The sequence below is a fragment of the Geotrypetes seraphini genome, chromosome 4, assembly GCF_902459505.1.
Source record: "Geotrypetes seraphini chromosome 4, aGeoSer1.1, whole genome shotgun sequence".
Lineage (NCBI taxonomy): Eukaryota > Metazoa > Chordata > Amphibia > Gymnophiona > Dermophiidae > Geotrypetes > Geotrypetes seraphini.
Window position 1 is genome coordinate 19,569,062 of NC_047087.1, and position 288,358 is coordinate 19,857,419.

Here is a 288,358-nt window from a genome sequence, read left to right on the forward strand (position 1 = left end):
AACATGGTAATAAAACAGCTCATAAACATGTGGAATAACACGCCATGAAAAGAAATGCAACTGGATTAAAACAGTCTCATCTATTAGAATGTGTCACGTTTAAGTCAGTGTCTTACTGACCTTTAGATACCAAGAGAAGCTGCGATAGTTGTGCCTGTATTTTATTTGATTTGTTTTTGTAATTTGTCAAGTTGACCTATCTTGTTTCCCTTTAGTACATAGCGTCCTGTTCTGTTTTGGCGTCTTGCAGATAGACGGGTGAGTGGATCGATTGATGGATTTTTTTTTTCTAACTAAACCCTTGAAAGTCCCCCCAGTTTTGATTTTACATATGAGTGGCTGCAGGTCATGACTAGAGAGTCTTTAATGGCAGCTAGAGTAAAACCGAAGAAGCACGTCGGAGAAAGGTCAGATGAAGGTCTCTTGTAATTTTCATGCTATTGACTTATTTCTGTATTTGACCATAACTCTGTGCGATGGTAACATCCTATGAAACACCAAGGAACTATCCATTATTTCCTGTACTTCAGATCTCTGAAGATTTAATTCATGTTTTAGCAGATTACTAAACCAGCCCAACATCAAAAGGAAGACTTGCTTTTAAAAAAATTTCCAACTGTTTATTGCAAGTAAAGTGATCAGATCTACTGAGAAAAGTCAAAACCGAAAGTCATATTATGGGATTGTTCCCGCTAAGCTGCGCTGGGGTGCGCTGGCGCACAAAATATTACCTCGCAGCGCATAAGTTTCTCGTCACAGCGCACACAGTGTAGAGCACAGTTCTTCAACCGCCGGTCCGCAAACAAAATCTTGCCGGTCCGCGAAGGATTCGGTCCCCGCCGCAACGAAAGGCCGGCGTCAGCTGACTTGCAACTTCCTGTTGTAGTCGCTGTGCCGGGACTCCTGCCTTCGCCGGGACTCCTGCCTTCCACCGCGTTTGCCTCCTGCCTTGTCTCCGCACCTCCAGACCAGCAGCGGCAGCTGTGTATGCTTTTAACTTCGGCACAGAGCTGCCCCTAATCAATAGTTTAGCGCGGTTTCATAAGGCAGCCTCGGGGCCTTTGCTAGGCCGGCCCACATCGCATCATCGAAGCGGGCCGGCTATCAAAGGCCCCGAGGCTGCCTCATGAAACCGCGCTAAACTATTGATTAGGGGCAGCTCTGTGCCGAAGTTAAAAGCATACAGAGCTGCCGCTGCTGGTCTGAATTCTTGGGCCGCTGAAGGAGGGCAAAAAGCAGCTGTCCTGGAGGTTTCCCTTCCTCTCGCCTTTACAGGTTCCTTTTTTCCACCTTTTTTTTTTTTCCTTCAAACGGCAACGGGCCCCAGCATCGACATCAATCAAGTAAGTTCCACTGTCAATCAAGCGGTTCTGCTCGGCCAAAGCTTCCCCTGTGACATGAGCCACCCTCAGGGGAAAGAAAGTGACCCACAAAGGTGAGGGGAAGGGGGGCAGATGATGGAAGTTGGGGGGGGGAGAGAGAGAGAGAGAGAGAAGGGGCAGATGATGGAATGGAGGAGATGAGAGAGAGAGAGAAGGGGACAGATGATGGAAGTGAGAAGAAGGGAGAGAGAGCAGAAGGCAGATGGATGTCAGTTGAGAAGGGAGAGCAGATGCTGAATGGAAGTGGGGAAAGAACACATACTGGATGGAAGGAGGAGATAAATAAAGGGGGAAGAAAATAGTAAGATAATGGAGGGGTGAGGGAAAGGGGTGACAAGCTGTGTGTAGACACAGTGAAAAGAGGGAAACGGGACTAAATAGTAAGAAAGAATTTAATTTAGATGGAGGCAGAAAATAGAGAAGGAAGACCAGAGAAGAAAAGGGAAGAGAGAGCAGAGAATGATCAGATCTGAGTGGAGGAAATGAGAAGAGAGATATGCTAAAAACCACAGGGGGGAGGGAAGGATAGAGATGCAGTTATTTTGAAGCTACACTGTTAAGTTAATATGCTGTTGGTAGAGTTGCAGTGGCATCCTAAACATATTTCTGGCAAGCCAACTGTATATGGTGACATTATTAGAAGATGACTGTGTGAAACTTTAGGGAACTTGGATGCCAATCAGTTTTTGGAAGCCAAAGGAAAACATACATTTTTTGTATGCTATACTGTATGTTTGGCTCGTTTCTACTTCAGTTTTGTTCTTGCCTTTTCGTTTTGTCTTCCTTCCACCATCTCTTATCTGCCTTCCTTATCATCCTTTTCAATGTGATTTGGCAGCTCCTGTCAATCATAGGCTGGCTGTGCAAGATTGCTAATTCTAGATGCCTGGGTGACCTAATGCCTGTGCATGTGATTTTCTGTTTTTGTGTTTAAAACATTTTGCTGAAAGCACAACAGTGCAAAAGAGTAAAACAGATTTTATGCTGTTTATTCTAGGAATAAGCAGTGGGCTTTCCTAAGTCCATCTTAATAATGTCATGCAGATTTTTTAAGGAAATTATCCAAATCTTTTTTTAATTACATGTTGAATGAAAAATATTTTCCCAGGTTTGTTTTAAATCTACTACTTAAAAGCTTTATTGCATGCCCCTTTACTCCTAGTATATATTTATTTTTATTTTTTATTTTTTAGTATATATATATTTATCTTTTGGCATGGCCCATCAGTTATAGCATTTGCTACATGATGGGCCATGCCAAAAGATAAATGTAGCATTTGCTACATGAATTGATTTTTTGTCACGTATGGTTAAGGGGCTGGAGGAGTTGCCGTACAGCGAAAGATTAGAGAAACTGGGCCTCTTCTCCCTTGAGCAGAGGAGATTGAGAGGGGACATGATAGAAACATTCAAGGTACTGAAGGGAATAGACTTAGTAGCTAAGGCAGGGAGAACGAGAGGGCACTCTCTAAAGTTGAAAGGGGATAGATTCCATACAAACGTAAGGAAGTTCTGTGGTAGAAAGCAACATATTTATTTGGCTCATAACTTGCTGGCGCCCGATATTTTTAGCTCACAGTGAAAAAAGTTTGCTCACAACACCCGCCCGCTTAGAGGGAACACTGATTAGAACTGAACATAAACAAAATGAAGATCATGAACCTGGAAAATGATGAAGATTTCGAGCTTGAAGGGAATGGATTAGAAGTTGTAAAGGATTTCAGACTCCTGGGCTCTTTTGTAAATAAAGAAGCCACTAGCCGGGAGCAAATACTCCGCACAATAGCACTTGGTCGCTCTCCATTGAAGGCTCTCAACAAAGTAACACTAAACCAAGATCAGACTTGACCACAGAATCATTTTCTCAGTAGTCAGTTACGGATGTGAAAGCTGGACACTACGGAAACATGACAGAGAGAAGATTTGACTCATTTGAGCTTTGGTGCTGGAGATGGATTTTAGGCATGCTGTAGACTGCCAGAAGAACTAACAAATCGATTCTGGAAGAGATCAAACCGACTATGTCACTCGAAGCCCAAATGATGAAGTTACAACTGTCTTATTTTGCTCACACTGTCAGAAGAGAGAGATCACTGGAGAAGGACATCATGTTTGGGAAGATCGAAAGACCTGCAATCAGATGGCTGGACATGTTAAAAAACATAAGAATTGCCGCTGCTGGGTCAGACCAGTGGTCCATCATGTCCAGCAGTCTGCTCACACAGCGACCCTCTGGTCAAAGACCAGCGCTCTAACTGAGACTAGCCCAACCAGTGTATGTCCTTGTTCAGCAGGAAGTTGTCTAACTTTGTCTTGAGTCCCTGGAGGGTGTTTTCTCCTATAACAGCCTCCGGAAGTGCGTTCCAGTTCTCCACCACCCTCTGGGTGAAGAAGAACGTCCTTACGTTTGTACGAAATCTATCCCCTTTCAACTTTAGAGAGTGCTCTCTCGTTCTCCCCTACCATGGGGATGATGCTGGAGGATCTTCCTGGACTAGCATAAAACCGATTTCTTTTTAGATCCGCAATTCAAGTCACTAGGATTCGAGCACAAGTCGATGGCACCTAACAATAACAATACTGGACAAGTTTTTTCTTTCTTTGTTTTTTGGTTATTGCATTATAAATCAGTGGCTCTGAAGGGGAATATTTGCCAGTGCTCTTGAAACAACTCTGTGTGAAACAGGGCCGCTGTCAAGTCTGGCTGATGGAATTTTGCTGGTGGACAAATAGCTGCCCTCCTGTTATTTGAACCAGCTTTAGCTATTTTGGATTAATTTAGTCCTGGTGTACTCCTGTGTTTAAGAAGATTTTACTGCATGTGTGGATGGAAATTATTATGAGCATTTGTATTTTGTGGAGTTTTTTGAGAGACCAATAACTGTGATAGCTCCATTTTGCACAACTTTGTGTGCTGAATTATATGGGCGAATTTATTCCAAGGTCTCATTTTCATCACTTTTTTTGTGTTGCAGTTGCCTTATCATAGGGGTCCATACCATTTAAGTGCTTTTGTTGATTTTTCTTATTTAGAAAATTACCACCATGAAGTGCAGTTCCATAAAGGAGTGCCTACAACAGATCTAATTATAGTCTATTTCAGTGGTTCCCAACCCTGTCCTGGAGGACCACCAGGCCAATCGGGTTTTCAGGCTAGCCCTAATGAATATGCATGAGAGAGATTTGCATATAATGGAAGTGACAGGCATGCAAATCTGCTCCATGCATATTCATTAGGGCTATCCTGAAAACCCGATTGGCCTGGTGGTCCTCCAGGACAGGGTTGGGAACCACTGAAATTCTATTCCATAAAGAAAAAATATGTGTATACTTTTCTTTACTGAATACAGATACAAGATCCTTTATCCGAAATTCGAAACCCAAAATTTGATGCATGCTGGAAGGGGTTAATTGCCACGACGTGACACACACTGAAAGCAATGCAGGTGCATGCGTTTCTCCTAATATCTGCACAATTCATAGAAACATAGAAACATAGAAAGATGACGGCAGAAAAGGGCTATAGCCCATCAAGTCTGCCCACTCTACTGACCCACCCCAATAAGTCTAGATCAGGGGTGTCGAATGTCGGTCCTCGAGGGCCGCAATCCAGTCGGGTTTTCAGGATTTCCCCAATGAATATGCATGAGATCTATTAGCATACAATGAAAGCAGTGCATGTAAATAGACCTCATGTATATTCATTGGGGAAATCCTGAAAATCCGACTGGACTGCGGCCCTCGAGGACCGACATTGGACACCCCTGGTCTAGATGCTAGTGACTCGTCCTACGTAGGGATCCCACGTAAATGTCCCATTTACTCTTAAAGTCAAGCACGCTGGTGGCCTCGACCACCTGCACCAGAAGCTTATTCCAGTGATCTACCACCCTTTCCGTGAAAAAATACTTCCTGGTGTTACTACTAAATTTCCCCCCTCTGAGTTTAAGAAGATGCCCTCTTGTGGTCGAGGGTCCTTTGGGGAAGAGGATGTCATCTTCCACCTCGACACGTCCTGTGATGTATTTAAATGTCGGAGGGCTGGAAAGTGGAGAGCTGCAGATTCCAGGGTGGCCGTGAGAAGCAGAAAAGGCCGGAGGGCTGGAAAATGCAGAGTCCACTCCGAGCAGTATTTCTTTTTTTCTTTTCTTTTTTTCCTGACTTAACATTATCATTCTGAAAACCGAAAAATTCCAAAACCCAAAATATGCCTGGTCCTAAGGATTTCAGATAAAGGATCTTGTACCTGTACCAGCACAACATGCCGTACGCCTGCCTCGAATTAAGGCAGGATCACTTTCACCAGTCACGGAGCTGGTGAAATGCTAGCTCCTAAATTGCAAGAAGCCACGGCTACGCCCAGACTGTGCCCATGTGATCACCCACCTGCAAACTATGGGGTCCTTTTACTAAGGCGTGCTAGGATAGAATGGACGCGTTAGCTTTTAGCCTGCGTTAAAATGGCTAGTGCACATTAGTAAAAGGACCCCTATGTTCTATCACATGTTATATGCTAGCATGTACTCCGACTATTGGCATGTACATGCCTATGTGCATGTACAGTACTCCCCTGATATTCGCAGGGGTTCCGTTCCAGGAACCCCCGCCAATGTTGAAAAAATGCAAATACGGTTTTTAGCGGGGGAGACGGGAAAGGGAAGCCGGAGAGGCAGGAGAGGGCAGCCGGAGTGCTGGCGAATGAAGGAAATCACTCACGTTATGCTCCGACCTCCTCTTCCTGCACTAAAGTCGGGCCTCACCAATCAGGAGCTGTGTGTCAAAGCAGCTCCTGATTGGCGAGGCCCGACTTTAGTGCAGGAAGAGGCGGTCGGAGCATAACGTGAGTGATTTCCTTCACTCGCTGGTGCTCTGACTGCCCTCTCCTGCCTCTCCTGCTGCCCTCTCCTGCCCGGTCATTCGCAGTCGGAAAATACCGCGAATGACTGGGGCCGCAAATAACCGGGGCAGCACTGTACTTGTATTCTAGAATTTACGCATATTCTTAGTGCCTAAATATTACAATTAAAATTTAATCTTATACCCCTTGTATGCCCCAATAGAGTTCAATGTGGTTTACAAAAAGATAGATTGGGCATTCCCAGCAATTACAAATGAAACATGAGTACCACTTAATTTTTCACTAATATATGTTGAGAATAAACAAAGCTTTAAGGAGTTTATGAAATGTGCCATAATTATTGGACTGCTATTTTTGCTTTTGTGGAGCGCATTTGGAAGATTACCATTCTTTGCTCCCCTTTGCTCTTATTTGGAGTTGTTCCCCACTATTTTCCTTGTACAAGGGGGGCTGCTTCTTTCCTTAAGTGGACTGTCCTTGTTGCCTTGAAATGTATTTTGTTGAAATGGCTTGAGGATGATGCTCCAGACTACTCCCTTTGGCGCTGTCGGATGATTACTCTCTTGATGTGGGAAAGGAGGGATGTGACGGACCTTTCCTCTCTCTCAGGCTGCATCTTTCAACACACTTGGGAACCATTTTGGACTACCATGACTCCTCTGGCTTTCAGCCGTTTGCTTAACTGTTGAATCTTTGTTTTCTGTCCCATTATGTTGAACTTGGTATGCCTGTTTCCTTTTGTATCTTTTCACTGCTAATGTTATACTTGGAAGGAGGACCTGGGGGGGGGGGGTGTTTTGGGAGGGTTTGTTTGGTGACGGGGCGGGCTTGTTTGGGGGGCAGAGATCTGTGGGGATAGGGTTCTGTAATCTAAAAAGTTGAGCTTGTCTGTATTCCGTTTTGTTACCCTGTTTGGTGTTTTTGTTGAGCTCAATAAAATATATTTGAACATAAGACTTCCTAATGCTTTTTGGATCTTGATTCTATCATTTAAGTTACTTGTAGAAAAATAGCTGAAAACATGGATCTATAAACAACATCTTTGGGACTAGGGTATGACAGTTCTAAAAAAGCGTCTTGATGTACTCAGCCTATTGCAATCCGATAATAGAATCATATTCTGTATATAGGCTGGTATTTTCCCATATAAAATAAGAAAAAATAAATACACGTGGCGGGGCATTTTCAAAACATACATCTAAGCCCGGTTTGTGCTGGCAACCCAAACATGGCGACAGCAGTGGGGCACCTTAGAGAACACTGCTGTAAACTTCACATAAAGGGTGCCAGATAAACATCTTGCCAGAACTCCCTTATAGGTTATGGTGAGCCCCCAAAACACCCCCAAAACCCACTATACCAGGGGTCTCAAAGTCCCACCTTGAGGGCCGCAATCCAATCGGGTTTTCAGGATTTCTCCAATGAATATGCATGAGATCTATGTATATGCACTGCTTTCAATGCATATTCATTGGGGAAATCCTGAAAACCCGACTGGATTGTGGCCCTCAAGGAGGGACTTTGAGATCCCTGCACTATACCCACCTGTCTACAACTCCAATAGCCCTTATGGCTGCAGGTGGCACCTATATGGCAGCTCCCTTATAGGTTATGGTGAGTCCCCAAAACCCACTAAACTCACCTGTCTACAACTCCAGTAGCCCTTATGGCTGCAGGTGGCATCTATATGGCAGCTCTCTTATAGGTTATGGTGAGCCCCCAAAACCCACTATACCCACCTGTCTACAACTCCAATAGCCCTTATGGCTGCAGGTGGCACCTATATGGCAGTACAGTAGGATTTTGGTGGGCTTATATTTCCCACCATAAATGTAGTGGTTAGAGTGGCTTATGAGACTTGCTACTCCTTTCTATGGTTCACTAGCCCACCCCCAGGCTATTTATTCTCTACTAGGCTATTTAAGCTCTACTAGGCTTTCCTATACCAGGTGCTGATGTTCTGGAGATAGGTATGTACATTTGTATTCTGATCTTTGTGGGTGTGAGGGGGTCAGTGAGCACTGGAGGAGTGCGGGGGTGTCTTACCTTGATGCATGCAGTGGTCTTATCCCAGGACAAGCAGGCAACATATTTTCACACATGGGCGACGTCATCCACGAAGCCCGGATGCAGACAGCTTCGCAAGCAGAGTTGCTTGTAGAACTTTAGAAAGTTCACGACTGCCGCACTACGCATGTACGAGTGCCTTCCCGCCCAGTGCAAGGCATGCCTCTCCTCAGTCCTCAGTTTTCCGTGGAGCCGAGAAATCCTATATCGACGCTCTGCGCTAGACTCAGTTCTACTTCGTGCCTTCTCTCACCACGACTCATGTTTATTTCTTTTCAGGGTTGCTGTGTATTTCTTGCGCGTTTTATAAAAAAAAAAAAGACTTACTTCATTTTTCTTTCAGTCCCAGCAGGCCTGCTTCGCGGCCTCAGCCGGCGGGCTTCGATCCGCCTTCTGCCTCAACCTTGGCTTCAACTTTAATCAAGACATCCTTATTTGTTGGGTCCTCGTCCTCGAGTAAATCTGCTCCTGCCTTGACTCTGCTTTCTACAGTCCAGCCTAAGCACTTAGCAGTATAACAAGGAGTTGAGTTCTTGGCTGTGCCTCGAGCTGATCCGCCTCACTCTATACAAGGAGTCTAGTCCTTGGGAGTGCCTCGAGAGAACTTTACACACTCTATGCAAGGAGTCGAGTCTTTGTGAGTGTCTTGTTTGGAGTATAAGCACGTTACTCAAGAAGTCGAGTCCTTGTCAGTGCCTCGAGATACCTTGACACCAGGCGTTCAATCCCTTTTGGTGTCTCGATCTCGATCTCCAGCCTCCAGCCCTCCCTCCTCGAATAAGGCATCACCCTTCCAGAGGCATATGGCAAAAACTCCTTGACATTCTTCTCAGCAAGACCTGCCTGATTCGAGGTACAGTTATCCACATCAGTAGAGGCATTCATCGAGGCATAGATCCTCTTCTCGAGACAAGACTCGTCTCTCCAGGCCTCGAGACTATTCGAGGCCTCTAACTCTGAAGTCGAGGACACCACCTCCAGATACCGCTGCTTCTTCTCTTGCGAGGGATTCTATCCATTCTCTCAGTGAGTCGTCTATACCTACATATTCAGGCCTCAGGTATCAGTACTCCAGAGAAGCTTCACCTTCGTTCTCTGCCTTGCGAGGCACCTCGAGGTCACCTTCCTTGGAGCAGATATCTTTTTCTTCTTTCCTACGTCAAATGAGTAAGGAACTCAATATTACTTTGGACTCTGATTCCAAATACTCTCAGGAGTATTTAGAATAAATGGGTATGTCTCATCCTCCTGCGGAGTCTCTCAAATTACCCATTAATAGACTTCTTTCTCAAACCTTCAGGAGAAATCTTGAGACACCTTATTCCATTCCTGCTGTCCCAGGAAAACTGGAGTCTCGTTACAGGATGGTCCACTGCAAGGGCTTCGAGAAAGCTCAGTTATCCCATCAGTCCCTTCTTGTGGAGTCTTCTCTGAAAAAGACCAATCCTGCCAAAGTTTATGCCACTGTCCCTCCTGGAAGAGAGGGCAGGACCATGGACAAATTTGGTCGCCATTTGTATCAAAATTCTCTCATGGCAACTAGAGTTTTGAATTACAATTTTGTTTTCATTTCTTATTTCAAGCATTTGGTTGACACACTGCCTGAATATTTCAAATATATTCCTCAACATCGTCTTCCAGGGTTTCAGCAGATGATCACCACTCTGACTCAACTCCGTATGTATCTCCTTCAATCTTCCTAAGATGCATTGGAGCTTTCCTCGAGGGTCGCTGCCTTTTCAGTAGCGATGCGCAGGCTTGCCTGTCTCTGCACTATAGACATGGACCCTAATCTTCAAAATTGTCTGGCCAACATTCCTTGTCAAGGCAATTAATTGTTTGATGACTCCATTGAGGCAACTACTAAACGATTGTCTGAGAATGAAAAATCGTTTTCTTCCATCACTCGTCCTAAGCCTAAGCCTTCTACTTCTAAAGGCTTCAGACCTCTTCCATCTTACCGGAGGCGTTTTCCACAGAGAGCAGCTCCTTATACAAGAGTGCCTCCTAAGAAACAATCACAACAGCAGCAGAAACCTCAGACTCCTATTGCGCCTAAGGCCTCAGCCTTTTTGACCATCTAATACAGAGCATAACCTCCATCGTTCTGCCTCTGTCCTCTCCCCTTCCCATTGGAGGTAATCTCCATCATTTTTACCAACGCTGGGAGATCATTACATCAGATCTCTGGGTGTTATCCATCATCAGGGAAGGATAATCTTCATTTCATCCAGGTTTCTCCAGATCTGCCTCCAAATGAATATCCTTCCAATCCATCCCAGACCGCCCTTCTTCTTCAGGAAGCTCAAGCTCTGCTTTGTCTTCGTGCCATCAAGGAGGTTCCTCTGGAACAGCAGAGCAGAGGGTTTTACTCCCATTACTTCCTAGTTCTGAAGAAGACGGGCGATCTGCGATCTATTTTGGACCTCAGAGCCCTCAACAAATTTCTTGTCTGAGAGAAATTTCAGATGCTGTCTCTGGCATCTTTATTGGTTATGTTCTCTAGATCTCAAAGAGGCTTACACTCACATTCCCATTCATTCAGCCTCGACAATTCCTCAGATTTCGGGTGGGGAATCTGCATTTTCAGTACAGAGTGCTACCTTTTGGCCTGGCTTTATCTCCAAAAATGTTCACCAAGTGCCTAGTTGTAGTAGCAGCAGCTCTGCGGAACCATGGCCTCCAGGTGTTCCCGTATCTGGATGACTGGCTCATCAAGGATTCAACGTCTCAAAGGGTTATTGTAATGACCCAATGGACTACGTGGTTCCTACAAAGCTTGGGATTCAAAATCAACTTTCCCAAATCCCAGCTACAGCCCTCTCAAACTTTGCAGTTCATTGGAGCTGTTCTAGACACTGTCCGATTCAGAGCATTCCTTCCTCAACAAGGTCAGGATGCTCTCATTCATCTCTCCCACAAAATGTCTTCCTTGACTACAATTTCAGCAAGACACATGATGGTTTTCCTAGCTCACATGGCTTCTACAGTTCATGTGACTCCTTTTAACAGACTTCACCTCAGAATTCCTCAGTGAACCCTGGCATATCTGTGGGCGCAGGCTTGCAACCCATTCTCTCAACACATCAGAGTGACTCCTTCATTGAGACAGTCTCTCTACTGGTGGATGCTCTCTTCCAATCTCTCCAGAGGTTTACGGTTTCAAACACTTCCTTATCAGAAGATCCTCATGACAGATTCTTTGACCTATGCTTGTGGGGCTCATCTCGATGGTCTCCGTACTCAAAGCCATTGGTCCAGCACGGATCGTCAGTGTCACATCAATCTGTTGGAACTCAGAGCAATCTTCAATGCTGTCCTTTTCAGCATCTTCTTCACGACCAGGTAGTCCTCATTCGGACAGACAACCAAGAAGCCATGTATTATGTCAACAAGCAGGGAAGAACAGGATCTCTCTTTGCCAGGAAGCTCAAAAGGTATGGGATTGGGCAATCCTTCACAACACCTTCCTCAAAGCTGTCTACATTCAAGGAGAGAAAAACTGCCTGGCGGACAAATTGAGTCATCTTCTCCAACCTCACGAATGGACATTCAATTCCTTGCCTTTTCATCACATTTTTTCTTCAGTGGGGGACTCCTCAAATAGCTCTCTTCGCATCTCCCCACAACAAGCTGTCTCAGTTCTGCTCCAGGATATACTCTCCTCACTGACAGGAGGCAGATGCTTTTCTACTGGAATGGATGAATTAGTTTCTCTATGCATTCCCTCTCATTCTCAAGACACTTGTCAAACTCAAACAGGAACATTCCACCATGATTCTGATAGATCCTCGGTGGCCCAAGCAACCTTGGTACTCCCTTCTACTTCAACTCAGCAGCAGGGAGCCACTGCTTCTATCTGCTTTTCCCTCTCTGCTTACACAGAGTCAGGAGTCTCTACACCTGACAGCTTGGTACCTCTCAATTTAACTGCCACTCTACAGTTTTCTCAATCTGTACAGGATGTTTTAGATGCTTCTAGGAAGCCTACCACTAGACAATGCTACAATCAGAAATGGACTAGATTTTCTGCTTGGTGCAACATTCATCACAAGGAGCCTCAATCTACCTCCTTGTCTTCAGTATTGGATTACCTGTTCCATTTGTCTTAATCAGGCCTCAAATCCACATCCATTGGAGTCCATCTCAGTGCAATTGCTGCTTTCAATCAGCCTATCGAAGGGGAACCCCTTTCTGCTCAACTTGTGGTTTTCAGATTTATGAAAGGTCTTTTCAATGTCAAACTACCTCTCAAACCGCCTCCAGTGGTTTGGGATCTCAATGTTGGGAGCTCCAAGTTTTAGTTGCAGACCCACCTTTCACAGTATTCCATCATGACAAGGTGGTCCTCCGTACTCATCCTAAATTCTTGCCTAGAGTGGTTTCAGAATTTCATCTCAATCAAAGCCTCATTCTCGCCCTGGAGAATCTGCTCTTCAAACTCTGGACTGTAAGCATGCTTTAGCTTTCTACTTGCAACGTACTCAACCACATAGATCTGCACCTCAACTTTTTGTCTCCTTCGATCCAAATAAGTTGGGACATCCGATTTCCAAGCGCACCATCTCCAACTGGTTAGCTGCTTGCATCTCTTTCTGCTATGCTCAGGCTGGATGGCATCTACAGAGTCGAATCACAGCCCACAAAGTCAGAGCCATGGCAGCGTCAGTGGCTTTCCTCATATCTATTCCTGTTGAGGAAATCTGCAAAGCTGCCACTTGGTCCTCGGTTCATACATTCACTTCTCATTATTGTCTGGATACTTTTTCCAGATGGGATGGCCATTTCGGCCAGGCAGTTTTACAAAATTTATTCTCCTACACTGCCAACACTCCCACCATCCCATTTTGGTTAGCTTGGAGGTCACCCACATGTGAGAATATGCTGCCTGTTTGTCCTGGGATAAAGCACAGTTACTTACCATAACAGATGTTATCCAGGGATAGCAGGCAGATATTCTCACAACCCACCCACCTCCCCTGGTTGGCTTCTCTGCTAGCTATCTGAACTGAGGAGAGGTGTGCCCTGCACTGGGTGGGAAGGCACTCGTGAACTTTCTAAAGTTCTACAAGCAAGTCTACTTGAGAAGCTGTCCACATCCGGGCTCCGTGGATGACATCGCCCACATGTGAGAATATCTGCATTCTGTCCCTGAATAACACCTGTTACGGTAAGTAACTGTGCTATCTGATTGGTTTGGATACCTTTGTGACACTTAGACCCTTCTAAAATAGGTCTAGTTCCAAACGAATAAGTTCCGTCCAGGATGTCTTGCAAAATGTTTGATTATCGCTGCAAGACGTCCATGTCTAACCCACCCTTGACACTGCCCAAAGTAGGCCCATAACACGCCTCCATAATGCCCATCTTGTGCTCTGAACTTATAGAATACTGGAATACCTTGCTAGACATACAAAAAATGATTTTGATTATCGGCACTTGGATGTCCTGGCAATTAGGATGTCCTGGCCATTAGGACGTCCAAGTGCTGATTTAGGATGCTTTTTGGATGTTTATGGGTTTTGATTATGGGCAAGAAACACAGTGGAATTATCCTAATCAGAATGATGTGCACAAATAACATGTCCTTCAACTCATCTGATAATCCAAATGTCTTTATTCATCCAGTAACTCAACCATTCATCCAATGACTTAATGACTTGACATGTACATGTTTCGGCCAACCAGGCCTGCCTCAGGAGTCTTGAAAGTCTTCAACAATATCTCGAATAACATTAAGTGTGAATAAACAGTCACTCACATAGTTGCTACCGAATTAGAACGTGTGGAACAGCGCGTGGAGCCCAGAACCGTACCAGGCTTAAAAATTGACCTTGCTTTCACTAGAAGCCAATGTAACTTAATAAACAAAGGTGTCACTCTGTTGGCGCTCCCAGAGAAATCCCCTTAGGAGGCAGTTCTGTATCTTGGGACTATAAGGGGGATACCAAGGCCCAATTCTAAAATGGCATCTATATATACAGGTTGCGTTATACTGTACAACACTGGTTTTATCCAAAAGTTGTGTGCAGAATACAGTATTTGATGTGCTAGCTTACACCAAGTCAGTGGCAGGCGTGACTAAGTTTGCCTAAATGCTACAATTCATGAGCTTCAAGGGCTGACACTGGATTTCAGTTCACACACAATTTTCAAAATGGCGTCACCCCCTGATGCAGTGTTCACGCAAAACAGGGGGAACCCCTGTTAAGAATATTGGGACAAGATATCTATCTCTCCCATGAACAATGATAAGTGTGTGCTGACTTGATATATATGAGGGTCATTTCATAAATAATGCACCCTATTTTTTTAATTTACATGTTTTATTTATTTATTTTTTTCAAGTATTTCTTTACAATCCTTCAATATAAACTCCCTGCTTTGCAATGACCGAGTCCCAACATCTGGGAAGCTTCATTATTCTATCCAAGACACCATTTTTGTTCAGTTGCCGAATGGCTCGGGTACCAGCGGAAAAAAGCTCTTTCAGAGATGCAAAATGATGTCCACACATAGGTTGTTTCAACTTTGGAAAAATGTCAAAGTCTGGTGGACTCTTCTCTGGACTGTAGGGAGCAGGAGGTAACACCTCCCAGCCGTATTTGCATAGTTTTTCAATGACGAGTGGAGAGCTCCATCTTCCCCACGACTAAAAAAATTTCGATGAGGTCAATCAAAAGTCAAACAAATGGTGATTTTTGCTTATGATCATGAAGGCATCATCATCACAGACAAAGTTCCATGTGGAAGAAGTGTCACAGCAGTGTATTATTGTGATTTTTTTGCAGAAAAATGCACAAAATCCAACCTCAGTTGCTCTTGGCTGGGCCACTCATTCTTCACGACAACGCTCTCCACATATAGGGAATGTCATTGAAAACTAAACGAATATGGCTGGGAGGTGTTACCTCATGCTCCCTACAATCCAGACATGAGACCACCAGACTTTGACCTTTACCCAAAGTTGAAACCACCTATGCGTGGACATCATTTTGCATCTCTGGAAGAGCTTTCTTCCGCCGATACCCGAGCCATTCGGCAACTGAACTAAAATGGTGTCTTGGATGGAATATGAAGCTTCCTAGATGTTGGGACTCAGTCACTGCAAAGCAGGGAGACTATATTGAAGGATTGTAAATAAATAATTGAAAATAAAAATAAAACGTAAATTAAAAAAATAAATAGTGTGCATTATTTATGAAATGACCCTCGTATATTGATTATTACTACTACTATTTATCATTTCTTTAGCACTACCAGATGCACGCAGCTCTGTACACTAAACATGTAAGAGACAGTCCCTGCTCGACAGAGCTTACAATCTAATCACCAGATCACCTGACTGCGTCAGGAGAAATCCTTACAAGGATCCTTGTCGGGATTATGAATTCTTCTGCTGGAGCAGTGAAACGTCTGGGACTGCTGGAGCATTTGAAAATTTAAAGAGTTTTAGATTTTGTGATCAATTGGGGATTATGAACTGAGTGTCTGATTCTCCAGCTAAATAAGTGTTTTTCTAACTTTCCTGTGCACAGACAGTGGTTTGGACATTTTTGAGATAAGGAGCTATTATTGTGCTGGTGATGAGACTGAAGGCAGCTTGAAGTTTCTGTCTTTATGCTGCTATTTAAGTTTGAGGCTTTTTTCTCCACATGTTTGTGACTGCTAGATACACTTCTCCCTCCGTTTTCGCGGGGGTTAGGGGCAGAGCCGGCCCGTGAATATTAAATTACCACGAATAATATTCAGGCCAGTTCTGATCCACCCCCCGCTTCCCTCAACATCTCTTAAGCCTTACCTGGTGGTCTAGCGGGTTTCCGGGGCAGGAGTGATCTTCCTACGCTCCAGCCCCGTGCAGATCGTTCATAGGAAATGGCTGCCTTGAGCTCCTGTAGTCTCTCGACACTACGACGGGAGCTCAAGGCAGCCATTTCCTATGAGCAATCTGCACGGGGCAGGAGCGTAGGAAGATCGCTCCTGCCCCGAAAACCAGCTAGACCACCAGGTAAGGCTTAAGTGGGGCTTAGAGGGCTTAAAAATAGCCCAAAAAATTAAACTCGGCCAACAAAAAAAAAAACGTGAATGACCGAATCTGCGGATGCTGAAACCGCGGATCTGGAGGGGGAAGTGTACTCTGTAGGTTCCTTCCACTGTCTGGCTTGGTAACAATTGAAATATAGCTGGGATATTCCTTACCATACCATACAGTTTTTTATACCACACAGATTTTCAGCTAGGATTCATCGCAGTTTACAACTAAAAAGATGAGCGGTTCATGGGTTACAATAGGGATTTATAGGCAAGAACGGATATGCAACATGTGAGTCACATAGAGAAGAAATGGGTATTTAGCATTCTTCTGCAGTTGTAGTAATCAGCAATTTGACGTAGTGATAAGGGTAGGTTATTCCGCACTTTGGGGCCTTGAAATTTGAAATTGGATGCAAATATCTTTTTCCTTTGAACATGTAGGGGTGATGGGAAGTTCAGTTTGTAGCGCTGTATTTCTCTCAAGTTGAGGAAGGCATGCATAATGGTGATAGCCGGTACCAGTCCAGTTGAGTTTTCAATGTAAATTGCCATATGGACCAAGCACTGCATGCCCTGTATCGATAGCATGGAATATTGCTACACCTTGGGTTTTGGACAGGTACTGGTGACCTGGATTGGCCACCGTAGGAATGAGCTACTGGGCTTGATGGACCATTGGTCTGATCCAGTGAGGCTATTCTTATGTTCTTAAAAATTATCCTCTTTTTCATAGGCAGCCACTGCAATATAACATAATTTCAGGTGCTGCTCTATAGGAGAACATTATTCTTTAATTTTTAAAAGCTCATTTATTTGCACAAAATTAAATAATAATAATCATAATAAAACTTTATTTTTGTATACAGCAATACCTTATAGTTCAGAGCAGTCCACAACAAGAGAAGCTGTGAAAACACAGCAAAATTAAAGTGGAGGATGGTCCTACATGAATACTTTAGGCACTTAATTAAAGACTCAGGCAAAGCATACAGGTATGCAGCTGTAATATAGCTCTGTATAATTTAGAAACAGGAAAACATGATAGTACATAAAAGCCAAATGGCTCATCCAGTCTGCCCATCTGCAGCATCCATTATCTCCTCGTCTCCCCATTGGCTAAGGCTCTTAACATTTGCATCTCCTCTTCCTATAGGCTAAGGCTCTTTACACCTGCATTGTGAGATCATAGAACATTATGGTTATAGAAACACTGTAACATGATGGCAGATAAAGGCCAACTGGTTCATCTAGTTTGTCTCTTCCTCTCTCTAAGAGATCCCACGTGCCTATCCCAGGCTTTCTTGAATTCAGACACAGTCTCCGTCTTCACCACCTCTTTCAGGAGACTGTTCCACGCATCTACCATCCTTTCTGGAAAACTGAATTTCCTTAGATCACTCCTGAGCCTATCACCTCTTAACTTCATCCTATGCCCTCTCTTTCCTGAGTTTTCCTTCATTAAAAAAAAAAAAGATTCATCTCTTGTACATTAGCATTAAATTCCCAGCTAGTATAACTTTCTCTTTATTGTGGAGAACAATTTAGTGATAATGATCTTCATGCTACAGGCAGAGGGGGCGGTAATGTCATAGAATAAGAAAGACTTAAAGGCTGACTGTGGGCAAGGGGTGACAAACATGGATAAAAAAAGAGACAAGATAATGCCCTGTCTATTTACAAGAGTACTTTCCAGAGCATTGCATTTTTATATAGAAGATACAGTATGCCTGAAATAATAACATGATTTTGGTACAATGAATGGCTTATTTTAGATACTGTAGGTTGTAGAGACTGGAACTAAGATGTCCAGGCCAGGATGTACTTATTTCCTCTGTATTTTACAAAAGGCGACACCAAACACAGAACATGCCACTGTCCTGTTTACATAAAGCCCTAAGTGAAAAGCACTGGTGTTAATCGTGTACTTTTGCATAATTGAACCAGAAAAGACTTGTGTATTTTCTGGTGCCTACTTACAATAAGTACGTATTTTGCAAACGGTTCTGCGTTTGGTGGAGCCTTTTGTAAAATACAGGGGAAATAAGTACATCCTGGCCTGGACATCTTAGTTCCAGTCTCTACAATCAATTATTTTAAAAATTTATATACCGCCTATACCATTTCCATATAAACATACATAAAAAAAAGAATATGCATAGACTTGCTGATGCCTTCATGTGTAAGTGACTGATTTTAGAAAACTGTATGTGCAAGCAAAGCCACATAAGGTGAGGATCAAAATAAAGCATCCTGCAAAGTGTTTTGAGGTGTTAGTACCGTATTTTCACGCAGATAACGCGCACCCGTGTAAAACGCGCACATGGGTATAGCGCGCAGAAACCACGATTTTATGTACAAAAACTTTTGTATACCGCGCTCACGGGTATACCGCGCATGCAGCCCGACTGTCCTTTCGCCCGCCCCGACTCTCCTCTGGCCACCCCGACTCTCCTTTCGCCCTCCCCGACTCTCCGTGCGCTGTCCCGACTCTCCGTTCACCCTCCCTGACTTTCCGTGCACTGCCCCGCCTCTCAGTGCGCTGTCCCGACTCTCCTTTCGCCCGCCCTGCCCTGCTCCCAGCTCTGTAAGCATGCGCAATGGTCTGAGCATGCTTGCCGCTTAGTTTTCACCAAGGCTGTTTTTCTAAGGTGCGTGGGCCAATCAGAATAGGCCCTGGAGCCTTAGGTCCCACCTGGGGGCGCGGCCTGAGGCACATGGTCGGGTTGGGCCCATGTGCCTCAGGCCACGCCCCCAGGTGGGACCTAAGGCTCCAGGGCCTATTCTGATTGGCCCACGCGCCTTAGGCCCCACCAGTAGGTGGAGCTTTGGGACGGATGGGCCAATCCAGCCTCATTCTGTCGTTGGCTGCCTGCCGGACAGGCGGGTTTGGCTCCCGTCTGTCCGTCCAACTACCAAAGGTACGGGGAAGGGGGTGGGGGTGTCGTGGGGGTCGGCCAGGGGGGGCGCGGGTCGGCTGGGGGGGCGGTCGGAGGTTCTTGGGGGGGTGGTCGTTGGAGGGAGGGGGGTTTGCATCGAGGGCAGGAGGGCCTGGGATCCCTCCTGCCCGTAATGTAGTGCGGGGTGGGGGTAGGGGGTCGCCGTGGCCAGGAGGGTTTGGGCTCCCTCCTGGCCCGATATTGTCGGGGAGTTGGGGAGTCGGCCGGGCAAGAGGGCTTGGGCTCCCTCTTCCTCCGATCGTGGATGCGGGTGCGGGTGGGAGCGCGTGCGAGCGGTCGTTCGGGGTGGGGGTGCGAGCGGTCCTGCTGGGGGGGGTGAATCGGGCATCGGACGGGGTGGGAACTATGTAAAAAAATTTTTGTATACCGCGCTCACGCGTATAACGCGCGAGGGGTATGCGCGGTAGGTAAAAACACGTATAACGCGCGCGTTATATGCGTGAAAATACGGTAGATACCACAGAGGTTTGAAACTTGCCCTCTCGGTCAGTAGTGGAGACCTGAGGTCCAAGTGAGCAGGTTGCTGACACTTTCACATGCCTTTGAGCTGGTGCAAATGTGATATGTTTTAAAAGGTATGCATTGTCACCACTAGGTGTCACTCTAGCACATGTGTCCTGGTCTTGCTATTTGTTCAGGTGGTGCTAATGACTGCTGGTATGGACTGGAGTCACTCTCTGCTATGTTGAAGCTGCCCTGGCATTTACTTTAGCTTCCCAGGGATCAGCCTACTGTCTCAGCCATCAGAGACCAGTTCAAATAGCAGAAAGCTAATGGAATTCTAACAATTTGTTATCAATCTTGTAGAAAGCACATTATATAGCATGAACTTTTCTATTTAAATTATCATTGTTCATTATTCCTATTATCAGACTTACTGTTTATAAGCACACTGGGCCCCCAAAATCTAGGGTTACCATATGGCTCCAGAAAAAGGAGACACTGGAGAGAATAGCCCGAATAGGCCTCGACGATGAAAATAACAGTTCAAATGTAGGAGTCGTGTGGAAAAAGAAGTCGATCACTCAGCAGTGGATTATCCAAAAGATGCGTTATTGATAAACAGCACAAGGTCGACTCAACACCGACAGTGTTTCGGCGATTCTCCCTTTGTCAAGAGTCTAATATATCATAAATATAAAACCAATGTAAATATACATGAATAAACACAAAATCACTTTAAAACCAATGGTCCATTTGGTTTTAGTTTGAATCATTTGATTTAGGTTTTAAATTGTGATCCTATTCTTTAACATCTGTGTCTCAATTCTGGGAACACCCTGAATCCACCCAGGCCCCACCCATGGCCACGCCTCCTCTTGAGTTGCACGCTATAAAATTTAGACGCGCATTTTAAGAACAAGATGCTGGGCAGGTCTGTGCATAAACCCAAATGAGTCAATTAACGCTAATTATTGATGCTAACGGCGCTTTAACAAATTAGTTTGTATATGAATCTGGGATCTGTGCCTAATTTCGGGTGCCCTATATGGAATCCGGGACTAAAATGTATAAGATTTGACTTATCATTCATTTGTATTTTAATGTATGTATAAATTTGGATTTTAATGTAATTCGCTTAGTATTTCACGTATAAGCGATTCATCAAATTGCTAATAAACTCGAAACTTGAAACTTGATGTTAGGTGCTATAGACTCATGTTCGTATCCTAGCAACTTGATGATCATCATCAAGTTTTCGTGGCAGAACACAGAAGTAGATTGCTTGACCTTTCTTCAGTGCAGTATAAATTCGCTGTTGTCGCATCAAACGCGATCCTCCGCTTCCAACGCTGCCCAGATGGGTGGTACATCGCTCGTCTGACCTCTCCGCTGAAACTTTCTCCACTTCGGGAAGCCCAGCTGGTGGCGAAACAACCAACGGCATAGCTTTCAGCTTCTCAGATGCACGCAAGCCCCAGTGGCACAACAAGCCCACGCACCAGGGCTGGAGAAGATTTGACTGCCTCAGTGAAAAATATGAATAAAGTGCAGGGACTGAACTGGCTCTGGGGACTGGTGTCTTATCTTCCTGTCTAGCTAGCTCCGGTGTAAGATTAATCACTCCTACCTAGCAAAGGCACATCCTGGGCATTCATTTATTTTAGTAAGGCACTAACAGACAGCTGATTGTGTTTTCCTGATGGTCCATATCATTGCAGGGCTGCCAGAATTCGTAACAGGATTGGAAACCGCTTGCCTTCATTCAATGTGCCACTAACATTCTGTTGATACTTTGCTCTTCAAGGTACAACAGACTCATTACATTTAATTCATAGCTTTCAGTAGTTCAAGGCAATTTACATTCAGGTGTTCATGAAGAACTCGCCGGCTAAGTTTGTACTTGAGGCAATGTTGAACTGGGCTCCCCTGGTTAGGGCTACTAGACGCCCGGATTTACCCGGACATGACCTCTTTTTAGAGGACTGTCCAAGCAGTGTCGTAGCAAGGGTGAGAGGCACCGGGGCCAGTGGTGCTCCTTCCACGCCTTCTTCTCCACCCCCCACATCCACAAGCTCCTACCCCATCCCCTCCTGCCACCCGCATGCCGCTTCCCTTCCCCCGTACCTCTATAAAGTTCCTGGCGCAAGCAGCAACCCCCAAGCTGCTGTCCCGCCAGGTTTGGCAATTCCTCTGATGTCACTTCCCAGACGCGGGTCCAGGAAGTGACATCAGAGGAAGAGCCGACATGTCGCGACAGCAGTTTGGGGGTTGCTGCTTGCGCCAAGAACGTTACAGAGGTACGGGAAAGGGAAGCGTCATGTACGAGCGCCGGTGGAAGGCGGGGAAGGAGCAGCGGGGGCAGAGAGGAGGATAGGTGCCTGCACCCTCACCAAGACGGCATCCGGATGGGCACTTTGTCTGGGTTTTGAAAACCATTGAGCTCGAGGCTGCATCTGGAGGGCATCTACGGATGCACGTGACATCATTGTGACAAGATCTTGGGAACGACCTCAATTAAGATCTTGGGAGTTACTCTAGACTGTCATTTAACTTTGGCTGAGTAAGAAAATGTTTTTATGCTTTGTGGAAACTGAAATGTTAAAAAATATTTTGATTTTGCATCATTCAGACTACTGGTAGAGTCGATGATTCTATCCATACTGGATTATTGTAATTTAATCTACTTGGGTACTTTAAAAAAAAAAAAAAAACTTAAAAAGATTGAGCCAAATCCAAAATTCAGCCGTTAGGTTAATATTTGGTTTGAAAAAGCATGACCAAGTTAGCCTGTATTATCAACAACTACATTGGTTGCCTTTTGAAGCAAGGGTTCTATTTCAATTTGCATGTATATGCTTCAAATTGATGTTTGGATTTTCTCCGATTTACCTTTCCACTCATTTTAACTTATACAGACCCATGAGGGATACTCGAAACTTTAATTTTTTTACCTATCCCAAGATAAAATCATGCCGTTACAAGACATTACAGAAGTGGCTGGGTGAATGTTTTCATCAAGCCTCATCTTATTCTTATTGCTCCTTTTGGAAACTATTGAAGACCAATCTTTTTAATAAATTTATTACTTAAATAAGAAGGTCTGATTACGAATTTTACTAGACAACTGTATAGTTAGAAATAGTGTATTTTTTTTAAAAGATTCATTATGTACAATAGGAGGTTTTGGAAACCGCGTAATATCATTCAATAGAGTATTTAATGATCTTTTTAGTCATTTTATTGTAAAACCTTTTTAGAATGAAATGATGTATTTCAACGTTATATGATTGTATTTCACGGAATGTCTAGTACTCTTTATGTAAACTGCCTAGAAGTGTTGGTGATGGCGGTATAGAAAAATAAAGTTATTATTATCATCATGTTGCAACCATGCTTGTGCAGATGCCCTCCAGACATAGTCCCAAAGAGACGGGGATTGTGTGGGGCCGGGGTTGAGGGCTGTGGATGGAACAGGGCGGGGCTGGGGGAAGAATGGGGAGGAGCCATGCATCCTCGTTTTTGGGAGGACAAAATCTGGTAACCCTAGCCCTGATTCTTAGTCTATTGTTCTAACCATTAGACTATGCCTCCGTTCTGTGCATGGAAACGGAGTGATCCCAGGGAAGAATGAGAGTTTCCATTCCATCATACTATTGCTTCTTGCCATAGAAGCTCATTGGTTTAAGTGTGTTGTGAACCTGGGAAGTTAGGGGTTCAAATCCTGCTTCTTCCGCTGACACTCTTTCTGACCTTGGACAAGTCACATCACCATCTGTGTCCTCAGGTATAATTTACATTGTTAGCCCACTTGGACAGAGAAAAAAAAACCTTGTGTACCAGAATATATAACTCCGATTTGGAAACAGGCAAGTCACTTAACTCTAAATCTAAATTTGGTGAAAGTGGGCAATAAATAATATTCAATGTAGATACTCCACTTTTTAAATTAGAGAGCCTCTCTCAACGGAAGAAAAAGCCTCAGGTTCTCTTTAGGTAGGGCATAAATGCTCAAACCTCCTCCACCAACATCATCATCGGCAAAATACTTCCGGAGAGAAAGTGCAAACTACCACATTCAACCCTTAGTGCAGGACTGAAACAGCTATCGCTCTTAATTGTGAGGGAACAAGTGATATTTAAATCTTAGCCAACGTTTCATGCAGTATTTATTTATTTCCACAGAAATGCGTCGGAGGAGAGTGAAAGTTAATAAGCCCTGAAGAAACGGTTTTTGACTGTGAAACGTTGGCTAAGATTTAAATATCACTTGTTCCCTCACAATTAAAAGCGATAGCTGTTTCAGTCAAGTTTATTAGGATTTTATATACCGCCTATCAAGGCTATCTAAGCGGTTTTTACAATCAGGTACTCAAGCATTTTTCCCTCTCTGTCCCGGTGGGCTCACAATCTATCTAACGTACCTGGGGCTATGGAGGATTAAGTGACTTGCCCAAGGTCACAAGGAGCAGTGCGGGGTTTGAACCCACAACCCCAGGGTGCTGAGGCCGTAGATCCAACCACTGCACCACACAGTCCTGCAATAAGAGCTAAATGTGGTAGTTTGCACATTCTCTCCGGAAGTTTTTTGCCGATGATGTTGGTGGAGGAGGTTTGAGCATTTATGCCCTACCTAAAGAGAACCTGAGGCTTTTTCTTCCATTGAGAGTGGCTCTCTAATTTAAAAAGTGGAGTATCTACATTGAATATAAGTCACTTAACTGTCCATTGCTCCAGGTACATTAGTCAGGTTGTGAGCCCACCAGGACAGATAGGGAGAAATACTTGAGTATCTGAATCCACAACACGTTTGATTTTAAAATATGAAAATGATGTGTCCCTTTAGGGAATAGGGTTATATTTTTACAAATACTTCTGTAGTTTTGTTTTCCTCGTTGCTTTGCAGATACTCTCCCTCTTCTGGTAAGCCATTCTGAATACGACGGCTGATTGAAAAATAATAAGACCGCCTCTAGTTTTCTTTTCTCAAAGCAGTTGTGGCAACGCTGTGCTGGTCCTTGTGAAGTTCATACATCGTTTCTGAGCCTGCGGTTAGTCTTACTTGTTGGGTCACAGCGAGAGGAAGAACTTTGTACGTTTCGTCATGGCAGATAAGGAAGCTACGTCTGTAAGGGTGCGCCAGAGGCTGTGTGATTGAATTTTGTGTTAAACTCAGAAAGAGCGGCACTTAGGCTATAAGTGGTCTATAAATACCATAAATATATAATCACAGTTTCATAGGTTCACAATACAGTGGAATCTTTGTGTGATACCAGTGAACACAAATGTGTTAATAAAGCTTACTTGGCTGGATGTCTTTTGGTGTAAGATTTCAAGTTTTGAAAAGTCAAAATTAATAAACACACTCGTGTGTGTCTCCTTGGAATTAGAGTGACGTGGTAACCACCGCGGCGGTAATTCCCACGGTAAAGGGAAAGTGTTGCCGATTTTGCTCGGTACTACCACGGTAGCGGTTACCTGTTCTATGGTAGTGCCATGGGAATGGGAACCACTGCCAGGGTAGTACTGCAACAATGAGAGCCCAGGGCATCCTTCCCAAGGCTACTTTTTAACGTCCCTAGTGGTCTAGTGGCTTCTTTGGGGGGCAGGAAAGAGCCCAATTCTTTCCTGCCCCTGCTGCTGCTAAAGCCGCAGTAGGTTCGAAGATTTTCAAAATCGCTTCTGAGACTTCATGGGACAGCCTCACGAGGCTCTAGCTCCAAGAATTTAGAACATAAGAATTGCTGCTGCTGGGTCAGACCAGTGGTCCATCGTGCCCAGCAGTCTGCTCCCAGGGCGGCCCTTAGGTCAAAGACCAGTGCCCTAACTGATTCTAGCCTCACCTGCGTATGTTCTGGTTCAGCAGGAACTTATCTAACCCTTTCTTGAATCCCTGGAGGGTGCTTTCCCCTATAACAGCTTCAGGAAGAATGTTCCAGATTTCTACCACTCTCTGGGTAAAGAAGAACTTCCTTACGTTTGTATGGAATCTATCCCCTTTTAACTTTAGACTACAGCTTTCCACTCTCTTTACAACCTTTGAATTAGCCAGTTGTGTGTAGTACTTAAAACTTCCGGTTTACAGGCGGATGCCCAAGCACAGAGAAGGGGAGGGTGTGTCGTGTTGGATCTAAGGTGATGGGAGTTGATGACATGGTTGTGTTCCAAGACACATTTGATACGACCTGCTGGTTTTTAGGTGAGGGTGTGAAAGTTTTCTTCATTTGGCCGTAGGCCTAGTAACCAGGTAACATATTAGGCAAGGTAGTCCATTTGTGCTGGTCGATCAAGATATATTGACAAAAACAAATACTGCAATCAGAGAATGATGAGTGATAACAAATGGCTCTGGTTTTTTGGGGTTTTTTTTTTTTTAGCTATTTATCACTGCAAGGTTTGTATATATGAACAACCATATGTGTTTTTTCTGGTCGAGCTCATTTGGCTTCTAGGATCCAGCAGCCACAAACTGAAATGTTTAGGTTAATATCAGTTTTGTAAGGACATAATTTGAGGTTGAGGGGTGGTAGACTCAAGAACAATGTAAGGAAATTCTACTTTATGTTCAAATCTATTTTATTAAGCAAGTACAACAGCAATAAAAAAACAGTGTATACGATTTCACCCAAGAACCGCAGAGGACTGGACTCTGATGTCCTCCACGAGCAAAGCAACACCCCCCTCACAGAAAGAAACCCCCCCCCCTCCCCACCCACCCAGAGGAACATACAACTCACAAGCAGGGAACAACCATGATAAATAGATGCACTGAATCAAAGGCGGAGTCTGTTCAGGATTCGGCTATGACTCTCAGGGGACAAAATGTTCAAATATGGAGTCCAAGTATTAACAAAGTCTCTGCTCCGGCGACGAGAAGAACAGGCCAAACGGGCCTCCCAGCCCATAAGTTCGTGAAGTCGATTCCTCCAATGCCAAAAGGAAGGGGGTTCCGGAGAAATCCAGCAACATAAAATACATTTCTTCCCTAAAATAAAACATTTACTAAGAAATAATTTTTCAGAAGAAGTGTACATGGACAAGAAAGAAAACTGGGCAAACAACATAGAAAGCACTGAGACCTGTACAGGTGTCCGCACCAGGCCCTGTAAAAAGGAGGCCAGCGCCTTCCAAAAGGCCTGAATCCCCTCACAACTCCAGATACCATGAAAATAAGAATTAACCTCTGCTGAACAGCGAACGCATAACTGAGTGCCAATACAACCCATATAATAAGCCTGACTTTGGGAAGCATAGGCCCGCAGGACAGTGCGATAGTGACATTCACGTAATTCAGCACTATATACCAGGCCCGCAGTACGTTTCAGGATCTTCAACAAAAAATGTTCCCCCAAGTCCCGGCCCAAGTCACGCTGCCAAGCCTCCAAAATCCCAGGAAAAACCCTAGGGGGTTTAAGAAATAAGAAATGGAGACCCGAGCTTCTGGATCTGCTGTCAAAAAAGTACAAAGCCTGGTCCCAAAATCCCCCCTCAAGGAACTCCCCGGGAGGGAAGCCACATAATGTCTGAGTTGACAATAGGCAAAAAGAAGGCCAAGCTCAGGAACACCCCTCCCCTCCAAATCGGCACAAGAAAGGAGAGACCCATCATCCTGCAGAACATGCCTTAACTGCTCCACCCCCCGAGCCTTCCAGCGGCCAAAAACGGAGGGTCCAACCCCCGGAGGGAAAGCTAAGTTCCCCACCAATGGCAAAAGGGCACTAGTGTGGGAGTCCTGATTCCACAACCGAAGAGTCTGGTGCCATGCTGTCCACAAGGACCGAAACAAAAGGCTACGCTTACAGGATCTCGGCAATTTAGATAGAGGGGCATGAAGGAGATACAAAAGATGAAGAGGATAGAAATGATCCCGCTCCATAGAAAGATCAGTGTAGAAAGAGGTGCCCAACACCCAATCAGGAAATTCTACTTTACGGAGAGGGTAATAGATGCCTGGAATGAGCTCCTGAGAGAGGTGGTGGAGAGGAAAATGGTGACTGAGTTCAAAAAAGCGTGGGATGAACACAGAGGATCTAGAATCAGAAAATAATAGTAAATATTGAACTAAGGCCAGTACTGGGCAGACTGGCACAGTCTAACAGGCCTACTCGTGGAATTAACATGTTCATATCCTACAATAAAGGTCTGTCGATATAAAAGATTCTTAGATATAACTCTTGCTTTCCAGGCGGGTAAATTGAATGAATGGTTGGGTAATATCATTACGCATTCCTCATCCTACTTCAGTTTTAGAAAATTAGTAAAAACAAAATTATTTAATTGATTTGTAAGTTAAGGTTTTACTGTTTTTTTCACTTTCACGTTGTATGTACTTACTGATGATTTTATATTGTGTTTTATTCCAGCACTTCTTGTTGTAAACCGCCTCAAACTATTATGGCTTTGGAGGTATATAAGAATAAAATTATTATTATTATTATTATATGGCCGTTTGGTGGAGGATGGGCTGTGGAGGGCTTCAATGGCTGGGAGGGTGTATGGACTCGAGTGAGCTTTGACGGAGACTTCAGAATTGGAACCTACAGAACAGTACCGGGCAGAGCTTTGGATTCTTGCCCAGAAATAGATAAGAAGAAGAAGAAAAAAAAACAACAACAAATTTTTACATTGAATCAGGTTGGGCAGACTAGATTGGCTATTCGGGTCTTTATCTGCCGTCATCTACTATGTTACTATGAAAGCAAGGATTGTGCTGCTATTTTTTCCTCTAGCAAGTTGTCTACCTGACGTATCTGGGAACTCTGAGTTGGCAAGGAAATTTCTGTGTTCCAAATCTATTCACTGTAAGCTCCCAGGGAAGGAGCAAAGTTAGGAACCAAGGAGTGGCTTAGTGGTTAGAGCAGCTGCTTCAACACCCTGAGGTTGTGAGTTCAGTTCCTACTGTAGCGCCTTAGCTTTGACTGTATAAACCACAGAGGAAAAAAAGGTATTGTACAGAAATGCTTCTCTCTCTCTCTTTTACTGCAGGAGAAAAGGGGAGGGTGTGGTATAGAATAAGGTGGATCTACTCTATCTGAATTTCATCTCTTCCCCTTCTGTTCTTGCATGATTCATGAGAGCAGAGGAGATATTTTCTGCTGAGGGATAGGTCGATGTTCAAAACTTGGGTGTTAAAGCATACAGCACAAAAACAAAGCTCTCTAATGCTTAGAGCTAATGGCATTGCACATTGTTCTACGTTAATACCCTTCAAGTATTTGAGCGTCTGAATCATATCTCCCCTGTCTCTCCTTTCCTCTAGGGTATACATATTCAGGGCTTCCAGTCTCTCCTCGTACGTCTTCTGGCGCAAGCCTCATTTTCGTCGGCGGTCCAGAGGAGGACATTTTCGTCGGCGGTCATTTTCGTCGGCGGTCCAGAGGAGGACATAATTTGAGGTTGAGGGGTGGTAGATTCAGTGGCAATGTTAGGAAATTCTACTTTACGGAGAGGGTGGTGGATGCCTGGAATGCGCTCCCGAGAGAGGTGGTGGAGAGGAAAACGGTGACGGAGTTCAAAGAAGCGTGGGATGAACACAGAAGATTTAGAATCAGAAAATAATATTAAATACTAGCTGATGCCCCGGCGTTGCACGGGTATTTAATTATAGCAATAACACTGTAAATGGATTCAAATAAAGATACTTTATAGTGGTGAATGAATGCAAGTCTCACTGGAATTAGCAATCTCTTAAACTGAAAAGGAAGATCTGTTGGAATAAGTGGCATCCAAAAGTTTAAGTATTGATTTAAACAACTCAATATGTGGAAACTCAGGTTGAAAAGAAACTCCATGCAGTTTTTTCCCGGTTCAGAATGGAACCTGTGTGCCTAGTTCAGTATATGTGAGTACTCATGTAATGTAATAACATTATGAACTGGGGTGCATGAAGGAAACAGTTACAAACACAGTTAAAACATACAAACTCTATATGTATGGTGTCTGTGGTAGAATAGAAAAGATGTCCCTAGTGGTTATAGTGTCATAGAAAGTGTTTTATAGTTGGAATTACGGTGAGAATGGCAGCTTTTTACATCCTTTCCATTGACATGAATGGGTGAAATAAGATTTTCTGTTTGTAGCTCCGCCCACGTGTGCAGGTGGGCCGCGAGACCCCCAGAACTTATCACCCCAGGTAGTGAGGGATCTGCATACCAAGTTTCATTCAAATCGGTCAAGCCGTTTTTGAATTACTGTGAGAATGGCAGCTTTTTACATTTTTTCCATTGACATGAATGGGTGAAATCTGATTTTCTGTTTGTAGGTCCGCCCATGTGTGCAGGTGGGCCGCGAGACCCCCAGAACTTATCACCCCAGGTAGTGAGGGATCTGCATACCAAGTTTCATTCAAATCGGTCAAGCCGTTTTTGCGTGATCGCGGCACATACACACATACACACACACATACACACATACATACCTCCGATTTTATATATATAGACTAGCTGATGCCCTGGCGTTGCACGGGTATTTAATTATAGCAATAACACTGTAAATGGATTCAAATAAAGATACTTTATAGTGGTGAATGAAATTATTTTTTTACAGCTTAATAAAAAGTACAATATTCAAATTATAATGTGAAATATTTGACAAAATGAATACAATACAACTAACGCAAAACGTGATTATAAACAACAATTTTAGTTTCACCTCCTGGAGCAAGAACATATAAATTATTGGGTGAACCCACCCTTGAGCAAGCAACATAGAGTTGTGGGCCGCGAGACCCCCAGAACATATCACCCCAGGTAGTGAGGGATCTGCATACCAAGTTTCGTTCAAATCGGTCAAGCCGTTTTTGAATTACTGTGAGAATGGCAGCTTTTAACATTTTTTCCATTGACATGAATGGGTGAAATCTGATTTTCTGTTTGTAGCTCCGCCCACGTGTGCAGGTGGGCCGCGAGACCCCCAGAACATATCACCCCAGGTAGTGAGGGAGCTGTATACCAAGTTTCGTTCAAATCGGTCAAGCCGTTTTTGAATTACTGTGAGAATGGCAGCTTTTTACATTTTTTCCATTGACATGAATGGGTGAAATCTGATTTTATGTTTGTAGCTCCGCCCACGTGTGCAGGTGGGCCGCGAAACCCCCAGAACATATCATCCCAGGTAGTGAGGGATCTGCATACCAAGTTTCGTTCAAATCGGTCAAGCCGTTTTTGCGTGATCGCGGCACATACACACACACATACACACATACATACCTCCGATTTTATATATATAGATTGAACTAGGCCAGTTACTGGGCAGACTTGCACGGTCTGTGTCTGTGTATGGCTGTTTGGTGGAGGATGGGCAGGGGAGGGCTTCATTGGCTGGGAGGGTGTAGATGGGCTGGAGTAAGTCTTAACAGAGATTTTGGCAGTTGGAACCCAAACACAGTACCGGGTAAAGCTTTGGATTCTTGCTCAGAAATAGCTAAGAAGAAAAATTAAAAAAAAAAAAAAAAAATTTAAATTGAATCAGGTTGGGCAGACTGGATGGACCATTCGGGTCTTTATCTGCCGTCATCTACTATGTTACTATGTTACATGCCCTCAGAACGTTCCCTCTACCTTAAGAACGTCTGGAAAAGATCTGGCACTATCTACCCACATAAGATCATTAGAAGCAATGGCATAGCGAGAGTGAGAGGTGCCCTCGTCTCCGCCCTGCTCCTTTCCCGATCCCCCCTTCCCTTCCCTCATACGTCTAGTTGTTCACAAGAACTTCAACGTGCTCCTCATCGGTAGTTTTGGGATCAGCACACGCATTGCACGTGCTAAAAATGAGAATTTATTTTTTAGTACTGGGGGTGGCTCTGGGCTGAAGAGTAAACATTGAAACATAGAGTATGACGGCAGAAAAGGGCTGGTGGCCCATCAAGTCTGTCCACTCAAGAACCCTCCCTCAGCAAATTTGCTCATTCTAGAATCCCCTCTCCCATAAGAATCCATCTTTTAAGCATAACTCTGTAGTAACCCCACTTGTTTGTCCCAACGTCTCTTGAAGTCGAGAACGTTACTGGCCTCGACTACTTGGCGTGGAAGACCATTCCATCGATCAATCACCCTTTCGGTGAAGAAGTATTTTCTGGTGTCACCGTGAAATCTTCCCCCTTTAAGTTTTAGCAGATGCCCTCTTGTCGCCGTGGGACCTTTTGAGAAAAAAGATTTCTTCCTCCACTTCGATGCAGCCCGTGATGTATTTGAATGTTTCTATCATGTCCCCCCTTTCTCTGCGCTCTTCGAGAGAATACAAGTGCAGTTTGGTCAGACGTTCCTCATAAGTGAGATCCCTGAGTCCCAAGACCATCCTAGTAGCCATTCTCTGGATCGACTCCAGGCGTATACTGTGCTACATCACCGTGATCTAACCAATTAGCACCTGGTTAGTGCGTAAGCTCTTACTGCCTAGAAAATAGGTGTTGATAAGTACTTGAATGCTAATGGCCAAGGGCTAATGGGGAAATTATCGTGTGGTGTGGCCATTATTAGAAATAATGAACAATGGAGCCATTTTGCCGCCACACTAAAAGTAGCTTCAGTGCATGGAAAAGATCTGTGCTGGGGATAGCGTAGGCCATCTTTTAATGTTGCTTAGTAAAAGGGCCCCTCAGCTTCCTAGAGCTGTCTGAATGTTCTGGACTCCGTGAGTAAGGATGTGAACCTGAAATTTCCTGCTCAGGTATCAACCAGTCCCTTAGAGATTGCAGATAGAGGTCTAGGGATACAAGAAAATAATAGAGCAAGTTCCAGACCATTGACTGGAAGACCTTTTGACGCCTAAAGACTTGAACAAGTTCATAGTATCACATAGAGGGGCATAATCAAAAGAAATGTCTAAGTCCGATTCGGACGTATGGCGCTAGATGCCCAAAGTCGGCAATGGTAAAATGTCCATTCTCGAAAAATATGTCTAGAATATTATGTTTTCTGAAAATCATCTATCTGGACGTTCAGGCCATTGATCATCTAGCCCGCCAGTACGTCTATCTTTATACCACATTTTCGACCAAAAATTTGTCTAAATCAGACCATTGGTCCATCGTGCCCAACAGCCCGCTCCCGCCGCGGCCCCTAGGTCAGAGACCAGTACCCTAACTTTGACCAGTTTTGGTCTGAGGAGCCAGCATTATGATGGACTGACCACATAGACATGGCAACAGAGCAGTGGGGCATCTTACCGGGCACTGCTGTGAACTTCACAAAAATGGTGCCAGATAAACATCTCACCAGAACTCTCTTATAGGATATGGTGAGCCCCCACAAAACATCCCCAAAACCCACTATACCCACCTGTCTATAACCCCAATAGCTCTTATGGCAGCAGGTGGCAGTACAGTAGGGTTTTGGGGGTTTTTTGGTGGGCTCTACTAGGCCTTCCTATACCAGGTGCTGGTATTCTGGAGACAGGTATATACTTTTTTATTCTTATATTTGTGGCAGTGTGAGGGGGTTAACGATCACTGGGGGAGTGTGTGTGGGTCTTTACGTTGTCTCTGCTGTGACTATCTAGTCACTTTGGATACCTTTTTGGCACTTATACCTGTTTTTACATCGTCTAACTCAGAACGTATAAGTTTCATCCAGGAGGTCTCGTGAAACCTTCAATTATCCCCGCAGGACGACTAAGTCTAGGTCAGTCCAAATTCCACCATAATCACTCAACCAGATACGCCTTTTAGCTCTGGGCACACAGCAGCATTCAGAGGCCTAAAAAGTCTCTGGATGCGACCAGAAAGTTGGTTTGATTATCGGCACTTGGACGACATGCTGACTTGGGCGGGTTTTTAGATGTGTTTAAGTTTCGATTATGAGCCCTATATTGTCTGACAAACTAACTAATAAGTACTGTTTTTGTCTCTTGAACATTTTAGGTTACAGGTCCAGGCACTGATGGGAGAGGACCTATGGCTGGCATAGCAGAGTTAACAGGAAAACAGGAAGAAGCTGGCACACTGGAGCGGGAGACCGGACAAGTAAGCATGGAAAGAGGGTAGCAGCAAGGGGGAGGGGGGGTGCAGTTGTTTGCCCCAGGCTCGGCTTTGTCTCTCAGTGGCCCTGCAAAGGATATCCAGTTGAAGAGGATGTTTCAATTACAACTCTTGTATCAAGTGGCCCTGTGCTGGAATAATTTTCCTATTAAAACTTGGAGAGAATATGCTTACATACAATTTAGAAAGAAGTTAAAAATGCTTTATTTCAAAAATTTTGTACTTAAATCTACTTTAATTGTTTTTTCTTCTTATGTTTAACATTATTAGGCAAGTCCCGGGAATGCCCAATTTCTTACACGTGATCCACGCTGTTTTGAAGGACAGTTGCGGAATTCAAATGTCGTATCGCAGAGGTTCTTAACCCTGTCCTGGGGGATCCCCAGCCAGTTGGGTTTTCAGGATATCCCTAATGAATATACATGAGAGAGATTTTCATATAATGGAGGAGACAGGCATGCAAATATGTATCATGCATATTCTTTAAACAGCAAATATAAAGAAGCTATTTCTATATATCCAAATTAATTTTTCTTAACTTCTTTTTATGATTCATCATTTAACAGTATAAAAATACAACTATTCCATTTCACAATTCTAAAAAGATTTTTCTGTAATAGAAAGCAAGAACCCTATCACCCAAATGCTCGTAACTACGTGGTAATAACGTAATACTTAAAGTCAGTTCATGCTGTATTCAATATTGATCCCTCGCAAGACTGTCCAAATGTTCAACACTCCTCCAGCTCCGTTCTTATTTCACTGTAATTCATAGCAAAGTCGCATAGTCCAGCCCGACACAGAACCGTGTTTCTCTCTTCCAGCGTCGTCATGAGCTGTGACTATATAGGGGTCCTCAGTCAGCGCAAAATATATACAATATAATATCATTTTACACATCTCATTCTTAAATATACTGTATCAATAAGATTCAAACAATTCTTATTACCTGGTACTTATCATAAATCAACATTTCTCGTGTTATCATCCACTCACTTTCCCGGTTCGAAAGAGGAATACATCTACTAACCCTGTTCTTCCATTTATCCGTTTGGATATATAGAAATAGCTTCTTTATGGGGATCTTTTACTCACGCTAAATATTTGCATGCGCTAAATGCTAACGCGCCCATTATATTCTATGGACGCATTAGCATTTAGCAAGTCTTTGAAAAAGGACCCCTATATTTGCTGTTTATACAATTTCTTTGGAGCTACAGTCAAACCTCGGTCTGAGAGGGTTTTGCAAGACGAACAAAACATTCTCGCAAATCTTGTCTCGCAAACCGAGTGTTGACTCGATTTGCGAGCACCCCTCCCCCCCGAGAACCGGCATCGCTCCCCCCACCCATGAACCGGCACCCCCCACCCTCTCCCGCCCGAACAACTTCAATCTTACCCCCAATCTGGCACTGGCACGCAGCCCGAGATTCTCGGAGAGAGGGAGAACTAGAAGGCCTTGAGCATGCGCAGATGCTCAAGGCCCAGCAAGAGGCAGGAATTTCTTTCAGCGGCACCAGCACGTCCTGTGGGCTGCGTGCCGGTTCCAGATGGGGGGGTAAGATTGACGTTCGGGCAGGGGGTGCCGGTTCGTGTGGGGGGGGGGCCTTTGTGAGTGGGGGGGAGCGATGCCGGTTCTGGTGAGGGGTGGAGTGACGCCGCTGGCCTGTGTGGATAGGTGGGAACGTATCAAGCGAGTTTCCCTTAGTTCCAATGGGGAAACTCGCTTTGATATACGAGTACTTTGGTTTACGAGCATGCTTCTGGAACGAATTATGCTTGTAAACCAAGGTTCCACTGTATTACAATTAAATAGATTTACCTGATATAGGATTAAATGCATATTCTTTAGGGATATCCTGAAAATCCAACTGGCTGGGGGGTCCCCCAGGACAGAGTTGAGAATCACTGTTGTACTATATTGTATTGCATTGTATTAGGCCACACTTGTGGTCAACAAGCAAAGAAACCTGAAAATCACTTAAAACAGAGTTGCTGAAAAATAGATGGGGAGAAGGTTTACTCTGAAGGTCAGAATTGCCTTTCTCATGTTCATTGACTTTGCAGGATTGCTTTTTGTACTCTTACAAACAAAGGAAAAAAAAAAATTACAATCTTAATATTTCTTCCATGCGAGCTCAGACCCCCTTGGGTTAATACATTTTGCAGTCTTCTTGTTTACTTCTCATTAAGCTAAATGTTTTATGCAAATCAGCTGACATAAAGCCAGACGACCAATCTAGAAAGGCTGTAATTCTATCTGATGAGTTCATTCAACTGAAATCTGTACTTAATTTCCATAATTATACTACCCTATTCTCATAATGTGAACTGATTACCGAGAAAACGGAAAGGATCCACAACACGTTTGATTTTAAAATATGAAAATGATATGTCCCTTTAGGGAATAGGGTTATATTTTTACAAATACTTCTGTAGTTTTGTTTTCCTCGTTGCTTTGCAGATACTCTCCCTCTTCTGGTAAGTCATTCTGAATCCGACGGCTGATTGAAAAATAATAAGACCGTCTCTAGTTTTCTTTTCTCAAAGCAGTTGTGGCAACGCTGTGCCGGTCCTTGTGAAGTTCATACATCGTTTCTGAGCCTGCGGTTAGTCTTACTTGTTGGGTCACAGCGAGAGGAAGAACTTTGTACGTTTCGTCATGGCAGATGAGGAAGCTACGTCTGTAAGGGTGCGCCAGAGGCGTGTGATTGAATTTTGTGTTAAACTCAGAAAGAGTGGCAATGAAACCCTTGAAACAACGAAACCCTGGAAAAAAAGCTGCGCAGAAAGTTCTCTTCAGATGATGAAGTGAAAAACACCGCAGCCGCAGTGCTAAAAAGTGATGTCATGAAACAGTCTTTGGCGCGTCTTTGAATCATTTTTGAAACCCTGCAGAAAAATGTATTGAATGTGAAGAATGCTACTTTGAAAAAGAAAAATGTTCAGATCCTGTGGAGTCATATAATTCTGAATTTAAAAAAAAGTCTTGTAACTTTTTGATCAGTCCTCGTATAAAGAGGGCTTAATTCACTAAACTCACCAATTGTGTCCCGACCCGTGTCCCAACCAGTTTACGATCATTTCCTGACCTCGACTCGATTCACTAACTTTCTGCACGATCAACCTCACACCCGATATGATCCGCCCATGCAAATGAAGGGAAATGACATGCATAAGTAGGAACCAACAAACGACAGTGGAGGAAGCCATCGATTCACTAGGCAGAAGCAGAAACACCGATTGGGTTTGCCGATCCGAAATAAAGCAGCTTCTGAGGACCAGTCGCTTACTGTCCTTGCCGACTTTGCTGCTCTCTGCTGCCCTGAAATCACAGTATCGAGGTTACAAAACAACCATCAAAATAAAATACAAAAAATAAAACTATACATATGCATACGAGCTCCCTCTTTATTCTGCAAAAAATGCAGTGCAAGCCCATGGTTTTAACCCGTGGGTTTAAAGCGTGTTCTGTTCCATAATCAAAGCGTGTTCATGTTCCATGATCTGGCTGTACAAAGCATGTTCTGTTACATAAACTAGCTGCACAAATTGAAATGATTCCCTTTTAAAATGCTCGCCTGTGCAAAGAGCGAGCGCAAGCGCAAATGGCATCTACAGCCAACAAGGATAATCTGCGCATGTTTCTCGATCGCTCTACCGCGATCCGTGGGATCGCTTGTGGGCGTGCGTCCGATCAGATCATTTGCATGCTGAATCTGTAGTGAATCGGACGCTCGGCAGAACTCGGCCACGAATCACCCAACAACGATCCAGATCGGTGAGTTTATTGAATCTTGGTCAAAGACCATCAAAATAACAGTTTCTGATTTAAGAACATAAGAACATAAGCAATGCCTCTGCTGGGTCAGACCTGAGGTCCATCATGCCCAGCAGTCCGCTCACGCGGCGGCCCAACAGGTCCAGGACCTGTGCAGTAATCCTCTATTTATACCCCTCTATCCCCTTTTCCAGCAGGAAATTGTCCAATCCTTTCTTAAACCCCTGTACTGTACTCTGCCCTATTACTCCCTCTGGAAGCGCATTCCAGGTGTCCACCACTCGTTGGGTAAAGAAGAACTTCCTAGCATTCGTTTTAAATCTGTCCCCTTTCAACTTTTCCAAGTGTCCTCTTGTTCTTTTATTTTTCGAAAGTTTGAAGAATCTGTCCTTCTCTACTCTCTCTATGCCCTTCATGATCTTATAAGTCTCTATCATATCCCCTCTAAGTCTCCTCTTCTCCAGGGAAAAGAGACCCAGTTTCTCCAATCTCTCAGCGTATGAGAGGTTTTCCATCCCTTTTATCAAGCGTGTCGCTCTCCTCTGAACCCTCTCGAGTAACGCCATATCCTTCCTAAGGTACGGAGACCAATATTGGACGCAGTATTCCAGATGCGGGCGCACCATCGCCCGATACAATGGCAGGATAACTTCTTTTGTCCTTGTTGTAATACCCTTCTTGATTATGCCTAGCATTCTATTTGCTTTCTTAGCGGCTGTTGCGCACTGTGCCGTCGGCTTCATTGTCATGTCCACCATTACCCCCAAGTCCCTTTCTTGGTTGCTCTCATTCAATAATATCCCTCCCATCGTATAGTTGTACCTCGGGTTTCTGTTTCCAACATGCAATACTTTACATTTCTCAACGTTGAACTTCATCTGCCATCTCGCCGCCCATTCCCCCAATTTGTTCAAGTCCCTTTGCAATTCTTCGCATTCCTCTTTAGTCCCAGCTCCACTAAATAGTTTTGTATCGTCCGCAAATTTTATTATCTCACACTTCGTGCCTGTTTCTAGATCATTTATGAATATATTAAATAGCAGCGGCCCGAGCACTGAGCCCTGCGGAACACCACTCGTGACCCCCATCCAGTCCGAGTAGTGGCCCTTCACCCCTACCCTCTGTTTCCTACCCGCCAACCAGTTTCTGATCCATCTATGTACGTCTCCGTCCACTCCATGGTTCTTCAGTTTCCGGAGTAGACGTTCGTGAGGCACCTTGTCAAAGGCTTTTTGGAAATCAAGGTATATGATGTCTATGGGGTCTCCTCTGTCCATCCGTTTGTTAATTCCTTCGAAGAAGTGCAATAAGTTCGTTAGGCACGATCTCCCCCTGCAGAAACCATGTTGGGTTGTTTTCAAAAGTTCGTTTCTTTCCAGATGTTCATCGATGTGTTCTTTAATCAGTGCTTCCGTCAGTTTCCCCGGAACCGAAGTCAAACTCACTGGTCTGTAGTTTCCCGGGTCACCTCTTGATCCCTTTTTAAAGATGGGCGTGACATTGGCTATCTTCCAATCCTCCGGGATCATGCCTGTTTTCAAGGATAGGTTGCAAATTTGCTGCAGTAGTTCCGCTATCTCCTCCTTTAATTCCTTCAGAACCCTGGGATGGATTCCGTCCGGACCCGGGGATTTGTCAGTTTTAAGTTTTTCTATCTGCCTGTGTACATCATCAAGGCTCACTTCCATGGATGTTAATTTTTCTGCTTGATTTCCATTGAATATTTGTTCAGGTTCCGGTATGTTGGTTGTGTCTTCGTTTGTAAATACAGACGAGAAGAACATGTTGAGTCTTTCTGCGACTTCTTTCTCCTCCTTCACCGCTCCCTTCCTGTCTCCTTCGTCCAGCGGTCCTACCTCCTCCCTAGCTGGCTGTTTCCCTTTAACATATCTGAAGAACGGTTTGAAATTTCGTGCCTCCCTGGCTAGCCTCTCTTCATACTCTCTTTTGGCTTTTCGAACCACACGGTGACATTCTTTTTGATACTTCCTGTGCTCCTTCTGGTTCCCTTCAGTTTTGTCCTTTTTCCATTCCCTGAATGAATTTTTCTTATTGCCTATCGCTTCCTTCACTATTTTAGTCATCCATACTGGGTCTTTTGTTCGACGCTTTTTGCACCCCTTTCTGAATCTGGGGATGTGCAGATTTTGTGCCTCGCTCACTGTGTCTTTGAAAAAAGACCAGGCATGTTCTACTGTTTGCCATTTTTTGGAAGTGTTCCTAAGTTTCTTCCTTACCATTTCCCTCATTGCTTCATAGTTTCCTTTCCTGAAGTTGAAAGATGTCGCTATGGTTCTCTTTCCGTTCGGTATGCCTACTTCAACCTTGAACTTGATCATATTATGATCACTGTTTCCCAACGGTCCCACTACTTCCACTTCCTTTGCAGGTCCCCTTAGTCCATTTAGGATTAAATCCAGAGTGGCATTTCCTCTCGTCGGTTCTCTAACAAGCTGCTCCATGAAGCAATCTTGTATAGCATCTTGATTTAAAAAGAAAGGAATATGAAATATTACACCAGCCCCATTTGCAAATGTGTTATATGCTCTTTTGAAATAACTTTACAGTTATGTTGTTTAAACTTTGAACAAACTTTTGCTGTTTGCAAATCTGCCTTTTCTTAATTAGAGAATCAACCAAATGGAACCAACAACTGTGCCGCAAAGGAAGGAGGATTTATTTGGGCTTTTGCAGGCCTCTTGCAGGCTTACAGCTAACTCTGTTTCCTTAGAGTGCGTTGATCCTTTCCAGAAAGCTTTCCTCATCTCCTTCAGTTTGGTAAAGGACACAGTCAGTATTCAGCTACAACTTTTTACGGTTCTACAGGCTATGTGCGGTGTATTCTTGTAAACAATGATAATGAAATTGCTAGATGGACGGCCTTGGGGGGCCCTCATGCTCTGAAAAACAAGCAGTAGAAACAATTCTTCTCAGCAGGAGATCTGACATTTTCAGGGACATTTATACAAGGGAATTCAGGGACAGACCTTAAATCGCCAATTAAAATGCACTTTTGTTTTGGGAGGAAGAGGGGGGGTAGCAACTGCTTTCTGGGTAACTTCTTCCTCTAGGAACTTTTCTTTAAAGACTTATAAGGTGATACTGTAATTGTGTTGGGGTTACCAGATTTTAGTTAAATAAAACCTGGACCCATAGCCCCGCCCACAGGCCCACCCAGTTCTGCCCCATCATGCCCCCAGTCCCGCCCCTCAACTTGTTCTCATCAGTCAGGAGGGCATCCAAGCATTCGCGGATGCAACTCGATGACATCATGTGTGCATGACATCACCGTATTGCATCCGCCCTTCCGTCGCGGTCCCAAAGAAGAAGCTTTTCAAAACCCAAAGTGCCGGGTTTTGAAAAGCCAAAAGCACCCACTGCTTACCGTAGGCCGCATTTCCAGCTTCGCCCATCTCTTCCATGTCACTAAGTTCTCTTTGACGTAAAGTTGATCTAGTGGGCTGGAACTTCCTCCATAGAAATCGAATTTTCCATCAGAAGGCTTTTTTTCAAAAAAGAAAAAACTGTCCTCATGGTTCTATGACAGTTTAAAAACAAAAAACAAAAACAAAACAGGAGACAGTTAAATGACCAAATCCATATTAAAAAGATAATTCAAAAACATTAAACTTTGAAATTGATCTTCCAGCTCTCCAATATCCAGGGAAATCAATATATAAAGACTCAATTACATGTTAGTTCATCGGTGTTTCTTGTTGGGATGAAAACTCCTTCAGCTTTTCAGGGTTTTCAAACTCTTTATAAGTAACCCTCATTAGAGCAAGATAGTAAAGCCCATATGTTGCCCCAATCTCTCAAAAGAGGACATGTCGGGTAAATCCAGACAGCTGGTAACCCTAAATTGTGTACCTGCAGTTACGTATATCTTCCAGGCTATATTCTATATATGTTGCCTAAAAAAAATCGGTACCGACTGGAAGGGTGCTTAGTGCAATTTTACAAGGTGTGTGTACCGTTTATAGAATCGCGCTTTGCACCTGGGTGCGACACATAACTTGGCACGGGCATTTAGGCCAGCTAAAACCAGGCCTAAACGTCTGCACCTAAGTTGTGCGCAAATTGGGCGTATTCTATAACAATGCGCGTGACTTTTAGGAACACTCCCGATCCACCCTGGCCATGCCCCCTGTTCGAATTCACGCAGTGCAACTGGTGTGCGCTTTTGATAGAATTGCGCACTCTGAGTTGTGTGCGTAACTTTGTAGTGTCAGTTACAAGGCGATACTTGGCAATTATTGCTGCCCATTAGGCCTATTAATCAATTAAATTGTACACTTACACCGATGTATGTGCACATTAGGCACCATTCACAGGATTTAGCGGTCCATATGTAAATAACAGCAAAAAGTGCTACTTAGATGCGCAAGAACCGCAAGTGTATTCTATAAGGATTGCATGTAAGAGGCATAGTGCGCAATTACATAGGGACTTACATGTGGGTGTAGCAGGGGAATGACACGGGCAATCCATCAATTACGCTCACAACTCATAGAACATTGTACGCTGGTTTGCCGCTCATAGGTGCGCTCATTTACATCTTGTCATAGGCAGTTGCATAGTAAGGGGCTAGGAGGGCAGACTGCCCCTTGGCAGGGGCATTAGCATCTCTTCTCTTTGCCCACCCCCTCTTGAAATCTTCACCGCTAGTAGTGAGAAACTTCTCCAATCTGCTGCTCGTGCCGGCTCAGCTCTCCCTCTGATGTCACTTCCTGGCCGCCAGGAAGTGATGTGAGAGGGAGAGCCAAGGCTGGTGCAAGTAGCAGGTTGGAGATGTTGCTTTTTCCTGCCAGCGAACATTTCAAGAGGTACGAGGGCTGCGTGCAGCAGGGAAGGAGCTGGGGAGCAAGTGTGGCAAGGAAGAGTGCAGGGGGCACACGACTCGGCTATGCCAGGTGCCTCTGTCCCTCGCTGCACCGCTAGTCATAGGTTTTGGTAGTATGCGCAGAAAGGAAGGGGCAAATTTTGGTGATGTTCTAAAGAGAAACAACAGGTTTTTGCCACTTAACACAAGTTGCAAAATTGACACCGCTGTGTACCCCTCACATCCCACGCAAAGCCACACACACATTGGGGAAAATTCTACAAATAGCACTCAAAAATGGGCACCCCCAAAAAAGATCAGAGCTAAGCGCTATTATATAAAGGGAACATGTAGCACTGATTTCTTACAGGTGCTGAAACCTGCTGTGAATTCTGATTAGACTATAAGATGCATTTAGTTTTACCAATCCTATCCCTGGTGCAATGCTAAGGACCCAAACTGATTGTAAGCTCTGTCAGTCCTATCAAAGGAATGACATGATCCGCAAGCCTGATGCAGCCACGCAATGAGGGATAGAAAGGCTGGATGGGTTATTCTATTGTGGTCCATGCGACTCTGGTAGTTCTACATGCACTGGTAACTTGTGTGGTATTGAGCTACTAGTAATTTGTTTTTGTAGCTAATTACTGTCTCGCAGTAATCAATTACTTAGTCATTATCCCAGTAACTGTAATTACTTTTGAAGAGTAACTAGCACAGCATGACATGACAGAGGAAGTGGTCGGCATGAGTTGGTCAAATTTTCTTGAAATAAGCATCAAGAGATAGCATGGGAAGCTGCTACTCTTTGGGTTTGTACCAGGTACGTGTTGCTTGGATTGGCTTCCATGAAGACGGGATACTGGGCTAGATGGACCATTGGTCTGACTCAGTAAGGCTATTATTATGTTCTTATGTAAGTCAAATATAGGACAATCAAGCCGTTGTGACATCACTGATGAGTTTGGCTCTTAGGCATTGGTGGAATGAGGTATTATGATGTCACAATCTCAGCTCTGGAATGTTGCTACTATTTGGGTTTTTGCCAGGTACTTGTGACTTGGATTGGCATCCGTGAAGACATGATATTGGGCTAGATGGACCATTGGTCTTACTCAGTAGGCTATTATTATGTTCTTATGTAAGTCAAATATAGGACAATCAAGCCGTTGTGACATCACTGATGAGTTTGGCTCTTAGGCATTGGTGGAATGAGGTATTATGACGTCACAATCTCAGCTCTGGAATGTTGCTACTATTTGGGTTTTTGCCAGGTACTTGTGACTTGGATTGGCATCCGTGAAGACATGATATTGGGCTAGATGGACCATTGGTCTTACTCAGTAGGCTATTATTATGTTCTTATGTAAGTCAAATATAGGACAATCAAGCCATTGTGACATCACTGATGAGTTTGGCTCTTAGGCATTGGTGGAATGAGGTATTATGACGTCACAATCTCAGCTCTGGAATGTTGCTACTATTTGGGTTTTTGCCAGGTACTTGTGACTTGGATTGGCCTCCGTGAAGACATGATATTGGGCTAGATGGACCATTGGTCTTACTCAGTAGGCTATTATTATGTTCTTATGTAAATCAAATATAGGACAATCAAGCCATTGTGACATCACTGATGAGTTTGGCTCTTAGGCATTGGTGGAATGAGGTATTATGACGTCACAATCTCAGCTCTGGAATGTTGCTACTATTTGGGTTTTTGCCAGGTACTTGTGACTTGGATTGGCCTCCGTGAAGACGTGATATTGGGCTAGATGGACCATTAGTCTGACTCAGTATGTTCTTATAATATTCACATTGGGGTTGTATATAAAATTAATATTCATGTATCTTAAGGATTTTACCATCTGAATTCTTGGATATGGCAAGTAACTATAACAAGTAAATGAGTAATGCAATTACTATACCTAATTACTTTAAGTTGAGAAGTAACTAGTAACTATAATAAATTACTTTTAAAGAGTAACTAGCACAAGAGTGAGTAATTGATAGGGTAGGAATGGATAGATAGTGGATTCTCGTGGTAATGATGGTGTCGAGTGACAACTCAGTAAACAACGTAAATAGCTGCTGCATTGTGGAAAGAAATAGCCTGATGGAGGGAAAGTAATTACGACGAAATGAATGGAAAGAGTGAAACAAAAAGGCCAAGTTTTAATCAGCAGAACTTATCTTTTAATTACTTTTAGGTTGCTACTTATCTGAACTGAGCCGAAAGACCTTCTGTGCTTGTTCTCCGTTGTGTATGATTACTAGATCTGACGTGTGTTCCTGCTAAAAATCTTTTTTGAGGTTCACCTTTATTCATACTATTCAATAACCATCTTTTCATGTAGATTAAATATGATATAATAAATCTGGCACTATATCCATAAAAAAGAGGCCAAAGTCACTGCTAAAAGTCAAATAAAGCAGCCGTGCCGAAAAGCAGGATACAGTCAAACATAAAGTTTATGAAAAGCGCAAAAATATAAGGAGGAAATACTCTGAAATTCTATGAAGTTCAGTATGGAATGTTGCTGCTCTTTGGGTTTTGGCCAGGTACTAGTGACCTGGATTGGCCACCATGAGAACAGGCTACTGGGCTTGATGGACCTTTGGTCTGACCCAGTATGGCTGTTCTTATGCTCTAATGTGAGCCAAGTATAGGACAATCGAGCCATTGCAACATCATTGATGAGGGGTTCGGGGGGGGCCCTTGCGTCAAGGGCAGGAGGGCTTGGGCTCCCTCCTGCCCTGATTGTTGTCAGGGGAGGGGGAAGGGTGGATCGCGGTAGGGGAGATGAGCCATCTCTCCTGCCGCGATCATCGCTGTAGGGGGTAGGCAGGTTGCTGAGGCCGCTGAGCTGATCGCAGCAGCCACGATCAGCTCAGCGGCCTCTTTTCGGCACTTATACCTTTTTTGACTTGGTCTAAGTCAAAACGTATAAGTGCCGACTAGGCAACCTGCCTAAGGTTTTGGTTATACCTGCTGCACGCCTAGGTCTAGGTCGGCCCACCTCCCGCCCACCGCCCGCCCTTTCCCCTCCTCTAAAAACGCCTCTTTTCTCTCTGTGCGTTTAGAGGCGGGGGAAAGGCCTAAGCTGGTTTTAGATACGTCTAAAACCAGCTTTGATTATGGGTAATTGGACGATCAGGCTTTTTGATCGTCCAAGTACCCATTTAGGCCACTTTGTAGACGTTTGTTTTGTTTTTTTAAAATTATGAGCCCCATAGTAAATACATACAAATAAATAACTGGTACAGAAGGTGAGGGAGATGAACTACAATCTTTAAAGAAAGTGAAGAAACATTTTGGGAAAAACATCTGGTGGGTAACAAGAAAAGATAAAAGAGCAAAGATAAGCATAGAAAAGAAGGAAGAGAAGTTTGCGACCTATGCCTAGGACTACCTGGATTTCCCATACCATGTGCTGCTGTTATAGAGACAGGTATGCACTGTTACATTCAGGTCTTTGTGGAGTGGGAGGGGGAATCACTGACCACTGGGGGAGTGTGTGGGGGCCATATTTTCATCCGTCCAGTGGCCATATGGTCAGTTTGGCTACCTTTTTGGTTATTATTGGTTTTATAAACAGGTCTTGTCCAAAATATTCCAATTGTGCCCTGAACGTTTTGTAAAATGCAAAACGTCCAAGCGCTAATCCCACCCAAAACACATCTCTAACATGCCCCTAAGATTTTCATGCACTGGAGAAACGGCAACCAGAAATACATCTAAAAAGTCAGTTTGGAAAATGCCCACTCAGATGTTTTGACTACAAGACTTCCAAGTGTTGCTTTATGCCATCTTTTGGAAGTGTATGTTTTTTAGAAAACGAGTCCCATAGCTTATCATCAAGCCACAGGCAGCAAAGGCTGAAAATATGTATTATCTGAGGCCCAGATTCTGTATTGTGTGACCCAAGTTGCCAATTTGGCACTCAATTTTGGGCAGAATGATTTATGCCTCAGAAACCTGGTATAAATCCTGGTGGACAAAGAATAGTAATATAGTAGATGACGGCAGATAAAGACCCGAATGGTCCATCTAGTCTGCCCAACCCGATTCAATCTAAAAATTTGTTGGGGTTTTTTTTCCCTTCTTAGCTATTTCTGGGCAACAATCCAAAGCTCTGCCCGGTCCTGTTATTAGGTTCCACCTACTGAAGTCTTCGTCAAAGCTCACTCCAGTCCATCTACACCAGGGGTCTCAAAGTCCCTCCGTGAGGGCCGCAATCCAGTCGGGTTTTCAGGATTTCCCCAATGAATATGCATGAGATCTATATGCATGCACTGCTTTCAATGGGGAAATCCTGAAAACCCGACTGGATTGCGGCCCTCAAGGAGAGACTTTGAGATCCCTGATCTACACCCTCCCAGCCATTGAAGCCCTCCCCAGCCCATCCTCCCCCAAACGGCCATTTACAAACACAGAACGTGCAAGTCTGCCCAGTACTGGCCTTAGTTCTTCACTATTTACTATTCTTTTCTGATTCTCTGTGTCCATCCAACGCTTTTTTTGAACTCCGTCTCCGTTTTCCTCTCCACCACCTCTCTCGGGAGCGCATTCCAGGCATCCACCACCCTCTCCATCTTGTCTGAATGGTCCTGACCTGCCTGTGCCCCCCCCCCCATGGCCACACCCCCTTTTCAGTTGCATGTGATCCAATTGAGGAACCTGTTACAGAAGAGCATGAAGCCAGATTGGCATTCAGATCATAATTAGTGCCAATTAAGTGCTTGCTAGCCCCAGTAACTAAATCATTGGAGGGCATTAATTATTTTGGGCACCAATCTAGGATCTGTGCCTAATTTGGGGCGATCTTTATAGAATCACGGTATTAGCACCTTAAGCAGAAATTGGTTACGTTGTGGGCATTCTTGGGGTGGAGTCAACACCGATTAACGGGCTATGATAACAGCACAAATAGGAGCACATAAAATACAGTCCTAGATATGGTTCTCTATATGGACTGATTTTTATAAGGCAGCATGCATCTGGATATTCAGTGTTGGCACCCAAATATGGCCTGGCATTGAAAATCCAGGAATAATCTGGCAGAGTATTGGGCCCAAAGATACCAGAGATGCTGCAGTCATTGCTCCAAAGTTACCATGTAGAAATCCCTAAACAAATTACTACTGCAACTCCTTATCATTTCTATAGCACTACTAGGCATACACAGCACCAAGGGTAGGTCCTGCCAATCCAATCTCATCAGCTTCTTTGACTGGGTAACAAGAAAGTTGGACTTGGGAGAGTCTTTGGACGTCATGTACCTGGACTTCAGGAAAGCTTTTGACAGTGTCCCACACCGCAGGCTGCTAAGCAAGATGGAATCGATGGGGTTAGGAGAGACACTAACTGCATGGGTCAATGATTGGCTGAGTGGCAGACTTCAGAGGGTGGTGGTTAATGGTACCCTCTCTAAAACATCGGAGGTGACCAGTGGAGTGCCGCAGGGCTCGGTCCTGGGTCCACTCCTTTTCAACATATTCATAGGGGATCTGACTCTAGGGCTTCAAGGTAAAATAACACTATTCGCCGATGACGCCAAACTATGTAATATAGTAAGTGAATGCAGTTTACAGAATTATATGGCGCAGGACCTGCTTACATTGGAAAGTTGGTCCTCAACCTGGCAGCTAGGCTTCAATGCTAAGAAATGTAAGGTCATGCACCTCGGAAGCGGAAATCCATGCAGGACGTAATTCTTGAACGGAGAAACTTTAACTAGGACTTCAGCAGAACGAGATTTAGGAGTAATCATCAGTGCAGACATGAAAACTGCCAATCAAGTGGAGAAGGCTTCATCTAAGGCAAGGCAGATATTGGGTTGTATCAATAGAAGTTCAGTCAGCCGAAAGCCTGAAGTCATAATGCCGTTGTACAGGGCCATGGTGAGACCTCATCTGGAGTACTGTGTGCAATTCTGGAGGCCACATTACAGTAAAGATGTGCGCAGAATTGAATCGGTTCAACGGACGGCCATCAGGATGATCTCGGGGCTCAAGGGTCTCTCGTACGAAGAGAGACTGAACAAATTGCAGCTCTACACTCTTGAGGAACGTAGGGAGAGGGGAGACATGATCGAAACATTTAAGTACCTCACGGGACGTGTCGAAGTGGAAGTTGATATTTTCTTTCTCAAGGGACCCTCGGCCACAAGATGGCACCCGCTCAAACTCAGGGGCGGAAAATTTCACAGAGAGAGTGGTTGATCATTGGAACAAGCTTCCAGTGCAGGTGATCGAGGCAGACAGCGTGCCAGACTTTAAGAATAAATGGGATACCCATGTGGGATCCCTACGAGGGTCAAGCTAAGGAAATTGGGTCATTAGGGCATAGACAGGGGGTGGGTAAGCAGAGTGGGCAGACTTGATGGGCTGTAGCCCTTTTCTGCCGTCATCTTCTATGTTTCTGTACATTAGAACATTCAAGACACGGACCCTGCTCATAAGAGCTTACAATCTACTCAACATACAAACATGCCAAGTAAGGGGTTGGGGAGCTCATTGCCTGAATTTTACCACTCTTGCAGTCTGGCTAGCTCTGAAGCCTGTGGTTCCCATATTTCATTGGAGCTGGGCCATTATGGGCTGGCTACAACATACAAGTCCTCATTGTGGGCAGGGGCAGATCTGTAATGCTCTCCCATGGGCCTACAGAGATTGGCTGAAGACACCTACGGGTGCACGCAGTGGCATAGCAAGGGTAAGTGGTAGCGTCCCTTCCCCACCCTCTTTTCTACCCCCCCCTCCGCCATGCTCTCACCCCCCCTTCCCTTCCACCCGCACCTTTTCAATTTTGCAGGCAAGAGCAACAGCACAAACTTGTTGCTCGTGTCATGTCAGCTATCCCTCTGATGTCACTTTCAAGGCGCGGGGTCCAGAAGTGCCTGCGCCCTTTACAAAGGCCACACCCGAGGCGGACCGCACCCCCCCATTACTATGCCAGTGAGTGCATACCCTAGATGTGTGTTCAGAGTATGTAAGGCCTATGTGCTTTCATTAATACTTGAGGACTGTGGGCAAAGGTTTTTGCTAACATGGTGATGGTCTTGCACTGCCAAGGACCCCAGGAAAATATTCCTAAGTAGAAAAGTGTCATGGCTTATCATACTACATAGACACTCAGCCTCTGATTATATTCGGTCTTGTGCGTAGGCAGGGTCTCCTGGTACTCTTGCCCTGGTATGCGATACATGAGGGAGGCTATTGATGTTATGTTGCAGCATCAGTACAAGGCTAAAATATAAAAATAATGCATTAAAACTGAATAAAAATGATTTTATATATTGACATGTACAATTTTAATGCAAAGCACTGTGTTTGTAGGGAGGGCGTCTGGGGCAGCAGCAGGGAGCAAGAGGATAAACAAAGAATCACTACAAAAATGAGATATTCAGGCAATAGTGTGAATAATTCATATTTCTGAGTATGAAAATGCAGTGGTTAAAAATGATCTTAAAAATGTATTAGGTCAAATATTTTATGCTCTTAACCAAGCTTTCCAAGGCTTTCTGTGCAATGAAGCTATGCTAGTTCTTACGCCATGAGGTGGAGTCTGGCCCGTTTTCCCATTTCAGAAACCAGGAACAGTGGACCAAGGGGACGATCTCTGCGTAGCCACTCTGAGTGCCATCCCCAGGCAGTAAAGGGGACGCAGGGGGGGCACGGATTGCCCCGGGCACGGAGTCAGTGGCGGCGCTGGCTCCTCTTTGACGTGCCCCGCCGCACTCGTGCCATCCCTCTCCTACCCCGTGCCTCTGTATTATCTTCGCTAGTGCGAGCAACTTCTGCCTGTTGCTTGCGCCAGTCTGGTTCCCCTCTGAATCACTTCTGAATCACAGTCAGGAAGTGACATCAGAGGGAAATCCAACGCTGGCGCGAGGAGCTTGCTGCCGAAGCCACTCGGGCTGGTGAAGATTTAGAGGTACGTGGGGCTGGGGAGGGAGAGCACAAGTGTGGAATGGGGGGGGTGGGAAGGAGTAGGGGGGCGCAGAGGGAGTGGGGACATGGGGGGTGCCACCGCCTTGGGCATCTCCTACCCTACTACACCAGTGTCCCCAGAACAGAACCACTAACAACTGCTACTACTACTATTTATCATTTCTATAGCGCTGAAAGGTATACGCAGTGCTGTCCATTTAACATTCAATAGACGGTTCCTGCTCAGAAGAGCTTACATTCTAATTTGGACAGACTGCTCAAAATATAAATCTTGGAGGTTAGTGACTTCTTACTTATTTGATAGTATTGTTTGCCACACCTTAAAGTTGCCTCCATCAAAAAATTACAAAGACTAGGGGACACTCAATGAAGTTACAGGGAAATACTTTTAAAACCAATAGGAGGAAAAAAATTTTCACTCAGACTAGTTAAGCTCTGGATGTGGTAAGAGCACATAATATAGCTGGTTTTAGAAGGTTTGGACAATTTCCTGGAGGAAAAGTCCATAGTTTGTTACTAAGACATGGGGGAAGCCACTGCTTGTCCTGGATCGGTAGCATGGAATGTTGCTACTCTTTGGGTTTTGGCCAGGTACTAGTGACCTGGATTAGCCACTGTGAGAATGGGCTACTGGGCTTGATGAACCATTGGTCTGACCCAGTATGGCTGTTCTTATGCTCTTACGTGTGCCAAGTATAGGACAATCAAGCCATTGTAACATCACTGATGAGGTTGGCTCTGAGGCATTATGACATCACAATCTCAGTTCTGGAATGTTGCTCTCATTGGGGTTCCGGAATCTGGCTATTCTTTGAGATGCTGGAATGTTGCTACTCTTTGGGTTTTGGCCAGGTACTAGGGACCTGGATTGGCCACCGTGAGAACGGGCTACTGGGCTTGATGGACCACTGGTCTGACCCAGTAAGGCTATTCTTATGTAAATTCTGGGTTACCGCTGATACCTGGATATTCAATGCCAGGAGCCATGCATGCCCCAACATTGAATATACAGGTTCAGTCCAACCCGTGGCTGGAAGCAGCTCTGACACCGCCTACCACCACATGCTAAATATTGGGTCTTGTATTTTTAATTATTTATCCACTTTAGTCCTTTTTCACTATTTTTGTTCTGTTTGCATTTTATATTAAAGTTGTAATCAAAGCAATCTGATAATCAATTCATGTGTTCTCTGAATATGTTTGAGTTTTTTGCCAGGTAGTTGTGACCTGGATTGGCCATCGTGAAGACAAGATACTTGACTAGATGGACCACTGGTCTGACCCAGTAAGGTCATTTTTATGTCCTTATCCCTGATGCAGAGTTGTCTTGAAATGCGTAAAGGTTGCCTTTTCTTGGGGCAGTCCATCTGATGGCTGTCATCCCCAGGGCCCAAAGAACATTGAGGGTTGAGTTCAGTAAATTCAGTTTGGTGCTGACAGGTTATTTTCACCAGCACTAACCTGTTAAGTACTGATAAAAATTAGCAGTTAGCCCCAAACAGCTAATTTAAGTGGCTACTGGCTGATTTCTGGCTGATTAAATCACTTGATGACAAGTCCTTATTTCAGTCAATAAACGTTGAAATGTGGTCCACCTGTGTGATGAAGGAAGAGGACTGGACCTGACACGGTTCATGTTTCGATCAACACATCGTCCTCAGGGGTCCGATGAGATCCCAACAGGCCACCACAACGTACAAATAAACGAGAACTCGCAGTGAAGCGTGAGTGTACATTGTTGTGGCCTGTTAGGGACTCATCGGACCCCTGAGGAAGACATGTTGATCGAAGCACGGACCGTGTCGGGTCCCTGTTCCTTCATCACACAGGTGGACCACGTTTATTGACTGAAATAAGGACTTGCCATCAAGTGCATCGTTTCTGCAGTATTTTTCTTTGGTTTCCTGTTATTCGACCTTTACTACCGTCCTGTTGGATTTCCTTTTCGTGCTGATTAAATCACTTTTTCCATATGGACCCCTACAGTTTAGAGAAATTCCTCCAACCCCAAAAGAAAAACAAGAGTAGGTGATTTAAGAGTTTCAGGTTCTATAACATTAATGGATAGCGCCTTTGGAGGGGGCTAATGGAACCAATTTATGAACAATGTGATTTGCTCTGTAAAGAGAAGGGTCATTGTCGATTCCTTCATTTGTTGCAAAGAATGACCTACCAGCAGCTACAAAAGAGATTGACATTAACATTCTGGAATGAGCCATTCTTATTTGCATATGCTGAATGAGTCTGCCTTCTTTTATGGGCCTTATTTGCATGAAGAAATTTCAGCTGAGGTTGGGCTCTTGTCTGTTTCACCAGGTCCACGTGAAAAGGTAATAGCACAGTGTGTAATTACCTAGCAAAAAAGCATAAGACTACAACTGAGTCTCTATAATTCTCTTGAATCTACCTGAATTGATGCTGTCAGGAAAATTTATTGGCTTGGGTTCACTGAGCATAGATTTTGAATGTAATTTTTTTTTCCCCTGCAAGACATAGCAGAACCGTTGTTACATTTGGTTTTTTTATCCCGTTGCAGCTGAAATACGATGCAATTGATTTATTATCAAAGTATTACAAAGAATTATGAATCATATTCCTATGAAGTATTTCTAGTTGCAGGAGACCGTATTTAATTTTTTTATTGGTAATTGTTTGAATAGCATGCCCAAAGGCATTGGGAGCCCGATTCACTAAACTTGCCGACTAGATCGTTCATGGGCGATTCTTGGCCGAGTTTTGCCAAGCGACCGATTCACAACCATTTTTACATGCAAATAATTTGATCGACACGCATGCTTATTGTTGTTTATTGATGCAATTTACGCATGTGCTAGCTCGTCGCCCTTTATTACGTAATTAGTGGGTGGGGTTTATTCTCACACGTCATTGGTGGGTGTCGAATGCGCCGCCCGCAAAGCATTGTTGTAAAAAAAATGCAATATAAACAACACTAGATAAAAGAGAGATATCTCTTCTCTTCGGAGGTTTTGGTGCAAGCTGTTGAAACTGTGGCCGGAGCTGGTGGAGGAGTTCTTCGAGGGTTTGGAAGCTGGGATCACGTGCGGTCATATATACAGCATAGGAATCCCATGCGGCTGTGCAGCTTCTTGGGCCGTAAAGTACGAAGCAATCAATTTCGACCCCGTGATGTCATTTACACGCGACAAGCGAGCTGTAAAAAAAGGGGGAGGGGTGGCTGCAGTTTATTTTGCTGGCCCTACTAGTTGGACATTTTTTAAAAGGAATGATATGTGACCGATGCAGTGAATTATTTTTTTGTGTAGCCAGACTATGGACATTTATCGAACAGAACACACTTTAAACCTGCAGGTAAAAACCACGGGCTTGCAATGCGCATTTTACAGAATATAAAACAGGAATGAATTCTTATGGGTATGTAAAGTTATTTTACAGTTTTATTTTTAATGGTTGTTTTATATGGGGTTGTAATCTTGATACTGATATTTCTGGGCATGAGAGTTGGCAAGAATAGTAAGCGACTGGTCCTCCGCAGTCACTTCTTTTCAGATCGGAAAACCCAATTGGTGTTTCTTCTTCTGATTAGTGAATCGATCGCTTCCTACTTTTGCATGCCATGTCACCTCATTTGCACGAGTGGATCGGATTGGGTGGGAGATTCATCGGACAGCAGAATAGTGAATCGGGTCAGGGAACGTAAACGATTGCAAAACCAGTTAAACCAGTTTTGTGACCATCGCCACAAGATCGGTAAGTTTGTTTACTGTAGTAGAACTTTTGAAATTGCATCTTGACATTTCTCCATGACACTTATAGAATCCATGTTCTTGGAGCTGATTTCTTCTCATTGGGTTTGCAGGAGCCACTGATGTTGGGAAAGTTGTTGTTATAATTATTCCAGTAACCCTCAGGGAGTAGTAATGCCAATGTGGTCTAAAGAGCTGGCGTAAAGTTATTAGGGATTCAAGCCTTCATAAAACACAGGGTGAAACATGTTGGCGAACATATCCCTACTTTAGAGACTACAAAGCTAAATAGTGTTTTAAAGCACATAAATTAACATTTATAAGAATATAAACCTGTCTAAATTGCTGATTCTACATTTCAGCTAATGCTAGGAAGTTCAGAAGGTTGATTTGGTTGATTTTGTGACTCTTAAGAGACATAGATTTATGCACCATTGTTCACATACATCTTTGGGATAAGGTCTCAGAAGAACAGGAAATTTGGGTGTTTTACAGAGAATCTGTTTCTTATAGATTAGAAAATACAATACTACTTTGAGGAAGTAGGGCTTTGTAACTTACATGATTGATACTTGGAAAGGTCAAAGATCAAAACTGATTTAGGAAGAAAAGGGAAACACTGCCACCTGCTGGGTTTAAAAACTTAACAGAATGGACTTTTAATGTTAACACTGATGTAAGGCATTTTTGGAAAGGAAGTCATGTGATTAACTGTGCCATTGTATTCTAAAGCATGATAATTATTACAAATGATGTCACATAGGGTATAAATCTGTTTGCCTTGTTTTCTCTTTTTGAAGAGCACTGAAATTTTGAGGGCTTGCTCTTCCCAGACTGTGGAAGCTCTGTCAATAAACCATTTGTTTTTACATGGCTTTTCCTCGTCTGTTATTTGAATTCACAGAACGGAGTCTCTAGCCCAATCATGTGGGAAAGAGAATCCATTCTGGCAATTCTTTTGGCACGATATTCAAGTCTCCAGCCACTTGAATATCACTCTTGGCTTTCTTCACTCTTTCACTGCTGTCCTGTAGCTCCTAGCCATCTCCTATTTTGTCTTCATGACCTACTCCCCCCACCCAAAGGAAGGGGGGGAGTGTTCAGAAACAGAAGGAAAAGAAGAAATCTCTGGTTGAAGTGATTTTGGAAGGCAGACATTCTCTCAGACAGCAGGTGTCTGGAACAGTAACATTTTCATACATTCAGTGAAAAGAACAGCACAGTGGGTTGGATATGTAAATTGCTGACTGTAAGAAATAGCAGATTAATGATCAACATTTATACACTCTAGTTGGTGAATAAAGTTGGGGGTTCATAAATCACACACACTAAATAAAGATAACTGAAACTGGTTAGGGGGTCAGGGAAACTTCCTCACTGGAATCTAATTGGAGCAATAACCTCCCTGGATTTCAGACCTCTTGATCTTTTGATTAATGTGGAGTGCTTCCCTCTATTGGGGAAACAGTGGAACAGCAGGCCACATGCTCTAAAGGGCTGGAATCAGAGAGAGCTAGACCAGTGTTTCTCAACTTCTTCAAGCCAAGAATCCCCTAAGCCTAACAAATACCAACCTAGTACCCTTGCCCACGCTCCGCCCCAGACTCCCCCCCAGACCCCTCCAAGCTCCGCCCCTTACTCCACCCCCATAATAATAGTACTAATTGTAACACAATTTCTTCCATCCATTTTTCATATGCACACAATATAATCATATTGATACATAATGGTAACTACAAAATTAAAAAAAAAACACAAAGCACACTATGCGCACAGAAAATGTTAATTATCATTTATATTCGGGGGGGTGTTTCAAAGTGATCAAGGCAGATGACTAAAATATGCAATCAGTAACAACTATAGAAAAATAGGCAAATATAGAGCAAAATAGAGACAGCAGATATAAATTCACAAAACTGACATATTTTGATCACTAAATTGAAAATAAAATTATTTTTCCTACCTTTGTTGTCTGGTGATTTCATGAGTCTCTGGTTGCATTTCCAATATTTCTTTCTTTCTGCCTCCTGCACGCTTCCTCTCTTCTGGACCCCATTCCCTTCCCCAATCAACATCTCTCTCTCTCTCTCTCTCTCTGTCCCTCCATGAGTCCAACTTTTCTTCCTGTCTCCTCCACCCCTATTGGCAATATGTCTCCCTCTCTCACTGCCCATCTGTCTTGAGAGATCCAGGCATCTCTCTCACGCTCTCTACTGCCACATCCAACATTTCTCCCTCTCTCATTCCCCGGATCATGTGCAGCATTTTTTAACACTGCCCACCAGCCCCATGCCCAACATTTTTCCTTCTATCATGCCTCTACAGCACCATACCACATCTCTCCCTCCATCACTATATCCAACATTCCTCCCCCTTGCATCCCTTTCAATCTGTCCCTATGTTCCCTCTCCACCACCATATTCAACATTTCTCCCTCTCATCCTTCTATTCCCCATACATCTTTACCTCATTTCTCTCTCTATGCCCAATTTTCCTTTCTTCCTTTCCCCATGTACACCATCTCTCACTCACACACTCATATGCCCATCAATTCGCCCTTTCTATTCCCTCCCTCCTGTGTCCCAAGCTAGTGCCCCCATGTGTTGAGTTTGTGCCCCTCCTCCCCCAAAGTCGACTAAAGAAGCCTATCTGGTGAAATCTAGAACTGTTAAAACAGCAGTTAGGGATGCCAAACTCCGGATGGAAGAAAACATAGCTAGGCATATTAAAAAAAGGGATAAATCATTTTTCAGGTATGTGAGCGACAGAAAAAAGAACACAGATGGGATTGTACGCCTCAGGAAACCTGACGGTAATTATGTAGACTCAGACTCAGATAAAGCTGAACTACTTAATGGCTACTTCTGCTCAGTCTTTACTTGTGAGGCACTGGGATGCAGACAAGGGAGTGCTCGGAGGACACGTTCCGGGACTTTAAATTTACCGCGAGCAGTGTCTACCATGAGCTATCAAGGCTGAAAGTGAACAAAGCCATGGGGCCGGATAATCTACACCCCAGGGTACTTTGGGAATTGAGAGTTGTCCTGGCAGAGCCATTAGCTGCGCTATTCAATCTTTCCCTAAACAAGGGAAAAGTTCCCTTGGACTGGAAAATTGCTAACGTCATTCCGCTCCACAAAAAGGGATGTAGGTCAGAGGCTGAAAATTACAGACGTGTGATTCTCACATCAATAATGTGTAAACTTATGGAGACGTTGATTAAAAACAGATTGGATATGATTCTGGATGACAAGAGGCTGAGGGATCCCCACCAGCATGGATTTGCGAAGGGAAGGTCTGGTCAATCCCATCTAATAAGCTTCTTTGACTGGGTAACGAAACAACTAGATAGGGGAGAGTCCCTGGATATGTAGGAAGATTTATGGTCCACTAATCAGTTACATAAACAAATACGTGCCTGTTAGTTTCTAGGGAAGACCTTAATATCTCATCCTTGTTCAGCTTTCTTTGCCTACTTACACGACACAAGACCCAGGCTAATGAGAAATACTTTTATTATGAAAATAGAAAAATATAATTCAAAAGTCAGTAACAATATCTAATTATTGTTCACAAAATATCCGATTACATATATGAAACTCAGTACATAATTATCACAACACACTTGTTAGATAAATAAGTAACTAATTCTTACACTCTATAATTCCTTATAATAATAATTTCTGATTAGCAGCAACTAAATATATCGCTTATCACCAAGAGTAGCTTTACTTCTCCTTATCCCGAACCACAATAGGATTCACTTATCTAACCCCATCTGATATGATAATAGAATTCTGTATTCTCCCCATTCAATTAGGCCTTGGCACAAAATCAGGTGAAAGGAAGTTGTCCTCTACTCAGCACTGAAGATAAGAATTCTTTTGGTACCAGAACAAGAGTTCGTCAGCCACTGGAATAGCTGTAACTTAAGTTGGCAGCAAAGGTTTCCTTGATGTGATGGAATCCAGATCTGTTTAAAATCCGATTCACTCTCTCAGACGGGGACACATGAGGTAACTTTTCAGGTCTTAATTATTATAGAGAATGCAGAGTAACCTATGATAAGATGTGAGTTCCCTCACATCCTGGCACAGACTAAATAATAATTAGCATCTTTTCACTTGGATCTCGTCAGATGACCTCTTCGGACCAATCCAGAAACAGAACTTAGATGAATAGCCTTTCTGTATAGAGTCTCGTACAGGCTGTAGAACAGAGGCACCTTCGATAGATAAGCACAGCATAGGAGTATGCCTCCCCCAAGATTCACATGGGAAGATCATGTAGGCATAGCTGGATGTCCTTAACTAGAATACAATTCTGGTACATACCCAGAATGCATCAGGCAGAAACAGCAAAGATGTGTTCTTCTTTCTCTTCTTGCTAGGTTCAGGCTGGAATGATTTCTTGCAAATAATGGTTCAGGCTTGATGTCAGAGAGGCCTAACCTTCAGGTGCAAATAAGGAAACACCCCTACAGATACAGTATATTTAGACTTCAGTAAAGCCTTTGATAGTGTTCCACACTATAGGCTATTGAACAAAATGAATACAATGGGACTAGGAGAAACATTGACTGCATGAGTTAAAGACTGGCTCAGTGATAGACTTCAGAGGGTGGTGGTAAATGGTACTCCCTCAGAAACGTCGGAAGTAACCAGTGGAGTGCTGCAGGGCTCAGTCTTGGGTCCGATACTATTTAATATCTTTGTACGAGACCTGCCCTAAGGACTCAGAGGTAAAATTACATTATTTGCCGATGATGCTAAGCTATGCAACGTAGTGGACAGCACAACCGTGCCCGACACTATGAGGCAGGACCTACTTTTACTGGAAAAATGGTCAAATACTTGGCAACTGAGTTTTAACGCCAAAAAGTGTAAGGTTATGCACCTTGGTAGCGGGAACCCCTGCAAAACATATACCCTGAATGGTGAAACCTTAACAAGAACTGTCACAGAACGGGACCTGGATGTAATCATTAGTGAAGATATGAAGACTACCAATCAAGCGGAGAAAGCTTCAACCAAGGCTAGACAAATGCTGGGTTGCATCCGAAGTTTTGTCAGCCGAAAGCCTGAAGTTATAATGCCATTGTACAGGTCCATGGTGAGACCTCATCTGGAGTACTGTGTTCAGTATTGGAGGCCCCATTATCAAAAGGATGTGAAGAGAATGGAATCGGTTCAGCGAATGGCCACTAATATGGCCTCAGGACTCAAGGATCTCCCATATGAAGAATATATAAACAGGCTGCAGTTATATTCTCTCGAGGAACGCAGAGAGAGGGGAGACATGATAGAGACGTTCAAATATCTTACAGGCTAAGCTGATGTGGAGGAAGATAACTTTTTCCTTACAGGTACCACGGCAACAAGAGGGCATCTGTTCAAACTCAAGGATGGGAGACTTCATGGCAACATCAGGAAGTACTTCTTCACCGAAAGGGTGGTTGATCGTTGGAATGGTCTTCCACGCCAGATAGTCGAAGCCAGCAACATGCTCGACTTCAAGAGACTTCAAGAGATGATGGGATAAACATGTGGGTTCGCTCCGAGGGTTTTTTGAGTGGGAAGACTTGTTGGGCCGTCGGCCCTTTTCTGCCGTCATACTCTATGTAATCTATGTCCACAGAAGCCGCAGGCTCCACCAGGGATCCCTGCATGCCCTCTGCTGAAGCTGAAGCCGGCGCCAGGGATGCCTCCCTGTCTGCCTGCCTGCTGCACCACCTTCCACCCCTGAAGCCGAAGCCGGAGCCAACATGTTCCATCCCCCCAAGCAGCAACTCCGTGCAAGGATGGGCCACGACGGCACATGCAGCGACTTATATGCTGCATGCAGCTGGCTCACAAACCTTCCTCCCGACTTCAATTTTGATGTCAGAGAGAAGGTTCCGGGCCAGCCAGGCATCGGCGTGTTCAGTGTGTGTGTGTGTGTGTGTGTGGAGGGGGGGCAGGCATGGATCCCTGGCAGGAGGCAGGGAGGGATCCCTGGCAGCGGCCAGGCCGCATACCCCCATAGAGTATGATGGCAGAAAAGGGCTGTCGGCCCAACAAGTCTGCCCACTCGAATAACCCACCCCCCTAAGCACTTCCTCGAAGTGAACCCACATGTTTATCTCATTTATTCTTAAAATCGAGTACGTTGTTGGCCTCTACTACCTGAAGTGCAAGATCATTCCAACGACCAACTACCCATTCAGTGAAGAAATACTTCCTAATGTCACCATGAAATCTCCCACCCCTGATTTTTAGTGGATGTCCTCTTGTCGCCGTAGGTCCTGTAAGGAAAAAGATGTCTTCTTCCACCTCCATACGGCCAGTAACATATTTGAATGTCTCTATCATGTCTCCCTTCTCTCTGCGTTCCTCGAGAAAGTATAGCTGCAACTTACCTAGACATTCTTCATATGGGAGATCCTTGAGTCCTGAGACCATCCTAGTGGCCAGTCTCTGAACCGATTGTATTCTCAGCACATCCTTTTGATAATGTGACCTCCAAAATTGAACACAATATTCCAGATGTGGTCTCACCATGGACCTGTAAAGCGGCATTACCACTTCGGGCTTTCGACTGACAAAACTTCTCCAGATGCAACCCAGCATTTGTCTAGCTTTGGATGAAGCTTTCTCCACTTGATTGGCAGCCTTCATATCTTCACTAATGATTGCTCCCAGGTCCTGTTCTGTAACAGTTCTAGTTAAGGTCTCACCGTTCAGAGTGTAGGTTCTGCAAGGGTTTCCGCTACCAAGGTGCATAACTTTACACTTCTTGGCATTAAAACTCAGTTGCCAAATAGTAGACCATTCCACCAGTAAAAGTAGGTCCTGTGTCATAGTGTCGGGTACGGTACCTCCGCCCACTATATTGCATAATTTAGCATCATCGGCAAATAATGCAATTTTACCCCGAAGTCCCTGAGGCAGATCCCATACGAAGATATTAAATAGGATTGGACCCAGGACCGAGCCCTGCGGTACTCCACTGAACACCTCCGACGTTTCGGAGGGAGTACCGTTTACTACCACCCTTTGAAGTCTGCCACTGAGCCAGTCTTTAACCCATGCAGTTAATGTTTATCCTAGTCCCAGCAAGCTCATCTTGTTCAATAACACTGCACAACAAAGTTTTTGCTTCCTGAACACTGCTGGGTGTTTCTTATAGAATTTTGGGTGCTGATCATGAATATTACATCAAAAATTACCCATCACGTACCATTTCAGAGAAATCTTCAATTTTGTCGTGATTTTTTCTTATATTTGGATGCAAACAATTTTTTCTCCCATAAGTGTCTTATCAACAACGGTTTGTGCCGCCTGGGTATGTCCATGCATAAAATCTAGCCAGGTTGGAAGCTGTTTTATGGAAGATGACATCCTGGGCATGTCTGGGCAGGTCTGAACGAGCTTGCGCTGTCTCACCATGCTATAATGGTGGCTTCCATACACCGATCCTGCTCATTTGGTTAATATAGATAGTCCGTGTGTGTATATAGTATCAGTATAGTAAAGTATAGTAGTATAGTAGCTGTAGCAATATAACAGTAAGTAAGCTTGATGCTATAGACGTTTTGGTGTCGGGCAATATGTCTCGTCGGTGTCGTAACAGCCGCGACACATTCTGCTATATCTGTGGGGAATATACACTTACGCCTCAGAGACGTTCGATGACTGCCCTTGTAAAGAAAGCCTATCATCTGTATTTTGGCTGCAAAATAGGTGATCAAGACAAGCAATGGGCGCCTCACATTTGCTGTGCGACATGTGCTGTTAGTCTGAGAGCCTGGCTCAGAGGTACTCGAAAGACGATGCCATTTGCTGTTCCGATGATATGGCGAGAACAGAAAGACCATGTGACGGACTGTTATTTCTGTTTGACTAATGTGTCTGGTTTCTCTGCCAAAAACAAGAAGTCAATTGAATATCCTAATCTGCCTTCAGCAATGAGACCCATGCCACATGATGACAGTCTTCCAGTTCCCAAACCACCAGAGGATTGGACCTTAGACGAACCAGATGAAGAAACTGCAGTGCAGGGTTCTAACAGTGACATTGACCCGGATTTTGAACCATCCTCATCAGGCGATCCACATCTGATAACACAGTCCGAATTGAACGATTTGGTCAGAGATTTGGGTCTGTCAAAAGCAAAAGCTGAGCTGCTAGGTTCGAGACTGCAGGAATGGTGTTTGCTATCACCAGGTACGAAAATTTCTGTGTTTCGAGACCGGCATCATGATATAACCAAATTTTTTGCACAAGTCGACAGTCTCTGTTTCTGTTGTGACATTGAAGGATTGTTCTCGGTCTTTGGTTGTGATCACAACCCGGAAGAGTGGCGTCTTTTCATTGATTCGTCAATGTTAAGCCTGAAAGCTGTTCTGTTGCACAATGGCAACGTTTATCCTTCAGTACCTGTTGGCTATGCAGCACATATGAAAGAAACATATGAGAATATGGAAATGTTACTAAAGTATGTCAAGTATACCAGGTATAACTGGAATATCTGTGGAGACCTCAAAGTCGTTGCTCTGTTACTAGGACTGCAGCTTGGCTATACAAAGTACTGCTGTTTCATCTGCGAATGGGACAGCCGAGACAGAGAGTCGCACTATTCTAGAAAGAACTGGCCACTCCGTAAAAAGTTAGTTCCAGGACAGAAAAATGTAGCACATGAATCGCTTGTTGACCCGACAAAGATATTTTTGCCTCCTCTTCACATTAAACTGGGACTCATGAAGAATTTTGTGAAAGCAATGAACAAGGAAGGGGAAGGTTTTCGTTATTTAAGACAGATGTTCCCAAGAATAACTGATGCCAAGATCAAAGAGGGTATTTTTGTTGGCCCCCAGATCAGACATGTTATGAGTGACAAGCGATTTGAAGATCTGTTAGTTGGGCCGGAAAAAATTGGCTGGAAAGCCTTGAAAGACGTTGTTGACAATTTTATGGGCAATTACAGAGCCCCAAACTACATTCAGCTGGTAGACAAACTTCTCAAAGCATACAAGAGAATGAAGTGCAATATGTCACTCAAGATTCATTTCCTCCATTCACACTTGGACTTCTTCCCCGCAAATCTCGGTGCTGTGAGTGACGAGCACGGTGAAAGGTTTCATCAAGACATAGCTACGATGGAGAAACGATACCAGGGCAATTGGAATCCGTCAATGCTTGCCGACTATTGTTGGATGCTACAACGTGATGCACCAGACACTGAATACACTGCACAACAAAGTTTTTGCTTCCTGAACACTGCTGGGTGTTTCTTATAGAATTTTGGGTGCTGATCATGAATATTACATCAAAAATTACCCATCACGTACCATTTCAGAGAAATCTTCAATTTTGTCGTGATTTTTTCTTATATTTGGATGCAAACAATTTTTTCTCCCATAAGTGTCTTATCAACAACGGTTTGTGCCGCCTGGGTATGTCCATGCATAAAATCTAGCCAGGTTGGAAGCTGTTTTATGGAAGATGACATCCTGGGCATGTCTGGGCAGGTCTGAACGAGCTTGCGCTGTCTCACCATGCTATAATGGTGGCTTCCATACACCGATCCTGCTCATTTGGTTAATATAGATAGTCCGTGTGTGTATATAGTATCAGTATAGTAAAGTATAGTAGTATAGTAGCTGTAGCAATATAACAGTAAGTAAGCTTGATGCTATAGACGTTTTGGTGTCGGGCAATATGTCTCGTCGGTGTCGTAACAGCCGCGACACATTCTGCTATATCTGTGGGGAATATACACTTACGCCTCAGAGACGTTCGATGACTGCCCTTGTAAAGAAAGCCTATCATCTGTATTTTGGCTGCAAAATAGGTGATCAAGACAAGCAATGGGCGCCTCACATTTGCTGTGCGACATGTGCTGTTAGTCTGAGAGCCTGGCTCAGAGGTACTCGAAAGACGATGCCATTTGCTGTTCCGATGATATGGCGAGAACAGAAAGACCATGTGACGGACTGTTATTTCTGTTTGACTAATGTGTCTGGTTTCTCTGCCAAAAACAAGAAGTCAATTGAATATCCTAATCTGCCTTCAGCAATGAGACCCATGCCACATGATGACAGTCTTCCAGTTCCGAAACCACCAGAGGATTGGACCTTAGACGAACCAGATGAAGAAACTGCAGTGCAGGGTTCTAACAGTGACATTGACCCGGATTTTGAACCATCCTCATCAGGCGATCCACATCTGATAACACAGTCCGAATTGAACGATTTGGTCAGAGATTTGGGTCTGTCAAAAGCAAAAGCTGAGCTGCTAGGTTCGAGACTGCAGGAATGGTGTTTGCTATCACCAGGTACGAAAATTTCTGTGTTTCGAGACCGGCATCATGATATAACCAAATTTTTTGCACAAGTCGACAGTCTCTGTTTCTGTTGTGACATTGAAGGATTGTTCTCGGTCTTTGGTTGTGATCACAACCCGGAAGAGTGGCGTCTTTTCATTGATTCGTCAATGTTAAGCCTGAAAGCTGTTCTGTTGCACAATGGCAACGTTTATCCTTCAGTACCTGTTGGCTATGCAGCACATATGAAAGAAACATATGAGAATATGGAAATGTTACTAAAGTATGTCCAGTATACCAGGTATAACTGGAATATCTGTGGAGACCTCAAAGTGGTTGCTCTGTTACTAGGACTGCAGCTTGGCTATACAAAGTACTGCTGTTTCATCTGCGAATGGGACAGCCGAGACAGAGAGTCGCACTATTCTAGAAAGAACTGGCCACTCCGTAAAAAGTTAGTTCCAGGACAGAAAAATGTAGCACATGAATCGCTTGTTGACCCGACAAAGATATTTTTGCCTCCTCTTCACATTAAACTGGGACTCATGAAGAATTTTGTGAAAGCAATGAACAAGGAAGGGGAAGGTTTTCGTTATTTAAGACAGATGTTCCCAAGAATAACTGATGCCAAGATCAAAGAGGGTATTTTTGTTGGCCCCCAGATCAGACATGTTATGAGTGACAAGCGATTTGAAGATCTGTTAGTTGGGCCGGAAAAAATTGGCTGGAAAGCCTTGAAAGACGTTGTTGACAATTTTCTGGGCAATTACAGAGCCCCAAACTACATTCAGCTGGTAGACAAACTTCTCAAAGCATACAAGAGAATGAAGTGCAATATGTCACTCAAGATTCATTTCCTCCATTCACACTTGGACTTCTTCCCCGCAAATCTCGGTGCTGTGAGTGACGAGCACGGTGAAAGGTTTCATCAAGACATAGCTACGATGGAGAAACGATACCAGGGCAATTGGAATCCGTCAATGCTTGCCGACTATTGTTGGATGCTACAACGTGATGCACCAGACACTGAATATAAAAGAAACTCGGGAGCAAAACACTTTTAATTCTGTTTCATTTAGTCGCTTGTGCGAAACGTAAACTTGACTATATATTTTATTGTCAGTAAACATAAAAATGTCTATTTCTCATAGTTCTTACGTGATGCAGTAAAACCAAAACCATATTTGAGCATACCAAGTTGGTACCTGTCATAATCACCAAAAACTTTTCAGGAATCAAGACTTAACCAAAAAATTGTTGTGCAGTGATATAAAAGAAACTCGGGAGCAAAACACTTTTAATTCTGTTTCATTTAGTCGCTTGTGCGAAACGTAAACTTGACTATATATTTTATTGTCAGTAAACATAAAAATGTCTATTTCTCATAGTTCTTACGTGATGCAGTAAAACCAAAACCATATTTGAGCATACCAAGTTGGTACCTGTCATAATCACCAAAAACTTTTCAGGAATCAAGACTTAACCAAAAAATTGTTGTGCAGTGTAATCTACGGTGTGGGTCACTATCAAAAGCCTTACTGAAGTCCAGATACACTACATCCAGGGACTGTATTTGGCATGCCCCATCAGTGTCATTCTTTAGTGTCTGTCTCAACCTCAGTCCTTCTACACCAGCATTCTTCAGTGCAAAGCTTGAGGGTCAGTGGCTGTTCCCATTCATACTCTGATTCTCATGTGAGCCAAGTATAGGACAATGAACCCACTGTGACATCTCTGATGAGGTTGGCTCTTAGGCATTGGTGGAATGAGGCATTATGACATCACAATATCTGCTCTGGATACCAGAAACTGTCATTCTTTAGTGTCTATCTCAACCTCAATCCTACACCAGCATTCTTCAATGTAAGGCTTGAGGGTCAGTGGCTGGGCCCATTCATACTCTGATTCTTCCCTCTCTCCTTAAAGAATGACATGGAAATGGTTTCCCAAGGTTATCCATGGGAACAGGTCATTCTCAACTCCTTTCCCCATCTTTGCATGTGGGCACCCAAAATTTATCAGTCCCTATATAGAAATCAGAATATACCAAGCCATACAAATGCTTATCACAGGTATGATCCTTTTTCTTAAGAAGCTCAGTTAGCCTGCAGCATGAGGGCTGCTGCTTAGTCGTTGCTTCTGTGTCAAAGAGAAAGCTGTAATGAACTTTTTAATAATTGCAGCAACCCAAATTTTCCTCGTGGAACAAACATAAACCATGATTTGAGCACAGCAGCTTACTTGTTTCTATGGTCAAGGCAAATCTCTATATCTTCACTGTTAGAAGAAATGTAAAATATGAACACACTGGCCCAGAACTGCGGTGGTGCTAAGTTTGCTACAGCAAGTTTGCAAATAAGCTTCCAGTAGGCTTTTATCTGACAAAAAAATGAATCGATACACAAATTACTTCTCTCGGTTGGCCATTCATTTGCTAGGAAGGCCCAAGGTGTTAGGAAGAATTACCTAGTTCCATAAACAAGTTTCTAATGCTGATATCTTAATATGAAACGAATATGTCAGCAAATTACTTGAAGAAGAAAAAAAATGCATGTAAAAAAGAAATTATTTTTCTCTGAAGTGTATCTCAGCATGAAAACAATCTCTCAGTGGGGGCTATTGTGACAGAAAGAACACTTTGTACGTCAACTCATCCTGTACTCTGATTACCCAACATATAGTTATTAGAGACGAAGCGTTCAAGTTATTACAGAATTTAAGCACCGGTCTTATAAAACTATAGGGAAGCAATATCCAGTGCTCCAAATAACAAGACTCTTTGCTCTGAACTGCCTTGTAATATCCATCGTTTTATTTTGGAGTTCCAAGTTTCTATGCCACTCATTATGGTCAGAAACCTTCTCGGCGGCTTGCAATTCTAAATTAAAATGTACTTCTTCCCACCAGGATGTAATATCGTCTCTGAGCTTGTCTTTCGTGTCAGGCTCAGAATGGTAAATGTTAGCCCGGCGTAGAGCTATCCTATCAATCTTACTGTCATTTAATGTTATGAAGGCAAGTAATATACTTGGGGGGTAAAAGAGAGATTAGGCAAGTGCATGAAAGATAGATCAATTGTGGCCTAGCGAGGGTGAGAGGTGCCTGGGCCAAAACCCCTCCTGCTCTCTGCCGCGCATGTGCCCCTTCCCCCCATACCTTCTTGACATCAGCTCGTGCAGCCACCAAGTTAATGACTGCGCAGTTTTGGCGCTTTCTCTGATGTCACTTCTGGGACCCGAGCCGAGAGCGCCGAAGCCGACGTGGGCAGTAAATTGGTGGCTGCTCACGCTGAAGTTAAAAAGGTACGGGGAAAGGGCACGTGCGTGTGGCAGGGGGTGTGGGGAAGAGGGCGGAGGGGGCCACCGCCCCGGGTGCCTCACTCTCACTACTCCGCTGCCTGGGGTGGTGGCGCCTCTCCCTCTTCTCCACCCTCCCACCTCCAGACGCTCCTTGCCCACCCCCTCTTGCCGCGTGTGTGCCATTTCCTTTCCCCCGTACCTCTGTAACGTTCCTGGTGCGAGCAGCAACCCCCCAGCTGCTGTGGCGCCAGTGTCGGCTCTTCTTCTGACATCACTTCCTAGGCATGGGTTCAGGAAGTGACGTCAGAGGAAAAGCCAACACTGGTGCAACAGCAGCTGGGGGGTTGCTGCTCGCGCCAGAAACATTACAGAGGTACGCGGGAAGGGAAGCAATGCGCACGTATGGCAGTGGGGGGAGGGCAGAGAGAAGGACGGGTGCCTACGCCCTCACCATGAGGACGTGTGGGACAGGCCGTCCCCTGTCCTCTTACTACACTACTGACAGTACATATGACAAAGCTCAATGTACTCCTAAACCGCAAGAGTTACTGGAAGGTTCTGAAGACAAAGGAGGAACACTAGACTAGTCCAGTGATTCTGAACTCAGTCCTGGAATACCCCCTTTGCCAGTCAGGTTTTCAGGATATCCACCATGAATATATGCACACTTGATTTGCATACACTGCCTCCATTATATGCAAATTTCTTTCATGCATATTCATGGTGAATATCCTGAAAACCTGACTGGCAAGGGGGCTACTCCAGGACTGAGTTGAGAAACACTGGACTAGACCAAGGGCTCTCAAACCAGTCCTTGGAACACACACCTAGACAATTTAGTTTTCAGGATATCCCCCATGAATATGCATGAGCTAGATTTGCATCCACTATCTTCATTATATTCAGATTTATCTCCTACATATTGGGGATAGTCTGAATATTCAAACACATACAAAAATGCTTCAGTATCAAAATCTATAAAAAATTATATGCAAAGTGCTCAGTCATAAGATTACCACCATCCCAACAGCCTCCCTGCCTCACCACTTTAGCAATGAAATATGTAATCAAAGTTTTTCTACTTATCTTAAGTTGATTCGCTGTTCCTCAAATGCAAATTGCTGTGTAGTCCAAGCAGGTAGCGACCATTGCCAGATTTTTCTGTTTCTCAAGATGAGTCAGCAACTCGAGTGGAAGGACCTGTGTTTTCTCCTATCTGGAGTGATTTCTTCCTCCTGAAGAAGTAGGATGTGAAACAAGAAATTGTGTAGAGCAATGGTTCCCAACCCTGTCCTGGAGGACCACCAGTCAGTCGGGTTTTCAGGATAGCCCTAATGAATATGCAAGAGGCAGATTTGCATGCTTGTTACCCCCATTATATGCAATTCTTTCTCATGCATACTCAGTAGGGCTATCCCCAAAACCCAACTGGCTGGTGGTCCTCCAGGGCAGGGTTAGGAACCGCTGGTGTGGAGGAAGTAACACAGAGTGAAAATTCGTTGCACTTGGACTATTGGATTATTTGAGAAATGCGTTTGGAGTTTTTTGGTGTTTCTGATTTATTTTTATTTTTTTGTGTGTTTTCACATGGGACATTTTGTGGGGACATCTTGAGAAACAGAAAAATCTAGCAATGGGTGCTACCTGCTTGGACTACACAACTATTTGCATTTATATAAGAATTACCACTGCTGGGTCAGACCAGTGGTCCATTGTGCCCAGCAGTCCGCTCATGTGGCAGCCCTTAGGTCAAAGACTGGTGCCCTAACTGAGACTAGCCCTACCTGCGTACGTTCTGGTTCAGCAGGAACTTGTCTAACTTTGTCTTGAATCCAGCTTTCTACCACTCTCTGGTTGAAGAAGAACTTCCTTACGTTTGTACGGAATCTATCCCCTTTCAACTTTAGAGAGTGCCCTCTCATTCTCCCTACCTTGGAGAGGGTGAACAACCTGTCCTTATCTACTAAGTCTCTCCCCTTCAGTACCTTGAATGTTTCGATCATGTCCCCTCTCAATCTCCTCTGTTCGAGGGAGAAGAGGCCCAGTTTCTCTAATCTTTCGCTGTACAACAGCTCCTCCAACCTCTTAACCATCTTAGTCGCTCTTCTTTGGACCCTTTCGAGTAGTACCGTGTCCTTCTTCATGTACGGCGACCAGTGCTGGATGCAGTACTCCAGGTGAGGATGCACCATGGCCCGGTACAGTGGCATGATAACCTTCTCTGATCTGTTCGTGATCCCCCTTCTTTATCATTCCTAGCATTCTGTTTGCTCTTTTTGCTGCCGCTGCACATGCATAGACGGCTTCATCAACTTGTCAATCAGAACTCCCAAGTCTCGTTCCTGGAAGGTCTCTCCAAGTACCGCCCCGGACATCCTGTATTCGTGCATGAGATTTTTGTTACCGACATGCATCACTTTATACTTATTCACGTTGAACCTCATCTGCCATGTCGATGCCCATTCCTCAAGCCTGATTATGTCACGTTGCAGATCTTCGCAATCCCCTTGCGCCTTCACTACTCTGAATAACTTTGTATTGTCCGCAAATTTGAGCAACAACAAGTCAACTTAAGATAAGTAGAAAAAATTTCATTACATGTTTCATTGGCAGACAGGTGGTGCTGTGATGCAATGATTATACCATCGCCTGTTGGGATGGTGGTAATTTTATGACTGAGCACTTTGTATATAATTTTTATAGATTTTTAAATGTGTTTGAATGTTTTGAATTTGAAAAATCTACAGTGGTTGAAAAGTTTTATTCTCCTGCTAGATTTGTGGGGTAACTTGATAGTCTGAATAGTCCAGTGTCCTGTTTTCCCAGTGGCCAATCCAGGTCAGAAGTACCTGGCAAAACCCCAAATAGTAGCAACATTCCATGCTACTAATCCCAAGGGCAAGCATTGGCTTCCCCCTTATCTGTCTCAATAGCAGACTGGACTTTTCCTCCTGGAATTTGTCCAAAGCTTTGTTAAACCCATCTATGTTACCTGCTGTCACTACATCCTCTGGCAACGAGTTCCAGAGCTTAACTATTCCATGAGTGAAAAAAAGATTGGTTTTAAAAGTACAACCTTGATTGGCTAGGTGTGGCCCGAGGACTGGATTGAGAACTCCTATACTATACCTATGCCTAATTGGACAGAGGTAGGGTTACCATATGGCTCCAGAAAAAGGAGAACGGATTGAGACATCCAGGTTTTACTTCTACTGAAAGCAATGGAAGTAAGAAGGACAGATAGAGACATCTGGGCCTTACTTCTATCGAAAGCAATGGAAGTAAAACCCGGATGTCTCAATCTGTCCTTCTTCTACTGGACAGATTCGTTACTAGGAATCATTGAAGCAGTAGCTCATGTTTAAATAATAATCCCCTGATGCAGCCGTAGGGCGAAACAGGGCCTGTTGGGATATTTACCAGTTGGGATATTTACCAATTTTGATACTGATTGTAAGCGGTGTATGTAAATACCGCTAAAATTGCAGCTGCGGTGATTTTGAGCCATCAGAAGAAAATAAGATAAGTGCTCACTTTTCTATAAAATTTTGAAAACTATATTATTAAAAATTTGGAAATAAGAAGGAACGGTAAATGACTAGACCAAGGATGTATTTTCTATGTTAGTATTTCTACTGACATAGGTTGTTTTACAAGATTTATCTTGGGAAACACTGAGGTCTATACCGTTTTCATTCCGTTTTCATTACTGAAATAAGTTGAGCACTATATTTCTGATAGCACGATTATGTGAATATCATCTTGTGTGGTTATAAACTTCTTCTACTGGAGCCATATGGTAACCCTAACAGAGGGTGCTACACTAGACTCAGTGATTCCCAACCCTGTCCTGGAGGAACACCAGGCCAATCGGGTTTTCAGGCTAGCCCTAATGAATATGCATGAGAGAGATTTGCATATGATGGAAGTGATAGGCATGCAAATTTGCTTCATGCATATTCATTAGGGCTAGCCTGAAAACCCGATTGGCCTGGTGTTCCTCCAGGACAGGGTTGGGAACCACTGCACTAGACAGACCATCTGACCCAGTTTGCCAAGTCATATGTTTAGAATTCTGATCAACTGACAGCCGAAATATGGACAGTTATGATGTCACAATTGAGTATTTGTTGAACAAACCTAGAGCTAATCTAATCTAATCCTTAGGTTTGTGTACCGCATCATCTCCATGTTCGTAGAGCTCGACACGGTTTACAGAGCTCTTTTGAAAATCCATAGTAGTGATTCCCGCATGGTATATATAATACAGCTCATTCAATTTCTGTGGGCTTCATTGCATTTGCCGCAATGGGACTTGCTAGTGTGGCTTTGTAAAAAGGGCCCTTAAAGCCCCTCTCTTTGCTTGGGGATTTGAATTTAGCACACACCTTTTTCAGTAGCTGAAGTTATATGTAGAGGAGCGTGTGGCGTAGTGGTTACAGCCGAAGCACCCTGAGGTTGTGGGTTCAAACCCTCTTTGTGACCCTGGGCAAGTCACTTAGGCCCCCTTTTATTTCAAGCTGCATAAGGGGTTTTTAATCACAGACCGCTGCGGTAAAAGCGTCAGCACTCTTAGGAATTCTATGAGCTTTGGAGCTTTTATCGCAGCTGGCTGCGAAAAAAAACAAAACCCTTATGCATTTTAATAAAAGGGGGTCTTAATCCTCCACTGCCCCATGTACATTAGATAGATTGTGAGCCCACTGGGACAGGTAGGGAAAATGCATGAAGTACCTGTATGTAAACATTACATTACATTAGTGATTTCTATTCCGCCTGTGCCTTGCGGTTCTAAGCGGATTACAAAATTAGAAGAAATCTGGACATTTCCAGGAAGTTTACATATCAAGTAAGAATAACAACACTTTGAATGTGATTGTATAACTACAGAAAGGCAGTATACAAGTCCCAGTCCCTATCCCTGATGTCTTAATGCCTGGCAGAAACCCAAATAGTAGCCACATTACAGAGCTCATATTGTGATGTCATAAATGCCTCATTCCACCAATGCGTAACCTCATCAGTGATGTCACAATGGCTTCATTGTTCTACACTTTGCTCACTTCTGATATTATATTGGAGGAGAGCGTGGCGTAGTGGTTAGAGCTACAGCCTCAACACCCTGAGGTTGTGGGTTCAAACCCTGTGCTGCTCCCTGTGTCCCTGGGCAAGTCACTTAATCCTCCACCGCCCCAGGTACATTAGATAGATTGTGAGCCCACCGGGACAGATAGGGAAAATGCTTGAAGTACTTGTATGTAAATCGCTTTGAGTGTGGTGGTGTACAAGTCCCAGACTCTTTCCCTGATGTCATAATGCCTCATTCCACCAATAAAAGCCAACCTCATCAGTGATGTCACAATGGCTTCATTGTTCTACACTTTGCTCACTTCTGCTATTATATTGGAGGAGAGCGTGGCGTAGTGGTTAGAGCTACAGCCTCAACACCCTGAGGTTGTGGGTTCAAACCCTGTGCTGCTCCCTGTGTCCCTGGGCAAGTCACTTAATCCTCCACCGCCCCAGGTACATTAGATAGATTGTTAGCCCACCAGGACAGGTAGGGAAAATGCTTGAAGTATGTATGTATGTAAACCGCTTTGAGTGAGGTTGTATGCAAAAAGGCAGTATACGAGTCCCAATCCCTTATGCACCTGAGGTAATAGAGGGATGAATGACTTGTTCACTTTCATAAGGAGCCACAGCGGGATTTGAACTGGACTTCCCTGGCTCTTATCCTGCTGCTTGATAGGCTAGTCTTTCATTAAAATGGAATACAGCACTGGGGAAATATTTGCTTGGCAGGTGCATGGCAAACATTTCAGTATCCGAATAACGAAAAAAAACCCAAAAACAACAACAACCCCTGAAAGAAATCACCAAATCCCTTTAAAGTGCAATGACCATTAATTTCTCTTAATCTTACATTTGGAACAACATAGGGTCGCAGTTTATCCAGCTGCATTTGGGGATTGTATTTTTCAGAGCTAGCGGCACAGTCTGCGAGTGGTCTCGAGATATATTTTCCTCCACACGTCTCTTCCTTTCAGAGTAATGAGTTCTAAGTGAGAGGAACAGCCCAAAACATACAGGGGAGCATGATTACTCACAGGGTCGTGGAAAATGAATGACTATTATTTCAGTTCATGCATCAACTGAGGGAAAAACCATTATCCAGACAGTTTGTTTGCAGATTTACTGACAGCTTGTAACACTTCCCATCAGTAAACATATGGATAAAAAAACCAACATACTGTAGCACAAAAGATCCTAGATGAGAAGGAAAATGAAATTGTTTTGTTGAAATCCTTATCTTTATTGATGTTTCAGAAAGCTTAGGGCATTAACCCTATCCTATGTCGGAGGTAAGCAGTGAGCTACATTGAGCTATGGACTTAATGTATTCGATTTTAATATTAACTGCAATATACCTTTATCAAATGGATAGGCAAATTCAAGTCATTCAAATGAGCAAAATGCGGTTATCTCTCCAGGGATAACGAATTAAGGGCTTCTTTTACAAAGCCGAATTAGGCATTTTATATTGCCGGCCAGGGCGGTATTTAGTTCTGACTCTCATAGAATTCCTATGAGCGTCAGAGCTAATACCGCCGGCAGCTGGTGATAATTTATTTTAAAATTTATATACTGTATATTACCTATATGGTTTCCATAGTAACAAGCATAACATGTTAAACAAGAGCGACCAAGATGGCAAAGGGGATGGAACTCCTCTCGTTTGAGGAAAAACTAAAACGGTTAGGGCTCTTCAGCTTGGAAAAGAGACGGCTGAGGGGAGATAGGATGGAAGTCTACAAAATCCTGAGTGGAGTAGAACGGGTACAAGTGGATCGATTTTTCACTCCGTCAGAAATTACAAAGACTAGGGAACACTCGATGAAGTTACAGGGAAATACTTTTAAGGAGGAAAAGTTTTTTCACTCAGAGAATAGTTAAGCTCTGGAACATGTTGCCAGAGGATGTGGTACGAGCGGATAGCGTAGCTGGTTTTAAGAAAGGTTTGGACAAGTTCCTGGAGGAAAAGTCCATAGTCTGTTATTGAGAAAGGCATGGGGGAAGCCACTGCTTGCCCTGGATCGGTAGCATGGAATATTGCTCCTCATTGGGTTTTGACCAGGTACTAGTGACCTGGATTGGCCACCTTTAGAACGGGCTACTGAGCTTGATGGACCATTGGTCTGACCCAGTAAGGCTATTCTTATGTTCTTATAAAATTTAAAAAGTCCTTAAAAGCCTGACAGGGCCATGTCTCACCCTTTACATGGCTACGTCCGGGGACTAAGTACAAAACTGTAATTGATAGGATTAAGCCTGAGTTGCACACTGTGCGGTGAGTCAGTATTACAATATATTAATTTTCTTTGTTTACAGATGAATCCCCTTTAAATGGTCAATCTGCTGCAGAATATATATTTTATTTACTAAACTTTCTTCACCTGTGAGCTGAAACTGGTCATGCCAGGTTTTTATTGTTCTGCTATACTGTAGATACTTTTTTTTCCTCCAATAAAATGTATTTAAATATTGTATTCTAGAGAATGACATTGAAAATATACAAGTGCAAAATACATCTTCATTTAGTATAATACCACACAGGAAAGCTAGGGACCTCCCTCCACTTCAAAATCGCTGAGCTCTGGAACAACCTTACCTCCCCTCTTCGGAACTTGAGCTCTCTCCAAGTTTTCCGCAAACATCTGAAAACCTGGCTTTTCTCAAAAAATGTAAGTCTCCCTCCAACTTAGGAATCAAGGAAACTCTTATATCTTGGCATCCCAAGTCCTCTAAATTTTCTTCACACTTCTACCTCTAACCCTCTGTTGTAGTTCTTTCCTATTTCTCCTACTCTAAACCACGAACTCTACGAACGTGGAGATGATGCGGTATACAAACCTAAGGATTAGATTAGATTAGATACCAACTTTTAACTGATTGGCAAGGAAAATCCATTTGGTGCCAGACATTCCCTTTTTACCCTTTCAGAGCATGAATAGATTTATAATCCTGATATTCTTTGGACAATTTCCTGGAAGAAAAGTCCATAGTCTGTTATTGAGAAAGACACGGGGGAGGCCACTGCTTGCCCTGGATCAGTAGCATGGAATATTGGGATTCTAGAATCTTGTTACTCTCTGGGATTCCAGAATCTTGCTATTTGAGATTCTGTATGGAATGTTGCTACTCTTTGGGTTTTGGCCAGGTACTAGTGACCTGGATTTGCCACCGTGAAGATGGACTGTTGGTCTGACCCAGTAAGGCTATTCTTATGTTCTTATGTTTCATGCAAGTTAAATTGAAATATTTCTGTTATTTAAAAAAAAAAAAAAAATGAGTATGGGTTTAAAACACAGCGATTCACTGCTGTTGGTTCCTTTCTCTACACAATTGATATAGAGGGGTATTTTTGATATAAGATCTAAATTCCAGTTTAGATGTTGTGCGGAACATGCCCAAAAATCGAGTACTAAACATGCCCATTTTCAAAACTGCACGACTATCTTGTTTTCTGTCGAAAATGAGCATTTTTCTGACGCTCTTCTATCTTTTTGAACAGTTTACAAAAAAAAGCATGCTCAGACCAAACCACTGGGATATAGGAGGGGCCAGCATTCCTAGTAGACTGGCCACACAGACATCGCAGCAGAGCAGTAGAGAACCCTAGGAGGCACTGCTGTGAACATCCCACTATAGCCCCCTTCTTATATTGTACAGCGAACCCTCCAAAATCCACCCCAATTGTACACCACCCTTAAGAATACTGGTGATACCTATATGTGGGCACAGTGGGATTAGGATGGGGTTTGGAAGGCTCACACGTTCCATTACAAGCTGTGCGTAGTAAGGGTGAGTGGTGCCCCTCCCCCCGTGCCCGTACCCTTTTTAACTTCTCTGGTGTGAGCAGCATGCCCATGTTGGTGCCAGGTTACCCTTTGATCTCACTTCCTAGGCATGGGTCTCGATGCTAACTGGATATGAGCCTTTGAATATCAGCTGGTATACAGTATACAGCAGATAATAATTCTTTTAAACCGCCATAACCAAAAGTTCTAGGCAGTTTACACTAAAAAGATGGGCTAGTACACTGCTTTTTCTATGTGTGGTTATAATCAAAACGGTTTACTTATTTTAGACAGGCACTTATTTTGTACCTGGGACAATGAAGTGCTAAGTGACTTGCCCAGAGTCACAAGGAGCTGTGGTGGGAATCAAACTCTCAACCACAGGGCCACTCCTTCAGTCCCAGTGATCTATGTCACTGACTTCCCCCCTTAGAGTTAGAGTGAAGAGTTTAAGTCTCTGTTAACCAGTGCTGGGATTGTGATGTCATAATGCCTCATTCCACCAATAAGAGTCAACCTCATCAATGATGTCACAATAGCTTGATTGTAAAGGACCTTGATATAGTGCTTTTTCTGTGTTACAATCAAAGCAGTATTTTAGACAGGTACTTATTTTGAACCTGGGACAATAAAGTGTTAAGTGATTTGCCCAGAGTCACAAGGAGCTGTGGTGGGAATCAAACTCTCAACCTCAGGGTGCTGAGGTACCTGCTCTAATGACTAGGGCCATTCTTTGATTTTTCATTATGCATTCGGCTATTTTAAAGATTAAGCATTTGGACTATTGAACAGATGGGAAAAGTAATCAGTACATGGCCGTGCGGTTTTTCAGAATGACAATAAAATCTTTTCACAGTAGCAGGAGTTTCTTTGGATAAAGAACAAACAACTGTTTTGTGAGAGTATGGGTTTCATTTCTTGAGACATATGTTTACCCCAAATGAAATGTGCCAGACAGGAAACTGACTTCAGGACCATGGAAGGAGCTCTTCATACCAGGTTTTAAAAACATGCCATGAAAGTAGTTTCCTCTTGTAGAACTGAACAAAGAGTAAATGCACACCAGCACATACAAATAAGGCTAAGGATTACCACCTTCATCCTTGTCTGAAGAGCGAGATAAAAAGAAATCGCTATTCAAAAAGGAAGTAGGAAGAATGATAGCATGGAAGGAGAAAGCGACGCTTGGACAAAGCGAAACAGAGATCAATTTCTGAGCACCGAGCACTTTTCTGTCTCTTTTCATTAGACTGTAATTTTCTCTCGAGAGCAATTCCTCAGCTTTCCCCTCTCCCTTCTCTGAGGACTCCAAAGATTAAAAAAAGTGCTGTAGTCTACGTGTTTGCTTGGACACAGGAGCAGCAGAAAAATCCAAAACAGCGTCTATTGTAATGTAGTACAATTTTATTTAATTAAAAGTTTGGCCTTTAATAGTAAATGATGGTGAATAAAGTCTGTGTTCTACGTTTCAAATGGAACGTTCGATGGCCATACAACAGACACGGTACAAGAATTGTATGGATGTTTGGGAACCATTGGTTAAGTATTGTAAGGAGTGATAATTTATTTTATTTTGATGACCTTTTAGCATACACATCCAGGGTGGGTGGGAGGGGGAGGGATTTGCATTTGAATTTAATTCAGGGAACATATGCATAGTTTCTTGTAGGTATCTTCTTTAATCTTTCTGATTATTTGGTGGGGGGTGGGGGAAAATATTTGTTTATTAATGTCTATAAGTTTAATGTGCTTTTCTTGTATTATTATGTATTTGAAATTGTTTGCACATTGGAAGTTTGGAAAATCAATAAAGATTAAAAAAAAAAAAAAAGACTCGGCCTATCCAGTCTGCCCAGTGATATCTCTCTCCAGTTTTGAGATAGAGGAAAATATAAATTTCCATAGTTAACCCAATGACACCACCTCTCTCTCCCCCCCCCCCCCCTCCCTGTTGTCTGATTTGATTTATTGGCTTTATACTGTATACTATTTAGTACAAAGTTTAAAAGTGGTTTACACTATAAGAAACACATATAATCAAATACAGTCCTCATTATGCAATATATCTAGAACTCAATATAATATAAAACACAATAAAAATTTCTTAAAATAGTTAAAAATCAGCAGAATAATCAGGAATGAAAAGAAAAAAAACCAAAGCTGCGGTCGCAGTTCCTACTGCAAATGCTCCAACGCTCATAAAATTCCTATGAGGGTTGGAGCATTTACCTCATCGGCCTGTGGTAGAAACCTTGACTGCGGCTTTGTAAAAGGAGCCCTACGTCTTTAAGACTTTCGGAAAAAACCCCAGAAAATTCTCTTTGATTTGACCTCTCAACCTGTTCCTGCAACTACCCTCTGTATCTGTCCCGAGCATGCTCATTGACATTAGGGTTACAGTTGTCCCATGCAGGTCTCTCTAGTTGTCCTATTCAGGTCCCTTGTACTACTAATATTAGATTAGGGATGGGTATACCATCTAGCATGCAGTTAACTGCACATAATTGCTGAAAAATATGAATAATTGGATTTAGCAAGCACTAATTAATGCTATTTTTGACCCCTAACAGACTTATTTATTTAATTAATTTTCTATACTGTTCTCCCAGGAGAGCTCAGAATGGTTTACATCAGCGGTCTCAAACTCATGGCCCTCCAGGTACTATTCTGAGGCCCGCGGTCTGGCCAGCTCCCTTGCTGAAGTTATTCTTCAGTTCAAAGCCGCAGGCGGTGGTGACAACTCCTCGTGCATCCGGGCCTGTGTCGGAAGCCTCGCTGAAGGCTGGCTCCCTTGCCGAAGTTATTTTTCAATTCAAAGCCGCCACCGTGGCTCCTTTCACGAGCCGCACCTGTGTTGGAAGTCTCTCTGACGTCAGAGAGGCTTCCGACGCAGATGCGGATTGTGCGAGGAGCTGCTGCTGCCAACCGTGGCTTTGAACTGAAAGATGACTTCGGCAAGGAAACTGGCCAGAAATGAGGAAGAGAAATGCTGCTACCCTGCTGCACAGGGAAGGGGGAGGAAATGCTGCTGCTGCACAGGGAAGGATGGGAGGGAAATGCTGCTGCTGCTGTACAGGGAAGTGGAGGGGGAGGGAAATGCTGCTGCTGCACAGGGAAGGGGAGGTAAGGGGGAAGAGAAATGCTGCTGCACAAGGAAGTGGGAGGGGGAGGGAAATGCTGCTGTTGCACAGGGAAGGGGGGAGGGAAGGGAAGGGAGAAGAGAAATGCTGCTGCTGCTGCACCTAATTGGGGAGAGAGAGGGAAGAAGGGAGAAGGAAGACAAGGGAAAGGAGAGGAACGAGAGATGCCAAGTCCATGGGAGGACATACCAGACCATGGAGGGGGAGGGAGAAATGCCAGGGCATGGGGTGAGGGAAGGAGACAGATACCAGACTAGGGGAAAGGAAGAAAGGTAGGGAGAGAAAGGAAGGAGAGAGATGTCAGACCATGGAAATAGAGAAGGAAGGAGAGAGAGATTGGAAGGGAAGACATGGAAAAGTAGATTTTGAGAAGAAAGCAGAATGGAAAAATTGAATGTTAATGCCAAAGATGGATGCAAGGCAGAAAGTGAAGACGGAGAGAAAAACAGTCAATGGACAAGAAGGCCCTGGAAACATAGTTAAAAGCACAGAAAAATAAAGTCACCAGACAACAAAGGTAGGGAAAATGATTTTATTTATAATATAGTGATTGAAATGTGTTAGTTTTGAGAAAGGAAAGATGCTAAACTTTAACTGTGAGGGCCGCAGAAAAAATAATTGATGTCATTAAAAAATGACTATTTTGCATGAGGTAAAACTTTTTATAGTTTTCAGTGATCAGGCAGAGTACGGTACAGGGATTCAAACAGGGATTGGACGGATTCCTGAGGGATAAAGGGATCGTGGGATACTGAGGGAGGAGCTGGGATGTAACACAAGTATAGAAAGCTAACCAGGTAATAAGTATAGAAACCCAACCAGGTCGTGCATGTGCAAGACCGGAGGGTTAGGACTACGATGGGAAGATAGGACTTCAATGAGAAACCAAGGTTGCAAGGGAGCCCCTTCTGGTGATTCAGACAGGTCGTGACCTGTTTGGGCCGCCGCGGGAGCGGACTGCCGGGCAGGATGGACCTATGGTCTGACCCGGCGGAGGCACTGCTTATGTTCTAAATCTTTCATTTAACAGTTAAAAGGAAGATTTATAAACTATAAAGAGTTTTACCTCATGCAAAATAGTCATTTTTTAATAAAACATTAACTATTTTTTATGTGGCCCTCCAAGTACCTACAAATCCAAAATGTGGCCCTGCAAAGGGTTTGATTTGGAGACCACTGGTTTACATGAAATTATTCAGGTACTCAAGCATTTTTTCCCTGTCTGTCTTGGTGGGCTCACAATCTATCTAATGTACCTGGGGCAATGGGGGGATTAAGTAACATGCCCAAGGTCACAAGGAGCAGTGTGGGTTTGAACCCACAACCCCAGGGTGCTGAAGCTGTAGCTTGAACCACTATGCCACACACCCATATTCTATAAACAGTGCACCTGACTTCTCACACACAAATGCAAATGGAATGTTAACGTAGGAGGTGCATAGGTGTGTCACAGGCTTTCTATCTGTTCAGACATTCAGTGCTTATTCCTAGGATAAGAACATAAGAATAGCCTTACTGGGTCAGCCCAATGGTTCATCAAGCCCAATAGTCCATTCCTCTGGTGATCAATCCAGGTCACTAGTACCTGGCCAAAACCCAAGGAGTAGCAATATTCCATGCTACCGATCCATGGCAAGCAGTGGCTTCCCCCGTGTCTACCTCAATAACAGACTATGGACTTTTCCTCCAGTAACTTGTCCAAACCCTTCTTAAAACCAGCTACACTATCTGCTCTTACCACATCCTCTGTCAACGCTTTCCAGAGCTTAACTATTCTCTGAGTGAAAAAAAATTTCCTCCTATTGGTTTTAAAAGTATTTCCCTGTAACTTCATCGAGTGTCCCCCTAGTCTTTGCAATTTTTGACGGAGTGAAAAATCGATCCACTTGTACTCGTTCTACTCCACTCAGGATTTTGTAGACGTCAATCATATCTCCCTTATCCGTCTCTTTTCCAAGCTGAAGAGCCTAACTGTTTTAGTCTTTCCTCATACGAGAGGAGTTCCATCCCCTTTACCATCTTGGTCGCTCTTCTTTTAACCTTTTCTAGCGCCACTATATCTTTCTTGAGATAAGGAGACCAAAATTGTATGCAATACTCCAAATGAGGTTAAACCATGGAGTGATATAGGAGCATTATAACATTCTTAGTCTTGTTAACCATACCTAGCATCTTCTTTGCTTCTTTGGCCGCCACAGCACATTGGGCAGAAGGTTTCATCGTGTTGTCTACAATGACACCCAGATCCTTTTCTTGGGCGCTAACCCCCAAGGTGGACCCTAGCATCCGGTAATTGTGATTCAGGTTATTCTTCCCCATGTGCATCACTTTACATTTGTCCACATTAAATTTCATCTACCCCTTGGATGCCCAGGCTTCCAATTTCCTAAGGTCTGGTTGCAAATTTTCACAATCTGCATGCGTTTTAACAACTTTGAACAGTTTAGTGTCATCTGCAAATTTTATCACTTCCTTGTCATTCCAATTTCCAGATCATTTATAAATAAGTTAAATAGCTCTGGTCCCAGTAACATAATATAACATCATAAGAACATAAGCAGTGCCTCTGCTGGGTCAGACCAGAGGTCCATCATGCTCAGCAGTCCGCTCACGCGGCGGCCTATCAGGTCCAGGACCTGTGTAGTAGTCCTCTATCTGTACCCCTCTATCCCCTTTTCCTTTAAAAAATTGTCCAATCCCTTCTTGAACCCTAATACCGTACTCTGTCCTATCACACCCTCTGGAAGCGCATTCCAGGTGTCCACCACCCTTTGGGTGAAGAAGAACTTCCTAGCATTGGTTCTAAATCTGTCCCCTCTTCATTTTTCTGAATGCCCTCTCGTTCTTGTAGTTTTTGAAAGTTCGAAGAATCTGTCCCTCTCCACTTTCTCTATGCCCTTCATGATCTTGTAAGTCTCTATCATGTCCCCTCTAAGTCTCTGCTTCTCCAGGGAAAAGAGCCCCAGTTTCTCTAATCTTTCAGCATATGAAAGGTTTCCCATACCTTTTATCAATCGTGTCGCTCTTTTCTGAACCTTCTCGAGTATCGCCATATCCTTCTTAAGGTACGGCGACCAATATTGGACGCAGTACTCTAGATGCGGGCGCACCATCACCCAATACAACTGCAGAATAACTTCTTTCGTTCTGGTTGTAATACCTTTCTTGATAATACCTAGCATTCTATTCGCCTTCTTAGAGGCCGCTGCGCACTGTGCCGATGGCTTCATTGTCTTGTCCACTATTACCCCCAAGTCCTTTTCTGGGGTACTTTCACTCATTACCAGCCCTCCCATCATATAGCTGTACCTCGTGTTTCTGTTTCCTACATGCAAGACTTTACATTTCTCTACATTAAACTTCATCTGCCATCTCGTCACCCACTCTCCTAGTTTGTTCAGGTCCCTTTGTAAATCTTCACAGTCCTCTTTAGTCCTAACTCCTCTAAATAGTTTGGTGTTGTCTGCGAATTTTATTATTTCGCACTTTGTCCCTGTTTCTAGATCATTTATAAATACATTGAACAGCAGCGGTCTGAGTACTGACCCCTGCGGAACACCACTTGTGACCCTCCTCCAGTCCGAGTAATGGCCCTTCACTCCTACCCTTTGCTTTCTACCCGCCAACCAATTTTTGATCCATCTATGTACGTCTCCTTCTACCCTATGGTTCTTCAGTTTCTGTAGTAGGCGTTCATGGGGTACCTTGTCAAAGGCTTTTTGGAAATCTAAGTATACAATGTCTATGGGGTCCCCTTTGTCCATCCGTTTGATTATTCCTTCAAAGAAGTGCAATAAGTTCGTTAGGCACGATCTTCCCTTGCAGAAGCCATGTTGGCTTGGTTTCATCAGTTTATTCCTTTCTAGATGCTCATCGATGCTGTCTTTTATCAGCGCTTCCGCCATCTTTCCCGGAACCGAAGTCAAACTCACCGGTCTGTAGTTCCCCGGGTCACTTCTCGACCCTTTTATAAAGATGGGCGTAACATTAACTATCTTCCAATCCTCCGGGATTATGCCTGTTTTCAGGGATATATTACAAATCAGCTGTAGTAGTTCCGCTATTTCCTCCTTTAGTTCTTTCAGTACCCTAGGGTGGATTCTGTCCGGGTCCGGAGATTTGTCAGTTTTTAATCTATCTATCTGCTTGTGTACGTCCTCAAGGCTAACCTCAATGGATGTTAGTTTTTCTGTTTGATCTATGAAGATTTTTTCAGGTTCCGGCACGTTGGATGTGTCCTCTTTTGTGAATACTGCCGAAAAGAACATGTTTACTCTATCCGCCACTTCTTTTTCCTCCTTCACCACTCCTTTCATACTTATAAACCGCGTAACCATAAGTTCAACGCGGTTAACAAAAGATTAATAATAACAATAACATAAGGAACACATAAAACTATTTGACCAGGTACTTTGAGAAAAGGTACGTTTTCAACTGGGTTCTAAAATGTTTGTAAGAGCAACAACGGTTGAAATTCTTTATCGTAGAAAGCAGTCTGCAATGTTAATGTATGATGCAAAGATTTCTTACTTTTACAACCCTGAGCACGCCACTGTTTACTATCCTCCACTGAGAAAAATGACCATTCAACCCTATCCTCTCTTTTCTTTTTCTTTTTTTTTTAAGTTCCAGTAATTTTTATTGGTTTTATAAACAATAGAGTTACAGAAAAGTAAGATAAGCTTCCAAAAACTATGGAAGAAATTGAAAGAGAAGGACACCAGCAAGAAAAGCACATAATCTGTTTTGCTCTTTGGGATCTGGCCAGGTACTTGTGAACTGGGTTGGCCACTATTGGAAACAGAATACTGAGTTTGATGGACCTTCTGTCTGTCCCAGTATGGCAATTCTTATGTTCTTGAGTATAGGATAATGAAGTCATTGTGACATCACTGATGAGGTTGGCTCTGAGGCATTATGACATCACAATCTCAGCTCTGGAATGTTGCTCTCATTTGGGTTCCGGAATCTTGCTATTCTTTGAGATGCTGGAATGTTGCTACTCTTTGGGTTTCTGTCAGGTACTTGGGACCTCCCCAACCCTGTAATGTCCTGTCTGAATTAGAATGAAAGCTCTTCTGAGCAGGGACTGTCTAGTGTATGTTGTAGCCTATCATTGCTTATTAACACAAATCATCTGTTCATTATTCAATTAAGTTACACATGCAACTGCCGTTATTATATAACCTGTGTACACATATTTTTTTGCCCACTAGTCCGAAATCTAGATGCACATCTTTCTCGAATTCAGGGATTAATGTTAAAATTTGCATCCCTGCATTTCTGAAACTCAACTATACTTGCCGAGTTCTCAAAAATGCTCCTAAAATGCCCCCCTGGAATGTCTTTTAGTACATCCAAAAGGATTGTGTATATTTATATATATATATATATACAAGGCACTTTCAGGTAGCTGAAAATCCATTTTAAGCAGATTCAGCCCATGTAACTCATATGACATGCATGGGAAGCCTTCAAAATTTACCACTTTAATATAGACTTTGCAGCTGCTTCTCTTCTTAATGTGTTCCATTTCATGTGGCTGAACATGGCAGAATGCCAGCTTTTGACTAGCAGCCTCTCATACAACAAAAGAACTTGAACATAGAAACATGACGGCAGATAAAGACCAAATGGCCCATCCAGAGCATCCACTATCTCCTCCTCTCCCTATTGGCTAAGGCTAATGTTACATCTGCATAGAACATTATGGTTATAGAAACATGATGGCAGATAAAGGCCAAATTGCCCATCCAGTCTGCCCATCCGCAACATCCACTATCTCCTCTTCCTATAGGCTAAGGCTCTATACACCTGCATTGTGAGGTCATAGAGCTTTACGATTATAGAAACATAGAAACATGATGGCAGATAAAAGCCATATGACCCAACCAGAGCATCCACTATCTCCTCCTCTCCCTATTGGCTAAGGCTCATAACATTTGCATCTCCTCTTCCTATAGGCTAAGGCTCTTTACACCTGCATTGTGAGGTCATAGAGCTTTACGATTATAGAAACATAGAAACATGATGGCAGATAAAAGCCATATGACCCAACCAGAGCATCCACTATCTCCTCCTCTCCCTATTGGCTAAGGCTCTTAACGTTTGCATCTCCTCTTCCTATAGGCTAAGGCTCTTTACACCTGCATTGTAAGGTCATAGAGCTTTATGATTATAGAAACATAGAAACATGACGGCAGATAAAGACCAAATGGCCCATCCAGAACATCCACTATCTCCTCCTCTCCCTATTGGCTAAGGCTAATGTTACATCTGCATAGAACATTATGGTTATAGAAACATGATGGCAGATAAAGGCCAAATTGCCCATCCAGTCTGCCCATCCGCAACATCCACTATCTCCTCTCCCTATTGGCTAAGGCTCTTAACATTTGCATCTCCTCTTCCTATAGGCTAAGGCTCTATACACCTGCATTGTGAGGTCATAGAGCTTTATGATTATAGAAACATAGAAACATGATGGCAGATAAAGGCCAAATGGCCCATCCAGTCTGCCCATCAGCAGCATCCACTATCTCCTCCTCTGCCTAAGAGATCCCACATGCCTGCCCTGGATCAGTGGCATGGAATGCTATTATTTGGGTTTTTGCCAGGTACTTGTGACTTGGATTGGCCTCCGCGAAGACAGGATACTGGGCTAGATGGACCACTGGTCTGATCCAGTACGGCTATTCTTATGGTCTTATCAACACTCAACCAGATTATAAGGCACTCAGAACGGTAAACAGCTGAATTTAGTCACTCTGAGCTTTATACCTGCTTAATTATTGCTTTCCCATACAAAATTTCTTTGCCCTTTTATAATCTGGTGGGTGGCTAAGCTTAGAGCAGACCTTTTACTCCTTACTTTTTTTAATGGTACACTGACATTTCATAATTTCTGGCATTATGTTTCGTAAATTATCCATCATTTCCAACCCCCGTGTTTATCTTTTTCTCTCCTCAGCTGAAACGCATTTTTCTTTGAATGGTCGGCAATGACCGCTTCCTCTCTACTTAATGGAGCAAATTGAAGCAGCTGATAGCAGGTTACAGCGGAATAACTCCTGAATTATCTAAAACTACAAAGATCAATAACTGTAGCATTTGCTGCTCTGTACTCCCTGAAGACATATTTTTTTTATTTTTATTTATTCAATTTTCTGTACCGTTCTACGGTTTACATGAGTTTATTCAGGTACTCAAGCATTTCTCCCTGTCTGTCCCAGTGGGCTCACAATCTATCTAATGTACATACATCCATGTTGGGGGGGGGTATATCTTCCCTTTTGAGAACCTTTTATTTTGTTGGGGTGGGGGTGGGGAATAGAATGATGTCATGCATGCTATTGTATCTCAAACTGAAAAAACAGATGTGACGTGTAACATAAAATCTAATCAAAAACACAAGCCTTCACAAAAGAACAGACCAAGAAAAGATTGTATCACTTTTTTTAATCAAAATTTTTAATAGTTACAATATAAGTAACATGAAAGAAATAGGCAAACACCAAAAGGAAAAATAAATAACAATTTCCCACAAGCCCACATCATGGGGAGTAAGGGAAGAAATACAAGACAATCAATTCTAAAATAGAAACATATATGATATACGTTGCAGCAAAGAAAATGCTGTATATATTACCCTAATAAACCTGTAAAAAAAAAAAAAAAAAGATTCCACATTAATCTCACTCATTTGTGCAAGAAAAGTTTCTAAGTGAATCAGATCCAAAAAACACATGAGCCAGTTCTCCATGTAACCAGACATTTACAAGGGAATTTTAAGAAAAAAAGTACCTCCCCCTGCCAAAATCAAGGGCTTAAGCAAGACTTCAGAAGGGGTTCCCTGATTGGCGAAATCTAAAAAATCTGTATAGCTTGCCGGTCCTATGGTTCCAGACGGATTTCCTAGGACATCAGGCCGCCCAGTGGTATAAATTAATATCTGGTTATATGAATAAGAAACCAAAAACTAGTCTTAGAGACATTTGGGGCATTGAGATAAAACAGCAGATTTCTGCGTCTCAATGGTCACAAATTTGGACTTGGAGGATGAGACGTACAGCGTCAGCATCTATGAGACAAACTTGATTTTTTTTTTTTTTTTGTTATATAGAAGTTTTTAAACTCCTGATAGTTCTAGGTCAGCAGTCTCAAACTTGCGGCCAGAGGGCCACATGCAGCCCGCCAGGTACTATTTTGAGGCCTTCGGTATGTTTATCATAATCACAAAAGTAAAATAAAACAGTTTCTTGATCATATGTCTCTTTAGCTATAAATAATAATATTAGTATTTAAATTTAGCCAAAAGGAAAGATTTATAAACTATAAAGTGTTTTACCTCACGTAAAATTGTCATTTCTTTAATAAGACATTAACTATTTTTTCTGAGGCCCTCCAAGTACCTACAAATCCAAAATGTGGCCCTGCAAAGGGTTTGAGTTGAAGACCACTGGTCTAGGTCAAATAGATGCTGGCACTGCCATCTCGATACAGGGACACTGGATCATCAGCTCTTCTATTGTCCCTTGATACTTAAATTTTGGCGATCCATTTGGAGTCAAATCAATAGAATACTGGAAGCTCCCGTGGGATTGACATGTGATACAGTGCTATTTGGCACCTTAATGAGGGCTAAAAGCCCAATAACTTCCCATAACAACAAACTTCTCTTTATCATGACAGGAGTTGCCATACAACTTATTTTGAAGAACTGGAAAAACTGGGACCGATTAAATTATAATTTCTGGTGGGAATCTTTATGCCACACTTTTAAACTGGCAAACCTCCGTTCAAACTTATATGAAAAGGCTGATTGCTTCCTTAGAAATCTGGTCAATAAAGTTAGAATTGTTTCTAAGGTATTTGGCTGTTTGTCTTTCAAATCCAACATCTAGTTTAACTGAGTGTTCATAATGTTTGGAAAGCACTTCTTTTTTGTTTTTTTCATAAGACCTCAGAACCACCACCTCCTCCGTCCCACCAAAGTGTCTATACGGGGAGTTACAAATGGTGAAATCCTCACCGGTCTCTTCAAAGTTTTAAATAACATGCATTTCTTAGTGTATTATTACTAAACTTAGTAATGGTGAAATCTTGTTTTTCATGCGGACTGAACGGTAAGACCCGACATGTTTCACTGAAGTTTCGTCAGGGGTCTACCCACTACCGTAGCCGTGCACTTCAGTGAAACATGTCGCGTTCAGTCCGCATGAAAAACAAGATTTCACCATTACTAAGTTTAGTAATAATACACTAAGAAATGCATGTTATTTAAAACTTTGAAGAGACCGGTGAGGATTTCACCATTTGTAACTCCCCGTATAGACACTTTGGTGGGACGGAGGAGGTGGTGGTTCTGAGGTCTTATGAAAAAAAACAAAAAAGAAGTGCTTTCCAAACATTATGAACACTCAGTTAAACTAGATGTTGGATTTGAAAGACAAACAGCCAAATACCTTAGAAACAATTCTAACTTTATTGACACTTTTAAACTGGAACATACTGTAGGGTCAAAATGTAGGGTCATGAAATAGTTAACTGTTGTCTAAAATATTGCTCTGGCCTACATAGCTAAAAACAGTGTATAATCTATTGACTGCATCTGCCTGAAATGTATGTCCTTGCCCTACCACATTGTAAGCTGAATAGATAAGAGTTTGAGCCATGATGTGCCCTGCCCTTCTGTACATGTAGCATTTAGACCTGTAAGATTTAGATAAGCAGAGAAATGAGCTAGTTTCCTATAGGACTATAAGTTGTATCCCTGAGCCTATCATAAGTGCTGGCTTAGGACCAATAATAATTGTAGAAAGTTATAGAAGTAACAAATGAAAATTGTAGTTTTTGCATATATTAGTTTGCGAAAAGGGCATAAAAGTCCGTGTATTTCCTGTTTCTGACACTCTAGTAGGCAGGCTATTAACTGCACTAGAGTCCCGGCATGCTGTGAATAAAAAACTCTTGTATTTTCTTCACGCCTCTGACTTTGTGTGTCCAAGTGACCTTTCATACAACTGGGACATTATAGAAAATTTAAGGATGTTTGGGAACCATTGACAAAATTCTGTAAGGAGTGATTATTGATTTAGCCCTTTGATTATACACATCCAGGGTGGAGAAATACCTTTAATTTAATTTATTATTGATTGTAATTTTTGTGTGTATAAGAAGGGGGGGGAAAGATATGTATTTGTTATGAAATATAATTTGATTGAATTTAAGTGCTGTTTAAAGTGTAAATTGTTTGTATAATATGTTGCACTTATTGTTAGCTTTAAAACGAATAAAGATTTTTTAAAAAGGGCTTAAGCAAGAGGAAGGCCTTCCGACGAACTGGAGTTTATCTGGATACATCTGGGAACATCGGAATTGTTCACCCATAGAAAGGAACACTCTTCTTCTGAAAACAAGACTTCATAATTGTCATTATTTTCTCCACTGAAGACAGAGATCAATAACGTTGATCTTTTAATGACAGAATCCTGAGACGTTTCTAAACATTTAGTAAGATCGAGCCTATCTGGAGAATTTATATTATCTGTCTCTTCTTCCTGAACCTATCTAGTTCCACGTGGTACATAATAAGCATCAACAAAATCTTTAACATCTAGAACCAGCTGCAACTCTTCCTTTACATATATTTAAAAAAAATTTCCTAGGGGAGAGAAAATGAGTCGGAGGAAAATGTAGCAGTCTCAAATTGACTGCCCTAGAAGCATTCTCAAGTGCCTCCATTTGCATATGAATCATCAAGTTATCTTTCATAGAAGGCACTTGTGTAGATTGACACGTTTTGAAATTCAACTCTCCCAAGGTTCTGCTCTACATTAGTTATCCCTGTATCTTGTTCAGTGAATTTAATTGACGCTTCCTCAGTAAATTTACTATAACATGACAAGTTTTCTTGTAATTCTATGAGTGTCCGGAGTATTGAGTGCTCTGGGCCTTGGTAGAAACCTCAACTGTGGCTTAGTAAAAAGGAGGGAGGGAGGGGTGTACTTATAGCCAATAATATGTCCTTTAAAGAAATATCTTGCACAACTGAGGGAGATTTATTTAAGGAATTACAGTCAAGCCTCGGTTTACAAGTACCGCGGATTGCGAGTGTTTTGCAATACGAGCAAAACACTCCCAAAACTCTTACCTCGCAAACCGAGTGAATTAAGCCATCCGCTGTCCCGATAACAGAAGCAATCTCCCTCTACTCCTGATGCTCCAGCACGCTTTCTTTGGCAATTGGCAGGTGCTCTTCTCGCGTGCGTGCGCCTATGTTCCGAACAAGCAAACTTTTTTTTCTCAAGTCCCTCCCCTTCCGCCGCCACTCGCACCCCCAGCCACGTGCGCTCACTTGTAACCAATGAGCGCAGGCCGGTGAGCTGCGGCTGTAGCTGTATAGGAGCATGCCCAAAAAATCAACAGAGAGGGAAGGTGTCTGTTCCTCTCTGCCCAGGACTGTTCTAAGTGTTGCCTGGCTGTGATAAAGGGCTGAGGAGGAGCGGATGGATGCACCATGTCCGCCACCCAGGGCTGTCTTTTCTTGCAACCCTCGCTGCTGGTGTCGGTGGTGGCAGCAGTAGAAGAGAGAGTTTGGGGCTTTGCTGACTGTGCTGCTGAGAGGGGAGGGGAGATGAGACACGCCAGTGAGGAACCGGTATAAGCTGGTGGAGGACGGAGGAGATGCATCATCCTGAAGCAGGGGGCCGCTGTACGGGGACCCCGACGGAAGGAAGTGACCCTGCTGAAGGGGCTGCAGCACCCGGACCTCATTCAGGCAGGTACCCACCCCTGGACCACCATAGAAAACCATGGTTGTGGAACAAATCATTTGAGTTTACATTGTGGCCTATGGGGAACTTTGCTTTGATATACGAGTGCTTTGGATTACAAGCATGCTTCTGGAATGAATTATGCTCATAAACCAAGGTTCCACTGTATATGTAAAATATTCTGGTGCCGTCACCTTAACTGTCCCTATTACTGAAGTTTCCAACTGCTGAGAAGAGCCAGAAGAATCTTGACCCTTTAGTTGTTCCCGTGAGTGTATCACGTTCTCGACTTTCACAGGACAAAAGTCTTCTTCCTCGTATACAGGTTGCGGGGGTGGGGTAGGGCCCCCTGATAGGGAGGTTTCAGGGGAGGAGATGGCACAACTGCTGATGCTGAAGTGGTAGCCAAATGCTTATCCATAGGACACTTAATCACAATCGGGACAGACGTTCCCTTCGATCCTCTCTTTCTCTTCCACATCTAAATGAAACGGAGCAGAGTCTCATGCTCCATGCTCCAAAATGGTTCCAAGGGGGTCTCCTAAGGGGCGCGCCCCTTTAGTCATGCCCCTTCGGGCCCACATCCACGCCAAGCACCCATAGCTGCATCCCGCAGAGCGAACGCTCAGATGAACCAGTCTCCACATGGGAAAGAGGTCACTGAAAGCTTGAAAACTTCAGTTTGAAAAACTTTTCGGTACCACCTCGGCATTGGCATCGACCATGGCAGGGGATTCAGAACACGACACCCAGCCTCCTATGACTCAGGCATTGACATAGATAATTACCGTACTACTCTTGACTACCAGAATTGGGAATATCACCGAGACTCCACTTTGTGTTTCTGGCTTTGTGTTTCTAGCCTGTACAGTATGCCATGGACGTGAATCTTATTAAAGGTAATGGGATTTATTCACAGAAAACTGGAAAGTTTGTTCAATTTCACCAAGAGACTAAGGACCTGTTTTACAAAGCCGCATGGTAACGGCCCCCGAAGCCCATAGAGATTTAAAGGGCTTCGGGGCTGTTGCCGCACGGCTTTGTAAAACAGGCCCTAAATCTTAGGCTGATGAACTTTCTTAGTTATTCTGAAGGAGTCTGGGACTGGTTTTCCTAAGTGTTGAACTAAGTTTTCTCTTTAATAAAATGCTGAATTATGTTTAGCTGCAGACCTAACTTATCTCATGTTCTAGCCTGCCTGCCTTGGGTGTTAGCTGGGGCATTCTAACTTCTTATGGCTATCTCAGCATAAACGACATGTAACAGAAAGACTGCAGGGCTTAGATAAGTGACCTGCTAGTGTGAGCTTAGGACCAATGATTGTTAAGAAAAGTAACACGTGAACAGTTTTTTCTAGAATTCAGTTGTATAGCCAGAAGAATGTATAAAGATCTCTGTACAGGTCATTGGTGTACAGGTCATTGGTGTACAGGTCATTGGACCTGTACAGGTCATTGGTGAGGCCCCACTTGGAGTATTGTGTTCAGTTTTGGAGACCGTATCTGGCGAAAGACATAAGAAGACTTGAGGCGGTCCAGAGGAGGGCGACGAAAATGATAGGAGGCTTGCGCCAGAAGACGTATGAGGAGAGACTGGAAGACCTGAATATGTATACCCTAGAGGAAAGGAGAGACAGGGGAGATATGATTCAGACGTTCAAATACTTAAAGGGTATTAACGTAGAACAAAATCTTTTCCAGAGAAAGGAAAATGGTAAAACCAGAGGACATAATTTGAGGTTGAGGGGTGGTAGATTCAGGGGCAATGTTAGGAAATTCTACTTTACGGAGAGGGTGGTGGATGCCTGGAATGCGCTCCCGAGAGAGGTGGTGGAGAGTAAAACTGTGACTGAGTTCAAAGAAGCGTGGGATGAACACAGAAGATTTAGAATCAGAAAATAATATTAAATATTGAACTAGGCCAGTTACTGGGCAGACTTGCACGGTCTGTGTCTGTATATGGCCGTTTGGTGGAGGATGGGCTGGGGAGGGCTTCAATGGCTGGGAGGGTGTAGATGGGCTGGAGTAAGTCTTAACAGAGATTTTGGCAGTTGGAACTCAAGCACAGTACCAGGTAAAGCTTTGGATTCTCGCCCAGAAATAGCTAAGAAGAAAAAAAAAAAAAAAAAAAAAAAAAAATTTAAATTGAATCAGGTTGGGCAGACTGGATGGACCATTCGGGTCTTTATCTGCCGTCATCTACTATGTTACTATGTTACTATGTTACTATGTAACGTCCTGTTTTCGGGACTTCTGAAGCCAGCTTGGAGCTCAGGAGTCGCATACATATGCTAATAAACCTGTTGCTTTCTTCAAGTCTCTACGTTTTGTGGCTTCCTAAAGTGACCTTTCAATTCTGCAGTGTTACCAGTGGAGTTGCTTAAAAGATTTTATGGGCAAGTTCTGAAGGTATCAGCTAATTCAATGCCACCAATTACTAGGGTTTTTTTTTTGTTTTTTTTTAATAGTCTGACAAGACCTTCAGAGATACTTCAAGGGGGCTGTGGTGGAAGAGAAGTTGGTTGTGGAAAAGTCTTGTGCTTTGCTGGATGTATGAGGGTTAAATGAAAATAATGCCTCCACCTCTATAACTTTTATTAAATAAAAATATTTTCATGAATTAAAAAAAAAAAAATACTTGAAACTTGATCTTCCGTTACATATAGGGTTGTACTGAATATTTATATTTGATTTGGGCCCGAATACTTGTATTTAGCCAAATAGTGATTCAGAAACTCCCTAAGTCCCTACCTGTCCTGTTGCCTGTTAATTTAGATTGTAAGCTCTACTGAGCAGGGACCATCTCTTAAATGTGTTGATGTACAGCATTGCACTACAGAAATGATAAATAGTAGTAGTTATGGAATAAAGTAGTGGCATGACTTCTTTTAACCCTGATAACTTAAGGTATCTTAAAAATGAAACTGTTGGTTTCGCTCTTGAGCCAGATAAGAACTAGACTCTGAAACTTTATTTTAAATATAGAACTACTACTTTGCTTAGCTGGAACTTTTGCCTCAGTTAGGGCCTAGATTATTTCTAGCTAAAAGGCAGGAAGTGGTTGCCTTGGGTGACATTTTCCACCTTTGATTTCCTTTCTTACATAAAAGTATTTCAGCGTAATTCGTGTATTTTCTATGATCTGGCTCAACTTCAAAATTTTTCTTGAGAATAGAGCTACTTCTAGTGTGGTGGTTCCCACAGGATGGAGCTAACATTAAAAAAAGGGTCTGTTATTGTGTTTAAATGCTTCTGGCTGCCTTTTCCTGTTTTAATTCTCTCAGTTTAATGCACTATTGCCAGCTGCTTCTGTTTTGATGGCATCCTCCCTCCTTGCTTGAGGACTTCTGCAATTACAATGCAATAGAGAATTAAATTTTTTTTTGTCTTATTTTATAAATTTTAATTTTGCTATGCAGTTGTAAAATTGCAGCTGCCATACGAAGAACGGCTTGACAAATTACAGCTATACTCGCTCGAGGAGCGCAGAGAGAGGGGAGACATGATCGAGACATTCAAGTATCTTACGGGCCGCATCGAGGCGGAGGAAGATATCTTCTTTTTCAAGGGTCCCACGACAACAAGAGGGCATCCGTGGAAAATCAGGGGCGGGAAACTACGAGGTGACACCAGGAAATTATTTTTCACTGAAAGAGTGGTTGATCGCTGGAATAGTCTTCCACTACAGGTGATTGAGGCCAGCAGCGTGCCTGATTTTAAGGCCAAATGGGATCGGCACATGGGATCTATTCACAGGGCAAAGGTAGGGGAGGGACATTAGGGTGGGCAGACTAGATGGGCCGTGGCCCTTATCTGCCATCTATTTCTATGTTTCTATGTTTTGGTTTTATTTAAAAAGTTTCTGTACTGCCCTCACAAATATTCATTTGTTTAGTGCAGTTTATATATCACATATATAAAACCTTGTTTCCCTCCGATTATCACATATAACATAGACATGTCAAGACAACATCGTTAATCGTCCCTGTTATAAACAGGGATAGAGCACAAATTCAATCAATTCGGAAATACAAGTAAGCTTTATAAGAACATAAGAAGTGCCATCTCCGGATCAGACTTTCGGTCCATCAAGTCCGGCGATCCGCACACGCGGAGGCCCAGCCAGGTGTACACCTGGCGTAATTTTAATCACCCATATCCCTCAATGCCTCTCGTAAGAAGATGTGCGTCTAGTTTGCTTTTAAATCCTAGAACGGTGGATTCTGCAATAACCTCCTCTGGGAGAGCATTCCAGGTGTCCACCACTCGTTGCGTGAAGCAGAACTTCCTGATATTTGTCCTGGACTTGTCCCCCCTTAGTTTTAGTCCACGTCCTCTTGTCCGTGTCATAATCTCAGCTCTGGAATGTTGCTACTCTTTGGGGTTCTAGAATCTTTTGTTACTCTTTGGGGTTTTGGAATGTTGCTACTCCATTGTAACATCACTGATGAGGTTGGCTCTGAGGCACTGTGGAATGAGGCATTATAAGAACATAAGAAGCGCCATCTACGGATCAGACCTTCGGCCCATCAAGTCCGGAGATCCGCACACGCGGAGGCCCAGCCAGGTGTACACCTGGCGTAATTTTAGTCACCCATATCCCTCTATGCCTCTCGTAAGGAGATGTGCGTCTAGTTTGCTTTTAAATCCTAGAACAGTGGATTCCGCAATAACCTCCTCCGACATACATTGATGTCAGAAAAATTCTAAAAGGTGATTATCAACTGAAATACATCATAGCATAAGAAGGCATTGGCAAATAATTGAGTTTTCTTAAAATTCATCCTCCCCACACAAAACCGCAGGATACCGGGCAAGGCCTTCCATAGTTCTACGCCAGCCACAGATATCATTGATGCTCTGATCCTAGCGTGCGTAGTTGACATTCTACCCTCCAAACTTAATTTCATCCCATTTACCATCTCTAAGCTCTCTTCTCGGTTTATAGATCTGGAAGAATTCTTGTGAGATCTTTGTCTGACGTTATTTTGCCACTGTAGCTAAAAAGAGCATTATTTCAGTTTATTTTGGGGTCCTTATATTGAGGCGTGCTAACCGACGTAGCGTGCGCTAAATGCTAAGACGCCCATTATATTCTATGAGCGCTTTAGCACTTAGTGCATGCTAATCTTTAGCACGCGCTAACTTGGTTAGCGCACCTTAATCAAAGGACGCCTTTGTTAGAGTCCGCAAATTGGCATTTTGCAAAACTAAGGGGTCCTTGTATCAAGCCGCGCTAGCGGGGTTAGCGCGTCGGACATTTCATCACGCGCTAACCCCCGCGGCCGGCTAAAAAACGAACGCAAGCTCAATGCAGGCGTTGGCGGCTAGCGCGGCAGGAGGTTTAACGCGCGGTATTACACGCGTTAAACCCCCCCTACCACAGCTTGATAAAAGGACCTCTAAAATAACGCTCAATTCAGCCACACTTACAAAAAAAACCCCATCAGATTTCAGAAGTTGCCCGCGGGCATTCAAATCGCAAGAGTGGGACTTATGACCTTGAGGACAAAGAGCTGGTAACCATCAGATATTTCTGCCTCCAAGTTAAATTTCACACAAGGACGAAGCTTGAAATAACTTTAAAAGATACGTGACAAACTCTGCCTCAAATGGTAACGTGCATCTAGATCCTTTCCAGCATTTTATAATTTATTTATTCAATATTCACATGATTTTTTTTTTTTTTAATTTCGAAGAGGAAAGCAGCATGGCCGTCAGAGAGCGATAAGACTCTTTGGGCTCCTTTTCCTAAGGTGCGCTAGCGTTTTTAGCGCACACAGGAAATTACCACACGCTACACCGCGCGCTAGGCTTCTAGAACTGGCGCTTAAGTCTAGCATGCGGGGCAATGTAGCGTGGGCTATTCCGCGCGTTAAATCCCTAACGCCTCTTAGTATAAGGAGCCCTTTGTGTGTATCAGCTGAAAAGAAAAAAGAGCCAATAATCCTATTAGATACTGCAGGTAAAACTCCAGAATTCATTTCCAGATCTTAGGTTGGCCTGCTGTGAAGGTATTCTAGTAGCGATAAGCACAAGGAATTTTGTTTCATTTTTAGATTTTTCTCTGAATTTTTCATCATTGGTTGTTTTGTAAGTTCTTTTCATACAAAATGTTTAAATAGGCACCAGCAAAAAACAAAAGGAATTGACCCCAAAATGTCCACAAAGAAGAAAATCCAGAGAAACCCAAAAAAACTCTGTGGAGTGACGATGTTCCAAAATGGACTGTATTTGAAAGTGTCAAAGTTCCAAAGGTCCACTGAAATCACCCACATAAAATAATTCCATCCACATAAAAGTAAATCATCCACATAAGAGCCTTAAAGGACCTAGTCCGCTAGGGATACAGGACCCAACACGGTCCGCGTTTCGACAAAAAGTCTTCTTCAGGGGGTCCCTGGAGATCCTATAAAGGTGAGTACGTGGGAAACAATTGTGTGGATGATTTATTTTTATTTGGATGGAATTATTTTATGTGGATGATTTCAGTGTACCTTTGGAACTTTGACACTTTCAAATAAAGTTCATTTAGGAACATCGATACTCCACAGAGTTTTTTTGGTTTTCTTTAAATAGGCACCAGAGCAGAACCAGAGGAAATAAACAACGCAATGTTGAAGAAACAACAACAAAAAAGTGGTTGGCCTGGTGGTGAGCAGGAAGCGACTTTATTGAAAACCCAGGATGGACTGTGTTTTGTTAACTTGCCTGTGTCGGGAGTCATTTTCAAACACAATTAGTAGCAGATCACTTCTATCCTGACTATCCCCCCCCCTTTTTACAAAACCACAACAGTAGTTTTGAGCACAGGCCGGCGTGCTGAATGCTCTGCGCTGCTCCCGACGCTCATAGGAACTCTATGCGTGTCGGGAGCAGCACATTCAAGTTCACTGGCCTGAGCTAAAAACTGCTATCGCGGTTTTGTAGAAGGGGGTGGGGTATGTTAATAAATGTATATTTTTATTAGGAAAGTAAAAGTTTAATTATGCTTTTTTTGTATTGTTTAATTATTGTGTATGTTTTATGTAACTCGCCTAGAACTTTGGATGGAGCAGGGCTCAGTCTTGGGCCTGCTCCTTTTCAACATATTCATAGGGGACCTAACTCAGGGACTTCAAGGTAAGATAATGTTATTCGCTGACGACGCCAAACTATGCAATATAGTGAGAGACGGCAATTCACCCGATAGTATGACACAGGACCTACATTTGTTGGAGCTTTGGTCCTCGACCTGGCAGCTGGGCTTCAACGCTAAGAAATGCAAGATCATGCACCTCGGCAGCAGAAATCCGTGCAGAACTTCCACCTTGAATGGTGAGACCTTAGCTAGAACTTCAACAGAACGAGACTTGGGAGTGATCATCAGCGCAGACATGAAAACTGCTGATCATGTGGAGAAGGCTTCATCTAAGGCAAGACAGTTGTTAGGTTGCATCCGCAGGAGTTTCGTCAGCCGGAAGCCTGAAGTCATAATGCCATTATACGGAACCATGGTGAGACCTCATTTGGAATATTGTGTGCAATTCTGGAGGCCACATTACCGAAAAGATGTGCTGAGAGTAGAGTCGGTGCAACGGATGGCCACCAGGATGGTCTCGGGGCTCAAGGATCTATCGTACGAGGAAAGGCTGAAAAATTTGCGGCTGTACTCACTCGAGGAACTTAGGGAGAGAGGAGACATGATCGAGACGTTTAAGTATATTACCGGCCGTATCGAGATGGAAGAAGAGATTCTCTTTCTCAAAGGACCCTCAGCCACAAGAGGGCATCCGCTCAAACTCAGGGGCGGGAAATTTCATGGCGACACCAGGAAATAGTTCTTCACCTGCAACGAGCTCCCGGTGCAGGTGATCGAGGCAAACAGCGTGCAAGAATTTAAGAGCAAATGGGATGCCCATGTGGGATCCCTTAGAGCAGGGGTGTCCAATGTCGGTCCTCGAGGGCCGCAGTCCAGTCGGGTTTTCAGGATTTCCCCAATGAATATGCATGAGGTCTATTTGCATGCACTGCTTTCATTGTATGCTAATAGATCTCATGCATATTCATTGGGGAAATCCTGAAAACTCGACTGGATTGCGGCCCTCGAGGACCGACATTGGACACCCCTGCCTTAGAGGGTTAAGCCAAGGGAACCTGTCACCAGGAGTGGGATCCCTAGGATAGTAGACTTGGGGGTGGGTCAGTAGAGCGGGCAGACCTGATGGGGGCTATGGCCCATATCTGCCGTCATCTTCTATGTTTCTATGATATAAATTTGATAAATAAATGAATAGCAATATATTCCTGTTTGGGATTGACTGAAAGAGATTCATACTGTATAAGATAGGAGGCATTTTGCTACTAATTGTATATTCTCACAAGCCCAGCATTGCAGGTAGCCTTGTTCCAGGTAAAAAGCCTTGAAACATAGCCCTGAAGCTGAAAAGAGCTGATCAGTGCAGCAGCTCTCCAACTAGCAGGGATCAGGACTCAGATTCCGGAGAGGTTTCCCAAGAGCAGGAGCCCTGGGAGGATTTGGGACACTATGGGGGTAGAAATTCCTTTAAGCCTAAGCCAGCCACTGTTACTACACAACCTAAGAAACAAGCACTGGCTCCTTTAGATTAATCGCTGAGCAAGAGAAAGCCCAGGGAAAGCTGAAACCAACCCATCCCCCACATAGGCTTGGGCTATCTCTGAGAAAGGCAGGTGGAGCAGTACAAGCCAGGGAGAGACAGGGCTGAGAAAGCTGAGGAAACGGATCTATGGCTAGGTGCTCCAGAGGTTAGGCAATATTATGAGGTTGAAATGCAGGATTGGGAAGAATCTTTGCCTGTAAATCAGCCAGACTGCTTGAGACCAGAGGAAGCTATGGACATTGTGCTGCAACCAGTTTGTGACCGGATGGATGTGAGTTAAGTTTTTCCTTTTGGCTGGAGAAGCTATCAACTGCATTGTGTTTTTGGGGAAAAGAACTGTGTGTTTGCTAGATGCTTTTGGAACCAAGCAGCCAAATGCTATTTTTTGGAAATTGAAAAGACAATTGAAGGGAAAAACTGCCCTGCCTAGAAAGGACTAATTTTTCTGTGTTTTGTTTGTAAGAAAATACAAAGACTGCTACAATTGCTACACTGGAGCACTTGTCCGTGCTGTTTGTGGAACTTTATGTTTTGCGTTTTTGTTTGGGTTTTTTTTTTGGGGGGGGGGGAGGGTTCCCTAGTTTGGCTGTCACAAGCCACTCATTACTATGGTGGAGATTGTTGGGGGGTGGGGGGGGGCAGAATCCACAATAGATTCTAAGGGTTGGGATTACGGGGCCTATAAAGTTATTACTTCAGTGGATTTGGCAATTCTCCCCCTTGCCCCAATTCACCTGAGTTGGTGGTGAGCCTGACTGTATTCAGACAGGCACAGTGAGGTTTATAGCAGAATATTTTGGGACTATATGAACTGTTATGAGCATACATGATTCATGTTTTGAATTTTTGTATAAGAAAAACCCAGAAGCTTAATTCATGGACTTGCCCTGAAGAAAGGGTGTAGCAAGCCATATGCTGACCCAACAGCCTAAGGAGCTGCATTGTAACATCAGGAACAGGTGAACTGGTTTTGTCTTGTTGATTTTTGCCTTTTTGGATAAGCTTGATATCCCCTGTGAAGGGGGACTGTTGTAACCTGGCTTCCAGGAAGTTTTGGGAAGCTTGTCAACTGAAATGGCATAATCTTTTTGTTAGTTTAATGGTTTGCAAGTTACTGAGTACTAAATAAAGGACCACATTATGTTACCAGTGGCTGAACTGCGGCCTTATTGCTGTTTTGAACTTTGCTAGTATAAAGACTGTCACCTAAGCAGGGCTCTCACCTTTTGAGGGCATGCCAAGACTATAAATTGCACTCAGCGAGGGTACCCACCTCAGAGCCCGGCACTGGCTGCCTGACAATATCCAGGTATGACTTCTGACCCGGAAGTTACCTGGGCCATGGAAAAAAGTCAGAACAGTGCCCAGTTAACATACTGCACAAAATTAGGACAACTGTTTTAACATAGAAAAATGAGGGCATCGCAAGAACTGACGGCAGCCAATCATGGAGTGGCATGGGACCAGACAGGAAGCATAAAGGTCGTGCTCCTGCCTTATGCGCCACTCTGCAGTGAGAAAGGCTGCCATCCAGCAGGAGACCGTGCTAGACCACCGCCTGTTAAAAAAGGTACTGGGGGGCTGTAGGCTTCGGGCTTCAGGCTATGGGCTGCGGGCTTCCCAGCACCAGATGCACCTACGTGTAGAGGAGGAAAAAACAAGAAAAAAAAAGTTCTAAACCAAATTTTTTTCTTGGTTTTTCCTCCTCTACATGTAGGTGCGTCTTATGGTCAGGTGCATCTTATAGACTGAAAAATACAGTATTTCCTTAGATTACTCTGGAGCCTATCATCTCTTAACTTCATTCTATGCCCTCTCATTGCAGAGTTTCCTTTCAAATGAAAGAGATTCGACTCATGCGCATTTACGCCACATAGGTATTTAAATGTCTCTATCATATCTCCCCTCTCCTGCCTTTCCTCCAAAGTATACAGATTCAGATCTTTGTCTGTCCCCATATACCTTATCAAGAAGACCACACTCCATTTTAGACCGACTCCATCCTTTTTATATCTTTTTGAAGGTGCAGCCTCCAGAATTGTGCACAATTCTCAAAGTGAGGTCTCACCAGAGTCTTATACCGGGGCATCACTACCTACTTTTTCCTACTGGCCTTACCTCTCCCTTTGCACCCTAGCATCCTTCTAGCTTTTGCTGTCACCTTTTCAACCTATTTGGCCACCTTAAGATCATCACATACAATCTTCCCAAGTCCCGCGCTTCTGTCATGCACATAAGCGCTTCACCCCCTAAACTATACCGTTCCCTCAGGTTTTTGCAGCCCAAATGCATGATCTTGCATTTCTTAGCATTAAATTTTAGCTGCCAAATTTCAGACCATTCTTCAAGCTCTCCCCCCCCCCCCCTTTTTACATAACCGCATAAGCGGTTTTTAGTGTAAGTCGGCACGCTGAATGCTCTGCGCTGCTCCCGATGCTCATACCAACTCTATGCGTGTCGGGAGCAGCCCATTTAAGTGCGCTGGCCTGCGCTAAAAACCGCTCTTGCGGTTTTCTAAAAGAGGGGGTTATATGGTTACTTAGCTGATTAATGGACTGAAAACAACTGCTAACCAGCTAAGTTTCTACTCTTCTGTAACAATGCTCCTGGACTACCCACAAACTAGCTGATTTTGGCATAGGTGATTTAAATGGCTCTTTTCCTCCCTTCCACCCCACTCTCCCTTCCATGTAGCCTGATATTTGTGTGTTTCTTCCTTCCCTGCCCAACATCTTTCTTCCTCCCCTCTACCTTCGGGTCCATCATTTCTCTCTTTCTTCTCTCCTTCCACTCTCTTCCTCTCCTTCTCGTCTTGGGTTCATCCCTTCTCCCCCATCTCTTGTCCATGGTTTTTCTCTCTTTCTTCTCTAACTTCCCAATACTCCCCATGTCCAGTATTTTGTCTTTCTTCCCTTCCCTTCCCATAGGTCCAGCGTTTTTCTTTTTCTTCCCTCCTCTCCTCATGGGTCCAACATTTTTTTCTTTCTTCTTATCCCTCCACTCCCAGGTGCAGTCTCTTTCCCTTTCTTTCCAACCTCCCTAACATAAGCTGCACCTTCAAGGAGGTTCCCCGGTAGTGAAAGTAATTCACAGCTGCTGTTTGCAGCCTGCACACCAGTTGAAAAATGCTAGTTTAGTGAGTCAAAAAACCCAACCAAAACATATTGTCCTTTAGACTGAGCAGAAGCATTTGCTTAGGCTGAGTCCTTTCTCTTCCAGAACAAAGTATGTTGATCTTTCTAAGGTCGTTTTGTGGTAATAATAGCTTTCTTGGTATTGATCTAAAGACGTACATCTAGCAGAAGTGTTTGATGTAGAGAGCAGAACTGCAAAGAAATGGTGAGGAGTAAAACAATACCATTTATTTCTATTTCTCTAGTCCTGTGTACAGGCAGTCCCCGGTTTAAGAATGAGTTACGGGTTTTAAAGCTGTTCTTAAGCTGGATTTGTATGTAACTCAGAATTTGTACATTTTAAGATTATTGCTGACAAAAGGGCCAACATGCACAACCACACACTAGTCTTAATGTTGCCATGCATCATTCCTGAATCTGCTGCAGGAGAAATGTAGAAATCTATGCCACTGGAAATACTGCTCAGTGAAATCAAATGAAGCCGCGCCCACACTAGTATGAGTCGTACTTAAGTCGGGCGTCTGTAACTCGGGGACTGTCTGTACTTGACTCACATAAGAACATAAGAGTTGCCATACTTGGGGAAAAGGAGAAACAAGATGGCGGACGGACGCTGACGCTGTTCTGACTGCTCCACGATTTTTCCTAAGTTTCTTCTAGTGTCTATCAGTTTTTTTCACCTCGTGGGATGCCACATTCTAAGAGGAAGGGAGTGGTGAGGGTCGTGATGTGGCCGGCACTCTCATCCACTCCAATTCAACTTACTTTGCCGCAATTTCTGGAGCGGCAGACTGACGTCAGACCTTGGCCTGTTGATCGGAGGGCAGGATCCGCGGTGGAGTTGAGCGTGGGAGCACTTGACTCTCAGGATCAGATGTCACTCTCCCCCCCCCCCCCCACGATGCTGGCCACGCCTCCTTGCCCTTGTGGAATCTAGCCCCAGTTGTGAGGAGGAGAAGACCCCAGAGCTGGATGTGGCCGAAGGCTCACCCAAAGGAGAAATACTGGAGGGGAAGATCATTGATCATGCTGGGAAGCCTGATTCAAAGCTAGCAATTACACTGGAGCTGCTTTTTGAGGCCATTAGGGGCCTAGATGCTAAGGTTGGGAAGACTTCACAAGATATGGAGGTACTTGTATCAAAAGTTGACGCTTTTTCTTTGAACATAGAACAAGCTAAGCAAGAATGTATGCAAAAGATAAAAACAGAGACAGGAGAATTGAAAAAAAAATCCATATCAGTGATTGGCAAAGATCAGATATTTCTTCAAAGAAAGATTGAGCAGATGGAAAACTTTAACGAGAAGTTTAAATTTGAGGATTTTGAACTGTCCTAAGATCCCTGCTTTGTCTTCAGTTGAGATTTTTAAGAAGTTTCTTATTGAAAATCTAAATTTTCTGATAAGAGTTTATTCCATCTATTAATAAGGCTTATTTCCTCCTAACCTAGTCTAAGGGGAAAAAAAGTTCCCCTGAAAATGTTCTAACAATTCAAGGAAATGAAGATCTGTTACAGGACTTGACAGGAATTTTGGAAGACTCCTTATCTGAAGTAAAAGATCGAGGTACCCTATTTGTGAATTTTGTATTTAAACAAGACCTTGCATCTGTGATGAGAATTTTCTTCAGGAAGGGAGTAATCCCTTTTTGCGGTCAAAGAATATGGATATATCCAGATGTAAAGAAGTCTACGCAAGATAGACGGAGATAATTCTTAGTAATGTGAGATGCAACAAGAGGATCGGGTGCTATCTTCTTGTTTGCTTACCCCTGTAAATGTGTCGTAAAATACCTGAGTGTAAGATATGTGTTTTTTCTCCTGGAACATTTAAGATCTTTTGTGGACCTTAAGAAGCTGACCAGTGGCTACGGATGAGTAATGAGGTGTTAACCGTTTAAGCTATTTCTTGAAATTTATATTGTGAAAATTTTCTCCCAAGTTAATGGTTTCTCTCTCCTATACGAACTGTGGTCTGAGGAGGAAATTTATTCCAAGAATTTCATTTATTAGTTTAATAATTTTCTTTTTCTTTTTGCTGTATTGGAATTTACTCTGTTTTACTAGAATGAGTGTTGTAACTTGTAATGACTGAATAAACTATGTAAAACAAAAAAAGAGTTGCCATACTGGGACAGTATCCTGTATCCAACAGTGGCCAACCCAGGTCACAAGGGCCTGGCAAGATCCCAAGGAGTAGCAACATTCCAGAGCTGATTCTGTGATGTCATAATGCCTCATTCCACCAATGCCTAAGAGCCAACTTCATCAGTGATGTCACAATGGTTTGATTATTCCTATTCAGGTAGTACCCGGGTTAATAAAAAGTTACATGTTTAAAGCTGTTCTTAAGTTGGATTTGTATGTATGTAACTCAGAACTTGTAGATTTTAAGGTTCCTGTTACTTACCTCTGCTCCCAGCTGACAAAAGGGCCAACTGTTCCTACCAGTGTTCCTTCTAAGGTACACAATACCATATACAGTCCAGTCGCACAGAAGAACGTTTGAAGTGCCAATGGGATATCAGATTACCCTCCGAGCAGCATAGCTCTAAGGAGTTAATTCCTCATATTTCCCCGGAGGCACATTTCTCACTATTTTTATTATGTTTCCTTTCTTCACTTTTTATTTTTTGTCTTTAGTCTTACTTTTTATCTTTAATCTTTCTTCATTCTTATATATAAATAATTTCATAAATATTTTCTTTCAATAAATAATTTCTTTCAATAATTAAATATTTGGCTTAGCTTAGCTTTTCAGTCATTACTGTGAGTCCCCTCAGCGTATAAATTGAAAATGATCACTCCCAGGGAAGCTGATTTTTTAAATCCAAAATTCCATGTTACACCAATAATATATTTTCTTCCGAAAATACATAAAGACCCCCCCAGGTCGTCCAATTATATCTATGCGGAATTCCCCTTTAGAACTTTGTCGAAGTTTCTTGACATCTTTTTACAACAAAAAGTCCCCAAAGTGCAATCTTTCATCAAAGATACCACTCATATGTTGAGAATGGTAGCTGAAATTACAAAGGCAGAATCTCATTGGATACTAGTCACATTGGATGTCACTGCCCTGTACACTATGATCCCTGTGAATCGAGCTCTGGAGCTTCTACAACAAATATTTAGCGAACAGACTATACGACCTCAACTCTCAGTTGGGATACTAATGGAAATGGCAACTATGGTGCTAACCAAGAGTTATTTTTGGTTCCATAATGATTTTTATTTCCAAACTGACTTCTTGAGGTTTCCTGTTCAGGTTTATTTTGCATTCATAACGCTATTACTGCTGTGTTTCTGTTATGTAGTTTGTGAAATGGTCATAGAACATGCATAGATGTGGTAGCTTTCTCTTTTGTGTTGGCAATCCTAGTGTAAAAAGGCAGGGTTAGAGAGTGGTTCAACAGTAGGTGTGGCAAAGGCCTTGGGGTGAAGCATGGGAGGGGGTACGGATGGGACAAAGGAGGGGCATGGCGTGGGCAGGTGCTGGATTTACTTCTGTCAAAAAGTTGGCAACCGTAGGCCTGCTAGATCCTTCTCTTCTCATCTCTGCTCCTTTCTCAGTGGTGTAGCAAGGTTGAGAGGCGCTTGAGGTGATGGTGCCCCTCCCCCATCTCCCATCTCCACCCCCCCACGCCTTTCCTCATCCCGCTTGCCGCACGTGCCCCCTTTCCTTCCCCCATATCTCTAGTTGAAGTTGTTGCTCGCGACAGTCAACAACATGCTCCTTGCGACCCCCTTTGGATCTCTCTCTGATGTCACATCCTATGTGCGGCACCTGGAAGTGACATCAGCAGGAGAGCCAATGGGATCGCAAGGAGCATGTTGTTGACCGCCGCAAATAACTTCAACTAGAGGTATGAGGGAAAGGGGGCGTGTGCGTGGTGGGGAGGGGGGCAGAGAGGAGCAGGGGTGCCAGTACCCCCACCCACATGACGGCCAGGGCGGACCGCCCCCCCCCCCCCACTCACTATGCCAATGTCCTTTCTGTTCATTTTCTATGGAGGAGAGTGTGGCATAGCGGTTAGCACTACAGTTCAAGTTCAAGTTTCAACTTTATAAAAAATTTGATATCCCGCTTTATCGATATCAAAGCGGCTTACATAAAAAAGTATAAAATCCAAGATTAATAGGGGAAATCACTGGCTGATTGACTGACAAGAAGGAACAAGTTTAAACATGAGGTATCTGGGGGGAGAAATACAATTTTTGATAGGAAAGATGAACAATGAGGGGAAAGTACAATAGGGATCGGGAGTAATCTCCTTTCTTTTCGGACGGAGAGGAAAGAGTTTATAAATTGAAGACATCCCTCAATAGAAAACTTTTCAGGCTGGATTTAAATTTATCTAAAGATGACTCCTCACGGAGAGGGGCTGGAAATGAGTTCCAGAAGGTAGGCGCTGTAACCATAAAGATTGTTTTACGTGCCCCTTACTCCCATTTTTATAATTCTCCCCCACACTCTCCAAGTCTTCCTTTAAGGATTGTCCCTAACTTTCACCTTAGTGCAAGGGGACACTCAGGCCCTGATTCTCCAAAAGTGCGTCCCGATTTTAGGCAGCTGTAGACGTCATACAGCTGTATAATCAGCCAATCGGGATGCACGTTTTTTTAAAAAAAATGCTCCCCAGGCAGGCCTGAAGGCGCCTCCGGGAGCCTAGGGAGACCCGCAAGATGCCTAAGCTCGCCTACAGGCCTTAGGCGAACTTAGGCGGCCCTACGCGTCTCCCTAGTAGAGGAAGAGACGCTTAAAATGTAGGCCAGCAAAATGCTGGTCTACATTGTAAGTAGACGCGGCCGCTATACTGATCGTGGCAAGGGATCTCCCTGCTGCAATAAAGTATAGCAGCAGCGGCAGCCTGTCCCATCACCGACAGGAGGATGCCTAACTCCTCCTGTCGGAACCCCGAACCCTGGAACCCCCTCCCCCCCCAAACTCGTAATCGCCGACAGGAGGATGCCCAACTCCTCCTGTCGGAACCCCGGAACCCCCTCCCCCCCAAACTCGTAATCGCCGACAGGAGGATGCCCAACTCCTCCTGTCGGAACCCCGGAACCCCCTCCCCCCCCCAAACTCGTAATCGCCGACAGGAGGATGCCCAACTCCTCCTGTCGGAACCCCGGAACCCCCTCCCCCCCAAACTCGTAATCGCCGACAAGAGGATGCCCAACTCCTCCTGCCGGAAAGCCCAACGACTCCCCGCCCCAACTAATCTCCCTCCCCCAACTAACCTTTCAATGTTGGTCAGCTGGACGGGTCTTGCTGCCGTCCAGCCGACGGGTCTGCCTCGTGGAAATGAGACAGCACGCCCCTTCCCGGCCCATCCCCGCTAAATCTAAGGCTAAATCTAAGGGACCACTGCGGGATTCCTGCAATCCCCGTTCCCGTGCAGACCTCTACTTGAGACCCGCTGTTAGAATTTAAGCGGCCAGTCTTGGCTGGAAAATAAGCAGACACAAAAAGCAGGCCTATCTTTTCCCACTAGGCCATGGCCGGAGAAGTCTGAATATTGCCTTAATCGACCGTGTGCTAGCTGGCATTGAAAACTTCAAATATTAAGTGCCGGTCACTGGAAATGGCCCAGCATTGAATATCTGAGTTTAAAGCCTGCGGCAGGCAGTCAAAGTTGGTTGCATATCTGCCAACTGAATATCAGGTGGAGAGAATTCAGAAAGTGAAATATGAAGGAAAAAGAAAGATAAAATAGGTCTTAAATCCCGTCTAGTGAAATAAGTAACATTACAACTCACTTTCAAATATTCTAATTCAGCAATTAGGTCTTATCTCTTGAATATTTCCTGTAGAGAGAGATTAGGAAAATTAATAACCCTTACATTTGAATTTCTTGTAACATTTTTCAATGCTTTGACTAACCTCGTCAAATTAGAGACATCCTTAAGCTGTCCCATGTTCAGCTTCGCAAAAGACTGAACTTTCTACCTTAAGATCCATTGTTATTTAATTATTAGCTTTTGCCTCTTTCGTAAGCTTTTCTTCAAACTCATTCTTGGCCTGCCTTCTTAATGCTTCACATCTAATTCACTAGGGCATATGCTCTTTCTTATTCTCCTCGTTTAGATAGGGTTCTGTTTTATAAAGAATACCTTTTTGGCTTTAATAGCTTCATTCACAGCACCATTTTGGAAAGCTGGAAGACATTTGATCTTCTTTTGATGTTTTTTTTAAACTTACGAAATATGTTTCATCCAGTGACGTATGAATGTGGTCAGGAGGAAGCCATAAATCCCAGATGCCAGCCTAGGATGGGCACTGGAGGAGGAGCTAGAAGATCAAAACACAGAAGTATATGGTCTTGTGATGAGGTGGGGGGAGGCACAAATGTATACACTGGCCCCTTAGTACAGCACTGATTTTATCTGGGCTTCCAAGATGGCATGTTCATAAAATCAAATCAAAGACAAACCTAAGGGCACCCTTCTACCTAAATATGTAAAATCAAAAACCAAGACTAAGAAGTGAGAAGAAAGCATGGAATAATGCTATATTCTTAAAATTAACAATCCCCCCCTTAACAAAACCATGATAGCAGTTTTTAGCGCAGGCCAGTGTGCTGAATGCTCTGTGCTGCTCCTGATGCTCATAGGAACTGTATGAGTGTCGGGGTCAGCACAAAGTATTCAGCGCGCTGTCCTGCACTAAAAACTGCTATTGCAGTTTTGCAAAAGGGGGGAATATTAGGTGTCGTAGATATTTTGAAAAGCATCAGTAGTTGAAACCTAAGGACTGTACTGGGCAGACTTCTACAGTCTATGCTCACAAATATAAGACAATTTTAATCATGAATTTATAACGTGTAACTATTGGGCAGACTAGATGGACCGTTCAGGTCTTTATCTGCCGTCATCTACTATGTGGCTAGAGAGGCAAGAGAAGATAGAGAGGAGAGCAATCATCTTGGGGGACTCCATCATCAGACAAGTCAACAGCCACATAGCGGGAAGAAGACAGGATCGGCTGGTGACCTGCCTACCGGGAGCCAAGGTAGAAGATATAGTGAGCTGCATCGATAGGATCATTGACAGCATGGAAGAGGAAGATATGGTGGTGGTGATCCACATGGGGACAAACAATGGGAACAACAGGAACTACGGCAGGGAAGAACTGAAGGACCAGTTCCGGATGCTTGGAGGGAAGCTGAAGACCAGAACACCGAGAGTAGCGTTCTCGGAAATCCTGTCGGTACCCAGGGCTGACGAGAAGAGGCAGACAGAGCTGGAAGCAGTCAATGCGTGGATGAGGTGCTGGTGTGAGGAAAAAGGATTCCACTTTGTGCGCAACTGGATGACATTCCGGGGGAAGATCAAGCTATTCAGGATGGACTCCACCTCAGCGGTGACGGAACGAGGCTGCTTTCTCAAGAGAGAAATTGAGAAGTTTTTAAACTAGGAAGAAGGAGAAACCAACAGTTGACCAAGAGTCGATGGTTCGGGAACCGGTATATCCAGAGGATACCATGCAGGAACATAGCAGGGAAGACTCACCGGATCATAGGCAAGACAGAAGTCCTGACAGATCGAAAGGGACACAAGAGGGAAGGAAATGCAAGAAAGTAACAGGCTGCAAACTCATGTGTATGTACATGAACGCAAGGAGCCTAAGAAGTAAGATGGGGGAAATGGAAGCTATGGCACAAAAAGATAACCTCGACATCGTCGGCATCACGGAAACATGGTGTAATGAGGAAAACGTCTGGGATACTGTGCTACCGGGATACAAGCTATACTGCAGAGACAGAGTGGGTCAAAAAGGTGGGGGTATTGCCCTATATGTCAAAGAGGGAATTGAGTCTACCGGAGAGAACACGCCGGAAATGAAAAATAAGGTAGAGTCTCTATGGGTCAAAATTTCGGGAACAAATGGAACAGAAACGAAGATCGGCATCTACTACCGACCCCCAGGGTAATCCGAAGAAATTAATGGAGAATGACATTCGATATTAAATGCAACTGCAAGGGAGGCAAAGCAGTTATCATGGGTGACTTCAATTATCCGGGGATAGACTGGAAACTAGGCACCTCCGGCTGCGGTAGGGAGACCAAGTTCCTGGATGCTGTAGGCGATTGCTTCCTGGAACAACTTATCAAGGAAAATACGAGAGGAAATACAATTCTGGACTTAATTCTAAATGGACTACAAGGACCGACGCAAGGTGTAGAAGTAGAAGGGACGCTGGGAAGCAGTGATCAAAATATGATCTGCTTCAACCTGAACACAAGGGCAAAACATCGATCCAGAACGACGGCCAAGGCACTGAACATCTGAAAAGGGAATTACGAAGGGATGAGACTCATGGTGGGGAAGAAGATTAAGAAGCCGATAAGCACTGTAAAAACACTAGAGCAAGCATGGTCCCTTTTTAAGGACACAGTCACCGAGGCACAAAATCTATATGTACCGCATATCAACAAGGGATCCAAGAGGAAAAAGAACAAGGAACCGGCATGGCTCACTGTAGCGATGAAAGAAGCGATCAGAGACAAGAAGACTTCGTTTAAGGAATTGAATAGGTCAAAAATGGACAAAAATTGGAATAAGCACAAACAACATCAAAACAGGTGCCATAAGGTGGTAAGAGGGCCCATAAGAGAGTACGAGGAAAAAATAGCCAAGGAGGCAAAAAACTTCAAGCCGTTCTTTCGATATATTAAGGGGAAATGACCCGCAAAGGAAGCAGTGGGGCCATTGGATGACCATGGAATAAAGGGAGTCCTAAAGGAGGACAAAGCCATTGCTGACAAACTGAACACATTTTTTGCGTCTGTATTTACCAAAGAGGACATACACAACATACAGGAAGCTGACAGGCTATATGCAGGAAACGAAGACAGGAAACTGACAGGGTTGACAGTCAGTCTAGAAGAGGTATGCAGGCAGATTGTTAGGCTTAAAAATGATAAATCCACGGGACTGGATGGCATCCATCCGAGGGTAATCAAGGAACTGAAAGGAGCTATAGTTGAACTGCTTTAACTAACAGCCAATCTGTCGATCAAATCAGGAAGGATTCCGGAAGACTGGAAAGTGGCACTGATAAAGGACCGCATCATTGATCACCTTGACGGACACCATCTGATGAGGACCAGCCAGCACAGCTTCAGCAAAGGAAGATCGTGCTTGACGAACTTGCTACACTTCTTCGAGGGAGTAAACAGGCAGATAGACAAGGATGACCTGGTCAACATTGTATATCTGGATTTTTAGAAGGCGTTCAAGGTTCCGCATGAACGACTACTTTGAAAAATTGCGAGCCATGGAATTGATGGTGAAATACTTATGTGGATTAAAAACTGGTTGGTGGATAGGAAACAGAAAGTGGGGGGTAAATAGACAATACTCAGACTGAAAAAGCGTCACAAGTGGAGTGCCGCAGGGTTTGGTGCTTGGACCCGTGCTCTTCATCATATTTATAAATGACCTGGAAATTGGTACGATGAGTGAGGTGATTAAATTTGCAGACGGTACGAAGTTATTCAGAGTAGTGAAGACGTAGGAGGATTGTGAAGACCTGCAACGTGACACAAACAATTTTGCAATAATTGAAAAGTTAGTGTATTATCAATGTTCTGCCCCTATTTTATGCGGGCATTTACTCAGTTTCTTGTATAAGAACTAGCAAATAGCAAATGAGGTTTAACGTGGATAAGTGTAAGGTGATGCATGTCGGTAACAAAAATCTTATACATGAATACAGGATGTCCGGTGCAGTACTTAGAAAATCCCCAGGAAAGAGACTTGGGAGTACTGGTCGACAAGTCAATGAAGCTGTCTGCGCAATTCACAGCAACGGTGAAAAGGGCGAACAGAATGCTGGGAATGATTAAGAAGTGGATCACGAATAGATCGGAGAAGGTTATCATGCCACTGTACTGGGCCATGGTACGCTCTCACCTGGAATACTGCGTCCAGCACTGGTCGCTGTACATAAAGAAGGACACATTACTACTCAAAAGGGTCCAGAGAAGAGCGACTAAAATGGTTAAGGGGCTGGAGGAGTTGCCGTACAGTGAGAGATTAGAGAAATTGGGCCTCTTCTCCCTTGAAAAGAGGAGATTGAGAGGGGACATGATCGAAACATTCAAGATAATGAAGGGAATAGACTTAGTAGATAAAGACAGGTTGTTCACCCTCTCCAAGGTAGAGAGAACGAGAGGGCACTCTCTAAAGTTAAAAGGGGATAGATTCCGTACAAACGTAAGGAAGTTCTTCTTCACCCAGAGAGTGGTGGAAAACTGGAACGCTCTTCGGGAGGATGTTGTAGGGGAAAACACCCTTCAGGGACTCAAGACAAAGTTAGACAAGTTCCTTCTGAACCAGAACGTATGCAGGTAGGGCTAGTCTCAGGGCGCTGGTCTTTGACCTAAGGGCCGCCGTGTGAGCGGACTGCTGGGCATGATGGACCACTGGTCTGACCCAACAGCAGGAAATTCTTATGTTCTTATCAGTGTTATATGAATTATTGAGAAAAGGTATTGGTACGATGCATCCACTGCTATATTTTTCTTCAAGAATGGAATTCCATAGTGCAGTATGTTTCCTGCAGAGCTTTCTTCATACTTGATTCTATGTCACTGTTAACAGAAGTGGTCACCAAGCTACCAATTTATTTTACTCAAGTCATTTCCACATACCCTGACAACAGAACATCCCATTGATTATTCTTTGTCCTCCAGACCTCTGAAATGCTCTCATTTGGGGGGGACACAGCTGAGCTTCAGTCACACACAGAAATACACAAGCTGCTGAAAGATATGCAACTGCCTTGAATGCTTCATTTTAATACCATTAACGATTTTATTAGTCTTGATCAGAGAGCTCATGTTGTCTGTTTTGCTCATATGCATGTTTTGAGATTACAGTACTTCAAGGAAACGATGACTAATAAGATGTGACCAGCAGAATGAATCAGCGAGACTCCCTATTAAATATTGTAGGTCCCTAGAATGCACTAAGCTCAAATTATGATTTTATTACAGAGCCATCATGCTAAGGTCTGCAGTCTCTTGACTAATGCCCCCCCATCAAACTACGCAAGCAGATACGAAATATCAGCGTTTGCAAGGGAGAAAAATGACAAGGCTGGTAAAACAGGAAACAAAACCACCAAAGACGCCGTGGAAATCTGCCCACAGCATCAAAAATGAAACACTTATTTGACATGGTGTCAGACTTATCATCCATTGTTTCTTCTCCTCCCAATAACATCTTAGCATCTAACTTTCTTTCTTTTTTGCTTCTACAATTGTATCCCTTCAGACTGCCATGTTTTATTCTGCTTTATCAACCTTGTCCTCCCTCTTCCCTGCCATCCCGTCTGTCTCCTTCCCCCCTCCCTCCCCCCCCACTCCCTTTCCAATGTCTGTTGGTTTTTCTCCTCCCTTCACCAGTGTGCTTTCCACGATTCATTCTCTTGGTCTCTTCCTTCTCTGACCAAGTTATCTGATATTTTTACTTCAATGCGTAAAACCACTTTGTCCTCTTGATCTGATGACTCCCCCCCCCCCTGGTTACCATTTCCAAAACATGTTCTTCTTTCTTTTGCTCTTGTTTGGAAGACTGCTATTATTAAACCTTTACTTAAAAGCCATCACTAGACTCGCCCCCTGGTTACCATTTCCAAAACATGTTCTTCTTTCTTTTGCTCTTGTTTGGAAGACTGCTATTATTAAACCTTTACTTAAAAGCCATCACTAGACTCGCCCCCTGGTTACCATTTCCAAAACATGTTCTTCTTTCTTTTGCTCTTGTTTGGAAGACTGCTATTATTAAACCTTTACTTAAAAGCCATCACTAGACTCGAACCACCTAATATTCAACGCTATTTAACCAGCCATGAATGGCTCGTGGCTGGTTAAGTGGCAATTAGCTAGACATTAGCACTTAGCAGCTAGCCCAGTCACCGGCTATGTCATGTGACGTAGCCGATTAGCGACAATATTCATTGGCTTTCCAGCTAAGTTTAGCGGACACACAGAACCACATAAATAGGTCTATCTTTGGCTGCTATAGCAGGTCTATCTTTGGCTGCTATAACTTAGCCCGCCAGTCAACAAATATTGGCTTAATCGACTATGTTTCTGTGGCCAACCCCCCCCCCCCCCCCCCCCCCGCCCCGTGAAATTCAATGCTGGTCTTTAAAAAAAAAATAAAAAAATTTTCAATTTATATTGGGGAAATCCTGAAATCCCGACTGGATTGGGCCCTCATTGCCAACCCCTGTTCTCCCCTGTAGGCTATTGGTCTAGTGCTGGGGTAGGTAATTCCAGTCCTCCAGAGCCGGAGCCAGGTTTTTAGGATATCCACAATAAATATGCATGAGATAGAGTTGCCTACCCCTGGTCTAGTGGCCTGCTGGCTGATGGTATGACACTCTCTTTTTCTTGTTCTTCTTGCTTTTTGCTATCTTTTACTATTTTGCATTTCTTTTCTGATTTGCTTTGTTTTAATATTGTATGCCGCTTTGATTTTCATTTAGAAAGGCGGTATATGAAGTCATTTTTAAAAACTAATATTAAAATTAAATATTACTAGCCACCTTTGAACAAATTGATGACTCCATTCTACAGCAGCAATTATCTAATTTTAATATCTCTGAAATCTCTTTAACTTGGTATCTCTTCTGCCTCGCTAATCGTTCCTTTGTGGCTCATTACTGGTTCTACTTTTATAGCCCGTCCACTTCTCACAGGTGTTCTCTTGTGACCTTTCTTAGCTCCATTGACACTGCTACTTGTCCCTGGGTTTTATTTATTTTATTTTCACAAACGACATTCAACATCTCTATCTGCTCGAAGCTACTACACATATTATCTATGCCTTTCTCTCAGAAATATTGAACCGGATAACGGATAATTCCAATTGATTGCTAGCATATCAAACATTGACAAATCTGAAGTTTTGATCTTTACCTCAGACTCTTCACATGTCTTAATACCCACATTTTCTGTTCAAGGAGTCCCTTTACCTTACTAAAATCTTTAGAATCATTTTTGATTGTGTTGACTAAATCTCAGCCTTTACAATGGATCTTCTCAAGTTTTATACTGAAAACAAGGACTCCTCTGAGTTATATTGGCAATTGTAAGAGCTCCTATTTAGTTAACCCTTACTTCTGTAATCGTAGTGTTATCAGCCAGACTCTGTAGTTCTTGAGCAACTTTCTTTAATAACATGAAATAAAAAATAAACCCTCACAATTGATGACTTCAAGGCAGTTCAACTCTATCACAGAATCTTCTCACTCTACCAGCTTTCCTTGCCAAAAAGGGGGCTGGGAGTGTGTCCACACCTTGTGGAAACAGCACTATTCTCCAGACCTAGATATATAACTAAGCTGTGTTAGATTGTTAGAAATAAAAGATGAAAACCTGGTGGGAGAACCATACTAGACTCAGGTTCTCATATGGTCTTACAAATATGGCAACAGTTCTCTCTTAGACTGAACAAGAAGGGGGTGGGCTTAAGTTCTGTGGTTGCAGCCTAGCTCTCTGGGAGAAGCAAAGCCATCTGGGGATTTAAATCCATAGAGCACACTTTACTCAACCATCTTAGCATAAACACTTATACTAGTTCTTATACAAGAAACCGAGTAAATGCCCACATAAAATGGGGGCAGAATATTAATAATACACTAACTTTTCAATTATTGCAAAGTTGTTTCCTCATGTTTCTTTACACTTAAGAAAAATACATTTGATTTGGTCTCTATTATAAACTTTTTTGAAGTCTCATACGTGCTTTGGTGATTGCAAAATCGTATTACTGTAACTCCCTGCTCATGGGACTCCCAAATATGCAGATTACAAATAATATTGCTTCATTTATGGAAGAAATATAACCATGTAACCCCTCTTTTCTTATCTGAACATTGGTTTCCTGTGGCCTGCTGGATCTCCTATAAATTCCTACTCTTCTCTCACTACATCCAACCTACTGGCCTCTCTTCGTATTTATCAAACCTTATTCACCTCATAGATCCCTTTGCTCTTACACACAATGTCTTTTTATTTATTTTAAATTTATATCCCGTCCTCCCAGGAAGGTCAGGACAGGTTACAAGTTTATTAAAATTTTGATATACCGCCTTATTGCAATTCAAAGCGGTTTAGAATTTAAAATTATAAAATACAGGACAATGGCCATTAGATGAGGACAAATGAATAGACTTGACTTACTAGAACAAGAGGAGAAGGGGAGGAACTACAATATTTGGATAGTAAAGAACAGATAACAGGAGAGACGAAAGGAGGGGAAAACAAATAGAAAGGCCTAGATGGCTAAACTAGCATAAGCTAAAAGTACCCTTAAAAGGACGATCAAACTTCAAACGCATCTTTAAAAATAAATGTTTTAAAACTGGATTTAAATTTATCTTAAGTAGCTAGGAGCAGGGCAGGATTGACCAATAGGCCAAGTAGGCACGTGCCTAGGGCCCGAAATGGTCAGGGGGGCCCGATGAAAGAGAGCATCAACATTGTTTTTTCCAAACAGCGATGGGCCCCTCCAGCATCGATCGGCAACGTGGGCCCCCCCCCCTGATCGGCAACACAGGCCCCCCGATCAGCAACACGGCCCCGCCCATTGACGGAAAGTAAGACAATCAAGTAATGCAGGTAAGAAAGGCAAGGGGAACTGTAATTTTGCAAGCGGTGCTGCTTGCCCAAAGCTTCCCTCTGATGTAGCCTGGGCGCATGGTGGGGCGGGGTGGGGCAGGTGGCCCAGTGTACTTGTGTGCCTAGGGGCCCTCAACGAATTAATCCTGCCCTGGCTAGGAGCCCAATTCCAAAGCGAGGGGGCCGTAACAGAGAAGATATTAGTTCTCATGGTATTGATATGCCTTAGCGAGGGATTCGACAGCAGGTTTTGGTTAGAGGATCGGAGGGAGCATACACTGTTTATTGAAACTATCACAACACATAGGAGCAGAGCGATATAGGCATCACATTCCGGCAGCATACAATGAATGATCACGGGGATACATGCATAATAAATCGGTTCACATATAGATCTTTAGTCCATGTATAGAGTACCAGATCTGCGGTTGGGTCACTGGAAGAGGAAGGTTTCTACTACTTTTCTGAAGTCCATTAGGCTATCCAGAGACCTGATCTGTGTGGGCTGCAGGTTCCATAGTTTGGAAACCATTAGAACCTCCTGCTTTAGAGTGGTGGCTCCAGACCTCTGGAATAATCTTCCTCTCTCTTTCAGACTTCAACACTCCAAAAACAAATTCAAAGCTCTTCTAAAGTCATTTTTTATTTTTCTATTGCTTTTTAGACCTTGATCAATGGATAGTTCTGGATGGGTGCCCAATTAAACTGGTTGTCACACAGCAGTGATGAGAACTGACTAACCTCCCCCTTGTTCACTCGTACGAGTATCCTGTTTTCTTCATATATAATGATTTTATTATCACATGGGTTTGTACTATGTTGTTTTGTGCTCATTTCTGCTCCCTCTCCCTTATATTATCACATGGGTTTATACTATGTTGTTTTGTGTTCATTTCTGCTCCCTCTCTCTTTTATTATCACATGGGTTTGTACTATGTAGTTTTGTACTCATTTCTGTTCCCTCTCTCTTTTATTATCACATGGGTTTGTACTATGTTGTTTTGTGCTCATTTCTGTTCCCTCTCTCTTTTATTATCACATGGGTTTGTACTATGTTGTTTTGTGCTCATTTCTTCTCCCCCTCCCTTTTATTATCACATGGATTTGTACTATGTTGTTTTGTGCTCATTTGTGCTCCCTCTCTCTTTTATTATCACATGGGTTTGTACTATGTTGTTTTGTGCTCATTTCTGCTCCCTCTCCCTTATATTATCACATGGGTTTGTACTATGTTGTTTTTGTGCTCATTTCTACTCCCTCTCCCTTTTATTATCACATGGGTTTGTACTATGTTGTTTTTGTGCTCATTTCTACTCCCTCTTTCTTTTATTATCACATGGGTTTGTACTATGTTGTTTTGTACTCATCATCCCTCCTTCCCCTTTATTCAATTATTGTAAACTGTTTAGGTTGCTTACCATATATAGGCAGTATATCAAATAAAGCTGAAACTTGAGGAGGGTATGGGGCAGGGAAGGAGCGGTGAATGAGCCGATCTGTATTGTAATGTTATGTTTGTAATTTGTACCTTTTTCTTGTCAGGCATTATCGTGCATTCAGTACAATATTAAGACAATACACTTTAGTATTTATAAAATATGCATAAAAGATAATGACATAATTACATCAATGACTATGATTTGCATTAGAATTACGATTTTAGACCTAGAAAAATTCTCACTGACACTGTGCACATTCGAAGTAAGGAGAAAGATAAAGATACGAGTTGGGCCTGATAGCACGAATCCCATTCCTGGCATTTGGACAGCAAACCACTAATATTCAATGGAAGACAGATGGCTATTTCTGCTAAACATTTGTGGCTTAAACTTAGCCAGCTATAATGTGATAGCTACCAATTTTAAGACACTGACCAACAAGTTTACTAGCCAAATCAGGCCACGCAAAAGCAGGTCTATCCAATGGCATAGTAAGGGGGTGTGGGGGTGGCCCACCCCGAGCACCTCTTTGCCCCCCCTACTACCGCCCGCGCATGCTCCTTCCCTTCCCCTATACCTCTTTAACGGTCCCGGTGTGGGCTGCAACCCTGACTTCCTCCCCTTTCCTGCGTCGGCTCTTCCTCTGATGTCACTTCCTGGACCCACGCCTAGGAAGTGATGTCAGAGGAAGATCCGACGCTGGCATGAGCAGCAGGTTGTGATTGCTGCTCATGCCGGGAATGTTAAAGATGTAAAGGGGAAGGGGAACATGTGGCAGGAGGGGGCGGGGAAGAAGCAGATGGAGGTGGGGGCAGAGAAGGGGGCGGGGATGGGGTGCCACCGCCCCCAGGTGCCTCTCACTCTCGCTTCGCCACAATTAAATAATCTCGTTTAAGCTCTGAAATGGAGCTCATTGTTACATAACTTTATACCCGTAAGCTGGGCTGTGACTCAATTGCCTGGGGACTTGCAGAACACTCTCCAAACATTTCTCGTCTTCATCGTGTTTTGCTGAGAAATACATTTTCCTAAGGCACAGTAGCATCTAGTCCAGTGGTCTCAAACTCGTGGCCCGCCAGGTACTATTTTGAGGCCCTCAGTATGTTTATCATAACCACAAAAGTAAAATAAAAGCATTTCTTGATCATATGTCTCTTTAGCTCTAAATGACAATATTATTATTAAGACTTAGCCAAAAGGAAAGATTTATAAACTATAAAGGGTTTTTCCTCATTTCTTTAATAAGACAACTATTTTCTCTGAGGCTGTTCAAGTACCTACAAATCCAAAATGTGGCCCTGCAAAGGGTTTGAGTTGGAGACCACTGGCTAAATTGTAACCATGACATCCTATTTGTCTTTGGGAAACAGAGCTGAGATTGTGATGTCATAATGCCTCATTCCACCAATAAGAGCCAGCTTCATCAGTGATGTCACAATGGCTGATTGTCCTGTTCTCCCCTCTGCTCTCCAACCCAGCCAGCAGATTAACTGTTCCCCTTAACTCTGTGGTCTCAAACTCGTGGCCCGCCAGGTACTACTTTGAGGCCCTGGGTATGTTTATCATAATCACAAAAGTAAAATAAAACAGTTTCTTGATCATATGTCTCTTTGTCTATAAATTACAATTTTATTATTAAGATTTAGCCAAAAGGAAAGATTTATAAACTATAAAGAGTTTGACCTCCTGCAAAATTGTCATTTCTTTAATAATACATTAACTATTTTTTTCTTAGGCCTCCAAGTACCTCCAAATCCAAAATGTGGCCCTGCAAAGGGTTTGAGTTGGAGACCACTGGTCTAGAAACAGTTCTATTCAGTGCAAGTGAGATTCAGTTACTTCACATATCAGACACATTCTGCAACTGAATTGCAACACGTTTGCTCCAGCAAAGCAGTTCTGGCGGCTTTCTATTCTTTTTTTTTTTTTTTCACACTTCGATGTACAAATCCAAGTTTCTAATTAGCATAGGCTCGGGAGGGATAAGATACAACGCTGATGTCCCATGATCCCAAGTAAGAAGTGACGCGTCAGAAAGTAACCATTCGTTATGCATCACATTGTCATCGTATCTGAATTCTGAAGCGTAGACTATGCACATAAATCATCCTATCAAGCTAGATCCTTTGATTTTTTTAAAAAAATCTATTTTTAAAAGTTTTATTGGTGTGTTGTGAGCTGCTGCTTGATCTTCCCGAGGGACAGTCAAAGAGCAACACGTACATTTCTGGCTCACTAATTGGCGGTTGAGAAGAAGTGACTCGGAGAGCAACAGCAGTACGACCTACCTGTTATTAAGGCAAATTTTAAAGATGTTACTTCTCTCTTGATACCTGCCAGTGTTTTGCACAAACATGAGCAACATTTAAAACAAAGAGAAAATGTTTCAGGGAAACACAAATGTCCTCCTGTGTTTGCCGAGCAGGCTGCTACCTTACACTGCCACAGCTGGGATGCGCATTTCAGAAGTTTAGACCTTAAGTATCTCAAAATTTTAAACAGAATAAAGAGCTAATATAATTCTATCTAATTGAACATAAGAATAGCCATACTGGGACAGACCAATGGTCCATGAAGCCCAGTAGCCCGTTCTCACGGTGGCCAATCTAGGTCACTTGTACCTGGCCAAAACCCAAAGAGTAGCAACATTCCAACATCACAAAGAATAGCAAGATTCCGGAACCCCAATGAGAGGAACATTCCAGAGCTGAGATTGTGATGTCATAATGCCTCAGAGCCAACCTCAGCAGTGATGTTACAATGGCTTGATTGTCCTATACTTGGCACACGTAAGAGCATAAGAACAGCCATACTGGGACAGACCGAAGGTCCATCAAGCCCAGTACCCTGTTTCCAACAGTGTCCAACCCAGGTCCCAAGGACCTGGCAAGATCCCGAGTAGTAAAACAGATTTTATGCTGCTTATCCTAGAAATAAGCAGTGGATTTCCCCAAGCCATCTCAATAATGGCCTATGGGCTTCTCTTTTAGGAAAGTAGCCAAACCTTTTTTAAACCCCGCTAAGCAAACAAATTCCAGAGTTTAATTATATGCAGTGTGAAAAAATATTTTCTCCAGTTTGTTTAAAATCTACTACTTAGTAGCTCCATTGTTTGCCCCCTAGTCCTAATAGCAGATTTTACAATTCTATGTGCAAACTAAGTACCGTGGTACCTTGGTTTACGAGCATAATCCGTTTCAGGATCATGCTCGTAATCCAAAATGCTGGTTTATCAAAGCAAAGTTCCCCATAGGCCTTAATGCAAACTCAGAAGATCCGTTCCACAACCAAAGTTTGCAATGGTGGCCCCAGGGGTGAGTACCTGCCTGCGGGTGCTGCAGCGATTCCAAAGTGGTGCCTTCCTTCCCTCGGGGTCCCCGTGCGGCTGCCCTCCTGCTTCGGCCGATGCCTCTGCCGTCAGTCAGCGCCTCCCGGCTCCCATCTAAGCCTGCCGCCATCCTTTACTTAGAAGTGTTGCTGCTGCCATTGGGTGGGGTGGGGGAACCCCCCCACTTACAGAGGAAACTGTAATTTTTCACTAAAACACTGGGAAAAATTACAGTTTCCTCTGTAAGAGTGTGTGTGTGTATGGGGGGAGGGGTTTCGCCCCCCACACCCCCAAATGGCAGCGGCAACACTTCTAAGTAAAGTGGGGGTTCCCCCCCATGCCCCCTCGGAGTGCTTTAAAGTTACCTGCGTCCTGCACGCATTTGTCTTAGCGTTTTTGTCCTCGCGCTTTCGTTAATGAGCCGTGAACCTATAAACTCTTTACTTCTGTGGTGCCACTTGGCAAAATGTGTCCTTAATAGTAACCAACCCACTGAAAGGTTGCTGACACACAGAATCTTTTAGGCCTGTTCTGACACCTAGTGAAATTTGCATAAGTAGCATCCAACACCAAGAACATGCCTTGTCCCAGTAGACAAAAAGATCACATTCAAAAGTGGAAGAGGTCAAACACCTGCCTAACAGTACTAAAACCTACCCCTCGTACCCTCAGCCCACCCTTTGAAACCCACTCTGGTGAACCCCGGAGCACCCTGCATGTCATCTGCGACAGTGGCATAGCGAGAAGTGCCTGGGGGCGGTGGTGCCCCTTCCCTGCCCTCGTCCCCGCCCCACCTTCCTTCCCCGATCCCCCCTGCCACACGTGCGCACCCCCCTTCTCTGCCCCTGTGCCTCTAGGGGCCGACCGAGCAACATGATGGTAGAGTCCAATGCTGATATCAGGAAGCATAAACTATAATCATTGTGGTTGAGCAAGATGAGACTGTGGTAACAATTTGCAATACAGCAAGAGAACGTGGGATAAATTTATAATCGGGCCAATGAGGTTTTGAAAGGAACTGAAACAGAAAAGGCTTTGTTCCAGTCCAGGTTTTCTGGCCCATTGAGGCATTGCCATTGAGCCATTTTATAAAGAAAAAAGTTTTGGAGTGTGATTTGTTTAGACCAGTGTTCTTCAACCTTTTGATACCTATGGACGGGCGGAAAAAAAAATAATTATTTTGTGGACCGGCACTGGTCTGCGGACCGGCAGTTGAAGAACACTGAGCTAAGCTGTGCCCATCTCCGCCCCAGACCCCGCCCCCATAATAGTACTAATTGTAACACCATTTTTTCCATTCATTTTTCATATATACACACAATATAATCGTATTAACAACACATAATGGTTAACCACAAAAGTAAAATACACAAAGCACACTGCATGCTTTTCAACATTCATTCCTACCAGAAAACAGATAACCCCATGCAAATGCAGGTCCAAAAACTAAAAGTACTAATATATACTAACAAACCCTAAGTTGCAAGACTCTGCAAGCAGTACAACCCCAGAGGAAAATAAACAAATGCATTTTTTCCTGAACAGGCAGATGTAAATCAATCACTAAATAAAAAAATAAAAGCATTCCACCTACTGTTGTTGTCTCTCTCCCTCCATGCTGTGCCTTGACTTCTGGCCTGCCCCCAGCGTTATCTTCAGGCTGGTCCATGGTGCGATCAACGCGGCGTCTTCGGGCCAGCTCCCTGAGTGCTGCAGTGCACAAAGCTGTGGGTAATGGTTCCTCGCACGCGTCCCGTGCCTCATCTAGAAGCCTTCCCTCTGACATTGCACTGCAGCACTCAGGGAGCCGGCCGCGTTGATTGCACCGTGGACCGGTGGCTGAAGAACACTGTCTTGGGCCTGATGGAGGTGCCGACCCTGTGGACCGGCAGAAAATTTCTGCGGACTGGCACCGGTCCACGGACCGGCGGTTGAAGAACACTGGTTTAGAGTGTGTGGTTTGTTAACATATTATTTAAATCAGTGTGATATAAATATATTTATTATGTGGTAATAAAGAATAAAAAATGATAAGTGCAATAGAAGGCTTCTTATAGTTAGTAGGTATAAACAATAAATATTCATGAGATAGATTTGCATCTCAAGGAGGCCGTGCATGCAAATCCATCTCATACATATTGAAAACCAAACCTGCCTGTGGCTCTCGAGGACCGGAATTGCCTACCCCTGATCTACTAAATGAGCAGAAGTATAGAGAAACCAAGCCATTGTGACATCACTGATGAGGTTGGCTCATAGGCATTGGTGGAATGAGGCATTATGACATCACAATACAAGGGGCCAATGAAAAGTTACTAGAGCCAAAACGAAGATGAAAAAGTGAGACACTTTGGAAACTTCCACAATAGATAACAACCTCACTATAAGGAATTGATTGTAGAAAGGCTCAAAAGATCTTCCATATGATGATAGCAGATATGCTTAATCCATCAATTAGTATGCTTGCTGTTATATGAAATCATTGTTTAGTGAAAAAATAACCATAAAAGCAGCTTCTTTCTATCATTTACTTATCCTTTAATGCAGTGTCTCTAGCATGCCCCGACGGGACTCGTTTCGCCCACTCGGGCTTTTTCAAGGGTTCAAAAAGGAGCTCTTGTTTCAGCGTCCTCTCGGCTTGGGGGCTAGAACTGCCGAGAGGACGCTGAAATATCATCATATGGAAGGCCTGAATGACCATTTACATTACAGTGATACAGGTCTTTTGAGCCTTTCTACAATCAATTTCTTATAGTGAGGTTGTTATCTACTACCAGTGAGGCAAGTGCATCTAGCAAATGGGCACAAGTATAGGGAAACCAAGCCATTGTGACATCACCAATGTTGGCTCTTAGGCCCTGGTGGAATGAGGCATTATGACATCACAATATGAGGAAGTGCTATAAAGTTCTGAGCCCAACCAAGAAGAGAATGATGTGGAACTATGAAACTTACAAGTTATTCCACACTTTTTGTTTGATTTCATATCATTGAAACAAAAAGTGTCAATAAAAGAGTGGAATAACTTGAAAGTTTCATGGCTCTATAACTACATCATTCCCTTCTTGATTGGGTTGAGAACTTTTCAGCGGCTGCTTATATTTGCTGCAGGGGAATCACTGCCACAGCTTTATAAAAGGACAGACTTTCATGATGTCCCATTTATGTACTAAACCTGGCTACTTAAGGGCTACAAATCTCTCTCATGAATATTCATTGTGGATATCCTGAAAACCTGACTGGCTGGGGTGCATCCAGGACCAGGTTTGAGAACCACTGGATTAGAACATAAAACAGGCTCCATATCTCTATGATAAGTATTACAGTTCAAGAAAAAAAACAAACACATTTCTAAAATAATGAGATCCAGAGTATGCTTAGACTTATGTGAAGGTTCATCTATTAGTCGAGGAAGTCTAACTGAAGACAAAATAGGCAAAAATATTATCACACACTGAAGATGTATGTGCTTCATCAACATGCAAATTAAAAATCTAATAAAAAAAAGTATACATTGCCATTCTGATGTAATAAAAAAGCCTCAATCAAAGGAGAAAAATCAGCATACAATAAGCCGGGGGGGGCAATAAAGCAGCGTACATAATTGAATAGTTCAAAGATGTTAACATCAGCATCTCATAAGGCACATCATCTTCTGATCCAATATCAACTGGGGTAAGGGTGAATGAATCACAAGAAGCCTCCCCCTTGCTTCTTAAGCCTTTAATTGGCAGCTGGTAAAACGATTGCTTTATGTCGCTTGATGTTGAACGAGAGCAACCGTGCCGAGAAACAGCCATTTGCAGATCTCCCAGAAGAGCCATCGAAGACACATGTTGCTTCTGAGCAACAACGCCAAATAAAGGGTTAAGATGGGACTCGACTAGGGCTGTGTATATCGGAGGCCAAATCGGATTGATTACCACGTTATCTGTATCTTTCAGCCGTGATTCTGTAATACATAAAAACATCAGACTTTCTCGAAGGTATCGAATCAAACAGTATCAAGTCCTTACTTCTCACAGACCTTGCATGAATCAAACACACTGCAATGTCTCAGAACCAAATCACTGCTCATAAGAATTAAGGAGCCCTTATAAGAAGCCACAGCAAAAAAGTGTCCTTAGTACCCCTGCGTGGGTTTTTTTGCCGTGGCTGTAAAATGGCCGATTTTCCAGGTCGATTTTCCTGCATGGCATTCTTCCCCTTTTAATTCCTCTATCTTGGAATGCTGCGAGACCTGACATCACCAGACCTATCCAACAGCTCTAACTATCTTTCCCCTCACTAAAAGGCGTTACCTACATTGGAAAACTAGGGAAATCTCTTCACTTCAAAACTACAGAGCTTTGGAATAATTTTTCTGCCTAGTTGCGCAATCTGGGCTCTTTCCAATTATTCCGAAGGGGATGAAATCAGTAAAAGAAACACCAACAAAAATTTATAAAATAAGAGTGAATTCAATAGTAACTTATGATTGGTAGAAATATATATCAAATTAATTTCAAGGTTTTTTTGATCTATGAATTAAACCCTTATCCTGAATAGCTAGGGAGAAGGAGGGGTACAAGAGAAGGTATGCTGCATGGCAGGGAGAGGGGGGGAATGATAGAAGTGCTCCCACAGGCACATGTGTCGTGACCCCAAATTGTAACCTCTTAACTGTATATTATGTATGTTAGCCTGTAACCCGTTCTGAGCTCTTTGGGAGGATGGGATAGAAAATGAAATAAATAAATACATAAAATTACAAAATGATGACAATTATCAGAAGTGGTACCTCGGAATACAAACTTAATTCGATCCAGAATCCCGTTCGAGTTCCAAGACAATTTTTCCCATTGAAACTAATAGAAACTGGATTAATCCGTTTCTTGGTCCCACAAACTCAGCAAGATCGGGCCCCCCCTGGCAGAGACAGCAAGATCGGGCCCCCTCTGGCATACACAAGATTGGCCCCCACCGGCGGAGCCAGCAAAAGCAGGCCTCCACCGGCATAGACAGCAAGATCGGGCCCCCACTGGCATAGGCAGTAAGATCGGCAACAGCAACGGCAACTGCAAGCGGTGCTCAGTCCAAAGCTTCCCTCCCAGGCAAAAACAGGAAGCTGCATCAGAGGGGAAGGTTTGGGCTGAGCAATGCTTGCAGTTCCCTTATGTTTGGATTCCAAAGCAGCGTTCGGATTCCGGGGCAAAATTTAATTTAAAAAATAGTTCGGATTCCAAGTTGTTCGAGTTTTGGGGCATTCGGATTCCGAGGTACCACTGTATACTTTTTTTTTTTTTTTCTCGAAACTGTTTATTAGAAAAAGGAAAGATACAAACAAACCAGCAGACACAGCATTTCTCAATTACAGCAAACAAAGAACAGCTAACAAACGGAACAGGATAAGGCAATCAGAGTCCAGGCTTGGGTTCTTATAACCCGGACTCTGCCAATCCCCACCCTACTGAAACTCCCCCCCTCCCAACCCAACCTCAACCCACTGGCAGTAATGGTACCACTGGCTTCGTAATCTATTAACAGCTTGACTTTTGATCAGAGGGAGCAAAGTATCTAAATGAGATGCCCAAACGGACAGGAAAATCTTACTCTGATGTCGAGAAAACTGAGCTGACACGATTCCCATACCATTAAAAGATGGAATTTATTGCGCCAATACCAAATGGTGGGTGGGGAGTCCTGAAGCCAATGATTCATAAGGCGCTTCTTCACCACAATACTCGTATATCCCTTGCGGATAAGCAAACTATTGCCCGCAGAAAGCCCTCCCGGATGGCCCTTATCCAGAAAGAGAATCCCTTCAACCTGTGAAGGGAGGGTATAGCCCACCAGGGTCTGCAAATAGCAACGGATCTCCAGCCAAAAGGCTGCAACAAGACCAGAGACCATGCGCTAAGGTATTATCATTATCCTATATAATTTTTTAAAAAGCCAAGTTTTCAGCTATTTATAGAAGTTCCTCTCCAGCCTTATGTAATGAGGTAAAGCATTCATAAGAACATAAGAATTGCTGCTGCTGGGTCAGACCAGTGGTCCATCGTGCCCAGCAGTCCGCTCACGTGGTGGCCTTCTGGTCAAAGACCAGTGCCCTAACTGAGACTAGCCCTACCAGCGCACGTTCTTGTTCAGCAGGAACTTTGTCTAACTTTGTCTTGAATCCCTGGAGGGTGTTTTCCCCTATGACAGACTCCGGAAGAGCGTTCCAGTTTTCTTCTACTCTCTGGGTGAAGAAGAACTTCCTTACGTTTGTACGGAATCTATCCCCTTTTAGCTTTAGAGAGTGCCCTCTCGTTCTTCCTACCTTGGAGAGGGTGTCCTTATCTACTAAGTCAATCCCCTTCAGTACCTTGAATGTTTCGATCATGTCTCCTCTCAGTCTCCTCTTTTCAAGGGAGAAGAGGCCCAGTTTCCCTAATCTTTCACTGTACGGCAATTCCTCCAACCCCTTAATCATCTTAGTTGCTCTTCTCTGGACCCTTTCGAGTATTACCGTGTCCTTCTTCAAGTACGGCGACCAGTGCTAGACGCAGTACTCCAGGTGAGAGCGCAACATGGCACAGTACAGCGGCATGATAATCTTCTCCGATCTGTTCATGATCCCCTTCTTCATCATTCCTAGCATTCTGTTCACCCTTTTCCAGAAACTCTTCATACTTGTACTAAATAGTTTTTCTTTTAATGAGTTGATGGCCAACTTTGTCATATTAGCTGGAGGCAACTCAAGTAATTGACCAGAATGAATTGAATGAGATTTTGAGGACAGCTGAAGCACAGAGGACAGAAAAGATAGACCCGATTCGTAGAAGATTTTAAAAGTAAGTCCTTCTGCTTTTCCCAGCAACCAGTGTAAGAATGAAGTAGAGGAGAGACTCTATCAAACTTATGATTTTTAAATCATTAACCTGCCTGCAGTGTTCTGCATGAACCGTAAATGAAATGGACTAACACCCCCAAATATAAAATAATTTAACCCGGAAAGAATAATAGCACGACCCGTCTGTTTCAAGTATTCTTCTGCAAAGTATGAGTGAATCTTATGGAGAAATCAACATGAAGCAATTGGGGTTTTAACCTCTACTGGCCTCTCTTACAAAGCCGCGCTAGTGGCCCCAAAGCCCATAGAGATTTAAAGGGCTTTGGGGCTATTGCCGTGCGGCAGTCGCTAGCGTGGCTCTGTAAAAGAGGACGTAAGTCTTTTATCAATTCGTATCCCTAAACTATGAATAGAAAGTTGCAGATGAATAATTTGTCCATTTAATTCTGAACCCCCTGAAGGTACACGTATCTTTACAAGCAATCCATAATATAGTCTTATCAGCATTTAATGCAAGAGAAAGCTTAAACATTTAATTAGATAAGCTTCTTAAAACAGTTACTTCATAAAGTAAAAGAAATACAGTAGAACCTTGGTTTACGAGCATAATTCGTTCCAGAAGCATGCTCGTAAACCAAATTACTTGTATATCAAAGCGAGTTTCCCCATAGGAAGTAAGGGAAACTCGCTTGATTGGTTCCACCTCACCCCACCACATCCCCAAAAGGCCCTCCCACCCACTGGTGCACTTCCACATCCCCCCCTGCGAATCGGCATCGCCCCCCTACCCGCAAACGCCAATCCCTCACGCGAACTGGCATCCCCCGCCCAAACTGAAGGCTTACCCCCCATCTGGCACTGGCACGCAGCACCAACCCAAAGGAGGTGCCAGTGCCGGTTCCCGAAGATCCTGCCTCTTGCCGGACTGGGCCTTGAGCATCTGCGCATGCTCAAGGCCTTCTGGCTCTCGTTCTCTCCGAACGTAATTGAGTCTACAACAGGAAAATCGTCTGTATATAATCAACACAAATTACATTACATTAGTGCAGGGGTGTCCAATGTCGGTCCTCGAGGGCCGCAGTCCAGTCGGATTTGCAGGATTTCCCCAATGAATATACATGAGGTCTATTTGCATGCACTGCTTTCATTGAATGCTAATAGATCTCATGTATATTCATGGGGGAAATCCTGAAAACCTGACTGGATTGCGGCCCTCGAGGACCGACATTGGACACCCCTGCATTAGTGATTTCTATTCTGCCATTACTTTGCGATTCAAGGCGGATTACATAAGGAGTTATTTGGACCTTTAGGAATACATAAGGAGTTATCTGGACATTTCCCGTGGTATTATGGAGTGGAGCGGGTTGCTATTAGGGATTGAGATGATTCTTGCTGTGTTAGTTTGCCTTTAAGGATTTCTTGAATAGCAGGGTTTTTATTTCTTTTCTGAAGGTTTTGTAGTCTGGGGTTGCGATCAGTAAATTGGAGAATTGTTAGTCTAGTTTTGCTGCTTGAGTGGCCAGGAGGCCATCGTACATTTTTTTTCATTTGACGTTTCTGATTGGAGGGTACGTGAATGGAGTGTGGGTTCTCCTATGTCTGGTCGTGGTTGTTTGGATTAGTCAATTGTTCAAGTAGGCTGGGCAGTCTCCGTTTATGGTCTTAAGTAGAATTTGAATAGTATTCTTGCTTGTATTGGGAGCCAGCGTGAATCGAGGTAAGCCGCTGTGACGTGGTTGTGTTTCCTCAGTGAGTAGATCAGTCTCAGAGCTGTGTTTTGTACTGTTTGTAGCTGTTTTATCATGGTTGCGGAGCAGGGGAGATAGAGGATGTTGCAGTAGTCTAGAACAGTGGTTCCCAACCCTGTCCTGGAGGAACACCAGGCCAATCGGGTTTTCAGGCTAGCCCTAATGAATATGCATGAAGCAAATTTGCATGCCTATCACTTCCATCATATGCAAATCTCTCTCATGCATATTCATTAGGGCTAGCCTGAAAACCCGATTGGCCTGGTGTTCCTCCAGGACAGGGTTGGGAATCACTGGTCTAGAAGACCCAGGACTGGTCCACGAGCTGGAATAGTTTTCTGTTGAAGAATTTTCAAACTTGCCTTAGGTTTATCATGACTGCGAATGATTTCTGTATTGTTTTGTTGATTTGTGGCTGCATGGTACAGCCTCTGTCTATCAGCATTCCCAGAAGTTTTAGAGTGGGTTGAATGTGGAATGAAAACCCCAAAGAACTGAAGATATTATAGCGTTTTGGAGGCAGTGATAATCCTTGAGGGACCCCTCAACCTGCAAATCAGGATGGTGATACTTCACTATTAGGACTAATTCTGTATTAGATTTTTATTTTTTTTTTTTAATTAATGAGAACCACAACTGGACTGTTACAGATATTGCAGTGTTGTCAAATGATGATGACAACATCAGATGCTGAGAACGAGTCCAGCTGCATCAGAAACCATCACAAAAATACAGCAAATGCAAAACACATGGCTATAAAAATACAGCAGAATTAACACCTAGCAGTGTAAAAAGAATCTATTCAAAACCTTCACAAAAGAGCACCCTAAGACGCTCCTTAGTATAGAATGACATGGAGACAAATTTTTCCACATCCATCCAGGAACTCAATTTCCCTGTCCCATCCCCGTGAGTTTTGTCACAGCGACAAAACTCACGGGGATAGGACGGGGAAATTGAGTTCCTGGATGGATGGGGAAAAATTTGTCCCTGTCCCTGCCCTATTCCTGTAAGCTCTGCCTTAACCACACAAGCCTCGGACACTTATGATTTTCAAGTGTTTGAAGCTTGTGCATATGAGGACGGAGCTTAGGCATTGGTGGAATGAGGCATTATGACATCACAATCTGAGCTCTAGAATGTTGCTACTTATGATTTTAAAGGGTTTGAGGCTTATGCAGATGAGGAGGGAGCTTAGGCATTGGTGGAATGAGGCATTATGACATCACAATCTGAGCTCTAGAATGTGGCTACTTATGATTTTAAAGTGTTTGAGGCTTGTGCAGATGAGGACGGAGCTTAGGCATTGGTGGAATGAAGCATTATGACATCACAATCTGAGCTCTAGAATGTTGCTACTTATGATTTTAAAGTGTTTGAGGCTTGTGCAGATGAGGGCGGAGCTTAGGCGTTTGTGGAATGAGTCATGACATCACAATCTGAGCTCTAGAATGTTGCTACTTATGATTTTTAAGCGTATGAGGCTTGTGCAGATGAGGACAGAACTTGCAGGAATGGGGCAGGGACAGGAAAAGAACTTGTGGGGACGGGAAAATGAGTTCCCGCAGGGACGGGGGAAAAATTTGTCCCCGTGTCATTCTGTACTCCTTAGTCATGCTCCTTTGTCAATGCAATGCTATCGATGCGCTCTACCTCCAGCATATGCTTCTTCACTGTGCACCTAAGGTGAGGCAAGCACTGTTGCAGCCGGCTGGCGCATGCGGTCATGCAGCTGTTCCCAAAGGAGGTCTGGAGAAACAACACCACCACAACAGATGGATGCTGACCACTGGCTCCCTCTTCCCCTGCAGAGGCTGTAGCCATGGTTTCCCAGTGCTCAAGTTGTGTGAAGAATGGAAAATAGATTTATGAATTAAATCTGTCCCCTCGGTTCAGCAGCTTGTGTCACTGCCATTGAATTATCATGCAGGACCCAGCACGCTACAATCCATCTTACTTTCTTTACATGCTTTTAGATGATTGACATCTGGAAGGGTTTGCCAATGATGCCCACCATTTTGCACTTATTATTATTTTCTACTGACTGTGAGACAGATTCTGGGTTCCGTGTAACAGTTTTATAAGGGCCACTGGCAAGAAATTTAATTAAAACAATGTCTGAATGGTTTGTTTTAGCTGAGCTCCCAGGGCAGGATGGATATTTATTTCACTGCAGCAACCAACTCCTGCTTCTCCAGAAATGACAAATGTTAAAAATAGTCATTTGTGGCTATTATTCTGCAGCAACGGAGCATTAGGGCTGTGTAAATATCTCGTGCAGTCTCAAAGGTGCTTATTTATCCTGTGTTCTTACTGAGACTCTGATCTTCAATTTTCTATGGTGGATGCTAGAAAAATTCTGTAAAAACAGAATTAAAGCCGTCGTTCTTTTTTTTCCCCATAAAAGATAAAAGAAAGGGGTTTTCAAATTATACCTGCAAGAAGCATTTGCCTCTAGGAGTTTCTATTCTTGCAGCTTGGTTGTTTGCAATACTTCCTGTTCACTTTGGGGTGGATTCAGTTAATAGCACCCAAAAATAGGCGCTGAAACGATCTGCACTAAACGAGTTTTCTACAAAGGGTGCTCACCCTAAACAAAATACCAGCTTAGCGCACATCTTGCAACTAATGTTCCTAAAACTAAGATCATCATTACCTACTTTGATCAATCCCCTGGAGCTCTTTCCCATCCTCCCTGACATCGACATAGCTAAACCAGACCAAGGGTCTAGATACGACTTAAACTGGAACCAATTTACCACAATCGACTAGAAAACCTTCAACAAATACTATAACAAATACACCAACTCCTTCTGCAAACTAGATACCTGCCCCCCAAATGTTATGAAAACTGCTCCGATCCACTTCAAAGCCAACATGCTATCATGGATCAACTCCCTACTATCCGCAGGAAACTTCCCTCCAGAGCAAGGCCATATCTTAATAACTCCAATCATAAAAAGCATAAAGGAACCCTCCAACGCCCCTTCCAATTACAGACCAATTGCTAGCATACCGCTATTCACCAAAATTGCGGAAGGGGCAGTAAAAGCAGAACTCACCGCATACCTGGAAAAATTCAACATCCTAAGCGACAATCAATCGGGCTTCCGCGTGGACCACAGCACAGAGACCATTATAGCCTCCTTACTTGACCACTTGCACACACTCTTCAGTCAGGGCTCCAGCGCCCTGATCTTGCAATTTGACCTGAGCAGTGCGTTTGACTTAGTCAACCGCACTATTCTCCTGGAATGCCTGGCCCACATTGGCATCTCCGACCAGGTCCTCAGCTGGTTCCAAGGGTTTCTATGAAACAGATCCTACAGAGTACGCAAAAATGACAATTTCTCTTACAGCTGGGATAGCTCCCCCCTGTCCCCCACCCTGTTTAATATCTACCTCGCCTCCCTCAGTAACCTCCTACACAAACTCAAGCTCAAATTCTTCATCTATGCAGATGACATCACAATAGTCATCCCTCTAACCAGTCTATCCCAGGAACTTCTTACCTACATCACTAGCATACTCAGTCAGATAGAACTCTGGATGCTCTCCTTCAGACTAAAACTAAACCCGGACAAAACAAAATTCTTCCTGGCCACCCCCAAAGACAAAATCAAAGACACCACAATCCAAGTGAAAGGATTGGTTTTCCCACTCAAACAAACATTAAAAATACTGGGAGTCACGCTGGACAAACATTTATCCCTAGAAAATCACACCGACCTCACTGTTAAGAAAGGTCTTTCGGTGCTCTGGAAACTTCGCACAATAAAGAAATACTTTGATGACACCGCAATCCGCCTACTAGTACAATCCTCTATTCTCAGCATACTGGATTACTGTAATATCATTTACCTGAGCTCCACAAAGAAAATCACCAGAAGACTAAAACTGATTCAAAACACAGCCATCCGCCTCATTTTCGGCCTGAACAAATGGGAACACATCACTCCCTTCTACCACCAACTGCATTGGCTACCTTTCGAATCCCGAGTCCTTTTCAAGTTCGCCTGCATTTGCTACAAAACAGTATTTGGTCTACCACCAAAATACCTCTCCCCCCACTTCACTATGTATTGCTCCAATAAGAAATCCCGCAGAATTCAGCTGTTTGCCTTCCCCTCCATAAAATTATGCCAGCTCAAAAGATTCCTCGACAAAACCTTCGCCTTCCAGGCGGCTAAGCTGAACCCGTGGCTAGCCCAAATGATGCTCGAGGCCCCGACCTACCTCGACTTCAGAAAACTTCTCAAAACATACCTTTTCCACGAACAGGACCCTTAACCCTTATTCCCCTGCAACAAACCAACTCCCCCCCCCCCCCTCCTTTCTCTCCCCCTCCCCTCCCTTGGTTCCCTTCTCCCTCCCTCGTCTCTTCCAATCCAACTATGATAAACTTCAGCTAAAACCCCAATTCTTCCTTCCTCGTTGCTTGTAATTCCGACAAAATGTTGTAAATCCGTGTTCAGACCGTATCCTAATTTAATTGATGTGAACTGCCTAGAACTCTTTGGGTATGGCGGTATATAAGAACTTAATAATAATAATAATAATAATGTTGGGTGCTGGATTAATTAAAGCCTTCTGAAACCTGATGTAATACCAGCGCCCAACTTAGGCAGATACAACATTATTCTATGACGTCACGCTTAACTTCTGGGAACACCCAAGATCTGACCATGCTCCTCCCTTAGCCACGCCTCTTTTGAGTAGTGCTGTACGAAATTTAGGTGGGGATGTGATAGAACAGAGACTAGGGCAGATGTGTGTGAAAATCCAGATTGTTGGCAATTAACTCCAATTATGGATTGCTGATGTCTTGTTAACTAATTACTTTCTGTGCACATCTGCCATGGGCGCCCCAATTTGGGTGACCTATAGAATGTGCAGCCAAAGATATCACAACGGCATCAATACAATACAATACAATTTTTATTTTTATACTGCCATTACCTCTTTGAAGTTCACAGCAGTTCACAAACAATGCAATATCTAATATTAAAAACAAAGAAACATGACGGCAGATAAAGGCCAAATGGCCCATCTAATCTGCCCATCTGCAGTAACCATTATCTCCCTCATAGAAACATAGAAACATAGAGTATGTCGTCATAAAAGGGCCGACGGCCCAAGTCTGCCCACTCAAGAACCCTCCCTCCCAACTGGCTAAGGCTCCCTCCTCTCCCTATTGGCTAAGGCTCTTAACATTTGCATTTCCTCTTCCTATAGGCTAAGGCTTTGTGCACCTGTATTGTGAGGTCATAGAGCTGCCCATCCGCAGTAACTATTATCTCTTTCTCTCTCCGAGAGATCCCATGCGCCTATCCCAGGCTCTTTTCAATTCAGACACACTCTGTCTCCACCACCTCTTCTGTAAAAAAGCATTTCCTTAGATTACTCCAGAGCCTATCACCTCTTAACTTCATCCTGTGCTCTCTCATTCCAGAGCTTCCTTTCAAATGAAAGAGACTCGACTCATGTGCATTTACATTACGTAGGTATTTAAACGTCTCTATCATATCTTCCCTCTCCCGCCTTTCCTCCAAAGTATACAGATTGAGATCTGTAAGGGCTCCTTTTACGAAGGTGCGCTAACGGTTTTATCGAACGCACGAAAATCTACTGCCTGCTCAAAAGGAGGCGGTAGCAGCTAGCGCACGGGGCAATTTAGCGCGCGCTATTCCACGCATTAAGGCCCTAGCACACCTTCGTAAAAGGAGCCCTAAGTCTGTCCCCATACGCCTTATGATGAAAACCAGATACCATTTTAGTAGCCTTCCGATGGACCGATTCCATCTTTTTTATATCAAATTTCTTTAAGAATCTTTTATATTGCACTTAGATAATATTTAAACAATATAGAAAGCATGCTACATGCATTAAGGAAAAAACAGCTTAGCAGAGTAAGAACTGCAATGCATTTCAACTTATACTTTTGAGCTGGCCCTTGTGCCTTCAATTAAAACGAGATGTGACCTTCCTTTTCATAAGCGCTTGGTAAAGCCCATGTCGTCTTTCTAAGCATATAAATTGGTGTATACTGCGGATGCCCTTGGCATCATCAGAATTTCACATTACATGGAAATATTTAAAGTGATAATGGAAATGAATGTACGTGATAAATTAAACAGAGATCAAGAGGGAACATGCTGCTTCAGATTCTAGAAGTGGAGCCTTCATGGTCCTTGACTGAGAGAAAGACTCTCTTTTCCCAGAATGCAGTTTTCTCTTTTTTCAACTTCTGAAATGATAGGCTAGGGTTACCAGATGTCTGGATTTATCTGGACATGCCCTCTTTTTAGAGGGCATGTCCGGACACTTTGTCCGGGGTTTGAAAAGCAAATCGTGTTGAGAGGGGCATCTATGCATGCGTGGATGCCCTACCGACCAAGATGAGCAGGCTGGGGGGGGGGGGGGCTAGGGGCAAGGGTGGGGTGTGGGCATAATGGGGGCAGGGATGGGTGGAACTGGGTGGGCCTAGGGGGGGGGGTCCAAATCTGTTAACCCTATGATAGGCCAAGAAAGATAGCTATAGTTTGCCCTTGAATATAAACAGGAAGAGCTGTGGTTGCTCTCTGTGGTAACGTCTCACTCATGCACCTACTGCAGCAGATATACAGCCAGTGGTGCCAAGGTTTTTTTTAGCTGCCACCAAAATTACTTCTGGATATTCAATGCTGGGCTATTTCTGGCACTGGCATTGAATTGGACTTATGTGTGGTTACAAATCAAAGCAGGATCCCTGAGGAAGGCGGATTTTATCCGAAACATGGCCCATGTCGGGTCCTCTTATGATTAATGTGGACAGAGTTTTCATTGTTTTTTTTTTAATTGTTTTTGTCAAGAATACTTTGAATAAATTACAACCAAAGGTCCGAGAACATTGAGTTTCCAGTCTCGTTTGTTTGGATCTCCTTTTCTGGCATTGGCATTGAATTGGACTTATGTGTGGTTAGAATCAAAGCAGTTTACATATTTTAGACAGGTACTTATTTTGTACCTGGGGCCAGTGGCTTCGTGAGGGTGGGAGGTGCCCGAGGCAGTAGCACCCCCCTGCCCTACCCGCCTCCCATATGTACCACTTCCCTTCCATGTACCTCTATAACTTCGCTGACGCAGTGGGATCACCAACCTGCTGCCCATGCCAGCCTCGGCTCTCCTTCTGATGTCACTTCCTGGTCCCGCAACCAGGAAGCGATTTCGGATGGAGAGCCGAGGCCGTCACAAGCAGGAAGTTGGAGATGCTGCTTGCACTGGTGAGGAGTTACAGATATGGGGGGAAGGAAGGTCCATGCAGTGGCAGCAGGGGAGGGGGTGGAGAGAAGGAGAAGTGCTGATGCCACTTCCGCGATAGTGCAGGGTGCTGAGGCAGATGGTTTAACCACTAGGCCACACCTCAACTCAATAAAGTGCTGACTCCACACTGCCCCACCCCCAAAATAACCAGCTTCCTCTTTAGTGGTCTGTGGTGATATTCAGCAATACTGAGGCCCATATTCTACAAATGGTGCCTTAACTTAAGTGCAAAATACCATTTTAAAGTGGTCTTAAAACACAATTCAAGGTGCCTACAGGTGCCTAAAAAACATGGCGTTGAAATCGCAACTATGGAGACACTTTATGACACCTAACGCCACTGTAGGTGGGGCTTACACCGGAAATGGCGTCAGGCGTCATAAAGCGTCTCCGCAGGTGTGATTCATATAGAAGGTAGGTGCCAGAAATGTAGGCCTTGAAAATTCTGGCCTACATTTCCGGTGCCTACCTTTTCCGAAGCCATGATTCTATAAATATATGCCTCTCACCTGGACTCTATAAAGTTAGCATCTTTAGTGCCGCTCATAAGGAAGCCTCAGCCCCACCACTCTGCCGCAAAATCACTTTTCAAATTGCGAGAAGCTTTACGTGGTGCCTCATCATTGGCTGTCCTCTTCTTTAGAGTGAAATATTCCTTATTGCAAATTTTTTAATGTATTGCACAGTTATAAAGTTTATATTGTGCTAATCACATATCCATCAATCCAATAAATAAATATAAATATAAAGTGCTTGTGCGATGGTTTTATACAGGGCTGTGGAGTCAGAGTCGGAGTCGGAGTCGAGGAGTCGGAGTCGGAGGAAATTTCGGGTACCTGGAGTCGGAACATTTATCTACCGACTCCATTTTTGAACTTGGCATACCAATCACGAGCGATTCTTTCAGCTATAGCACCCACTATATACACAGCACAAATGTTGCGAGCAGCTTCTGCGGCCTTAGAACCTTGATTAAAAGCAAAAAGAAGGTGGTGTCGAAAATGCTCATTTCTCTCAACTTGACATTCCATTTTAACCATCTGAAAATTAACCAGTGCTTCGGAGTCGGAGTCGGAGGAAATTTTGGGTACCTGGAGTCGGAGCCGGAGTCTGAAGTACAAAAAACTGAGGAATCGGAGTCGGAACATTTATCTACCGACTCCACAGCCCTAGTTTTATACTTAGCTTAGGTCACAGCCAACCTCAGCAGTGATGTCACAATGGCTTGATTAGATAGCAACTTCAGCATTTGAACCTAAGACAATACCAGGTGGACTTTACACTCTAAGACCCAGAAATATCAAAGAAGAGGCAAGTTAATTTAATCATGTATTTTTAATGGGTATAACTAATGGGCAGACTGGATGGACCGTTCAGGTCTTTATCTGCCATCATTTACTATGTTACTATGTTACCTGGCAAAAATCCAAAGAGTAGCAACATTCCAGAGCTGAGATTGTGATGTCATAATGCCTCATTCCACCAATGCCTAAGAGCCAGCCTCAGCAGTGATGTCACAAAGGCTTGATTAGATGGCAACTTCAGCAGTTGGAACCTAGGACAATACCAGGTGGACTTTACAGTCTACGACCCAGAAATACCAAAGAAGAGCCAAGTTAATTTAATCATGCATTTTTAATGGGTATAACTAATGGGCAGACTGGATGGACTGTTCATTTACTATGTTATAGAATCCAGGTCTAACTGGTTAAGTGCCATGGAATAGCAGCGGATAATCCCTGCAAAAGCGATTTAACTGATCCAGAGCCATTTCTGGCCAGTTAAATCGCTTTTGCCATAGCAGTAATGAACCTCACTCCTAAGCCAGGAGAATGCGGAGTATGGTCTCAGTCTCTTAGATTTAATGTTAATACTTGCTGTAAGACAGTTTCCTTCTGTAGGGTTACCAGACGTTCGGATTTACCCGGGCATGTCCTCTTTTAAGAGGACATGTCCGGGCATCCAAACGGCTTTTCAAAATCCGACATTTTGTCCGGGTTTTGAAAAGCTTCCTCGTCAGATTGCATCGGGAGGGGACATCACGCCGCATCCGCGCATGTGCGGATGACCTCCCTCCCGACGAGAACAGGCTGAAGGGGGGTGAGGCTGTGGCATGGGTGTAATGGGGCGTGGCTGAGTAGAACTGGGCGGGCCTGGGAGCGAGTCTATAGGCCCGGATTTTATGCAAGTAAAATCTGGTAAATCTATTCTGGAGGCACCTATCAAAGTGTTTTTAGGAGGTGTGTTTAATCAGGTCTGTGGCACCTAGAACAATGGGAAATAGTTCTGTGTCTTTCTACCAGACTTTCTTGGCTCTGACTATATTTTTTTGATGCGTGAGGATCTTCTGCCTCTTCACACATTTACATTACATTACATTACATTAGTGATTTCTATTCCGCCTGTGCCTTGCGGATCTAGGCGGATTACAAATTATAAGAGATCTGGACATTACCGAGAGAATTGCGTAACAACGATTATCTAGAGAAATTACATAACAGTGATTCATATACTTTACATGGTGTGGTAGAGGATTCAATTGTAAGAATTACATAGCAGAGAATCAAGTAATAACAGGATACAGTAGAGAATATCAGTATATACGGGTTACAGACTAGAAGTTACCTAATAATGACGTAAGAAGTTTGTTGGATAGTGAGGTAAATGCTTATATAGGAGTCAGAATATGTTTGGAAGGAAAGGTTCTAGGAGATGACTATTGTGTTATTCAATAGAGGGAGAGCTTGTGCGAAAGGGGAGGATATTAGTTGGTAAGGACGTGTTTTTTGAATAGAAATGTTTTGATTTCTCTTCGAAACACTTTGATGTCTGTTGTGTTGATCATTAGTTTGGTGATGGTGGGGTCAATTTTCGCTGCCTGTGTCGCTAGAAGGCAGTCGTATAGTTTCTTACGTCGGGTTCCATTATGAGGGGGGAAGGTGAATAGGTTTTGAGTTCTTCTTGATCTGGATGAGTGGTAGCGGTATAGGCGGTTGTTTTAGGTAACAGGGGGCAGTTCCATGGGTTACTTTAAATAGTAGACAATAGAACTTGAATTGAGTTCTTGCTTTTATCGGAAGCCAGTGAGAGTCTACATAGGCGGGAGTGATGTGGTCAAATTTGCTGAGACAGTAGATGAGTCTGATGGCTGTGTTCTGAACGGTCTGTAGTTTCACAGAATAACCACTTGGCACTATTATCGGTGCTGTTTTTGTATTTTTCTCCTTCACTATGTCTGGTTTTCTTCCATCGTGATCATATCAGTTGGAAAGGAAATGTCACAGGAGTGATCATAACTTCTTCACTTTTTATAATTCGTTTCTGATTGTGATCCCAGTGATTTTTCAGTACAGTGGTTTTATTTATTGGGCTTTATTAACTGCCTTTATGCCTCAAGGTGGTGTACAAATATAGCAAGACAGAAACTGAAGGAAGGAATGACCTAGTGCTTAGAACAGGGGTGGGCAACTCCGGTCCTTGAGGGCCGGAATGCAGTCAGGTTTTCAGGATTTCCTCAATGAATATGCCTTGAAAGCAGTGCATGCAAATAGATCTCATGCCTATTCATTGCGGAAATCCTGAAAACCCGACTGGATTCCGGCCCTCGAGGACCGGAGTTGCCCACCCCTGGTTTAGAACTACAGCCTCCGCAGTCTGAAGTTGTGGGTTCAAATCTCATGCTGCTCTTTGTGACCTGGGGCAAGTCGCTCAATTTTCCATTGCCCCAGGTGCATTTGACAGATTGTGAGCCCATCGGGACAGAGAAGGAAAATGCTTCCGTATCTGATTGTACTTTATTGAAATCACTTACTTAACCTTGATAGGCAGTAGATAAATACCTAATAAAATTAAATAAACAAAAAAAAAATTAAACTTGCCTTATATTAATGTAGCAATAGTAAAAGACCAAGGTGCTGATTTTCAAAGCACATAGACCGCTCCAAATGCCCACCAAAATATCCAAATAACAAGTCAGACACTGCAGTTCATCTAAATCAGTGGTCCCCAACCCTGTCCTGGAGGACTGCCAGGCCAGTTGGGTTTTTGGGATAGCCCTAATGAATATGCATGAGAGAGATTTGCATATAATGGAGGTGACAGGCATGCAAATCTGCCCCATGCATATTCATTAGGGCTATCCCAAAAACCTGACTGGCCTAGTGGTCCTCCAGGACAGGGTTGGGGACCACTGATCTAAATAGCAAGGGAGAAAGTCTGACAGCTTTAAGGAGAAATCGCAAGGGGTCATTACAAAAAAATTTGGGCTCCATACATTGCTTGGAAAGAGTTTTCTGATGTATAGTCGATTTAAGTGTTTATTGGGGGGGGGATTCTCTCCTTTCTTGATATATTAAATTTTCTTCTGGTTATTTATCTAATACAGTGGTTCCCAAACCCTGTCCTGGGGGACCCCCAGCCAGTCGGGTTTTCAAGATATCCCTAATGAATATGCATGAGAGAGATTTGCATACCTGTCACTTCCATTATATGCAAATCTCTCTCATGCATATTCATTAGGGATATCTTGAAAACCCGACTGGCTGGGGGTCCCCCAGGACAGGGTTTGGGAACCACTGCTCTAATATAATCCTGTACTACTTATGGTTTAGATAGGGGGGGGGTATTTTATGGGAAGTGAGATGGGGGAGGAGTGGGGGATGGAGTGGAGTGTTTTTGCCATGTACTGAAGAACCCTGGTACATCTTTTGTATTATATATGACCCTCTGGAATTTGGTGCGTGCTATTATGATCGGATGCATTTTGGAGTTTAGTTTTTTTCTGTTTTTCCAATAAAATAAAAATAAATAAATAAAGAGCAAGGGAGCATGTTAGGGGCGGGTAGGAGGCATGGTTTAGATAGGGCTAGGGGAGCCCAAAACAGGACATCCAACAGCAATAATTGAATGGGAAGAAACATCCAAATTTTAGATTTAGAACTTCCTATTTAAGTTAGACCTATTTCAATCACATCCAGGGTAAATAGGTGCTCCGAATGAGCAGCTGATTACTGTAGGGATTAAGGCACAACCCCCTTCCATATTTCCCCAGTGGGACGAGCACAGAGGATCTCTATTAGAAAATGAATGGTATAAAACATAAGAACATATGAATTGTCGCTGCTGGGTCAGACCAGTGGTTCATCGTGTCCAGCAGTGCGCTCACACGGCAGCCCTTAGGTCAAAGACTAGCCTTACCTGAATACGTTCTGGTTCAGCAGGAATTTGTCTAGCTTTGTCTTGAATTCCTGGAGGGTGTTTTCCCCTATAACAGCCTCCGGAAGAGGGTCCATAGACAGTGGAGCACAAGACGCCAGCGCGCTAACAATCCAGCGCCGACAATTCGGCGCATGACAGAAGCGCGCGGGGGAAAAAGTAATTTTTAAAGAGCTCCGACGGAGGTTTGGGGTGGCAACCCCCCCACACTTTATTGGTTAGTGTTCGCGCTGCTGTTGGAGGGGGGTTCGGGGGGTTGTAAACCTCCATTATAGAGAAAATGGAACTTTTTCTGATTTTTTTCGGGAAAAGTTCCGTTTTCTCTATAATGTGGGGAGTTTCACCCCCAAACCCCCCGCAATGGCAGCGCAAACACTAACCAATAAAGTGGTGGGGGGGGTTGCCACCCCAAACCCCCAGACAGGAGCTCTTTAAAAATTATTTTTTCCCCTGTGCGCTTCTGTCTTCCGCCGAATTGTCGGCGCTGGATTGTCAGTGCGCTGGCGTCTGGCACGCAATTATCCCGTCACCCCAGAAGAGTGTTCCAGTTCTCTACCACTCTCTGGATGAAAAATAACTTTCTTACGTTTGTACGGAATCTATCTCCTTTTAACTTTATACAGTGACCTCTCGTTCTCTCTACCTTGGAGAGGGTGAACAACCTGTCTTTATCTACTGTCTATTCCCTTCATTATCTTGAATGTTTTGATCATGTCCCCTCTCAATCTCCTCTTTTCAAGGGAGAAGAGGCCCAATTTCTCTAATCTCTCACTGTACGGCAACTCCTCCAGCCCCTTAACCATTTTAGTCGCTCTTCTCTGGACCCTTTTGAGTAGTAATGTGTCCTTCTTCATGTACGGCGATCAGTGTTGGACGCAGTATTCCAGGTGAGGGTGCACCATGGCCCAGTACAGCGGCATGATAACCTTCTCCGATCTATTCGTGATCCACTTCTTAATCATTCCCAGCATTCTGTTCGCCCTTTTCACCGTCGCTGTGAATTGCGCGGACAGCTTCATTGACTTGTCGACCAGTACTCCCAAGTCTCTTTCCTGGGGATTTTCTAAGTACTGCACCGGACATCCTGTATTCATGTATAAGATTTTTGTTACCGACATGCATCACCTTACACTTATCCACGTTAAACCTCATTTGCCATTTGCTAGTTCTTATACAAGAAACTGAGTAAATGCCCACATAAAATAGGGACAGAACATTGATAATACACTAACTTTTCAATTATTGCAAAATTGTTTGTGTCACGTTGCAGGTCTTCACAATCCTCCTACGTCTTCACTACTCTGAATAACTTCGTATCGTCTGCAAATTTAATCACCTCACTCATCATACCAGTTTCCAGGTCGTTTATAAATATGATGAAGAGCACGGGTCTAAGCACCGAACCCTGCGGCACTCCACTCGTGACGCTTTTTCAGTCCGAGTATTGTCCATTTACCTTCCACTTTCTGTTTCCTATCCGCCAACCGGTTTTTAATCCACATGAGTATTTCACCATCAGTTCCATGGCTTGCAATTTTTCGAAGTAGTCGTTCATGCGGAACCTTGTTGAACGCCTTCTAAAAATCCAGATATACAATGTTGACCAGATCACCCTTGTCTATCTGCCTCTTTACTCCCTCGAAGAAGTGTAGCAAGTTCGTCAAGCACAATCTTCCTTTGCTGAAGCCGTGCTGGCTGGTCCTCATCAGATCGTGTCCGTCAAGGTGATCAATGATGCGGTCCTTTATCAGTGCCTCTACCATCTTTCCCAGTACTGAGGTCTGTAGTTTCCTGGATCTCCCCTCAAACCTTTCTTGAAGATCGGCATAACATTTGCCACTTTCCAGTCTTCCGGAATCCTTCCTGATTTGATCGACAGATTGGCTATTAGTTGAAGCAGTTCAACTATAGCTCCTTTCAGTTCCTTGATTACCCTCGGATGGATGCCATCCAGTCCCGTGGATTTATCATTTTTAAGCCTATCAATCTGCCTGCATACCTCTTCTAGACTGACCGTCAACCCTGTCAGTTTCCTATCTTCGTTTCCTGCATATAGCCTGTCAGCTTCCGATATGTTGTGTATGTCCTCTTTGGTAAATACAGATGCAAAAAATGTGTTCAGTTTGTCAGCGATGGCTTTGTCCTCCTTTAGGACTCCCTTTATTCCATGGTCATCCAATGGCCCACTGCTTCCTTCGCGGGTCGTTTCCCCTTAATATATCGAAAGAACGGCTTGAAGTTTTTTGCCTCCTTGCTCTTTTTTCCTCGTAGTCTCTTATGGGCCCTCTTACCACCTTATGGCACCTGTTTTGATGTTGTTTGTGCTTATTCCAATTTTCGTCCATTTTTGACCTATTCAATTCCTTAAACGAAGTCTTCGTGTCTCTGATCGCTTCCTTCACTACAGTGAGCCATGCCGGTTCCTTGTTCTTTTTCCTCTTGGATCCCTTGTTGATATGCGGTATATATAGATTTTGTGCCTTACACAGACATGATGCTGACAACTGGAGAATCGCTTAAACTGAAACGGTCCTCAAAGGTCCTAGGTGTGATCCTCATTTCAGATCTCACCTACACAGACCAAATAAACACATTGGTCAGGAAATTCTTCTTCAGTCGCAGGCAATTGAGAGCGATCAGATCACTGCTGAGCCAATCCAACTTCAGAACAATTGCACAGGTGGTCCTCCTCCCATATCTGGATTACTGCAACTCCTTATACATCGGTATTGCAGAATACGATTACAAAAGATTACAGCTGCTCCAAAACATGGCAGCTAGATTGATTTTTTAAAAGGGCAAATATGAAAGCGTCTATCCACTCCTGAAGGAGTTAAGATAGCCTGCATAGTCCACCAGGCCATCCATGGAGAAAACTCCGCAAGATTTAGCACAGATATTAAAGCTAAGCACACCTTCCTCAATGCAAGGACACACCAATGGGACAAACTAGCCTTCCCCCCCCCCCCTCCATGCGTGCTTAGGAAGAAACTACATGAATCAACGTTCATGTACCAGGGACTCAAGATATGAAACAATCTCCCTCTCCACCTACGCAACCATGCCAATGATGCATCTTCAGGAAGAAACTTAAGACCCACCTTTTTTCCTTGGACCTATAACGAAATCTCAAGAGCCGACCTCCTATCCTTCATTCACTGTTCATGTCCTGTTCTTAATTGTTTTGTAAACCGCATTGAATCCTATCTGAAATTTGGGGTTATAGAAGAAAAATGTATGGCACGGTATGATATAAATCAGTCCCCACAAGTATTACCCCAATAAGAACCACTGCAAAAGCCACATTTTGGTATCTTCTCAAGAAGGAACTCCAAATCATCTCATAGCCCATAAGTTTGTTCTTCCTGTTCTATAGTACAACTATCTCATGTTTCATATTAATGAACTTGTTACAATGGACTATTTTGTACCTTTCAAAAGAAGCAAAGATATATCTGGCTGCAACAAGAAACTGAATAGCTAATTCAAGCTGCTCATTGTAGTACTAACCATACCTAGCCTCAGAATAAACTGTCTGCCTTCCCATGGCATATCCACAGCAGGGGTATCTAATTTGAGCTGTAGTCAAGACCCTGGAATAACTGCAGACAGTTCCGAAATATGGTTCCTGCTGAGTTGGCTCTTACTTATATTGGAAAATATTTACATGATGCTTCAGAGGAACAACTGAATGTGCACAGATCACAGAAAAAAAACCTATGCTGAGCTTTCAGATTCAAGGTTGCAACATGCAAAAATGTTTTGTATTTTCTTTGTATTGATTTTTCGTATAGATGAATTACAAAGACAGGGTAAAGAACCATTACATTTGTACATTCTATGGAAGGTTGCATAGTATGTGTACAACTGATATACGAAATGTGAATAAAATATGCCATTTTTACTTTCTTGTTAACTTACCCCCCCTTTACTAAGCTGCAGTAGAGGTTTCTACCGCGGTCTGGACGCTAAATGCTCCAACACCGCTCCGATGCTCATAGGAATTCTGTGAACATCGGAGCTGGGTAAAAGGTATGTATGTGGAGGGGGGAGGGGGGAATTAATCTGTGATGAAAATATCTTCCTAGGGGCCCGAACGGCTTTTCAAACCCGGCACTTTGTCCGGGTTGTAAAAAAGCTTCCGACATCGGGACGGCAAGCACGAATGCGTGGATGTAACGTGGTGATGCCATGCGCAGATCCCGTCCCGATGCAGGCGGAACTGGGCGGGCCCTGGGGGGGGGCGTGGTCATGGGTCTGGATTTTCCTTCGGGAAAATCTGGTAACCCTATAACTGGGATGTATAGATGTTAAGTAACTTGATATTAATTGTAATTAAATAAAACAGTTCCGATCGTGCTTTATGGGGTTTTGTTCTTTATTTTACTATGGGCTCCTTTTACTATAGTATAGTATAGGGCTTTAACACGTGGAATAGCGCGCGCGCTAGACCTTAACGCCAGCATTGAGCTGGCGTTAGTTCTAGAAGCGTAGCGTGCGGTAATTTCCTGCGTGCGCTAAAAACGCTAGCGCCCCTTAGTAAAAGGAGCCCTATATCTTGCGAGCAAGGGTGGAAGTCACAAGAATCGTAGGGCCTCTTTTACAAAGCCGTGGTAGTGATGCTGCCGCGGTAAATGTGCCAAAGCCCATTCAATTCCTAAGGGCTTCGGTGCATTTACTGAAGCATCGCTACCGTGGCTTTGCAAACGGGGCCCTCGTTCTGTTGATTTTAAGGATCTTTTTTTCGATGGTTTTACGTTTATTTTCTCTTTCTGATGCGTGACCTGCTATTAGTGTGAGTACAGTCAGTGGGGTTTTTTTTTCCCCTCCAATCATATTTGCTTTGTGCATTTTTAAATTTTGTCTTTTGTATTGTAGCACTGGAGTTTATATATCTTGTCAACTTCTTGTTCTTTATTTCTCTAAATAGCTAATTCTATTCCTGTTCCAATATTTGTCAGACATTTTGCCCCCATCAGTCCAGGATAGGTGCTGCTAAATTCTTTCAATATAGCTGTGATGGTCATTTTAGCCGCTAGTAAGAGAACATTTAGCAGGTCTTTCTTATCTATGGTGGGTTTTTTTAGGTGTGGCGCAGTGGTTTAAGCTACAGTCTCAGCACCCTGGGGTTGTGGGTTCAAACCCACGCTGCTCCTTGTGACCCTGGACAAGTCACTTAATCCCCCCCCCCCCCATTGCCCCAGTTACATTAGATTGTGAGCCCGCTGCGACAGACAGGGAAAAATGCTTGAGTACCTGAATAAATGAATGTAAACCGTTCTGAACTCCCTTGGGAGAACGGTATAGAAAATTGAATGAATAAATAAATAAATATTCGAGTAGGTACAAGGCTAGATTCAATATGACCCCCAAAGTTAGGTGCTGGGATGATTCTGTAAAAGGTACTCTTTGTGGAACATCATTTATGGAACACTAGCTTAGTGGGCTTTTTGGCATTGATTATTTTATATTTGCCAGTAGAAAACATCTACGTGATTTTCGGCTCTTTGATTTTCCTTCTGTGAAAGGATGTGTGTATAAACGCATCTTTAGTAAGATCTCAGCATATCAGGCAGCATTATGGGATACCCAAATTAGTGTATACTCTATCTTTCTATCTCTACTTCTTATTTGGAATTTAGACAATGTATGAAGACTGATCTATTTGGTAAATATTTTTTTTAATTCATTCATTGCGTTTATATGGTGTATATTTGTATTTAAATTTTTGTTAGCCGCACAGAACCGCGAGGTAGCTGCGGTATACAAGAAATTTTGTTATGTTAATCATGCCACCGGGAAAGATAGGCACCAGAAATATAATCCAGGGTTTTCAAGGCCTACATTTTGGGCACCTATCTGTAGGCATGTTAGGCCGCCTGATGTCACTTTCAGCATTAGCCACGCCCACAGCGGTGTTATGTGGAGGTGTGATTCTGGCGCAAATTATTTAGGCTCCGGTAGGCGCCTTAAAACTCAGTTAAAAATGTCAGCAATCGGTCAAAAATATCAGACCAACATTTGAACTTCAAGTAAAGTAGCTACAAGGGGTTTAACCACACAGGATCTTCTCCTGCCTTTTGAATATCAACCTCTTCAATTTTTTAGCACTACAGCTTTACCAGGAGTCAACCATGTATCCTCAGCTCCTTTACTAGGCTGCCTCACTGCACCACTCTCAAAGCAAGACTCCTTTCCCTGCAAGTGAACATACTCTCCCCTAAGTCATGCTCATAGGTCTATAAGGAACACCAGTTGCAGGAGTTCCTCTGTCTCCCTGGGGTATACCATGCTGCCTAGGGGATCTTCTTCTAATCGGCATTCCTTGATTTGTACTAGTGAAAGGCTCCTTGCGATTTTAATGACATGGTAGACTGGGTATTCCTTTGCATGGACAACTGCTGTTGAAAGCTTAGAGGGCCAATATCAAAATAAACATCTAAGTCCGATTTGGACGTAGGGCCCTAGTCACCCAAAGTCGGCAGCGGCAAAATGTTCATTCTCAAAAAGTATGGCTAAAATATTTTAATTCAAAAATCGTTTCTCTGTACGTCCAGTCAGCCACTACGTCTATCTTTATACCACATTCTCGACCAAAAATTTGTCTAAGACCCAAACGCCAGAACAAGACCTTTTAGACGTGGGAGGGGCCAGCATTGTAATGGACTGGCCACCAAGACATGGCAACAGAGCAGAGGTTCACCCTATAGGGCACTGCTGTGACTTTCACAAAAAGAGTGCCATATAAACATCTCACCAGAACTCCCTTATAGGTTATAGTGAGCCTCCCCCCCAACCCACTATACCTACCTGTCTACAACCCCAATAGCCCTTAGGGCTGCAGGTGACACCTATATGGCAGTATAGTAGAGTTTTGGGGGGCTCACATTTTCCACCATTAATGTAGTGGTTACAGTGGCTTATGGGCCTGGCTCCTCCACTCTATGGTTCAGTAGCCCACCCCCCAGACTACTTAAGCCACCTCCAGCTGTACTAGGCTTTCTTATAACAGGTGTTGATGTTACGGAGGCAGGTATGTATGATTTATTCTGATCTTTGTGGGGGTGCGACAGGGTCAGTGAACATGGGGGGAGTGTGTGGGGGTCTTTACTTTGTACCTGCAGTGGTTATCTGGTTACTTTGGATACCTTTTGGGCACTTATACCTGTCTTTACATCGTCTAACTCTCAATGTATAAGTTTCGTCTAGGCAGTTTCGTCAAACATTTGTTTATCGCTGCAAGATGACTAAGTCTAGGTCGGCCCACATCCCGCCCTAATCACTCCTCCAAAAATGCCCCTTTCAGCTCTGGGCGCACAGTGGGATTCAGAGGCCTAAAATGTCCCTGGATACTTCCAAAAAGCCATTTCAATTGTCAGCACTTGGACGACCTGTCTTTTAGTATGACCAAGTGCCAACTTGGGCGGGTTTTTAGATGTGTTTAAGTTTTGATTATGAGCCCCTTAAGTATTAGTTTTCTAAGAATGACAAGCAACCTCAAAAAGTTCTCTGTTCAGAATCTGATTTCCTATTTAAAGTAAGTAGTGCAGCTGTCACATTTGCCCATCAGAATGAGTGGAAATGAAGTTCTGTAGTAAGATTTATGGTTGTACTAATTAGTTACATAAACAAGTTACCTGTCTCTTAGTTTTCTAGGGAAAACCATAAACTCCATCCAGGTTCAGCAAGCTTTGCCTACTTACACGACACAGAGACCCAGGCTTTATGAAATACTTTTATTATGAAAATATAAAAATATTATTCATAAGCCAGCAGCAATAACTAATTATTATTCACAAAATATCCGAATACATATATGAAATTCAGTACATAATTATCACACTTGCTAGATAAATGAGTAAAACTAATTCTTACACTCTAAATAATTCCTTATAATAATAATTCCTGATTAGCAGCAACTAAAAATATAGCTTATCACCACAGGTACTTCACGCCCTTGTCCCAAATACAATAGAATTCTCTCTCTAATCCAGCTGAAAAGACAATAAAATTCCTTATTCTCACCACATAGATCAGGTCTCAGCAAAATCGGGGAGAAGGTATCGGTGTCTTTCCTCCGCTTAGCAGATATAGAAATTCTTTTGATTAGGAACAATCTGTCAGCCACTGGAAAAGCTTTAAATTGGGTTGGCAGCAAAGGTTTCCTTTATGTGATGGAATCCAGATGTATAAAAGTCCGGTTCTCTCTCTCAGTTACAAGAGGTAACTTTTCAGGTCTTAATTATTATAGAAGAGGTGCATAGAATCCAATGTTAAGATGCAAGCTCCCTCACACCTCAACACAGAATAGAATTAATAATAATTAGGCACCTTCTATTCGGTTCTCGTCAGATGACCTCCCCGGACTAATCCAGAAACATAACTTAGATGAATAGCCTTTCTGTATAGAGTCTCGCACAGGCTGAAACAGAGGCGCCTTCGGTAGATAAGAACAGCATAGGAGCAATGCCTCCCCCAAGATTCACACAGGCTGAGCATGTAGGCATAGCTGGATGTCCTTGACTAAAATACAGTTCTGGTACATACCCAGAATGCATCAGGCATAAACAGCAAAGATGTTTTCTTCTTTCTCTTCTTGCATGGTTCAGGCTTTATGACATCAGAGAGGCCTAACCTTCAGGTGTGAATAAGGAAACACCCCTACAGTTCAGTAATTTAAGATCAACAGATGATAGTTTTTAATGCAATAATCTAATACATTTTCCCCTGGATTCTATATACCAGGGCTGCCCAAGTCCGGTCCTCGAGATCTACTGGCAGGCCAGGTTTTCAGGATCTCCACAATGAACATGCATGAGAGAGAATTGCATACTAAGAAGGCAGTGCAAGCAAATCTCTCTCATGCATATTCATTGTGGATATCCTGAAAACCTGGCCTGCCATTAGATCTCGAGAACCAGACTTGGGCAGCCCTGCAGTGTATACGATGGTGTTCAAAACTGGAGGCTGATATTTGGGTGCTGATCCAAAGTGCTAATCGCATTAATTGGCATCAATTTGAATCTGCTTGCACATCTTTCTAGGGACTATTTTATAACAATGTGCACCCAAATCCCATGGCTTGCAGCTCAAAAGGGGGTGTGGTCATGGGTGGTACATGGTGGATCGGGGTGTTTCTAAAATTTGCATGCAGTTATAGAACACTAAGGATGTGCACCTAATTGGGTGCCAGGAATTACAACTGGTTTTGGCACCCAAGTTGGCCAACAAAATCAGCGCTGAGCACCCTTTATTAAATCTAGGATTTGAGGTACGTATTCAAAGAACACCACTGCTGTATTTTGATAAGAGGATGATTTATCTACTTCATTAGGCCCATATTCAGTAGCCCTCTCCATTTAGGTGGTTTCAAGTGTGCTTGATGTGTCGAATGGAGCTTAGATGATGGCTCTGGTTGTGAAGAACTAAGGCTGGTACAGCGCAGATTTGCAAGGTCTGTGTTCTGTATATGGCAACTCAGTTTAGGATGGTCTGGGGAGGACTTTGATGATAGGTGCCCTGTATATGATGTTTGGGGGAAACAAAGCCCCCCAACCCCATTTGCACCAGGTTAAAACTGGCTGCACACAAGCCGGTCCTCAACATTTCTCCCTCTCCCTTTCATTCCCTAGCTGCATGAGCAGGGCAGGATTAATTTTTTGAGGGCCTCTAGGCACCCAAGTACACTGAGCCCCCTGCCCCGCCCCACCCCACCATGCGCCCAGGCGGGAATAGGAAGCTGTGTCAGAGGGAAGCTTTGGGCAAGCAGCACCGCTTGCACAATTACAGTTCCCGTTGCCTTTCTTACCTGCGTTGCTTGCTTGTCTTACTTTCCGTCAATGGGCGGGGCCGCGTTGCTGATCGGGGGGCCCGTGTTGCCGATCGGGGTGGGGCCTATGTTGCCGATCGATGCTGGAGGGGCCCATCGCCATTTGGAAAAAACAATGTTGATGCCTTCCTTCATCGGGCCCCCCTGACCATTTCAGGCCCTAGGCACATGCCTACTTGGCCTTTTGGTTAATCCTGCCATGCGCATGAGGTCTTTCAACAGATCTCCATCATCACTGCCAGTAGTGATAGCACATAAATTAAAACAGGGTGCTTTGGGCCTTTCTTTGTGATCAGCCTTGCCTGCACAGAAACAGGAAGTACCAAAATATATTGTTTTTAGCGCCGGCCATTGCGGTGACAGCTTGGAAGTTCATAGGAATTCTATAAGAGCCAGAGCTATTACCACAGCGGCCAGCACTAAAAATGCTAGCGTGGCCTTGTAAAGGAGGGGTTAAGTTAGCGTAATAGAAAGGTATCACTTTATATTTTTAAATTATTGACATTTAAGCCTTGTTTTTAATTGATTTCTTAAAATAACAAATACATAAAGCCTGCTACACTCGCGATATGGGCCAATCTCCCTTCTGCCCTAAGAGACAGACAGCAACTTACAGCTGCCGAGTGAATAATTAGTTTTAATTAGCATTAGAAATTGATGCCTTTAGAGATAGTCTGCCAAGTTTTTAAGCACTTTCATACTAATGGCATTTTTTCAGAAGGAATAAATCTTTATAGAGAAAGCAAGAGCAAATTGATTTTTAAAGAGCCTGTCCAGAATGAAATTTATCTTTCAAAAACATTAAGTTTAAAAACAATTACATTTACTTTGAACAAGCTTTTTTTTTTAATGCTTTTCCAATATGATGATTTTTCACCATGATGATTATTTGCGTTAAATATTTTTTTTCTGTCATGTTCTGAGCAGTGTACTCCGAAAGAAACAAGGAAAAAAAACCCACATTAAATATATTATAGAGAGAAAGTGGGGGAGGAACTTGTGCACATCAATCTGAGATAAAGAAGAGTTTATTTAATACAAACAAATATTATAAAGCAAAACGTGCTATATTGCCATAGGACGGTATAAAAGAACCAAACTATTTTGCAAACCTGACATGAGCGAGACTTGAGAGCCTTATCCATACATAGCTTATTAGCATTATCAGACGGTTATTATCGGATCATCATCTGAACCCCTGAGGCAGGCTTTTTTTTATAGAGCCGAAACATGGACCATATCAGGTTTACAAGATAGTTTAGTTCTGCTATACCGTCCTATGACAAAATAATAATAATTTTATTTTTATCTACTGCCAAAGCCATGATAGTTCGAGGCAGTTTACAAAAAGATGTGCTGGACAATCAGCAAAGTGGTCACCATACAAAGTCATCGAATACAAGCTTACAGAATGGAAGAAGTGAAAAACTATAAAATTCTTAGGTTTATAATACAGTGGTACCTTGGATTACGAGCATAATCCGTTCCAGGAGCTTGCTCGTAATCCAAAATGCTCGTTTATCAAAACAAAGTTCCCCATAGAAAATAGTGGCAACAGCAACGATTCGTTCTAGAACCCGGGGTCTATACCCGTCGGGTGCCGGGTGCTGCAGCGCCATCTCCTCTGTCTGCCTCCTCGGTGGGTCATCTGAAGAAGAACCCCACAGTGCCGCTTCAGAGGGGGGGGGATGCCAGCCGCCGGAGAACCCCACAGTGCCGCTTCGGGGGGGGGAGATGCCAGCCGCCGGAGAACCTCGCAGTGCCTTCAGAGGGATGCCTCCTCCATCTGCCGGCCAGCCCTCCACGTCAGATGCACCTCACATGCTGGAGAGCCCCCACCCGAGCCCACGCAGCCGAGCGCCACCCCACCCGCACGCCGCGCACGACACGCACAACGCCGATGATTGACGCTGTGTGCGTCACACGCAACGCACAGGCAGGACAGCACCCGTCCGCGCAGGCCCAGACAGAGGTCCTGCAACCTGCAGAAGGCACCCGATGTAGAAGGCTGGCCGGAAGACGGAAGAGGAATCCCCTGTAAGTGCTCGTTGATCGGGGCAGTGCTCGGTTTGCGAGTCAAAAGTTTGCTGAGTGTTTTGCTCGTCTTGCAAAACACTCGCAACCCGAGGTACCACTGTATTTGTTTGTATTAAATAAACTCTTCTTTATCTCAGGTTGATGTGCACAAGTTCCTCCCCCACTTTCTCTCAATAACATTCTCAGCAGTTCCTTAGCAAATCAGCTCTTGTGGTATGATATCAAATATACGGTATTAGCAAAACGTCAAAAATGGAAGGTAACGAGGAAACATGGCAAAAGTAGCCTTACCACGCCCTTTGCATGGCGCTAAGGCCACTTCTGCTGTTGTCAGAAAATGACACATTTTCCAAATTTACAAAACCACGACAGCGTTTTTTAGCTCTGGCTGGCACGCTGAATGCTCTGCACCGCTTCCGACGTCCATAGAGTTCCTATGAGCGTCAGAAGCAGCACAGAGTATCTAGTGCGCCGGCCTGCACTAAAAATTACTTTTGCGGTTTTGTAAAAAGGTGGAGGGGGGGGGGTGGCAGTAATGGCCACATGCTATTTTTGGATATATTGTGTCCCCATTAAAAAAAGTTACCATGTAAGCCCTTATTGCCACCAATTTTGAAGGCGGTAAGGGCCCCGTGCTAATCAATTAGTGTGAGGCAATACCTCATACACTGATCACCTTTGTCACGCCCACTGTCCACTGCCTAACATGCTCACTTCGAGGAAAATAAACAATTTTTTTTTTAGCTCACGCTATGTGCACTCAAAAAGGCAAATTTACCATCGGACAGCAATGCATATCGCACGGTAAGCCTGTTTAGTGTGCAATAAGTGTAGGGTTATCATATTTAAGGACGAGAAAACCCGGACACACGGTCCCATCCCATTCTGTCCCCAGCCCCGCCATGTTCTGCTTCCAATCTGCCCTGTTTTGCCTAAATAATAATAATAATAACTTTATTCTTCTATACCGCCATAGTCGTGAGACTTCTAGGCAGTTCACACTGAAGAGAGCTGGACAGTCAGCGAGTTACAATATGTTGAAGTCTGGGATACAGTATATAGAATCTTACAAGGAGCATAAAGAGTCTTACAAAAAGGCAGAGAAAATACAGCAAACAGAGTCTTAAAGGCAGCAAAATATAATGTTAGACATTTCAGACTTAAAAGCAGGAGAGGACATATGTAGTGTTAGGTGTAGATATTTTTTTAGGTGATAATTCTGTTGAATAAGGCAGTTTTTATGGCTTTTCTAAAGGCATTATATGTCAGTCTTGCTCCATTTATGTAGCTGTCTAACTAGTGTTGCAGTTTGTTTGATTGGTAAAGTTCTATCTAGGAAGGTTTTGTATTTGCAGCCGGTAATGCTCGGGTATGCAAATAGGTTGCTGTTTCTGGTTTGTCTCGTAGGGCTGTATAGAGTGAAGTGAGGTAGCAGGTAGGTAGGAGCTAGTCCCCAAACCAGCTTGAAGCATATGCAAGAGAACTTGAATATTATTCGTGCCTCCATTGGCAGCCAGTGAAGCAGTCTGTAGTAGGGGCTAACATGGTCGCTCTTTTTTAATCCAAATATCAAGTGGACGGCTGTGTTTTGGACAAGTCTAAGTTTCCTTACAGTTTTTGGGGGCTTACCCATATTAAAAAACAAACAAACAAACTTGTAAGAAAACTTAGGATTGTCCAAAACACAGCGGTCCACTTGATATTCCGCCTCCAGCCCTGCGCCATAAAACCTTGTCTCCTTTTTGCTGACTTCAAAAGCCGCATCTAGAGGGCCTCTAGCGTGCACGGATGCATGTGACATCTTCAGCACATGCTTGTTGAAGGCCCTCCAGACGCAGCTGGAGCTCGGGGCTTTTCGAAATTCAGACAAACTGCTAGTTTTTGGACATTCTGTCCTGGACATGTCCAGGTTTTACCGGAAGTCTAGTAACCCTAAATAAGTGTGCGCTAAAACGTACTACAATCTCTTTGTTTCTCACGGTTCCTTTTTGAGTTTCGAGCTTGACTAGAACAGGGCTAAGGTGCCACAAGCCTTTACAAGGGGCCGCTGAAAAATTCTCAGCCCAACCATGAAGAGAACGATGTGGAGCCCTGAAACTTACAAGTTATTCCACACTTTTCATTTCATTTGATATCATTGGAACAAAAAAATGTCAAGAAAAGTGTGGAATAACTTGTAAGTTTCAGGGCTCCACATCGTTCTCTTCTTGGTTGGGCTCAGAACTTTTCAGCAGTCCCTCTTATTGTGATGTCATAATGCCTCAATCCACCAATGCCTAAGAGCCAACCTCATCGGTGATGTCACAATGGCTTGGTTTCCCTATACTTATGCCCATTTACTAGATGCGTTTGCCTCATTGAAATGAAAAGTGTCAAGAAAAGTGTGGAATAACTTGTAAGTTTCAGGGCTCCACATCATTCTCTTCTTGGTTGGGCTCAGAACTTTTCAGCAGTCCCTCTTATTGTGATGTCATAATGCCTCAATCCACCAATGCCTAAGAGCCAACCTCATCGGTGATGTCACAATGGCTTGGTTTCCCTATACTTATGCCCATTTAATAGATGCGTTTGCCTCATTGAAATGAAAAGTGTCAAGAAAAGTGTGGAATAACTTGTAAGTTTCATGGCTCCACATCATTCTCTTCTTGGTTGGGCTCAGAACTTTTCAGCAGTCCCTCTTATTGTGATGTCATAATGCCTCAATCCACCAATGCCTAAGAGCCAACCTCATCGGTGATGTCACAATGGCTTGGTTTCCCTATACTTATGCCCATTTAATAGATGCGTTTGCCTCATTGAAATGAAAAGTGTCAAGAAAAGTGTGGAATAACTTGTAAGTTTCATGGCTCCACATCATTCTCTTCTTGGTTGGGCTCAGAACTTTTCAGCAGTCCCTCTTATTGTGATGTCATAATGCCTCAATCCACCAATGCCTAAGAGCCAACCTCATCGGTGATGTCACAATGGCTTGGTTTCCCTATACTTATGCCCATTTAATAGATGCGTTTGCCTCATTGAAATGAAAAGTGTCAAGAAAAGTGTGGAATAACTTGTAAGTTTCATGGCTCCACATCATTCTCTTCTTGGTTGGGCTCAGAACTTTTCATCAGTCCCTCTTATTGTGATGTCATAATGCCTCAATCCACCAATGCCTAAGAGCCAACCTCATCGGTGATGTCACAATGGCTTGGTTTCCCTATACTTATGCCCATTTACTAGATGCGTTTGCCTCATTGAAATGAAAAGTGTCAAGAAAAGTGTGGAATAACTTGTAAGTTTCATGGCTCCACATCATTCTCTTCTTGGTTGGGCTCAGAACTTTTCAGCGGCTCCTCATATATGCAAGTATAGCTACTTGAGAATCCTCCCCCACCTCTCCATTCGTATTTTCTATTTCCTGCCCAAATATCTACGTGACTATCTCCAATGGGAGCTTTGCAATAGTGGACACTAAGTTACATACTCCCAAATTCTGTATAGTTTGCCCAAAGTTAGGTGCATAATTTTGGGTGCATTTTGAAGATATGCTCATAAAGTAATTGGCTAAGTTGATGACAATCAATAATTGGCCTTAACAAGCTCTAATTGGCCCTAATTACTAGTTACATATGTATCTGCTCTGTACCCCTATTCTATAACTCACATGCCTAATTCATCTCACATGCAACTCCATAGTGGACATGGCCATGGGAAGGGTATGGACGGGTCATAGGCATGGAGTCATAGAAAACTTCCATTTTCACACCTAACTGACTGTAGTCAAGCGTGAGCATTTACACCAGCCGTTGGCAGGCATAAATCCTCGCATCTAAAGTTACTTGCTCAAATGACTTAAACTGATATTCTATAAAGACAGTTCTATGTGGAACTAGGGTTATCAGAGGTCCGGATTTGCACGGACATGTCCTCCTTTTCGAGGACCTATCCGGTAGTCCGGACGGCTTTTCAAAACCCGACACTATGTCTGGATTTTGAAAAGCTTCCTCGAAAATTGCGTCGGGCAGGATGGCATCACTGGAGAAGGACATCATGTTTGGGAAGATCAAAGGAACCAAGTGAAGAGGGCGGCCCACAATCAGATGGCTGGACACTTTGAAAACAACCATGAGGATGACACTGGAGGACCTTACTGGACTAGCACAAAACCAATTTCTTTTTAGATCTGTAATTCATCAAGTTGCTAGGACTTGAGCAGAGTCGTTGGCACCTAACTAACCATAGTGTTTAGGTGACGTTTGAGGGGTGGAAAACTCAAGAGCACTGTAAGGAAATTCTTCTTTACGGAGAGGGTGGTGGATGCCTGCAATGCGCTCCCGAGAGAGGTGATGGAGAGGAAAACGGTGACGGAGTTCAAAGAAGCGTGGGATGAACACAGAGGATCTAGAATCAGAAAATAATATTAAAAATTGAACTAAGGCCAGTACAGGGCAGACTTGTACGGTCTGTGTCTGTATATGGCCGTTTGGGGGAGGATGGGCTGGAGTAGGCTTTGACGGAGATTTCGGTAGTTGGCACCCAAGTACCGGGTAGAGCTTTGGATTCTTGCCCAGAAATAGGTAAGAAGAAAAAATTTAAATTGAATCAGGTTGGGCAGACTGGATGGACCATTTGAGTCTTTATCTGCTGTCATCTACTATATGTTACTATAAGAGAGAGAAAGAAAGAAAGAGAGAAAGAAAAAGAGAGAGAAAGACAAAGAAAGACAAAGAGAGAGAAAGAAAGAAAAGAGAGAGAAAGAAAGAGAGAGAAAGAAAAAGAGAGAGAAAAAGAAAGACAAAGAGAGAGAAAGACAAAGAAAGAGAAAGAGAGAGAGAAAGACAAAGAAAAAAGAGAGAGAGAAAGACAAAGAGAGAAAAAGACAGAGAGAAAGAGAGAGAAAGATAAAGAAAGAGAGAGAGGTGGTGGAGAGGAAAACGGTGACGGAGTTCAAAGAAGCGTGGGATGAACACAGAGGATCTAGAATCAGAAAATAATAGTAAATATTGAAGAACTAAGGCCAGTACTGGGCAGACTTGCACGGTCTGTGTCTATATATGGCCGTTTGGTGGAGGATGGGCTGGGGAGGGCTTCAATGGCTGCGATGGTGAGATGGACTTGAGTGAGCTTTGACGAAAACTTCAGTAGTTGGAACCTAAGAACAAGACAGAGCTTTGGATTCTTGCCCAGAAATAGCTAAGAAGAAGGAAAAAAAAAAACCCCGAACAAATTTTTAGATTGAATCATGTTGGGCAGACTAGATGGACCATTCGGGTCTTTATCTGTCATCATCTACTATGTTACTATTTTTATAGAATCGGGGTCTTAGTGCTTATTAATACCAATTATTGGTATTTGTCACCAATTTGGGTCTAATTAGTTAATTATATTATACACATATCTGTTCCATAACTACATAACCAAATGCACTTAACTTTGGGCAGCATTTATAGAATTTGGGGATTAATAATAGTGAGGTAGAGGATTCTGAGGACTCTGCTCTTCTTTTTTGAATCGGAATTATTGGAGCTATTTAACTTCTGTTAAAGCTTGTTTTGTGTGTGAATCCTCACTTGATGGTTTTTATTTATGACAGATGGTCTATTGATTTTCTGGTAAAATTCTCTGTCATTTCCCAGATTTTTTTTTGTTTAGTTTCAATATTAGCCCATATGTTTTTATTGCAAAGCACTTTGAATGTTTACTAATAAAAGGATTGAAGCTTTTTTCATGTGTGAAAAATTAAAAATAGACTTTATACCAGCGGATCGCAAACTGTGTGCCATGGAACACTGGTGCGCTCCCCAAGATTCCAGGTGTGCTGCGAGACGCCGGGGAGGAGAGGCACCAGTGCTGGCTGATTGCCTACAAGACATGCCTCTCGTGGTGGGAGGCACGTCTTGTAGTCAGTCAGCTGGCACCGGTGCCTCTCCTCTCTGCGCGCCTTCCCTCGCAGCCCTCCCCACTCTGGATGTTGACGTGACATTGCTGCATCAACGTCTGCGCACTTCCGGATGCCAAGAGTCACGGCCACCACATTTAGTGTGCCGAGGCATGGCAAAGTTTGCGAGACATTGCTTTATACGTGTAAAAATTAGGCATCGAGAGAGACCACACTTTATGTACAAGGGTTGCCAGGGATATTGTGCTGGTGAAGCAAAAGCAGATTTGCTGGGTACACATGAATTTATATAAATTGCAGTTATACCCATAGGAGGTAAATTTATAATTATTACCATGTATATATGGGCCATAGTCATGGGTAAATGACCTTTTAAAAAATACAAATTGGCCAAAAAAGTACACGCGTTGGCATTAAGGCATGTACCTTGCAAGGTGGAGCTTGAGTTTGAGTAGAGATAGCATGTACATGCAAAGACTGTAAGCCCTTCGGGACAGGGAAATAGAAAAAAAAAATTGTGTATAGCTGCATACAGCAGTGACGTAGCCATAAGAGGGTCTCGGTGGCCTGGGCCCCCTCACACTCAGCTTGGATCCCCTCTGCTTTCATAGCCGATGGGGATGCCAAGCCAGCCAAAGTTGTCTCCTATACAAGTTCTGCCTGTGCTGAACGAGCAGCCCTTACTTCAGCAGGCGCACTTCGACCAGTCATGCCAGCGTTCCTGCACATGCTCTGTTTAGTCAGCAGTAGCAAAGGTAATATTTTATGGTGGTGATGGCAGTGACAGCAGGGGAGGGGGTTGGGGAGAGAATATCAGGCTCCCAAAATGGACTTCTGGCTACACACCTGGCATAAAGTAAATTCCTTCATTTACACCTGCTAGAAGTAATCGTGTCTTCAGGCAAGGAGGATATTATGACAGATACACTAGTATTTTGAGAGGGAGATGATTAAAGTAGACACCTACTTGTCTTCATAACACAGCGCCTACCTATGGCACCTAGCTAGAAAATTACCCAAATAATGTGGTACACCATCAAAAGTACGCAGGACATTGGCGCACTGACAATCCTACCCTTCCGCCGGTTTGAAGCCTTCCTGTTTGCATTGTGAGGAGGGTGTGGGGGATGTGGGGGTGGAAATCCCCCCCCCCCCCAGTACACTTACAACTCCTCGCGCTCCCATTGGGGGTGTGGGCTTGGGAGTGAAATCCCCCCCAGTACGCTGAAAATTCCCGTTCTCTTTCCCTTTTCTCTCTTTGGGAGTTTTCAGTGTAGTGTGGGGGGGGGGTTAACCCCATACCCCCTCCCCCTGCAGGAGCACGAGGAGTTGTAAGTGTAGTGGAGGGTTCCCCCCCCCCAAGCCCCCTCTCTCAGAGTTCAAAGGAGAAGGCCCGAAAGCAGTGGAAGCGGTGGCAGTGCATTTGTCCTGTGTGCAAATGTCGGGGCGGGATTGTCGGCGCACCAATGTCCTGCGTGCTTTTGACGGGTCACCCATAAAGGGCATCCACATTTTTATACCTTGTTCACAGGAAGCGTAAACATGTGCTTGAACATTGGCAGAATATTGTTTATGTTTAAATGAAAGCTTCCACACCGCTACTAATGACTGGAGAGTCAATTCAAAGTGGTTTACATGAGCTTCTGTAATGGTGTTACAATACATGAGCTTCTGTAAAGGTGTTACAATACAGAGTTAGCGTTTTTTGACACATTTATACCATAAATCAATCATCCTACATATATACACACATAATACTAATATCATGTACTCATGTAAATCCTACTTATTTGCACACATAATACCGGTATCGTGTTCTAAGTTGCGTTCCTAATGGGGACTATCCAGCTATCTCCTCTATGTAAGAACATAAGAATTGCCACTGCTGAGTCATACCAGTGGTCCATCATGCCCAGCAGTCCGCTCACGCGGCGGCCCTCTGGTCTAAGACCAGCACCCTAACTGAGACTAGCCCTACCAGCGCATGTTCTTGTTCAACAGAAACTTGTCTAACTTTGTCTTGAGTCCCTGAAGGGTGTTTTCCCCTATGACAGACTCCGGAAGAGCATTCCAGTTTTCCATCATTCTCTGCGTGAAGAAGAACTTCCTTACGTTTGTACAGAATCTATCCCCTTTCAACTTTAGAGAGTGCCCTCTCGTTCTCCCTACCTTGGAGAGGGTGAACAACCTGTCTTTATCTACTTTGTCTTGAATCCATGGAGGGTGTTTTCCCCTATAACATCCTCCCGAAGAGCGTTCCAGTTTTCCACCACTCTCTGGGTGAAGAAGAACTTCCTTACATTTGTACGGAATCTATCCCCTTTTAACTTTAGAGAGTTTCCTCTCGTTCTCCCTACCTTGGAGAGGGTGAACAACCTGTCCTTATCTATTAAGTCTATTCCCTTCAGTACCTTGAATGTTTCGATCATGTCCCCTCTCAATCTCCTCTGTTCGAGAGAGAAGAGGCCCAGTTTCTCTAATCTTTCACTGTATGTTGCTTTATTAGTTAAAGTAGTCTGTGAAGAGTAACATAGTAGATGACGGCAGATAAAGACCCGAATGGTCCATCCAGTCTGTCCAACCTGATTCAATCTAATTTTTTTTTTCTTAGCTATTTCTGGGCAAGCGTCCAAAGCTCTGCCCGGTACTGTGCTTAGGTTCCAACTACTGAAGTCTCTGTCAAAGCTCCCTCCAGCCCAGGGGTTTCAAAGTTCCTCCTTGAGGGCCAAAATCCAATCTGATTTTCAGGATTTCCCCAATGAATATGCATGAGATCTATGTGCATGCACTGCTTTCAGTGCATATTCATTGGGGAAATCCTGAAAACCTGACTGGATTGCGGCCCTCAAGGAGGGACTTTGAGATCCCTGCTTCAGCCCATCTACACCATTCCAGCCATGGCCCAAGAGAAAGCTTTTTAGCCCTTTCTTGGAGATGACTACATGCACTAAAGCCTTCTATTGTCTAATGATCGACGCTAAACTGATTTGAGTGGTTTAGCAACCCATCGTATTTGCTGACCCAATGCTCTAAACCAGTGGTTCCAAACCCTGTCCTGGAGGACCACCAGGCCAGTCGGGTTTTCAGGATAGCCCTAATGAATATGCATGGAGTAGATTTGCATGCCTGGCAACCTCCATTATATGAAGATCTCTCTCATGCATATTCATTAGGGCTAGCCTGAAAACCCGACTGGCCTGGTGGTCCTCCAGGAGAGGGTTGGGAACCACTGCTCTAAACAACTCACTGCACGGTTTTCTGTGCAGTTGTATATTCTCCAATTCTGGCATGCAAATGCGGTCATTAATCTTGAAACCAGGCATCCGATCGATGCCAGAATCGGGTTAGTAGGTCCAACCTGGAAAACCAGACAGGCATTCCTGTTTGTTTGTTTGTGTTTCCCTATGGGCACAGATGTTGTGTGGCCCATAAAAATAATGCCATGCCCCCCCCCCTCCTGAGGATAGCCCTCCCAGAGGACCCCCCCCACCCCCAAACCAGAATGGAGGCAGGAGGGATGCCCACTCCGTCCTGCCACCGCGAACCCCCCTGCACCAGCCAAAATTGGCAGAAGGGATGCCCACTTGCTCCTGCCGCTGTGAACCCCCCCCCCCACACTGTCCTCCCCTGCAAGAACCCCCTCCTTTCCCCTGCTCCCATTCTTACAAAAATAAATCAGCAGGAGGGATGCCTACTCCCACTCATCCGTGCATGCTCATAGGCCCTCCACACATGGCCAAAACTTTCCAAAACCCGGAGAACTGCTGGGTTTTGGAAAGCCCATCTGGGCACTCAGACAGTCCTCTAAACAGAGGACATGTCCGTATTTTCCTAGACGTCTGGTAACCCTAGGATAGACAATGTGGTCTTTTTGATTTTCTATGTTTCTGTATTCTGTTAGCCGGGCCCAGAAGGCTGATTAAAGTCAAGTCATTGATCTAGTCAAAGAGAACTTGAATAAATGGGTTTGAAAACTGTGTTCCCTGGGTATTAGCAGTAACTGATGTTAATTCAGCAACTCATGTGCTGCTGCATGTGACAGAAGTGGAACCAGAGAATTACAAACATTTACTTTCTTTTGTGCTCCTATGGCTTTGCTTGAATTCATGCAGACCTCAGAGAAATTGACTTCACTGCTTCCGATAAGGGCGAAATGGAAAGTAAGCACATCCAATATTTATAGATTAAAATGATTTCTGTCAGAGAACAGCGCAGAGTGTCAGAATATTTTGTTTGCAAAAGTAAACAAAGTTTACAAGAGTGAGTGAGAGATACAGGAAAACATTTTTCCTGCCCCATAAAAGAAAAATGAAAGAAAACAGTAGGTTTTCATGAAAATAGCAAATCAAGACCTGTTCTCTTCATGTTATTCAAGCATAACTTTTTTTAAAAAAAAATTATAGTTATTATTTACATAACATAACAGTTTATTTGTATATCGCAATACCTCTCAATTCGATGAAGTTTACAAAAGAATAAGCTGAACATATCAGTGAATTTACATCAATATCAAAAAAGCACAAACCAACACAATTGTAATTCTGCAAAAACTTAGGACACAAATAAGCTTTCAATGGCTTCCTGTAATGTCGATCAGAGTTAGGCGCTCAGGTTTGCACGCAGCTATCAGATATTCATGCAAACTTATTGGCTGAATTAGTGCTATCAATAAGTGCCGTTGACAAGCGCCAATTATAGCAGTCATTAGTAGTTACACATGTATCTGACCCACGTCCCTATTCCATAACTGGCGTGACCAGTTTATATAATGCACATCTCCAAAGAGAGCAAGGCCAAGGGCAGAGCTGATGTTAGATATGCTGGGGCCCAGGGCATAAATTAAGGAGGGGGCCCCCCATTTCCTCTCCTCCCTGCCCCTCCCCCAGTTTCACCACCCATCAAATGCCCTCCCATCTAGCATCTCTCCCTTCTTCCTTTTTCTTTTCCCCCTCCCTCCCCACCAACCCCAGGTCTACCAATGCCCTCCCATTCAGCATCCCTTCCTTCATTTTTAAAATCAGCTGTTCCAGGGGGGCCCCCCGTGGGCCAAGACGTTCTTCCTTTCTCCCTGCCCGCTTCTGAAGCCCACTTGACCTGTAAAAATGCAAGGAGGTCGCCGATGTGACTAATTCTCTAATGCTGTCTGTGACCATCTCGGCGCTGTTCCCGTGCCACAGTCTGCCCATGTGGAAACAGGAAGTTGCATCAGAGAGGGTAGACTGCGGCAGAGGAACAGCGTTGTGGAGGCCACACCAGTGATCTTGCATTTTTACAGGTGAGGGGGGCTACAGAATTGGGTGGGGAGTAGAGAAAGACATACTGGCCCCTGGGGGCCCCCTGGAGCTGTGAGGGCCCAGGGCAGCTGCCCTGTTTGTGCCCCCCTAACCAAGGGAGGGGCAAAGGCGGGGCAAGGGAGGATCAGGGTCACACCCTGCATTTAGATACAGTGTTATAGAATACAGTGATACCTTGGAATCCAAACTTAATCTATTCCAGAACTCAGTTCGATTTTCAAAGTGTTCGAGTTCCAAGACAATTTTTCCCATTGAAAATAATAGAAACTGGATTAATCCGTTCCCGGGTCCCACAAACTCAAATTTTAACAGGAAATACACTGGATTTTAAGGTAAAATATTAAGCAGCATTCAGATTCTGGGGCACAAACACACACATACAATGTGCAGGGCATTCGGATTCCAAAGCAGAGTTCTGATTCTGGGGCACAAACACACATATATAATGTGCAGGGCATTCAGATTCCAAAGTAGAGATCGGATTCCAAGACAAAATTTACTACAAAAAAAGTTCAGATTCCAAAACGTTCGAGTTCTGGGGTGTTCAGATTCCGAGTACCACTGTACTTGTATTTCCATGCCTAATTGACAGCAGTTAGGTTTGAAAATGCAACTTGAAACTAGTATTCTATAATGGCAGTTCTGCTTTCGTAGAAGTTATGGTTAGCAATGCATCATTCTAGTACCAAATTTTGGGCAACCTTTACTGAATTCCCCCCCTTAGTGCTGGAGCAGCCTAGGTTTGGAGTCTGGGTAGAGCTGGGAGTTACCCAATTAGCAAGGATTTTCAGTCCACTAACCGGGAAAGTATCTGGATGAAGATAAGGCTGCAAAAAGGCTGGAATGACGTGAATAAAACATAGACATCTTGATTCTTTTGTGATATTGTAAAAGGGGTAAAGGATATCTTGTTGCTGCATGTGCATCCTTTCTTCCTACTCCCGCTCATGACACATATTTAACCTTGAGAAAGGAAGGGTAGGTGGTCCATTCTCTCTACCATTCACTGGAATGCCAGCACTCCTGGGAGGAGCACCTGATCTCATGGAATATGTCCGGGAGCCAAGGAATCCTAGGCTTATGAAAGTGTGTTTTAGGTTGAGATATGTAATTCATGGATTCTGGAAGGGCTTAATGAGCTCAGTGCAAGTGGAAAGATTGGTAGAAGAGTAGGGCCTATGTGGGTATTGATTGGTCTAATCTGTTGGGGCAAAAAATGCTTTGAGCTGGGTTCTGCGTTGCTCAAGGCCAGAATGTTGTGCTTAGAACCCAGCATGATTTGTATAAATAGAACCAGGAAACTGGTGTATGGTCCTGCTCTTGAGGCTCCAGCTGGTCTTTGGGGGGATTCAAAAGGTACGTTGGGGGATCAGGAACGCGTTCCTAGCATTTTGGAAGGCTCAGAGGCCACGAGACAGCATGAAGTCCAGTGGAAGACTCTGAGTTCTTAAACTATTGTGTACAGATCCTGTACTGTACATGATGTGAAGTTACTGAGTTCCTCCTCCCCCTCTCCCTCTCCCTCCTCAGAACTTAAGGACTATTTAAATAAGTGTGTGAAGCTAGGAGTGGAAATGTCCTAAAAAATGGTGGACTCAATTTATTTCTAAAATGTCCTTTTATTTATCCAAAATCTCAGCGGCTCTAAAGCTCAATGGCTCAACATGTACATGTTTTGGCCAAACCAGCCTGCCTCAGGAGTCTTATGAGTTTTCAACAGAATATATCCACTAATGGGCTGGATGCCAGGTCGCTGATATACGACTGAGTGATCAAATAAAATGGCGAAAGTCATAGGAGCCGAAATAGTCCTAAGCCCACGTAATTTAAATAAGTGGCATAAAGTGGAAATACATGTCTAATGCAGCACAAATGGCCTAATTTATTTTGCACCTTTTCATGGAGACATTTACCCAAAGTGGTTTACAATACATTGAATAGTAATCAGCTATTCTTTTTTTTTTTTATAAATCTTTATTGATTTTAAAATGTTGACAGTGCAATACAATTAATTGAACATAAACACTGCATAAAACGCACTATTAAACACACAATTAATACATAAAACAAATCATTTTCTCCCCCCTCCTCCCAATTATTAATACAAGAAGACATATTATGTAATTACAATATTATAGTTAAATAATTTTAAAATTCAACTATTCAGTATTTTCTCTATCTGTCCTGGCAGGCTCACAATTTAACTGTGGTGTGTGATGCATAGGCAAATTGAGTGACTTGCCCAGAGTCAAAAGGCTGGGATTGAACTCGTAACATCAGGGCACTGAGGCAGTGCCTCAAACCACTAGGCAGCCTGTTGGTTTTGCTATCTGTGAGAATTATGCACATGGTAGGAGAAAATAGCACTCAACGCTTCCTATCAATAATAATAAAACGCTAGAGCGTGCATGCGCTCTCGAAAATTTGTGCGGTGTGGCACTGTGAGGTGTGCTTCTGTGGCAACATTCTAACCTCACGGCGCATGCGGGGGCTGAAGGCGCGCGACTGTGCTCTCTACAAACCTCCCGGCTCCAGCGGAGTAGGCAGCACCAGTGGACAGCAGCCCCGCTCCAGCCGTTCACCCTCCACAAACCTCCCGGCTCCAGCGGCGTAGGCAGCACTATAAACATGCTGCTTCACGCCCTTCTCTGCCGATTTCCTCTGCCGCGTCTCTGATGACATCATCGGAGACAGACGCGGCAGAGGAAATCGGCAGTAGAAGGCCGCGAAGCAGCGTGTTTAAAGTGCTGCCTACGCGGCTGGAACCCTGAGGTTTGTCGGCGGTGGGAGGGTCAAGAGCAGGCCAGATCGAGCAGAACAACAGCAGTACAAGAAGGGGGAGGGGCCGAACGGAGCAGGGAAGAGAAGGTAAGAGAAGGGAAAGGGGGGTGGGGGAAAATGCTGCTACTGCTTCTGCACAGGAAAGGGGGGGATAGGAGGGAAATGCTGTTGCTGCTGCATAGGGAAGTGGGATGGAAATGCTGCTGCACAGGGAAATGGGGAAAAATGACAGACAGACAGCGGAGAGAGGAAGACAGAAAGAAAGAAAGACACAGGGGCAGGGAGAGGGACAGAAAGACAGACAGAGAAAGGGGGCCAGAGAGAGAGTCAGCGGGAGAGGGAAAGGGGGCTGCTTTGGGGGGAGGGGTGTGCTTGGGGCAAACAGCTTTGCTCTGGGGGAAGACATAAAGGGCCATGGAGAGACAGGGAGAGGGAAAGGGGGCTGCTTTGGGGGGAGAGGTTTGCTGGGGGGAGACAGAAGGGGCCATGGAGAGATAGGGAAAGGGGGCTGCTGTGGGGGGAGGTGTGTTGGGGACAGACAGCTTTGCTCTGGGGGGGAAGGCAGAAGAGGGCCATGGAGAGACATTTTGGGGGGAGGTGGGTGCTGGGCGCAGACAGCTTTGCTCGGGGGGGGGGGGGAGGGGGAGACAGAAGGATACAGACAGCGGCCAAGGAGAGAGAGATAAAGAAAGACAGACAGACACATCTATTCTAGCACCCGTTAATGTAACAGGCTTAAAGACTAGTCTATTATATTATATTATATTATATTATAGATAGAAAATTATGCACATGGAGGAGAAAATAGCGCGAGAGGCCAAAAATTCTAAGCCCTTTTTTAGATACGTAAAAGGGAAAAACCCCACACGGGAGGCGGTGGGACCGCTGGACGACCTAGGAGGAAAAGGGTGCATCAAGGATGACAAACAAATTGCAGACAGACTGAATTCCTTCTTTACAAAGGAAGACACTACAACAATACCTGACACAGTGAAAGTGTTCCAGGAAGTAGAAGTGGACTTGGACCAGATTTACCACCAGATCGATAAACTTAAAAGTGATAAATCTCTTGGACCAGACGGAATTCATCTGAGAGTCCTAAAAGAACTGAAATTTGAAATCGGAGAACTATTGCAAAAACTTGCCAACCTGTCAATCTAAACAGGACAGATACTGGACAACTGGAAGATAACGAACGTCACACCGATATTTAAAAAAAGGATCGAGAGGAGTGCCGGGCAATTACAGACCTGTGAGTCTCACGTCTGTCCCTGGAAAGGTTGAGCCACTGATCAAAGATAGCATAGTCCGGCACCTAGACACACACGACCTGATGAGAGCCAGTCAACATGGGTTCAGGAAAGGGAAACCTACTTCAATTTTTTGAGACAGTGAACAGACAAATTGATAGTGGAGAACCGGTGGAAATGTGTATACTTGGACTTTCAGAAAGCATTCGACAAGGTTCCACATGTAAGACTTCTCAGGAAATTACAAGACCATGGAATAGAGGGAGATATACTAAGATGGATAGGCAAATGGCTAGAGAACAGAAAACAGAGAATGGGCATAAATGGGAAGTTCTCAGAATGGGAAAAAGTGACTAGTGGTGTATCCCAGGGCTCGGTACTTGGACCCATCTTATTTAATATTTTCATAAATGACCTGGAAGAAGGAACATCCAGTGAAATCATCAAGTTTGCAGACAACACAAAGCTATGCCGGGCAATCAGATCGCAGAAGGACAGCGAGGAACTCCAGAGCGACTTGAATCAATTGGAGAAGTGGGCAGATAAATGACAGATGAATTTTAATGTGATGCATTTAGGCAGAAAAAATAAAGATCACAAGTATAGTATGTCAGGTGTAACTCTGGGAAAGACCGAACAGGAAAAGGATCTGGGTGTACTGATAGATAGGACCCTGAAACCGTCAGCACAATGTGTGGCGACGGCGAAGAAAGCAAATAGAATGCTAGGCATGATAAAGAAGGGAATTACGAGTAGATCAGAGAAAGTTATAATACCGCTCTACAGAGCCATGGTCAGACCACACCTGGAATACTGCGTCCAGCATTGGTTTCCATACCTAAAGAAGGATATAAAACTGCTAGAGAGGGTGCAGAGATGAGCAACGAAGCTAGTGAAAGGTATGGAGAACCTGGACTACGAGAAATGACTTAAGAGACTGGGGTTGTTCTCCCTTGAGAAGAGGAGACTGCGAGGGGATCTGATCGAGACTTTCAAAATATTGAAAGGATTTGACAAAATGGAGCAGGGAAAGCAGTTATTTACAATGTCCAATGTGACACGGACAAGAGGACATAGACTGAAACTGAGGGGGGACAGGTCCAGGATGAATATCAGGAAGTTCTGTTTCACGCAGCAAGTGATGGACACCTGGAATGATCTCCCAGAGGAAGTAATTGCAGAATCCACCGTTCTAGGATTTAAGGGTAAACTAGATGCACATCTCCCTTGAGAAGCATACAGTGATATGGGGACTAAAACTATGCCAGGGTACACCTGGTGGGGCTGGCTCCGTGTGTGCGGATCACCGGACTTGATGGACCCAGGATGTGATCCGGAGATGGCAATTCTTATGTATTTATTTATTTTGTGGAGAGGAAGGACATGGACAGGGAATGAGTGAAGAGTTGACTTGAAAATGGTAACCAATTAGTGAGTGCACACAAACTCATGCTGGCAATCACATGTTTAACCTAGGAGCCCCTGTTGTGGTTAGGTGCCATCGACTTGTGTTTGAGTCCTAGCGACTTGATAAATTACAGATCTAAAAAGAAAATGGTTTTGTGCTAGTCCGGTAAGGTCCTCCAGTGTCATCCCCCATGGTTGTTTTCAACATGTCCAGCCATCTGATTGTAGGCCGCCCTTTTTGCCTGTTTCTTATGATCTTCCCAAACATGATGTCCTTCTCCAGTGATCTCTCTGCTGATGGTTTGACCAAAACAAGAGAGTTGTAACTTCATCATTTGGGCTTTGAGTGACATTGCCGTTTTGATCTCTTCCAGAATCAATTTGTTTGTTCTTCTGTTGGTCCATGGCACACAATAAACCTTCTCCAGCACCAAAGCTCAAATGAGTCATAAGAACATAAGAAATGTCTCCACTGGGTCAGACCTGGGTTGTGTCCAGCAGTCCGCTCACGCGGTGGCCCAACAGGTCCAGGACCTGTGCAGTAATTCTCTATCTATACCCTTCTATCCCCTTTTCCAGCAGGAAATTGTCCAATCCTTTCTTAAACCCCACTCTGCCCTATTACGTCCTCTGGAAGCGCATTCCAGGTGTCCACCACACGTTGGGTAAAAAAGAACTTCCTAGCATTTGTTTTGAATCTGTCTCCTTTCAACTTTTCCGAATGCCCTCTTGTTCTTTCATTTTTTGAAAGTTTGAAGAATCTGTCCCTCTCTACTCTCTCTATGCCCTTCATGATCTTGTAAGTCTCTATCATATCCCATCTAAGTCTCCTTTTCTCAATCTTCTTTCTGTCTTGTTTCCGTAATGTCCAGCTTTCGCATTCATAACTGACTACTGAGAAAACGAGTGCATGGACAAATCTGATCTTCGTTTGGAGTATTTCCTTGCCTTTGAATACTTTGTCGAGTCTTCATTGAAAAGCGTTACTCGAGAGAGTTCAGAGGAGAGCGACACGACTGATTAAGGGGATGGAAAGCCTCTCATACGCTGAGAGATTAGAGAACCTGGGTCTCTTTTCCCTGGAGAAGAGGAGACTTAGAGGGGATATGATAGAGACTTACAAGATCATGAAGGGCATAGAGAGAGTAGAGAGGGACAGATTCTTCAAACTTTCAGAAAATAATAAAACAAGAGGGCATTCGGAAAAGTTGAAAGGGGACAGATTCAGAACGAATGCTAGGAAGTTCTTCTTTACCCAACGTGTGGTGGACACCTGGAATGCGCTTCCAGAGGACGTTATAGGGCAGAGTACAGTTTTGGGGTTTAAGAAAGGATTGGACAATTTTCTGCTGGAAAAGGGGATAGAAGGGTATAGATAGAGGTTTACTACACAGGTCCTGGACCTGTTGGGCCGCCGCGTGAGCGGACTGCTGGGCGCGATGGACCTCAGGTTTGACCCAGCAGAGGCATTGCTTATGTTCTTATGTAACCCAGTGCTATTCTACAGAGTATTTATTCTCTGCTAGTTGCTTCTTTGTTTACGAAAGTGTCCAGGAAATTGAAATTCTTTACAACTTTGATTCTATCACCTTCAAGCTCCTCCCCTTATCAATCTACCTGCTTTAAATATCAGCAGCAGTAGAAAAACAACTGCTTTTACATACAAGCAGCAGCGAGACCTACCGCAACCACCAAGAGCCCACAGACCCGATCCTGCCAGGATTGTGAACTCCTCCCCCTGCAGTCCATTGGAGAGATCAATCTGCCTGCTTTTAAATATCAGCAGCAGTGGAGATCAACTGCTTTTACACCTAAGCAGCAACGAGACCAGCCACAACCACCGAGAGAACACAGACCCGATCCTACCAAGAGTGTGATCTCTTCCCCCCCTGCAAGCCGCTATGAAGATCGACTGTCGGCTCCGGGTGGCTTTCCCGCAGAGGAGAGAATCCTGCATTCATCGTGGGCCTCATCTGGGGCAGCCTCCTTGGAGCGGCTGGGGCACGGGCAGTGTGTCTGAGAGGGAATGCATGGATGGGAGAACATCGCAGGGGAGGAGATATAGACATCCTGGGACTGTCGGCCAAGTCTCTTCCCTGAAGAAGCCCTTTTTCTGGAAACTAAAATCTTGTTAAAATGTTTATTTTATTTTTATTTTTCCTCTAACTCTACTTTTCACTTCTCTATTACCCTCCAGGTACTTTAGTTAGATTGTGAGCCTTCGGGACAGTAAGGGAATTTTTCAAGTACCTTTCCTATTTCTAATCTTAATGTATATTTTCTGTAAACCGCTTAGAACCTAACGGATGTAGCGGTATATAAGAAATAAATTACATTACATTACATTACATTGTTTATGTTCATTTCTAATCCCATGTTATGACTTTCGGCTTTCACTTTTCTCTATACATATAGTATGTCTTCTTTGCTACTGGTGATGAGCGTTGTATCATCTACATAGCATAGATGTTTATATTTCGGCCACCAACTCTGAAACTAATGCTCTCTTCTTCCAAATTTGCTTTTCTGAAGATAGCTTCGCCATAAATGTTGAACAGGTAAGGTGACAAATGCATCCTTGCCCGACACCACGTTTTATTGTAAACAAATCAGTGTTGCCATATTCTACTCTCTATGCAGCTTCTTGATTTTCATAGAGGCTCTTTATCAGCTCTTATGTGTTTGGGTTTTCCCATTTGCCCTAGAGTTCTCCATAGTTTATTGTGATCCACACAGTCAAAAGCTTTGCTGTAGTCAATGAAGCAAAGGTATAGGGGTTTTTGGTATTCTTTGCTCTTCTCCAATATTCATCTAACATTGGCAGTAATGTCTCTTGTTCCTCAACCTTTTCTGAAACCAGCCTAATAGATAGGAGGCGGTGAGTGCTCCCATGTTAATTTGTTTTAATGACTATGAACTAATCGTAACATTAGTGCATGGCCAGAAATGAAACAAATAGAAAAAAGGCAATTTTATCGTCACACATGATACTGATTCACCTAAAGGGACTCTAAGACCATTTCTTAGCACAACTTAGTAAAAGAGCCCCTAAGATTACACCTGAGACAGTGGAGGGTTTAATGACTTACCTAAGGTCACAAGGAGCAGCAGCGGAATTCACAACCTCTGTCTTGGAATAATAATAATAACTTTATTCTTCTATACTGCCACAGTTGAATGACTTCTAGGCGGTTCACATCGAAGAAGGCTGGACAATCAGCGAATTACAGAATGCAAGAAGTGAGGGTACAACTTATTACATAAGAAATAGATAAAAGGAAAATATGAATCTTAAGTATGTGGTATGGATCTCATGTATGCAACCCAAGGAATAAAGCTGGACAATCTGCGAATTTTAGAATAGAGCTGGACAATAAGGCGAATTGCAGAATGAAGCAAATTACAGAATAAAGCGAGTTCCAGAATAAAGCGAAATACTGGATAAAGCGAATTACACAAGAAGGAGCCCGAGAGCTGGTCTCAAAGGGCGGAGAGTAACACGGGGCTGGGAGGCCCGTGTGTTGCTTGCAGGCAAGGTAGGGAAGAGGGGGGGGGGGGGTTGGTAGAGAAGAACCGTTAGAAGGAATTATATGGAAGAAGGGGAGGGGTTCGCGCCAAAAGGAGAGGCAGGGATTGGATAGTGTAGGAAAATGGGGGCGTTTTACTTAAAGTTTTAGCATGAGCCTTGGAGGACTGAGTTCATTGCTGGTCCTCCAAGGCATATTTTTGTCCCGCCCTCCCTCCCTTTGGTGAACTTCGTGGTGTGTGAGGCGGGTCTCCCGAGCTACTGGGTGCTGGGGCTCATCCGGCGATGAGCGGTGGGCCGGCTGGGAGCCGTGCCTTGGGGTCAGGTGACCCGGGTTAAAGGGGCATGAGGTCATGCCACCCCTCAGACACTTGCTGTTGGTGGCGGGGTCGGGGGCAAAGATACTGTGACACAGGGTAGCTCGGGAGGAGCTTGCTGAGGTTCATTGTTAATTAAGGTTCAATGTGTTAAGGATGTTAATTTATGCAAATGTATTTATGGGTTAATGTGATATAATAAAGAGCTGTGGCTATTTACCACAATAAGGTGTGTTGTTTTATTAATATGGGGTAGGGAAAGGAGGGAGAATGACAACATGATGGGACTATCCAGATCCCGATGTTATAAAACTGGACAGTCAGTGAATTACAGAATGCAAGTAGTGAGGGTACAACTTATTAACAAGAAATAGTTAAAAGGAAAATATGAATCTTAAGTATGTAATTTAGGTCTCATGTATGCAACCCAAGGAATAATGCTGGACAATCAGCGGATTGCAAAATGCAGAAAAAGAGGGAACAACATATTACACAGGAATTGACAGAGGGAAAATATAACTTTGTAAGTAGTGAGGCTTCTGTTTAGCAGATGAATTTGTCAAACAGAAGTGGGCTGGAACCGGAACCAGTGATCTTCGAGAGCCCAAATGGCAGTGAATGAATAATGAGCCCTTTAAACAGAATCCCTCTAATGCAGTGTCACTACTGTATTCCATCAACACACACCGAGATACCATTCAGCTAATTACTATTATCAAAACTCATTTTGAATGCAAGGGTGCAACATTAGTAATTAACATCTTGTTCAAACACAAGTATTTAATATGCTGTAGTTCGGCCACTGGTGCGCATTGGAGACAGGTAGAAAAAGAACTGCTTGCAGATTATCAGGAAACTGCACAGAGGTGCGGATTTAATGTTGAGAAAACAATGAATTTCTAGCAGATTACATCAACATAGAATTAAGCAAGACCTCTCAGCTGATCTATTTTTATATAGAGGTGTTGAGTGGGAGAGTTAGACTGAAAACTAAAACGTTGTTGCCACATGAGGCATATTAAAAATAAAACAGCGGAACAATGGGCAGGCCCAGTGGCATAGTGAGGGGGTTTTGTGTGTGTGTGTGTGTGTGGGGGGGGTGACCTGCCCCGCCCCACCCCGGGTGTAGTCTTCCTTGGGGTGCTGGCAACCCTCCTGCTCTTCACCTCCCCTGCCGTGCATGTGGGCGCGTACCCTTCCCTTCCGGCGCCTAGGAAGTGATGTCCCCTTCCCCCCTTCATTTCCGGGACCCACACCTAGGAAGTGACGTCAGAGAGCACCGAAGCCGATGCGAGCAGCCACTTTGTGACTGTTCATGCTGAAAATAAAAAGTACAGGAAAGGGGCTTGTGTGCGTGCGGCAGGGGGGGCAGGGAAAGGGGCGGGAGAGGGGCTGCACCCCTGGGTGCCACTCACCCCCTCTATGCTACTGGGAAAGCCTTTACTTCAGTATGAAAGTACTGCATGGTGCCTTAGAATAATGTCAACACTGGACTACTCCAGTCTTATCTTACAACATCTACAGTCGGTACAGATTGTGAGCTCTCTTTCTATGCCCCTTCCAGAAACTATCTGCCTCCCCTTCCCATCTCCCCCCCCACCCCAACATTGTTCTGGCATTCATCTTCTTTCCTCCACTCCCCCATGGAATCTCTGTCTCCTTACCTCCCATCTCTCCTTCCCCCCCAAACTGGTCTGGCATTCATCGTCTTCCTTCTGTTCTTCCCATGGTCTGGCACCTCCCCCACCTGTGGTTTTTAATGTCTCTCTCTTCTCATTTCTTCTCCTTAGATCTGGTATCTCTGTCGTCTTCCTTCTGTCTCTCTTTCCTTTCATTTTCTTCCCTGGTCTTTCTTCTCAATTTATTTTCTGCCTCTGTCTAGATTAAATTCTTTCTTACTATCCAGTCCTCAATTTCCCTCTTTTCACTGTGCCTACCTAAAGCTTGCCACCCCTTTCCTTTACCTCCTCCAGTATTTCACTAACTCTATTCTTCCCCCCCATCCCCATCCAGCATATTGCCTTTTTTCTTTATCCACTCCTGCTATCCAGTAAATGCCCTCTTTCTCCACTTCCATTCAGCATCTGCTCTCCCCTCCCCACTGACATCCAATGTCTGCCCTCTTTTTTCTCTCCCTTTACTCCACTTCTACCATCTGTCTCATCTCAATTCCATCGAATATCCTGCCTCCTCTCTCTCCCTCCACCCCAATTCCATTGAGTATCCTGCCCCTCCTTCTTCCTCCACCCCAATTCTATCGAGTATCTTGCCCCTCCTTCTCCCTCCACCCCAATTCTATCGAGTATCTTGCCCCTCCTTCTCCCTCCACCCCAATTCCATCGAGTATCCTGCCCCTCCTCTCTTCACCCCAATTCCATCGAGTATCCTGCCCCTCCTCTCTTCACCCCAATTCCATCGAGTATCCTGCCCCTCCTTCTCTCTTCATCCCAATTCCATTGAGTATCTTGCCCCTCCTTCTCTTTCCACCCCAATTCAATTGAGTATCTTGCCCCTCCTTCTCTTTCCACCCCAATTCCATCGAGTATCTTGCCCCTCCTTCTCCCTCCACCCCAATTCCATCAAGTCTCTTGCCCCTCCTTCTCCCTCCTCCCCGATTCCATCGAGTCTCTTGCCCCTCCTTCTCCCTCCACCCCAATTCCATTGAGTATCCTGCCCCCTCCCCCTCCACCCCAATTCTATTGAGTAGCCTGCCCCTCACCACTGCTGCTGCTTTTCCACACGCATCTGATGGAACATAATAAAGCTCAAGTGCCACTTAACCTCATCCCCTTGATGGTACATCTCCCCCCCTTTCCCTCACCTTCGATGTCTCCTTTCCAAATCACAGTTTCTTTTTTCAGCGGGGCCTCAGCGCAGCTGCCGTTTTCATAAGTTGCATGCGGCTGGCCGGCCCGAAGCTTCCCCTCTGACGCAACTTCCTGTTTCCGCCTGGGCGGATTGCGTCAGAGAGGAAGCTTCGGAGCTGGGCAGCCGCACGCAACTTATGAAATTGGCAGCTGTGCTGAGTCCCTGCTGAAAAAGGAAACTGTGATTTGGAAAGGCGACCGTGAAGGTAAGGAGAAGGGTGGAGATGCGGCAACTAGGGGAACAGATGCCCAGACCGTGGGGCCCCCTTGAGCTGTGGGGCCCAGGGCAGCTGTCCTGTTTGCTCCCTCCTAACGCCGGCCCTTTGTGCATTCGACACATTATCAATGCATACTGTGTCTCAGTTGCTACTACTAATTAGCAGCAATTTTCCTTTCTCTCCTTTTACTTCTCTTTGTGTTTTTCCCTCTTCTTTCCAATTTTAACTTGTAGCTTTTTTCTTAACTTTTAATTTGTTTGATTTTTTTTTTATCGTACACAACTTTGCTGTTTTGTTTTATGAAGGTAGCATACTTTTATTAAGATGAATAACCCGAGAACCATAAAAGACCTCCTTCTGGGTAAAATTATCTATTCTTTGGGAAAAAGAGACCAACACATTTGCCCACTAAAATTCAAATTTGGGACCAATAGACTTTCCTGCCTCTTTCAGCTCAAGCCTCAGGCAATCAGGTTTGAGCAGTGGTGTAGTAAGTGGGGGTGGTCCACCCCAGGCACCATCTTGGTGAGGTCGCAGGCCCATCCTCTTCTTCACCCCCCTCCGCTCCATCACTGCCGCACATGCGCACCGCTTCCCTTCCACCGGACCTCTGTAACGTTCCTGACGTGAACAGCAACCCCGAAGCTGCTGTCAAGCCAGCATTGGCTCTTCCTCTGACATCACTTCCTGGCCCCGCGCCTAGGAAGTGACAGAGGAAGAGCCAACGCTGGCGTGACAGCAGCTAGGGGGTTGCTGCTCCACGCCAGGTACATTACCGGGGTACGGGGGGAAGTGAAGCAATGTGCGCGTGGCAGGAGGGGGCGGGGAGGGGCAGAGGAGAGGGAGGGGCGGGGGACCACTGCCACAGGCACCTCTCAGCCTCGCTACACCACTGGGTTTGAGGACCCACTATATAAAGAGAAACTGTAGACCTCACAACATACCCTAAAGAAAGCCACCGCATGATTCTACTTACAAAGATGCGGTGAGACCCCCAAAACTGCAATAAGCCGGCCACAGAAGCCTAGATTTACTTTCTGCTCTCCATGTCAGTTGGGGTTTGGGGTGTTGTTTATGCAATCGTCGTCCCCCTCCCCCTAGTCCTTCCATGCTGAGGGAGTTTCAGCCATTGCTCAAAAGTGACACCTATTGGCTGGACTCAGGATGCACTCATGCTGGGTTCTGGAAAGAGCGTGGCATTTGTGGCCCCTGGGCACAGTGCAGTGGGTGGACTCAGAAGGAGGTTAAAATGAGAGTAAACATTTCTGGGTAGATATAAATGAAAACGTTTGGCACCACAGACAAATAGAGACTGGGTTGAGCAAAGGGAATAGGCTGGGTCCAAAAGACACCCACCAACCTCCCCTTATCCCTCCCTCCTTTCACTGATTCCTCCTAGTACACTTTCCCTCTTCCTCATGTCTCCCTTATCTGGGCACTCTTTCTCTCTTTCTGTGTCAGCCTCCTTGTCTCGCCCCTCCCCCAAGTCCAGCATCTCCCCTCTGTCTTCCTAAGCCCCCATCAAGTGCAGCATTTTCCTTCTATTTCTTCCCATACCTTGACATGGTTCTGCATATTCCCATCTCCCCTCCCCCAGGTGTGGTCCAGCATATTTCCTAACTGATGAGGTCTAGCGTCCAGCATCTCCATCGCAGTCCTGCTGCCCCCCCCCCTCCATTCAAGAATCTCCCTCCCTGCTATAGCATCTTTTTGCTACCAGGATGTAGTGATGACAGTAATAATTTAAAAAAACAATAACAAAAAAAAAATCAGTAATAGTCATGCATGTAGCATCCTCCTTGGATCAGCTGTAGCAGAGCATTCACCCGTCACCCAGAGGGAGGGGAAGAGGGTTCCAGCTGTTGTACAATACCAACACTTTGGGAACTTTGGGCTAGATTCACTAAGGGCAAGGATTGGATCCGATCCGTGTCCGGGAGGCTGATTCACGAATCGCCCTCATGCAAAGGAGGGCGATCAGAATCACGCCCCATACAGACTGAATCGGATCGCTGAACAGCGATCCTTGAGCATGCACTGGCCCTCTGTGCTCGGCAGAGCAGGAAATTTCTTTCTTGTTTTTCTTCCCAAGCCCGTGGTTTTAACCCGCTTTAAGCCCGCGGGTTAAAACCATGGGCTTGCACTTCAGGGCAGGCAGGAGATGGGGGGCTGCAGGAGTTCGGGGCAGGCAGGAGATCGGGACTGAGAGCAGAAAAACAGGAAAGAGAGCAGGGCGACAGAAGGCAGGGCAGTCGGAAAGGACCTGAGCGACTGGTCCTCAGCAGTCGCTTGTTTGTGATTGGCCAGCCCAGTCGGTGTTGCAGGTTTTTTGTCAGTGAATCGCTGCCTGCCATCATTTGAATGCCGTTCCCCCTCATTTGCATGTGCGGTTCAGAGGATGATCTGGACACAGGTTACTGAATCGGGTCGGAGGGAAATCGGGTCGCAAAGGGGTTCGCAAACCGATTGGTACATAATCGGTTTGTTTAGTGAATCTAGCCCAGGGGTCTCCAAAGTCCCTCCTTGAGGGCCGAATCCAGTGGGGTGTTCAGGATTTCCCCAATGAATAGGCATGAGATCTATGTGCATGCACTGCTTTCAATGCATATTCATTGGGGAAATACTGAAAACCCCACTGGATCGGCCCTCAAGGAGGGATTGTGGAGACCCCTGATCTAGCCCTTTATTGGGAATGCATGCATTGAGTGCAGAAGGAGTTGTGGTCTGGCACCTCCTCGGCTGAGGGGTGTTTCTGCAATGACAAGGTAAGATGGGATGATGGAGATGGTTAAAAATGAGGAAGGAGGGAACCCGCTGGGCTGTTACAAATGAAGGATTTGAGAACATACGCATAAGAAACAGAATGGTAATGTAAAATAAGCCACAGCAGTGATGATCAGAGATCAGATGCAGTGTTCTAAACATGTTAAAATGCAGAGAATGAGGATTCAATTAGCTTCCCCTTCAAATTGCTTATTAAAGCAGCTAGCACCAGCTGCAGTGCATTGATATGAAGGGTTTTACGATAAATGGTCCTGGTTTTATTTAGCACGCACTCTGTAGATATTTTAGGCAAAATAATGCTGCAAGCCCTATAAACAGATTCTGCTTTGTAAACTGTATTTGAAGAATGTTTGTTCAAGCTGCCATTTGTTTGACAGCAACAGGGATTGACCCATTTGACGTTTCCACTTTATGTAGGCCTCGGCTCTGCCAAAGACCTGCAAATAGCCACATAGCTGACCCGCTGCATTCACTCTCTCACCCTGCCCCCCCAAAATAAAGTCTGCGCTAGCTCAGGGCAGAGTCTTCTCCATCCTGTAGGCTCCATATGAACTATCTTGGTTCAGTGTTTTTGTTAATTATTTATGGCTGTTTGGGAACCATTGACTAAGTTCTGTAAGGAATGATAACTGATTTTATTTTATCGACCCTTAAGAATACACATCCAGGGTGGGTGGGAGGGGGGAGGGTTTTGCAATGGAATTTCATTTGGGGAATATAAGGAGGATTTCCTGTAGGTATGTACTTTTTACGATTATTTGGGGGGGAATAGTTATACATTAATGTCTATAAGTTTAATATGCATGTTGTATAAACTTATGTATATTGAAATTGTTTGTTTGCATTATGGTAGTTTGGAAATTTAATAAAGATTTACAAAAAAAAAAAAATTATCATCTAACTGTTCAATGTATGCTGATTCTTTTAATGCTGTGTATGCCTGTTGTAACCCGCCTAGAACTCGGGATAGAGCAGAATAGAAGCGTAGAAAATAAATAAAAAAATTTAATATATGTACATTGGCAATCTTGCAAATTTCACTGAACAGAAGGTACAGACTTCCTGCGTTGGAACGCCATTCAAAGATCAAATGGGGCATATAGGTCATGCTCAATGGTATACATGTGATGGACTTTAGACTCCCAGGACAACAGCAGTGAGCAACAGGGGCGATAGAAGTTTCTGGAAATGTTGCATGAATGGCTGGAGTACAGAGTGACGCAAACCAATTATTAAGGTATACCAAGCGACCCTTGGTGCTAACAGTCAAAGCACAAGGAACTAATGTCTTCAAATGAGTTCATTTTGTGCACGCCGTGACTGAAATGATCTCGATGCCACGCTGGAGATTGCTATTTGAGAATTACACTATGCATTAAGCATTATAGCTGTAGACACGAAATGGAATGAACTCTTTAATACACGAGATCCTTATATAACCCTGGTCCTGCCGGCTCACTGGGTCTGGCACCCGCAACCAGTGCTCACAAAAAGAGATTTTTTTTTAGTGGGGCACAGTTCCTAAAGTATAGTGTTACCAAATGGCTCCAGATAAAGGAGAACACAACCCCACGTGTGTCAATATAGAACCCAAAAGAAAGTGGGGAAGGTACAACGCACCTCAGCCTTGAGCCAGTAGAAAAGGATTAGAGACTCTCTGATAGGCTTACATTATTTTTTGTAGACTTGTTTTAATGGTTTATATGTTTTTAATAAATTGATGGTTCTCAAGGCTGAGGTGCGCTGTCACTTCCCCACTTCCTTTTGGTTTCCAGAAAAAGGAGGACAGATTGAGACATCTGGGTTTTACTTCTATTGACAGCAATGTCTCAATTTTTCCAGCTTCCTTCCGTTGCTGTCAATGGAAGTAAAACCCAAATGTCTCAATTTGTCCTTCTTCCTTCCTTCCGTTGCTGTCAATGTAAGTAAAACCGAGATGTCTCAATTTGTCCTCCTTCCTTCCGTTGCTGTCAATGGAAGTAAAACCCAAATGTCTCAATTTGTCCTTCTTCCTTCCTTCCGTTGCTGTCAATGGAAGTAAAACCGGGATGTCTCAATTTGTCTTCCTTCCTTCCATTGCTGTCAATGTAAGTAAAACCGAGATGTCTCAATTTGTCCTCCTTCCTTCCGTTGCTGTCAATGGAAGTAAAACCCAAATGTCTCAATTTGTCCTTCTTCCTTCCTTCCGTTGCTGTCAATGGAAGTAAAACCCGGATGTCTCAATTTGTCCTCCTTCCTTCCGTTGCTGTCAATGGAAGTAAAACCCGGATGTCTCAATTTGTCCTCCTTCCTTCCGTTGCTGTCAATGGAAGTAAAACCCGGATGTCTCAATTTGTCCTCCTTCCTTCCGTTGCTGTCAATGGAAGTAAAACCTGGATGTCTCAATTTGTCCTCCTTCCTTCCGTTGCTGTCAATGGAAGTAAAACCTGGATGTCTCAATTTGTCCTCCTTCCTTCCGTTGCTGTTAATGGAAGTAAAACCTGGATGTCTCAATTTGTCCTCCTTCCTTCCGTTGCTGTCAATGGAAGTAAAACCTGGATGTCTCAATTTGTCCTCCTTCCTTCCGTTGCTGTTAATGGAAGTAAAACCTGGATGTCTCAATTTGTCCTCCTTCCCTCCGTTGCTGTCAATGGAAGTAAAACCTGGATGTCTCAATTTGTCCTCCTTCCTTCCGTTGCTGTCAATGGAAGTAAAACCTGGATGTCTCAATTTGTCCTCCTTCCTTCCGTTGCTGTCAATGGAAGTAAAACCTGGATGTCTCAATTTGTCCTCCTTCCCTCCGTTGCTGTCAATGGAAGTAAAACCCGGATGTCTCAATTTGTCTTCCTTCCTTCCATTGCTGTCAATGTAAGTAAAACCGAGATGTCTCAATTTGTCCTCCTTCCCTCCGTTGCTGTTAATGGAAGTAAAACCTGGATGTCTCAATTTGTCCTCCTTCCTTCCGTTGCTGTCAATGGAAGTAAAACCTGGATGTCTCAATTTGTCCTCCTTCCTTCCGTTGCTGTCAATGGAAGTAAAACCTGGATGTCTCAATTTGTCCTCCTTCCCTCCGTTGCTGTCAATGGAAGTAAAACCCGGATGTCTCAATTTGTCTTCCTTCCTTCCATTGCTGTCAATGTAAGTAAAACCGAGATGTCTCAATTTGTCCTCCTTCCCTCCGTTGCTGTTAATGGAAGTAAAACCTGGATGTCTCAATTTGTCCTCCTTCCTTCCGTTGCTGTCAATGGAAGTAAAACCTGGATGTCTCAATTTGTCCTCCTTCCTTCCGTTGCTGTTAATGGAAGTAAAACCTGGATGTCTCAATTTGTCCTCCTTCCCTCCGTTGCTGTCAATGGAAGTAAAACCTGGATGTCTCAATTTGTCTTCCTTCCTTCCGTTGCTGTCAATGGAAGTAAAACCTGGATGTCTCAATTTGTCTTCCTTCCTTCCGTTGCTGTCAATGGAAGTAAAACCTGGATGTCTCAATTTGTCCTCCTTCCTTCCGTTGCTGTCAATGGAAGTAAAACCGAGATGTCTCAATTTGTCCTCCTTCCCTCCGTTGCTGTTAATGGAAGTAAAACCTGGATGTCTCAATTTGTCCTCCTTCCTTCCGTTGCTGTCAATGGAAGTAAAACCTGGATGTCTCAATTTGTCCTCCTTCCTTCCGTTGCTGTCAATGGAAGTAAAACCTGGATGTCTCAATTTGTCCTCCTTCCCTCCGTTGCTGTCAATGGAAGTAAAACCCGGATGTCTCAATTTGTCCTCCTTCCTTCCGTTGCTGTCAATGGAAGTAAAACCCGGATGTCTCAATTTGTCTTCCTTCCTTCCATTGCTGTCAATGTAAGTAAAACCGAGATGTCTCAATTTGTCCTCCTTCCCTCCGTTGCTGTTAATGGAAGTAAAACCTGGATGTCTCAATTTGTCCTCCTTCCTTCCGTTGCTGTCAATGGAAGTAAAACCTGGATGTCTCAATTTGTCCTCCTTCCCTCCGTTGCTGTCAATGGAAGTAAAACCCGGATGTCTCAATTTGTCCTCCTTCCTTCCGTTGCTGTCAATGGAAGTAAAACCCGGATGTCTCAATTTGTCTTCCTTCCTTCCATTGCTGTCAATGTAAGTAAAACCGAGATGTCTCAATTTGTCCTCCTTCCCTCCGTTGCTGTTAATGGAAGTAAAACCTGGATGTCTCAATTTGTCCTCCTTCCTTCCGTTGCTGTCAATGGAAGTAAAACCTGGATGTCTCAATTTGTCCTCCTTCCTTCCGTTGCTGTCAATGGAAGTAAAACCTGGATGTCTCAATTTGTCCTCCTTCCTTCCGTTGCTGTCAATGGAAGTAAAACCTGGATGTCTCAATTTGTCCTCCTTCCTTCCGTTGCTGTCAATGGAAGTAAAACCGAGATGTCTCAATTTGTCCTCCTTCCTTCCGTTGCTGTTAATGGAAGTAAAACCTGGATGTCTCAATTTGTCCTCCTTCCCTCCGTTGCTGTCAATGGAAGTAAAACCTGGATGTCTCAATTTGTCTTCCTTCCTTCCGTTGCTGTCAATGGAAGTAAAACCTGGATGTCTCAATTTGTCTTCCTTCCTTCCGTTGCTGTCAATGGAAGTAAAACCTGGATGTCTCAATTTGTCCTCCTTCCTTCCGTTGCTGTCAATGGAAGTAAAACCGAGATGTCTCAATTTGTCCTCCTTCCTTCCGTTGCTGTTAATGGAAGTAAAACCTGGATGTCTCAATTTGTCCTCCTTCCCTCCGTTGCTGTCAATGGAAGTAAAACCCGGATGTCTCAATTTGTCCTCCTTCCTTCCGTTGCTGTCAATGGAAGTAAAACCTGGATGTCTCAATTTGTCCTCCTTCCCTCCATTGCTGTCAATGGAAGTAAAACCCGGATGTCTCAATTTGTCCTCCTTCCCTCCGTTGCTGTCAATGGAAGTAAAACCCGGATGTCTCAATTTGTCCTCCTTCCCTCCGTTGCTGTTAATGGAAGTAAAACCTGGATGTCTCAATTTGTCCTCCTTCCCTCCGTTGCTGTCAATGGAAGTAAAACCCGGATGTCTCAATTTGTCCTCCTTCCTTCCGTTGCTGTCAATGGAAGTAAAACCCGGATGTCTCAATTTGTCCTCCTTCCTTCCGTTGCTGTCAATGGAAGTAAAACCTGGATGTCTCAATTTGTCCTCCTTCCCTCCGTTGCTGTCAATGGAAGTAAAACCCGGATGTCTCAATTTGTCCTCCTTCCTTCCGTTGCTGTCAATGGAAGTAAAACCCGGATGTCTCAATTTGTCCTCCTTCCTTCCGTTGCTGTCAATGGAAGTAAAACCTGGATGTCTCAATTTGTCCTCCTTCCCTCCGTTGCTGTCAATGGAAGTAAAACCCGGATGTCTCAATTTGTCCTCCTTCCTTCCGTTGCTGTCAATGGAAGTAAAACCCGGATGTCTCAATTTGTCCTCCTTCCTTCCGTTGCTGTCAATGGAAGTAAAACCTGGATGTCTCAATTTGTCCTCCTTCCCTCCGTTGCTGTCAATGGAAGTAAAACCCGGATGTCTCAATTTGTCCTCCTTCCTTCCGTTGCTGTCAATGGAAGTAAAACCTGGATGTCTCAATTTGTCCTCCTTCCCTCCGTTGCTGTCAATGGAAGTAAAACCCGGATGTCTCAATTTGTCCTCCTTCCTTCCGTTGCTGTCAATGGAAGTAAAACCTGGATGTCTCAATTTGTCCTCCTTCCCTCCGTTGCTGTCAATGGAAGTAAAACCCGGATGTCTCAATTTGTCCTCCTTCCTTCCGTTGCTGTCAATGGAAGTAAAACCCGGATGTCTCAATTTGTCTTCCTTCCTTCCGTTGCTGTCAATGGAAGTAAAACCTGGATGTCTCAATTTGTCCTCCTTCCTTCCGTTGCTGTCAATGGAAGTAAAACCCGGATGTCTCAATTTGTCTTCCTTCCTTCCGTTGCTGTCAATGGAAGTAAAACTGGGATATCTCAATCCGTCCTCCTTTATCTGGAGCCATATGCTAACCCTACTGAAGTTCACTGATCTGGGCGGGAGCCGGTCTTTCTCTGGTAGGCTGAAGGATCACAATCGCTTAGTCTTTCACTTAATGACTTTCCAAGGAAGCAAGCTGAGAACAGAGTGCAATTGATAACTGGAACTGTTAATCGAACTTGATGGAAGAGTCATTGCAGAAACTTTGTACAACGCCTTCTGGTATACAAATTTAATCTGATTCAAAATAGGTGGTAGAGTCACTTCACACACTCACACGCTCTGTCCTCTCCTGGTGATCACTTCTGAAAAATAAAGTATCTTTCTCTTCTTTTTGTTGAATCTACTACGTTCCCGATTTCTCCTCTCTGGTGTCTGCTCTGCTCTTCAGGAATCTCCCTCTGTACTAGGGCTTTGGCGGGAGAAACAGGACAACTAAAAGCTTGATCTCCTCACTCCTAGGGCTCTGGCGAGAGATCAGGATTACCAAAATCCTTGAATCTACTCCTTCTTCCTCTTTAGTTAAAAGGGGATAGATTCCATACAAACGTAAGGAGTTCTTCTTCACCCAGAGAGTGGTAGAAAACTGGAACGCTCTTCCGGAGGCTGTTATAGGGGAAAACACCCTCCATGGATTCAAGACAAAGTTAGACAAGTTCCTGTTGAACCGGAACGTACGCAGGTAGGGCTGGTCTCAGTTAGGGCACTGGTCTTTGACCTAAGGACTGCCGTGTGAGCGGACTGCTGGGCACAATGGACCACTGGTCTGACCCAACAGCCCGTTCTCACGGTGGCCAATCCAGGTCCCTAGTACTTGGCTAAAACCCAAGGAGTAGCAACATTCCATTCAGAATCCTAAAGAACAGCAAGATTCTGGAATCCCAAAGAGTAACAAAAGATTCTGGAACGCCAAAGAGTAGCAACATTCCATGCTACTGATCCAGGGCAAGTAATGGCTTCACCCCTGTCTTTGTCAATAACAGACTTTTCCTCCAGGAACTTATCCAAACATTTCTTAAAACCAGCTACGCTATCCGCTCTTACCAGCTAAGGTATTTAACAGCGCATTTGCAAAGATACACAAGTAAGAAAGTAGCTCCAATTTTCCTTGTTTCTTGTTTCATCATCAAAAATTATTTTCGTCTATCCTGAGTAGTCTTGGTCACATCAGGATAGAAAGTCTTTGAGAAGGGAGCACTGCAGGATCCAAGATGGCCGCGGTATGTTTGCTGCAGTGAGGACGCCGCCTCCCGGCGATCGATTCTCCCTTTGGTAACGATTGACGATCTTCTCCGGCGTCTGTAACAGGAGCAAGGAGCGTCAGGGGCTGGCCCACTTGGAATGCCACCAGGGAGTAGTGCGGCAGCGAAAACCTCAGGGCTCGATGTCACTCTAAGCCCCGACATAAGGACGCCACCTCATCAACCGTTGCCGCAGGCAGCCAGCTCTCCACGGGACCAGAGAGCACCCGAAGAGGCAGCCCTCTTGTCTTGGGAGGCCAGTATGTTGGAGGGCTTGCCGTTTGAGACATCTCAAAGTGACTTGCTCACTCTGTTAGGACCTGCGACTGGAATAACTAAGGCTGAGGGGATACAAGACTCCATGGAGGTAAATCAAGCCTTAGAACAGCACAAGCATATCCTTTTTCAGCAATTAAACCCCCAGAAGTCACCCTTGAAGCTTTATGGGATTTGGTGGTGAATTTGGGAAACTCCTTTAAAAATTAAAAATTTGGATAAAGAGATTAAAGAACAGAAAGGAGAAATAAAATTGATAAAACAAGATATATCTCAGTTAAAAATAGATGGACAGAATACAGATAAAGAGCTAACATCATTAAAAAACAATCAAGACTTATTGGTTAAAGACAATATAATTATGAAGAGGAAATTGGAAGCTCTAGAGAATAATAGTCGAACTAATAATTTGAGGATTATAAACTTTCCAAAGATCTCATCAATTTCTCCTCAAGAAATGATGAAGCGGTATTTTATGGAGATTTTACAAATTCCTGAAAGATCTTTACCTCCTCTTACAAGATCCTCGTGAATGGCAAAGATTACGAAATTGATCAATCTATTAAAATACTAGGGGTTACCCTTGACAGACACCTAACACTAGAAAAACACACCGATCTAATGTTCAAAAAATGTATCTCTACCCTTTGGAAACTTCGCACCATCAAAAAATTCTTCGACGAATCATCCTTTCGTCTACTTTCACAAGCCTCCATCTTGAGTACTCTGGACTACTGCAACATCATATTTTTAGGAGCATACAAAAGGTCCCTCCAAAAGCTAAGATTAATCCAAAACACGGCCGTCCGTCTCATCTTCGGACTAAGAAATGGGAACATGTCTCTCCATACCTCCAAAGACTCCACTGGTTACCAGTAGAATCCAGAATACTTTTCAAGTTTGCCTGCATCAGCTTCAAAGCGATCTTCGGGATGCTACCAACTTACCTAGCTTCCCAATTCCTCACCTACTGCCCAAAAAAGACTTCCCGCAGAACAAACCTCTTTACTTACCCATCATGTCACTACAAGAAGTACCTAAACAGAATGCTTTCTTTCCAGGCAGCCCAACTGAACACATGGCTAGCAAAACCTATACTCGAAGCCACATCATACGCGGACTTCAGAAAATCTCTGAAGACCCGCCTCTTCAACACCACCTAAACTCTCCCCCTACCAATTATAAACCGCCTCGAAAGTCCTCCCCCTCCTTTTCCCCTCCCCCAACGTTTAATGCTGTACCTCTCTCACGCTCATCATATATATCTAGCTGTAAACAGCACTGATCCCTTGTAACTGTTCATATTGTATCATCCTATAACTTAGTATAACATCCTGTATCTGATTGTAAACATCCTGTAACTATTCTCTTGCTATCTTGTTATCTTGTTATCTTGAACCTACTGTAATCACCCCAGTACCCGCTCACTTGGTACTTCCTGTATCTTATTGTAAACATCCTGTAACTGTTCTCTTGTTGATATCTTGTACCTTATTGTAAACACCCCAGTACCCTCTACCCTACTGTAAACATACTGTAACTGTTTTCTCGTGCTAATATCTCGTACCTTACTTGGTACTTCCGGTATCTTATTGTAAACATCCTGTAACTGTTCTCTTGTTAATATCTTGCACCTTATTGTAAACACCCCAGGACCCTGTATCTCATTGTAAACATACTGTAACTGTTTTTTCGTGTTAATATCTCGTACCTTACTGTAATTACCCAGTACCTGCTCACTTTGTATCACCCTGTATCCTACTGTTAACACTGTACTCTCTCTAGGCACGACTCCACTGTAAACTGCTTCGAACTTAGGGTATAGCGGTATATAAGAAATAAAATTATTATTATTATTACAAGGGTATATTATCTTCCTGTTAAATCCCAAGTCAAAGAAAAAGAAAAGGTTGGAGAATCTCAGCAAGGACCATTGGACATTTCAGCTACATTGGAACAATCGGATAGAGAAATGGCTGTTTCAGCCACTCTCTTGATGTCTGTGGCTTTGGCTCCAGACAAGGATTGGATATTAAAACTTTCATTTAAAAATAGATCCAAGGACTTCCTGGGACACCATAGTCAGATATTTCCTGATGTCTCAAGAGAGACTCAAAAAGAAGAAGAGAATTCTTAATTCTGAAACCTGGAGTGACTCAAATAGGGTTGTTTTTGGGTTTTTTTTTTTAGATATCCATGCAAATGTGTAGTTAGATCCATCTCATTTGATAAGTTTTCTCTCTATGAAAAGTCTTGAGAAAGGAATAGCTGCGCCTAATAAAGTTTAGTTTCCTGGATCCAAGTTATTGAGGACTAGTGTGTGATCAAGTGAGTCTATTTTATGTATCTTTTATTTTTATGACTTGTGTTTTTCAATTTTGAAAATCAATCTAAGTTAATTTGGTTCTTGATCGCACTTTTCTGTACAAGATGTTTATGCTTGGTAATACTATAAAATTGTATAAATAAATAATAATATAAAAAGGATAGAAAGTCTTTGAGTGGTCTAGATAACCAATATACAACAAATGTCAGTATTCCACTCACATGAAACGGTCAATATTCAATAAACTGTTAATCATTCTTATTGAACTTCTTATTTAGTCATATTTTTGAGCATATTAGTTTATGCAGGAAAAGGCCTCAGAGGACTCATCGGCATTTTTTGCCAGCATAGATGTAATCAGTGTACATACTCCATCCTGCAATCACTGGCCAAAAACCTGCTTAGTACATTTTTCTGATTGTATTTTTACTTTTTACTTATAATCTTTTTATCCTTTTTTTCTTTTAAGCTATAACTAGTGACTAATTCACTCCACAGTGAACATCTGAATAAAGACCATTCCACAGTTTGAAAAAACTAACAGAAATCTTTAGTCTTTTTAATTCTCTTTATTCTTTTTAAGACTAAAGATAAGTAAATTTCAGTTAGTTTTTTCAAACTGTGGAATGGTCTTTATTCAGATGTTCACTGTGGAGTGAATTAGTCACTAGTTATAGCTTAAAAGAAAAAAAGGATAAAAAGATTATAAGTAAAAAGTAAAAAATACAATCAGTAAAAATGTACTAAGCAGGTTTTTGGCCAGAGATTGCAGGATGGAGTATGTACACTGATTACATCTATGCTGGCAAAAAATGCCGATGAGTCCATAAGCATAGTACTCCTTAACTCTGAGGTCTTTCCTGCATAAACTAATATGCTCAAAAATATGACTAAATAAGAAGTTCAATAAGAATGATTAACAGTTTATTGAATATTGACTATTTCATGTGAGTGGAGCACATCAGGATAGAGCCATATTCTTTGACCACAAAACATAGTAGTACCATATTTAAAATAAAGCCTCATAATAGCTGACATATCTTGCTCAGATACAAAATTAACAAGAAGAGTAGCTCTTTCGTTAACTTCGGATAATGAGTCCTCAAGGACAGCGGTAATATTTTGAAAGTCATTTCCTAGTTGCTTTTGTTCAGATGTAACTTTGCCATTTCCAGGCATGTCTCCTGTATCAAACTTTTTATTTTTATCATCTGCTAGATAATATGCTTTCTTATAATAGGGGGTAAGTTGTTCTGAGGAATTTTTAAATTTTCCAATAAGAATTTTTTGAAAACCTCTTTAGGAGACATGCCAAAAATTTTTCAGAACAATTCAAAACTCTAATATTGAAGCGTCTATTAAAGTTTTCAATCTGTTCAATTTTCCTAGAAACAAGTTTCTGACCTTTTACAACAGCGGCAATAGATTCTTTCATAGCAAAAGTTTCCACTCAAATTTTCTCCATACAATCCTGTCGGACTTTGTCAAGATCCAAGGAAAAGGTGTCCACCTTCATAACTAAGGCATCCATATTCTGGGTAGTTTTTCCTACCGTCACATCCATTTTCCTGATTGCAGCCAGCAGTGTCCCCAAAGTTACTGGACTTCCATCTTCTTCATTGTTTAAGAATTTAAATATTATTATTAAGCCATTATTAGGATAAGCTTAGAAAATCTGTTTCACTCTTTTGGGAACTTGTCAAGTACTTGTGACCTGGATTGACCACTTTTAGAAACAGGATACTGGGCTTGATGAACTTTCGGTCTGTTCCAGTATGGCTACTTTTATATTCTTAAATATTTATCATATCTCCTCTAGTCCTTTTTTTCTAGGATATACATATTCAGGTCTTCCAGTCTCTTCTGATACATCTTTTTGGTGCAAACCCCATACCATTTTTATTATCTTCTGAACTGCCTCAAGCCTTTGTATAATACTCCAAGTGGGGCCTCACCAATGACTTGTACAGAGGCATCAACACCTATTTTGTTCTGCTGGTTATGTTACTCTCTGCTGCGGTGAAAAGCTAGAACATAGTCACTCAATGTTTTGAATTACAGCATATATTAAATTTCTTAAATTCACATAAAGTCACTGGCATAGTAAAGGGGGAGGGGCAAGGGGGTGGACCACCGTGGGCGCTACCTTGGAGGGTACACCATGCACCCTTCCCCACCACCTCCTGTACTTCTTCAAATCTTCACTGGCTGCGTGGCAGCATCTCTTACCCGCCACTCACACTGGTCTCATCCTCTGTGATATCACTTCCTGTTTCTGGGGACCAGGAAGTGATGTCAGATGGAAGGATGTGACCGGTGTGAGCAGCGGATAGGAAATGCTGCTCATGGCCAGTGAAGAGGTAAGGGGGGTTGGGGTGCAGGGTGCATGGCACAGTGATGCTGGGGAGGAGTAGGGGGTGCATGGTGTTGCTATACTGGCCGCCTCCACCATGGACACAAGCTTAAAGTAACAAATTGATTTCAGTACAGAACAGAGATAAAATTAGTTTTGGTCAAGAATTACATCAAAGAAATCAGTTTTATGGCTATTCATGGCAGTGAAGCCTTGCATCCTTCTAGTTATGGCACTTCCTGGTCACATTGTTTTGTTGCTTTGAGAGCCTGAGATACTATCACTTTAAGGTTCCTCTCTCTGTCTATGTAAATCAGCTTCTCACCTCCTAGTGCATACGGTTTTCTTGGACGTCTACTCCCAAAGTCAATCACTCTGCAATTCTTCATATCAAGTTTTAATTGCCAAATATTAGATCATTCTTCTTACTTTTTCAAATCACTTTTCATGTTGTCTACTCCCTTTGGAGTGTCCACTTTATTGTGAATCTTCATATCATCCATCAAAAGGCAAACTTTTCCTTCTACCTTTCAGCAATGTCTATTCCACCAATCCTTTGAGGCACTCCACTAGTTACCTTTCATTCCTCCAAGTAAATTTCATTAACTGTAAGAACATAAGAACAGCCTTACTGGGTCAGATCAATGGTCCATCTAGCCCAGTAGCCTATCCTTTCAGTGGCAAATCCAGGTCACTAGTATCTGGCAAAAACCCAAATAGTAGCAACATTCCATGCTACCAATCCAGGGTAAGCAGTGGCTTCCCTCATGTCTGTCTCAACAGCACACTATGGACTTTTCCTCTAGGAAATTGTCCAAACCACTACCTTCTGACAATTGTCCACCAACCAGTTTCTAATCCAGTTCATTACTCTGGATCCTAACTTCAGCCCATTGATTTTTATTGAAGAGCCTCCTATGAGGACCTGTGTCAAAGGCTTTACTGAAATCCAAGTAGATAACATCTAGTGCTTGTCCTCAATTCAATTCTCTGGTCACCAGTTAAAGTTATCAATCAGATTTGTTTGGCTCAATTTACCTTTGGTAAAAACCATGTTGTATTGGATCTTGCAACCCATTGGATTCCAGGAAATTCACTATCATTTCCTTCAGCAGAACTTCCAGTTCTTTTCCAATGACCAAAGTGAAGCTTACTAGCCTATAATTTCTCACTTCTTCTCTATCACCACTTTTGTGAAGAGGGACCACATCTGCTCTGGAACGCATTGCCAGAGGTTGTGGTAAAAGCGAATAGCGTAGCTAGTTTTAAGAAAGGTTTGAACAAATTCCTGGAGGAAACGTCCATAGTCTGTTATTAAGACATGGGAGAAGCTTCTGCTTGCCCTGGATCGGTTGCATGGAATGTTGCTACTCTTTGGGTTTAGGACCTGATTGGCTACCGTGAGAATGGGCTACTGGGCTTGATGGAACATTGGTCTGACCCAGTATGGCTGTTCTTATGCTCTTTTGTGTGCCAAGTATAAGACAATCAAGACATTGTAACATCACTGATGAGGTTGGCTTTGAGGCACTGTGGAATGAGGCATTATGACATCACAATCTCAGCTCTGGAATGTTGCTGTCATTGGGGTTCCGGAATCTGGCTATTCTTTGAGATGCTGGAATGTTGTTACTCTTTGGGATTTTGCTAGGTACTAGGGACCTGGATTGGCCACCGTGAGAGCGAGCTACTGGGCTTGATGGACCAGAATGGCTATTCTTATGTTCTTATGGAACCTCTGCTGTTTCCAAAGATTTAGTAAATAAATCTTTAGGAGGACCCACTAGAACATCTCTAAGTCCCCCTCAATATCTTATAATGGCTATAGGAACCACAGGATCAACCACAAACTAATCAGCTGGCTAATATTGGTAGAGATTTTATCTTAAAGGTAACCTGAATGATCTGGGATTTATTTTTGGTTGAATAAAATATGTAACCTTATTGGTAATTTGCATTAATTATTTGTAACATAGTAACATCGTAGATGACGGCAGATAAAGACCCGAATGGTCCATCCAGTCTGCCCAACCTGATTCAATTTAAATTTTTTAATTTTTTTCTTCTTAGCTTTACCCGATACTGCGCTTGGGTTCCAACTGCCGAAATCTCTGTTAAGACTTACTCCAGCCCATCTACACCCTCCCAGCCATTGAAGCCCTCCCTAGCCCATCCTCCACCAAACGGCCATATACAGACACAGACCGTGCAAGTTTGTAAATAAAGATGTGACCTCATTTGTCTAATTATATTGGTGTGGTCTTAATTTTGAATGAATGGACCCAAGGAACGTACAAGTATTTGTGTTAGATGTTAGGGATTGAAGTGAGGAGAAGGAAGCCATTTCGGGTGAACAGCTAATAGAAAGTGTTGGTTACGGAGTCTTACTCATGATCGTAAAAATGAGTGTGTAGTGCCACAAAGTTCCATTTTATCACTAGACCTGTTTAACATACAGTATATAAACGCATAGCTACGAGGGAATCAGGGCTTTGATTCTATTTCTGCACTGAAAATGTGAGATTTTGGTTCCTATGGTAACAGCAGAGGAAGATAAAGTTTTGAGGAGAAGGTGCAGATGGAGTTGAAAGATAAATGATTTGTGCAGCAGAAACCAAAACGAAACATAGGAAAATTCAGGTTGTCCAGTTCTGATGAGCATTAAGATATTTAGGCATAAGCTGAGGGTGTAGACCAGGGGTCTCAAAGTCCCTCCTTGAGGGCCGCAATCCAGTCGGGTTTTCAGGATTTCCCCAATGAAAATGCATGAGATCTATTTGCATGCACTGCTTTCAATGAATATTCATTGGGGAAATCCTGAAAATCCGATTGGATTGCGGCCCTCGAGGACCGGAGTTGCCAACCCCTGGTCTAGAGCCACAAGGAGTAGGAGCGAGTGGGCATCATTTCTGTCTGCTGGATCACTATACCACCAAATGATTAGACGGATACACAAAATATGGGGCTCATTTTCAAAGCACTTAGGACCCCCTTTTTACCATGGGCTGGCGAGGTAAATGCTCCATTGTTCATTCAATTTCTATGAGGGCTGGAGCATTTATGTCGCCAGCCCATGGTTAAAAGCTCTACCGCAGTTTGGTAAAAGGGGTCCTAAATGCTTTGAAAATGAGCCCCAATATTTCTAAAGTGATCACAAGATCACACGGATTTTTCATAGGATTAGAACATTTAAGCCAGATCCCCATTTCAGAAGTGGACATTCTATAAGATCAACATCGGGAGTTACACCTGCAGAACGCCTCGGAAAACTGGGCTTGTTCACCCTGGGGAAGAGAAGTCTGCGAAGTGATATGATAGAGACTTTTAAAATAATAAAAGGATTCGACAAAATAGAGCAAGAATCACCATTATTCACGTTGTCAAATGTGACTCGGACAAGAGGTCATGGACTGAAATTGAAGGGCAACAGGCCCAGGACAAATGTCCGGAACTTCTGTTTCACACAATGAGTGGTGGACGCTTGGAATGCTCTCCTGGAGGAGGTTGTGACGGAGACCACCATTCTGGGATTCAAGGGCAAGTTACATGCACACCTTCTTGCAAATCACATTGAGGGGTATGGGTAAACAGGGTCTTCGTCAGGGAACATCTAGCTTAGCCACCGCGTGTGCGGGTTGCCGGACTAGATGGACCTAAGGTCTGATTCGGTGAAGGCATTTCTTATGTTTTTATAATACAATACAATATTTCTGAATCGCTCTAATACCATTTAGTTTAATGCAATTTACATCAAAAAGAAGCCATAATTCTATGGGAAAATACAATTCCATGGATAAAAAGAAGTCCTTACAATTCTTTAACTAAAAATACTAACCTTACAATCGATCATATAAAAATGTTTTCAACATTCTATGGAATTTCTAATAACTAACTTCTGTCATTAATTGCACAGGTAAATCATTCCAAGTAACAATAGTAACAATGTAAAAGAAGAATTAAATTGACGCTTAAAAGGGGGAGACTGCAATCAAAATGTATTACTCAATCTATTAGATGAATAATACAAACATAAAAAGAACAAAGTGAGATGATCAGAATCTTCTGCCTGAATAATATGATGACTCAGGAATTTGTAAACAGCTACTCATTAGAGAATGACACGGTGACAAAATTCATCACCGTTCCCGTCCCCGTGGATAACCGTGGGAAATAATAATCCCATGTCATTTTCTAGTGTCTATTTCAGCCTCGGTCCTTCTACACCAGCATTCTTCAAAGCAAAGCTTGCGGGTCAGTGGTTGTGGCCATTCATACTCTGATTCTTATGTGAGCCAAGGATAATGAAGCCATTGTGACATCTCTGATGTGATTGGCTCTTAGGCACTGGTGGAATGAGGCATTATGACATCACAATATCTGCTCTGGATACCAGAGACTGTCATTCTGTAGTGTCTGTTTCAACCTCGGTCCTTCTACACCAGCATTCTTCAGAGCAAAGCTTGCGGGTCAGTGGTTGTGGCCATTCTTACTCTGATTCTTCCCTTTCTCCTTAAAGAATAACATGAAGATGATTTCCCGCGGTTATCCGCGGGGACGGCAACGGTGATGAATTTTGTCACCGTGTCATTCTCTACTACTCATGAGTAGAACCTCCATTGGCGGGATTAGGGAGCTAATGTGCATTTATCACAAGAAAAATGGACACTCGAGGAACGCAGAGAGAGGGGAGACATGATCGAGACGTTCAAATATGTCACGGGCCATATCGAGGTGGAAGAGGATCTCTTTTTCCTTAAAGGACCCACGTCAATAAGAGGGCATCCGTTGAAAATCAGGGGTGGGAAATTTCATGGCGACACCAGAAAATATTTCTTCACCAAAAGGGTGGTTGATCGCTAGAATAATCTTCCACTACAGGTAATTGAGGCCAGCAGCGGGCCAGATTTTAAGAAAAGATGGGATTGGCATGTGGGATCTCTTCATGGAGGAAGTTAGGGGGTGGGCAGACTAGATGGGCCATGGCCCTTTTCTGCCGTCAGTTTCTGTGTTTCTATGTAAAGTGTTCTGTGTTTAATTTTGCCATTGGTATGCACTAAGCATGCAATATTTATTTTTTCAATTATTTTTTTTTGGGGGGGGGGCATGTCAATGAACATGGAAGTGCTATTCAGCTAGAGTGTTGACATCAGCATGCTTAGGGTTACTAGATGTATGGATTTCTCTGGACATGTGCCCCATTGAGCACATGTCGGGGGTCCGGACGGCTTTTCAAAACTTGGCACGATCTGGGTTTTGAAAAGCCTCCCCTAAATCGTGTCGGGCAGGAGGAAATCCGCTTAAGGTATCCAGGCCAATCAGGGCCTTAGGTCTCTTCCCAGTGCATCCCAGGATGCACTGGGAAGGGGGATGACCTGCCATATTGAAGAGGCGGGCAAGAGGGATCTAGGTTGCCTGGATGCACAACTGGGTTGCTGGGTGCATCACTATCGTGGGGGCGGCCGTCATCGTCGGGGGATTCGGGGACCCGTGGTTGTTGGGTGGGAGGAGGGGTGTGTGTTTGCAATGGCTGTGGTCAGGAGGGGGGCCAGAACAATTTTTTAAAAAAAAAATGGGAACAGATATTGTGCCATGGATAACACACACAACATCTGTGTCCATTAAAAAAAGAAAAAAAAGGTTTCCTGCCCTGAACAGCTGAGTGGTAGGAGGGTACTTCAGGGCTTCCCCTGCATCTCAGCTGTTCGGGCTTCCCCTGCTTGCTCTGAGCATGTGTCTTGCTGACCCTGTTTAGTGCATCTAGACCCAATCTTTACATTTTTTTTATATTTACAAAACTCATTGAAAGGGAAAGAGTTCTTAATAAGTCAACCTCTGGTTTCAATTGTTTAGCTACTATGACCTATAACGTACATACTGAATCTTATTTTTCAAGCCTTGAGTCTTGCTCAGGTCTAATTATATTGTTATTCTTTGTCTGCTCACACAGAGAAGTCTGAAAACCTGTTGACCCTGGCTGAGCCATACTGATAAATGTCTGCGGGATACTGAGAACCCCCCTCCCAGGTGATTTATCTTCCACTGTCGAGAGAATCGATGTTACAATATTCCATTTCCATGACATCCTTTAATATTTTTTTAAACAGAATCCTTTGCATACTTTCCTGATGAATGGTACGTGTCCAGATCTAATGCATTTCTAGCACCCACAAACCTTATTGTTCCTTTCTTTCAATCAGTTGTCACTCGAGTTATCATTGCACGCTAATACTTTCCCAGCCGGGGTGCTCCCAACCAGTAAATCACCGCTGCCAGTGTAATATCTGCTATATTACTCTTTGATACATTTATGGCTCTGACAAATTTTTTTCCCCCTCACAGACTTTATTTTTGTTTCCCCTGGAATCATCAAGATCAGCATTTTTCCACTTATTTTATTGAGGCTCTTAGTCCTGACACAGCACAAACATTGCAGCCGCTCATTTATTATTTTAAATTACTTTTAAATTCATTGTTATATCTCTTTGTTCGTCCTTGCAATAGAGCAGGGGCTATAACACTGAAAAGAATGAAAATGCATGCATGTTCTCAGTTTCTCTGCCTGCTATTACTTATTTATAGCTGTCCTCATTGAATGAGCTTGATTCCGAGCTTTAAAAAGAAGAACACGTTGCATACGCATGGGGTGGTCATTTTAGAAACGTGTTTGCATGTGAAAATACTCCAGGTGATATTCCGCATGTGACAGCAGATTTAAAGCCAGTGACAACCATAGGCTGAATTACTGGCATTGACTATCCGGGCTTTTTGGTGAACCCAAAGGTTATGCTGCGTGAAACTACGGCTGCATTTTATGCATAGTAACATAGCAAATGATGGCATATAAAGACCTGAACGGTCAATCCAGTCTGTCCATTAGTTATACCCATTAAAAAATACATGATTAAATTAATTTGTCTCTTCTTTGATATTTCTGGGTCATAGACTGTAAAGTCCACCTGGTATTGTCCTAGGTTTCAAATGCTGAAGGTGACATTCTAATCAAGCCATTGTGACATCACTGCTGAGGTTGGCTCTTAGGCATTGGTGGAATGAGGCATTATGACATCACAATCTCAGCTCCGAAATGTTCCCACTCTGGGTTTCTGCCAGGTAACATAGTAAATGGTGGCAGATAAAGACCTGAACGGTCCATCCAGTCTGCCCATTAGTTATACCCATCAAAAATACATGATTAAATTAACTTGTCGCTTCATTGATATTTCTGGGTCATAGACTGTAATTTGCATGTGACAATTGGGATCGGATCGCTACAGGCGTTAGTGAATAGTGCAGGAGGGAAATCTGGTCGTAAAGGGCTCACAGACCGAATGGTACACGATCAGTTTGCTTAGTGAATCTAGCCCTATATTCTTATGAGCGTCTTAGCATTAAGCTCATGATAATCATTAGCATGCCCTAATGCGGTTAGCACGTTCTAAATTGTTATGTGCCCGTTGATGAATTAAGCCCTTAAGCAGCACTTATATGGAGGAGCTGCTGAAACGTTCTCAGCCCAACTATGAAGAGAATGATGTGGAGCCATGAAACTTGCAAGTTATTCCACACTTTTCATTTCAAGGCGGCAAATGCATTTAGTTAATGGGCATAAGTATAGGGAAACCAAGCCATTGTGCCATCACCAATGAGGCTGGCTCTTAGGCCCTGGTGGAATGAGGCATTATGACATCACAATACGAGGGGCTGCTGAAACGTTCTCAGACCAACCAAGAAGAGAATGATGTGGAGCCCTGAAACTTGCAAGTTATTCCACACTTTTCATTTCAAGGAGGCAAATGCATTTAGTTAATGGGCATAAGTATAGGGAAACCAAGCCATTGTGACATCACCAATGAGGCTGGTTCTTAGGCCCTGGTGGAATGAGGCATTATGACATCACAATACGAGGGGCTGCTGAAACGTTCTCAGACCAACTAAGAAGAGAATGATGTGGAGCCCTGAAACTTGCAAGTTATTCCACACTGAAGACACTGGGCTAGATTCACAAAGCAAACCGGTTTGCGACCCCTTAGTGACCCCGGCCTGATTCACTTACCTCTCTGCCGACCAACCTCCAATCCGCGCATGCAAATGAGGGCAACGGCATGCAAAGTAGGCAGGGACCCGATTCACAAAGCAAAAGCCTGCAACACTGGCTGGACTGGACGATCACAAACAAGTGACTGCTGAGGACCAGTCGCTGAAGCCTTTTCCGTCTGCCCTGCCTTCTGCCGCCCTGCTCTCTGCCCTGTCAGCCCTGGCTCAGCGCCATGAAACGCTCTGTTTTCAACAGCAATTGTGCAGCTTCTTTCTCCCTATTCGGCGGAACTGAAACTCATAGCTGTAAGCAGCCTGCCTGCTGTATAAGCCACCTGCATGCCCCGATTGCCTGCCTGCCTGCCTACCCCGAATGCCTGCCAGCCCTGACTCTCCCACCCTTCCCCTGGTCCAGCGCATGCAATAGTAGTTAATGGAGCTCCGCCCAAGAAACTGCTCGCCCCGATCTTCCAGCCCTGTTTTCTGCCCCGAGCTCCTACTCTCTACTGTCTTCCCTGCAGTGCGAGCCCGCGGGTTTAAAGTGGGGATGCACGCCGCAGTGCAGCCCCGCTTTAAACCTGCGGGCTCGCACTGCACGGAAGGCTGCAGAGAGCAGGAGAGTCTGGGCGGCAAGATTGCCTGGAAGGCGGGGAGCAGGAGAGCCAGCCCGCGCGAAGGAAAAAGTTTTTAAAAAAAAACCAAAAAGTTGCGGATGGATGGGCATGCGCAGACCATCTATGGATGGTCTGCGCATACGCGGGGATCAATTACCGCGATCCATGCCTGCAGATGGGGGCGTTCCTCCGATCGCCCTCATCTGCATATTTTGGCTTGAAGAATTCGTCAGACCTGCCCGAATCGGGTCTGGATCAGACCCGATCGGGCAGGTTAGTGAATCCAGCCCACTGTTCATTTTGAATGATACAAAACGAAAAGTGTCGAGAAAAGTGTGGAATAACTTGTAAGCTTCACGGCTCTACATTAATCTCTCGGCTGGGCTGAGAACATTGCAGCAGCCCCTTCTTGTCTATAAATTTAAAGTATGAGAGGAAAAAGGATCAATGAACTCAAACTGCTTTCATGATTAAAATGCCTCAGTTTAATCACATAAAGAGACCCACAAAAAGGCAAAAAGGTCAAAGGTTGCCAAGAGTGGTAGTGAAACAGTGTCCCCAGCAAAGGTTAAATCAATAACCAACACAATAATGTGTATAAGGTAAATAACTATCAGAATTTTACAAGACTTAGGTACCCTCAGTGCGAAGGGACAGCGACGGGAGCGTAGCTCCAACGCTTCACGCATCAAGGTGGCGCCGGGAAGGCGTACACCTACATACCATCATAGGGTACCAGAGTGTGTTGTTTTTAAATCAAAATGACACTATCACCAACAAAAGCAGTGCAAAATAAACACAGGGCACTATTACAGCAACCAAACAGGGAACCCCCCAGCCAACTCCCAAAATTGAAAAAGCAAAACTTAGCTTCAAAAGATTTTCATCCAATGTCCAAGGGAAGTGAGACAGGGCAGATGGAACGCCAGAAGACCAGGTTCAACCAGCCTGGTTTCAGGAACAAGTCCCTTCCTCAGGAACCCATAACTGAACAAATCAATCAATGGCAGTCCTCCAGGAGAGCTGGGAAGAAAGGAGGAGCTGGGAAGAAAGGAGGAGCTCTCCTGGAGGACTGCCATTGATTGATTTGTTCAGTTATGGGTTCCTGAGGAAGGGACTTGTTCCTGAAACCAGGCTGGTTGAACCTGGTCTTCTGGCGTTCCATCTGCCCTGTCTCACTTCCCTTGGACATTGGATGAAAATCTTTTGAAGCTAAGTTTTGCTTTTTCAATTTTGGGAGTTGGCTAGGGGGTTCCCTATTTGGTTGCTGTAATAGTGCCCTGTGTTTATTTTGCACTGCTTTTGTTGGTGATAGTGTCATTTTGATTTAAAAACAACACACTCTGGTACCCTATGATGGTGTGTAGGTGTACGCCTTCCCGGCGCCACCTTGATGCGTGAAGCATTGGAGCTACGCTCCCGTCGCTGTCCCTTCGCACTGAGGGTACCTAAGTCTTGTAAAATTCTGATAGTTATTTACCTTATACACATTATTGTGTTGGTTATTGATTTAACCTTTGTTGGGGACACTGTTTCACTACCACTCTTGGGAACCTTTGACCTTTTTGCCTTTTTGTGGGTCTCTTTATAAGGTTCTTTGGCAATTCTGTTTTTGGAGTTTGTTGTCAGTTTAATCACAGGCATTAAAAAAAAACCCTCACAATGCCTTAATTTATTGAAACAAACTATTAATTTTTATTTTTTACTCATATGCAAAACTCCAGCAGCAGTAAAATTGTTTTATTCTAATTGTACATGGAGAATAAAACAATTTTACTGCTAATGGAGCAATTTTGAAGATAAGTAATTAAAATATAAATTAATAGTTTGTAAATAAAGTCCAAAATGAAGAGATTTTTCACGCCAGTGATAAAACTGGAGCCATTTTGACCATCAAATCAGTTTGAGTTCCCTGATGCTTTTTCCTTTCATACTTGAAATTTATAGACACAGGGCTCCTTTTACTAAGGTGCGTTAGGGCCTTAAAGCGCAGAATAGCCGCGCATGCTAGACCTTAATGCCAGCATTGAGCTGGCGTTATTCTAGAAGCGTACCGTGTGCTAATTTTGTGCGTGCGCCAAAAACGCTAGCACACCTTAATAAAAGGAGCCCACAGTTTTGCTTACATGTCTACAACCGTTAATACTGTGGAGAGTTTTGTAGTGTTAGATGTGAGAGCGTCATATTTCTTCAGTTCTTACCCTGGCGCATAGGGCTTTTTATGATAATCAGCCTTTATATTTGAGGGATTCAGTTTCCGTACTCCATATATCCCTACAAGATCTTCCCAAGATCAACGTATGGCTATTTTGCCAGTTTTGCTTGTTGGCTTTCCAAGAGCATTAGTGTTTTCGCTTGTATAGTATCTTTTTGGAATAATTTGCCTAGAATTATTTGAGGGGAAAGGACTTTTAAAGAAATTTTAAAAATTTATTAAAAACTCACTGTTTTGAATTGGCTTTCAATAGTTACTCCAGTGGGGACTCAAGGATCTATTAGCACACTTTGGGCTAGATTCACAAAGCAAACCGATCGAGTATCAATCGGTTTGCAAGCCCTTTGCGACCCGATTTCCCTCCGACCCGATTCACTAACCTGTGTAGCGATCCCAATCCGATCTGTGCATGCAAATGAGGGGAATCGGCATGCAAAGGAGGAAGGACGTAATTCACAACCCTTTTCTCCTGACACACTTACTGGCTGGACGATCAAGAATAAGCGACTGGTGAGGACCAGTCACTCGGTGTACTGCCTGCCCCGACTCTTCTCTCTCTGGCTCCCCGGCTCTCCTGCCCCGACTCTCTCTGCTTCCCATGACTCTCCTGCTCTCTGCCACGACCTGCTCATTGCCTGCCCTGACTCTCCTGCTCTCTGCCGCCCCGCTGTACCATGCTGACAGGGGGTAGAGCTTGGAGGGACTGGGGAGCTCTCAAGCTTGATGACCATTAGAGGGCTTAGTGAGAGAGCATCCGAGGGACCTGGAGAGTCCTCAGAAAGAGGGGACCTGAGAGGCCAGCAACCCGAGAGACCAGTAGTAGCCTAGATGGAGAGTCTACCTGGTAGAGTTTGGAAGGACTGGAAAGCCCTCAAGCTTGACAACCGGGGGATGGCCAGTGAGAGGGCACCTGAGTGACCTGGAGAGTGGTCAGAGAGAGAGAGAGAGAGAGAGTGCCTGAGGGACCAGGAGAGTTCTCAGTAGAATGCCTGAAGGACCAGGGGGAGGCCTTTGGGAGTGATTGGTAACCAGAGGGTCTGTGGAGAGAGCAGTGTATCAAGGATGACAGTGGCTGGTGGAGAGACCAGTGGGTAGGCTAGGAGTGACCAGCTGGAGCCAAGAGGTCGGCAACCAGAGGGACCAGTGGTGTCCAGGACTGGTGGGGATCCAAGAGGCTGGCAACCAGAGTGACGAGTAGGGCCCAGAGTGAGTGACCGGTGGCAACCAGAGGGACCAGCAATGGCTGGAGTGATCTTTGGTGGCCCGAGAGACCATGAAGATCATGTGATGAATATGTATGAACAGTGCCTGAAAGACCAGAAGCACCCAGGAGTGGAGAGGTGAATGTTCTGAATACAGTTATGCATTTTTCTCCGGAGGTTCATTATTTGAGTGTGATTTTGGAACCCAAATTGACTTTAAAGTTACATCTGCAGAATACAATTAAAAAGACTCAATTTAAGTTGCGGATGTTGAGTAAACTTTGGATGCATTTATCAGGTTGTGATTTTAAATTAATGCGCCCATCTGTTGTGCTGTTTGCTTTGGAATGACATCTATGCCCTCTCGAACATTGCGCTCTGCTACACATTGTAATTTGGTTAGTCCAACTCGTAAGAAATTACGCTTACAGACTATGAGATACAGTACTTTCCTGTGTGCGGGACCTGTTGAGTGAAATAAGCTTCCGGAATATATCAAGCGACAAAAAGATTTGCGTAGATTTTAAAAAATTGTTAAAAACATCATCTGTTTTGCAAGATGAAGTCTGATGGCTTACACTTTGTATATGATCTGGTCATTTTGATGTTTTTTTCGACATGTTTGTTTCGTTTTATTATTTTAATTGTGTATGTTTGGCTGTACAGTGGTGCCTCACACAACGAACTTAATCCGTTCCAGGAGCAAGTTTGTTATGTGAAACGTTCGTTGTGTGAAACGCGTTTTCCCATAAGAATACATGTAAAACAAAATAATTCGTTCTGCAGCCCTACATTTCCCTCCCTCCACCTCACCTTATATGCAGAGTTTGCCAGCTTTCTTTTTCACCCAGCCGCACGCTTTCAAAAAGCTGTGCACGCGCAGCGGCTGGAGTTGATCAATGTTCTCCTCTCCTGCAACTTCCGGTTTCCGGTTGCGTCAGAGGAGAAGATTGAACAACAGAGCATGCGCGCATGTGCTGCTCTTTGAAAGTGTGTGGCTGGCCGAAAAAGAAAGCCGGAAAACTCGGCATCTAAGGTAAGGTGGAGGGAGATGATGGAACACTGCATTCAGACAGGAGGGTGCTGCTGTTCCCGGCTTCGGCGAGAGTAGTTCCCCCCCCCCCCCCCCCCGGGCCCCTCGGGCGACTTCGTTGTGTGAAACGAAGTTCGTTATAGGGAGCAAGACAAAAAGTTCGTTATGCGCAGCGTTCGCTGTACGAGGCGTCCGTTATGCGAGGCACCACTGTAATCTGCCTTCTTTAAGGGCGGAATATAAATTATAAACCTCTGCTACAAATCCGATCAGCAAATAGTTTTATTCAACAGCCTGCCCATAGAGCTATTTGCCTCAAACATCCGTCTGAGTCCCAAATGAGGCTGTGCCTTTAGTGACATTACGTACCTCCATTATAGCTACCGCACTTGTCTCTCTTCAAATCTGAAGATCAGTCTTATCATTTATAGAATATGCACGCAGGTTAATTCTTCCTCATTATTCCTTAAGCTTCGGGATCAGCTGTAGACATTTTCATATACTACTAGAGAACTCAACGAACGCGTCTCGCAGTCCCAGGCATGCCAATTTCAAGGGCTGGTGACAGTGGATGTCACTCCTGCTGATTCAAGGGGGCTATCATGCCCACTTAATAATTCCCTGAATTTCAAGGTTGACAGCTAAGAGAAAACATCAAGGGGATTTGTGTGCATCAGCTCTGAGTATCAGAAAGTAAAAAGAGAAATGAAACCGGACTGGGTTTTTTTTTTAAAACCTAGCTGTTTTCCTTCTGCTCCTTTGGTTCTGTACTTTTGCTCAGCTAGAGCCAGTGCTGGGATTTTGGAGTGAGCCTTCATTGGCAATTACCTATTTTAAAATCCTCCTCCTAATAAGCATACTTTGCTGATCACAGCCACAGTCCGTGGCTGGGGGCCACAACCAAGGGTTCTGAGAAACCCTGCAATCACAGGGCCTAACTTCAGCCACTAAGTGTCACGCTTGAGCAATGACCATGACTAGGGTTTACCAGACGTCTGGATTATCCCCGGACAAGTCCGGACGGCTTTTCAAAACCCGGCACTTTGTCCGGGTTTTGAAAAGCCTCCTCAAATCGTGTCGGGCGAGGAGGAAGTCTGCACAAGCACGGATGCCACGCGATGACATCAAGCGCATGTGTGCATTACATCATCGCGTGGCATCCGTGCTTGCGCGGACTTCCCCCCTGTCCGACAAGAGCAGGCAACGGTTGGGGGGGAGGGGCAGGACTAGGGCATTACAGGGTGGAGATGGGCAGGCCTGGGGACGGGCCTAGGGGGTGGTGTTTGGTGAGGGCTTTCAGGGGATTCAGTGAATTCCCAGCTCTATGGGCCTACTTTTTTTTATTTTTTTTGTTTACTTTTTGCTTGATGCAGTTTGATTTGTTGAGTGGGCACCTGATCAGTCAAACTACATCAAACAAAAAGTAAATGAACAAAAAAGAAAAAAGAGCAGGGCTCTTAACCTGGGGATTCTCTGAACCTCCCTGAAGGCCCTGACAGTACCGATCTGAATTTGATTGGCTGAGTAGCATTTGCCTGTTGCCTGCTCAACCAATCGAATTCAGAGCAGTGCCCTCAGGGTTTTTAGAGGGTGGGGTGAATCCCCTGAACTCTCAGCCCTATCCCTTGCTGCTGGCCTTGGCCCATATTTCAGCTTGCCTTGGCTAGGTTGTGAAACTGATTTCAGAAACAGATGTCCCTTTTTCAGCAAGCACACGGCTCTTAGCTTTCATGTTTTTGGACTTGGTAAATATAGAAATTATACTTAAACCCACTTCATTAGGGGCATAATTCTGTTATTGGGATTGTTGAAGATGCCTGTAGTGTGTTTGTGAGTGTGTTATTTTCTTGTTGAAACACCCATAAAAGGGGGTGGGGGGGGTTGAGTCACAGCAGGAGAGGAAAAATTATCTGGTCATAGTGATTTTTAAAAGCAGATTTGTTCTCTGTGGCTGAGGTGAATTGTTCGAGAGCAATAGAGCTTTATAACTGGCATATTTTGCTCTGGCGGCATATCTGTGATTGAAATGACTCCATTTGTAAATTGTATCACTGAGCTAAGGGAGACGGTGAACAGCGCAGTGGGTGAGACATGTAAATTGCTCACTGAGACAAAAGACAGACAAATGATCCACATTCACACACTTTGAGGAGGTTTATCCATTACAGCTGATAAAGAAAGTTGGGGTTAGTAATGTACGTACACTAAAGATAGGTAACTGAAGCTGATTATGGGGTCAGGGAAAACTCACACCAGATGATTTGTGGGACTCTAGCTGTGACCAGGATTGGCTGGTTGCGTGAACAATTTTTTTGTGCGTGTGAGTATAAAGTTCTAAAAAAAATGTTCATAGGAGCAACAAGTTCTAAAAAAACCCCCCCAATTTTCCAGATTTACAAGAATTTTTGTAAGTGTCAATGTAAAACCAGCGAGCAACACTTCAAGAATGTATGAGCGATTGCTTACACACTCCGCTTACACTAGAGCAGTAGTCTCAAACTCAAACTCTTTACAGGGCCACATTTTGGATTTGTAGGTACTTGGAGGGCCTCAGAAAAAAATAGTTAATGTCTTATTATAGAAATGACAATTTTGCATGAGGTAAAAACTCTTTATAGTTTATAAATCTTTCCTTTTGGCTAAATTTAAATAATAATATTGTCATTTATAGCTAAAGAGACATAGGATCAAGAAACGGTTTTATTTTACTTTTGTGATTATGATAAACATACCGAGGGCCTCAAATTAGTACCTGGTGGGCTGCGAGTTTGAGACCACTGAGTTAAGGGGAACAGTTAATCTGCTGGCTGGGTTGGAGGGCAGAGGAGAGAACAGGACAATCAGCCATTGTGACATCACTGATGAGGCTGGCTCTTATTGGTGGAATGAGGCATTATGACATCACAATCTCAGCTCTGTTTCCCAAAGGCAAATAGGATGTCATGGTTACAATTTAGCCAGTGGTCTCCAACTCCAACCCTTTGCAGGGCCAAATTTTGGATTTGTAAGTCCTTGGACGGCCTCAGAGAAAATAGTTAATGTCTTATTAAAGAAATTACAATTCTGTATGAGGTAAAACTCTTTATAGTTTATAAATCTTTCCTTTTGGCTAAGTGTTAATAATAATATTGTCATTTATAGCTAATGAGACATATGATCAAGAAACTGTTTTATTTTACTTTTGTGATTATGATAAACATACCGAGGGCCTCAAAATAGTACCTGGCGGGCTGCGAGTTTAAGACCACTGGCTAGAGGCTGTGAGCTCTATGAAATTCAGACTCAGTTTGAAGTTTAATTTTGCTCTGATATGCAGAGATTCTTTTTAGGGTCTCTGGCTCTCGGCCATTTGGTTGAGAAGAAATCTTCCTTTATTTATTTAATTTTCTATACCGTTCTCCCAGGGGAGCTCAGAACGGTTCACATGAGTTTATTCAGGTATACAAGCATTTTTCCCTGTCCATCCTGGTGGGCTCACAATCTATCTAATGTACCTGGGGCAATGGGGGGGATTCAGTGACTTGCCCAGGGTCACTAGGAGCAGCGTGGGTTTGAACCCACAACCTCAGTGTGCTGAAGCTGTAGCTTTAACCACTGTGCCACACTCTCCTCTCTAAGGAAATCCTGGAACTGCAGGCCACAGGCTGTAAGAGCCACGAGTTGTGAGCCTGACAGGGAAAGGGAACCTTGGAGGACCCAAGAGAAAAATCATAAATCAGTTCTAACCTCTTCAGCAATATTGGCACTAGGGCTTCAATTTTTTTTCTGGCACCCAAGTAGGTGCTAAGCACTATTTTATAAAAGGTCCCCACGCATACCCCAACAGAATAGCGTTTAAGTGCAGACATTCCCCTGATATTCAGCCAGCAGCAGTCACTGTTTTTTTAAGCACTGATTGCCTTTTTTATTAATTCCCCACACCTCCTCCCAACCCCCAACTATGCGCCCCCTTCTTCCCTCCCCCTCCTCTCTGCCCAAGCCAAATACTCCATACCCCCCTGGCTACCTCCTCTCAATGGAAAGTAGGCCCTGCCCCCCCAGGCCTACCTACAAACCTTATGGTCCAGTGGATGGTCTTCGGGGCAGGAGCATAGCCCCCTCATCTCCTGCCCCTTGCAGTATCTTTTCAAAATGGATGCCTCAAACTCTTGCAGCAGCTCTCAATACTCCATTTGTATCATGAGCTACCATGAGAGGCCATTGAAAGCAGTGAAAGTAAAACCCAGGTTTTGAAACGCTTCCAAGAAATCGCCGTCGGGCAGGAGGGCAGGCAGCGGGGGCTAGGGGTGTAACAGGACAGGGATGGTTGGAACTGGGTAGGCCTGTAGGCGGGTCTAGGGGTCCGGATTTTCCGTTTGGAAAATCTGGTGACCCTAAGCTTGCTAAAAGGGGCCCTCTGTTAGTAATCTATTGAATTTATGTATTCTGGTCATGACATTCTAAAATTATATAACCCTTTTCTTGTTTTTGCAACAAATTTTGCCACAAAAAAAATTCAATAAAAAAGATCTACAAAAACCTTTCATATATTAGCCCTTCTTATAACTGTGCTGATTTTTGAGAGTTTGTGGAAGCATACGAGTGACTCCATCTTGGTTTTACTAGGACTAGCACTGCTTATATGGTAATATGATCACTCTATGGCTGTTCCAGTGCTTGTGGACCTGCTGTGTCCGTGCCACCTCTGTTGATCCTTTGCCTAGTGTTCCGTTCGACCGAGATGACATGAAAAAATGGCCTCGCTCCTCTTTGCCACTGCAGGGCCTCAAAATCCTTGTTGAAGCCTCCCGTAGTGTTGCATCGCTTCGCTGCAACAGGCCTTGCTATGCTGAATTAAGCTGCAATTGAACTGCAGAGTCTCACGCACAGTAGGGTCTCCACGTTAGGCCCCCCCCCCCTCCCGTGCAATGAGTCAATATACTACATCTCATGAACATATTATTAACATCGTTCGGTGAAGGAGAAGTTAATGGTGCAAAGCCGCCAAGCTATGCATTTATGAAAATTAATGAATTTATTTTAATAAATACGTGCGTCTCAGATGATTTAACTTCCTTCGTGTCTCTGTGTTGGTATTGGCTACATTATTAAACTGTGTTGTTAGAATTAATTTTGCCTTGATAGGTCTTCCAGGATACTTTTAGGAACAAATGTAGAGCAATTTCTTCTGTGTAGTTTAGCTTATTGGATAATATCTAGCATAGTACCATGAAAATAAATTGACCTAACCCCATTTAATTTTTTTCTAACCTTCAAGCCGTGCTATGCTGATCAATTATACTTAATAAAATGCCGCTTGGCAAACCTGAAGTTGACTTCTTAGGTTAACCTTCTAGTGATTTTTAGTACAGATTCAGAAGAAATAATATCCATAAAATAAGAATACATTTGTAACATACATAGGAAGACATTTTAGAAGCACTGAATGGCATCTGTACACGTGAATAGTGGCATTTAAGTATGCATGCCAATGCAGATTTTAGAGTGCGGTTATTTAGATATGCAAATGCCCCAGGATGCATAGATTCAAACTGGATATGTTCTGGGGAGGGTGTGGTGCAGTGGTTAAAGCTACAGCCTCAGCACCCTGGGGTTGTGGGTTCAAACCCACGCTGTTCCTTGTGACCCTGGGCAAGTCACTCAATCCCCCCACTGCCCCAGGTACATTAGATAGATTGTGAGCCCAGCAGGACAGAAAGGGAAAATGCTTACGTACCTGAATAAATTCATGTAAACCGTTCTGAGCTCCCCTGGGAGAACACTATAGAAAACTGAATAAATAGTGTGAAGAGTTTCAGCCTCTGATAACCAGAGCTGTTATTGTGACATCATAATGCCTCATTCCACCAATAAGAGCCAACCTCATCAGTGATGTCACAATGGCTTGATTGGAAAATACATAGCTCACTTTTACTACACCTTTGATTTCTAGAGCGGCGCAGTAGTTAAAGCCTGAGGTTGTGGGTTTAAACTCTCGTTGTGACCCTGGGCACTTAATCCTCCCATTGCCCCAGGTACATTAGATAGATTGTGACCCCATAGAGATAGGCAGAGAAAAATAATAAATTCATGTAAGCCGTTTTCAGGTCTATTTTAGGGGAGTTCTGAGGATAGGCTCAGCACTTTGTCAGTTAAGTCTGTCCAGGTTAGCCACATAAATAGGACCTACATAAAAGTCAGTCCTATCTTTATGCAGTAACCCATAGCCAATTAAGTGCCGAATATCACACTTAATTGGGTATGCATTAGCTGGCTCTAGAAACCCATAAATTCAGTTCTGGTACCTGGACATGACCTGGCATTAAATTTCAAGTTTCTGTTCCGTCAACCGTCAGAAAAATGCTGAATACCAGCCCCTTATCTTTTCTGCTATCCTACATTATCCAGATGGTTATTTGGGTAGCAGTGCTGAAAATCATAACAACATAAGAATTGTCATACTAGGATAGACCGAAGGTCCATGAAGCCTGTTTTCAATAGTGGCCAACCCAGGTCCCAAGTACCTGGCAGAAACTCAAATAGTAGCAACATTCCAGAGCTGAGATTATGATGTCATAATGCCTCATTCCACCAATGCCTAAGAGCCAACCTCACCAGTGATGTCACACTGTGATGTCACACAATGATTATCCTATTCTTGGCTAACATAAGAATTGCCATACTGGGACAGATCAAAGGTCCATCAAGCCCAGTATCCTGTTTCCAACAGTGGCCAACCCAGGTCCCAAGTACCTAGCTAGATCTTAAGTAGTACATAAGAACAGATGAACAGTCCCACTGGGCCAGACCAATGTTCCATCAAGCACAGTAGTCCATTCTCCCGGTGGCCAATGCAGGTCCCTAGTACCTGGCCAAAATCCAAGGAGTGGCAATCTTATTTGTACTCTAACTGTAATCTATTTGTTATATCACACAGTAACGTACAGTCAATTTAATATCCAATTTGCAAGTTCTTCCGGAATTAATCCAGCTACCTCTCCTCCCTTGTAACCAAAAAAACCCAAAAATCCAAAACTGTTGTAACTTCACTGGAAATGTCCAGTTAGCTCTTTTGTAATCCGCCTTGAACTGCAAGGTATAGGCGGAATAGAAGTCCCTAATGTAATGTAATGATCCAGGTCAAGCAGTGGCATCCCCATGTCTTTCTCAACATAATATGGATTTTTCCTCCAGGAAATTGTCCAAACCTTTCTTAAAACCAGCTACGTTATCTGCTCAAACCACATCCTCTGGCAACGCGTTACAGAGCTTAACTATTCTCTGAGTGAAAAAAAAATTCCTCTTATTGGTTTTAAAAGTATTTCTCTGTAACTTCATTGAGTGTCCCCTAGCCTTTGTAATTTTTGACGGACTGAAAAATTGATCCACTTGTACCCGTTCTACTCCACTCGGGATTTTGTAGACTTCAGTCATATCTCCCTTTCTGTCTCTTTTCCAAGCTGAAAAGCCCTAACCTTTTTAGTCTTTCCTCACACGAGAGGAGTTCCATCCCCTTTATCATCTTGGTCGCTCTTCTTTGAACCTTTTCTAGTGCTGCTATATCTTTCTTTAGAAAAGGAGGCCAGAATTGAACGCAATACTCCAAATTCTATGTTGCTTATCCTAGAAATAAGCAGTGGATTTCCCCAAGCCTATGGATGTTTCTTTTAGGAAATTAGCCAAACTTTTTTTAAACCCCACTAAGCTAACTGATTATACCACTTTCTCTGGGAACAAATTCCAGAGTTTAATTACACGTAGTGTGAAGAAATATTTTCTCTGGTTTTGTTTTAAATCTACCACTTAGGGCTCCTTTTACGGAGGTGCGTTAACGTTTTTAGTGCACGCACCAGATTAGTGAGTGCTATAGTGCGCGCTAGTGGAAAAACTACCGCCTGCTGAAGAGGAGGCGGTAGTGGCTAGCGCGCGTGGCATTTTAGTGTGCGCTGTTCCGCGCGTTAGGGCCCTAACGCGCCTTCGTAAAAGGAGTCCTTAGTAGCTTCATCGCATCTCCCCTGACTTTGACCCCTGGCTGCCTCTGCACTGTTAATGGTGCCCCAGAAGCCTATAAAAATATTACACTGTAGTGTCTAGTTAGAGCTGCTGAGTATCTTTCTCAATGGCATTTATCTGAGTATCAGGTGCTGCTACCTAGCTAAGGGGGCAAGTTATCAACCTGGGCTATTGTTAAGACAGCTAGAAAGTGGGATCTGTGCTTCCGACTTATATTATCGATCATTGTAAGCTCATCGACCGACTGCGTTTTGCGCGAAGTCTCAGACTACTTGAATTTCTACCAGTAAAAGGCTGCCAACACAAAAGATTCTTTAATCGAATTCTGGCTTATCAGGTGGCTTTTGGGGTTTAGGAATTTCGGCACTTTGATTCTAAGATCTGTTTCTTACGTAAGTTTTAGGAAATCGTAAAAAAAACCCCCAAAAAACGTTATCTATTTGAAAAAGTTTTTAAATAAGCTAAATTGTATCTCGCTGTGAATGTGCAGTATCTTAGAATTGCAAACCGCAATACCGCAATCATTTGTATACCGCAATACCACAATTTGTATACCGCAATCATTTGTATATCGCAATACCGCAATCATTTGTATACTGCAATTTGTATACTGCAATATCGCAATCATTTGTATACCGCAATACCACAATTTGTATACCGCAATCATTTGTATACCGCAATACCACAATCATTTGTATACCGCAATACAGCAATTTGTATACCGCAATACCGCAATCATTTGTATACCGCAATACCACAATTTGTATACCGCAATCATTTGTATATCGCAATACCGCAATCATTTGTATACTGCAATTTGTATACTGCAATATCGCAATCATTTGTATACCGCAATACCACAATTTGTATACCGCAATCATTTGTATACCGCAATACTACAATCATTTGTATACCTCAATACAGCAATTTGTATACCGCAATACCGCAATCATTTGTATACCGCGATACCACAATTTGTATACTGCATTCATTTGTATACCGCAATACCACAATCATTTGTATACCGCAATACAGCAATTTGTATACCGCAATACCACAATTTGTATACCGCAATCATTTGTATATCGCAATACCGCAATCATTTGTATACTGCAATTTGTATACTGCAATATCGCAATCATTTGTATACCGCAATACCACAATTTGTATACCGCAATCATTTGTATACCGCAATACCACAATCATTTGTATACCGCAATACAGCAATTTGTATACCGCAATACCGCAATCATTTGTATACCGCAATACCACAATTTGTATACCGCAATCATTTGTATATCGCAATACCGCAATCATTTGTATACTGCAATTTGTATACTGCAATATCGCAATCATTTGTATACCGCAATACCACAATTTGTATACCGCAATCATTTGTATACCGCAATACTACAATCATTTGTATACCTCAATACAGCAATTTGTATACCGCAATACCGCAATCATTTGTATACCGCGATACCACAATTTGTATACTGCATTCATTTGTATACCGCAATACCACAATCATTTGTATACCGCAATACAGCAATTTGTATACCGCAATACCACAATTTGTATACCGCAATCATTTGTATATCGCAATACCGCAATCATTTGTATACTGCAATTTGTATACTGCAATATCGCAATCATTTGTATACCGCAATACCACAATTTGTATACTGCAATACAGCAATTTGTATACCGCAATACCGCAATCATTTGTATACCGCAATACCACAATTTGTATACCGCAATCATTTGTATATCGCAATACCGAAATCATTTGTAAACTGCAATTTGTATACTGCAATACCGCAATCATTTGTATACCGCAATACCATATTTAATCTAGTGAAAGTGGGTAATAAATAATATTAAACTTAACTCCACTCTTTTTAATTGAGAGCACTATCCCCACGGAAGAAAAAGCCTCGGGTTATATTTAAGGCAGAGCCTGAGCGCTCAAACCTCCTCCACCCACATCATCCCCGTAAGGGGATGTGCAAGTGCCACGAACAATATTAGTGCAGGACTTTCGTAAGGAACTAAGTGATATTTAAATTCAAGCTGACGTTTCACGGTAAAGACCGTTTTAGTTTTTAGTTTTAGTTTTAATAGGGAATTTCTACAGTCTGAGGACCGTAGCTCACGGGGAGTAGACGCAATTTGAAAAACACTCCAGATGTTACTGCCTTGATTTGGGCCTTAAAAGACAGAGTAGAGTCAAACATGCCTTCCAAATACCTGCACTGCCTTCGCACTGGGACGACCTCACCTGCAAGGGAAATCTTGGATGCACGGTTCTTCCCACAACCGATATATAACACTTCGGTCTTGGTGATGTAAGAACGATTTATCCTGTGATTTTTCAATAGAGATAAGGAACTGAATGTCGTCAGCATAAAGGTGAAACCAAACACTTAATGTATGCAGCACCTACTCTGGGCTGGATTCACTAATTTAAGATCTGTGTTTGATTTAGAGAATGACACGGTGACAAAATTCATCACCATTCCCATCCCCGCGCATAACTGCGGGAAACCATCTTCATGTCATTCTTTAAGGAGAGAGGGAAGAATCAGAGTATGAATGGCCACAACCACTGACCCGCAAGCTTTGCTTTGAAGAATGCTGGTGTAGAAGGACTGAGGTTGAAACAGACACCACAGAATGACAGTCTCTGGTATCCAGAGCAGATATTGTGATGTCATAATGCCTCATTCCAAAAGTGCCTAAGAGCCAATCACATCAGTGATGTCACAATGGCTTCATTATCTTTGGCTCACATAAGAATCAGAGTATGAATGGCCACAACCACTGGCCCACAAGCTTTGCTTTGAAGAATGCTGGTGTAGAAGGACCGAGGTTGAAACAGACACTACAGAATGACAGTCTCTGGTATCCAGAGCAGATATTGTGATGTCATAATGCCTCATTCCACCAGTGCCTAAGAGCCAATCACATCAGTGATATCACAATGGCTTCATTATCCTTGGCTCACATAAGAATCAGAGTATGAATGGCCACAACCACTGACCCTCAAGCTTTGCTCTGAAGAATGCTGGTGTAGAAGGACTGAGGTGGAGATAGACACCAAAGAATGACAGTCTCTGGTATCCAGAGCAGAGATTGTGATGTCATAATGCCTCATTCCACCAGTGCCTAAGAGCCAATCACATCAGTGATGTCACAATGGCTTCATTATCCTTGGCTCACATAAGAATCAAAGTATGAATGGCCACAACCACTGACCCACAAGCTTTGCTTTGAAGAATGCTGGTGTAGAAGAACTGAGGCTGAAATAGATACTAAAAAATGACATGGGTTTATTTCCCGCGGTTATCCGCGGGGACGGAAACGGTGATGAATTTTGTCACCGTGTCATTCTCTAGTCCGATTGCATGCAGGCTGATAAATTCACTAAAGGCCTGCAAGCAAATGGAGGCGATCGTTGGCATGCCCCCCTCAGACTGCACGGATCGCTGGAGAGCGATCCTTGAGCATGCACACACCATCTTCCTTGACTGTCGATGGTCTGCGCATGCGCTGGCCCTTCGTGCCCGGGAGAACTTTTTTTTACTTCGCGAGCCCATGGTTTTAACCCGCTTTAAACTCACAGGTTAAAGCCACGGACTCGCACTGCGGGGAAGGGCAGGCGAGTCGGGGCTGAACAGGATTGGAGAGTCAGGGCAGAGAGCAGGGAGGCCAGAGCAGGAGAATCGGGGCAGAGAACAGGGTTTTCGCACAAGCGACTGGTCCTCACCAATAGTTTTTTGATCGGCCAGCCAGTCGGTGTGCCAGAAGAAAGTTTAGTAAATAGCGTCCTTACTGCGTTGCATACCGATTCCCCTCATTTGCATGCACAGATCGGTATACAGGATAGTGAATCAGGTCGGAGGGAATCGGGTCACATGATTGGTTTGTTTAGTGAATCTAGCCCAGAGTGGAAGCAGGCGAATGTTAAACAGGGCAGATCCCTGTGGGACCCCACAAACCAAGGATGAAATTGAAAGTAAAGCCCTGGCAGATGTGCTATCTAATGAATATTCATGTTGTGCGCCAGGCTTGAGTCAGTCCAGCGAATGGCTACCCGGATGGTCTCGGGACTCAAGGATCTCCCGTACGAGGAACGGCTGGATAAATTGCGGCTATACTCACTCGAGGAGCGCAGAGAGAGGGGAGACATGATCGAGACGTTCAAATACCTCACGGGCCGTATCGAGGTGGAAGAAGATATCTTCTTTTTCAAAGGTCCGACCGGCAACAAGAGGACATCCATGGAAAATCAGGGGCGGGAAATTGCACGGCGACACCAGGAAATACTTTTTCACCGAAAGAGTGGTTGATCGCTGGAATAGACTTCCACTTCAGGTGATCGAGGCAAGCAGCGTGCCTGATTTTAAGAAGAAATGGGATCGTCACGTGGGATCTCTGCACAGAGCTAAATAGGGGTGGGTCATTAGGGTGGGCAGACTAGATGGGCCGGGGCCCTTATCTGCCGTCTTTTTCTATGTTTCTATGTTTCAGTTGAAAGTCTGGCTGGTGGTGGCGTCCCTGGGACAACTTTGGAAAGTTCCGGGCTGGACGTCTGCTGTCTGGAAACAGATCTCTTTGGCAGAATGAATCTATTAAACCCTGACAGGTGCTCCAATCTTGCAATTTCCAAAAGGTAATATGTTTCTGTTAGACTCATTTCGAAGTCTCAACATCGTTTCGCATAACCTTTGCTGAAGGCTTCTTCTACAGTAAATCTGAGAAAGAAAAAATCACAAAAGCTGCTCATGGATTATACAAGAAATAAACCTAACGAGTAAAGATTTAGGATTTGCTGACAATTTAATGATCTGAACCAACATATAAGTCATGGGTATATTTTCTCATGACAGCCACACTTAGACAAATTGCTAAGCATAATCTTTGCTTATTTAATTATTTATTTTACATTTTTCATGATATCTCATTATTCTCTTCATAGCCAGCAAGAGGATTATTCAAGTTTATTTTGCATTTGCATTTTTACACCATTGAATGCCTCAACAATTATTTAAAAAAATAAATAGATAGGTTTCACCTTTATTTAAAAACCACACAGATAGCAAGAATGCAATGTAAAATGTAAGGCACTTTGATTGTAACCACAGAAAGGCAGTAAGTCATAAGAACAGCCATACTGGGTCAGACCAAAGGTCCATCTAGCCCAGGAGCCTGTCCTCACGGTGGCCAATCCAGGTCACTGGTACTTGGCCAAAACCCAAGGAGTAGCAACATTCCAGCATCTCAAAGAATAGCAAGATTCCGGAACCCCAATGAGAGCAACATTCCAGAGCTGAGATTGTGATGTCATAATGCCTCAGAGCCAACCTCATCAGTGATGTTACAATGGCTTGATTGTCCTATACTTGGCACACATAAGAGCATAAGAACAGCCATACGGGTCAGACCAATGGTCCATCAAGCCCAGTAGCCAATCCAGGTCACTAGTACCTGGCCAAAACCCAAGGAGTAGCAATATTCCCCGCTACCGATCCAGGGCAAGCAGTGGCTTCCCCCATGTCTTTCTCAATAACAGACTGTGGACGTTTCGTCCAGTAACTTGTCCAAACCCTTCTTAATACCAGCTACATGAACTGCTCATTCCACAACCTCTGAGTGAAAAAAAATTTCCTCCTATTGGTTTTAAAAGTATTTCCCTGTAACGTCATCGAGTGTCCCCTAGTCTTTGTAATTTTTGACGAAGCAAAAAAATCGATCCACTTGAACCTGTTCTACTCCACTCAGGATTTTGTAGACTTCAACCATATCTCCCCTCAGCCGTCTCTTTTCCAAGCTGAAGAGCCCTGACCACAATCATTCCATCCCCTTCCTGTTTCTCATCCCATTGCTCTAAACCAGGGGTGTCAAAGTCCCTCCTCGAGGGCCGGAATCCAGTCGGGTTTTCAGGATTTCCCCAATGAATCTGCATGAGATCTATTTGCGTGCACTGCTTTCAATGCATATTCATTGGGGAAATCCTGAAAACCCGACTGGATTCCGGCCCTCGAGGACCGACTTCGACACCTGTGCTCTAAACCAAAACTTCTCAACCCAGTCTTTGGGACACACCAAGCCAGTCAGGTTTTCAGGATACCCACAATGAATATACATGAGATCCCCCACACCTCATCTACACCCCCGCCCTTTCTCCAATCCCGCCTTCTGCGCGCCCCCCTTCCCTTCCCCCACACCTCTAGTTGAAGTTGTTGCTTGCGGCGATCAACATCACGCTCCTCACGACCCCATCGGCTCTCCCTCTGATGTCACTTCCTATGCGCGGCACGTGGAAATGACATCAGTGGCAGAGCTGATGGAGTCACGAAGAGCATGTGAACAACAACTTCAACCAGAGATATGGGGGAAGGGATGGGGGGGGTGCGTGCATGGAGGGGAGGAACGAGGAGAGGAGAGGAAAGCAGATGGTCTGCGCATGCCTCAGGATCGCACACTAGTGATCCGGGGGGGGGGGGGGGGCATTCCTCCGATCTCCCTCATTAGAATTTTTGGATGTTGTGAATTGGTTGGGCCTGCTGGAATCGGCCCCGGATCGGCCACAGAAGTCAAGGTTAGTGAATCTAGCCCAGGGGTGGGCAACTCCGGTCCTCAAGGGCCGGGATCCAGTCAGGTTTTCAGGATTTCCCCAATGAATATGCATTGAAAGCACTGCATTCAAATAGATCTCATGACTGGATTCCGGCCCTCGAGGACCGGAGTTGCCCATCCCTGATCTAGCTTCTGGTTCTGGCATTTCATTTGTGTTTTTCAGTACTGCTAAAAAAAAAAAAAAAAATCACCATTATAAAAGGTTTAAAATCAATTGAGCAAACCTAAGTTGAAAATCAAAGAATAGATACTCAGTTGCAGAGGTCTCGGCTTTTGGAAAGAGCTATACTCAATGAAAGCGTACTTCATTCAGCTCTGCAATTGTTGCCACACTCTATTAAATAGATAAATCATGTCATTTTTCCATTTTCCTTTCTTCTTTTTAATATTTTGAACTCACTTAAGAAGAAAAAAATATAATCTCATCTACAGTTGTCTGTCAACTGCCCTCCCTCCTCCCCCCTCTGGCCCCCCTGTGGCTCCAGCGTTACATATCAAAGGGAGATTTTTTTTTGTGACCTGTGAACGAGTTTGTGGCAAAATATAAGAGAAATCCATAAAGAAATGAAGGGCAATGATGTGTAAATCTGCCACGAAAGCTCCCTTTCTACTAAATTGCCGCATGCATAAATCATGAAGTGCAATCAGCGCCCTGGTGACATGCGGAGCAGACAGGAGATCAAATTAGAAAACACAAAGGCTGCCTTTCACAGTGTCTTGTCTTCTTTCACTGCTTGAGAGTATGGTGGGAAAGACATATCAGGAAACAACTATGAAAATGCCTTTTCGGGGGGGGGAGGGGGTATTAAGCAAGTGGGAGCAGAGAGATGAGGAGGGACGGGGGGGAAAGGAGAAGATGCAGGCACCAAATCGATGTATTATTGCCTTGCCAAGTGTGAAACTAATCATTTCGGATGAGATCGGGTGTACAGGCTGGATAAGGCTGGCTAAGCAGCGGTGATTGGCGTTCCACAGAAGTCCTGCTCTGGACACGAGGTGCTCACTGGATGAATTCCACGACATTCAATTTATGTTGGCGAGGAAGAGCCGACCAAGACAAAGGTTTTAAAAGGCTTCATACAAGGGCCTGTAAACATGTTTTGCTAATGGATTAACACGTTCACTGCCATACTAAACTAAACTAAACCTTGGGTTTATATATCGCATCATCTCCACAACGTGGAGCTCGGCACGGTTTACAGGAATTGGGAAAGAACGGAACTCCAATGGAATTATAGAAATAAGTATGAAGAGAGGTTAGAGGGCTTAGTGTACCAGAGAGGGAAAGAAAAGTTACATTTTAGAGAACAGCCAAGTTTTCAGATGCTTACAGAATAGTTGAAGGGAGCTCAAGTTACGAAGTGGGGAGGTAAGATTATTCCAGAGCTCCGTGATTCTGAAGGGGAGGGAAGACCCTAGTTTACCAACATGGGATATGCCTTTTAAAGAGGGGAAGGATAATTTTAGCTTTGGGGCGGATCTAGTGGAATTTGGATTTGAGGAATTCCAGGATAATGGAATAAAAGGAGGGAGGATGCCGTGTAGGATCTTGAAGGTTAAGCAGGCACATTTAAAGTGGATCCTGGAGATTACAGGAAGCCAGTGGAACTTGGACAGGAGTGGTGAGACATGGTCAAATTTACTTTTTGAGAAGATAAGCTTAGCAGCGGTATTGTGGATTAGTTGGAGTCTATGGAGGCTTTTCTTTGTTAGGCTTAAGTAGATAGAATTGCAATAGTCCAATCTGGAAAGGATGGTAGATTGGACGAGGACGGCGAAGTGTTTTTGATGGAAGCAGGACCTTACTTTCCTCAGCATGTGAAGGCTGAAAAAGCATTTTTTTATCAAGGAGTTGAGGTGGGTTTATTCATTTTCCCTCACGTTAAGATCTGTGTTTACCAAAGAACAGGAAGCGTTCGATATTCAAAAACACTATCAGTCGAGTGATAGATATAAATATGGCGCCTCCATCTGCTGTAGACAACCTAACGCCAAACTCTTAGCACAGCATCTTGACACCAAGATTCCATTACAGAATACTAGTATACGATTGGCCTACACATACCATGTGACACATATAGTTTATAGGGAGACATGCCCATATTCCACCCTTGTGTATGCCTCCTGCAGTTAGGTACTATTGCATTTCAGTACTACCTTATAGAATAACGTTTAGGTCAATTGACACCAACCAATCTATTAAGGATAATAAAGCCAGGGTTCTAAGGTTCTATCAGGTTCTAAGGCAGATGTCACCAGCAATGTTTCTCTCTTCATCTGGGATTCTTGAGAGGACTCTAACATAACCAAAACATCAACCCTATCTTCTCAATACTCTCAGACCATTTATAATTAGGCAATTAAAGGGCCATAATCAAAATATATGTCTGTATGATTTGGATGTAGAGCGCTGCCCAACGTTGGCAGTGGAAAAATGTCCATTCTAGAAAAGTACGTCAATCTGTACGTCCAGGCGTTTGATCGTCCAGACCACCACTACATCCATCTTTCTAACATATTCTCAACCAATAATTCATCCAAGTCTGAAACGTCCAGAACAAGACCTTTTGGACGTGGGAGAGGCCAGCGTTGTGATGGACTTGCCACCCAGACATGGCAACAGAGCAGTGGGGCACCTTACATGGCACTGCTGTGATCTTCACAAAAAAGTGCCACATAAACATCTCACCACAACTCCCTTTTAGGTCATGGTGAGGCCCCCCAAACATGCTATCTACAACCCCAATAGCCTTTATGGCTGCAAGTGCCACCTATATGGCAGTACAGTAGGATTTTGGGGTTTTTTGGTGGTTTGAGTGACTTATGGGCCTGGGTCCTCCTCTCTGTGGTTCACTAGCCCCCCAGAGTACTTAAGCCACCTCTGTGCAGCTCTACTAGACTTTCTATGCCAGGTGCTGATGTTCCGGAGGTTTTTATTCTGAACACTGTGGGGGGATGCAATGGATCAGTGAACACAGGGGGAGTGTGCGGGGGTCTGTACTTTGTCTCTATAGTGATTATCTGGTCACTTTGTAAAACTTTTCAGCACTTATACCTGTCTTACATCGTCTAACTCACAACGTATAAGTTTTGTCTGGGCAGTCTCATCAAACATTCGATTATTCATGCAGGATGACTGTGTAGGTTGGCCTATATCCCAACACTAACCACTCCTCCAAAAATACCCCTTTCAACTCTGGGTGCATAGCGAAATTCAGAGGCCTAAAATGTCCCTGGATATGTCCGAAAAGCCGCTCAATTATTGGCACTTAGACGACCTGCCTTTTAGGATGACCAAGTGCCGACTTGGGCGGGTTTTCAGAGCTAGTTAAGTTTCGATTATGAGCCCCATAGTATGCTGTAGTGACTGGAAGAAATACTTTTAGAGGATACATCAGAACTTTTCTCCCCCCCCCCCAAAAAAAAAAACCCCCACTTTAACATCTCTCGTTGTACATAAAAAAAGTGTCTTAGGAAAATATGTTTTGCCATAATATTTCACCCCTCACAGAAATTTCCAGAATTTCGGGTTGATCTTAAGAAAGGCAGCACTTGAACCTTCTAATACAAAATAGCATGTTCACACACTATGTACTGGGCTACTCCCTCTAAGCTAAGCAGGATTCCTCCAATTGCATTGCTTCCAGCGGGGGGGGGGGGGGGGGGGTTAATATTATGTTTCATTCGCTAGGGGCAGGCAGATTCCCTGGAATCCTGCAGAGCTTATAGTTCCTCTAAAACAGCGCCCTCCACTGGCAGGAGTATAGCTGGAGGACTCCCATTCAGAGGGAACAGTGGTTAGTACTGCAGATTAGTAAAAGGACCCCTCGATCAATCAATCAATAAAATATATCATTGGTGACAAGCTATGGTGCTATAGTATTTATTTAGCTGTCTGGAATCCAGAACAACTTAAACACAGTTTTCTGCATTGCAGGGGCTTACTACTACTATTTATTGTTTCTATAGCGTCGAAAGGCGTACGCAGCGCTGTACATTTTAACATACAATAGACAGTCCCTTCTCAGAAGAGCTTACAATCTAATTTAGACGGGACATTTCAGGGTTGGGGAGATTATAGTGGGTCTAGGTATCTGACAGCAGTGAGGGGGAGTTAAGAGTTGAAAGCAGTTTCCAAAAAGTGGGCCTTTAGCTTGCTGTTGGATATGTTTGTCTTACAAAAGGAGTTGAATTAACTTGGATGGTTTGGCTCCTGTGTTTTTTTAACACTACAAAATAATTCCTGAAAGGGATACATTGGGGGCTGTTAACATCTAGTTCCAACAAAAAATGAAAAATTACAAGAATCGGATCAAAGAAAAGCGTTATAACTGTTATGCACAGAAAATAGGAACAACCAATACAAACAGTAGAGAACTATTCAAACTAGTAAGCAAAATAACAGACACCACACAGATACTACAGAACCATCACGATCAAATCCCAGAGGTCTCCACCCTAGCCAACCACTTTGGGAAAAAAATCACCGACCTCAGAGCCTCAATACCCCCTCCTCCACCCAATCTTGAATTCAACCTCAAAACGCAGAGTAGTGAATCCAAAGGCGATATGAGCTGGAACCACTTCAAGCCCCCGGATTGGAATAACTTCCTTGCACTCTTCAACAAATACTCCAAATCAAATTGTCTACTAGATGAATGTTCATCTAAGATCATGCAAGATGCAATACCAGAATTTAAGAGGGACCTATTTAACTGGGCAACTTAATCTCTCAAAAATGGAACCTACCTGGAAAATATGGGACACATCCTAATCACACCCATACCCAAAGACCAGAAGATCTCGCTCACACTGGCGTCCAACTACAGACCCATAGCGAGCACCCCCTTTTTCACCAAAATGCTGGAAGGGCTGGTCAACTTGGAATTAGTAAATCACTTAGATAAGTACTCTCTCCTAAATGACCACCAATCTGGATTCAGAAAAGGATTCAGCACCGAGACAGTCCTAGGCTCTCTCCTTAACCACCTATACGACCTTTTCAATCAAGGTTCCAGCGTCTTGATCCTACAGTTAGACTTCAGCAGTGCCTTCGATCTCGTGGACCACGAAACTATGCTTAGGTGCCTCGACGAAATGGGAATATCAGGAAGAGTGTGGACCTGGTTCCAAGGTTTCCTAACCAAACGATCTTATCAAGTGGTCTATGAAGGAAATTACTCTGAACCCTGGAAAAGCCCCTCGGGAGTCCCACAAGGATCCCCCCTATCTCCCACCTTGTTCAATATATACATCTCTTCTCTAGGCCACCTTTTACAAAAGCTTAACCTAACTTATTACATATACGCAGACGACATCTCCATATTAATACCAATAACAAATGTGACCTCAACCAACTCAAAACATATCTCCTCCATCATGCTCGAAATAGAAAAATGGACTTTAAACTTCAAATTGAAATTAAACTCAGAAAAGACAAAGATTTTCCTTGCTAGCCCAAACGAGAAAATCTCCGCAACTACAATATATGTAAACGGCCATGATCACCCAATACTAAAAACCATAAAAATACTGGGAGTCACCCTGGATACCCACCTGTCCCTGACCGAGCACATAAACTCGGTGACTAAAAAATGCTTCTTCATCCTTTGGAAACTGAAAACCATAAAAAAATACTTCGACCCGCTATCCTTCAGAATATTGGTACAACCACTGATTTTATCCACCCTGGACTACTGTAACATTGTCTACTTGGGAATATCTAAAAAAAATGTGAGAAAACTGAGAATAGTTCAAAATACGGCCATCCGTCTAATATTCGGACTAAAGAAGAGCGATCGTGTTAGTCCATTCTACAAACTCCTTCATTGGTTACCAATTGAAGCACAAATTCTATTCAAATTCTCCTGCCTCTGCTATAAACTAATCTGGGGACTGGCCCCCAGCTACCTACTACCTCACTTCGAATTCCACTCCTCTATTAGGCCTACCAGAAACCGTAACCTCTTTACCTACCCAAATATCATAGGCTGTAGATATCGCACCTTCTTTGATAGAACATTCAAATTCCAAGCAGGTAGACTGCAAACTTGGACAGGCTACTTCACTGATGCCGCCAGAGAATCATATAGTATCTTTAGGAAAGAACTAAAAACCACATTGTTTAAGAAATTTATAACCTAACCAGACTTCTCCCCTAAAATCGGAGCCTCCTCCCATCCCAAGGAGTCCGTCTACCCTCTTCTGTCAAAATTTCTATCTTTAATTGTTACCAGTTTTTCCCACTGGTGCCTGTCCTTCGTTCAAATGTACCAACTTAACAACTTACTTCTCATCAACATCTTATGTTATCTTTTTCACCTTCGCAGCCTTGCACCTTTGTAACTCAAAGTGCAATCTCCTTTCTCCTCTCCTACTTATGCTCTGAATATCGTCGACTGTATAATGCTACTCATTGTGAAACCGTGTAATACACAGACCCTGTAACTCTCCTGTTACTATCACTAGATGTTCAATGCTATACTCTGTAATTCGCTGTCTGTACAGTTTCTCTTCATTGTAAACCGCCTAGAAGTCGCAAGATTGTTGGCGGTATATAAGAATAAAGTTATTATTATTATTATAACAGAGGATGAAACAAACGAAGATGGGCTGGTATCGGAATGCTGTACCGGTTGGGAGAAATGCACGCTTTTTTATTGTTTCAGAGATACTCAAGTCATGCAGGCTGAATGAACAGAATATAACTGTGGATGATTTCAGCCTAGTGAATAGCTTGGAGTAGAGCCGATGCTCTGCCATCTTTCATTAACAACTGTGTGCCTTGCAGACAAGAATAATTAAACAATATAACCTGACTGACTATTTTATAAGGTACTGCGGTCATGGGATGCCTAAATGGAGCGATCCGGTTCAGATATGACTGCCTTCACTCACATGGTGAACAATCTCTTTTGAATCATTTAACCAACTCATCCATCTACAATACACTTCTGGCTGGGCTTGGTGGACCATTGGCCTGACCTAGTATGGCTGTTCTTAAAACTGGTGGAAAAGTCCGTGGTCTGTTATTAAGACATGGGGGAAGCCTCTGCTTGCCCTGGATTGGTAGCATGGAATGTTGCTACTCTTTGGATTTTGGCCAGGTACTAGGGACCTGGATTGGCCACCGTGAGAACAGGCTACTGGGCTAGATGGACCGTTGGTCTGACCCAGTAAGGCTGTTCTTATGTTCTTATGATCAAGCTGCTTCCCATATGTTATCCAGGTTCTGGACCATGTTCAGTATCAGTGCCTAGGTAGCTAACTGAGAAAAGATAGAACTGCTCTTATATGGTCTCATCTGCCGAGTTAGCTATCTGGGCACTAGTTCTGAATATCACTGGTGCCTGGAAAAGTGTTGGTTCTACCCAGATTCTGCCCCCGAACTACCCCAGCACTACCTGGACAGAACAGAGGCAGTCAGCACTGATAATCAGGGGCACTATGTAGTTAAAAATGTGGTACAACCAAAGTCAAGGGTCAAGGGTCATGGATTTGATATACCGCCTTTCTGTGGTATGACCAAAGCCAAGGGTTAAGGGTCATGGAGTTGATATATCGCCTCTCTGTGGTATGACCAAAGTCAAGGGTCATGGATTTGATATACCGCCTTTCTGTGGTATGACCAAAGCCAAGGGTTAAGGGTCATGGAGTTGATATACTGCCGTTCTGTGATACAACCACAACGGTTTGCATTTATTATATGCAGGAACTTTCAAAGCAATTTAACCAGCCAGGAAAGGCTACTGGCTGGGTTAAATTACTGGTGTGGAGTTATCCACTGATATTTAATGTCTGTATTTAAACCCTAGCTTCCTTGCTTCTCAGCCTGCTACCCACCCTCTTGCTGTGAGACTGCATTTGGAATGCTTTTCTGTTTCACTTATATATTCTGTTTGTCCACATTTGCTTATTTTTGATCTGAAGAAGAAGGGTTACCTTCGAAAACTAATCAATTGGATTAGTCCACTATAAAAGGTATCACCTTATTCCTTTAAAAATGGACTAACACAGCTACCCCACCATTTTGCTTAAGGGCCAGAATTGTTCTCCATAGGATCCAGCTCCGTGGGCCCTGAGCACCCCCAATATTGAGCAAACCCCTTCATGGATCCATTAAGAGCTAACATAGTAACATAGTAGATGACAGCAGATAAAGATCCGAATGGTCCATCCAGTCTGCCCAACCTGATTCAATTTAAATTTTTTAATTTTTTTCTTAGCTATTTCTGGGCAAGAATCCAAAGCTCTACTCGGTACTGTGCTTGGGTTCCAACTGCGTTGTGCTTATCGCCCAATCATTCTGAAATTTTGTCATCAATGCAGTGGCATAGTAAGGGTGAGTGGCACCTGTTGCCCCCTGCCCCCCCTTCCCCATACCTTTTTAACTTGTCCGGCATGAGCAGCATGCATACACTGGTGTCGGCTCATCCTTTGGCGTCACTTCCTAGGTGCGGGTCCCGGAAGGGATGTCGGAGAGAGCACCGATGCCAACGCGGGCAGCAACCTCACGCCGGGGGAAGTAAAAAAGATACAGGGGAAGGCAAGGGGCGCATTTGGCAAGGAGAGGAGAAGGGGGCTGCGCCCTTAGGAAGACCGCGCCCACCCCCCACCCATTACTATGCCACTGCTGCTCCTTTCCTGGCCCTCCACAGGCTCCTACTGTTTCTGCCTTTCTCCTCTCCCTTCTATTTATAAATTTGAAAAACATATATCTCGCGACGTCCCACAATTCTGTTCGGATTATAAGAACATAAGCAAAGCCTCCGCTGGGTCAGACCTGAGGTTCATCGTGCCCAGCAGTCCGCTCACACGGCGGCCCATCAGGTCCAGGACCTGTATAGTAATCCTCTATCTATCCCCTTCTATCCCCTTTTCCTTCAGGAAATCATCAAATCCCTTCTTGAACCCCAAAACCATACTCTGTCCTATCACACCCTCTGGAAGCGCATTCCAGGTGTCAACCACCCTTTGGGTGAAGAAGAACTTCCTAGCATTGGTTCTGAATCTGTCCCATCTTAACTTTTCCGAATGCCCTCTCGTTCTTGTAGTTTTCGAAAGTTTGTAAAATCTGTCCTTCTCCACTTTCTCTATGCCCTTTATGATCTCTAGGGAAAAGAGCCCCAGTTTCTCTAATCTTTCAGCATATGAAAGGTTTTCCATACCCTTTATCAATCGTGTCGCTCTTTTCTGAACCCTCTCAAGTATCGCCATATCCTTCTTAAGGTACGGCGACCACTATTGGATGCAGTACTCCAGATGCGGGCGCACCATAGCCCGATACAACGGCAGAATAACTTCTTTTGTTCTGGTTGTAATACCTTTCTTGATAGTACCTAGCATTCTATTTGCCTTCTTAGAGGCCGCTGCGCAATGTGCCGACGGCTTCAATGTCTTGTCCACTATTACCCCCAAGTCCTTTTCTTGGGTACTTTCACCCATTACCAGCCCTCCCATTGTGTAGTTGTACCTCGGGTTTCTGTGTCCTACATGCAAGACTGTACATTTATCTACATTGAACTTCATCTGCCATCTCGTCACCCAATCTCCTAGTTTGTTCAGGTCCCTTTGTAAATCTTCGCAGTCCTCTTTAGTCCTAACTCCACTAAATAGTTTGGTGTCGTCTGCAAATTTTATTACTTTGCACTTCATCCCTGTTTCTAGATCATTTATAAATATATTGAACAGCAGCAGTCTGAGTACCGACCCCTACGGAACACCACTCGTGACCCTCCTCCAGTCCGAGTAATGGCCCTTCACTCCTACCCTTTGCTTTCTACCCGCCAACCAATTTTTGATCCATCTGTGTACGTCTCCTTCCACCCCATGGTTCTTCAGTTTCCGTAGTAGGTGTTCATGGGGTACCTTGTTAAAGGCTTTTTGGAAATCTAAGTATACAATGTCTATGGGGGCACGATCTTCCCTTGCAGAAGCCATGTTGGCTTGGTTTCATCAGTTTATTCCTTTCTAGATGCTCATCGATGCTGTCTTTTATCAGCGCTTCCGCCATCTTTCCTGGAACCGAAGTCAAACTCACTGGTCTGTAGTTCCCCGGGTCACTTCTCGACCCTTTTTTAAAGATGGGCGTAACATTAACTTCACTGCTACCCTTTGCTTTCTACCTGCCAACCAATTTTTACATAGTAACATAGTAGATGAAGGCAGATAAAGACCCGAATGGTCCATCCAGTCTGCCCAACCTGATTCAATTCAAGAATCCAAAGCTCCACCCGGTACTGTGCTTGGGTTCCAACTGCCGAAATCTCTGTTAAGACTTACTCCAGCCCATCTACACCCTCCCAGCCATTGAAGCCCTCCCCAGCCCATCCTCCACCAAACGGCCATATACAGACACAGACTGTGCAAGTCTGCCCAGTACTAGCCTTGGTTCAATTTTTAATATTATTTTCTGATTCTAGATCCTCTGTGTTCATCCCATGCTTCTTTGAACTTAGTCACAGTTTTACTCTCCACCACCTCTCTCGGGAGCGCATTCCAGGCATCCACTACCCTCTCCGTAAAGTAGAATTTCCTAACATTGCCCCTGAATCTACCACCCCTCAACCTCAAATTATGTCCTCTGGTTTTACCATTTTCCTTTCTCTGGAAAAGATTTTGTTCCATCTGTTTACGTCTCCTTCCACCCCATGGTTCTTCAGTTTCCGTAGTAGGCGTTCTTGGGGTACCTTGTCAAAGGCTTTTTGGAAATCTAAGTATGCGATGCCTATAGGGTCCCCTTTGTCCATCCGTTTGTTTATTCCTTCGAAGAAGTGCAATAAGTTCGTTAGGCACGATCTTCCCTTGCAGAAGCTATGTTGGCTTGGTTTCATCAGTTTATTCCTTTCTAGATGCTCCTCGATGCTGTCTTTTATCAGCGCTTCCGCCATCTTCCCTGGAACCGAAGTCAAACTTACTGGTCTGTAGTTCCCCAGGTCACCTCTCGATCCTTTCTTAAGCTTTTCCTTTCGTGTGTCCCGGATGACGGGACATTCCAAAAATGACATAGACAGTGGATAATCAGTCTGTATGGACTAATAAAGAGCCAGGAACACAAAATACTTGAATTTACAGACTTATGACTTATTTATGTGATGTTTACAATAGCTGTAAATGATAACAGTGAATAATACAAAACTTTACTAAAATAATTACGATTGGAACCAGCGTAACGTAAAATTTATTACGATAGGAAAAGGTTAAAGATGGGCGTAACATTAGCTATCCTCCAATCCTCCAGGATCACGCTTGTTTTCAGGGATAGATTACAAATCTGCTGTAGTAGTTCTGCTATTTCCAACTTTAGCTCTTTCAATACCCTAGGGTGGATTCCGTCCGGACCCGGAGATTTGTCAGACTCCTCCCTAAGGAAGGCCCTGATTGGCTGAGGCACCTCGGGCTCCTCCCAAGGGAGGTGCTCAGCCAATCAGGGCCTTAGGCCCCTCCCTGTGCATCAGATGATGCATAGGGAGGGGGGGCCTAAGGCCATCATTGCTGCGCAGGAGGCTGGAGGAGCAGGAGGGACTGAGCACCCCTCCTGCTCTCAACAATTTTAAAGGTACGGGGAGGGGTTGGCCAGGCCAGGATGGGTTTGAGATGGCAGGAAGGAGTTGGCATCCCTCCTGCCTTTTATTCTTTGGTGGGGGATCGGCGTGGGGGGGCATTGGTGCGTGAGGGGCGGACATCAGTACAGGGGGCATCGGCGCGGGGGGGAGGCGGGTTAAAACCACAGGCTAGCAATGTGTTTTACAGAATACAGTATATAAAAAAGGAAGAATTGCCAGCCCATGGTTTTAAAGGGCAGGAGAGTCGGTAAGAAGTGAAGCGACTGGTCCTCAGCAGTCGCTTCACTTTGGATTTGGAAGCCCAATCAGTGTTCCTTCTTCTATTTAGTGAATCTTGTCCCTGCCTACTTTGCATGCTGTTTCCCCTAATTTGCATGCATGGATTGGAAGCGGATCGCAGGAGAGGTTAGTGAATCGGGTCGGAGGGAAAGGGGTCGCAAACCGATCGGTACACGATCGGTTTGCTTAGTGAATCTAGCCCCATATAGATCCTATGAGTGTCAGAGCTAAGACCGCCATGGCTGGCGAGAAAAAAGCCTAACTCGGCTTCATAAAAGGGGGGGGGGGGTGTCTAATGCCAGCAAGAGGCAGGAAGGAGCACGATGACTGCCAAACTTTCTGTTGCAAAGAAAATTGTCTCATCTATAGTTTATGTTATGCACTGGTTAAAGGAAGTTCCTGTACAAATTCTGGAATGAAAACAATAAAATTCTATAACACGATCAGCAACCCCGAGAAGCAATACCAAAAAGTATGTTGTTTTAGGTCAGGGCTATAAGAGAATTCTGTCTTTCATTGCTAAGCAAAGGAGAGATGAGCAAAACTCTCTGCAGGGACTTTTAAAAAAAAAAAAAATAGCCACAGCAAATTGGAGAACCAGGATGTGGTCAAGATAGGAGTAGACATGTAGCTATGATTGAATGCATACCCCATGGGGAGATAAGGCTGGGAAAGCAGATGAATTAAAGGAGGAGAACAGAGGCGGCTGAAGCGATTGGAAGACGGGGGCAGTAGGTGTGACATTTGTCAGGAGAGGTACTGCTTTGTGGCTAGAACTGAATAAGCTCTGCCCAGAGCAGAGAATGTTTTCACCTTGTGTAATGTGGAAGTGTTATCTGACCATGCTGCAGTTAATCAAGCTAATCGCCTGGAATAAAGAACCGAGTTGCAGCAATTTGGATTATGGGTGTCATAAATTGAGGTATGCATGCCATCCACGTAGCCACAAGATCGAAGTACGTTATTACTGCCAGGAAGGACTTAAAGATCTGAATTTGTAGTTTTACTGACTTACTGATAGAAAGAATGTAATTCATAATTTATAAAATGTCTTGTCGTGTGCTGCAGTTTTTGGTTTTTTTTTTTTTTTGGGGGGGGGGTTTAAGCACAAAACAAGTTTTGCATTTGCTGAAATGACCAAACACTTAGTATGTGTCCCATCCTCCAAAACAAGGAAATTGACCCTGGGAAATCCACAGACAGGACAATCCAAGAGAACCCCCTTCCCTCCCCCCCCCCAAATTCTGTGGAGTGACGATGCTCCTGAAATGGACTTTATTGAAAGTTTCAAAAGTCAACGTAAACAATCCACATAAAAGTAAAATAATCCACATAAAAACTTTAAGGACCCAGACCGCAGAAAGCGTGGGACCCAACACGATCCGTGTTTCGACAAGATGGTCTTCTTCAGGGGTCCTTTTGGTTTATGCAGCGCGTTCACTGCGAATTTCCACGCAATTGTTCTTTTGGACTGATTGATTTTTCCACTTATCTACTACCATAAGAGTATAAGGGGGGGGGGGAGGTTCTCATGGATGTGTCCCATCCTCCCCACCCTCTCCACAAAATATAGGGGAACCTCTGGACAGCCGTTGGGCTAACATCACTTCAGCATGTACTGCGATAGGAAGTGTTTCAGAAAAAGGCAGCTACGGGACCAAAGGAAATGTGATATCATAATGCCTCATTCCACCAATGCCTAAGAGCCAACCTCATCAGTGATGTCACAATGGCTTGACTGTCCTATACTTGGCTCACTTTTACTACATTTTTATTTCTAGAGTGGTGCAGTTCGAAGAATGGCACGGGGACAAATTTTTCCTTGTCCCCACAGGAACTCAATTTCCCCATCCCGTCCCCATGAGTTTTGTCTCTGTCCCTGTCCCTACCCCTGCCTCATTCCTGTAAGCTCTGCCTTAACCGCACAAGCCTCAAACATTTATAATTTTAAAGTGTTTGAGGCTTGTGCAGATGAGGATGGAGCTTGCAGGAATGGGGCAGGGCTAGGAAAAGAACTCGACGGGAAAATGGGGAAAAATTTGTCCTTGTGTCATTCCCTACTTGCGACCTCAGGGTGCTGCGGCAGCAGCTCTAACCACTAGGCCTCACTTCCCTCCGGTTTAGCACTGCATTTCAGCACTAGGCTCATAAATTAGATTTATAAATCTAGACAAATGAATGCTAGGCCTGCATTTATAAGCATAACGTCCAACTGAAAACTTAGGCCCTAAGCTGGGTTGAAAATTGAGCACAGTTAGGTCTAGGCATCCAGGATGAAAATGAGGTTTCTGATGTAGGGTCATGAAATGGTTAACTGTTTGAAATGCTGCTCTGGCCTACATAGCTGGAAACAGTGTACAATCTGCTGACATCATCTGCCTGAAATATATGTCCCTGCCTTACCACATTGTAAGCTAAATAGATAAAAGTTTGAGCCATGATGTACCCTGCCCTCCTCAACATGTAACAGTTAGAACTGCAAGGCTTAGATAAACAGATAAATGAACTAGCTTCCTATAGGACTATAAGTCATACCCCTGAACCTATCGCAAGTGCTGGCTTAGGACCAATAATAATTGTAGAAAAATTATAGAAGTAACAAATGAGAAGTTCTGGATTTTGCATATATTAGTTTGCATATGTTTAGTGAAAAGGGCATAAAATTCCGTGCATTTCCTGTTTCTCTGACACTCTTGTAAGCAGGCTGCTCACTGCACAAGAGTCCGGCATGCTGTAAATAAAACTTTTGTACTTTCTTCATGCCTCTGACTTTGTGTGTCCAAGTGACCTTTCACTGATGCTTGTTGTGTTATGTAGTACATATGTGTATAGGTATATGTAAAATAGGAGTTTAAAATAAATGATCACGTTATTTATTCCCCATTTTGGAAGGGGACTAGATTATCTACAGTAGGTCTTAAAAGATTAGGGTTACCAGACGTCCAGGGGTCCGGACAGCTTTTCAAAACCTGGCACTTTGTTGATTGTCCCTGAATTTGGTTGACCGTGTCCTTTCCCCACTCCTTTTTTCTGGCTTAGTAACATAGAAACATGAGGGTAGATAAAGGCTTAATGGCCCATCTATTCTACTCATCTGCAGCATCCACTATCTCCCCCTCTCCCTAAGAGATCCCATGTGTTTGTCCCACACTTTCTTAAATTCAGACACAGTCTATTTCTCTACCACTTCTTCCAGGAGACTGTTCCATGCATCTACAACCTTTTCTGTAAAAAAGTATTTACTTAGATTATTCCTGAGTCTGTCACCGCTTAATTTCATCCTGTGCCCTCTCATTGCAGAGTTTCCTTTCAAATTAAATAGACTCGACTCATACGCATTTACAATATGTAGGTATTTAAACATCTCTCTAGAAACAATGCTAACAATAACAATCTTAAATAAATTACTGCAGCAAAAAAATTGTTGCAAAAATGTTATAAGCGAAGTGGTGGAACTATCCTTTGAAAAACCATTTAAGTAAAGTGGAGAAAAAAGCCTCAACTAATTTTATATGCAGACGGCAACCCAATGAGTTTTTTACTCTGTATCATAGGCAAAAAAAACTCCACTACTTCTCTAAATGAAATCTTTCAAAATAGGAAAATATTTCACCACTGTGCACAGGGAACAGGAAAAAGAACCTTCAGGAAGGTAACACTTATCTTCACAGCTGTTGATGTAAGCCAGGATCGCGATCCAAAGCTGCAATCACATTTCCGGCATTGAAGTGAAGACAAGGAACTGATGTCCAGATCCAACAAGGCACTTGTTTCACCAACGAATGGCTTTTTTTGCCTATGATACAGAGTAAAAAACTCATTGGGTTGCCGTCTGCATATAAAATTAGTTGAGGCTTTTTTCTCCACTTTACTTAAATGGTTTTTCAAAGGATAGTTCCATCCCTTTGTCTTATAACATTTGTGCAACAATTTTTTTGCTGTAGTAATTTATTTAAACGTTTCTATCATATTTTATTTTTTATTTATTTATTCAATTTTTCTATACCGTTCTCCCAGGGGAGTTCAGAACGGTTTACATGAATTTATTCAGGTACTCAATCATTTTTCCCTGTCTGTCCCGGCAGGTTCACAATCGTGCCAAACGAACCTGATTGACTTTTTTGATTGGGTGACCAGAGAGCTGGATCGAGGACATATGCTAGATGTAATTTACTTGGATTTCAGCAAAGCCTTTGATACAGTTCCTCATAGGAGGCTGTTGAACAAACTTGAAGGGCTGAAGTTAGGACCCAAAGTGGTGAACTGGGTCAGAAACTGGCTGTCGGACAGACGCCAGAGGGTGGTGGTTAATGGAAGTCGCTCGAAGGAAGGAAAGGTGACTAGTGGAGTCCCTCAGGGTTCGGTGCTGGGGCCAATCCTGTTCAATATGTATGTAAGTGACATTGCTGAAGGGTTAGAAGGAAAAGTGTGCCTTTTTGCAGATGATACCAAGATTTGTAACAGAGTAGACACCGAAGAGGGAGTGGAAAATATGAAAAAGGATCTGCAAAAGTTAGAGGAATGGTCTAATGCCTGGCAACTAAAGTTCAATGCAAAGAAATGCAGAGTAATGCATTTGGGGATTAATAATAGGAAGGAACCGTATATGCTGGGAGGAGAGAAGCTGATATGCACGGACGGGGAGAGGGACCTTGGGGTGATAGTGTCCGAAGATCTAAAGGCGAAAAAACAGTCTGACAAGGCAGTGGCTGCTGCCAGAAGGATGCTGGGCTGTATAAAGAGAGGCGTAGTCAGTAGAAGGAAGAAGGTGTTGATGCCCCTGTACAGGTCATTGGTGAGGCCCCACTTGGAGTATTGTGTTCAGTTTTGGAGACCATATCTGGCGAAAGACGTAAGAAGACTTGAGGCGGTCCAGAGGAGGGCGACGAAAATGATAGGAGGCTTGCACCAGAAGACATATGAGGAGAGACTGGAAGCCCTGAATATGTATACCCTAGAGGAAAGGAGAGACAGGGGAGATATGATTCAGACGTTCAAATACTTAAAGGGTATTAACGTAGAACAAAATATTTTCCAGAGAAAGGAAAATGGTAAAACCAGAGGACATAATTTGAGGTTGAGGGGTGGTAGATTCAGGGGCAATGTTAGGAAATTCTACTTTACGGAGAGGGTGGTGGATGCCTGGAATGCGCTCCCGAGAGAGGTGGTGGAGAGTAAAACTGTGACTGAGTTCAAAGAAGCGTGGGATGAACACAGAAGATTTAGAATCAGAAAATAATATTAAATATTGAACTAGGCCAGTTACTGGGCAGACTTGTACGGTCTGTGTCTGTGTATGGCCGTTTGGTGGAGGATGGGCTGGGGAGGGCTTCAATGGCTGGGAGGGTGTAGATGGGCTGGAGTAAGTCTTAACAGAGATTTCGGCAGTTGGAACCCAAACACAGTACCGGGTAAAGCTTTGGATTCTCGCCCAGAAATAGCTAAGAAGAAAAAAGAAAAAAAAAAAAAATTGAATCAGGTTGGGCCTTTATCTGCCGTCATCTACTATGTTACTATGTTACCTAATGCACCTGGGGCAATGGGGGAATTAAGTGACTTGCCCAGGGTCACAAGGAGCAGCGTGGGTTTGAACCCACAACCTCAGGGTGCCGAGGCTGTAGCTTTAACCACTGCGCCACACACTCCCCTCTCCTGCCTTTCCTCCAAAGTATACAGATGGAGATCTTTAAGTCTGTCCCCATACGCCTTATGATGAAGACCACATACTATTTTAGTGGACCAACTCCAACCTTTTTATATCTTTTTGAAGGTGTGGCCTCCAGAATTGTATACAATATTCTAAATGAGGTCTCACCAGAGTCTTATACAGAGTCTTATACTGGCCATACCTCTCCCTATGCATCCTAGCATCCTTCAAGCACACATCAGATTAAAATTGTTTGAATGTTATTCTAATTCTCTTGTATGATTTTATTTGCTTTTGAGACTGTCCTATTATTTTTTATGGCATTCCTTTCTTTCCTTTTTATTGAATTTTATTGTTTTATGCAAAACCGCTGAGAACTGTGGTAAGATTTGGCGGGATGTCAAATTTGAAAAAAATGTAAACATAATTCCTGGTGCCCATCCCTGCTGTTCTATTACTGGGTGCGCATTTTAAAAATGCCCCTGACCCACCTATGTCCCTCCGATGGAATGTCCCCTTTTCGGTTGTGCGCTATGTGATCTGGGTGCTCATTGTAAGGAATAGCACTTAGCGAGGTGTAGGCGCAAATCCATACTGGTGCCAATTAACACTCAATTAACGGCAGTAACCGGCTTGTTAGTCACTTTAGTTGGGTGCACATCTTGGATCGGCACCCAAATATAGCATCCCATTTTGGGCGCCACCTACAGAATCTGGGGGCTAACTGCAGCTGCAGAGGACCAGCCTTATATGTTCCGTTAAAAATTGTCCTGAACAGGTTTAGTTCAGATTCTGATTTCTCAAACAGCACAGTACGAGATCCTTTTTCTATTGCTGAGTTCTCTTCCTGGAGTAATTTACTCTCTCTCTCTGCTTCACTGGTTCTGTCTGTCTCATCCGATCGAATCACAGGACGTCTTGTGTTCTCCTTTGCCTGTCAGAGCTTCTGCGCTGGTTTTGTCTGATCATGTGCAGTGGTGAACCCTATTGGATTTTATGGCATCTTTAATTGAGATTGAATGGAAATGTGTTCCTGTATACATTTGTAAGGCCAGTGCTAGTTACAGCAAAGCTGCGTTTCTTTTTTGGTTTCAGATAGCCAAATTTGCGGTTCATAAGACTCAGAGGTCAAGGCAATAAGATGCATTATCATTTAGCACAGAGGATTAGTGAGGATGGTCCCATGTTCATAGAACTACTTTTATGTGGTAAGGGTTTTAATAGGATTACCAGATGTCCGGGTTTTGAAAAGCTTCCTGACATAATCGCGTCAGAAAGGGGCATCCGCGCATGCTCTCTGGGGGCAGGGCTGGGGGGGTGGAACTGGGCGGTTCGGGGGGGTGTGGCCATGGATCCGGATTTTCCCGAAGGAAAATCTGGTAACCCTAGGTTTTAAGCATAGAAAAAAAAATCTACAGTCAAACTAGAGAATGACACGGGGAACACTTTGCCCCATGTCATTCTCTGTAGGCTGTTTCAACTACACTGTTTCCCCCTCCGTATTCGCGGTTTCTGTATCTACGGATTCACTTATTTGTGATTTTAAACCTAAAATCCCTTTTTCCTTTTTCGGGCTATTTTAAGCCCTGTAAGCCCCCCCTTAAGCCTTACCTGGTGGTCTAACGGGTTTTCAGGGCAGGAGCGCGGTTTCCGTATCTACGGATTCACTTATTTGTGATTTTAAACCTAAAATCCCTTTTTCTTTTTCCGAGCTATTTTAAGCCCTGTAAGCCCCCCCCCTTAAGCCTTACCTGTTGGTCTAATGGGTTTTCAGGGCAGGAGCGATCTTCCCACGCTCTTGCCCCGTGCAGATCGCTCACAGGAAATGGCTCGAGAGACTACGGGAGCTCAATGCAGCCATTTCCAGTGAGCAATCTGCATGGGGCAGGAGCTTGGGAAGATTGCTGCTGCCTGAAAACCCGCTACACCACCAGGTAAGGCTTAAGGGGGGGGGTGGCTTTCAGTGCTTAAAATAGCCGGGGGAAGCGGGGGTTAGGGGCAGAACCGACCCAAATATTATTTGCCTTTTTTTTATATTTGCGGGCCTGCTCTGCCCCTAACCACCGCGAATACGGAGGGGGAATTGTAGACAGAACAGCATGTTAGCATCAATATGTGAAAACGTAGACAATTCAATCATTAAATAAACTGCAGAAGCTGTTTTGGGGTTTACACGAACTATTGTTAAATGACATCATTTATGTCTTGTCTGCCTTTGATAGGGTAACAAGAGTCTTGTCTGCTGATCAGACTCCTACCGCCTGCAGTGCCCTTCCACCACATGCCTAGTTGCTTAAGCATCTTACTGTTACTGCAACAGAGTCATCCATCATTGCTGGCATCAAGGAACATTTCCAGCATTTAATAGACACTTTGGGGCAAATTCTATAAACGGCATCCCGATTGTAGGCAGCTGTAGACGTCCCGCTTCTAACCTGCCAGTCGGGAGGCACATTTTCAAAAAAAAACCAAAAGCCTTGAGGCAGGCCGCATACAGTATAAGCATCTGTCCTGGTGCAGGGAGACACATCGGGACACTTACGCTCATCCAAGGCTGGGCGTGGGCGAGATTTTCACCTGGAAGTGGACTTGGGCGTGCTTAAACGACCCTAGGCAGCTCCCTAGGGCTGTGAAAGACGCCTCAAATGTAGGCCAGCAAAATGCTAGCCTACATTTCAAATAGACGTGACCGCTGAGCTGATCGTGGCAAGGGAATTCCCCTGCTGTGATCAGCTGAGCGGCAGGGAATCCCCCTCCCCCCCATGAAGTTGGCTGGGCAGGAGGGATGCCCACTCCCTCCTGCCCCTGAAACCCTCCCCTCCTTCCCTCTGCATCCCAGAATGCACGGGAAGGGGAGGTCGACTATTTTGGAGTGGTGGGATCTGTCAGCCGGAGGGTGTGAGCATCCCTCCGGCCAGATCTTCAGATATAAGGTACGGGAGGGTTGGGGGGGGGGCCTGCAGCCTACTACTACTACCATTTATTATTTCTATAACGCTGAAAAGGCGTATGCAGCGCTGTATATTTTAACATACAATAGACAGTCCCTGCTTAGAAGAGCTTACAATCTAATTCAGACAGGACATTTCAGGGTTGGGGAGATTATAGGTATCTGACAGCAGTGAGTAGGACTTAAGAGTTAAAAGCAGTTTCCATGAGAGGGGGTTGGGAGGGTTCCATTTTGAGAGGTATCTGGGTGCCCGGGGGGTCCGAGAGTGGTGGCTGTAGGAGGGAGTGGGCATCTCTCCTACAGGGGGGGGGGGGGAGGTGTTCTCTGCCACAGCTGCTCAGCTGTTTGCAGCATGGGGATTCCCTTGCCATGATCAGCTGATGGCAAGGGATCCCCCTGCGGATCTTTAACCGATTAGTGCCTGTGATATTGGTGCTGGTTAGAGAATCGGGCCGGATTGTGAGGTTAGACAGCTGTCTGTAAGAAACGGACATGATTCTGCATAGGATGCCGGTGTGCGATTCTCAGCGGCTGCTTATACCCGGCGTCCTATACAGAATCTGCCCCTTATTTTCCTGTTCATCCACTATAGAGTTTAGGTTCTCTTCTACACCCATGTCTGAAAGTCAATCCAATGACCTTCCCAGATGACGTAAAAACTGAATCTTTGGGACAGTTGCACCAAAACCAGATCAAAATGGAAGGCTCTGTTTGTGATTTATAAATGACTAGTCTTTAAGCCCATTACATTAGCGGGTGCTAGAATAGATGTGTGTGTCTGTCTGTCTTTCTTTCTCTCTCTCTCCTTGGCCGCTGTCTGTCTGTCTGTCTTTTTTTTAGCACACCTTTCGTTCTAAAGCAGCCCCCTTTCCCTCTCTCCCTGGTCCCCTGTTGTGCCATGCCTGCCTGCTCTGTGGCCCCCTTCTTTTCCCCCCTCCCAGAAGCCTGAAGCCGCCGCCCACCGCCCACCACCTGAAGCCGCCGCAGATAGAATACGGCCACGGAGGGACATAGCACAATGTCAGGTAGCACAGCCCAAGTACGCATGCGCGCTTAGAGGATTATTATAGAGGATTGTACAGAATATTGTCCCTTTTTTTTTTAAGTTCAAAAAGTTTTATTTATTTTCAAGCATAAAACAAACAACAAGTAATGGTCATGTCACAAGTTTCAAGTTCATTTAATTTCTTTGATTACTTTGCATAGTCCAAATCCAATGCGATTTACATAAGTTCAAAAATTAAGTAAAATATTAAAAACCAAAAAACATAACATTCACTACTAATACAGTAATACATGTAAGGAGGGAGGCGGTTGACAGCAATTGACATAAATACAATTCTAAAAAAATAAAAGTAAAAATAAAACCAGGGGAGGGTCAAGACACAGAAGGTTGGAGAACAGGTACCCGCTTAATTCTATTAGATCGTCTTCCTGAAACTATTATAGGTTATAACAAATCTATTGGAAAGCGTCCTTGAATAGCCAGCATCCAAAAAAACCCCAGTAGTAATGATTGAACAGAAAGCAGCATAAGAGAATACGAAGATTTAAATATAAAATCATAAGTTTTCATGACTTGTGCAGATGAGGATAGAGTCCACAAGGATGGGAACAGAGCCCATGGGATAGAGACAAACTTTTTCTGCATGTCGTTCTCTAGGTCAAACCACTGCACAGCTGGCATCCAAGTGCATGTAAACAGGCAGAATGGCTAATGCCTCCTTTTGGCCTTTATTTGGCATTATATTTCTATCAAGAATGTGTGGGACAGGCACGTAGGATCTCTTAGGGAGAGGATGCTGTGGATGGGCAGACTGGATGGGCCATTTGGCCTTTATCTGCCATCATATTTCTATGTTTCTGTTTCCCAAGATGAAGGAATAGCATTAGATTTTTATGCAGGGGTGTTTTTATTTTTTTAAAACTTTTGCTTTAGTGCTACATCTTTACTACATCTTTGAACTTAGTAAAGTTTCTAGTGAGGTGCTAGAGGTTCATCTGAGATGAAATGTAGCATTTCCACCTTTGATGATCATAGTCAATAAAGGTCCCTGGTGGTCCCAGTGGGCTCAAAAGTGTCTCCCATCCCCCCCCATTTAAAAAGTCTGTGGTGGTTCAAGTGGGCCTTGAAGCCTGTCCATCCTCCAGAAAAATCCTGATAGCCCAAGTGAGTGCTAAATATTCCCCTCTTTCCCACACCATCAGCTCAACTTTAGGTCATGAGACAGGAGCAAAGCCGGGTAAATCCAGATGTCTGCTAACCCTAGGAAGGGCATAGGTCATTTTATGGTGAGTGGGAGATAGGAGCTGAAGGCAGCATCGAAAAAGTGGGGATTTTTTTTTAGCCTGGATTTGAATCCTGCCAGCTAGAGAATGACACGGTGACAAAATTCATCACCGTTCCCGTCCCCGCAGATAACCGCGGGGAACCATCTTCATGTCATTTTTTAAGGAGAAAGGGAAGAATCAGAGTATGAATGGCCACAACCACTGAGCCTCAAGCTTTGCTTTGAAGAATGCTGAGATTGAGCAGCAACATTCCAGAGCAGATATTGTGATGTCATAATGCCTCATTCCACCAGTGCCTAAGAGCCAATCACATCAGTGATGTCACAATGGCTTCATTATCCTTGGCTCACATAAGAATCAGAGTATGAATGGCCACAACCACTGACCCGCAAGCGTTGCTTTGAAGAATGCTGAGATTGAGCAGCAACATTCCAGAGCAGATATTGTGATGTCATAATGCCTCATTCCACCAGTGCCTAAGAGCCAATCACATCAGTGATGTCACAACGGCTTCATTATCCTTGGCTCCCATAAGAATCAGAGTATGAATGGCCACAACCACTGACCCACAAGCTTTGCTTTGAAAAATGCTGGTGTAGAAGGACTGAGGTTGAGATAGACACTAAAGAATGACAGTCTCTGGTATCCAGAGCAGATATTGTGATGTCATAATGCCTCATTCCACCAATGCCTAAAAGCCAACCTCATCAGTGATGTCACAATGGCTTCATTATCCTTGGCTCACATAAGAATCAAGAGTATGAATGGCCACAACCACTGACCCGCAAGCTTTGCTTTGAAGAATGCTGGTGTAGAAGGATTGAGATTGAAATAGACACTAGAAAATGACATGGGATTATTTCCAGCGGTTATACGCAGGGACGGGAACGGTGATGAATTTTGTCACCGTGTCATTCTCTACTGCCAGCGACGGTGCCTGACGTAATGACTCGGGCAGGTTGTTCCATGCATATGGCGCAACTAGTGTAATCCCTCTGGGGAAATGAGGGCACAGAGGTCTGAGGGAGACTCCCCAGTCGAACTGAAACTTGTAGGCTTTGTGCATCTGGGCCACGGTCCCCAAGAATTAGTGAAGGAGCCCAGGCTCTGCACACCAGATTCTGTGGCTTGTTGCAGGGGGGCTGGTTGTTGGGTGGTGGGGGGGGGGAGCAGATCCTCAGTGACCATCCCCACCCCTGAAGGATGGCCTACCTTCCGAGCACTGACACCTTTTTGCTAGCAAAAAAGTACTGGATAGGAGAATTTAAATATTGCCCTGGAAATATTATCAACTGGAATCATTCGCTTTCTTTTTGGCACAGGCTTCCATCAACCTGCCGATGTCTCTTTTGCCAGAGGACTGTGTGTATACAAATCCCCGAGGTCTGAAGCAGTGAATTTCTCATTCCTCCTGAATGATCTTTTGTAGAGACTGCTTTGTAGCAGTTGTAAGAACTCTCCGGAACATAAATCCCAGCCAGAGACTAGCCCTTTATTTTAGCAGATGCCGCCATCTGCAGCTATCACACCTCTTTGGAGAGCTATAGCAGGCTGTCACACATATGGATCCATATTTCACGGAAAAGAGAGAAGTTGCAACTTCTGTCCTGTTGCGGGAAGAGAGTACAGCATGGAATACAAGAAACTTTCTCGTCTTTGACTGCGAAGTAACTACCCACATGCAGAATAACAGACTGTGGACTGTGCGATACAATCTGGTGATTATATACGCAATGGAGATAAATAAAGTTCAGCATGTGATTGTTTATTCTTTATTTCAACTTTGTTACATGTCCTATCGGAAAAAAAAAAAAAAAGCTTAAGGCGAGTTACACTATAAATTTTAAAAAGAACAAGATCCAACCAGCACCTACATAAGAACCTAAGAATAGCCTTACTGGGTCAAACCAATGGTCCATCAAGCCCAGTAGCCCGTTCTCACGGTGGCCAATCCAGATCACTAGCACCTGGCCAAAACCCAAAGAGTAGCAGAATTCCATCATCTCAAAGAATAGCAAGATTCCGGAACCCCAATGAGAGCAACATTCCGGAGCTGAGATTGTGATGTCATAATGCCTCAGAGCCAACCTCCTCAGTGATGTTACAATGGCTTGATTGTCCTATACTTGGCACACATGAGAGCATAAGAACAGCCATACTGGATCAGACTAATGGTCCATCTAGCCCAGTAGCCTGGCCTCATAGTGGCCAATCCAGGTCATTATTACCTGGCCAAAACCCAAGGAGTAGGAACATTCCAGCATCTCAAAGAATAGCAAGATTCCAGAACATTCCAGAGCTGAGATTGTGATGTCATAATGCCTCAGAGCCAACCTCATCAGTGATGTTACAATGGCTTGATTGTCCTATACTTGGCGCACATAAGGGCATAAGAACAGCCATGCTGGGTCAGACCAAAGGTCCATCAAGCCCAGTAGTCCGTTCTCATGGTGGCCAATCCAGGTCACTAGTACCTGACCAAAACCCAAGAAGTAGCAACATTCCATGCTACTGATCCAGGGCAAGCAATAGCTTCCCCCATGTCTTAATAACAGACTATGGACTTTTCCTTCAGGAATTTGTCCAAACCTTTCTTAAAACCAGCTACGCTATCCGCTCTTACCAACAGCACAATAAAGCTCACCAAACGAAAATGATGGTGATGCTTCATGTATCGAAGAGATCTAATACCCTAGCTAATGTTTAAGAAAACAAAAACTGTTCATGGCATTTGGGTCTAGAAATGAGTCAACACTTGCAGATCAATATTCAGGCAGTCAATGTATTCTACAAATGCAAAACATGCTCAAACATGTACTTTGTAGGTGATCCTGATTTAGTGATTATAGTCAGGTCAATATAGGGTTACCAGATGTCCAGGAAAACCTGGACATGTCCTCTTTTTAGAGGACTGTCAGGGTGCCTGGAGGGATTTCCAAAACCCGGCAGTTTGCCCGGGATTTGGGAATCCCCGAGCTCATAGCGAGGGTGAGTGGGCCCCCCTCCTCTACCCTGTTTTCCGCCCCCGCTCCTTCCCGAGCCCCCCTGTTGCACACGAGCCCCCTTCCCTTCTCCTGTACCTCTTTAATTTCCCCAGCATGAGCACCATTACGAACTTGCTGCCCGCATCATGTTGGCGCTCCCTCTGACGCCACTTCCTAGGCACGGGACCCGGAAGTGACATCAGAGAGACCTGACACCGATGTGGGCAGCAAGTTCATGATGCTGCTCATGCCGGATAAATTAGAGGTATGAGGGAAGGGAAGAGGTGGTCGGGAAGGAGCAGGGGAGGAGGGAAGAGAGAAAGACAGGTGCTGGCGCCTCCACCAAGACCCAGTAAGAGCCCTCCTACGGGGTTAAATCATGCTGGAGATTGACCTCCATGGCGACTGTGGAGCTCTCAGAGGAATCACGCTAAAACGAATCTCTCTCTGCTGCAGTAATTCAAACAGGTCCCTTTTGGCCTTCCTTGATAAAACTCAGCAAAATGCATTTTTAAGCAGTTCCTTCAAATAAGTAGGAAATGCATGTGATTAACTGCCTTATAAAAATGATCCATAGTTTAGAGTGTACGCTGCAGAGGTCACGTAGGACAAGCACAATTCATAGGACAATAAGAAAAGTGTCAGCAAATGCCTATGTCATTGTAAGTGACTGTGGACTGTTCATGTTTGCTCAATATTTCATCTGCCATGCTGTCACGCCACGGCCCCTGCCTCTTTCTATAGAAATGCTATGGATCATCCTGCCTTGAACTTATTGTGCTCCAAAGGAAACAGCGTGCCTTGCTTGATAGACTAATGCCTCTACCATCCATCCACTCCACACGCTCATTTGGGATCTGGATTTAGCTCCTGCCTTTCCTGAGTAGTTCAAGGTGAGTATACACTATGCCGTTTCTTGTCCCCAGAAGGTTCACCATCTAAATTTGTACCTGAGGCAACAAAGGGTTAAGTGACTTCCTCGAGGTCAAAAGGAGCTGCAGTGGGGTTTGAACTGGGTTTCCTTGAGTTTCAGCCTGCTGCTCTAACCATTACACTGATCCTCCCCCCAGATGCAAGAACAGAGAACGCGCATGGCTTAAACCTCAGCATGAATGAAAAGCTATCCCATAATGCACAGGGAACAAAACCAATAAGCACGTCTGATTTACACCTCTGTCCGCAATGTTAAGAGCCAAGAATAATCGGCACAGGTTAGGGGCTTCTCAATTTACTGACCCCTCCGGCATGGGATTTATCATCTGGAATTCAATGTACTCGCCTTTCCCACTCTACTGACTCATCCTCATAAACTTAAGAGGATGGGTCAGTAGAGTGGGCAGACTTGATGGGCTATAGCCCTTTTCTGCCGTCATCTTTCTATGTTTCTAAACTGATGTTCAACACGAGGTGCAGATCAGTTAAGGCACGTAGGTATCTGGTTCAGAGGGCTTACAGTCTTAGATCTAGTTACTAAAAAGGACAATTCTGGGTGTCTGTTCCTTGTGCATGTAAATATCTGGAATATTAGCACTTAACATGCATAAATGTTCACTTATCCACAAAAACGCCATTGGGGTACTGTAATAGTGCACCTAACCTAAAAAAAACCCCACATAACTACAAGGGCACATATATTTGGGTGGGAAATGGGGGGTGGGGGGACTCCCAGCTAGGGTTACCAAATTTGGAGCCTCACAAACCCAGAAGTATGGCCTCCGCCTCATTCCGCCCTATCCCCATCTTGTTCCACCTCCAGACCCGCCCAGTTCCTCCTCAAATCCCGCCCCTTCCACCCCCCAGCCACACCCCTTCAAAGCCTCGTCTTCTTCCCCAATGAGCTTCAGCCGTGTCTGGAGGACCTCGAGCATGCACGGATGTTGTGCGATATCATCCGCGCACGCTCAGAGGCCCTCTAGATGTGGCCGGAGCTCGTCGGGACTTTCCCAAAACCTGGACAAATGCCAGGTTTCAGAAATTCCGTCCATGAGCCTGGACAGTCCTCTAACAAGAGGTCATGTCCGGGTTATCCTGGACTACTGGTAACCCTACATCTAGGCACCTATATTTTTGTTCTTAAACTTTAAATCGGTTTTTAAACAGCTTTGCCACTTAAGGGCCCCTTTTATGAAACGGTTCCAGAGGTTTTTAGCATGAGCAGACACAGAAAAATGCTCCGACACTCGTAGAATTCCTATGAGCATCGGTGCACGCTAAAAACCTCTAGTGCAGCTTGATAAAATGGGGGTAAGTTAGGCGCCGATAGGGTGCCTACCAGTGCCTAACTTAAGGCGCTGTTTACAGAATATGGGCCAATATGTAAATGGAATTTTAAAAATAATTTTATCTTGCATTAATAAATGCTGCCAAAATTAGTAATTTGAAACATAGAAACAAGATGGCAGATAAAGGCCAAATGGCCCATCCACAGCATCCACTATCTCCTTTCCCTATTGGCTAAGGCTCTTAACATTTGCATCTCTTCTTCCTATAGGCTAGGGTTCTTTACACCTGCATTGTGAGGTCATAGAGCTTTATGGTTATAGAAACATGATGGCAGATAAAGGCCAAATGGCCCATCCACAGCATCCACTATCTCCTTTCCCTATTGGCTAAGGCTCTTAACATTTGCATCTCTTCTTCCTATAGGCTAGGGTTCTTTACACCTGCATTGTGAGGTCATAGAGCTTTATGGTTATAGAAACATAGAAACATGAGGTCAGATAAAGGCAAAATGGCTCATCCAGTTTGTCCATCCGCAGTAACCATTATCTCTTTCTCTCTCCGAGAGATCCCACGTGCCTATCCCAGGCCCTTTTGAATTCAGCCACAGTCTATACGGGTGGCCACGTCGTATAGAGTTACACAGTTTTGAGGGATTGTGCCCTGAGGAAACCCAGATTGGGTGAAACATGTTGGCAGTACTCTGTCCCTCTTGGCTGAACCACCCAAGATAAGTGGATTGTGCCCTGAGGAAACCCGGATAGGGTGAAACATGTTGGCAGTACTCTGTCCCTCTTGGCTGAACCACCCAAGATAAGTGTAACAAATTTTACTAACTATTTATTGAATGAACACACAAGCAAACTATAGCATTGCACAAAAAAAATCTCTAAAAATTAATGACCCGATGACGATAGGGGGCATAAAGCCAGTTGCTATGAGATATTATTGAGCATCTGGTGGCACCTCTGAGGGCCTGAAGGAAGCTTATTGAGCAGTTTGGATATAGAAGATTTCGTGGGGAGGGTTATAGTGAAACCCTCTCTTTAGGTTGTCATAGTACACATTCTTCTACAATTATACTTTAGTTATAAGCCTATATACTAAATACTAGCGGGTACCAGCATAATAAAAGCCCTGGGAAGGTTTCTCGTATCACGATATGCCTTGCAGAATTATGACAGCACAAGCGCTTCTATTTCCAAAGGAATAAGCTTTACACAAATGCTTCAGTGGATTTCTTTGATCTAATTACACGCAGTTATTTCATAACTGTTACAGCCTTTTCTCATTTCCTAGATGCCAGATGAACTGTCTTGAGCCAATAAGATGATTTTTCCCCCCCCCTCTCAGTTCTTTGCATAGAGATTAACAATTGTTTAGCGTCAGTCTCTCAAGACTGGGCAGATTGCCTGCCTTGCTAATTTTTTTTGTTAACCTGCCAGAAAATCACAAGGTAGAATCAATTTCTCTTTAGCTGCACTACCATATTTATATTGTCCATTTCCCAAATGATTATGGGTTACATTTAGTGATATTTGATTGCAGAGCAGTTGCTCTCTAGATTCCATCTATAATAATAATAATAATAATAATTTTATTTTTAAATATCGCCCTACCACATAGTTCTAGAAGGTTCACATACAGTTAAAATTATACAATCAATGAATAAAATACAATTCACTAAAAAAAACAATATATAAAATACAATTTACTAAAAATATATTAAAATCCACTAAAATATGCAAACTATGAAAAACAACACGTATTTACCAGTCAGAATTCTAAAACCTCAGTTTACAAATTTGTCAAATAAATCAGTTTTTAGTAGTTTCCTAATGGACATATATGAATGAGCCTGAGAAATAATGGTACTTAACCATAAGTTCATTTTACCTGCCTGAAAACCGAGCAATTTATCAGAAAATCTCTTGCAACGACAAGACTTGATAGGCGGGAGAACAAATAAATATTGCCCTCAAGTAATCCTATTAGGTTTGTATCGTTCAGAGCATGAGGTGCTATACCAAACAACACTTTAAAACATATACAACTGAATTTAAACAATACTCTAGCCTCAAAAAGCAGCCAGTGCAACTGTTGATAAGATGGGGTAATATGATCATATTTTTCAGACCGAAAATTAAACAGACCGCCGTGTTCTGGATAAATCTCAGTCTCTTTTGAAGTTTTTTATGAGATCCCACATATATTATATTACAATAATCCAGAACAGATAAAATGGAGGATTGTACTAATAATCTAAATGATGCACAATCAAAATTTATTTTTATCATCCGAAGTTTCCACAAAATTGCGTAACATATTTTTGCCAATAAATTTGGCTGCGGAAATTCAAATTGGGTGTCCATTTGCCAGATGAAACCTCTTTTGAGCTATTGGAGACAGAAAGGGGGAAACGATATAAACCGGATGGCGTCAAGAGCAGGGCATGTAATGTGGTCAAACTAAATGCTAGGATCTTGCCACTCTCTCCTCATCCCGGCAGCTTCTCAGAATCTTACTCGCTCTCTCTCTTTCTCCCTCCTCCATTCAAGCCATTTATAACACTTTGGATCTAGAATCAGAAAATAATAGTAAATATTGAAGAACTAAGGGCAGTACTGGACAGACTTGCACTGTCTGTGTTTGTATATGGCCTTTTGGGGGAGGATGGGCTGGGGAGGGCTTCAATGGCTGGGAGGGTGTAGATGGGCTGGAGTGAGCTTTGACGGTGACTTCAGTAGTTGGAACCAGTCTGTGTGTGACTGTGGTTGTGAGAGGAGCTGGAGAGAGAGCTGCAACTGTGGAAAGTGGGAGCTGGGCCTAGCGCTGTGCCCCAGGCAGAGCTATGAAGCCTGGGGTCCCTTCCCAGGGAAGGACCTGGTTTGGAGAGCCTACTATGGAAGGAAGGAGGGAACCATATGGTGAAAAGCCTGGGCCATCAGGCTGGAGGAGGCCAGAAGAGCCAGACCCCAGAGCTCCTAGAGGAAGGGTTCCTGTTCCAGAATTGACACCAAGGAACATGAAGGTACAACAGGGGTCTGGCAGGGCCTGGGAGTTGGAGGTGGAGATGGGCAGGCAGAAAGCCCAGGCTGTTACAGTAGTAGAGGATCTGGAGGACTCACAAGGGTCAGAGGAGGATATTTTCAGTGGGGAGGAGGAGGTGGAGAAGGACATGGATTAACAGTTAAGGGGATGGCTGGACTGGAGAAAAAGCTGCAGGACTTACAAAAGAAACAACGTATGGTGTCCACTCTGTTTAAGCTGGCTCCAGAGGAGCAAAAGAAAAAGTATAAGGAAAAACAGCAATACCTTCAGCGGCAGGTGGAGAACTGTATAACAGAAATGGCTATTATTACAAAAGATGTGTCTAACCCCATGGCTGAAGTGTATCGGAACAGAGAGAGAATGACAGGGCTTCAGGGACACCAGGGGAAAGTACAAGCAGCAGTTTCTACAGAAGAACCCTGTGCAGAAGCAGGACAGTTAAAAGAGGTGCAGGAAACTTCCACAGCAGTGGAAGAAAAAGCTACCACAGAGGCTACTGGAGAAAAGTTGGGAGACAGCCTGAATTGGTACAGCTGGGGAAAGAGTGCAGTCACAGCAGAAACCAGGATGGAGGAGGGGCGGACAAAGGAGCGCAGGAAGAAGAAAGTCACACAAAGAGTGAACTACCTGGAACAAGCAGGGACTGAAAAACTTCATACAAAGTTTGAGCAAGTACAAGCAGGGACTGAGAAACAACAAAAAGAAATTGAGCTACCACAAACTTTAATAAAAGCACCTGAGGGAGTACTGGAACAGCAGGAAGCTGAGACTAGTTTGCCCAGTAACTTGCTACAATTCTTGGAGGAGGAGGAGGAATGTGGTTTGAAAGTGAATGAGCAGCAGCAGGGATTGGAAACACCTGAGCTCCATCTGCAAGGAATAACTCAGAATGCAGCTCAGGGGAGGAGTTCCCAAGAACTGGTGGGGGAAATCGTTTGTGTGACAGAGAATGTGACTGAGAAAGGGGTGGAGTCTTCTCTGAGCTGTGCTGAGGGAACTCAGCCTAATTCAAAGTGCAGAGTACAGCAAAGAGGTGTTTCCAGTGTATTGGAAGGAGTGGAGTGGAATCAGGAGCTGGAACCTGAAAATCTACAGAGAGAAGTACAGCAGGAGATGGCTGCAGGTGATGAAGCTGCGCTGCCACAGCGGCAGCAATTGACAAAGCAAGTTTTGCCTTGTTCTAAAGAACTGCAGTTGAAAGAACTGAATGAAGGCAGTTTGAAGTTGGTCAGATCCCTATGAATGTGAATGGGGGTGTTGGAGGGGGAGGGGATAGGAGAGGGTGGCAGATCTAGTGGTGGTGGGCATGGTGCCTGGAAAGGGGTTAAAAGGGGAATGTCTTTTGCGGATGTGATGGCTGGGGGATTGGGGCAGGGGAGTAGGAATCGGGTGAGGGGGAATGCACAAGGGGAGAGTGAGGGGAGGAGGGAGGATGGTGGAGGGAATGGTAATAGTAGTGGGGGGTGGGGCAGTGTGGGAGGGGGAGAGGGTGATATTTTCAAGAGAAGAAATGTGGTTCAGTTGAAGTGGGTGGGGGTGGGAATATGCCAACAATGGACAGGGTGTTGAGAATGGTTCTGGGGTTGGGCTTCATCCCTGAGGACCTGTATGCCTGTATTCATCTGGTAATGGTTCCGCAGTATGACATCAGTTTCCAGAGACAGAGGGGTTTAGAGTTATTTTGGGAAAAATATGAGGGGGTGAGGGGGAGGGAGCAGTGGGCAGAATTTAAAGCCATACCTGTGAGTAAGTCTGACCTTGTGCAAGTGACAGTGTTGGTGAGAAATGAGTCCATCCCCAGTTCAGACCTGACATACTGGTTGAATCGGTATGGGATGCTTCGGACTCCATTAGTGAAGATCATGGACCCGAGTAGGGTCTGGGCTGGTGGATGGACGGCCAGCATGAAGCTAAATCAAGTGGGTAATGTGATACAGCATGTACCACCAGTGGCATACATTGGGAGAGAGCGCATCCAATGTTTTTACAAGGGGCAGCCCAGGGTATGTTTTCGCTGTGGATCGTTTAGGCTAAAACAGCTGTGAGAGACGCAGGAGGCACACAGCAGCAGGGGAGAGGAGCGGAGAACGAGTAGAGAGGCGGAGGAAGGGGCGGAGAAAGGGGCGGAGAGCAGTAAGAGGAGCACTGAAGCAGCCAGGCACTGAGGAGGAGGCGGACGGGACGCGGTGGTAACTCCGCCCACCCCCGACGTCACAGCCGAGCTCCCCCATAAAAGGGGTCGAGCCGACAAGGGTCTTCAGCGCTTGGCCAGCCGAGCAAGCACGTGGGAGCAGCGCGAGGGTGCTTGCAGGGAGAGAGGGCTGAGAGGCTAAAACAGCTGTGAGAGATGCAGGAGGCACACAGCAGCAGGGGAGAGGAGCGGAGAACGAGTAGAGAGGCGGAGGAAGGGGCGGAGAGAGGGGCGGAGAGCAGTAAGAGGAGCACTGAAGCAGCCAGGCACTGAGGAGGAGGTGGACGGGACGCGGTGGTAACTCCGCCCACCCCCCGACGTCACAGCCGAGCTCCCCCATAAAAGGGGTCGAGCCAATGGCCTCGCCTTAGCGAGAGCGCCTTTGCGAAGGGCCTCAAGAAGGGCATCAAGGCAGGGCTATCAACTCTATCTGATCCCTCAACTTCTACATCTAGTTAATTAACTTCAGTCTTTCTTCATTAATTAACTTCAGCCTTCTTCTTCTTTCTTTCTCCAAGTCTTTCATCTCTCTACTTCTACCTAACATACAAACACCACTTCTTTCACACTTAACAGGTAGACCACACTATTCTCTAACCCTTAGATTATAATCTAGCACACTAACAGGTAGGCAACCCTAATTGACAATCAACTAACTGTTAACTAACTACTCTATCCCTCAGACCAAGAAACAAAAATAAAAAACACCTACCTCTATCCCTCCCTAAACACTTACTGACCAGCACCTAACAGCCCCCACCCTAGCAAAGATCTTATTTAAAAAATAAATAAATAAATAAAAATAATAATAATAATATAAATAAATAATAATAATAAACCTTTGTAAATGGCAGGTAGGACTAGAAGCAGCAAGTCTTCAATCAAAACGGGTAGTTCAGTCACCGAGAGTACCCAGGGGATGGCTATGGTCCGAGTACAGATGGAAGGGGAACCAGGAAGGAGGACAGAGGTCTCTGTACAGACCGAGGCCATCCCCCCCAAAGATGTCTACAGTCTCAACACAAACAGAAGTAATGGACCAGCCGAACGAAAACCTTTTGCAGGAGCTGAGGAGCCTGAGAGAGGAGGTTCAGCGCTTAAGGAGCATCCGTGACGACGAGACCTTCATCGATGGAGTCATCCAGGAGCTGTCCCAGATCGCCGAACAGGAACCTGACAAGACCACCCTGGGAACACCCAAAGCGTCCAAACCTGCAAACTTGAGACCAACCACCGGAATGCAGGAAGTGGCTGGAGATGCTGACTCCTGGCAGCTAGTGACTTCCTCCACAGGAAAACGCAGAGGACCTAACTCTGTCTCTTTTTCTCACGTACAGGGCAGCTCTACATCGACACCACAAATCGCCCTGAGGAACAGGTATCAGCTGCTACAGGAAGGTCCTGAGAACGAGGTGCAAGAAGTTGTTCAGCAGACGGTTCCAGCTCCGGAATCAACAGAACGGCCCACCCCCAGGAAGCGCAGAGTGGTGGTCATCGGGGATTCGCTGCTGAGGGGCACCGAGGGACCAATTTGCAGATCAGACCTACAATCAAGAGAGGTCTGCTGTTTGCCAGGGGCCAGGATCCGGGATGTCACCGCTTGCCTTGACAGACTCATCAAGCCCCGGGATCACTTCCCCATGATTCTAATCCATGTCGGAACCAACGACACTGCCAGGAGCACCACAAACAGCATACCTGAGGACTTCAGAGCCCTGGGGGAGAAGCTGAGGAGGATAAATGCGCAGGTGGTCTTCTCCTCGATTCTCCCTGTGAGGGGCAAGGGCAGAGCCAGAGATGATCGAATACAGAGGGCAAACGACTGGCTGCGAGGATGGTGCAAGGAGATGAACTTCGGGTTCCTGCACCATGGAGAAGCTTTGCAAGGATTACAGGGACACGACGGCTTACACCTGACCAGAAGAGGGAAGAATGTCCTTGGACACCGTCTAGCCCGCCTACTTCACAGGGCTTTAAACTAGGTAAGTCGGCGAACTAAACTGCAAATACTGTTTTGAGGATGTGGTAAGTAGTCACCGAAAGTCTGGGTCAGGGGCGAATACACACACCTTCGAGTCGGGGGTAGGTTCACATCATAAGTATGGGCCACATTGTAATTCTGGGTCTCTGGGGAGTACACATTGTAGTTCTGGGTCCAGGGGGAACATAAACAACGCAAATTATGCTGAAGGTGTTCAAGTAGCTCAAGCAGGTATATCCCCACTGATACATAACAAAAATACAACATGGAGGGCTATGTACATCAACGCACACAGTTTGGGAAACAAGATCCTGGAGTTGGAAACAGAAATAAGGAATGCCGACCTGGATGTGGTGGCAATATCTGAGACCTGACTCACAGACTCTCACGGGTGGGACATGGTCATACCGGGTTACAACTTGCTTCGCTGGGACAGAGAAGGCAGATTGGGAGGAGGTGTAGCATTATATACTAAAAATGACATTAAGGTCACAAGAATCTCAGATGTCCAATACACTGGGGAATCCCTTTGGGTTAATTTGGCCAGAGGGAAGGACAAATGCTTGTATCTTGGCGTAATTTACAGACCCCCAAGACAACAGGATGACCTGGATATGGAAATAATCGGGGATATAGAAAATATCACCTTACGTGGGGACACAGTATTGTTAGGTGACTTCAACATGCCTGATGTGGATTGGGATACACTAACCTCTGATTCCGGCAGAAACAGGAGGCTATTAAACTCTATGAAGGGAGCTGATCTGAAGCAACTGGTGTTGGACCCAACAAGGGATCAGGCAATACTGGACCTATTACTTACCAATGGAGAAAGTGTCACAGAGGTCTCGGTAGGCGACACATTGGCCTCCAGTGACCACAACATGGTATGGTTCAATCTTAGGAAAGGTTTCACTAAATCTACCACGCTGACCAAGGTCCTCAAATTCAAGGACACAAACTTCCAAGACATGGGTTCCTTTGTTCACCAGGCGCTACAAAGCCAAGCAAAAACCGATAGCGTGGAAGAAATGTGGTCGACTTTGAAAGCCACCATACAAGAAGCGACAAACCGCTATGTTAAATTAGTAAGTAAACGGCGAAGAAACAACAAGCCGCAATGGTTCACTGCAGAGATCTCAGACCTCATCAAGGAGAAGAAAAAAGCATTCATCTCTTACAAACAATCGGGGAAACAGGACACTAGAGCAGACTACCTGACCAAGTCAAAAGCAGTCAAAACAGCAGTCAGGGAGGCTAAATTCCACATGGAGGAGTCTCTGGCAAAGAACATCCAGAAGAGAGATAAATCCTTCTTCAGGTATATCAGTGACAGAAGTAAAAACTCAGGCGGGATTGTACGTCTTAAGAAACCAGACGGAGACTATGTGGAAAAGGATTCCGAAAAAGCCCAACTATTAAATGAATACTTCAGCTCAGTCTTCACCCGTGAAGCACCGGGGCTTGGCCCTCAGCTACAGACAAGGGCTGACTCAGTTGACCCGTTTAGTAACTTCGAGTTTACGCCCAGCAGTGTCTACGATGAGCTGTCAAAACTCAAGATTAACAAGGCAATGGGGCCTGACAACTTACACCCCAGGGTGCTTAGGGAGTTGAGTGATGTTTTGGCGGAGCCACTGTCAGCGCTCTTCAACCTCTCCCTTAGTACAGGCTGCGTCCCGCTGGACTGGAGGACGGCTAACGTCATTCCACTCCACAAGAAGGGCTCAAAGATGGAGACAGCAAACTACAGACCAGTGAGTCTAACATCAATAGTGAGCAAACTAATGGAAACTCTAATCAAACACCAATTGGATAAGATCCTGGATGAGGAAAATCTACGGGACCCCCGTCAACATGGATTTACTAAGGGGAGATCATGCCAATCCAACCTGATCAGCTTCTTTGACTGGGTGACAGGGAAGCTGGATGTCGGGGAGTCCCTGGACATCGTGTACCTGGACTTTAGCAAAGCATTCGATAGCGTACCACACCGCAGGTTGCTGAACAAGATGGGTTCTATAGGATTAGGTGACACTTTGACGAAATGGGTTAGGAACTGGCTTGGTGGTAGGCTTCAAAGGGTAGTGGTGAACGGCACCCACTCAGAAATGACGGAGTTGATCAGTGGAGTGCCACAGGGCTCAGTCTTAGGCCCGACCCTATTCAACATCTTTATAAGAGACTTGGCAGAAGGGCTTCGAGGTAAAATAGCATTATTCGCTGATGACGCCAAACTAAGTAATGTAGTGGGCAAATGCACAACGGACGAAGATTCAATGCCCGACAACATGACGCACGACCTACTCCTACTGGAGCGCTGGTCTAGGACCTGGCAACTTAGCTTCAATGCCAAAAAATGCAAAGTCATGCACCTAGGCAACCATAATCCATACAAGACTTATACTCTTAATGGTGAGATCCTAACAAGAACGGTAGCAGAACGAGACTTGGGGGTGATCGTCAGTGAGGACATGAAGGCTGCCAGTCAGGTAGAGCAGGCCTCATCCAAGGCAAGACAGATCCTAGGCTGCATACGCAGGGGTTTCGTCAGCCGGAAGCCAGAAGTCATTATGCCATTGTATAGATCCATGGTGAAGCCCCACCTGGAATACTGTGTGCAATTCTGGAGGCCACATTATCGCAAAGATGTGCTGAGATTGGAGTCGGTTCAGAGAATGGCCACCCAGATGGTCTCGGGACTCAAAGATCTCCCGTACGAAGAACGGTTAGACAAATTGCAGCTATACTCGCTCGAGGAGCGCAGAGAGAGGAGGGACATGATCGAGACGTTCAAGTATCTCATGGGCCGCATCGAAGCGGAAGAAGATATCTTCTTTTTCAAGGGACCCACGGCAACAAGAGGACATCCGTGGAAAATCAGAGGCGGGAAACTACGAGGTGACACCAGGAAATTCTTTTTCACTGAAAGGGTGGTTGATCGTTGGAATAGTCTTCCACTGCAGGTGATTGAGACCAGCAGCGTGCCTGATTTTAAGGCCAAATGGGATCGACACGTGGGTTCTATTCACTAAGCAAAGGTAGGGGAGGGTCATTAGGATGGGCAGACTAGATGGGCCGTGGCCCTTATCTGCCGTCTATTTCTGTTCCTATGTTTCTAAGTATGGTGTGTCTTACCCTTATGTGTGTAAAATGTGGAGGGAAGGGGCATATTGGGGAAGAGTGTGACCTCATCGGTGCAACTTGTGTGGATGTCTGGGGCACCCGTTCAGCAAGTGTCCGAGGGCTGCACATAACAGGTGGCGGGAGGAAGATGATGGGGGAGGGGAGGAACCTCGAGATCAGGAGGGTGGACAGGAAGATAGCCAGGAAAGGGTGAGGCAGGGTGAAGGGCTGGTGCAGGGGGTAGGGGTGGGGATGAGGGAACATGGGAAATGGTACGTAGTAAGAAGGCGGGGAAACACCAGAGAAAAAAAAAGGGGGGATAGGGTTGAGGATACTAATAGGTTTAGTGTATTGGCACAGGAGGAAGAGGATGGAGGTGGGGTGTCCCAGAAGAGGAAAGGGAAAAAAGGTCAGGAGGGAGGGCAGCAGGAATACCCTGTGGTGATTCTGGAGTGGTTGCGGGTTGAGAACGTTGGAGAGGAAGGGGATGGGGGAGGGGCTTTTCTAAATACAGAGGGGGTGGGAAGGAGGGTATGGAAGTAGATGGGGGGGATGTTTTAATGGTGGGGAGGGATGTGAATTAAGGAAGGAGAAGATAAGGAAAGGGAAGAATTGGGGAAGAGTTGATTTTGGTGGAGGGCGAAGCGGTCCCGCCAGGGGTGGTGATGAAAAGGGGAATGGTAGAGGGGAACGGAAAGAAGGGGGGGAAGAAATCTAAATTAGTGTCATGATGGGGGGTCCCGGTTTGAATATTGCAACTTTGAATGTTGCTAGTCTCCGGACGGAGAGAAGCGGTTTCTGGTTTATGAGTTCCTGGCATCCAAAAAACTGAATGTTATCATGTTGCAAGAAACAAGGGTTGACGACCCAAGTTTATTGTGGAAAGCTAAAAGGGACTGGAAATGGGGGCCGTCGTACTGGGTATTAGCCCAGGAGGCATATGGGGGGGGGGGGTGGCAATTCTGTTTAACTCCTGGGCGGTGGAAGTGCGTAGGGTGGTGGAATTGGATGGAGGGAGAGGGCAGATATTGGATGTAAGGGTGGAGGGGGAGGAGGTAAGGTTGGTGAACATCTACGGTCCTCAGAGGAAGTGGGAGCGTAAAGCTCTAATCTCCCTGATGAGACCATATTTATACACGGCCAGGAGGGTGATGTGGGGAGGGGATTTTAATGCAGTGGTGATGCAGGAGGATAGGGAAGGGAGGAAATTTTCTTTAGGATATGATGAATTATTTTTGAAACAGGTGGGGGAGGGGGCAGGGCTGGTTGATATTTATACAGTTTTTGGGAAGCAAGGGAGGGGTTACATTTGGCAGGGGGAAATACCGCAGTCGTATCGACAGTTTTTTTTGTAAGGAGGGAAGACTGTCAGGTCCCTCCCCAGGTGCAGCATGTTGAATTTACGGATCACGCTTTGGTGAGCATACAGGTAGGGGGGAAGAACCCGGATATGGGAAACTCAACAATGCGTGGCTTCAGGAGGAGAGTGTACAGGAGGCCTTTAGGGAGTTCTGGACAGACCAGCTGTCTACTGTGAGCGCGTACGGGACATTGGGTGGATGGTGGGAAGTTGTGAAGGGTAGGATCAAGGGTTTTTTCAAGAAAATAAGTAGGAGGGTATCACAAAATAGGGAGGGGAGGCTGGTAGCCCTGAGGAAGGAATTAAATTGGAGGGTGGAAGGGGTGAAAAGGGGGAGGGGATTCAGGTACTCAAGGGAAAAATTGAAGCACTACAGTACGATAGATATAGGTCATTAGTGTGGGAAAGGGTCTATGGGCATTTCATCTCACCAGACCCTTTCAGGTCATGCAAAGAGAGGGTCAGGCGGCGGAAGGTGGGGAATTTGTGGGATAATGAGGGGATAGAGCAGGAGTCTCGAGAAGGGTTCTTGAGGGTGGTGGGAGAGCATTTTGGGGGCTCTTTGCAGTTGGGCAAGAGGGAAGGGAGGGGTGGGAGGAATATACAGAGGAGACCCCGGGGATGGGGGGAGGGTTAACAGAGGAGGAGGCAGAAGCGCTGAATGGCCCATGGACGGTGGAGGAGGTAAGACGAGCGATAGCCGGCCTGACCAGAGGGAAATCACCCGGTCCAGATGGGTTGACAGCTGAGTTTTTAAAGACATTTTGTGAGCAGATGATACCTTTCTTGGTGCGGCTGTTTACGGAGCTTAGCTGTCAGCCTGTTCTGCCTAGGTCCATGAGGGAGGCGGTATTGGTTTTGATTGCGAAGCAAGGGAAGGAAGGGTCAAGGGTGGGAAATTGGTGGCCAATTTCTTTGCTTAATACAGATAGGAAAATTTTAGCAAAGATGATGTGTGCAAGACTGGGAGAGGTGGCGGCATCAGTACTGGCACCAGCACAGATGTGTGGCGTGCAGGGGAGGGGAGCGATAGAAGCAGCGGTAACAGTAAGAGAGGCAGTTGAGAGGGGTTGGAGGGCCCAGGGGGGGGCGGGTGCTAGTTAGTTTGGAGCAAGCCACAGCCTTTGATAGGGTGCCATACGAATATTTGGGGGGGATTCTTACAAAGTATGGGATTCCTGTGCAGTTTGTGGAGGGGTTGAAGACTCTGTATAGGGAGGCAGCAACCTTTCCCTTGGTGAATGGGTGGAGGGGGGAGCGTTTCTCCATTGGGAAAGGAGTGAGACAGGGATATACCTTAAGTCCATTGCTATATGTGTTTGCCATCGATCCATTGCTGCAGCGGCTGGGGTTTAACAGGGATAGATATGGGGGAGGCACAAAGGTCAGGGGGGTGGCATATGCCGATGACATCTCTGTGTTTGTGTCTTCAAATAGAGAGTTTAGGTGGATGGAGAAAAAGCTGGGAGAGTATTCAGGAGCCACAGGGGCATGCATTAACCAGGAAAAGAGTCATTTGTTGAAACTCGGGGATCCGGCATGGGAGGTGGAGAGTATAAGTGGGTTCTTGCCTCCAGAGGGGAGGGTAAGGGTGCTGGGGGTTGTCTTCAGTGGGGATGAGGTGTATCAAATGGAGAATTGGAAAGGAAAAATCCAGGAAGAGAGGTAGAAGATGGAAGCCTGGAAGCAATGGAAGCTGACATTTCTGGAACGGGTGCGTCTAATGAAAGTATATTTGGTTCCTTTGTTCCTATTCCTTAGTTATGTGTGTTTGCTCCCGCAGGGGTTGCACGCTACGATGTATAGTCTTTTTTTTCAGTGCCTCTGGGGTAACCGCTTAAATCCAATAAAGAGGGGGGTAACGTATTTGGCAAAAGAACAAGGGGGCTTGGGGATGGTGAACCCCATTTTTTTTTCTCCTCCCTCTTCCTCCAGTTCCATTTGGGGGGGTTGGTGAGGGGACAGCAGGAAAGGGTGGCATGGGTAGAAAGTGTTCAAACGTGGGGTACAGTGTTTTGGAAAGACTGGTTGGGGGGAGTGGAAATAGGGAAGAAGCAGGTGGTGGGGGTTTTGGCAGGGGTGCCGGGTCAGGCGGACATGGCCCGTTTAGTTAGGAGTTGGAGGGTAACGGTGGATGAAGTGGTGGAGGGGAGGAAGAAATGGACGGAAAGAGTGCTGCACCAGTGTTATGCGGTGGAACCTCTGCTGAAGGATTGCCCGGGGACACGTCAACAGCAGGCACTCCGTTATGTGGCGATGCCACGCCTGCCCCCTAAGTACTTCGATTTGGCATGGCTGGCACTGCACGGCAAGATGTATGTCCAGGCGAATCTGAAGTGTAGACCTGTGGCTGACAGGGAGTGTCCAAGGGGGGAATGCCAGGGAGTGTAAGAAACAATGGAACATTTTTTGTGTTTTTGCCCCTTTTCTGTTGAGGTGGGGAGGAGGGTGGCCAGGGATTTGGTGTTTCAGGTGGGTTTGTTTGAAAGTCTGAGTTATGCGGATTGGGTTTATGGGAGTGGTGGGGGGAAGAGAGTTTATGGTGAAACTTTTTTTTTATTATTTTGTCCGCTGAGGCAGTGGCGATGGATGTAGTGCGGGCAGTGTGCCAAGTTGCAGAAGCAGAAAGAAAAAGGAGTGAACAGCAGTGGCGTCTACTGTAGAAGGAAGTGCGGCTTCGGACTCCCTGACGCGTTTCAGTTTTTGTTTTAACTGAGTTTTTCTATTTATGTTTATTTATTGCTGGGGGGGAAGGGGGGTTTCTAGTCACTTTGTGTACAGGGTTTGGGGCTGTTTAGTTTTCATATGTACAGGTTTGGTGTGGGGATAGTGAAATGTCAGTTTATGTTTGTATTATTTGTATGATATTTGCTGCTGTGACTTTGTAATGTGTTGAATTGTAATGCTTTGTGGTGTAAGTCTATATAATAAAAAATAACTTTTCAATAATTGGAACCTAAGCACAGTACTGGGCAGAGCTTTGGATTCTTTCCCAGAAATAGCTAAGAAGAAAAAATTTTTTAAATTGAATCAGGTTGGGCAGACTGGATGGACCATTCGGTTCTTTATGTGCCGTCATCTACTATGTTACTATATTTTTATCCAACCAGTCTTTCTTCTCCATCAGCCCATCTACACCATACTCTACTCCCCCACTTTCTACCCCCCCCCCTTGTCCTCTTTCCCTCTCGCTATGCCCTCTGCACTTTTTAATTTTTCTCCTCCTGCATAGGCATAATTTGATGTTTTATATTTGGAGGCAGGGAATTTAATAGCTCTTTGCCTGCTCTCTAAATATTTTTAGCCTGTTCTGCTTCTCATTGTCTCTTATTTATAAGAATAGCCTTACTGGGTCAGACCAATGGTCCATCAAGCCCAGCAGCCCATCCTCACGGTGGCCAATCCAGGTCACTAGTACCTGGTCAAAATCCAAAGAGTAGCAATATTCCAGCATCTCAAAGAATAACAACATTCCAGAACCCCAATGAGAGCAACATTCCGGAGCTGAGATTGTGATGTCATAATGCCTCAGAGCCAACCTCATCAGTGATGTTACAATGGCTTGATTGTCCTATACTTGGCACACTTAAGAGCATAAGACCAGCCATACTGGGTCAGACCAATGGTCAATCTAGCCCAGTAGCCCTTCCTCATGGTGGCCAATCCAGGTCATTAGTACTTGGCCAAAACCCAAGGAGTAGCAATATTCCATGCTACCGATCCAGGGCAAGCAGTGGCTTTCCCCATGTCTTTCTCAATAACAGACTATGGTCTTTTCCTCCAGGAACTTGTCCAAACATTTCTTAAAACCAGCTACACTATCCGCTCTTATCACTTATTACCTACGTGGTTTACATTCAGGTACTCAAGCATATTTTCCTATCTGTCTTGGTGGACTCACAATCTATCTAATGTACCTGGGCCAATGGGAGATTAAGTGACTTGCCCAGGGTCACAAGGAGCAGCATGGAATTTGAATCCACAACCTCAGGGTGCTGAGGCTGTAGCTCTAACCACTGTGCCAGCCTCCTATTTCCCTCCGCTCCCCATTCCATGCAGGTTTGGTTCACCCATTTATTTTCTAAGCCCCACTTCTCACTCTCCTCTACAGATGAGACTTCCTTTTGATTGTGGATTTAACTCATTTTCTTTCTTTATCAATTTTCACACTTAGAATTTCACAAAAGAAATAAAAAAAGGAATACACAGAATATTATTCATAATAAACTCAGCCCGAAATAACAAACTTCTCTATATAATGACAGGGGTTGCCATACAACTCATTTTGAGGAATTGGAAAAACTGGGATAGGTTAAATGGTTCATAGACAACAACGCGGAAGACAAAGGCGTGCGCCGACAACTGAGCGCAAGATGGAGGCGCGTGCCGAAGAAAATTACTGTTTTTAGGGGCTCCGACGGGGGGTTTTGTTGGGGAGCACCCCCAGTTTACTTAATACAAATTGCGCCAGCGTTGTGGGGGGTTTGGGGGGTTGTAACCCCCCACATTTTACTGTAAACTTAACTTTTTCCCTAAAAACAGGGAAAAAGTGAAGTTTTCAGTAAAATGGGGGGGGGGGTTACAACCCCCCACAACGCCCCCACAACGCGGCGCGATCTGTATTAAGTAAAGTGGGGGGGTTCCCCCCCACGGCCCCCCGTCGGAGCCCTAAAAACAGTAATTTTTTCAGCGCACGCCTCCGCGCTGCGCTCAATTGTCTGCTCGCGCCTTTGTCCCGAAGCGCTTTTGACCTGACACTGGTTAAATTACACTTTCTGGAGGTAATCTCTCTGTTATACTTTTAAAATGGAACGTTCGATGGCCGTACAACAGGGATGGTATAAGAAATTTATGGATGTTTGGGAACCATTGACTAAGTTCTGTAAGGAATGATAACTGATTTTATTTTATCGACCCTTAAGCATACACATCCAGGGTGGGTGGGAGGGGGGAGGGTTTTGCATTGGAATTTCATTCGGGGAATATATGGAGGTTTCCTGTAGGTATGTACTTTTTCTGATTATTTGAGGGGGGAAATAGTTGTGCATTAATGTCTATAAGTTAATGTGCATTTCGTGTAAACTTATGTATATTGAAATTGTTTGCACTATGGTAGTTTGGAAATTTAATAAAGATTTACATAATAAACTCATCAAAAAAGAAAGAAATCCTTTCTAGCCCACATTATGAGAAGATTTGCCCACATTTTTTACACGAACGTCTCACGAAACTGATGGTCAAACGACCAACAAGATTTGCGTGATTACAATCTTGACTCCTAATAATCGACAGAAATTACTACTTCTGCTGTTCCCGAACTCATAGCAGCCATTTCCTCATGGCGATCTGCACGGGGAAGCGTAGGAAGATAGCTCCTGCCCCGAAAGTCCGCTAGACCACCAGGTAAGGCCGGGAAGGCGGCAGGGAGGTCAAAAATATGTTTTTTAAAATTTTCCCCCTCCCCAGAAAAAAATTGCGATTATGTGAAACCGCGAGTGCAGAAACCGCGAATGGGGAGGGGGAAGTGTATGTGGGGAACTAGTGTAGTTTTAAGTAGCCCTGCATAATACTCATAGGCTTGGAACAGAGGAGGCCACAGGGGCCGTGGCCTCTCCCCAAATTGGTGCCCGCCCACCCTCCCGACTCCCAGGGTTTAACGTAAAATGATCGGGCAGCCCCCACCACGCAGCGTCAAGTAGCAGGCCTGTCCCCGGAAGTGGAATAAAGACTTCCGGAGGTAGGCCTTCTTCTTGGTGCTGTGCGGCAGCTGTCCGATCATTTAAAACGGCAGCTGCGGCACGATTTCGCTGGAGCCAGGGCGGAGTGCCTTGCCCCCCCCCCCCAAACAAGACAGAATTCTGCTGCCCCTGATAATACTATATGTTAAGAGGTGAAGAATACCAGATCTCATCTCACTATAGTAGTGTCGTGTTGTACTTTCTGTGCTGTGCCTTTAACTGCCTGACCGCCCGACATAATGCATCACCAGCATTTAGTGGCAACGCTGTTCAATTTGTGAGCTGTGATCAGTCATAAAGGTGACCAGTTATTCATGCTCTTTCTTTTTATCTCCTCTGAACTGATGTAATTTAGATGGAAGACACATTTGACAATGGTAATGCATGACACCGTCGAACAATGAACCAGGAAAAAATAACAGAATCCATCTGACAATCAGAACCTAAGGTAAACGTTAGGGTATCTGCAGACATGAAAACAACTGGATCATGGTAATTCTTCGGAGGTCTGAAGGGTATTGTCTCGAGCATAAATTTGATTATGTCAAAATATCAAGATGATATTCTCCAGACGCACACATCTCCCAAGACTGGCCTCCGAGCACAAACTTTATGAATCGTGGATGTCTGTTCTGCACTGTTTAATTGTTACTAGAGAATAACACGGGGACAAATTTGTCTCCGTCCCCATCCCGCAGGTTTTATTGCTGTCCCTGTCCCATTCCTGTAAGCTCTGCCTTAAATGCACGAGCCTCAAACACTTATGATTTTAAAGAGTCTGAGGCTTGTGCAGATGAGGACAGCGCTTGCAGGAATGGGGCAGGGACAGGAAAAGAACTCGCGGGGGACGGGATGGGAAAATGAGTTCCCGCAGGGCAGGGGAAAAATTTGTCCCTGTGTCATTCTCTAATTGTTACGCTAGGAAAAGATATGGAGGCTTGAACAATCATATGCCTGGGAGTTAGAATAGTGCAGGGAAAACTTAATTCTCCCATATACTAAGATTTGGTTGGCCCATGTGTCTAAGGCCATAGGAGGGGTATTAAACAACGGGCCAATTCCGGTTGGCCCAAGTGCCTAAAGCCCCTCCTGTGGGTGGGGCCTTAGGTGCCTGGGCCAATCAGGCTCTAGGCCCCTCCCTGGTGAGTCCCACAATGCACTGGGAAGGGGTAGGCCTGCCATTCAGAGGAAGATAGGTCTGCCAGAGGGAGGACCCAGCTGACCGGCCATCTACTAAGGTTAGAGGGAGGGTCTGGGGTGTGTGGAGGGGGTCTGGAGGGGGAGGGTGCATGGTCGGGTCGAAGGGGGTTCAAAGGAAGGGGGTTCGGGGGGGTTATCTGACAGGAGGGATTGGGTACCCTCCTGCCAGTAATCGCCTGGGTGTTGGGGGTGATGGTTTGTGTCTGGAAAGAGGGATTGGACATTCTCCCACTGGGGAGGTTCAGGGGGATTGCAGCAGGAGAGATTATGCCTCTCTCCTGCTGCGATCATTTCCGGGGCAGAAGGACGGGTTGCCTGGGCCACTGAGCTGATCGCGGCAACGGCGATAAGATCAAAGGCCCGATTCAGAACTTATACCAGTTCTGTCTAGCAACCTGTCATAGTTTATTGGTTATGGCTACAAGACGACTAAGTCTAGGTCAGCCCACCTCCCGCCCTATCCACTCCTCCCAAAATGCCCCTTTTAACTCTGGGCGTACAGAGGCAGTGAAAAGGCCTAAGCTGGTTTTAGATAAAACCAGTTTTGATTATCAGTACTTGGACGATCTGTCTTTTTGATCGTCCAAGTACCGACTTAGGACGCTGTATGGGCTTTTTTTTTTTATTATGAGCCTCTTGGACTTCAATAAGTTTCAAGTCTTTTTAAAATTTGATATAATCGCCTATTCAAAGATAGTCATGACGCACCCATTTTGAACCCAGGTCCACTTCTTTGTCTCCATGTGCCTGCCCCAAGTGAAAGCTTAGAAGCAGCAGATGGACTTCCACTGGCAGAGAATCTCGCGTTTCCCAATCTATATATATAAAATCGGATGTATGTATGTATGTGCCGCGATCACGCAAAAACGGCTTGACCGATTTGAACGAAACTTGGTATGCAGATCCCTCACTACCCGGGATGATTTGTTCTGGGGGTCTCGCGGCCCACCTGCACACGTGGGCGGAGCTACAAACAGATAATCGGATTTCACCCATTCATGTCAATAGAAAAAATGTAAAGAGCTGCCAACGCAAAAACGGCTTGCCCGATTTGAACAAAACTTGGTATGCGGATCCCTCACTACCTGAAGTGATATGTTCTGGGGGTCTCACGGCCCACCTGCACATGTGGGCGGAGCTACAAACATAAAATCAGATTTCACCCATTCATGTCAATGGAAAAAATGTAAAACAGCTGCCAACGCAAAAACGGCTTGCCCGATTTGAACGAAACTTGGTATGCAGATCCCTCACTACCTGGGGTGATATGTTCTGGGGGTCTCGCAGCCCACCTGCACACCTGGGCGGAGCTACAAACAGAAAATCAGATTTCACCCATTCATGTCAATGGAAAAAATGTAAAAACTGCCTCCGCAAAACCGACTTGCCCCGATTTGAACGAAACTTGGTATGCGGATCCCTCACTACCCGGGATGATATGTTCTGGGGGTCTTGCGGCCCAACTGCACACATGGGCGGAGCTACAAACAGAACTTCAGATTTCACCCATTCAAGTCAATGGAAAAAATGTAAAAAGCTGTGGGACCGATTTGAACTAAACTTGGTATGCTGATTCCTCACTACCTGGGGCGATATGTTCTGGGGGTCTCGCGGCCCACCTGCTCACATGGGCGGAGCTACAAACAGAAAATCAGATTTCACCCATTCATGTCAATGGAAAAAATGTAAAAAGCTGCCATTCTCACAGTAATTCAAAAACGGGTTGACCGATTTGAACGAACCTTGGTATGCAGATCCCTCACTACCTGGGGTGATATGTTCTGGGGGTCTCGCAGCCCACCTGCACACGTGGGCGGAGCTACAAACAGAAAATCAGATTTCACCCATTCATGTCAATGGAAAAAATGTAAAAAGCTGCCATTCTCACAGTAATTCAAAAACGGCTTGACCGATTTGAACGAAACTTGGTGTGCAGATCCCTCACTACCTGGGGTGATATGTTCTGGGGGTTTCGTGGCCCACCTGCACACGTGGGCAGAGCTACAAACATAAAATCAGATTTCACCCATTCATGTCAATGGAAAAAATGTAAAAAGCTGCCATTCTCACAGTAATTCAAAAACGGCCCCTTAAAACACTGTTTTTCTTCGGCGCGGGTTTCCACCTTGCGTTCAGTTGTCTCGGCGCGCCTTTGACCTGTCATCATCAGATACACATGTAAAACCTGTTCTTAGAAAACTGGGATTTCCACATGCAAGCCACAGTACATAGAGGTTTGGCCGACGCTTGGATAGGACCAATATCTGCTCAGATGTTCCCTATTTCACAAAGTGAATCCATATGGATGTGGAAAATTGGAAGCTTCTAAACTGGTATACAAATGATTCTATTTTCAATTTAGTGATCAAAATGCATCCGTTTTGAGGATTTATGGGCTCCTTTTACTAAGGTGCGTTAGCGTTTTTGGCGCACGCAGAAAATTACCGCGCGCTACACTTCTAGAACTAATGCCAGCCCAATGCTGGCGTTGTCTAGCGCGCGCAGCAATGTTGCGTGCGCTATTCTGTGCGTTAAAGCCCTAGTGCACTTTAGTAAAAGGAGCCCTATATCTGCTGTCTACATGTTGCACTATATTTGTCTATTTTTTTTTTTTTTGTAGCTGTTCCTGAGGTGACATTGCATATTTTACCGTCTTCTGCCTTTACCTCTTTGGAAAAAAACACAAATATAAATGATAATTGGCATTTTCTCTGCATACAGTGTGCTTTGTGTTTTTTTTTTTATTTTGTGGTTACCATTATGTATTGTTAGTAAGATTCTATTGTGTGTATATGAAAAATGAATGGAGGAAATTGCATTTACAATTAATACTAAACTAAACTAAACTAAATCTTAGGTTTGTATACCGCATCATCTCCACATTCATAGAGCTCGGCAGTCGGCACAGTTTACAGGAGATGGGATAGAAAGGAACTACAATGAAAGGTAGAGGTTTACAGGAGATGGGATAGAAAGGAACTACAATGAAGGGTTAGAGGCCAGGTATGAAGAGTTTTAGAGGTGTGCAGGTGGGCCGCGAGACCCCCAGAACATATCACCCCAGGTAGTGAGGGATCTGCATACCAAGTTTCGTTCAAATCGGTCAAGCCGTTTTTGAATTACTGTGAGAATGGCAGCTTTTTACATTTTTTCCATTGACTTGAATGGGTGAAATCTGATTTTCTGTTTGTAGCTCCGCCCACGTGTGCAGGTGGGCCGCGAGACCCCCAGATCATATCATCCCAGGTAGTGAGGGATCTGCATACCAAGTTTCGTTCAAATTGGTCAAGCCGTTTTTGCGTGATCGCGGCACATACACACACACATACACACATACATACCTCCGATTTTATATATATAGATTCTGGGTTTTTTTTCAAAGAGATCAAGGCAGATGATTTTATGCAATGTCACTTCAGTAACAACCATACAAAAATAGACAAATATATCCCCTCCCTTTTTACTAAACCGCAATAGCGGTTTTTAGCGCAGGGAGCTGTGTTGAATGCCCTGCGCTGATCTCAATACTCATAGGCTCCCTGCGCTAAAAACCACTATTGCGGTTTAGTAAAAGGGGGCCATAGTGCAAAATATAGATAGCAAATATAAATTCTCAAAATGGCCACATTTTGATCACTAAATTGAAAATAAAATCATTTTCCCTACCTTTGTTGTCTGAACATTATTCAAATCTTGTTGGTCCCAGGCTCTGGTTGTCTTCTGATAACTTGCTTGCCAGGGTCTCCTTCTTTCTTCTTTCTCCATGCTAACCATCCATCTTCTATCTCTGTCCTCCCCTTTCATTTCCCTTCCCTCCCCTGGAAGTCTGGCATCTTTCCTTTTTTTCATCTCCATCCACAGATCCACCTTTCTCAACTACCCTTTCATTGAGCATCTCTCCCTCCTTCCCCACCACCCCAGGGTCCACCATCTCTCCCTTTCTTTTTCCAACTACCCTCCTATCCAGTATCTCTTCCCACCCCCCCTCCACACCATCCCTTGTGTCCAACTTCTCTCCCTTTCTGTTCCTTCCCTCCCTAAATCCACCATCTCTCACCCACTCCTCTGTTTTTAGACCCATTATTTCTTCCCCCCCTCCAAAGTCTGGCATATTCACGTCTCTTTGAACCTCCCTTCCCTCCCTCCCTCCGTGTATTTCTACAGCAGGGCCCCAAAGGCATGCACCCCACCCCTTGAAGGCCTGCCTGTCCTCCTGAAGGTCTGCACCCCCCAAAGGCCTGCACATTCCCCCCTGAAGGCCTGTCCTCCCCCTCCACCCCCTTCCGGAAGACCTGCATGTTCCTCCCTGCCCTCTCACATCCTTTGACCTAATTCCTGCAGGGAGCAGCCTGCAGAGAGGATCGCTGATACTTTAGCAATCCTTGCAGGTTGCCATAGGCCTCAAGAGCTGTCTTCCCTATGCCCCAATCCTGCCTCTGACTCAGAGGAGGGGTAGGACCACGGCAGAGGGAAGACAGCTCCTGAGGCCAATGGCAACCTGCAAGAATTGCTAAAAATACCAGGCAGCCAGGGAGAAAGCCAGATGTCACCCAGCAGCAGCTGCTCGCCCGATGGTTACAGCAAGATGTGGACCAACGGGGCCAAGCCCAAACTTTCCGTGGAGAGCAACGAGGGCAAGCTGCCCTGCGCTGACTACATCAACGTGTCCCCGGCCAGTGGCTCCACGACCAGCACCCCTCCCGATTGTTACCTAAACCTGACTCCCTTCCCCGCTCCTTCAAGCATGTCCACTGCCAGAAGGACGAGAGCGCGTTACGCCCCTCTGCTGCCTGCTCTGCACCGAGGATTCCTCTTCCTCCTCCATTAGCAGCGGCAGCCTGGGGGCCTGGAGAGCGGCGGGGGACTGAATGAGCTGACTTTTGATTGGCTGGCATTCTTCAAGAGGCGGGCCAGTCAGGAGGGGGAAAAAAAGCAGAAGGGAATCGACTGGAGTTGCCTGAGTGATCGACCAGTCGATCGCGATAGACGTATTGGGCACCCCTGCAATAAAGTATATTTCAGAAAAACAGGAAAGGTATCTGCGTTTGAATCTGCCTAGAGAGGTTTAACTCTGCTTAAAGTATGACACGTGATCTGGGATTGCATCGTATTAAAGGGGCAAAATATCTAATGCAACTTCTGGCATTAAGCATCGTAAAGCGCCTCCTTAGCAGCGATGCAGATGCCTATATTTTAAAAAAGCAATATTAATTATTTTTAAGTGGCTTTTCCACTTAAGTTAGGCACTGAAAGGGTGCCTACCGGCGCCTATCTTAAGACACCATTTATAGAATACTAGCTGATGCCCCGGCGTTGCACGGGTATTTAATTATAGCAATAACACTGTAAATGGATTCAAATAAAGATACTTTATAGTGGTGAATGAAATTATTTTTTTACAGCTTTATAAAAAGTACAATATTCAAATTATAATGTGAAATATTTGACAAAATGAATACAATACAACTAACACAAAACTTGATTATAAACAACATTTTTAGTTTCACCTCCAGGAGCAAGAACATATAAATTCTTGGGTGAAGAGACCCCCAGAACATATCACCCCAGTTAGTGAGGGATCTGCATACCAAGTTTCGTTCAAATCGGTCAAGCCGTTTTAGATTTACTGTGAGAATGGCAGCTGTTTACATTTTTTCCATTGACATGAATAGGTGAAATCTGATGTTCTGTTTGTAGCTCCGCCCACGTGTGCAGGTGGGCCGCGAGACCCCCAGGACATATCACCCCAGGTAGTTGGAATTACTGTGAGAATGGCAGCTTTTTACATTTTTTCCATTGACATGAATGGGTGAAATCTGATTTTCTGTTTGTAGCTCCACCCACGTGTGCAGGTGGGCAGCGAGACCCCCAGAACATATCACCCAGGTAGTGATGGATCTGCATATCAAGTTTCGTTCAAATCGGTCCCACAGCTTTTTACATTTTTCCCATTGACTTGAATGGGTGAAATCAGATTTTCTGTTTGTAGCTCCGCTCACGTGTGCAGGTGGGCCACGAGACCCCCAGAACATATCACCCCAGGTAGTGAGGGATCTGCATACCAAGTTTCGTCCAAATTGGTCACAGTGAGAATGGCAGCTTTTTACATTTTTTCCATTGACATGAATGGGTGAAATCTGATTTTCTGATTGTAGCTCTGCCCACGTGTGCAGGAGGGCCGCGAGACCCCCAGAACATATCACCCCAGGTAGTGAGGGATCTGCATACCAAGTTTCGTTCAAATCGGTCAAGCCGTTTGTGAATTACTGTGAGAATGGCAGCTTTTTACATTTTTTCCATTGACATGAATGGGTGAAATCTGATTTTGTTTGTAGCTCCGCCCACATGTGCAGGTGGGCCGCGAGACCCCCAGAACATATCATCCCAGGTAGTGAGGGATCTGCATACCAAGTTTCGTTCAAATCGGTCAAGCCGTTTGTGAATTACTGTGAGAATGGCAGCTTTTTACATTTTTTCCATTGACATGAATGGGTGAAATCCGATTTTCTGTTTGTAGCTTCGCCCACGTGTGCAGGGGGGTCGCGAGACCCCAAGAACATATCACCCCAGGTAGTGAGGGATCTGCATACCAAGTTTCGTTCAAATTGGTCAAGACGTTTTTGAATTACTGTGAGAATGGCAGCTTTTTACATTTTTTCCATTGACATGAATGGGTGAAATGTGATTTTCTGTTTGTAGCTCCGCCCACGGGTGCAGGAGGGCCGCGAGACCCCCAGAACATATCACCCCAAGTAGTGAGGGATCTGTATACCAAGTTTCGTTCAAATGGGTCAAGCCGTTTGTGAATTACTGTGAGAATGGCAGCTTTTTACATTTTTTCCATTGACATGAATGGGTGAAATCTGATTTTCTGTTTGTAGCTCCGCCCACGTGTGCAGGTGGGCCGCGAGACCCCCAGAACATATCACCCCAGGTAGTGAGGGATCTGCATACCAAGGTTCGTCCAAATTGGTCACAGTGAGAATGGCAGCTTTTTACATTTTTTCCATTGACATGAATGGGTGAAATCTGATGTTCTGTTTGTAGCTCCGCCCACGTGTGCAGGTGGGCCTCGAGACCCCCAGAAGATATCACCCCAGGTAGTTGGAATTACTGTGAGAATGGCAGTTTTTTACATTTTTTCCATTGACATGAATGGGTGAAATCTGATTTTCTGTTTGTAGCTCCGCCCACGTGTGCAGGTGGGCCGTGAGACCCCCAGAACATATCACCCCAGGTAGTGAGGGATCAGCATACCAAGTTTAGTTCAAATCGGTCCCACAGCTTTTTACATTTTTCCCATTGACTTGAATGGGTGAAATCTGAAGTTATGTTTGTAGCTCCGCCCACGTGTGCAGTTGGGTCGCGAGACCCCCAGAACATATCATCCCGGGTAGTGAGGGATCCGCATACCAAGTTTCGTTCAAATCGGGCAAGCCGGTTTTGCAGAGGCAGTTTTTACATTTTTTCCATTGACATGAATGGGTGAAATCTGATTTTCTGTTTGTAGCTCCGCCCAGGTGTGCAGGTTGGCTGCGATACCCCCAGAACATATCACCCCAGGTAGTGAGGGATCTGCATACCAAGTTTCGTTCAAATCGGGCAAGCCGTTTTTGCGTTGGCAGCTGTTTTACATTTTTTCCATTGACATGAATGGGTGAAATCTGATTTTATGTTTGTAGCTCCGCCCACATGTGCAGGTGGGCCGTGAGACCCCCAGAACATATCACCCCGGGTAGTGAGGGATCCGCATACCAAGTTTCGTTCAAATCGGGCAAGCCGGTTTTGCGGAGGCAGTTTTTACATTTTTTCCATTGACATGAATGGGTGAAATCTGATTTTCTGTTTGTAGCTCCGCCCAGGTGTGCAGGTTGGCCGCGATACCCCCAGAACATATCACCCCAGGTAGTGAGGGATCTGCATACCAAGTTTCGTTCAAATCGGGCAAGCCGTTTTTGCGTTGGCAGCTGTTTTACATTTTTTCCATTGACATGAATGGGTGAAATCTGATTTTATGTTTGTAGCTCCGCCCACATGTGCAGGTGGGTCGTGAGACCCCCAGAACATATCACCCCAGGTAGTGAGGGATCGGCATACCAAGTTTCGTTCAAATCGGGCAAGCCGTTTTTGCGTTGGCAGCTCTTTACATTTTTTCCATTGACATGAATGGGTGAAATACGATTATCTGTTTGTAGCTCCGCCCACGTGTGCAGGTGGGCTGCGAGACCCCCAGAACATATCATCCCGGGTAGTGAGGGATCTGCATACCAAGTTTCGTTCAAATCGGTCAAGCCGTTTTTGCGTGATCGCGGCACATACATACATACATCCGATTTTATATATATAGATGGGCCTAATTACTTGTTAAAATGCCAATTTTGGGTGGTAATTAGTTTTTTATTCAATTAAAGGCACACACAGTTTGGGAAGATGACCAAAATTGCATGCACAATTTTGGCACTTTTGATAGAATTAGGGATAATTTGTCTGCCTTTTACATTGGGTGTAGACATGTCTTCTAAGGACAAATTACCATAGAGCATAATACTCATTTGTCTTCAGAATTGAGATGAACGCCATATGCTAGGCATTCATTTCATTCTTCCAACATTTTATAGTGGGGGGGTTTTCACATTTTTTAGAGAAATGTGTAATTTAAATGTTAGTTCTGCTTTAGGTAAAATACATTTCAAAATACTCTGAAAAAGATTACATTGGAATGCCAATATCTTTTAGGTCTCGACTGGAAGTCAATTAACTTAGAATTATTCATGATGCTTTTGTCTAAAGATTTCTTTTTAAAGATTTCTTTCAAAGGTCAGGGTTATTTTATGGAATTATGTTTGCATCATGTGAATTTATTATTTTTTTTGCTGTATTTTTACCTGGAAAGTCTTTAAGATATTCTTTCTATCTCGTCAATTAAAAGACAACTTTTGGGAAAATTTACCTCAGAGAAACGGTGAGGGAGTCGATTATAGAGTTGTAAGATGAGGACCATTTACATAGATTACATAGGTATTACATAGAATATGATGGCAGGAAAGGGCCGACAGCCCAACAAGTCTGCCCACTCAAAGAACCCTCCCCTTAAAAGAACCCTCCCCCTAAGCATTTCTCCGGAGTGAATCCAAATGTTTATCCCATTGTCTCTTGAAGTCGAGCACTTTGCTGGCTTCGACTACCTCACGTGGAAGACAATTCCAACGATCAACCACTCTTTCGGTGAAGAAGTACTTTCTGATGTTGCCATGAAGTCTCCCACCCTTGAGTTTGAGTGAATGCCCTTTTGTTGCCGTGGGACCTGTAAGGAAAAAGATATCTTCTTCCACCTCAGCACAGCCTGTAAGATATTTCAATGTCTCTATCATGTCTCCCCTCTCTCTGCGTTCCTTGAGAGAATATAATTGCAGCCTGCATAGACATTCTTCATATGGGAACGTTCTTCATTTGTCCCCTCCTTACTCTGTCCAGTCGAAACATTCAAGATTATGAAGGGAATAGATTTAGGGCTCGTTTTATGAAGCCACATTAGCGGCTTTAGCATGCGTGACTTTTAATCACGCGCTACCCCCGCGCTAGCCGAAAAACTACCGCCTGCTCAAGAGGAGGCGGTAGTGGCTAGCGCGTCCGGTGGTTTAGCGCACGCTATTATGCACATTAAACCGCTAACGCGTCTTCGTAAAAGAAGCCCTTAGTAGATAAAGACAGATTGTTCACCCTCTCCAAGGTAGGGAGAACGAGAGGGAACTCTCTAAAGTTGAAAGGGGACAGATTCTGTACAAATGTAAGGAAGTTCTTCTTCACCCAGAGGGTGATGGAGAACTGGAACGCACTTCCGGAATCTGTTATAAGGGAAAACACCCTCCAGGGATTCAAGACGAAGTTAGACAAGTTCCTGCTGAACTGGAACGTACGCAGGTAAGGCTAGTCTCAGTTAGGGCACTGGTCTTTGACCTAAGGGCCGCCGCGGGAGCGGACTGCTGAGCACGATGGACCACTGGTCTCACACAGCAGCGGCAATTCTTATCTATATTGCCGAAGCTAAGGATATCTCTCAAATACACAAACTTCACTGCCAGCAGGATATTGCTTCATTCCCTTGTCCTTAGGTGGGAAGTATAGCCAAGATAAATAATACCCTTTGTAATAAATTTGGCACCTTCCCACTGTGCTGCTCTTATGATGGTTGATCTTGTCTCCCCTTACTGACTGTATCACAGCCCTGTGCAAGTTGGGTTCTCAATTAATTTTGGCCTTCTACCATTCCATACTTAAGCCAACACCTTTGTCTTTCTCCAGAAAACTTTTGTTTAACCCTAATATTCCTCTAGTCCTACTCTTAATGGCTTTCTATCATCCCTAAGCAAGCATAAATTCTTTCATGGCTTTGGTTACTACTTCTGTTTGTAGACTTTTCCATAAAATTACCAATCCATTGGTCAATACAAGGGCGAATCAAAAATTAAAGGCAATTATTAAATTATGTGATAACCAGAACAGAGCTAGCAAAATGCAACATATGTACTCGTACTTTGCCTGTTGGATAGATTGTCCATGCACAGTGCAGTGCTCAGCAGCCATGAGGTCAGAAAAATGGATGCACCATTGCATCGAAGAACAATGTGCAGTACTGCACTTTCTTTGCACAGAGGGAGTGAAACCTGTGGAAATTCACCAATGGATATTGACTCAGCATGGACATAGCACCATAAATCAATGAAAGGTTTATGAGTGGGTACAAAGGTTTAACGCGGGAAGAACAGGTGTAACCGACGAAGGTCGTTCTGGTCACCCAAAAACACTGCACACACAAAAGTACATTGACAGGGCGGATGCCTTTATTAGAGAAGACCAATGGATAACTATGTCTCAGTTGGCTGCAAATTTGGATATCAGTTAAGGATCTGCATTCGTCATAATGCATGACGACACAGGATACAGGAAAGACTGCGCTTGATGGGTTCCCAAACAGCTGACTGATCTGCACAAGCAACAGCAAGTGGAGGTTGCGACCCAATTCCTGAGATGGTATGAAGAAGATCTGAATATTCTGGAGAGAATTGTCACCAGCGACGAGACATGGGTGCATCAGTTCGACCTGGAGAGCAAAAGACAAAGCATGATGAAGTAAAGGAAGTGGTGCCCAAAAAACTTCTCCGCAGGAATGCAGAAGCTAGTTGAATGAAACAACAAATGTGTCATCTTGCATGGGGCCCAGTTAGAAAAGTGATATTTTTAATTGCTATTAAAGCTATTAAATGTATTATGCCTTTACATTTTGATTTACCCTCGTATGTATGTTCTAAACTACGCATGGAGCTTGGGTGTATGTACGCCTACAATATTGCACCAAAGTGTTGGCTCTATAAAGAAGCATTCGAAACTTGAATTTTCTACGAGGCTATCTTAGGCCCTCTTTTACTAAGGTGCGCTAACCGATTAGCGCACGCTACACACTAATACGTCCATAGGCTAACAAGCACGCGTTTGCATTTAGTGCACACTAATTGTTAGCGTACCTTAGTAAAAGAGGGGGTTAATCTTAATTTTTAATGGACAAAGTTACCCCTTCCCTCTTGTTTTAACCTTTTTTTGTCTCTTTTCTTTAAATTAATTTGTAGCTCCACCCTTTTCCCCTTTTTGTACTTGTATGTTTGGTTCATGTCTTATTGTAATTCGTCTTCCCTATTTTTATACTGTACATCGCTTTGAAATATGAAACTGCGATTTAATCACATTTTTAATTAAACTTGAAAAGTGAAACTTTACTCACTGATTATAAAGAGGAAGGAGAGAGTCCATGTTTTCCTTTGGAGACCAGACATGTTCCAACGATTCTTATATGACCCACCAAGCAGGCACCATACAGAGCTAGATCTACTCCTTTCATGTAGCGTCCTTGGCTTAGATTCACTATACTCACCGGTCTGGATCATTGTTGGGCGATTCGTGGCTGAGTTCTGCCGGGCGACCGATTCACTACAGAGTCCTCATGCAAATTATCTGATCGGACGCACGCCCCACCGCCATCCCACGAATCGCTGCAGAGCGATCGCGACGCAGGCGCAGACCGTCCTGGTTGGCTGTAGATGCGATCCGCGCATGCGCTTGCTCTCCGCCCAAGCGAGGTCAAAATAAAGGGAGAGGGGTGACTGCAGTTTACTTGAGTGGACATTTCAGTTTAATGGAACAGAACACGCTGCAGCCAGATTACGGGACGGAACACGCTTCTAACCACAGGCGCACACCGCACTGCGCTTTTTGCAGAATATATGGGGAGTAATGCACAATTTTATTTTTTATTTTGAGGGTTGTTTTGTAACCTCGATACTGGGATTTCAGGGCAGCAGAGAGCAGAAGAGTCGGCTAGGACAGTAAGCGATTGGTCCTCGGCAGTCGCTTCATTTCGGATCGGCAAACCCAATTGGCGTTTCTTGTTCTGTTTAGTGAATCGAAGACTTCCTACTTAGCATGCCATTTGCCCTCATTTGCATGGGCGGATCGGATCGGATGGGAGAATGATCGGGCACAAGGTTGGTGAATCGGGTCGGGGAACGATCGCAAACTGGTCGGGACACGATCGGTGCGTTTAGTGAATCTGTCCCCTTGTCCCTTGAGGAGCATGTTCCTGCAGTGACGTTGACAGTCTGGCTTCCTTTCATCATCTGCATGTCTTTACTTTAAAAATATTGTTGGAAACCATGCAACTGTGGAATGCCGCAGTGATCTGTACAGGGACGGTGCTATTTAACGTATTTACAAATGACCTGGAAATAAGAACGACGAGTAAGGTGATTCAATTTGCAGATGACTTGAAACTATTCAAAGTGGTTAAAATACATGCAGACTGAAAAAAAAAAATTCAAGAAGACTTTAGGCAAATGGCAGGTGGACTTTAATGTGGAGAAATGCAAAGTAATGCACATTGGGATGAATAATCCAAATCATATCTTCCAGATGTTGGGGTCTACCTTAGGAGTCCACACCCAAGAAATAGATCTAGGTGTCATTGTAGAACAGGGGTGCCCACACTTTTTGGGCTTGCGAGCTACTTTTAAAATGACCAAGTCAAAATGATCTACCAACAATAAAATAAAAAAAAAAAACACAAAGCACACTGTACACTGAGAAAATGTTAATTATCATTCCTATTCCGTGGTTTTTTCAAAGAGGTCAAGGCAGATAACTCTAAGCACTGTCACCTTAGTAACAACCATACAAAATTAGACAAATATACCCCCTCCCTTTTTACTAAGCCACAATAACAGTTTTTAGCGCAGGGAGCTGCGCTGAATGCCCCGCGCTGCTCTCAACGCTCATAGGCTCCCTGTGCTAAAAAACGCTATTATGGTTTAGTAAAAGGGGGGCCATAGTGCAAAATATAGACAGCAGATATAAATTCAGACACATTTTGATCACTAAATTGAAAATAAAATCATTTTTCTTACCTTTGTTGTCTGGTGATTTCATGAGTCTCTGGTTGCACTTTCTTCTTCTGACTGTGCATCCAATCTTTCTTCCCTTCTTTCAGCCTGTATGCTTCCTCTCCTCCAGACCTCATTCCCTCCCCCAACTTTTTCTTCCTCTCTCCCTGCCCTTTCTTTCTCCCTGCCTCCCTTTCTTTTTTTCTCTCTTCATGCCCTCTTTCTTTTTTTCTGTTTCCCTTCTATCCTTCTGTCTCCCTGCCTGCCCCCTTTCTTTCTTTCTCCCTGCCTGCCCCCTTTCTTTCTTTCTTTCTCCCTGCCCTCCACCAAGCCACTGCCTCCACCATCGGGGAACAGGCCCCAAAGCTGTCGCCGCAGCCCCAGGCTCTCCCTGCTTCCCTGCGTCGGGCCGACCAGCATTCCTGTCCCCAACGTCAATTCTGCCATCGGAGAGGAAGTTCTGGCCCAGCCAGGGCTCCGCGATCGACTCACTTTGCCTTGGCGATCTACCGGTCGATCGCGATCGACCTATTGGGCACCCCTGTTGTAGACAATATACTGAAATCTTCTGTCCAGTGTGTGGCAATAGCCAAAAGCAAACAGGATGCTAGTAATTATTGCCTCACCTTGAATATTACATTCAATTCTACATTACCCTTATTAAGCCAGAAACCAAAACAAAAGAGGCAGAAGACTGTGGAATCCAATGATCTTGACAAAATGTTTATTAAAATATAATAAAATCAGTGATATCAAAACAGTCTCCATAGCAGAAGCGTCTTTTCAAGTCATTTTTAAATTCTCATCACGAAGAAGGATTTTATCCATATTTGTCACTACCCTTTCATAACATCGAGTGAAAACTGACCTGGACCCCTGAGGAAGGCTCTAATCAGCCAGAACATTCCACCATAGTCAGTCACTCAGTGAAGTGGAGAGTGTTTTGATATCACTGATTTTATTATATTTTAATAAACATTTTGACAAGATCACTCAATTCCACAGTCTTCTGCCTCTTTTGTTTTGGTCTTCCGTTTTTGACTGCAGAACATTTGGGCATCTCCTTATTAAGCAGGAAAACAACAAGAGGATTGTGGAACAGAAGATCGGATGTACCAGTTTGGAGTTTAATAAGTTTGGGATATTATTATTTATGTTCCCCAAATAGATCCAAGTCTTTACCCCTGGGCAATACAATATCCAACAAGCAATGGACCAGGCCATGTATTAGAAAAAATAAAATATTTTATACCTATACCAAGTGGTAGCTGAAGTGGTCAAACAGTATGATTGAAATATGAGATTTATGCACTAGATAAGCTTGGATGCTTAGGGAAGACACTATAAATCCACTATTGTGTAATCATTTCGGTGTAAACACACAATTTCCTAAGGCTGTTAAATCCTGTCTCCTGACCCACTACTCAAGGTATAACAGAGCTAATACAACCTGAGGAGCTCTGAAGCAATGCACAATTTCTGGAGCAATGCCCAGTACTTTCAGTGCAGGAAAGGTCTCTCAGGCAGCAGGAACTCAACAGGGAGATAACAAGCTGCCAAGGCAGGGATGCCAGAACTGTAGCAGCCCAGGTATGTCCTCTGATTCAGACCTCTGACATCTCAAGGAGCAGGCAAGGCTCTGACTCGAGGAGCAGGCTAGGGTCAGACTTCAGTCGTCCGCCTCAGGGAGCAGACCCCATGAAACCAGGCTTGTGGAGCCAAACCCCAAGGACTTCCAGGGATACCTCCTTTTGTCAGAGGACTTTATCTTTAGAGATGAGATGTTCTCCCTGTCTCCTGCTCTGACCTCTTGACCGAGCATCTCCAGAAATATCTCCTTAACGTCACCTCGGGAAAGTGATTCCAGGAAATTGGCTCCTGGCTGGTGGTGTCCAGAGAGTTCTGGTACCCTGGTGGCTGGAGAGTCATCTTGTCCTCAGTACATGCTCTGGGCAAGAGGGCTATGATGCAAATCAAGTCCAGGCTGTATCAGTCAAACCCCACAGGCAGTTCCTACTTAAGGAGCAAACGTAGGCCAGAGTTCACCTCTGCTCCAGGCATAGTGTTTGAATTCTGCAGGAGGCACATTCAGCCCTGTGTAAAATCTATATGCAGGGGTTTAACCCTTAGAGCAGTGATTCCCAACCCTGTCCTGGAGGAACACCAGGCCAATCGGGTTTTCAGGCTAGCCCTAATGAATATGCATGAGAGAGATTTGCATATGATGGAAGTGATAGGCATGCAAATTTGCTTCATGCATATTCATTAGGGCTAGCCTGAAAACCCAATTGGCCTGGTGTTCCTCCAGGACAGGGTTGGGAATCACTGCCTTAGAGCACCGTCTCACAACCAAATATAAACATCAGTGTAAAGGAATATTTTTAAATTAACCTTAAATTAAATTCTTGGGATGTTTGGCGACCTTGTGGTAGTAGATTCCAGAGCCCTGGGCCCTGGCCCAAAAGGATGGACCATCTGGTAGTGTCATAAATAATTTCTCTATAGCAGGGGTAGGGAACTCCGGTCCTCAAAAGCCGTATTCCAGTCGGGTTTTCAGGATTTCCCCCAATGAATATGCATTGAAAGCAGTGCATGCAAATAGACCTCATGCATATTCACTGGGAAAATCCGACTGGAATACGGCTCTTGAGGACCGGAGTTCCTCTACCCCTGCTCTATAGGAAGAAATGATGGGCTGTTCTGTTGCAGTGATCTGAGTGCCCGAGATGAGCAAAATGGAGTTAAGAGAGGAATAGAGAGGTTCACCAGAGATGTGGATCTTATAATATAGATCAGGGGTCTCAAAGTCCCTCTTTGAGGGCCGCAATCCAGTCGGGTTTTCAGGATTTTCCCAATGAATATGCATGAGATCTATGTGCATTCACTGCTTTCAATGCATATTCATTGGGGAAATCCTGAAAACCCGACTGAATTGCGGCCCTCAAGGAGGGACTTTGAGATCCCTGATATAGATCAATCTTGCAGCGAGGGTAACTAGTCCTCTCAGGATTACCAGACCAGTTCCAGATAACAGCCATTGGTTCATTAAGGTTTACAAGCAACGACAGTTCACTCTGGTTATAGTTTCTAACACATAAAATATAAGGGAACTTCTATCTTCAAAGGTGATAACAATATATCATTCAAAAAATAAGTATCTTATCCATAAATAAATAAATACCTTCATGATCACTACAGTGACTCTAGACTTCTAAGTGAACACTCAGACTCATAACCAAACTCTAGTGAAGAATCACGGAGTCAGTTATAATAGAGACCATCACAGAAAGTTCACTGTCTCTTCCATTTGGTAATAAACACCACTATTTTACTTCAAATCTTGATTTGACATACAAGATATAATGGGTGGCTTATCTGAATGCAGGATGCTCTTTAACTGCTGCTCTTTAACTGCTCCGAGTACATATTTAAAATTGTAACACATTGTAACTGCCATATGCTGTTCGACCCCCCCCCCAGCCCGGGTTTCACAATTGACTTCATCAGGAGGGGACACTACAAAAGAAAAACAACACTCTAACCACTGTCATGCTGTGAAAACAAGGTCACAGCGAACTAGAAGCCCAAAACTAATAAATACATTCACTTTTAACACTTCCAACCATTCAATACTGCTGATTTGGACACTCGTCCACCCGCTGACAGTTGACTCTAGCGATGCAAAAACACGGAGCAGGCCCGGGATTGGAAGCCTTTTGATATGGTATAGGCCAGGGGTGAAAAACGAGGGCTGCAATCCAGTCGGGTTTTCAGGATTTCCGCAAGGAATATGCATGAGATCTATTTGCATACAATGGAGGCAGTGCATGCAAATAGATCTCATGCATATTCATTGGGGAAATCCTGAACACCTGACTGGATTGTAGTCGTTGTTCCCTACCCCTCCAACTGGCAAATTCACACTATACTTCCCCCCTCCATTTGCGCGGTGATAGGGGGAATACAACTCAACGAATACAGACAAACAGCAAATAACTTTTTGCATGTTATTCGCGGTTTTCTGTTAAAAAAAAACCCTAGAAAAAATGCTAAAACCGCGAATAACCTGACCTGTTCCTGTAAAGAAAGTGCAGCGATTTTCTCTGTGTGCAAAGCTGCTCCCAGTGATTTTCTCTGATGTAATTTGGGGGGGGGGGGGGCGGAGCCTGCAAATGAAAAACCGTGAATAACTGAAACCACGATTGGGGAAACCGCGAATACGGAGGTGGAAGTGTATACTTACAGTTGAACAATGGAATGTTTAGGCGTGCTTTCTTCCACTGTGAATTTTAGTGTTTTGTGTATCACCTACGTGAATCTTGTGTGCCACAGTAGAAGAAAGGCTGAGAACCACAGATCCAGGCTGATGCTTTTCCCTGTTTCTAGCACTTATTTACTCCCCTCCCCCAGCGCTTACAACAATAACTTCTGGGTTTATACGTAGCCTATTTCCTGGAGGTTTCTCATCCAGGAAGTCAGCAAAACCAACATTTCAATTCCTGCCTACCTTTTGCTAATTTAGAGCCAAGCAGCCATGGTGTAGCAAGGGGAGGGGCATAGACCACCCTGGGCTCCATCTTAGCAGGGCTGCCAGCACCTCTCCTCCCACCCACCTCTTCCAAATCCTAACTGGTATTTGTGCCTAGAGTTAGCAGACGTCCGGATTTCCCCGGATATGTCCGAACGGCTTTACAAAACCCGGCACTTTGTTCAGGTTTTGAAAAGCTTCCCCCCCCCCCCCAAATTGTGTTGAGCAAGAGAGCAGCTGCGCATGCGCGGATGCCCCCGTGCCCGACCAGAGCAAGCAGTGTAGGCGGGGCTAGGGCGGGATTAGGGCCAGTCTTAGCTTTCCTTCTCATGTCACTTCCTAGACCCCTATGTAAAGCTTCCTGTTCATCACTTTCTTCCACTGTCATTAATTTATCTCCTGTACCTCCAGCTAAGAGATCACAGTCTACCATTTAAGCTTAATTGTATTTTCTAATTCTGCTTCGCTACAGCATAAAAGGAGCAGATGCCCCATTAAGAGAACACAAATCATTTGTTCTTGATGTTGTGTCCTCTCATTTCAGTTTCAAAGTCACAGCTTTTTGGAAATTCAACATTTTGGACACCTCAGCTTGTACTCAGGCCTGCATTACATAGATCCAAAAGCAATTTCGAAAATAAAACCCAAAATTTAAAGATACAAGGTCACGGTAACAGAAAATATGGCAGATTGTCTTGTCTTCTTTTTATCTTTCTGCCACTGGCATACTGGATATTTTTAGGATATCTGCCAACAATTTGTCAAAAAATAAAGAAAAAGGTCTCGATTCCTTGGAAGAAGCAGAGCTATGCTGATAAAGTACTTAGTCTGAAGCAGAGATGTTATTTGTATCATGTCCTTGGAGGAGTTCAAGTTCTGCATAATTTCTGCAGTTCACACTGTCAGTCTCTTTTCCCGTTATGTATTCTTTTGGCAAATTTATGAGTTATTTAGATTAAAGGAGATTAGAAATAAGTGTACTTGGGTGTAGTCTTTTTTTTTTTTCCTTCTTCTAAACTATGTGCTGTTAATTAACATATTAATCTGTAACAAAAACTAAGAAATGTCCTTATAATCAGTCTTTCATCAGTTTAATGTGATATCTCACTTACTTTGTTACAGTTTGCTGGCTTGGGAATGCGGATGCTTGAAATGAAATCGAAACGGTTTAATATTGGAGGATTATAATTCTGATTTCATGAAAGGCTGGTAAGCTACTGTGACTGGCATGTAATTAAGAAAGCAGGCATCGAGAATGCAGTTAGATGTGAGAAAATTTTTTTAAAAAGTAAGCCAAATGAGGCCAATGTTTTGCAAACAGAGAAACAGAGAAACATGATGGCAGATAAAGGCCAAATGGCTCATCCAGAGCATCCATTATCTCTTCCTCTCCCTATTGGCTAAGGCTTTTAACATTTGCATCTCATCTCCCTATTGGCTAAGGCTCTTAACACTTCCATTTTGAGGTCATAGAGCTTTATGGCTATAGAAGCATAGAAACAAATAAAGGCCAAATGGCCCATCCAGTCTGCCCATCCGCAGCATCTACTATCTCTTCCTCTCCCTATTGGCCAAGGCTCTTAACATTTGCATCTCCTCTTCCTATAGGTCTCATTGCAAAAAAAAAAAAATGGGACCTGTGCTAAAATAGCACACATTAGTGGTAAAATAACCCATCATAACAGTAGCCCACATTGATAACTCCCCCTTCCCCCAACCCCCTGCTTAGTGTAAAGAGTTTCAGTCTCTGGTAACCAGAGCTGGAATTGTGACCTCAAAATGCCTCATTCCACCAATGCCTAAGAGCCAATCTCGTCAGTGATGTCACAATGGCTTGATTTCCCTATACTGTACTTGGCTCACTTTTATTGCATAGAGCAGTGATTTTGATTTCTAGTTAAGGGGGAAATTATCAATGAGGGCTATGATTAAGAGGAGTAATTTTACTGTTAACCCCAGTTATTAGTAACTAGGTCTCACTGCAAAAAAAAATGGGACCTGTGCTAATATAGTTCGAGGCTTGGTACCTTCTTTCCTTTTCCTTCAGAGAAAGGAGGACAGATTGAGACATTTGGATTTTACTTCTATTGCTTTCAGTGGAAGTAAAACCCGGATGTCTTAATCCGTCCTTCTTTTTC